At 43.6% G+C, this 288,358-nt stretch overlaps 13 protein-coding genes and 3 long non-coding RNA genes across 24 annotated transcripts in view; 10 read left to right on the top strand and 6 right to left on the bottom strand.

Annotated features, from left to right (window-relative positions):
- Nucleotides 1-7,725, bottom strand: part of LOC307090447 (uncharacterized protein) — a 16,662-nt gene extending 8,937 nt beyond the window's left edge. The window contains exons 1-7 of one of the 2 annotated variants that reach the window (XM_079757094.1): nucleotides 7,585-7,725; nucleotides 7,080-7,239; nucleotides 6,730-6,801; nucleotides 6,530-6,606; nucleotides 5,696-5,796; nucleotides 4,410-4,526; nucleotides 3,476-3,550 (exon numbers count right to left, since the gene is read on the bottom strand). In XM_079757094.1, coding sequence (XP_079613220.1) covers nucleotides 3,476-3,550; nucleotides 4,410-4,526; nucleotides 5,696-5,796; nucleotides 6,530-6,606; nucleotides 6,730-6,801; nucleotides 7,080-7,239; nucleotides 7,585-7,644 — 662 coding nt within the window. In that variant the 5' untranslated portion in view covers nucleotides 7,645-7,725. Of the gene's footprint in view, nucleotides 1-3,475; nucleotides 3,551-4,409; nucleotides 4,527-5,695; nucleotides 5,797-6,046; nucleotides 6,082-6,529; nucleotides 6,607-6,729; nucleotides 6,802-7,079; nucleotides 7,240-7,584 lie in introns of those variants that run through there. The other variant, XM_079757095.1, reaches the window with a different exon arrangement.
- An 8,797-nt stretch (nucleotides 7,726-16,522) lies between these two features.
- LOC307076105 lies at nucleotides 16,523-17,229 on the top strand. Its single transcript, XR_013811885.1, has 4 exons — nucleotides 16,523-16,604; nucleotides 16,694-16,782; nucleotides 16,862-17,059; nucleotides 17,143-17,229. It is a non-coding gene; the product is annotated as an uncharacterized lncRNA (long non-coding RNA).
- Nucleotides 17,230-17,469: 240 nt separating this feature from the next.
- Nucleotides 17,470-18,441, top strand: LOC307088257. Its single transcript, XR_013812553.1, has 3 exons — nucleotides 17,470-17,628; nucleotides 17,787-17,915; nucleotides 18,347-18,441. It is a non-coding gene; the product is annotated as an uncharacterized lncRNA (long non-coding RNA).
- Nucleotides 18,442-86,384: 67,943 nt separating this feature from the next.
- oxr1a (oxidation resistance 1a) lies at nucleotides 86,385-136,965 on the top strand. Of its 2 annotated transcripts, none has more exons than XM_079748630.1 (15): nucleotides 86,385-86,673; nucleotides 98,736-98,818; nucleotides 108,676-108,783; nucleotides 110,274-110,387; nucleotides 120,294-120,446; nucleotides 120,634-120,818; nucleotides 122,104-122,756; nucleotides 123,966-124,119; nucleotides 125,578-125,743; nucleotides 128,885-128,965; nucleotides 130,276-130,401; nucleotides 131,843-131,995; nucleotides 132,143-132,238; nucleotides 134,289-134,362; nucleotides 134,833-136,965. In XM_079748630.1, exons 1-15 carry the CDS (start codon nucleotides 86,535-86,537, stop codon nucleotides 134,966-134,968), a joined length of 2,421 nt encoding a protein of 806 aa, XP_079604756.1. In that variant the 5' UTR covers nucleotides 86,385-86,534; the 3' UTR covers nucleotides 134,969-136,965. The 2 variants fall into 2 exon arrangements, with proteins under 2 accessions (XP_079604756.1, XP_079604755.1); XM_079748629.1 differs by having other exon boundaries at nucleotides 123,960-124,119.
- Nucleotides 136,966-138,540: 1,575 nt separating this feature from the next.
- On the bottom strand, nucleotides 138,541-145,691 carry sqlea (squalene epoxidase a). Its single transcript, XM_079754668.1, has 11 exons — nucleotides 145,247-145,691; nucleotides 144,413-144,665; nucleotides 143,913-144,090; nucleotides 143,492-143,588; nucleotides 143,250-143,363; nucleotides 142,643-142,814; nucleotides 142,051-142,146; nucleotides 141,251-141,393; nucleotides 140,327-140,423; nucleotides 139,949-140,036; nucleotides 138,541-139,739 (listed from the first exon to the last, which is right to left on the bottom strand). Exons 1-11 carry the CDS (start codon nucleotides 145,523-145,525, stop codon nucleotides 139,547-139,549), a joined length of 1,710 nt encoding a protein of 569 aa, XP_079610794.1. The 5' UTR covers nucleotides 145,526-145,691; the 3' UTR covers nucleotides 138,541-139,546.
- A 757-nt stretch (nucleotides 145,692-146,448) lies between these two features.
- LOC307087923 (uncharacterized protein) lies at nucleotides 146,449-150,851 on the bottom strand (the record flags this gene model as incomplete). The annotated part of the gene is made up of 14 exons (XM_079753616.1): nucleotides 146,449-146,585; nucleotides 146,699-146,773; nucleotides 147,169-147,351; nucleotides 147,961-148,066; nucleotides 148,380-148,506; nucleotides 148,618-148,701; nucleotides 148,813-148,908; nucleotides 149,005-149,114; nucleotides 149,314-149,451; nucleotides 149,929-149,954; nucleotides 150,069-150,181; nucleotides 150,322-150,394; nucleotides 150,495-150,571; nucleotides 150,824-150,851. The coding sequence occupies 14 exons, from the start codon at nucleotides 150,849-150,851 to the stop codon at nucleotides 146,502-146,504; spliced, it is 1,320 nt and encodes a 439-aa protein (XP_079609742.1). The 3' UTR covers nucleotides 146,449-146,501.
- Nucleotides 150,852-151,132: 281 nt separating this feature from the next.
- rnf144b (ring finger protein 144B) lies at nucleotides 151,133-160,979 on the bottom strand. The gene is made up of 8 exons (XM_079734011.1): nucleotides 160,622-160,979; nucleotides 158,093-158,417; nucleotides 155,806-155,910; nucleotides 154,910-154,970; nucleotides 154,085-154,304; nucleotides 153,834-153,978; nucleotides 153,356-153,445; nucleotides 151,133-152,476 (listed from the first exon to the last, which is right to left on the bottom strand). Exons 2-8 carry the CDS (start codon nucleotides 158,300-158,302, stop codon nucleotides 152,273-152,275), a joined length of 1,035 nt encoding a protein of 344 aa, XP_079590137.1. The 5' UTR covers nucleotides 158,303-158,417; nucleotides 160,622-160,979; the 3' UTR covers nucleotides 151,133-152,272.
- A 5,798-nt stretch (nucleotides 160,980-166,777) lies between these two features.
- On the top strand, nucleotides 166,778-169,664 carry LOC307079301. Of its 2 annotated transcripts, none has more exons than XR_013812041.1 (4): nucleotides 166,778-166,915; nucleotides 168,289-168,406; nucleotides 168,857-169,003; nucleotides 169,161-169,664. It is a non-coding gene; the product is annotated as an uncharacterized lncRNA (long non-coding RNA). The 2 variants fall into 2 exon arrangements; XR_013812042.1 differs by lacking the exon at nucleotides 166,778-166,915 and adding an exon at nucleotides 167,800-167,924.
- An 802-nt stretch (nucleotides 169,665-170,466) lies between these two features.
- spire1b (spire-type actin nucleation factor 1b) lies at nucleotides 170,467-197,142 on the bottom strand. Its single transcript, XM_079745467.1, has 16 exons — nucleotides 196,665-197,142; nucleotides 194,708-194,736; nucleotides 189,289-189,525; nucleotides 186,478-186,603; nucleotides 182,751-182,825; nucleotides 182,438-182,602; nucleotides 181,279-181,365; nucleotides 181,062-181,191; nucleotides 176,999-177,165; nucleotides 176,603-176,696; nucleotides 176,230-176,375; nucleotides 174,995-175,132; nucleotides 174,370-174,440; nucleotides 174,216-174,243; nucleotides 173,050-173,354; nucleotides 170,467-172,147 (listed from the first exon to the last, which is right to left on the bottom strand). The coding sequence occupies exons 1-16, from the start codon at nucleotides 197,020-197,022 to the stop codon at nucleotides 171,892-171,894; spliced, it is 2,412 nt and encodes an 803-aa protein (XP_079601593.1). The 5' UTR covers nucleotides 197,023-197,142; the 3' UTR covers nucleotides 170,467-171,891.
- Nucleotides 197,143-197,810: 668 nt separating this feature from the next.
- Nucleotides 197,811-204,603, bottom strand: LOC307073462 (V-type proton ATPase subunit C 1-A). The gene is made up of 13 exons (XM_079733314.1): nucleotides 204,464-204,603; nucleotides 203,911-204,078; nucleotides 203,407-203,474; nucleotides 202,271-202,356; nucleotides 201,886-201,980; nucleotides 201,586-201,677; nucleotides 201,372-201,470; nucleotides 201,181-201,249; nucleotides 200,306-200,398; nucleotides 199,954-200,047; nucleotides 199,525-199,622; nucleotides 198,926-199,052; nucleotides 197,811-198,559 (listed from the first exon to the last, which is right to left on the bottom strand). Exons 2-13 carry the CDS (start codon nucleotides 204,040-204,042, stop codon nucleotides 198,461-198,463), a joined length of 1,152 nt encoding a protein of 383 aa, XP_079589440.1. The 5' UTR covers nucleotides 204,043-204,078; nucleotides 204,464-204,603; the 3' UTR covers nucleotides 197,811-198,460.
- A 4,211-nt stretch (nucleotides 204,604-208,814) lies between these two features.
- azin1a (antizyme inhibitor 1a) lies at nucleotides 208,815-217,848 on the top strand. The gene is made up of 12 exons (XM_079753295.1): nucleotides 208,815-208,976; nucleotides 209,569-209,688; nucleotides 210,681-210,888; nucleotides 211,126-211,299; nucleotides 211,827-211,999; nucleotides 212,557-212,691; nucleotides 213,254-213,332; nucleotides 214,019-214,093; nucleotides 214,492-214,657; nucleotides 215,513-215,628; nucleotides 216,122-216,342; nucleotides 216,676-217,848. The coding sequence occupies exons 3-12, from the start codon at nucleotides 210,787-210,789 to the stop codon at nucleotides 216,788-216,790; spliced, it is 1,356 nt and encodes a 451-aa protein (XP_079609421.1). The 5' UTR covers nucleotides 208,815-208,976; nucleotides 209,569-209,688; nucleotides 210,681-210,786; the 3' UTR covers nucleotides 216,791-217,848.
- A 7,016-nt stretch (nucleotides 217,849-224,864) lies between these two features.
- On the top strand, nucleotides 224,865-257,994 carry ubr5 (ubiquitin protein ligase E3 component n-recognin 5). 5 transcript variants are annotated; one of them, XM_079751425.1, is made up of 58 exons: nucleotides 224,865-225,084; nucleotides 227,250-227,294; nucleotides 227,393-227,474; nucleotides 227,973-228,049; nucleotides 229,411-229,530; nucleotides 230,148-230,445; nucleotides 231,645-231,804; nucleotides 231,945-232,094; nucleotides 232,807-233,018; nucleotides 233,112-233,228; nucleotides 233,467-233,577; nucleotides 233,846-234,000; nucleotides 234,478-234,595; nucleotides 235,282-235,466; nucleotides 235,858-235,967; nucleotides 236,377-236,489; nucleotides 237,145-237,291; nucleotides 237,478-237,589; nucleotides 237,711-237,865; nucleotides 238,115-238,312; nucleotides 238,689-238,899; nucleotides 239,180-239,306; nucleotides 239,619-239,770; nucleotides 239,879-239,977; nucleotides 240,151-240,274; nucleotides 240,450-240,547; nucleotides 240,930-241,087; nucleotides 241,555-241,646; nucleotides 241,774-241,920; nucleotides 242,522-242,640; nucleotides 242,731-242,857; nucleotides 243,171-243,300; nucleotides 243,607-243,767; nucleotides 244,119-244,358; nucleotides 244,984-245,107; nucleotides 245,465-245,576; nucleotides 245,813-245,944; nucleotides 246,855-247,112; nucleotides 247,585-247,850; nucleotides 249,593-249,804; nucleotides 250,178-250,411; nucleotides 250,997-251,070; nucleotides 251,429-251,601; nucleotides 252,032-252,145; nucleotides 252,514-252,731; nucleotides 252,976-253,096; nucleotides 253,211-253,556; nucleotides 253,757-253,844; nucleotides 254,225-254,369; nucleotides 254,474-254,604; nucleotides 254,723-254,783; nucleotides 254,889-255,109; nucleotides 255,327-255,411; nucleotides 255,511-255,666; nucleotides 255,807-255,920; nucleotides 256,635-256,779; nucleotides 256,896-256,981; nucleotides 257,248-257,994. In XM_079751425.1, exons 1-58 carry the CDS (start codon nucleotides 225,023-225,025, stop codon nucleotides 257,458-257,460), a joined length of 8,541 nt encoding a protein of 2,846 aa, XP_079607551.1. In that variant the 5' UTR covers nucleotides 224,865-225,022; the 3' UTR covers nucleotides 257,461-257,994. The 5 variants fall into 5 exon arrangements, with proteins under 5 accessions (XP_079607551.1, XP_079607550.1, XP_079607552.1 ...); XM_079751424.1 differs by having other exon boundaries at nucleotides 253,211-253,583; XM_079751426.1 differs by having other exon boundaries at nucleotides 252,032-252,181.
- A 331-nt stretch (nucleotides 257,995-258,325) lies between these two features.
- Nucleotides 258,326-265,595, top strand: LOC307082737 (protein LYRIC-like). Of its 2 annotated transcripts, none has more exons than XM_079746403.1 (13): nucleotides 258,326-258,953; nucleotides 259,123-259,251; nucleotides 259,842-259,923; nucleotides 260,269-260,442; nucleotides 260,869-260,919; nucleotides 261,321-261,452; nucleotides 261,679-261,759; nucleotides 262,049-262,111; nucleotides 262,402-262,547; nucleotides 262,786-262,884; nucleotides 262,997-263,113; nucleotides 263,417-263,516; nucleotides 264,013-265,595. In XM_079746403.1, exons 1-13 carry the CDS (start codon nucleotides 258,627-258,629, stop codon nucleotides 264,075-264,077), a joined length of 1,566 nt encoding a protein of 521 aa, XP_079602529.1. In that variant the 5' UTR covers nucleotides 258,326-258,626; the 3' UTR covers nucleotides 264,078-265,595. The 2 variants fall into 2 exon arrangements, with proteins under 2 accessions (XP_079602529.1, XP_079602528.1); XM_079746402.1 differs by having other exon boundaries at nucleotides 261,318-261,452; nucleotides 264,013-265,593.
- Nucleotides 265,596-268,429: 2,834 nt separating this feature from the next.
- Nucleotides 268,430-275,017, top strand: LOC307090287 (lysosomal-associated transmembrane protein 4B-like; the record flags this gene model as incomplete). Its single annotated transcript, XM_079756864.1, has 7 exons — nucleotides 268,430-268,525; nucleotides 269,220-269,331; nucleotides 270,617-270,690; nucleotides 271,361-271,483; nucleotides 271,667-271,765; nucleotides 272,883-272,978; nucleotides 274,943-275,017. 7 exons carry the CDS (start codon nucleotides 268,430-268,432, stop codon nucleotides 275,015-275,017), a joined length of 675 nt encoding a protein of 224 aa, XP_079612990.1.
- A 3,998-nt stretch (nucleotides 275,018-279,015) lies between these two features.
- LOC307087962 (cartilage matrix protein-like) lies at nucleotides 279,016-286,517 on the top strand (the record flags this gene model as incomplete). Its single annotated transcript, XM_079753670.1, has 12 exons — nucleotides 279,016-279,145; nucleotides 279,430-280,002; nucleotides 280,920-281,042; nucleotides 281,244-281,363; nucleotides 281,830-281,952; nucleotides 282,321-282,443; nucleotides 282,926-283,048; nucleotides 283,275-283,397; nucleotides 283,899-284,309; nucleotides 284,731-284,883; nucleotides 285,785-285,877; nucleotides 286,462-286,517. The coding sequence occupies 12 exons, from the start codon at nucleotides 279,016-279,018 to the stop codon at nucleotides 286,515-286,517; spliced, it is 2,151 nt and encodes a 716-aa protein (XP_079609796.1).
- Nucleotides 286,518-288,348: 1,831 nt separating this feature from the next.
- Nucleotides 288,349-288,358, top strand: part of LOC307079675 (uncharacterized protein) — an 8,723-nt gene continuing 8,713 nt past the window's right edge. Inside the window, exon 1 of the mRNA XM_079742144.1 lies at nucleotides 288,349-288,358. This exon is cut by the window's right edge and continues 298 nt beyond it. The gene's annotated coding sequence lies outside the window, so the exon portion shown is untranslated.

Below are 288,358 nucleotides of genomic sequence, written 5' to 3'. Positions count from 1 at the left end.
CACAGTTGCGCTCATAAAATACCATCTCTAATGGCATTCTGTAAATTGCAGTGGCGATGGGCAGAATCTCTTTGTACTTTTGAACTCCACTTAGCATATTATAGAGCACTTCCACTGAAACAGTAGCTACAGCAAGCAGAGAGGGGTTGTCAAAGTAACAGGCATAGGGAAGGAAGTGTAGAGCCTGCAAAGGTGAGAGGCAAAACAAGTTGCGTATGTCCACTGGAAGATGATTCACCGACACAATCAGGCACAGCAAATTAACTCATCTGTGTCCTCGCAAATTATGCTACTCTGTGTGTGTCGTCATAATGTTTGGTTACTGGTGGAACGACGGTGGAACAGAAGGAACTATGGTCACAGCAATGTGGAGAACTCAGCGTGGCAATATCCTCAGTCAACATTGTGTAAAATGCATGTGCATGGTTGCAAATATTTTGTACAGAAACTTTCTGGAAGAAAAAAAGTGTCTGTGTGGGAGCATGAATGTCTGGGTTTAGTAGCCAGATGCAAAAGAAAGAGTGGGACTTCTGACTTCTGTCCGATGTGATTTTGTCAAATTCTTTGTCACAAAGCTCCTTATTATTCTCCCATCTTGGTTGTTGTTAGCTGACATACACAACTCATAAGAGAGGGGAACTTGCGTTTCGGTACAACCCATGAGCTTCTCCGATGCCTCTGTGATACGTGGACAGGAAAAATAATTGTGTGGCGTAATGAGAGCGGTGTGCGTGTGGTGTTTAACACGTTCATGGTGCATTAAGACGGGCAGCGACCAATCAATCAGCATTCATTACTGTGTGAGGAGCTTCCCTTAGGAGGACGGTTCAGAGCAGTGAGTGTCTCCCAGCGAATATCGGCCCATGGGGCACATCATTTTGAAATCCTCTCTCTGATTCACTCACACACATGCAATGGGACATAAGCACACACACTGACACACATCTCCCAATGGATTATATAAAGACAAGGTGACTATAATGTACATGGAACCCGCAAATTGTAAAATGTACACTGCAACGACATTTTAGCAAACGTGTCTGCATAAAAAACATTAATCCAGACAGGTCCTGCTCTCTACGCTGGTCAAAACCATCATGTTCAGTTCAAGGATATAAAAAAATACTGCCCTTACTTGCCGGGGAGGTAATTACAGTAATGCTATCAGGAGTTGACATTGATGTAAAAGAGTGTAGAAGGAAAGAAAGGCTCATATTTTGTAGTGTGTGGTTATTCCACAAAACTCAAGGTTGTTACAGCTCAACATAACCCTGTTTACATCTACTGCAAAAAAAGGTGACACTGAAACCGTAGGCAGGCCAGCAGCCCGTTGATGAGAAAAACCACTGAAAAGACTCTCCTCTTCAATTTGACCTAAACAGATGGGCTTTAAGTAAGGGCATGGTGCTGATCCCATGCCTGTAGCTTCCCTTTTTCTATCTCATACACACGCACACACACACTTCTCTCGGGAGATGTGAACACATACACTGGAGAACACGAAGAAATCAGAGCTACGTGCAGCCACATCTTAAAAGGAAATCCCCAATAGGACAGTTATGATTAAACCCCCCAAACCCCCCTACACAACAAGGACACGCGCACGGAGGCAGAGACACGCACACACACACACACACACACATATGTACACTGAATGCATGGAAGAGAGAGCGGGAGAGAGAGCGAGAGAGAAACATTTCTCAGGAGATCTATTTTACAGGATATAACAGAACTCATTCTGGGGCGTGAGCCGCCGTTAATGACTTTGGTCTTTGATGTGTAAATCCTCTGGTCCCCAAAACCCTGCTGATAGCGTCTTCCCATCAACCCCCATCCTCCCTCCTCATCGTCAGGTACAGCTGAAGCCCCACCCCACCAACACCACCACCAGCATCACCACCACCACCACCGCTGGATGACTGTATCATATGCACCGAAGGCTGATTGCAAAATACCCAGGTATCTACCGAGGGAAAAACAAAAGGTAGACACGCCCAGCAGGTGGTCTACCCAAGTTAGAGAGAGAGCAGCTGAATTAAAGCGTCTTTGTGAGAGAGCCAGAGACATCCCAGAACACCGTCACTCATGACCATCGTGACCTTGATCCCCGTGGGTCAGGACCCAGAGGTGGGTCAATAGGGCATTTTGGTTAGGTCGCAGAGCATATGCCAAACCTCCATCTGTAGACAGAAGGCCCTGAATGAACTTGTGTTTCAATGTTAATTCATGCTTCCATGCCTTACTGTTTCATTGTTTCATTGCTGCTTTTTGTTTGCTCAATACTTTTAAACATTACTTCAAGGCCTTGTTGATTACTGCCATTTTGGAAAGGACTAATGACACTTGTGGTTCCTGAGGCTAGTTGAGAACCACCGCCGTATAAATTGAGATCTGTGCCTACGTCTCCATCGGTCATATTACGGAAATGTCCTCACACGTAATCCGCAATCATGCCGCAGCAAGCCCATCCTCCCCTGATCCCCTCATCCGATGATCGAATTGTGTTCTTCTACAATGTAAGTGTGTTCTCCCTTTCTTCGCCCCTTCCACAGCCACCCGGTGGGAGTAATTGGATTGCAGCTGTGCTGTCATATCCACAGTTAAACCAATGGCTATTAATCAGCGAGGATAATTGGACACGTATCCCTGACAAATGGGGCTGCTCTACTTAAAGTCACGTACAAATTAGGCACATTTTCTGTTCCCCATTTCTCCATCTATTTCTTATCAGAGTTAGCGCATCATTATGCAACCACTGTGCTGCGGATGTTAGTGACCTGGAATCTCTAAAAGATTGAGCTCTGCCAAACTGGCTAGGGGATGGTCTCAACATCATTGACTACTTCCTGTCTTTATGCTGCAGGGGACAGATATTTGGACTCTGTGGCACTTAGAGCTTGCAGGTTCTGCAATATTCTGAAACCCAAAGCACACAAATCAATAGCTGATTTCAGTTGATGGTTTAGAGCTTTTTTTGCCGTTAAATGGTTTGAATGATTGTAAAATTGACTGCAAAGTAAGCGTTCATTCAGTCAACATTTTTACTGATAGTCATCCTAAAATCATTAACAAACCATCTAGACTGCAGCAAACACATAATACGGCATGCGAGCGCTAATGGCTTGCCTTGTAATGTTTTAGAAAACTACCACTACTCTAATTCATTATTCGTTACAAACAAGTCACCCCAACACAAAAACAAACAATAATATGGCTGCCTGCTGCGATTACCATCCACTAATGAATTTCTGGGGCCCCTGGAATGAATGAATGTTTTTAATGAGCCCCGCCCAACAAGACAAATCAAGCAGGATGAGTTGTCAGCACAAGGCCAATCAGCACGCACCCTGAGGCCCGACTGCTGCACATAGAACACAATCCAGTGTTCCTAGATGCTTGCCAATTCCTTTTCTGGCTCATTTTATTTTCAAAAAAACATGTCTCCCCCCCCATGGAGGGAGGCGTATTAACTCACCAGTACTCCTTCCATTGGTCCTCCTCAAACACGTCCTCCGGGATGGGATCAATCAGAACCAGGTCCGACACAAACCTTGGGGGACACAGAGAGGACAAGCACGCACACACATGGATTTGACACACACACACATACACACACACACACACACGTGAACATACACATACAAACACGACCACACACGAACACACAGACGAACACACACACACACAAACACACACACAGTAAGACTCTTGGACTCTGGCCTGAGCGGTCGTGGGCTGAGAGATGGATGGGGTCATCCTATCCACAGTTTCTGTGTATTTGCCAATCTGTGACCTGCCCAGACTGATGACCAGTGACCATGTCCAGAGGGCCATATTTTCACTCTGTGTCATCTACTCGACACAGCCTTCATTGACTCACTTTAATGGCCGTGACATCACGCCTAATCAAACGGTAAATCTATCAAACCCAGAACCCGGCTGACTGCGCCGTGAATCACGGAGGATGGATGAGACGGAACACGCTCGCGATTTATGGACGGTCTCCGAAAATGAATATCTGTGCAATTTAGCCAGGGGTGGAGGTTGTTAAGTGAAATAGGAAATTTAAGGAAGGTACTGCAGTATATATAGAGCAAAGATTGTGTATGTACGGAAATATACACGATAATAAGCATATAGTATGAAAACAAATCCCATACAGTATCCCCTATGTGGTGGTTATTTAAAGTTGTACAGCATTTGTTAACCTGTTTGTATGCTATTAAAAATAAAAGGAATATGTGATAGCTTTTTGATTACTTTTAGATAAGTCACTGTTTAGCTTTTGACAAGGGATTTCAAAACGCCCCAATTAATCTTATAATGACTTCAAAAGTATTATCTAGGCTCTAACTAGCTGTGCTGGGCTTTAGCTTCCCGATACAGGTTGCCGGGGCAACTAGACTCACGCATCATGGATGTGGCTGTAGAACCTGGCGTTGAGCGTTCCCAGCTCGGAGCCCACCAGGATGTAGGGTCCGTCGATCTCTGCCGCACGAAGGAGACGGTGCAGATCATCCACCATCCTGCAGACAAAATGTAGAAATATAATATCAAGGAAGACTCTAGGTGGGGTACAACATAAATGTCAAGTAACAACAACAAAATAACCTTAAAATAGGGCCCGTCACAAACCAACGGAGCCAAAACTGTTTCCTAATTGTGGAGGGTGAAACCGGGCCAAATGGCACAGAGTTAAATCTCCATACACTGCACTTTAATAATTTCCTACAGACACGTGAGAGACTCCATTAAACAAAACAAAACAACTAAAAGATAAACAGATAAACTGCAAAAATATTGTTTTCTTTGTCCTCATTTCCACAAGATGATTTACTGCAGTCAGAATAGGGCAGTGCTATATTACATTTTTATTTTTTGTTCCTTTCTGGATAGCCTCCGGTGAGGACAACCGATGCCATATATCCACTTAGCCAACACTGCTGAATGTAAAGCGAGGGATATAGGATATGGGATGAGTCGGATTTCACACTGCAACGCACCAACCAACACATATTCCATAAAGACACTTCCTCATCTCACACAATGCAGCCCATCTCTTTCTAACTACCCATCTATGTAGGGGTGGCTGTGGCTCCACTTACATCAACCCAAACCCAGACCTTATATAATGACAATAACTTAGATTTCGGATGTCAGTATTCAGCACGTCAGACTGAACACAAACATGCTCTGGCATGTAAGTGAGCCCATAAAAATAAAAAAATTAAATTTTTCCAGTTGGCAAGTCCCGGCCAAAAGACAGTGCCAATTTTGTGCAACTCCGTGAATATCTATTTGAGATATCCTGTTCCCACAGCGTCAAACAAACACAGAAAATGTTATCTCCTTGACGCAGGTAATCAACCCCCTGGTATACAAGATAAAAAGAACACATAGGTAACAAAGTGGAGCGCTGATGGTCAGGATAACCAGAACAGAACAGAACTGCTGGACACTCCAAACCAGCTTCAACTACTGATGCACAAAATTAATTACTGCATCATAACATCACCCATTAGAACAAAAAGTAGGACACGTGATGTCCTGTTTACAATATAAATTTATTAATGTAATAATCAATTATGCATGTGTTAGCAGTGAACACGATAGCACTCTTGAGATTTAAGTCAGGTTTTTATTTCTTTTGAAATAAGTCCATGATGTCATTGCAAACAAAAAGCCTCCGACTCACCGGCCAGAGGTGGACATTCCCCAAACCTTCTCAGTTCCTGAGCTCTCGTTCTGCATCACTCTCTTGCTGAAGCCCAGGCCTATTCTGTCATAGGTGCACACCTACACAAAGAGGAGTTTAGATGCTGTTAGCTTCACATATGAACTTGCATCAGCAGCACTGCCATTGGCATCCTTTACAAGAAAATAAGACATTGCCCTTTATGTCATCGAGAATTGCTCCAAAATGCTTGCTGTGAATGTTGGTCTGTTGCTATGCCTTTTAATGTGAGAGCCAATGCCCCGTCAAATTTTTTTTTCCGAATCTAAGGCAATTTAAATATTGCATATTAGAAAACAAAGAAAAACATACAGGTCTATATGTGCTCGGAAATGCTTGCATCTTTGTTCTCGGTTCTTTCTTCATTCATTTATTATTATGTTGCTGCTTCTGTTGTTGCTGGATGTAGGTCGTCGGAAACCACAACAAGTCTGTGACTTCATTGAGGGTCATATTTCAGACAAACAGACAGCGACAGCCAGTCTGTCAGACTCAGCTTTCTGCAAACGCTGTGCTCTCATTGGACAGCATACCGCAGCAGTACTACAACAACAACAGTCCTCTGATGACCTCTCCTTGGTAACCGAACTGTAAATACATGTTCAGACTGCAGTCCACTACGCAGTTGATTTTGAAGCTAAATCAAAATAATTTATTGCAGTACAATATTGAATCTTTCATTGATTTTGGTTTCTATCTCTTGAAGTAACCTCATAATACACACAAAATAAAAAAAGCGGACAAAATCCACTGTAAATATTAATAATCGGGGTTTTCTTTCAATAAATTCCTCACCTTTGTCAGCGGAGCAACACTTTCTTGGACATGATACCAAATGTCTGAAGACGCTCCGGTTGGGGCATCCAATATGACTGTAAACAACGATGGCAGTATGGTTAATGAATGAAGCAGCAAAAACAATGGACCGTAACGGATATAATATGGCTAAAATATGAACCTGTGATTTACAAATTGTTTAATGAGTTTTCCATTACCAACTGGTTTTCCTTGACCTTTACATAATAGGTGCATCTTTTGACCAAGCCCGACATCAAGGATCTGTCCTTCTGCATTGGAAGAGAATAGAGACGGCTGTTAAGAACAGGGTCTAATGCATGTATATAGAAATAACAAAAAATATCATTTCATTCTGAATGGAGAGATCAACTCAAAAGGTGAGACAAGTGCATAGTGGCAAGAATCTTACACATGTACAAACATCCAGGCATGTTGGACACCATTATTGGAATATTTTCTGATGACAGTATTAGATATGCAATAGAAAAAACTGTCAATTCTATATAGATATAAGTGCATATTTCGAAGGATGGAATATGCTGGGAACCTTTTGGCAGTAGTAACTGTCCTTCTCTCTGCAGTGATGCATAGTTGAGGAACGGAGGTACGGCGATGATGAAAAGCAAACAAGTTCCAATATTCTTGATGATGGACCAGTAGGTGAAGCGTTGGTCCACGGCTTGAATGGGTTGTACACGATCAGCATCCTTGGTAGAAAAATGAATTTGTTTAAATAATTATGATCACAATCACAGTAACAGTGACCATTTAAAACAACCAATACGAAGTGGATTCTAATTTATTCCTACAAATCAGAGATAAACTTCACTAATCGACTTTACCAGCACACCCGCTTAAAAGTGTCGGCTCAAGAACATATATAAGCAGCTATGTACCTGGGATGGGGCTTGATCGCCGTTTAACTGTCCTTATTTGAGATTGGCATTACGTGCTTATGTGACACGTTGTATTAAAACGCCAAACAGTGTGGCGAACGCAGGTTTGATTGTTAGTAAACGGGGAAGCAACAAGGTGCAAATTACATTACGTACCCTACTTTCTGACCTACGAGATTCGCCACTCGAATCTTGCCCTTCAGTTCTTCTGCGCATTTTGGAAAACAATATGAATACGCAATGCACCTAACAATGTGCGGTTTGAATGAAATACTTTTTGGATTTACTTCCTTGTTGTTCTATAGGGGCCGAAAAGGGACAGATTGCACCGGTGTGATAGTACCTTTGGCGATATCAAATTATAGACCCTTGCAATAGATATGCAGCGTTATACGTTGAAATTGTTTGTATATAACCCAATTTAAAGCAATCATTATATTCTAGGAACATAAAAAACGGATGGAACTAAAAATCAAGGCAATAATACATTACGGTAGGCATGGGGGGGGGGGGGGGGTGCTGGTGGGATTTTTTGGAGGACTGGGCACAGTTTAATTGATGGCCTGCAGGGGGCCCTGTATCCCACACATCCATTATGTATTCAGTTTAAAAAGGCTGTAGTTTTAGCACTTAATAGGCCCATGGTTTAGCAGTGTATTGGATCATAATCGCCATTTAATACGAGTATATTTAAGAATCCCACGCCTTCAAATGAAACGTAGTTCCAGCCTGGTTATAAAACGCCTACCCCTTGTTTACGACTGTAATGGATCATTCTGTTTCTCCTAATATCCAGTCAAGTTGTTACCATCGTTTAAATTCTGTATATAATATATTATAATAATACTAATAATAATAATATATTAATTATAGAAAAAAATAATTTTCTCAGAGACTCTTACAGCACTTGAGATTTAAGGAAGAGAGGGCATGTCAAGATATTTACGAGTATCCACAACTTTTATCCAGGAAGCCATGTCTAGACAAAGTTAAAACGGAACATAAACTCTGTTTTTATAGCAGACAAATTTTGTGACTCAGATCACACAGTAAATTCATTGTTGTAATTTAAAACAAGGGATAGAATGAAATGATTTAAGTCTGGTATTGGCTACTGTGGGGCAGACAAAGCTGCATCGCCCTGTTGTTGTTGTGGTTGTGGTGGTGATGGTGGGTGTCTAAGTGTGTGTGTGTGTGTGTGTGTTTGTGTGTGTGTGTGTGTGTGTGTGTGTGTGTGTGTGTGTGTGTGTGTGTGTGTGTGTGTGTGTGTGTGTGTGTGTGTGTTTGAATGTGTGTTTGTATCTGTCTATGAAGAAGCATCGGCTAAAAGAATGGGCGTCACATTGTTTGTGTTTGTGTTTGTGTGTTGGGGAGGGTGGGGGTTCAGAGTTGATTAAAGCTGATGCCATTGGCATTACTGCACCTCTCTATTTATCCTTCCTCTGCGTAATTAGGACTGCGAGATGTATAGACCAATCAGGGAGACATCAATGCCTTCTGATGGAAACACCTTTCTTTCCTTTCTTTACACTCTTTATCTCGTAATCTTTGCACAAACCCACTCATTCCACCAACAGGTTATGTGTGATAACTAGTCTTGTCACATAATAAGACCCCCTAGAAAATGCAATGTTTTTTCTGTCCAGGATTTAAAGGTGAAGTATTTGTGGTTGACCAATTATATATAGATTACCTGTGCCGGGAACATGCGGGTTTAAACATTATTGGCATTGGATGGAGGTATAAATCAATCCCCACAGATTAGCTACTGTTTGAACCCTGAGCGTTCTGACAAGGTGATGGGTTTCTTTAGACCAGTTGTTTTAGTCTAGTGCCCACGGCACTAGACCATGGCATCAGCTCACAGGACGACTCTTAAGATCCTGTCGTCTTGAGGTTGCAGCCATGAGCTGATCCATGTCGTGCCATTCACCTCAATGGAGCCGTTCTGCACCAGCACTAGGTTTCCACAACCAACAGTGGACCATTATTGGAACCAAGAGTTAATGTGCAGCAAAACATGCAAGGAAATACTATACCTCCCACCTCCAGTGCATACATGTGCAACGGAATTGGTAATATGGGTACATGGAATGTTCTTTCTACTCTGTGGTAGATAACAAATAGTTATTTTTACATTGCTGACATGTCTCTCCTTCCCATTTCTTATTTTTTACACTGCCTCCATAATTTATTGCACTTAACTTTAGTAAATTTCACCTTGCATGCAAGTAAATTCTCAACAAACTTTTTTGAATATACATAAACATTTGCACACACATTTGCATGAAATGCAAATTCATACACTTGCAGTATAAATGCAGTATAAACTATGTGAGTGCAAGCACAGACAAATAAACACACACACCGACACACACAGATGTGCATTCACACACACAAGTGGCCAAATAAACACACAAGAGTGCACATCTATATGAAATCAAATTCTAATTGAGATAACACAGAAGTCAATGAAAAGCCATTTCCTGTTTGCCTTATCGGCCTGTCACATGGGGCAGGGTCAACCAGGTGGCACATCCACCAACGGCTGCCTGTATCACCCCAGGTCATCACTAACTGCTCCCGGCTCGCTCGGGATTGACATGTGGAGCTCATATCTCCCAACCAAGGTTTGCTTTATGCCTTTATTACACCACCTGGTTGAAAGGCCTGTTGTGGTGCTCTGGTATTTGTATGCGGGGGCTCAAGTGAAAAGTGAAAGGAAAGAAAGAGACAGAAGTTCCACACATGCAAATGAAACTGGACGTGCTTCTGAATGAAAGGTTAATTGTGTCTGATTACATCTTTCATTGTAGGCTGTAATCTAAGTTCTATGAAAAACGATCACCGCTGTTGCAGGGTAACTAGACTTCAATGGGCTAATTGATAAAACCCAGGAATGAGTTGCTAATTTTGAATCACATGATGCACATTGTCTTCTGAAGGTTATTCTCACTGTGGTCCTCCCTTCCGGCAGAGTGATTTTGATATCGCTTGTCAGACACCTTTAGTACATGACAAGCTTCACTGAAGGCTAGAGGGACCTGGAGCTGGCTGAGCATCTGATTGGAGGAGGAACATGGAGCTTTACTTCTGATGTTTCCAATCCCACACGTGTGAGAGCACCTTTTGTGAGAACAGAATGTACTACTCTGACTTTGTCCATGCAGGATTCATGTCTGAGTCACCACATCAACCACGAGTATTTCCTGATGAGAATAGTGTCGTTGTTACTGGATATGTCTGAGATAACACATCTATTTCTTCCAATGATAGTCACCACTTTACCTCTTTACCATATTTTATCTGTGATGTTATAGGGGAGGGAGTTGGCTTGCTGAGGCATTCGATCCAAGGGGTACAAAAAAACTGGTGCCATATGAATGATGTATATAAGTAATAATGAGGTTTTGCTCCAGTTTGGGTACCTGACCACTCCAACTGGGGGGAACAGGCTAGGCCCAGTAACATGACAACTTATTGATCTCTTAGTTGTCCCAACTGCAATGAAGGAATGAAGAGGCAAAAAACAGGCTTCGTACCATTCAACGTTGTATTGAATTTTTCAGGAACATTTGCAGTTTTTACCACAAATGCACCACAAATGTCAATAAAGAGAACCAACGTTTTGATTTTAGTTGGGGATACATATTAATACTCATGAAAAGACTTACAAATACTCATATGCAAAGAGAGAGAAAGACCACCATTTCACATGTGGCTCTTGTGTTGTCTGTGTTTTACTGTCTTTGTTTGTGTCTATGTGTTTTCAAAAGCTCACCTGATTCAGTTATAAAAAAAAAAAATAACATCCGTCAAGGACGATACAAGCCAAACCTCCGACGAGAGCTGTAACCTGATCTCATTCAGACCATCTAACACTGATGCGATCAGTCTGAACAACAAAGCAGAACAATTATAAGGTTGAAAAATAGAAGCGATTAAACAGTCGGATCCAAGCAAAAATAGGCCCGGAGACGTGTTTCATATTCATCCGAGTTCTCTCCTGAACTGAAGTCACAAATTGGTTCGTTTGCACACGCTTTTCAGCATTAAACAGCCACTTTCCACCCTAAAGAAGTGTTACTTTAGATTTGCACTCTGGTCATACTGTGGCAATACAAATCTATGGACCGTATCGCTTGCAAACTTTAATTCTAATGTAATAATTATGTCTCCAATTAGGAGGTCACAGGGTGGGCTGCGGGGGCATGCTTGTTGTTATGGGGGCAGTGGTGCCCCTGGCCCCCTCCTCAGAACCGCCAGTGCTTTGTGTTCAATTATAATTCAATATAAAGCAAGGTACCCCAAGCCCTTTCGCCGTAAAGGAAAGCTAGCTATATTTCTAAGGAAACCGGCTGTCTCCCTCAGTTATTTATGAGTGAGCTCTGGGGGTCTTCACGGGGTTAGGCGTCTCAAGCATCATTCTTCAGCCCTCATGAGGACTCCATGCGATGCTCATCGATTTGCCTCCTCGCTCGCTACCATCAATCAATACAGTAACAAGTCTTCATTTATACTTGAGAAATGCACTGTATCCAACTCAGTGAGCAGATATCTCTGGCTGCTGTCAGTGGGACCGAGGGGAGCACCGGTTTCAACCTGGCCGTAAACCTAATCTGCCCAACAACAATTGAATCATGAATGTCAAAATAATCGGGCCAGGGAGCTAATTACCCAGCGCACACGTGACTATGTAAATATACAATTAAACCAGCTAAATTATTTTATATATATATATATATATATATATATATATATATATATATATATATATATTAGCCTTTTATGAAAATGAAAAAAAAAATAAACAAGGACAACAAAAGACAGTAAAATCATTACAAAGTTTGCGTATCATAAAATGGTGTAAAGCCTAGTGATGATGAATGTTGTGGGGTCTTGGTTTTTAATGGCATCCGTCTAAAGAGGCGACATTCACCGCGAGTGTCTATCTAGCGCAGTAAATCATCACTTCTACTCATAGTCCAGAATGGTGGCAGGTTTGGGACATCGAGCTGGAGTTCAATGAAACGGGTGGAACGAAGGCTAAGAGAAGATCCTGAATTATGGTGTTATCCCGGTCTACTGTAACGCAATATCCGGTCTTTTTCTTCCGATGAGCTTTATACGCCAGATAACAGTCCTCAGACCAAGACTAATTCAAATTTAACAAGAATAACAACAATTACTAGGAGAATGAAATATTAAATATTATTTATGGGCTGCTAAACCCATGTAACTGCTGTCCCACCCTGCCTCTCTCTCTCTCTCTCTCTCTCTCTCTCTCTCTCTCTCTCTCTCTCTCTCTCTCTCTCTCTCTCTCTCTCTCTCTCTCTCTCTCTCTCTCTCTCTCTCTCTCCAATAACGCTCATTTGGAGCATCCCGTTCTAGGCATTACCGTCGTTCGATGAGAACGGTTAGGAGAAACCGTTTGGTATGTTCCGCTCCTCCCCTACTCTACGTCTTAGAAATGGTAGTTTCTATTAGAAGGTCAAATGACTCTGCATGTCGGCAACTGTCAGGCTACAACAGTCCATCCCTGATAAGCACAACACGACCAAACAAGACAAGAGAAGCTGGCTCCTGAATATGTTTGCAAACTGAACTTACCCATCGGCCGTACGACACTACTACGTAAAAGTAAGTACCCGCGTAGAACAAGCCGTAATCATGTGTAGTTTCTATATCGATGCACATACTGTCTTGGTCTTGTCCGGTCAGGCTCTGTTGTGGAGGTCTACTTTTTCATATATATTTTATTCTGAAATAAAAGACGTTGCCTGAAACGCCGCTCAGTGTTTCTGCAAGGTGGAAGGACGCAGTATATGCTGCCTCTCAACAGTGCTCGTCTATAACTGAATTAAAAAGTACACATTTGTCAGATATCGTGAGAGCAGGATAACAGGATATTTATTTTAAAATGAATGAATATGACTTTTACAAACACATATTTCTCTCTTTCTCCCATACTCCTATGTTGCATTACGCTTGGTTGGTGGTGGTTCTAGCTGTGCTTAGGAAAGTGCCAACCTCAGCAACTACAGATCTATGGAAGTAAATCTGTGCCATCGGGTTTTGAAAATAAAAACACATTGAATTATAAGCACTGAATATTTATGCATTGAAATAACCTATCTGAATTGTTTGCCTCTGAATTTAACTCTTTACATTTTCAATTTATCATATTCACCTTTATTTTTCAATGTTAAAAAATTCAACGTTGAAAAATTCAACGTTAAAATATTCAACTCAAATATTTTCAACGTCCCAAAATTCAGTCCGCCAAAGTCACCATCAAAATTCAATGTACGAAATTCAGTGTTAACATCCGGGGACCCATGAAAGAGCAATCGCTCCTAGATGCTAGATCGCGGTCAAACGAGTGGGCGCGTCATTCTCGTTTGATACCTGATTCACGCGGGAAGGCATAAGAGATTTAGCCATGTCCAACGGAAACAGCAGCAGTAATGGTGCTTCGGTGAGTACATTTTTCTATCTATATATATAAATAAAACAGTCTTGCCCACTCCACAGTACACCCGAGGTAAATCAATTATAATGCCAGACTATTGATGTAATTGTCTGTGTTGATAGAATAATGTTCGATATTAAATTAACCTCGCATCGCATGAATCATCGCACTGTTTTATTAGCAGGCTAGCATTGCCCTTTGACTTGCGATAGCCTAGCACGAGCGAACTCTGCAACTAGAAGGACTGAATGAAATGTGTTAAACTGTTTCCAATGATAAAGAACACCAACACCATTCTGTGTATTTATTATGACAGGGCAGCAACGTCAGTCAGGGTGAAATCATGGATTCAGCAAGGCGATTGCTGGATTTAATTACGTCCGCTGAAAGACAACGGTGAGCCGATGTCATAGATGTGAGGTTTTGTGTTAAACTGCAATTCATGTAGGCCTATATGGCATACTTACTTCTACATTCTCGATCTATCGGATACGATCTTGCAGAGAACCGAGGCAGGTCGATGACAATGGGCGTTCAGCCCCAAAGCCCGCCTCGCTTCCGATGGAAATGACCAGGTAAAGGCTTCAAAGAAAATAATTAGCTTTTTTAAAAGCAACTCTATGCATACTTACTTTGTCGTGCTGTCAATTTGTAGTCACATTTTTACCTGCTACTTACAGTAAGTAATGATATACTGTACATAGTGTAGTGTAGCATTCTCTGCTTCTTACTAATATTGCAGACAATCTATATGCTTTTTTGTGACCATTCAGTGAATTTCAGATTCAGAGTAAAGACCTGTTTTGAAGGTTCAATCATTGCCTGTTACACTTTACTGAAACCTGATGAGTATACAATATAGTGCAGTTTTTTTTTCATGCAAGACAATGTTCAATTATAAATATGTCCGATTTTTTAATGCAGTAAGAAAACACTAACAATGTGTTTTATATTCTAACACTCTTATTTTCTATAGGTCATTTCCAGGGATGTTCACCAAGGCCAGAGGAAAGAGGCGCTTTCCCACCCCAACACTTGTCCCAGCCAAGAAGTTGAAGCCATTAGAGGTGGCTTTCTATTTGCTTCCAAAGCAGTATGAGAAGACCCCGAAGGAGGGGGACCAAATCCTCCATCTCCAAGCAGGGTTAGGCCGCAGGACTGCTCACCTGGATGAAGCTTCAACACACGAAGAGGTATTCAAATACTATTAGTAATTTAGTCTTGCTATACAACAAAAGAGTCAATATGATGAATTGAATCATCAGTTTGATAAAAGCAGAACAGTGATGAAATAATGTGTGTCGTCAAACACTATAGAAGAACATTGTGAGCGTGGGCATTGAGCGGGTTGCAAAACTAAACTGAAAATATCAAAAGCAAAAAACAGTGGATTCATATGTTTGAGTTAAATATGTCTTTTCTCCTCTGCCTGCAGTGTGCTTCAAGGCTCTTTAACGTGCAGTGTGGCACTTGTTAAAGATCACCCTAAAGGCCAAATGTCAACTCGTTTTGTAGACAGAAGGCCTGATATCTAACTCCAATGCAATTTTCTGTAGTTGAATAGTCTAATATCTCTGTGACTGAGAAATCCTGAGTCGAGGACAGCCCTAATAACGGCACCAGAAATTATATATTCATGTTTTTTTTTTTATTGCTTTCTTTTATTGATTTTGATTTTGCCATTGGTTTAACCAAGCTATCCTTGTTTCAGAGTGTTAAGCTTAAATACATTTGTATAATTTTTACTTGCAGCTATGTGAGGCCCTAAACATTCTTTTTCCCAAACTGCGGAATGTTTCCGCTGGGTGGCTGGTTTATAAAGCTTCAGGTAGGCCAACACAAGTGTGTTTTGTTTTGCTCATTAATTTAAAAAAAGTACATATTCAGCAGCTAACTGCATATTATGCAATGCAAACTTTTAATTATTTCTTACAGATTGTACCCAAATAATCAAAATATACTCTTCAAACTCATTTATGTAAATATTATTAAAATGATCTATGTTGAATTTGAATATTTTATTTACTTTGTGTTTGAAAAGTAAAAGAGACAGGTGAACTCTTCAGACTGGACTGTATTCACACAAAGAGTCTAGTCAATTGGCCTTAAAATATATTTTATACATTGTTGACCATTTCTAATCAAATTTTCCTATGCAATATTTTCTACAGCTGGATGGGGTTGCCGAAAAATCACGCTTGTGCCTCCTGAAGATAGTGGCTATTCAGGCAGGATCCTGAAGTTTGCAAGTCGTGGGGCCAAAAATCTCTTCATAGCCCCAATTCAGGAAGAACTGAGCACAATTCCCCTACAGTTGGATGACGAGTCTTTCAGGAACGTGCCGAAAGCAGACTGTCAGAAGTGTGGACTACCAGTTCGGCTTCCACTCCTGACAGAACACATCAAAACATGTGATGTCATTGATGATATAGTCATTGAAGAGAGGGAAAGTAAGAATTATTACTTCTCTCCATCTGCTTCTAAATATCTGGGCGGTATGAATGCCTAGTTTGATTGCGCCCTAAGATAGCATATTATATAGCATTTTTAAAACAAAATAATTCTGAATCCTTTGGTTCTATAATAACAGTGTTCTTGCTTGTAACTTCAATTTCTCAACAGCAGATATGCAGGAATGTCCTGTGTGCACACAAATCTTCCCAACAGATTTTATTGAGGCACACGCTTCGGCCTGCGGGGAGAGGTATCCATTTACTTGTTTGTCCTTTTTCTCTCACCAACAATTGTCTACTCTTTGTGCAGGTGTAACACAAAATATTTGTATGTGGCTAGTGCAGGGAATGAGATGCATGCAAGTACGATCAGTGAGGAAGAAGCAGCTATACCTGGAACATCCGGAGGAGATAGAGATAGAGATGGAGGTGAGGATGCTTAGGCCCGTGTTCTCTGAATGCCATTCCCCTCTGCCCCATTGAATCTTTTTTTTATTTTTCTTATTAGGCTGGTTCACCATTGCTGACCCCGCCAAGGCCATAGCGCAGTGTGTGGAGAATCATCTCAGCCTTCACAAGGAGGAGAATCCATTGCAGCTAACCATGGACATAAGAAGTAGTCCTACCGAACAGGACATGGCCCTGATCTCCTTTTACAAGCCGCCAAATGTGGAATGGGGACGACCCCTGAACTGCAGACTTGAAGGTTGCTCCAACATCAAGTTTCAGTTGTCAAATTAATATTTTCAAGTATTTCCTTTATCTTTATTCTGTCAAACTGTTTCACAGGAGATACTGCTATTGGCCAGGGTGTGACTCGCTTTTTTTTGTCCTCCTGCATTGAAAAGCTGAAGTCTGGATTTTCCATAAATTTTGGTATGCAATTTAGGTGTATGGCATCCTTTTAAATGCTCTATTTGTTTAATGTTTATTTCAGGTGGGATAATAACGGGGGAGTCCAGTTCAGCACAGACAGTACTAACACATGTTTTTATTTAATGTATTTTTATGTGTTGAACAGCAAATGCCGATGTAATGCGGCTTTTTGATGGCGAGCCTGGCCATTTGGTCCCATCAGCCTCTCATTTTCTTGTCGAAAGTGACTTGTTCATGGTGGCGGGGAGAATGCTAGGCCACTCTTTCCTTCACGGAGGACCATCCTTGTCTGGACTCAGCCCTGCTGTTGTTCATGTACTGCTTGGTGGGAGTCCTGAAACGGCAACTCTAACTTTGGAGGATTGTCCAGACCTGGACATCAGAGAATTAATAAGGCTTGTAAGTTGACGGTATAATCCTGGGAAAGACCAATTAGAACACAGCAGCATTTATCATTGCTGTGATGTGTTATAGCCAGTACTTTTTAAAAGGGCACATAGTACCTAGCATTACTCAACTTTGTATCCTAATTTGCTTATTGTGCTTCTGCCTTAAAGCTCGGAGGAGAATCCACACTATCGGAGAAGGATGCAGCAAGTGTCCAGGAATTGGCCTACGCCTGGGACCTTCCATCCATAACTGAGACCAATAGGAGATGGATTTTTGAGAAGTTATTGATCCATGCTGTGAGTGAAAGTTTGAGAAATGTTTGCTTCCAAAATTACAAGTGGCAATTCTTCTTTTCTAAAATCTGAGTTATGTGCACATTGTTTATCTGTCGCACAACATTAGGCAAAATTATTCTGGTTAATTTATAACCAAGGAAACAAAGTGTCACGGTTTATGTAAAATGTTTTACTTCGTATTTGTCAAATTATTTTCCTGGAAACATAAAATATGGTGGAGTCACTGGTCAGTAATAAATGCAAAAGTGGTTTTATTACTAAACTGGAGGACACAGTATCATGTTACTTAATTCCCTTGTGGATAGACACATAACAAATGTATATTAATGTTATTATATTCTTAAATTGTCTTTTTCCAATCATTGACTCTCAGATATTGCTTTGAGATGAGGTATTTTATATGTTATACCCTGTCTTGTTACTATAAACAGGTTATCGGCCGTGTCACAAGACAAATAAAACAGCTCAGGCAAGGTCTCAAAGAAACCCCAATGTGGACAGTACTGACCCAACGACCTGACACAGTGGACAGGCTTCTCCCAAAAGAGGGATCTGGGAATATAAACTCTGAGGTACATTTTTATTAGTGATGTTTTATCAAAGACCTACAAAAGAGCACAAAAGTGATATGCAATACAATTATGATAAAGAATTGCAAGGTTCCCACAGTCATGAAATTCATGACTGTTCATGTCATGCCATACAATTAGAAAAACTATTCTCAAGGCCTGGAAATGTTGTGGAATTAAATGAATGTTGAGGAGAAAGGTTATTATTAACACTGTTTTTGGCTGTTTGTCCTCATCTTCTCATCCTCCGGGAGTAAGTCTTATAATATTGCACTTTAATGGATATATAGAGCTTCCTATTAAAAACTATTCATATCAAGTAATTGAAATGGTGTATAATATTTTTTAAATTTGATGAACAACTTTTGAACATTCATTGATAAAATTGTGTCGTAACCCTGGATTTTTCAATTAAGGTACTTCTTCAGCGAATCACTTGGCCCCGTGAGGACGACGAAGACGCAGATTATTCAGTCGCCACGATATGCTGCATTACAGGCTATCTTCGACAGTTCATTGCTCATGGTAGGTTTACACAATGCATTTGAAAGTACTATTAAAATGTTATTTGGCTACATATATGTTTAGTATTTACTTCACATTTAGGTGAATTGTTTTTCATTGTAATGTTGTTTTGAGCTCATTTAGATATTTTTGGTGAATTTCATTGTTTAATCTCCTCCATAGCTACACCAACCGAATTGACTGATCTGGTCAAATTTTGGACTGGATGGGAGATCCTTCCAAGGAGCCTCTCAGTCGAAGTAGTCACTGGCAGATACCCAACAGCCTCCACCTGCTTTGAGGCCTTGCGGGTCCCAGGGCATTACAAAGATTATACATCTTTCAGAACTGATGTTCTGGCCAGCATTTCATCGTGCCAAACAGGATTTGGTCTGGTGTGACCAAAGACTTTCACAGATTCTTGGGACGAACAGAGAAACTAGCTGCTGTTTCATTTGGGTTGGAGCCAACACACATCTAATCAGGCTGATGGAATATTGCAATCTGACAAAAGAACACACACTCTTACACACACACACACACATACACACACAAAAAAACAAACGTACACACAAACTCATACAAACACACACACACACACTCTAGATTTCTAGATATTATTTGATTTTGGATGTTACATTATCCACCAGTTATGCTTTTTTGAGTTTTGTTTTAACATTTCAGATGGTTACGTTTCACTGAGTGTTGAGCCCTATGTTACTGTCAAACGGATCAGTGAAAACTGTCAGTTTGACCCCGTTTGAAGCATAACATCTATAAATAAATGGTTGATATCATTTTTTTGCTTTATAATTATTACTTTTCCTAATTTAATGACCACTGGCAAACACAAAAAGTGCAATAGTTCTTCCTCTGTTATATCCAGTATTACTACACAGCCTAGGCTCTGTAAACTGGTATGTAAACAGGCCCACCGTAGCTAGCAACATGCCTGTTTACTAGGGCTGTAACGATACACCAACTCACGATTCGGTTTGTATCACGATTTTTGACCCACGGTTCGATACAGCCCACAATCTTTTTTAAATTAAAAAGCATTTTATTTAAACAACGCTTATATAACAATTAACTTAATGTAACATTTAATAACAAATCATTTGGAACACTGAACAGATTCGAACAGAAAGAATACTATTAAAGTATAGCTAAATTAATTAATAAATGACCAAAGATTGCAGTTGGAGGATGCTTGCACAGATTCGAACAGAAAGAATACTATTAAAGTATAGCTAAATTAATTAATAAATAACCAAAGATTGCAGTTGGAGGATACTTGCAGTTAGGCAAAAACCCTCAACTAGTTTGGTTGTTTAGTCAAATATCCTATAAGCGCTTCTTATTAGGCTATGTAGCTAAAAATAATGACATAATCAGGCCGTATAGAATGCAACATGTTTAATAGCCTAACTTTCAATAGAGGCGAAAAAACATGAACGTCATGAACGTCGCGAGGCATAGCGTTACGAGTAGCCTATGTTTGTGCGCGACAATGGCAGTGTGCGTATGTTTGTGTGTGAGTGACGTCAGCGAGTGAGGACGAGCGAGGAGAGCGAGCGGTAGCGTGTGTCTAGTGAAGAAGCGAACGAGTCCGGTAGAATAAAGTACCCATCCTGTCAATAATCGGTGGCCGCTTCATTCCGACCTATAAGCAGACCAACTGCCGGTCAAATCACACAAAACAATAGAGACAGCGATCACACAGGCAATTTTTTTCGTGCTTGGCCCACTCTGGATAAATGTCGTTCATATCGCATGAGGACTTTGACGGCTGTGGAGAAGTACAATCCTTCGTAGCCACGGAGAGCTGTCATCACAGAGAGGGCATCTCGTCGCATACTTACGGCATCGATAGGAGGGGGCGTTGTCAGCAGACTATTATTTCAACAAATTATTAGCAAATTTCAATCGGACAATTTGACCGGAGAGTTAGAAAGGGCGTATCGTGCTTCTGCCTCCTCACACCGAGACAGGTTCGTGGCTGTTTACAGAGGCTGTGTAGTAAATCTGGATTTTTTTTATTCAGGGAACACAAAGTATGTACAGTTTCTCCTAAATCAGTGTTCACATCAAAGCTTTGACAACATCCATTAGGTTTTACACAATTTGGCTTTAAAAAAAAGAGTGAACGTAAACTGTTAAATGTTTCAACAGCCCTCATCTATAAATTAGAGGGGAAAAAGCAAGCCAGTTTAAAATTGTGTTAACAAAAGTGTAAAACTCAAAATATTTACATTTCTTTTTCACCTTTTATAAATGTTATTTGATTTGCATGGCAAGTTATCACAACTGTTGAAATGAGGTAAGTCAAGAAGGCCATGGGAGATGGTTTGAAATGTTGTTTTTTTCCCGCTCCACATCAAGATCATTCCAGTCCAGACGTAATGACGACCTTCATCTTTTGGAGCCCGCTAACAAAACCAACGGGCCTCATTAATGTGGGCAGTCCAGCGATAAACGATTTGCTCCGATACAAAAAAATGACAGTTACATGACAGACATGGCCTATTTAAGCCAGGGTGAGTTGGTTTATGTCTCTATGCAAATCTCAATTCAGTTCTTTCACAGGGAAAGAAATTGTTCACAAAACTGAACAGTGGCAATGTAAATATCACAGCCAAAGGACTGGGATGCAGCTCTTGGGTTAACTGCATGTCTCAAAGATGTCATTTGGTCATCAGTCAGCGGGCATTCTGTTTCTGGGACAATGATGCCTGAGTGGTCATCACGGGGAAGTCCACTGTTTTCCCACTCAATTTCTGGAATGTCCATACCCTAAAAACAGAATAATTTTGAATTTCATGCAGTATTATCTGGATAAACAGTGGGCACATTTTCACATATGTCTTCTTGGATTCTAATTTAATTGCTTAAACACGAGAACCAGACTACTTATTAAAATCACATATTTTGCACCTGAATTTGCATCTGAATAAAAAAAACAGTTCAAGTCTAAAATTATTGTTGTGGGATAGTAGTGTTGGGCACTGTTGTACTCAGGTTGAAAAAGTATTCAGAACCACTACAGTAAAAATTTGTATTATGAAATTGATGTGTTTAAAAGTATTGAAGTATTAAAAGTTGTGGTTTGTTCCCTCTAACAGAGTTTTTATATAAGGTTCTTACCTACCTTTCAATGAAAATTCAAAACTTTACTGTCATGTTCCATGACTTCATTCAATTTAAAATATGTAGGCACATAAACCGATTACAGGGCACAATAGGAGATGGTGAGGAAGAGAAAAGTGAAAGAGTAGAGGAAAAATCAGGGTACAAATACATTTTTACTTAAGTACAGCACTTGAGTAAATGGACGTAGTTACTTTCTTCCACTGGTTGTACTGTACTATAAAAAATAAATTCAAAAGGTAAAATTTAAAGTATACATTTACCTGAGAGGAAACCCAAACTTCTCAACAGATTGTTGGAAGAAAGCCAGGGTAGTTGATGCTAGGTTGTTGGAGGCTGCACCAAGATACATTATCTGCAGCACAAATGCAATTACATCCTATGAGAGACTCAACTATTTAATGATTATAAAAATGTGTACACTTTGTCCTGACAACTGTGTTTACCTTACGGGAAAATCCATCAATGCCGCCAAAGATAACAATGTTGTAGCTGAAAGGTAAAAGGCAGAATTTGTCAACTGTACATTCTGCAAGTATGAAAAAGTGTTAAAATAGAGAACAGAACAGTTGCTTACATTGCTTAAGGTCAAAAACATCTTAATTCACTTGCATTTTTTTTACAAATAATTACCGAATCAATTTATGGTTTGTGTCGATATGAATCAACGACTGGGGACCTGGAACTGAATAGGTCCGTCGAGCAATACATCCTAAATGGACCATTCGGGAGATGACACCAGTGGTGTCAACACGGTGCATGGACGCTCGGACACGGTTATACTGCACCCTCAGTCCTCTGGCTTGCAGAAGTCCCTTCACCATTCGGTATCCAGAGTGAGGCTGTCGGGATTTAATCTCGCTCACACACTGGTCCAGCTCTGCATCTGACATGGTGCTGTATAGTGCCTTTACTGAGAGATCATACTCAGCCATGCGCCGGTAAACTGTCCTTCTTGACATCCCCAAGAGTTTGGCAATACAAGGGACCGACAGATTAAGTTCGAGAAGTTGGCGAAGGTAGTCTGGGGATATGAGCATTCGCTGGCGCCCAGCTGGCCCTTCCTCAAACTGCAAAACTGAAACATGTTGCTTCCTTTTTTCTTTTTCTAAATTGATTTCACCGTATAGCTGTGTTAGTGCATCTAAAATTGATGGACAAACAGCAATTTCAGAGGATGCAGCATTTAAAAACACAAGTTCTTGTGTGCAAGTGAACTCCAAGTAGTCCAGATCCAGAGGCATGCGACCCAGAATATGTTCCAATCGAGAACGGAGTCTTTCTAACAGGTGACTAAGCAGCATTTCCTAAGAGAAGGAGAAAAAAAATATGTAATGTAAACCAGCAATAGATAAAAAACTTATGACTTTAAGAACAGTCTATATTTCAATTGATGCATCTACAGCTGAAATCTGCTGCAGTCATAGACCTAAATATTAATCAATAAAAGCTATGGAAGTAAATCTGTGCCATCGGATTTTGAAAATAAAGACCCATTGAATTCTAAGCACTGAATATTTATGCATTGAAATAACCTATCTCAAAATAAAATGTTTGTATTAATGGATATTTGGAATAATTATTAGCTATTGCATATATAAACCCACACATGCATAATCCCATTCACAAATATATACAAGTTTTAACAATTCTTGCTACACTTTTATTTAGTTATTTATTTAGTTTAATTGAGTATTTATGTTTTTTCTTGAAGTTTTACATTACATACATTGCACATATTGTACCCCTGAAATCATCAATATATACGTTATAAACAGCATAAACAATGTACATGGGGTGAGTAGTGGTGTAAAATAACGTGAATCTGCAGTGGGAGCATTATTTGATAGAGGCAATTGGTCTATCCACAATACTGTGTAACGTGCGATGGTGTAGGTCAGGGTTAGCATGAAGGAGGCAACATGCGAGAGTCTCCTCACGGTACTTTTAGTATACTATAAGCTTTTCACCATACCACGCCAGGTCTCCACAGCACTATATATATTTAACACACAGGTGGAAAGTCTTAATATGAGTTATTACTAAATAACTCATATCAAAAAGGGAGACTTCGATCGTATATTGCTGTTTATTCTAGCAGAGCGGAAGAGCACGCACTACTTCACTCCACGTTATCTCGTATAACCAAACAAAAGAGGGCGGCGCCCCCTAGTGGCGCTACACATTTTAAACCTGACTGTTAAACTGTACCCCTGAAATCTTCAATAAAGACGTCATAAACCAGCATCAAAGTATGCCCGTTGACTTGCGCTAGCCTAGTCTCCAATAATAAAGATCACCAAGGCTAACTTGAGAATCAGGTCCTATGTCCAAAATTCCGAACTACCCCTATTTTTCAATTCGACGTCCTTCTTATGTACAAGTGTCCGTTAGTATTGTCCATTGCTGAATCTTACAGAAACAACCCATACTAATGGCATATATATATAGAAAAATTTACTCACCGAAGCACCATTACTGCTGCTGTTTCCGTTGGACATGGCTAAATCTGTTATGCCTTCCCGCGTGAGAATCAGGTATCCAACGAGAATGACGCGCCCACTCGTTTGACCGCGATCTAGCATCTAGGATCGATTGCTCTTTCTTGGGTCCCCGGATGTTAACACTGAATTTCGTACATTGAATTTTGATGGTGACTTTGGCGGACTGAATTTTGGGACGTTGAAAATATTTGAGTTGAATATTTTAACGTTGAATTTTTTACCGTTGAATTTTTTAACACTGAAAAATAAAGGTGAATATGATAAATTGAAAATGTAAAGAGTTAAATTCAGAGGCAAAAAATTCAGATAGGTTATTTCAATGCATAAATATTCAGTGCTTATAATTCAATGTGTTTTTATTTTCAAAACCCGATGGCACAGATTTACTTCCATACAGATCTCTCAGTTGGGAATGAAGATTAAATAAATGAGTATACACTGTTGCCCGAGATGCATCCCAACAGAGTAGCCCTTAATCAATTACAGGATTGCGTAGCACGTATGGATATCCTTTATGTTGCAGACAGCACATCTTCTGGCTGTTAAATGGGAGAGCAAGGTCCACTTAATAGTTTATAATGGACATTAACTTTTTACTGAAGCCAAGGACAGGTTAGCAAGTATATAGGGGAAGTTAAGATGATAAGGTGTACGATCGCACTTTGTTTACCCCTTAAGGGAAATCGCACTTTCAATTCCAGCAGAATCAACATAGACAGAATTAGTGATCCATAAGATAAATGAAAACCTTTCATAAAACCTTTAAGTTATAGGTAGAGTAGCACTAGTACAAGTACCTACAGTTGGTCCTACAGAGACAATACAATAAATGTAATATCAGTAAATGAAAATATTTAAGATAAATATATTAACCCAACGAAATGTATGGATTGGTTAACAGAGAGCCGAGAGTCATTCAGTGGCTATAATACAACCTTCTTGTGTTTGTTCAAGGTCAAAAGTTGGTTCAATGTCATCATTTAGAGCTGGAAGAGGTTAAGTAACTCCAACGCCAATGGGGTTGGAATCCCTTATTTACAATTAAGCCTAATATCCACTAAATAACCAACTGGTGGCAGATAATAACTTGAGTGACTGTTCTCATGCCTCATGTCCTTGTTTTATTTACACTTTGTTTCAGTTTTAAACCATACAACTGCTCCACGCCCATGCTTTGGTTCTACAATAAAAAAATTTAAAATCTTATTATCAACCACTTTGAAGGCAATATATTGATTTTAGATTGGCTGTCAAAATGCACACATGCATACACACCCAGGCTGCTGGCTTCAGTGGTAGTATCTCATTATGCGCATACTAACTGATTATATTATTATACCTCTCCTCCTGCTTATTCAATGGTCGCCTTGTCCTACTGATTATTGTGTTGCGGTTCATATTGATAAGGCTAAACCGTTATTTGGAGCATTTCTTCCCATTCCTAAACAATGATTTGGGCATTTATATTTCAATTAGTTTATCAGCATACAAATTGTACATGAAGAATAGCCAGAATTTGATAAATATGCTTATGATGATAAATTGTGTGTTTAGTCTTTTAAATGTCCGGTCGAGTATAACCCACTGCTATCAGTGCTATGCTCCTTTGTCATGTAACCAGCCAGTCATGGAACAGCTGCATTCAATCTCATCTCTCTGGGTACACTCATTAATGTGCACAGAGCTTCAAGGTAGACCAGAGTACCCTCTTGCTACCCAGAGGAATACAAAAAAAAACATAGCCCAGAACCCCACTGTAATACCTCCCCTCACTTGTTGCCGGGCAGACTACTACAGATGCCATAATGATGTGGGGCTGCTGTGTTGAATTCTCAGCATTCAATATTCATGTGTTATATTATATCCCACTTATTATGTCATAAGATAATCTTTCAAATCTTTGCTGGAGTTCAATTAAAAAGTTATTCTCAAAAATTGTAATATAACATGTCTTGAAAGTTATTCTTTTCATAAATGTTTTCAATTTGCATATACAATGGTGGGATTCCAGCAGCATTCACACTGAAACTCAATCAAATTCCCACTCCATCTTTTTACATTGTATGCACGACATGGAGGTTTATTTGAATTAAGATAAATTTCAACCTGAAGTTTTGACAGCACATCAAATTGATGAATAATCTACGCCTAACATGTTTATAAAGACTGTCAAAGATGATGGCTTCTAAATGCATACACTGTACAGATATTCAGGGCAACAGGAATCTCCAATATAGTTGAAGGCAGAGTAGTTTGACCAAGGCCTTGTTTTGTTTCGGTACAACGTGTAAACATTCATTAGAGCCAGCATATCCTCAATATTTCCTAGAACGGTGGAATAAATCAAAGATGCCATGTCCCACATTCTTCCTGATGAGAGTCTGATGAAATTATTTATTCAAAGGATATTTGGAGCTGCTTATGGAGTTTGATGATTAACTATCTCTACAGACACTTTGATATGAGATGGTGTTATGTCTCACCTAATTATCGACTATGCATAACTTTAAAATTTGTTTATATTTGCCAGTTATTGCAGATATTGTTTTTCTTAAAACAAACCATGCACTGCATTATGTATATAGATATGATACATATGATCAATACAATGCTGTTAAACCTCAGCACTCTGCATGCACTTTACAGTAATATTATGTATTTTATGCATACATCTTTCTACTTCAGTCCAAAGGGTTTACCGTACAGACTGCTAGTAAAACATTTATAAAATGCAAAATGTTTTTTTTAATAGAGAGGGAGATAGACAGAAGCCAGCCCAGATCTACAAGAAAGCAATTACGTAATGACAAGTCCTGTGACATAGTGATTTATTGCACTCTGTTGGGATTCCAGGTATCCATCTGGAAGTCCTTCAACGAAATGAAATGAAATGACATCATTGTTTATAGGCTCGTTCTGTCTCTCTACCCCCCATCCCCTCTTGATTGTAAGCCTGGTTGTTGATGAGCAGCCAAAAGTTTCAATCCAGTTTCATTGCAAGGGTTTGCTGTGGAAGTAGCATGTTATTGCACATATGCTTTTACCATGCCTGCCTTAAATATACCAGTGTGGAAGGGAATACTTTCCTACCCATTGAATAAGACTTTTAACCTGCACTGAGTCATGTGTTTTGTCTGCCTTCAGGCTATGTTGAAGCTCAAAATTAGTTGAAAAGGTGGAGGGACACATCCACAGTTCTCACAGGGAGATACAACCAAACGCCTGCATGTTATTCACAGTGGGTTCCTTGTTGATGTAGCAGTCTTAGCCTGGGTCCTTAGCAGCTTTACATGCGTAGACCTAAAGTACACAACGTCATGGGACTGGCAGTGGATTAGAGAGGATTTGCCTTGTTAAGCTACAGTATCCTAGCCCATTGACCCCCTCGGCTGAATGCCTCCCTCTTCCTACCCTACCCTCCACAGCCAGTACGTATCCCTACTGCCCACGTCGCCTGTCTGATCTTAATCCAAATGACCGATTGTTAAGGTAAAGGATATTGTTTTTGTTGTTGTTGTTGTGGTTGAATAGATGTGCTTTATCATTTTGTGTTTTCAACAACTGGGGTGAGGAAGGTCGAGTGGTGAGGGGTGTTAACTCCCGGCCAAAAGGTTCTGGAACCCAACCCTAACATCCACATTCTACTGCTCATTCGTGAAATGAATCTAAATACATGTATAGTAGTTTCTGCAGACTTAATTGTAAGTGGTCATCCCTTTTTAACCCATTTACATTTTGTAATCACATGGGTTAATCTACATTAACAACGCACTACAACGCTTGTGATATCGTTATATTGTCTAATTAGGCTTCAGTGGAAAAACAATTGCATGTGATCCTACTCCTGGAATGTTTTCAAAGAAAGAAAAGTCATGTTTTATGGGCATTAGTCTCTGTCAGCCTAACGTTATTCAGTGACGTGACTCAGCAGAGAAATATCCCTAACCAGCATGCACACCCTTAACTTAAACTGACAGCATTCTCGCTGCTGTATATACCTTGCCAAGAGCCAGTACTCTGGAAAAGCTGAAGTTTCCTCTTTTCGCCACTGTCACCTTCCACAGAGCCCATACACAACGAGATGTTGGGGCACATTAAGGGATAAAAATAGACGTGCCTGGGAAGGTAGAGAGAAAGAGTTATCTGAGGTAAGCGGTTCACTCTGTTTCAAATCAGCATCCGTCCCTGCTTGTCATAGCCTCCCTCTCACTATAGAGCAAGCTAGTCATAACCCCACAGCTGAATAATGTACAAGTGGTACAGGAATAACTGGCACAGGAATAGTGCTCCATTTCATTTTTTTTTCATGCTTTTGCTTTTATTGGTCAAGAGTTAATCGCGACCACAACTTTATAATAGTCCTAATAAGTTGGCCTATTATAGCATAAAGAAACAACAAACCTCAGTATCTAAAATATGTCCATTAATAGGAGGTAGATATATATTTTTATATACTGATACGTTGTGTATGTCCTTTCAAATGTTTGAAAAGAACATTGCACAAAGTAGATTGAGGCCAGGGGATAATTCATCAACAAGCCAATATGCCACTTTACGTTTTTGACCAAAGATTTAAATCAAGGCTTTGATATTCTTCAGCACTCTGCTGATGAAAGCATTGAGAGACACGTTGTCACTAGTTTACTCAAGTAAGTTTTCACTTATTTGAAACTAAGAATCACAGTTTTCAGACTGAAAAGAGGACATCAACATTTTAACTTGGAAGATTGGCGTACCAAATCAACATCCACAAAAGTCCAAAAATTGCAAAAGGCTATGAATTCAAATTCTGGAAAGGGAACAAGACTTTCAAGATCTCTCCAAGATCACCATATTCAAGAATCAAGATTTAATTTTCTCCAACCATTTCACCAGTAAACAGGCAGTACCTCAATTACATTTTAATGAATGTGTCGATGCTGTTTTGCTGTATTGTTTGTGTGGGTGTTGAAGGAAGATGTTTGGTAATTAAAAGTTATTGCAGTGTGAAATTCTGCTACATTCACTTTTTTAGATTGTCCACACATCACTTAACATAGAATGTTAAGTAATGTTCAGCAAATCAAGGATGAAAGGTTAACCAATGTCCCATCTAAATAATAAGAGTAATATCAAATAAATACGTTTCTAGCTTTTTTTTTTAGAGTAAGGGTGTGTCTATTAAATGTAAAACTTATGTCGACCCTGTTGTTTGAGTTGGAAGAGTAGCTTTCAAATATTAGAGTTATGCAAATAAAATACAATGTGTCTAATTTTGCATTGATGACATCAAGAGTTTGAAATATGTATAGGGCCTGTATGTATGTGGTTGACACAGCGACATATTTAAATATGCATGACTTTGTGTTGTTGTCAAACACATTAGAGTCTGACCTTATTGGCCAAACGATATAAATACATAAATATAAACATAAAGGTAAACAAAAAGATATGTAAAATGATTGAGATAAGAGTTTGCAACAAATGGTCAACTTTGTTGTTGCTTGATGCATACTGTAAATTATGTTGTCGGAAGCAGGTTTTGTAGCACACGTATGTACTTATTCAGGTATAAAAGAATTTTAATATCTGTCTAGATCCTGCTCTGTCAAAGTAGTGACTCATTTTTCCTGTCAATATTCAAGTGTATGTGCAACAAATCCTTATTTCCAACAAATCCATTCTGCTCTTCCTGCGACACAAGGCACCGGTGCAATTTACATTTAGATGTCTCTGTTTGCCCAGCCAGTTGCTCTTATCCGGGGCAACTCAACAATGACACAATTGACCCCGGCCAGGTATATTGCAGTTTGTCTGCCGAGAGAGGCTGATATGATTCTCCTGCCTAGATAACAGGCACGCATCACCGCCATTAGAAGAGTGCAATGAGCGTCAAAAATGACTGAGAGGGTGTTTACCCGTTGCCCAGTAATTGACTGATCATTTGCATAATGGCATTGTGCTTCCTGCCAGGCTAATGTGACCCCTATTAGTTCAGGAAACATAGCCTGTGTTTGTGTCTGTCTGTGTGTGTGTGTTATTGTGTGTGTGTGTGTGTGGACACAAACCAAGGAAAGGGATTGGCGCTGGGGGAAATAAGAGTGGTGTAAACAAGGCTGAGGTGGCGTCTGCGGGGCAGGACAACAGGGGGAGAGAAGAGAGGCAGAAGGAGGGGAAATGATGAGAGGCTGATGAGTCATATCACTGCAGTAGTCCCGGCACCCATTGAAATGCCACTGCAGGTGGGGACTTTTCAAAGTGATGAGTGAATGTAAGAATCCTTCTTTAGTCTGGATTCTCACCCATTTGTAGAGGCTCATCACCTCGCATACAGGAGGGAAGTGTAACTTTTGGTTCTGCGGCTGAATTCTTTGAGTTCGATTGTTTGGCAGACAACCTATTCCACTGTGTTTGAGCTTCTTGTTAGTGATGCGCGGGCTTCCTAGGCTAACGATGCTGTCTGATCAATGAATGTTTTTTTTATCCTTCCAATTTACATTCTGGATTTAATCCAAGAAAACCAAATCCGCTGCTTACATCCCTAACCACGTTCTTCTCTCTGGACTGTCATGCATAAACCCGAGGGCAGCTCGGAATACAAATTTTAAGTTAAAAACATTACCACATTCATCAAATAAACAAAACGAAATGCATGGTGTGGGGTAGAGCTGTCACAGATGTTGCACTAAATCCAGACCTAGTTTGTCTTCTGTTAGGATTCATGTTATCCATAGCATTGTGGCCTGCCTCAGACCCCTTTCTTTAGGTAGCGGTTTCTCACCAGAACCAAAACTAATACTTAGCCATAGCTTGTGTCTTTCTGAAAGTTTCACCCCAATCCATTACATGCTTGAATGCTGATAGTGTTTGTCAGTATGGTCTGCCCTACTAGAGACAATTAGGCTAAAACACAAGGCTGGATTAATGGTGCTTGGTAAGGGAAACACATAGGATCCATGTTTTTCTCTACTCTTTTTGCCGTGGAGGTGGCAAAACCACCACATCCATTCATGTCAGGGGAACGGAAGGGCTGCTTCCCCTGTAGATGAGATGGAGAAGTACAGGCGAGAATTCTGTGCAGGGAAGCCATTGCCACACCAGAAGACCATCTCAAACAAGAGACTGTTAATTATAGTATATGTGCCTTTGAAATATTTTCCATCAGTGTTTCTCACCTTCGTTTTCCATCCTTATACTGTTCTAAAAATAATCCTCAAAAAATAATAGTATATTCGTTTAGGCTGCAGCACCCTGCCATCCAACCAAAATTGTCCCTGTATAAACGTTACCAAAAATAACTAATTCATTTGTTGAAAGCTTGAAGGGTTTTTGTTTTCAGGCAAGTGCGGGAGTTTGGTATATAGGGGCTGTCCGCGTAATCATTTTAAATCCCTGCAACACTGACGAATGGTAGGATGAGCCACATTTTGGAAGACGGAAATTGTCTGATTCACAGAAAGTGTCTTTCTGTGAACCCCCCCCCCCCCTCCGGGCGACACATTTCCCTCAGATTAGAAAACCGTTTGTTTCATGAAATAGTTTGTAATGAGAACTTTTATTTATCTTTTTATTTCTCTCTCTCTCTCTCTCTCTTTCTCTCTCTCTCTCTCTCTCTGTTTACCTGTAGCTTTGAAGGGTTTGCTTTCTGCTGTTTACTCATTACGCATTGCATTATAATGGGAATAGTTAATACTCGAGTGATGCAGATGTAGGTCAGGCCTCTCCAACACTCCAACACAGAACAGAAGACACGGCGAATGAGGTCACATTCAGGCAGTCGACATCTGACAGCGCACACAACTCTTGATATTGTCTGATCGGACAGCTGTGCCTTTTGCCCTGACAGTACCTGACCTATGCTCGCCCAGCGGCTTTCCATTGTTTGTTGTCACTTCTGGAATTCTATTCCTATAATCTTTAATCCAAGCGATTTTCATATTATCAAACGTTTGACATTCTTTAGACCTACTTTTGTATATGTGAACAAATCTTAACAAGAGAGATGAGGTCTTATTTACAAAAACACTCTCCAATTAAATAAGGGGGCTGTCCAATGGAGTTAGTGTCGTGGAAACACAACATTTGTTTGAGTATGTTTCAGCTCGTTGTCGTAGTAGAGGGGTTCTACCTAGATGAAAATAAAACTGGGATGATGAATGAAGTATAATAGTGAAACTATTTAGAAGGCTATCACGCGATCTGGCGTTTGTTCTAGAAGCAACTGATTCTTAAATCTCAAGAGGTTAACAAAATTAAGATTACATGGTAAATGTGTAGGTTGACAGTTGTTATTGTTATGGAGGTGGTTTCTCATGACTCATTACTGGGTTTAGACCGCTTTTCGGAACCTGCTTTTCTCAGAACAAACCCTGAGAATCAAGGGTCTGTTCTTTTCATTCATATAGAATACAGGTAAGATTAGTATTATACTTTCATTATATGCATAATATATAATAGTTATATTTATTTTAAGCATACAGTACCTTTCTCCCATATTGGCCCCTCCCACTTTACCCTAACCCTATTCATCCAATGCTGCCTGACTCACTTTACATTGTTAGCCTTAACACTAGGGCTGAATATCTTTCTTTATCGACTGTTTTCAGAGGGAGATGAGCAAGCGGTACGGGTCAGCTGAGGTGGCCTCAGACGCAGGTGCCGGTACATGCACGGCACGGTGTGCGCGTGCACACCTTGGTACCGAGGCAAATGGTAGAAGGGGCCCAGCAAGTGGTTTTAATCACTCTGGTCTCCCACTCCCTTCTCCCCTTCCCTCGCTCCGTCTCTCCCTGTGGCCCTCCAATCATCTCATTATAGACACAGGGGTGGTGGATGGGGGGATTGAGGAGGCATAGGCCTCCACATTAATTATTGAGCCCTGTCTTCTTTCCCTCTAACTCCTCTAGCACTGGCTCTAATAACCTTTACATGAAAGAGCAGGGACTCCCGCCAAACCCTGGGAGCCATTATATAGGGTGGAGGGCACTAGGGGCCGCAAAGAGAGGCTTTGGGGAGTTTAACAGTGTGACTTGCATTATATATATATATTTCTGACACAAGCATGTACCATTTCATTTTAATAGAATTTTAATTGTCTCAGTTCTTCTTCCCTGCTCATGGTGATGGTGTGGTTAAGTCCACACTCGTTTGCAATGTGGCCATTTATTGAAATACCATTTTCATGGTTGAACATACTTGTTCCGTATTTAAAGGGGAAACGTGTACGATTGTTATTGCATAATTTGCTTTAAATTGACATAGTTAAACGACTTGAGGTTATGGGACTTAACAAATGAGACCTTGCTGTCGCCCTGCGGTGTGTGGAACAGCCTCCAGGCTGATTTATTTGAACCGGGCCTGTGAACTTTTTTCATAACTTCTTCATTTGAACGTTTGTTCAAGATTATATCGAACATATGTTAATGATTGTAATTGTTTCAACCCATTGTTTCAACCCAACTGTGCTTTTAATGAGTGAGCTCCAGCATGCTGCAGTGCAACTACCTGCCAAAGGGGCCACTAATGAGAAGGAATATTTGATTCTCCCACGTGGTCCCTTTAATACAGTTATACTAAGTTATACTATGCTACTATAAATGCCTAATCCATTTCAGTTACCCAGTAGGTAAAATGTTTTGAGACTAATACGCTTTTGCCAAGGTTTATCAGGCAAGGGTAGGGCAAGCAACTTCAGGGTTCTGCAATTCTGTGAGGTTAATTGTGTGTGTGTGTGTGTGTGTGTGTGTGTGTGTGTGTGTGTGTGTGTGTGTGTGTGTGTGTGTGTGTGTGTGTGTGTGTGTGTGTGTGTGTGTGTGTGTGTGTGTGACCCTGCAGGTTTGAAGGCCTAGCCTGAAGTCTCGGAGATCCCTCGACCTCTGCTCTGAAGAACAACACTGCCAAGATGTTCAGCACCAAAAGGTCAGCGAGATGTCCCTTTTCATCTATTATTTTCCTCCTGTGAGGAGTAAATACTCCTCACAGGCACACTCATGTGGTGGTTTGACAGTTGAATGAAGATTGTATTGCTATTTCTTTGACATATTTCTTTACATCTAGGAATCAACTATAGTTAAAACAGAATTCCTATGTATTTACATAAATGCAAAAACATACATACATATTTAATATGTTCTACAATCATGATCATTTACATTCAGGAATTCACCTAGGGAAGGACGGTGCCGTCTTTAGATGGGAAGGCATCTAGGGAACATAGAACAATGTAAGATTCCTAAAGTTGCTTCTTTAAATATAAATGCACATCATAACATGGATGCATTCAAGTTCAATTCAAGTTTTATTGATTCTATTTATGTAAATTCAATATGATAGAAGTGTGTTAGTATTGGTGGAGACAGAATCCATATCCTGAGATCCTGGCTGAAATGTACAGTGCAACCACTATTATCTTCATGGCTTCACGCGTGTGTGTGTGTGTGTGTGTGTGTGTGTGTGTGTGTGTGTGTGTGTGTGTGTGTGTGTGTGTGTGTGTGTGTGTGTGTGTGTGTGTGCGTGTGTGTGTGTGTGTGTGTGTGTGTGTGTGTTCTGTAATCATTTTAAAGAGAGTGAGATGAATAAACTATGTTCCCGAGAGCTAACTCAGCACACCATATGACACATTTTTGCTCATAACGTTACTGCCATGCTGCAGACGCCTCAAGCTTCAAAGGCTTTCCTAAACCTATTCATGTTGTTTGCTGAATATGAAACAATGTGCTTTTTTCCCTGGTCCTTCTAAACTGCTGAACTCAACATAAATGCTGGGGAGATTCTGTTTAGCTGTCATACCTCATGCCCCTGCCCCTTGCCTCTGTGATTTTTTTATATAGTCGTAATATAGTTCAGTGCAGTATTTTCCACGTCTTTACTGCTACTCCACCCTAATGGCACAATATGCATACATGGCCAGTCTTTAATTAAAGTAGACAGTATTGAACATTAACGTGGCATATCGTTCATTGACGCAATACTTTTCCCTTTGACTTTACAGGAGGTAGCCTCTAACGATGTAATGACCATCTTCATTCCTGCTCCTAAAACTGCAGTCCTAAAATTCAAGTTATTATTGGTAATTTGTTTCACAAATACATTGTATGTATTTTTTGGATGATGCCCAAATGGAGAAATGGTATGATATCATTGATGCGCACGTTATCACTAAAATATATTACTCACTCTGGTCCTCTTTATTAATAAAATCAGGCATAACGGAGGCATGGTCTGCCCCTAAAGTGTCCAGTGCGAAGCATATCTTGAGTTCTGAGTTCTGTAATAAGTCTGAAGAATGTAAAAAGATCAAGTCAAGTCAGACCAGGCCATAGACAGAGAGATGGTTATGTTCGTGTCAGGGTCATCAATCACACAGTTTCTCAGAGCAGCTTTTGGAAAGTCTCAGGGACAGGAACTGTTATGGCACCAGCAGTGGCAAGCTTTGGTTGTTTCCTGTCAGGGAGATCATGGTGAGATGGCGTGAAGTTGTCAGGAACGCACCCATAATTGCTTTCACTGGGAGCTGTAATGAAATTACCGCAATATCGGCGTTGGTCTCATTAGTGGAGTGTGGCCGACCAAACAACGTATTTTGCCCAGACTTACCATGGCATTTCCACATTAGCGCTGACAGCCCAAAACAATAACACTGCGCTGCTATTAGTTAGCCTGGGAAATGTGCATGAGCACGATACACAATCATGAGACCTGTTGGAAAAGTACCTTATAGCCTGGCAGAGGATTACTCAGGCACACTTGAGGATTCATCACCGACAACAGCAGCAAAAAGCAGGCTTTTCGTTGTTAGCGAACATGTCATGGATCTCAAGGACAACTCTGACCTTGGCATGTTCTTGTACAACAAAGGCCGTTGACAAAGCATCCATTTACCCTGACCCTCCCTCCCTACCTCCTTGACCCGCGACGTGATCAATGCGCCACATGATCGGAGTGTTGATTACACCGGGAATGACATCACGGACATCAGAGTGCTAACGGGACAGATTCTACATCGACCCGCCCGCTGATCTTGACCCTTGTAACAAGTAATTGTCATTTAGATTTGTGGCTGTTGGAAGCCCCAGGCTTTGTGCTTGATAACTTATGTATGCAAGGGGTAAAGAGGGTGGAGAGGGGTCTCCAGAGAGGTGGCTAACATATGCGTACAAATGCCCTGTGGAGCCCTGGTGGTCATCCACGCTCCTCAGCCACATCATGCATCGGCTCTTGCTCCCTTCTGGCTCACCTTGAGGGACGATGCAACAAGGGCATCTACCTCTCACTGGCTGCAACCGGGCATAATTTAAATGTAGGTCTGACTCATCATTTGGATGCTTTTAATATGGATATAGTCATGTAAATCTTGGGTGAAGTCTGACTCATTACATTAATTGTTACTCTCTGTGTATTGGTTTGGATTGCAATTACTAAGAGCATTTCAGTTGCAAAATGGTTAATGTCCTTTTGAGAAGAGGACGGAAGGAATAGTGGACGTTATTTTTCCAACATACTCAGCATGTAAAGCTGAGTATAGAATTGTTGTGCGGCCTCTAGTTCATCATGGCCTGTCATGGCAACAGTGCTGATGAGCAGTGTCACTGTGTGATCAGACCAGGAAGGGGGGGGAGCCACATTGCAAATGCAATGTGGCTCTAATCAGTCTCCATGCAGGCCATGTCCAAGACGTTGCGGATCTCCTGCTGTGCTCTGCAGACGGCAGCAGCATTTGAAATGCGACAAGACTGCAGCGGGTTGGTGTCATGCAAAGTGACAGCATCTCTGACAGAGGCCCGGGGACTTCCAAACTCTGCAGTAAAGTGATGAGGGAGCAAGTTTCTGCTGAGGCAGGGAAGGGAAGTTATTAAGTATCAAGGGACACATTGATTCCAACCGATCTTGGTGATCTTTAGCAGAGCATACGGGGGAGTGGGGTGGCAGGGCCTGAATCCTTATTTCCTTATTTTATTTTTAGCCCTCGGACTGAGCACTGCGGCATACACAGATGTGTTGTTGTTGTTGTTGTTGTTATGGTTGTCCTTGTTTGGATAACCAATTATCATGTGTACTAGAGAGCCAGATGTCCAGGAGATCTATTTTTATCTCGGTGTGCTAGACATAGATGCCATTTCACAATAAAGCGTTCAAGCGTTGAGATTAAATGTTTTGTAACGTAATCTAATTCATTGGCAGGCCACGCTCACGTCAATTAATCCCTCTGAGGTTTTCAATTCGGAGGAAAGGAGATGAATATGGCCGAGCAGGATTCCGAGTTATTGGATAACATAGGTACTTGATGTGCTCGGCCGTACACTTCCCTCCTTGTACCAATACAAAAACGACAACAAAAGGCATTAGATGCATGCTAAAATAAAAGAAGTGTCATGAATTTGTTGTTGCACTAATGCTGGCTCTTTTATTATCAACGTGAACATGACTATCACCTGGGAACAGCGTGGCTGCCATCAACAGGCTGGCCTTTCTGTTACTGATGGGTCCTCACAGTGAATAGTTGTGTTAGCATCCCGCAGGTTCAAACCACAGTCAAGTGTGCCTTGTAGATACACGTTTCGGCCCAGAACAGCGTGTGTAAAGCATACCCTGAAGACAGACTCTGTCAGTCTATCGATCAGAAAACAACGTCATTCTAGGATCCATGCTGAGGTTGAAAGTCAGGCCTATATCATAGTGTTCTGGACTCCAGTCCTGTGCTTGGGAAAGTTAGCCTGCAGGCCAGAGCCGCAGGCTAATGAAACATTGATGCCGCTTTATTTAGAACTATATTTTCCAGGATTACATTCCCGTCTCCATTTCCCACTTCAAAGGCAATCTCTCACCACAGCTGTGGGGGGCGGCAAGTCTAGCTGCTCACCACTTCCAGAACCATCAGTATCCAGACCGTTTTGACGTGTATGTGTGTGTATGTGTTTGTGTTTGGGTGTGTGTGTGTGCCTGTGTGTGTGTGTGTGTGTGTGTGTGTGTGTGTGTGTGTGTGTGTGTGTGTGTTTCTGTGAGTGTGTGTGTATGTGTGTTTTCAGATATCCAGATCTAATGTTGCTTTCTTGGGGGTAGTGGAGGTTTAATTAAGTAGATTAGATTAGCCCTTAAAGTCACTGTGGTCGGATAGCTGGCCAGCTCGACTCACAGTGTGTGTGTGTGTGTGTGTGTGTGTGTGTGTGTGTGTGTGTGTGTGTGTGTGAGACATTGGTTGTAGCTTTGTTATGGCACTGCAGTTAACACATCAGAAACAACACATCTATATTATGTGCTGTTGCCAGGATATTTGTGTGTATAACTTAGATCAGGCTAGAATATCCCTAGCTTGTAAACGGATACACGGCATTAGCCAATCGTTGAGTGATTTGCGTCACAAGTCAGCATTGTAGGTCACTGAGAGAGCACCTCCTCCTTTAGCATCTCTTTGTTTCTCTTTTTCTCGCTCTCTTTCTCTATGTGTCTGTCTTTCTCTCTGTCTCTCTCTCTTTCTCTGTGTCCCTCTGTGTTTGTCTGTTGCTCTTTGTTTTTGTTTTTTCCTCTTTATCTCTTTATCGTCTCTTCTCTCTCTGTCTCTCTATTTTCACTCTCTTTTTCGCTCTCTCTCTGTCTCTGTCTCTCCATCTATCTCTCTATCTCCCTGTCACTCTCCATCTATCTCGCACTCTTTCTCTCTCTCTTTATGGCTCTCCATCTAACTCTATCTCTATATCTGTCTCTCTCTCTCTCTCTCTCTCTCTCTCTCTCTCTCTCTCTCTCTCTCTCTCAGCCTTGCTATGGCTCGTGGCTTTGCAAGGTGGAGCAGCTGGTGCCCTAGGAGACCATTGACCAGGGAGGAGTGCCAGAGAAGAGTGAAGTGAACGTGTTATTTCATTAGTAGCGTTGGAAACACAGCCACCGGCAGCTATTCTCAAGGTCATCTAGAGGGTAAAGCCAGGGGGGCAACACCAGCTTCCCCAGTACATGGCAGCGTTACACAGAAAGATACATCAATAACACGGCCCCCAGCTACAAACAAATTTACAATGCTGTATAAACCGTTTATCTTCATTGTCTATTTGCGTCCATTTGTTAAGGTGTTTATTTATATGCTTGGGTTTTTCCGCTCTTTGTGTGTGTGTGTGTGTGTGTCTAGATGTATGCATCCTTCTTATATAATATCCTGTTTTTATAACAGATTGTGACAGCGTTGTAAGCAGCTAGGGAATGTAGAATACCTGGGGGTCGGTTGGATATGTTTCTTAAACCTGGTCATTTGTTGGATGGAGGTGTGTGTGTGTGTGTGTGTGTGTGTGTGTGTGTGTGTGTGTGTGTGTGTGTGTGTGTGTGTGTGTGTGTGTGTTAGTGTGAACGCTAACACACAAAAGTATGTCTTTTTCTCTCTCTGTCTGGTGCTTTAATCTGGCACCTGGGGCCATCCTCAACCAATCCTGTACAATGACGCATCTTGATGAAGAGTTAAAACTAGAATGTCAGGCCAAGGGAAATCTGGCTTAAACCGCCCACAATTTTTTAAATTGGAACACATTCGGTTTCCTGTGACTCCTAATTCTCAGGCTGATCCTGCATATTATAAAAAGCAGTGTTTAGTTAATAGCGTCTGACTTCATTTTCATTTTAGATAGTTGATTGCTAATGTGTTCTGTGCTGGGCTCTACTCCCAGAACCATTTAAGTTAAAGTCTTCTCCAGTCTCTCTGTCCCTTCCCAAGTAGCCCTTTTGTGATGAGGCTCTGACTGCAAAGGTCTTTGTGATGTATTGGATGGAGAGAGTAATCTCAGCTTGCTATCAGGCAGAGGAACGGGGGTCTTATAGGAGGGAATAGACTGGCCCGATTTGTGGGGCTGATTTACAGCTTTGAAACAGTTTCAATGTCACTTTCCAAGGGAACTTTGAAGATGTAAAAAATAAACGACATCAATGTCTTATTGCAAAGCGAACTGTGGCGAGGAATACCTAAGTGAATACCGTCAGCGAGGAATTTTGAACCATTGGAACTGTCTCCCATTGCCAGTTCCAATGTGAAATCCGTGGGCTGGCAAACAATGGCCAAGACTTGGACTGAATAAGTATGTAAGGTCTTTTCCCTGCCAAGCACGTCTTACGGTCCAGGAAAAGAATTATGTGCAGGTTCTTCCACGTTTGCATAGAAAGGCTGAGGTAGAGGGTTGACTGCTCCACCAGCACTACAGTGCTCAGTGATGCCCCACACTGTTCTCAGCGGATCCCCTTTACTACAGTTTAATACATTCATAGTACAGTGAACAGCTTTCTGTTCACTGTAGTGGTTAACAATTTACAATTAACAATTGTTTTACAATTTACAATTAACAATTTAATCCAGACATCTCCAGAGAGCCAACTACAGATACAGATATACAAACACACACACACACACACACACACACACACACAAGAGATAGGTAGTATTTGAATACCCTCTGTGGTGGTTGCATGTTTCGTACCTGCGTGCGTTGGGTACATTATGCATGATGTTGTCATGGAGGACAACGGGAGGGTGCTAGCTTCATCCTTGGTCATAACAAATTATTACCAAACACCCGCTGTGTGATAAAGTATAGTATATTATAGGTTTCCTATATAATTGGATATAATAACTGAAGATATAAGTGTACAAAATGTGAAAGAAATTGAATAAATTGTTCTATTTCATAGTAATGTGTAACGTTCTGTGCAGAAGGCTTTACATAATTCTTGTTACAAATAGGTTTATTTAAAAATAATATATGTTAATATAAATTGGAGATTTGCTGCCATGCTGCAGCCGCTGTAAATGCTCATTTTCTATGAAGATTTAATGAATGTTTTTCTTTCTCCCAAAGCACCGGAGAATAGGGGAGTGAAACGTGTATTCATTGTCTCACAATTACAATAATGCTAAGTGGCAACGGCTGTTTCTCTTCAATAAATGTAATGCATTGAATTCTCCAATGCCTGCCTCGCTTAAGGTTTTTTAATTGAACAGTCTATCCTGTCGATTTTTTCAGCAGGTAAAACATAACTGCAACATAAGTTCATAATGACATACGCCTCAAATAACTAAACTTTCCTTTTATATTATATGATTATATTATATGATGTATATTATATATTATATTATACATTATTATAATATATTATATTATGTTTACATGAATTGGTATCCTGAGCTGAATGAGGGGTCACCAAGGCATAGTGGTATGATAGCACATCCCCTGCTGTGTTAGAACTGCCGGATTTCTGAGTGAATTTTTTGAGTCCAATGCCTTGTTATGAGAAGTTGGTATGACTTGGTTTATCACATTTACGTAGTGAGTTACAGTCCAGATCAGCGTGCCTAACATAACAGCAACATACTGAATCTTGGATGTTTTTCCAAGCCGTGAGTTGTTAGCCCGTGTGCTGTCTGACGGCAGCTCGCGATACGTTTACAGGCTTCCTGACGCTGATGAAGTGCTAGGACGGTTGTTCTCCGACGGCTAAATTAAACTGGGAGGTGACATAAGGCCTGTAAACATCGCTGCCAGCGTGGGCACTCCAGACCGTAGGAGGATGAAGAGGATTGCTGTTTTAGCAATAGATCTGGACCTCTCAACCAGTTCAGAGCCCTCTTCAACACTGGAATATAGGAGATATCTTTAAAGGCCCCTCTTTAAAGGCAGTAGCTTTATAGATCTCCCGATGTGTTGATTGTATTTTATTTTTGCTCATGCCTTTCAAATATCTGTGTGTTTCCATGTATCAGGCCTACCAGACGTTGAGGCTTCCCCGCCGTAGTGGTGTCAATCTCCCAGCAAGCAGTTACGTAATAGCATTTGACACCTACCAAAAGGAAACGGACCCGCATCTGTGCTGCGTTTTGATTGAGGCTTCCCTGAGACACATGAGAGCGCCTCCATCATATATTCACACCCACCCTGCTTCGCTCGTGGGAAATTGAGGCATCCATATTTGATAACCCTCCCCTCCTCGCTTCCCCACCCAACCACGTGTTTCTGTAGAAACCTGTCCTTGCGTACCGCCCCCCCCGTCACCAGGCTGAGCAAGCTGTTTCTGATAGGGCTTCCTTGATGGCCTTTCAAAGCCTTTTGTCACGCTTGTAGCTGGACACGCATGGGTTAACGTGACCAGATTTCTTGGGCATTTGTAGTTTGCCGGTCCCATATAGCAACAAAATATCACATGTCAACATTACTGGAATGAAAAAGATGGGACATATTTTGCCTATACTTCATCATGGTACATGTAGTAGTAGAGTGGGCAGTGCATGCATAATGGTTCACTATGATGTGATGAGCTTTGGTAAACCAGCCAAAAACAAAACCAAGTAGGATCCTGAGAAAACACAGAAATTATCGTTCTACATTGTATTGATTGTTATTGCCTATTTTATATGATTGGTCGTGACAGATTATGATATAAAGTCGATAGATAAACCCCTGTGTAGCAAGGTTGCGTCACAGCCTATTAGATAGATATGAGACTAATTACCAACTGTCTCTTAATTAGTATTCATGAGCTAGAACCTTTTCCATTTAAAAATGTTTTAATAGATTATTTAAATGATTTTCTTTTTAAATAGGGACATTTCCAGGAGCTGCTCCAGCTAGGAACACACTTCCAGAAACAGGAACTGCTCCTGGAAAACAGGGACGCATGGTCACCCCAATATGTATCCCATTATAAAGCACATGGACAGCAATTACCCCATTGGTTAGGAGGCCCAGTTGAGCAACAATTTAAATTGTCAATGTAATGGCTTCGCTTGCTTACCCAATCCTTTCAACCAATGGCTTGTGCAGATGCATGTTTTGGCCGAAGGACACCGCCTTGCTGGTGCTTGTGTTTGTTTGACCGCCTGTGATCTTGGCCACTCAAACACCAATGCAATCACCACAGTAATTACTTAGTAACGTATTGATTATTTTCACTTTGATGCTCTATGAGTTAACAACGCTGGTAAAGAGGTCAGGCCAGATTGGCTGTTGTTTGGAACTTCTTCACACTCATTCATTATCTGTATCTATTTTTCATCACAACATAATCATGATTATTGATAATTTTTGGGATAATATATTGGGATTAAGCCGCTGTTGTATCACAAGCATTGCCATCAACTCAAATTCATGTATAATACAAGAAAGAGGAAAATACAAATGCAACCTCTTAGTACATTCGTCAATATAATAAAGATTAGAATGCTAGTTGCATTGAGTCCAACTAAGGGATTCTAACTGAAAGTGTTACAGCTACAGAGTCAGGCTGTGTTCCATGACCGACTTTGTCATAGATGGAAAATCTTTTCACACAGAGCTCTCCACCACAGGGGTTTTCTCTGGACCCCCCAGTGGGTCTTCGGCTTAAGTTGACAGCGGTGCTAACAAGATCTGATAACCGGTGTTCTCTCCCCGTCCCCGTGGCTGAGTGCCGAAAGCAGACGGTAAATGCGGTGTTGTGAAACAGGGCAAACTTCTTATTATGGTTGCCATTAAAGTGGCACTTTACTTTCTGAACAAGGCCAAGTGTGCGTGATGTGTGTGTGTGTGTGTTACCCCTGAGCTGTTAGCAGTCCCTTTTTGAGCGTTATCGAGTGTGACAATGTCCTCAGAATGATTCCACGCAGAGGACCTCGAACGAGGGAATGTTTTTACACGGCAAAGCCCCGATGGATGCCCCTCACGAGGACGTCCTCTGATGGATGCACGTAAAACAAACCCATATAAACTAGAGGGATCTCACAGTCATATTTCAAACGGAGGACAGGGGACAATATATTGAGCTGTGTTCTCGATAAGGCTGCAGAGGCATTCACAGGTGCCTCTCTGAACAGTGCAGCGCGATAGACAGACACGAGGGCAATGTCAGCGAAGCCAGAGAAACCATACACAGAGGGGCTCAGCTGGATACGTTCTGATGAAGGATAACGTCCTTATTGTGACAGTCATCTAAGTGCTGAACAAATGGGTTGACTGACTGTGTGTGTGTGTGTGTGTGTGTTTTGTAGCAGCCTGACGTCCGAATCTATAATTTCGGGCATTCTCCCCGCTTTCCTGCATCCTGCAACTAGCAATCGCTTGATCACCAGACAGCGTGCCAAGGGGTGGACTTGTGTTGTCATGTCCCCTTATGGAAGGTGACGCGTGACAACGGCAGGCCCTGCTGGCCTAGTTTGATGTGACGGAAGGGGAGGAGAGGCTCTAATGTGATTTGGAGAATAAGCTTTGAGCAAGAGCAATTATTTTAAGCCAATAAACTTTGTGCGCCACCCCTTGCACTTTTCCCTGTGTGGCTGCCCCGGCAGCCACTGATAACTGTGGTTTACACAAAAACAAGTTCTGTCGTTGGGCAGCTTTTTTGTCCGTTAGGATATATTTCCTTTTAGATGAACTCCTTTAACGTACCCTGCTCTCACCTTAATGGACAGCATAATATCCTCTATTGCCAACTTTGCTTTTACATTTTTTAAAGAGTTAGACAAATTAAGGTCAGATTCACGTAGAACCACATTGTCTCATTTACAGGCAGAGGACCTCACAAGGGTCATATTTTACTGAAATGGGGCTAATCAGTGTGGCTCTCCATTAGAGGCTAAACAATGCAAGCAAAGGGACGGTCCATGTCCAGCCCTGTAATCATTATTTAGTTTGACATTTGGAATCCAACATTCAGTATACATTATAGTTATTCTAGTTGCATAACTCAGGCCCAAGGACACTTCGGCCAAACTTATTAGGAAAGGTCATTTAGCCAGGCAAAACGCATTGCATTCACTCCAGCACATTTATAATTCAGAGGAAAGCGCCAAGGGGTGGAATACATTTTCTCCTACACTTTGTCTGCAAATGTACACACTCCAGGGCACCACAATCGGCATCACAGTTTAAAACAAGGACTTGTTTCTCAAGACGGGGCCACAAGACAAGTTCACTTGGGTGTTTGAGCGTGTGTGCGGCGGTTGTCACTGATTCTGTACCCCCGTTGAACTTCCTGCATTGTGTCTCCGTTACCGTCGCAACCACCTTTGTTTGTTTTTGATATTTTGACACTGCTGTTATCACACACGAAACCTCTAAATTGGAAACAGAGCCGTGTGTGATGTTTGATCTTGTGTTGAATGAGGAATAAGACCTCCACATATGTCTCCCCTGTGTTTGATATCCACAGGCTTCCTTAAGACATCTATTTCAATTTAAAAAGTCATTTTACCTTGCTATTAAACTGAGGAAAATTAATATGTATTCATTTTTTTAATTAAATATCCTGTCAGTTTTCCAGGGTATGAACTAAGGCTTCACTTAATCAATAATTCATCGATGCATGTGTGCGTATGTGTTGGAGAGAGAGAGTGTTGTGAGAGTGCTGGGGGGTTATCTTTGACTGACTTATCCAAATTAATTGATTGTGAATTATTCAATGAATTCTGTTGCTAATGAAGATTAATCCCAAAGTGTATCTGAGAGGACACACCCACTGTGTGTGTGTGTATGTGTGTGTGTGTGTGTGTGTGTGCGTCTGTGTGTCTGTGTGTATGTGCACGTGTGTTTGCATGTATGTGTGCATGTGTGGAAAAACAAGGAAGTCACACTTCCGTCATCATCTGTGATGTTGGGGAAAGCCTTACAGATTGTGAAGTGTGTGAACTCACACACGTTATATTGAGATACTGTTAACAGTTCAACAACTCCAACCTCAGCTACGATAGGTTGTTACTTTTAGTTGCATATGTAGCTTAAAATGCACTTGGAATCATTTCTCAAATAGCTATATAGATTAAGACTCATATCTGCACCACTATACCTTATTCACAGATTTAGGTATTGTTATTTAGGTATTCCTTTTTTTTTTAATCAAGGCGGTGTTGTTTCTCATGCATGTCTGTTTAATACACCATTTGCTTTATCCACACACACACACATACACACACACACACACCAGCACCATGAATCAAGCCTTTTGTATTCAGTTAAATCATTTTGAATCTGACAAGATGAATGTCCTTTCTGAAGAATATCCCTCTACAATAGAAAACAATTGTATAATACCTTTTAGCTGTGGTACGTCCGCTTTATTGTGTGTTCTCTGCCTCACATCTACCACCACCCCCTCCCAGCAACGCCCCCTCCTGTCCTTCACACTGACCCTGTCCATCTCTTCACCCCTGCTGTTTCACTGACTAGAGAGAGAGAGAGAGAGAGAGAGAGAGAGAGAGAGAGAGAGAGAGAGAGAGAGAGAGAGAGAGAGGAGAGAAAGATAGGGACTGTTAAAATTGAGGGGAAAACAGAGACAGTTGAGAGAATGGAGAGAGACATCGATTATAAATAAAGGAAAGCAGGGGGACAGTGAATGACAGTGAATTTATTGTGTGAGAGATTAGAATAAAAGATTGATGTGATCAAATGCAAAATCAAACATCGCTTTCTGGTTGTTGAGAATGGCATGGGAGAACCATAACATTTGGTCCTCCCTTACTGGTGGAGGAAGGGTGTTGTCGTTCTGATAAACAGGAGCTGTACTTCATGTTTATGGTGTTGTACTTTACGGCAACTTCATACCATAAATTGCTGTTTCTTTGAAAAAGTGCGGCCCAGCAGCTAAGGCAATCGAAATGATCCCTTGCCAGGCCTTTTATTAGGAGGTATTAGGAAGACTTGCAGAGGACTGTTTTCATGAGACCCCAGACTCTTTTATTTGTCCCCCCCTGGTTCTCTTCAGGCTCTTTACTATAACAGACAACTTAATGCTGTGAGAGTGCCCCCCCCCCCCAAAAAAAAAGCTGACTTGGGTTTATTGATTAGTGAGGTTCCACGTCCACCTTCACTTTAAGGACATAAATAACATTGATGTTTGCTACTTGACTTCAAGGAAATCTTGTTGTCCTCAACCCTATTAAACCATAAGGAGACTAAGGGGGGACAGACACACGGTATTGTGATCTTATTATAAGGGTTAGGATTATTTAAGGGAATTTAAGGTAATGTGTTTGGTGAGAAAAACCCTTGGTAACTGTATTTTGATCAAAAATCCATCAAGGCTATTCATTCGATGACTACAATCATTCTTCATTCAAAGGGCTAAACAAGATATAAGTCTCTCATAAATTATTTCACATCAATAAATAGGCTAATATTAGCCCTTCGGAAAACAATATTTCTCACTTGGTAGTTGCTGTGTTGACGGATGTTCGGAATCAACCCATACATTTTTTTAATTGATTGTTTATGTCAAATAAGTTGAATAATTCTGAGCTATAAGAAGGTAAGATAGCTTGTTCGGAAAAAATAACAACACTAATGAAAAAAAAATGAAATGCCAATGTATGTCAAAATCAATTAAACCACGTGCTAGTGAATGCCCTCCTACTAGGAAATTGCGGATACGTGAGTTAAACTGGTGTGGCGTATTCTATCCCAAGGATATTTTCTTCAGAATCTCCCTCAGAGAAAACACATTAAGACATATTTGTTATAGGCTCAAGGCTGTGCTAGGCCTGCTGCCGTGTGTAGCCTGTATGCAGTGCTATAGAGTGAAATAAGGTTGTGTTGTTGTGGTGGATAGGGGGCAGTATAGCTACAGTATGTCTGCTGAACCACTCTCTCCCCACCAAGTGTGGTGTTGGGTGCTGAGACGGCAGCGAGGAGCGGAGCGCTGCCTCAGCCAAGGGTGCAGATTTAGTTTTGAGTCCGAGGAGTAGGGGAGGGGAGAGGGGAAAGGAGGGGAGGAGAGGAGATTTAGGTCAGTTCCTGCCCGGAGGAGAAGGAACAGTCACACAGAGGCAGAGCTGTTAGTTCAGCTCTCTGTGTCTAGGAGGCAGCATACACTCCTAGGACACAGCATACACTCCTACGACACAGCATACATTCCTAGGACACAGCATACTCTCCTAGGATGCAGAATACAATCCTAGGAGGCAGAATACACAACTAGGGGGCAGAATACCCTCCTAGGAGGCAGCATACAATCCTAGGAGGCAGTATATACTCCCGGCTCATTAAAAGGAGTCAGGCAGGCACAATACTGGGGAGATTAGGGTGAGTGTGGCCGATAGTCCCTTTCCCCTTCCCAGCTCTTCATCCCCACACACTCTCCTGGTGTCCCCCCACACTCCCCTGGACATTTCCATACACTCATCTGAATTCCCCCCTCCAGCAGTGGCGAGACCGGTAATTCTGGAGGGTCGTATCATTTTGACAGAAAACCCAAATTAGCATATGCTCTATGAGTTAGCATTTTCTCTCCTGCCATCCTCCTTTCACTTCAGGCCGTGTAACGCAACACAGTGGTGCCCTCCTGTAATATCAACCCCCCCCCCATGACACACAGACGCACATTAGCTCCAAATACCACAGAGTCATAGCCTGGTGGAAGGAAACGGGTTTCCAAGACCTGGTCTCTCATCCCCACGTGGCAGACCGGCACCACAGAGGTAGCCTTCAGCTCCCATACGTTACAGCTCCTCTGGAACCCCCACAACATTAAACAGGGTGCTAATGCACTATAAGGGCCCCCCCCCCCCCCCCCCCCCCCCCCCCCCCCCACACACACACACACACACACACACACACACACACACACATATTGCACACAGCCCCATAGATAGTGTAGGCTCAGGCTCAAGGAAAGGAGAGAGTTAAGAGAGAGAGAAAGAGAGAGGGAGAGGGAGAGAGAGAGAGAGAGAGATAGTGACTCATCACCAGATGGCTGAGTGTGGCGCATCACTGCCACCAGGAGCCCTCGTGCTTTTTACCAGCTTGGACCGGCACAAGACCAAACACACACACACACACACACACACACACACACACACACACACACACACACACACACACACACACACACACACACACACACACACACACACACACACACACAGCACACAGTACAGGTGAACACAAAATAAAGCATGCAGTCCGTGTGTGGCATTGCCGGGAGGGGTGGGTTACGTCATGGTCAACATACTGTGGCTTGTCCTGGCTCCCGTCGTTCATTCGCCTGCCTGTCTCTCATTCTCTGGATGTCTGCTGTTCTGGTGACTAGGCCTCTATTTTAAAACCACCCCCGGCCCCTCCCCTCACACACTCACACACACACACACACACACACACACACACACAAGAACACACTCACACACTCTCTCCCGCAGCCTTTAGGCTTCTCTTAGAGATGGCTCAAATCCGCTTGCCCAGCTAAAGCCTCACTCTCCCCCAAACCCTCACAATCCCTCTCCCTCCCTCTCTGTCTCACCCTCCCTCTCTGTTTCTCCCTCCCTCTCTGTCTCACCCTCCCTCTCTGTTTCTCCCTCCGTCTCTGTCTCTCTGTCTCGCTCTACAGTTCTGTCCCTCTCTATACCTTCTCAATCTCCATCCCTCCGTCTCCGTCTCTCTCGCTCTCTGGGGGGTATTGAGTTGATAAATTAGCACACTGGCCCACTCTACTAATGAGGACGAGGTCACATGACTTGCCCCCACCTCGGCCCCACCCCCCTTCCCCTTTCATGCCTCCCCCCACCAGTCTGTTATTTCATGTGGTGGGTGTTTTAGAGCATGTTGCTGCAGCTCTTTAATTGGGTTTTATTCCAAAAGGCCAGCTACCATAAGGAGAGAAGCCGTCTGTTCTTCAATGGAGGTCTTTTAAATCAACAGCAACGCAAAAATGTAACCGCCAGAAGGGTTTGATATGGCCATTTGTTACGCAGGAAAGCTCCCAGGTAAATCAAAGCCAAACAAATACCAAAGCTTTCGGGGCAAGATGTTCTGTGTGCTTTGAAACAGGGTTGAGTCTGATACTTCTTCAGATACCTGGGAGCATTCTCTGGTTCACCTACACACACCCTATTTCCCCATAGAGACAGAGCTGGGCCGGTATACAAATAAAAGAAGAACTGCTCCCTATCGATCTTGATTAGAAATGGCCGCCAAACAAGTGAAAAACTTTGATTTCCGAACAGACAATCAGTCAGTGGACAGCAGCGCTGTGTTTTCCCCCTAGATCGGGACGAAGGGATTTGAGGAGATTAGTACGGATTGGTGGCGCAAAACAAACTGGTGAGCTGGAGATGTGCTGTTTGGACAAGCAGGTAAACAGAAGGTGTGACGTGATGTCCTTTTCCACTTTGGACCAGTCTGTCATAGGAATAATTCAAAGAAAATAAGTCAGCCAGGGTCGGTGCTTGATGACAGCAGTTCTGTTATTAATGTCATACAATACATAAGTGTCACAGAAATGTTTTGGTGATAGAGGAGAGGTCTCAGTGCACATGATGAAAGAATGTAAGTCCAATAATTGGATGCCACTTTCGGTTTTGTTGATATAATATTTACCCACATTAAGTCTTGGATCAGCACAATGTTGTTGATATTGGATATTTCCCCATTGGAAATCATAATGGATTTGCTGCATGTCAAAGATGAGTTAAACTAATTCTGAAGCTATTTTCTTAGTAGGGAGTATTAGGCCAAAAGATAAATATGAATTAGGTCAAAATGTTAAAAATAAAATACAAAATATATATACATATCAAAAGGTAGAATATTTAATACTTAATACATCTAAAAAGTCAAACATGGAATACTAAGAGTGTATACAAAGTCCTGTATAAAATATATCAAAGTAAAGATTAAATTAAGATAAAGTAAAGATAAAGTAAGGATTACAGTGTACACACACTGTATTTACAGTGTGGAGTATATGTGCAATAGTATAGTCGTTATGTACAGAGCAAGGATGTGCTAGTGGTTAAAGTCTAGTGGGATGAGTCAGTTTATTGGCCGTTTCAGGTCCTTTCTCTCATCACAACAAGTAACGAATCGTGCTGCTGTAATGTTAGCATCTGGAGTGTTTTCAAAGTCACTCTGAAAATACCCTCTCTATCTCTCTATCTCTCTCTCTCTCTCTCTCTCTCTCTCTCTCTCTCTCTGTCTCTCTCCCTCTCCTTCTACCTCTCTCTCTCTCTCCCTCTCTCATCACCTTTGCATAGCAATGTAATGTGAGTCTAATCTTGACCACTGATCAAGGGAGGGACGTGGATTTGGCAGTCAGGCATCGGCAGCCTTCAGGTTGTCTAGATTGACTGCCTTCTATGACATTTCTAGCATATCCGGAAGATAAATGTAGGGAGGAACAGGAGGAGAGAGAGAGAGAGAGAGAGAGAGAGAGAGAGAGCGAGGAGAGAGAGAGAGAGAGAGAGAGAGAGAGAGAGAGAGGGAGAGAGGGAGAGAGGGAGAGAGGGAGAGAGGGAGAGAGGGAGAGAGAGAGAGAGAGGAAAGGGGCAGGAGGGGTTAGAAGAGACAAGGTCATGTGGGAGTAGCTTCTGTTCCTGTTGTTGTTGTGGATGTCTGAGTTTGTTTTCAACAGTGCACAGCATTGCCCTTTGACTTTCAGGAGGAATAACCTCTTCCTTCTAATCCAATCTGCCACGCTTCATTTTTGATTTGATTTGTTTTTTTGATTTATGGAAGCTAGTGGTTTCTTATAATTGCTATGCCCAATATTGGCATAGCTTAACATAGCTTTTGCATGAATGGCATCGCATCCATCATTGCTCCACTATGTTAAAAATGTTATTTGGCTCCATAAGTATGCTCACATTGTGTTATAAATACATTATAGAGTATGGAATATCTCAGCTGAACATGCAGTCACATGTGTGCCTGGTTAAATCACATGCATCTAGTGCTAATATGCGTACACCCTAAAGCAAACAAGTGCACACACAACTGCACATGCGTTTTAACACTAACATGCCCACCGGCATAGGCACACTTCATCAGCTGACCACACGGTCCCACCACCCGCTAACCCGAGGTCCATTGATTAGACTCCCAAAGAGGAAGGTGTGTGTATAGACATGGGTTCATGTGTGCTTTGCGATGATGCACGAATGGAAACAAAACGGGACTGGGGGTTGCAATGACGACTACATGCGCTCCGTGCTCCGTGGAACAGGCCGGGTGATGGAAACGCTGAATTATTCAACAAGTGGATTCTGTATCTTGATTATCATGCATTAATTAAGCATTGAGCCAAGGTGTGTGCAGTCATTTGTGTGTCAACATTAAGTACATACCACATAGACATGATGCTAGAGATATGAGCTTCACGCTATTTCTCTTTGTTGTGAGATGTGTGTGTTTGCTCACGACTGTGCATGACTTTGTGAACATGTTTGTGTTCCTGGGTGTGTCTGTGTGTGCGTGTGCCTGGGTGAGTTGTTTGCGGCTTGGTGTGATCATGTGGTTGGGTGTGTGTGCCTGTGGTTGTGTATGTGTGTGTGTGTGTGTGTGTGTGTGTGTGTGTGTGTGTGCCTGGTGAGTGTGTGCAGCTAGGTGTCTGTGTGTTTGTGTGGGTGCAGGATGTCGTGTTTGTCAACACTGTCAAGGTCACATGTGTGCCAGCTGCATTGCTCTCTCCCTATTGCTTTAACCACAGATACCCAGGGCAGCAACATGCTGCTCTGCGTGTGTGTGTGTGTGTGTGTGTGTGTGTGTGTGTGTGTGTGTGTGTGTGTGTGTGTGTGTGTGTGTGTGTGTGTGTGTGTGTGTGTGTGTGTGTGTGTGTGTGTGTGTGTGTGTGTGTGTGTGTGTTTGTGTGAAGAGAGGATGATGTGTGTCTGTCTAAAGGAGGGAAAGGAGGTTATGCTCCTGTTGCACTGCTATTATCCATTCTCGTCAATGCTCATCAATGTTTAAAAATAAACATCATTCTATAAAACCAACTACAAATGTACAGTCAATAAAGCTGAGATGATAAATGCATGTCCACGCCATAGATGTATTGACTTTACAGGGACTGTAATATAAGTTATTATGTTTGCTCCCTTCTTGTCAGTGAAGATTAAGGTTCAGTAAGTAGAAGGCTCCCCTCCCTTTTATTATACTGTATGTTTACTTAAAAGCTAGACGTTGGGCACACACGCTCTTGAATGTTCTCATTCCACACCCTGCAGAAGGCGGCTGATGAAGAGGACATGTTAATGTGATTATGCGAGTAAGGAATATTCCACAACAAGGTATAAAGGGGTGTCCCTTTATTGGAAAATTATTGTCGGGGTCATTGATGTGGCCGAGGCGAAGCCAAACTTCATTACTTTCCAATGAGGAAGTCAATTCTATCCTAATAACGGGAATGCCTGGAGTGGTTCATTCTGCTTACACAACAGTTACCAGAAATGATGTTGGAATGTGTTACTCATCTTTAATATTATTGGGTTTTTATCATCCTAATCAGCTGAATCAAAAAATTAATCTTGAGCATATTGTTTTTGGGTTGTCATGGAATCTGTTTGACGTTCTGTTTGACCGTTTGTTATATCAATGATGTCCTGTTAATGAAAAATATTGCACACACCCTTGGAACTTTATTGACCAACTATTGTTGGTAAATTGACCAATTATTATTGGTCAATAACCAATAATAATTGCTCTCTTGCAGACACAGTGCAACCGTCCACAACATTGTGACTTGGTAACGTGTGAGAGAGGGGCTCGATAGCGTTTGTCAGCATGCAGCAGGACCCATGAGGGCAGCCACGCTGCAACAAAGTCAACAAAACGCACGTGAGCGGCTGATTGGGTAAATCCATCAACAAGTAATCATTAAACAGCCTAATGTCGGCATTTGCATTTGGCCTGGAACTGAATTAGCACACAGTTGATGATGTCAGCAGGTGTTAAGTCGGACTGTCTTTCACCGGTCCAGTTTGGATCCCTCGCACAGCCTCTAGGTCACACTCCTCCTCCCTCCGTCTCTCCCTTTGTCTCTCTTTCTCTCACTCCACCTCCCTCCCTCTGTTTATCATTCTTCCGAATTGTGGCCTATATCCCTCTGTTTTTCTCTCCATCTCCCACTCCACCTCCTTCCCTCTGTCTCGCTATCACCCCCTCTCTTTCCCCCGTTCCCTTCTGTCACTCTCCCTTCGCCACATCCACTCGATCTCCCTCTCTGGGTCCCCTCTGTCTCCATTGCTTCACCTCTTACTCTCTCTGTCCGTCCATCTCTGTATCTCTCACTCTACCTCCATATCTCCTTCTGTGCATCCCTGACTATACCTCGATCTCCATCATTTCTTCCGTCTGTTTGTCTCGGTAACGCTCTCTCCATCTCTCACCTCGCTCCTTCTCTCTACACGTCTCTGAATTCCTCACTCCCCTCCGCTCTTATCTTTCACTCCATCTCTCTCTACCTGTGTGTGTGTGTGTGTGCGTGTGTGTGTGTGTGTGTGTGTGTGTGTGTCTGTGTGTCTGTGTGTCTGTGTATGTGTCAGTCAGGGGGAACTGCCATGTGTTTTGCATCTGCCCAGGGGCCCATGTTTGTTCCTTGACCTGTTGGTTTAGGAGCGGGGCCCAGGACTCGGGTTTCTATGGGACGCTGGCAGGAGATTGGCACTGATGAATCCATTGTGGCAGAGCAGTGGTGCACACAAAAAACACACACACACACACACACAGACACACAGAGACACACACACACACACACACACACATTGGGGGACACAGGCACTCGCACACACACACACACACACACACACACACACACACATTGGGGGACACAGGCACTCGCACACACACATTAAGACACACGGATACAGACACACAGACATACACACACACACAAACAGATTCACCCACAAACACAAACAAAGTGATACACACAAACACACACTCATACAGACACACAAAAGCACAGACACCAACAGACACACACAGTCCCCTCCCTCCTGTTCTCACGCTGCTCAGACTCAGACCTCAGCTGGGGCTAACCGGTGCTTAGCAACAGGGGGAAATAAGGGGCATGGATGCTGCCGATGGGTAGCAGTCAGCAGTGCAAGGGCAGAGCAAGGACAGCACACACACACACACACACACACACACACACACACACACACACACACACACACACACAAGCAATAACACACAAACACTAGGGAGAGTCGCACTCTGTAGCTGACACCCTTCATGTCAGCACCCTGCTGTTCTTTATCACTCCAGTGTGTGTTTGTGTTTGTGTGTGTGTGTTAAGGCTCTGGATTCATGAGGTCATCCCTCCTGTTGCTTTTGTCTGCCTCTGTTGTATGTTGTTGTGTTGTGTTGTGCTGTGGTTTGTTGTGGTGTGTTGTGTGTGTTGTGTTGTGCTGTGTTCTGTTGTTGTGTGTTGTTAAGTTGTTTTGTGTTGGGTTGGGGTGTGTTGCGTTTTGTTGTGGTGTGTTGTGTTGTGTTGTGAAGCTGGGATATGTTGTTGTGGTGGGTTGTCGTGGTGATGTTTTGATGTCTTGTGTTGTGGTGTGTTGTGTCGTGTTGTCTTGTGATGTGGTGTGGTGTGGCGTGTTGTGTTGTGGTGTTGTGTGTGGTGTTGTTGTGTTGTGTTGTGATGTGGTGTGTTGTGTTGTGTCTATCAGGCTTTTCCCTTGGGACCGTGGCATCCCTTGCAGCTATTTGCTTCTTTAGTGGGATAACCTAGGGTCGCTGCTGGTTTGACACACACACACACGCACACACACACACACACACACACACACACACACACACACACACACACACAAACCCTGTATACTCTACAGCTGGCTTGTGTTTCATAATGAAATGACTAAAAATAAAAGTCTATGGTTGGGTGCTGCATGTAGATGGGAATTAACGGCGCTAATCCAACACAGAGAATAACTCTGGGAACCATATTGGGGCACTCTCCGTCCTGCGGCTGTGTGTGTGTGTGTGTGTGTGTGTGTGTGTGTGTGTGTGTGTGTGTGTGTGTGTGTGTGTGTGTGTGTGTGTGTGTTTGTATATGTGTGTGTGTGTGTGTGTGTTTGTATATGTGTGTTTCTGTGTGTGTGTGTGTGTGTGTGTGTGTGTCTGTGTGTGTGTGTGTGTGTGTGTGTGTGTGTGTGTGTATGTGTGGGGGTGTGTGTGCGCATACACACATCCTTGACTGAACTGTGCAGACGGTACTAATCTGTCAGGCAGTCTGCACAAATGGTTTAAATGTTTACGGTTGGCTTTGATGTGAGAAATATATAAAGCCAAGCATTGGTTAGCTTAGCATAAATAGATTGTACCACACAACGGTTCCTGAGATGAACTGTTATTTCTGCTCTTCCAAACCCATTTAAACATATGATACGTGTGTGTGTGTGTGTGTGTGTGTGTGTGTGTGTGTGTGTGTGTGTGTGTGTGTGTGTGTGTGTGTGTTGTGTTTTTATATATGAGGACTATGTTCTTATCTGTTCTGTTCACCTGGAAATTTGCTGCCAACCGGAATATCGAAAGTATTCCTTATGATCATAGTCTTTGTTAATATATACATTATTTCATACATTTCTAGTAATGGATTACAATGGTTGCAAATAGACAATATCAAAAGTTACAATTATTTACATATTGTCCCATTGGATCAAAGAGCAAACGGAAATGGGTATAAATAGGTTGCATTCATTCTTACGAATGAATGCAACCTACTTCACTTAGAACATTAATGCTCAGAATGTAGGAATGCAGTGTACAATGTCAATGTTAACAGAAAACAGGCTGTTTCGCTCTTCAAGACATTGTGTTTCAATAGTACCATTTCAAAAGAATAAATGTTATGAAATTTGTAAGGCTTTGTTAAATTTGAAGTGTGTGCGTCTGTGTGTGCACCTATATTTGTACGATGTAGCTCCATTGTCCTTGAATGTTCTCTGCCGAATGACATTGCCTACTATCAGTTTTTTCGTGGTACTGTGGTACTGCATACCTTAAATATATCTTGCATGCTGCTTTCATGCAAGTCCATTAAACAAAAACCTTGTTCTGAAATGTCAGTACCGTTGGCTTGTTTTTTGATTATGCCTCTATCTGCCATCGGGGGGCGGGGGGGCTGCCTCATTACAAAGAGGCTGATAGACACGTCCTTAATCCTTATCTTGCCGTGAATTTCCCTAAACACTATTTTTCTTTTGCCATCTCATTCTGTAATAATGTTTGCACAGGATTGTGTTCATCGCCCCGAGCCTGTTCACTGTCCAGGATCCAGACAGAATGGGACCACGTGGGAGCCCTGGAAGGCTAGATTACAGGGAAAAGAAGTACTCTAGCCAAGCTGCTGGTCAGCACCTCCTCACTCTGACAGTCTTCCTCTTCGAGTACCTGAGGAACCCTGAGGCTTCTGGACGTGCTTGAGGGACCAGGCCACTCTCTGGGCTGGAGTTTGTACCGCCCCATGCCAAGGCCTGGGATCAATGCCCCACCTGTAGATGGTACTCAGTAGGAGAGCCACACGTCATCACGCTTTTACCCCCTCGCACTTGAGACGCTCAGCCCAGGGTCCCATTGGCTATGAGTCACATGACCTGACCTCATCATTCGCACAGGGTCACTCTGCAATCTTAAAGCACCGAGCCATAGAATTGTCTTACCTTACGACAGCAAAACATTGTGTGCTTGTGTGCGTGTGTGCATGTTTGTGTGTTTATGTGTGTGTGTATACAATGGTGGTGGTTTATGGGTTATGGTCATCTCATCTATATTCCTCTGACATTGCCTTATGGTGAGGAGAGGGGAGTTTGTGGAGGCAGGGCTTCAGGAAGCCAACAGATGTCCCATCCGAGGCAAGTGTGCTGGGAATACCAAGTTCTACGTGTCTGTGTGGTGTGAGTTGGCTGCTTAGGCAGGGAGACAGGCTGTTCACTAAGTGGTGCCCAGTGGGAAGGATCACTCATCAAAACTCTCTCTCTCTCTCTCTCTCTTTCTCTCTCTCTCTCTCTCTCTGGCTTTCTTTGCTAGGTTTCTGTCTTTCTTTTTCAGTCAGTTTTTTTCCCTTTTTGTTACTCTCTCTGTCCTTTAGCTTAAATGGACTGTTTTTCACCCTTGAAGTTCACCCTCTTTTTCGGTGTGTCTTTCCTCGTCTTCCGCTATGCCTCTCTCTATCGCTCTCCCTCTCTCTCTCCCCCTCTCCCCCTCTCTGTCCCTGTGTCTTTCTTTGATTTATTCTGCCCAAAAAAAAACACAATTCAAATTGTTGTTGCAGTTTGCCCTTCTGGTGTCATTGAGCAGATTTGGCCGATTCAAACATGCCTTCTGGCTGTTACGCCATATGCATCATATAAAAAGAAGGGTTAGGTACTGAATGTAGAGATTTTTGTGTTCATGTTGTGTTCTCTAAATATTCCATGGTGATTGGCTTCATATCATTAAAATGTCATTAATTTGCCTTGAACCGTTTTGAAAACATTTAGAGTCCCGCCAGAGAATCAAACCATAATTAATTGTTTTCAGACTAAGACTAAAAATCTTGTTGTTTGACAGCTGCTATAATTGGCCTCAAAAAGACAAGCTAAAAAAGTCCCTAGGTCAAAAGATACCCCAAAGGGTCAACACTTGTCGGGAGTCAGGTGGATGGCTGATTGATTGACAGGTGCTTGGAGACCTCCTCAAGGTTCTGTTATATTCCAGCCATGTCCCGCCCTCCTGTCGTCTCCCCTCCCCCCTTCTATCACTCTTCATTTGGAGCCCCAGACAAACTGTCCTCCATGGTCCCACCACAGCGCTCCGTCTCTGTCTGCCGTCTCCATCCTAAGTATTGTTTTTCAAATTCAAACTTCCAAGAGATATGATGGATTCCAGATCACCCGATTCTGCATTTATTCAGCCTTGATTGGCTAAACAACTTATCTGGGCAGGTTTCCGTTTTGCCAACGGTTGGTCTGAGCAGTGTAATTACACCATACTGTAGTACCAGACTATACGTCTGCTTCAGAGCTCCCAGCTGAGCGGCTAATGAACGTGCTCACTGAGTTTTACTGGGGCTGTGGAATGTGCTTGCTGATGCCAGGTCTGCCAACTGCTAAAGGGTACCGGAACCAATGCGCTCGTGCCAAGCTGTCCACCGGCCAAAAAATGAAGCATGGAAGAGAGAGAGAGAGCGGGCGAGCATGAGTTGGTGTAGGTGTAAGGGTGTCTGGGAAAGAAGATGCTATAAGCGAAAAAGGAAAGGATCAGAAAGAATCGGAGGAGGGAAAGCTCGGAGGAGGTTGGGTTTAGAGAGCGAAAATTAGTACGACTCGGGGGGGATAGAACCTCACATCGCTTCATTCACACCTCTTTCCTTGCCGAGTACGACCGCCTTAGGGTTAAGCTGCAGCCAATCTGAAGCACCACACTTAATTAAATTGCTGGGCAGCCCCGACCCACCTCCCAAGTTCTGGTGCCGTCTGAGTTCGACTTTGAGTCTGACTTCTCCTCAGAGCGAGTGCATTGTTGTACGGGGTCCAGCGTGTCCCCAGATCAACCCGCGGCAATCACACCTGCTGGCGACAGATGTTCCCTGCCACCCACCCGTCCAACCGCTTCCTTCCTGCCACAGAACGAACAGATGCCTCAGCGAGGGCCACAGTCTGTCAACGTAATGCCTCTTGGCCGTATGATGTCCTATAGCGAGCCGTGGTGGTTGTCAGACGTTCAGCCAGCGGTGTTTACATGCTGGGGCCCATGACTAACATTACGTCACCCTTAGGCTGATAGAGGTCATGAGTTGTAGCGTCCATTTACGTTCTCTTATCCCTACGAGCTGTTTATGGCAGTTAACAGTCTCTGTAGTGAGTAGAATAAAAATGTGATGAGAACAACAACAACAACGAAAATAAGGGGGATCAATATGTTCAGAATTTTCTCCGCTTCTCTTGCCGTTAAACGTGTGTACCCGAAATGGACAGCGCTCCTCTGTGAAGCGTGCGTGGAAATCCTTCCCTCTGGCAAATAACTGACATTTGGAGCCCCCTGTCCCAGGCCTTCCATCGTGAGTAGAGAACACCTGGGAACGAGGCTATGTCCCTCTTGAAAAGCCACGACATTGACCGGCCCTTCACACATTGTTTTGTGTTTCATGGTTACCAGTGAATCCCAAAGTGCACGCACACAAAAGGTCAATTCTCAGGAAACTGCCCTCTCCACACAAAATGAGATGCAAATGAGTCCGGGCTTTATACCCAGGTCAGCGCTGTTGTGACGCAGTAAACTCGTCTCTATTCCACTCTGAGTCAGCAGGGCCGGCCTTTGCTGTTCCAAAGGCTCAGTGGAGATAGGATCAGCAAAGGTCAGGCACATGGGCTTTCCTGCCTCCAGGAATTATGCATAGGCCACCATCACATCATCCCGTAGCCCACATGAACACACACACACACACACACACACACACACACACACACACACACACACACACACACACACACACACACACACACACAGCACTCATGCAGGCTTCAGCTCTACTGTTTGTCTGCGGGCATGTTGTTTTGTCCCTTTGACAACCCTCAGCCGCCTTTCTCAGAGTTATTCTTTTCATTGTAAAGTTACGAGATTGCATGCGTTTGTTAAATTGTTACCTTCATTTCTTTTCAAGGTGATTTTGTAAATTTACATTTACATTTAGGGCATTTAGCAGGCGGTTTTTATCCAAAGCAACTTACAATAAGTACATTTGTCATAAGAAGTGAAACAATATATCTCTGTCAGTACAGTAAAGATGTTCATAGAACCAAGTGCAAGTGCTAACAATCACTAGGCTAACCCATTCGCTGTGTACAGCAATGATAGCAGCTACTGCAGATGCTACACAATTAAGTACTATGAATAAGTGCAATGTAGATTAAGTGCTTACAGTAAGTGCGTACATTAAGTGCCAGGACGTAACATACAGGATGGGAAAAGGGAACACCAGGGGAGGGGCTGGCTGAACTAATAGAGAAGTCATAGATTCTGCAGAATCTGGCTCTCAGATCCTGCCTGACATTTCCTGTTCTTTCTCTATCATCGAAAATTCTAAACATCATGTGAGATTCATGGCTCATGCTAAATCCCTTCACTCTTCAGTTTGGGGGGAGGATGGGGGGAGCCCATAATATATCCATCCATTTCAATAATTCCTGTTCAAAGGATGCAACTACCACATCCAAATCCAAATATAGAACCGCATTTCCATACCGGGCCAGATCTATTATGGCTGGAACAATGGGATGGCTTGACATAAAAGACGCCATAACAGCAGGGGCTTTGTAAGTCTCAAGTATCAATGTATGTAACTGGGTTTTACCACAAAATGTCTGGCTCTCTAGTCATGCAGCAAAAGTGTGTGCAAATCTATTTGAATTATTTCTCTCAAGAATTATTATCTTCCAAAATCTCTTTCCCAAAATACCAAGGAAGGCATTTCCATTTCTTCCTCCACTGTGTGACATGCCAGGCAGGATCAGTGGATGGCCTATATCGTGAGTCATTGCCAATAGCCACTTGATAAATCTTCCAATTAGCCAGCCTTGCCTGAAGAAGAGCAATCATTTGATACAGAGAGGTAATTAAACTGCAAATCAGTTAAGATTCTATGTTGAATAGCATGAACATACTGTTTTATTAAAAAAATAAAAAAATAAATGAGAACAAAACCTAGTTATAAGAACTGAATAAGGTGTAATGATGAACGGCTACATTATATCAAGGTGTTAATCAGAATCTCACTTTACATTGTTAAAGTTGATCAGAATTGACGTTGTTTCCATCTAAACACTGCATCCTTTTTTTTCCTGCATGGACGTATTCAATAAGCAAATGTTTCTGTGTTTTTGCTAACAGCAAAACGGTACACTGCACACACGCATGCTGTTTAAAAAACCTTCCTAATACGCTGGTCACAGATCGCAGCACAGCCCCAAGCCCATATCGGCGTGACGTTGCATCTATTAAAGCTGCCGTCCAATCATTCATCGGCTTGTTGTCAAAGCTCAGCCAATCAGAGCCCGGGTGCTGGGCTGAGGCTAGCAACGGAGAAGCAGACCTCAGGAAGGCTACAGCGACAGTGCTCCCGCACCCAAGGCCCTGGAGTATCCCCGCTAAATCAAACACCAAGGGCAGGGAGTGACTGAGAGACTGTGGTGCGCATGTGTCTCTCATTAGGTGTGTTTGTTTGTTTCTTTGCTGTGGGGAGTGAGGGAGAAAAGCCTGTGTGTGCTGCTTCATGATATAGGTCTATGTTCTAGCTGTCTGACCAACTGAGAGGAGGAAAATATGGCAGATAGACTCACCGGCCGTGTTTAATTTCAGGGCTCGCCTTGCGGCGGCCTTGTTCATCCTTTGTTAGTAAATTATAGGCAGCGTCCTTTTCTAGGAAGATTCTCATTATGTAGCAGTGACGAGCCGTTCAGACATTCAGGAGGCATTTGGACAGTGCGAATTATCCAAAACACAGTGCCTACCATATACTGTGTGATTTAGAAAATACAAGGGGAGACCATCACAGCCACTCATGTGTTTTACATGTGAAAGGTGCAACTTAAAGGGAAACTCCAGTTATTATGCTCATCCCTGTTTTACCCCTCAATGTCCATGGATGAATCTGATTATTATGTACCTACCATCTGAGATTGATATTCCTCCAGCAATCCTCGAGTCATATTAGATCCAAGCTGCATTGTGCTCTTAAAGCACTTCAACATAAACCAAGGTTGTACCTAAATCACACACAATTATGTTCAACTGCTCAAAGGCAAAAGAGCTTGACCGTCTTAAAGAAACATCATAATAGAGAGCAGCAGCAGTGTTTACGAGAGCAATGAAACGCCTTTTCATCAGGATGGTGCTCCAAATCATTATATATTTCACTGGCTGTTGAGCGATCAGGATGAGGATGAGGAAGAGAAATCATTATGGAACTGCAGCTAAGGACGTGTTGATTTGTTTGTATCTCTGATTGTTCGGGTATCTATTTTTTTTTGTGCGTCTGTGTGAGAGATGGTTTGTTGCTATGGGTGCTCTTGCAGTAGCCTAAATGTGTGCATGTGTGATAAGATGGGGCTTTAGTGCGTATGAAAGGGTGCCTGGCACAATGTGCATGTTTAAAAATAATTGCTTTTTAAATTCAGGTATCAAGTAGCAAGTGAAGGATGCATACTGTTAGACTCCTCTGGCAACGAGCGCTCACAAGTTGGTTGCTGTCACAACTCGTGGCATTGTTTGCATGAATTTTCTTCCAACCCTTCACATTTAGCTGTGAGTTAAATCAGGATGGAAGCATGAACTGTTAGACAGCAGACATCGTGGCTTGATGTGAGCATTGACGTCGTCTCTGTTTAAGTTGTTTCTATAAATAATGAAGGCATTGGGAGGGGTTGACCTCCTGATGCTGTTGTGGTCCTCGAGGGTTTTCAGACATTAATGCGTCACTTTTCCCCAAAGAATTTAGGTTTTACCTCAAGTTCTCGAGCATGTTTGAAATCATCTGCAGACAATCACAAAGTCTGCGGATGTCGATCACAAAAGTCTGTGCTCCCCCTGTACACGCACACACTTTGGTAGGGCTGCAAATGGCCGCCGTGCCCCCACCACAATATAATGGCTTCCCTGGCATTCAGCTCTGGCAGAGGTGCCTGACACGCAGCGCAGTGCCATACATCTTGACGCGTAGGTGTCCAGCCCTCCGACCCCCCCTCCCTGAGCAGAAGAGCAAAAGGCACGACCGTATTTCACAGGGTCCCCTGACGTTACGAGGGGCCCTCATTAACGGGCCTTCACCGGGTATTGCTGCCTAGTGCCTACGCTCTCTCTTTGTGCCTTTCTTTCTTTCTGGTTTTTGTGTCCCGTTGTGGTCTGGCTATGTTATGTGGCCTTCTTCCTTGGGGACATGGAAGGTTTAGATATGAAGATTGTTTGCAATATTTTTGCTTCTGACAGACATTTGGGTATCTGCTGTGGTTGGACCTCTAATGATATAAGCAGTTAACGATATCACTTTTAAAAACTTTGATATAATGTGGGTTTGAGGTTTAAGGAATCAGATCATTTTCACCCAGAAGCCCATCATCTCCTGATGTTTAAAATAAATCTCCTCTTTGTAATCTTTTCCCAAGACGACGGGTGTTCTGTCCAATCACATAAAGTTTAACAATCCATTTGTATGAGTTATGACTCACAGTTGTTCAATCAAGGCTGTTGCGGTTAACTTTTACAAAGGAGGGTCAAGGAAAATAGCTGCAGTCTTTCCTGAGGCCACTTGTCACCGACTTCCCAGCACCTTGAGGGTGCATTCAACATCACATTGCCTCAGTGGTGGAGACATGACAGACGCACACTTCATAACTCTCCCTGATCCTGCTCCTTACAGCTTTGGCATTTTAAACGGTGCAGATGAGACTGAGAGAGCATGGGGGGTGTAGGCCAGACTTCGGGCTTTCAATCATGCGTAGACTTCCATTAGCCTTTCAGCTCGTGTTAATGACATGAGTTGTTGGAGTCAACAAACCCCATCTCCTCCGGAGGTATTTACATGAGTTTACCCCCAGACAAGCCAGGTGCTCGTAGTGTGGAGCGCCTGCCTGCCGCGGGGCCTTTAACCCCTGAATTACCTCCTGAAGACATGGGTATCAATATGTCCATTTTCTCTCTCTCTTTTCCTGTGCCAAAAGTTTTTGGACTTTTGATTTATTGGCCAATTCGACAGCGACCCATTAAGAAAAGATTCTGAAAATGTGTTAGAATTGGCTGGTAAGTATATATACGTGTATAAGTATAAGTGTATAATACACATTCAAATAAGTAATAATGTGGTAATAACACGTGTCTTGCATGAGAAAATACTGTGGCAATTTCAGGCAAAACAATGTCTCCCCATAATGACACATTTTTCAACGATTAATTACTAAACAATGACCCAAAAAAACATGTCCAAACGTGAAAAGAGGGGTGGCGTTGCGATGTGACGTTGCGATGACCAACCCTATTTTCCTGCCAGTGTTGCTAACAGCATGAGTCCTTCATATAGCACAGCATCCTCAGTCAACATTTTGGGGTTGAAATGTGTGTGCTGTGAGGCGGGAGAGCAGGGAAGGAAAGAGGAAAGCAGGCAAACTCTCTCCCTATTCTGTTTTCTTTTTTTTCTCTCCCTCTAATCCACCTTAGCAGGCGAGTGATAAGCGTGTTTTGACTTCACACCCCATTTTCTGTTGTTTACGCGCGCCTTTTTCTGAACCACGTGGGCGCCCCCCATGTGGAGCTCGCCATAATCTGAGCGAGGGCAGGGACTTTTGGCGGCGACGCCCGGGCTCCTCCTGGCTAGGGTCAGAGCTGTTTGCGTGTTTCTGTTCGTGTTGTGTATGTGTATGTGTGGTGTGTGTGTGTGTGTTTGTGTGTGTGTGCGTATGTGTGTGTGTGTTTCTGTTTGTGGTGTGTATGTGTGGTGCGTATGTGTATGTGTGGTGCGTGTGTGTGTGTGTGTGTGCGTGTGTGTGCGTGCGTGTGTTTGTGCGTGTGTGTGTGTGTGTGTGTGTGTGTGTGCTTCCATTTGAATTCATGTTCGTAACCATGGGGATAAATGTCAGATGAATCTTTCTGCAATTATGTACCAGTGCCGTTTAACTTTGTAGCAGTTTGAGCAGGTTGAGTGTTTGGAGCCTATTACTGGAGTGCACCTAATGGGAGGCGAACTGGGCTGAAGCTGTGCTAGGAGACGCAGTCAACCGCTCCATTCAATCATTGCTGGCTCTGTCAGTGACCCCTGACTCACTTCAAACCTTGGACCAACATCTCTACTCATCCGTCTCTCTCTTACTCACTCTTCTCCCTATACTCTCTCTGACTCAGTATAACAATCAAAGTGGCCCCGGTCTCTGACTCCAACTCCATCTCTCTCTCTCTCTCTCTCTCATGATTTCAAGGGCTTTATTGGCATTTGGCATCAGCATTTACTTCATTGAAAATGTTTCCATTGTACTAAGTCGCATTTAGATTTTATCGATACACCAACTTTTCCACAGCATAAAAAGTTTGGTTTTTTTTTCGGCGGATCCACTCTCACAGTTTAAACAATTTGCATGAAAACAGATGGATTGAAAGGCCTCTGTCGCTGTCTCTCTCTGTGTCTTACCCACTCACTGTTTTGTCTTTACATCTCATCGATGGACAGCATGACATCACAGTACACTCCTTGACGTATTGTCCATCGATGGGCTGACTCATACTCCTACGGTGGAGGGTTGAATACAGATGGAATTTCATCGAGGGGCATGCAAAAACAAATCACGATTTTTGCTTGACTTTTTAAATGAATCATTCAAGCTCAAATTGATGATTCACCGCCTGGCACATGGGCTTTCTGGCTAGCACGGCTAACCAATGTCAATTACACAAGACTCTCGATGTCTTCAATTTTACTGAGACCGCAAATACAACTCACAATAGAGAATATCGGCGCCTTTTCTTTTTTGAAGAAAACGCTGTTGCCTAACAAAAGAGCCAGCAGTGAGATACAGAGGTGAGAAGATCTTTGGGAGGTGTCGATTGGACGTGTGGCTTCCCTCCTGTCCGAAAAACTATGGCACTGCCGCACCTGAGCATCGATTTCTACAGCGGCTGGACAAATGACATCAACGCGGGGAAGGAGGCGGTGGCATTCGACTGGGCCACGTTCCTTTTTCCCATTAGGACTATTCTCCAATAAGACTAAGACTAAGAATAATGGGATACGAAAAAACCCTGCATATGACAAATCCAGTCCAGATGAATAAAATCACTTGGTATATGCTACATGTGAACCTCAGAAGATGGCGCAATTTGATTGGTTCGCTATCTCGGGATATTGGGAAATATCCCATGATTGACATCTCAAACTCTGGATATTGTTTTAATTGCAAAAAGTCCACGTGACGGTCGTCTCCTCACGCTAATAAAATCAAAAATACCGCTACTAAAAACAAATAAATCCTGGCAAAATGTGTTATCTTGTTTATTTTTGGAGTGTTCACGTGTAGTATACACTAAAACAATTATTCACCTCACCTTTGGCGAATAATTGTTAATTATACGTCTGCCTTATAAAGATGACGACAGTGGGCTGTCCGTGAACAGACAGGCCCATTTGTCCCCTTGGATAGAGAGCATTCTGCACACATGCTGCCCACATCCACACTCATGCACATATCCCTATTCGCATTTATAGGCAGACATACTCAAGGACATATCAATGTGGAATTACATTTAGTGTCTTTCATTCTCTCTCGTTTTTTCTCTGCTTCTGCTATGAGAACACTTGCGTGTCGCGACACTGTAACTGTGCTCCGGCCGCGGAGCTCGGCCAAACGGAGCTGGTGTCACAGAGCTTGTGCTCGGCTAATGAGACAGTAATTAGTGCTTACTCCTAAGGGAACCAAGATAGACTTCCCAACACCATGGTAGCGCTCTCCATCTCTCTCATCCCCCCCCCCCCCGCTTGAGTCGTTCTTCCCCCTTGTTGTGTTTTTTTCCTTTATGCTTTATTCACTCGCTGTCCTTCCAAAGCTATTAGCACTTCCAGGTGTGTATCATCCTCCTGACGTTCCAGGCTCATTAGGTGTTTTCCAAACACGGCGTCTCTCGCCAGCGGGTAGCGCACGATTAAATTATCCCTGCCATTTGTTAGCCTGGCATTCCACGGCGCACCATGGAAAAACGGATTGTCAACTCCCACGTACCGGATCCCGTCCTATATTGGGATACAGAGAAACAAGAAGTTATTTCTTCGACCACATACATCCAGCAACCCGCCCTACTGTTCATCAAGTAAAGTTCTGTAAATTACTTTTGGGCATATTGGTGTTGGGTGGAGGGGGAGTTTGGTGTCCATCTGTGTATGTTTGTTTGTGTGTGTGTGTCAGGGGGGTTGCAGATGTTTTACGAAGACAAACATGGTGTTCCTGTTTTTGTTGTCATTTACATTAAAAAACAAACTCATTAAAAAATACTCCAAAAGTGATGGACAGCATTTCCATGGAGATTATGTGTTTTCATTATCCAGCCGTCGCTATGTCACACGTGCTGCTTTGGTTCTATCAGGGATGGGCACTTGTGTGAAATGGTTTGAAAGATTATGTCTGCTTCAGCAGTTTCTGTAAGGATGATTGGAAGGGGTACGCAGGGCTTGGAAATCCTTGCATTGCTGTTTCAGGACTTTTTTCGGTTTGTGCCCAGGATGAACTAGAGATATAGTGTTTTGGGAGTAGTTTCGTGCTTTTTTTTTATTTTGTCAGTTTATGCTGGCATATTCAAGAAGGATATTTTTTTATTTGCTAACGTGTGCTTGTTGTGTATAGGTGTTTGTCGGTGTCGTTTTGTGCATGCAAGTGTAAAAGTGTGCGTGTTTGTGTGTGTGTACATTGCCAATTAGTGACGCCATACTTAAGTTGTCTGATAGACTTGGTAGGCTAACTACTACAGTGTGTTGTATACTTCCAGCATACCTTTTTTTGGCGGGGGTTGTTACTTGGATTACCTGCCGGGATTAACCCAGTTAAGTAATTCAGAAACGTCCCAAGCTTCTTTGCGTCTTTTAATAGGATCAGTGTGGCTGTCGTAGGTAGCTTTGATGTGACCCAGCTCAGTAGTCTCGTTTGTTTGAGTGCTCTTACATACGGGCTCTGCTTAAAAGCATTCAATTAGCAATTTACCCTAAGACTACCTCAAAATGTGCATACTAATAAAAGTGATGTGCATAATAATAGTGATACAAATAATAATACATTTATTTTATAATTCATAATCTCAAGTGTTGCAATTAAGAAAAGAAAAAAACAAGTCAATTGATAAATAACACAAAAAAACCGACCTGTAAAAGGTGTGTACTGCGGGTTGGCACTCCTAAAGAGGAAAGTCTTCAAAATTCCAAGTGAGTTGCATTGATGATGAACGGCAGCCAGCAGGCCTTGTCTGCCATTACCGGGCCATACCATTTCTTGGCGACGTCCTGAGGTGATAGAAGTAGGTTTTTACACAAGGCGTACGATGGGGTCCTTATAGGAGAGGGAGGGATGCAGTGTTATGCAAGGTTAGGGACTGAGGCGAAGAGAGGAATAGGATGTGCGGCGATGCTAAGGTGGGTTATTGGAGTGCAGGATCGGGGAGAGGGGAGGGAGCCAAAGAGGAAGGCCTGGGTTTACTGCATCCAGGCCCTTATCTCCTCAAGGCAGGAGGTGAGACGGGTGCAAGCAGCATAGGGAGAAGGTGTGTTATTAATGTACAGCCCGGTGTCATCAGCAGAGCAGTGACCTTATCTCAAAAGGGCTAAGGATGAAAGATTTCTAATTCTACATGGCCTGCCTTATATTTGCCTCGGCTTGAATAGTTACAAAATCCCTGCAATTGTTCACAATCAATTGTGAATTGTCCTTTGCCAATTATAGCCTTCAGTATAACAATCGAAGTCGCCCCGGCAGATGAAGCAGTTATATCTGTTCCTGTGATGTTCCTGATTCCCCAGGCTGAAGCAGAAGTCCCAGTCGGTGGATATCGCCGGTCCACGGTTCTCCCCGACTCTGACGCCGGCCTCGCCCCTCAACCGGGCCGCCTCACCCTCACCTGTCGCCAGGACAACCGCAGGGCTCGCCGTGAAAGAACACAACGTCGCCAACACGCAGCACCGCAGCCCGCGGTGCAGTGAACTCAAGCGAGGATACACCATAGGTAAGCTGTCTTTTTTTTTTTGTCTGCTTTCGGCTGTCATTCAGACTCCAAAACTCTCCTCCGCCTGCAGCAGTTGTTTTGTTTTCTTTTTTTTACTTCCACAAACTTTTCTCGCAGAAATAATGTAACTTCATCCCGCCCACCACGTCTTCATCCCAGACATTGCCTTACTTTCTCATCTTCTTCAACCCTGTGTGCTGCCAACACATTATAATTACATGTCTGTGATGATATTTATTACTGCGATGAATCATCTGTTGGGGAGGTGGAGGGATTGTTTGATCCAAGTCTATTTCGGTGGTGGAAAGCAGGAGCTCCCTGAGAGGAAGGGTGCGCACCCGGTGCTGACTTCAGATTAAATGAGTTTGAGCTAAACTAATTCCACACTCATAAGTGCAACGCATCTCAATTCTCTCGGCTGGGATAATGCAGTTAGGGCGCTGCAGAGAGTTTAGGAGGTTAGGAAAGTGTGCGTTGGGTGCAGTCGGGAGAACAAGAGCCGTGTTGTAGAGACGAGAGGGTAAGGCGGGCGGCCGAGGAGTTAGGCGGGAGGTGGCTGGAGAGAGATGAGAGAGATCAAATCATTTCAAATAAGTGAAAGACAAATTGGGAGAAAGCAAGTTTACAAATACTGCAGAAATAAACCGATAACTTCTTTTCTCGCTTTTCATTGTTTTTTATTTACTTTACTATCTGCTTTTTCTCTGGCTGCCTCACATCCAAGCTGGCTATAGGCAGAACATAAGGCAATAACTTGAAGATGGAAGCAAGTTCATCTTAGGGGTCTTGCTCCTTCTTTCTGTCACACGCACACACACACACACACAGGCACACACACACACACACACACACACACACACACACACACACGAGCACACACACACACGCACACAACCCACACGCACACATATATATAATTGGAACTGGCATGAGAATGAAATTTCCTTCTTCCTGCTGTCATTGTGTTCTTCCCATTGTTTTCTCCAAGCTCAGATCTGCATTCATCTTTTGCCATTCATTTTTCTCTTACTCATCAGTTGATCTCACACTGCTTTTTAGCAACAACTTCCTTCCCTTTGTCGACAACTTCCAAAGATCAAAGTGTTCCTTACTATTGGCTTTTTAGAAAGTGACATGCTGAACATTGCATGGTACTGTATTTTCAAACCACAACCTAATTTGGCAACAAAATAATATTTTTTTTTTTACATGCATCTTGTCCTGCGTCAAGGTGTGACTCATATCATCAATGCTGTAGCTATATAAAGTAAGTGAGAAACTACAGCTATAGTTAGCTGTAGTTATAATAACTACTCTTGTCATTCACCATCCATTTTTTTAACTGATCATGTGTGGTTTATTAGCCATTCATTTTCGTAGCATTGTCAAATACTTGTTCCAGATTGGTGACTTACGTTCCTAGGATGTGAGCTTTCCTTTCCAATAACAGAACAGCCCTTATAATTGTTGCAATTCAATTTTCTACAAATCCAACATGAACAACAATGTTCAGACAGAACTATCGTCCAGTTATTTCCATGACAATGAAACAAAATACTTGAAGCACCTCAAAAGAATTTCTTAATTTCAGCTGAATCAGTCAACAAAGAACCAATAACGTAGTAGAAACTAAGTAATATCAAATAATTGTCAGTAACTTTGGTATACGCGGAATACACCACTCTGGCAGTGGAAAACAACCTTGGCTTCGCCCGGGCCACATCACCACCCACGTTGTACATTCGTTCACGATAGCGGGACAGCCCAGAGTGTTTTATGCCTCACGTAAAATCCATGCTGTTTAAAAAACACCGTAGGATGTTGTTGTTGTTGTTGTTCAGCCATGGGCGTAGAGCAGCGAGAGGGTTGCAGTGGGTGGAGCGTTGGCCTGTGGCACGGGAGGCCTCTGCTCTGCATCATGGAGAAGGCAGGGAGTCAACAAGGGATGAGACGGTTTTATTCAGGCTGGCCCTGCTGCCCGCGTCACAAGCTGATAAGCCCTCCCCGCAATCACGTATTGACTAAGCCCCCCCAGCAGGCGAGCCATTGACCGCAGAATGGACGGTTTGTGGTTCGTCCCGATCGGTTCACCAGAGCAATCGTCGCACAGGCGCTGAAGTCCTGCCAGTTATATAAGTGGACGGACCGGAGTCCACAGTCCACGGATATTTCGTCCCCATGTCTTCTCGTCATTTGGTCCACTCGGCGGGAGCTGAGCCACGGTCGACCATGCTCACCAATCGCATGTGGCGTTGACTCATTGTACTCCGCTGGCGACAAAGGGCGGCGTTATCATCCTTGAAAGCATGACTCACCCCAGCGCATCGGTTACTAAGACTAATGTCCTGAATATGTTCAGGGTAGCTCTGATCACCCTGCAGATAATAAAAGAAAGGGGTGCATCTGTTTTCACCCCTTTTATGTTACCCCTCTTCTATGTTTTTATTTCTTTATACTTTTGACAACCATTTTCAAACGCCACTCCTCCCCTATCTGGATGGTTGATCCAAAGAGCCTGGCCAAGGGGCGTCATCACATAGTCCAGTCCGGACTTCTGCATCCGTGCCGGGGCCGACAATGCTAATTTATTCTAATGGGAGAGTAATAAAGAGCTGGGCGGCTGCTGGCTGTGCAGTCTGGCAGCCTTCAGACAGACCTGTCATTAGCTAACACTCTGCACACACACACACACACACACACACACACACACACACCGCACACACATTTTAATAACCAGGCTGATGAGCTTCCTGCAGAGTTGATACCAACCGTGGGTTTCACCTCTGAGGGGAACGGATGATGGATGTATTGACTTTGTTTTTTACTGTTTTTCTTTTCTGTTATGTGCTTAACATACTTTTCCAGGTCTTTGCAGTGTCCTGCATACTAAGTCTTCCTAAATGTCCTTCGCTGAATGAACAGGATCAAACATGCATACTTTTTACATGTGTTTACATGTCTATGGCCGACACCATCAGTTCATTTTTTGTAGTTGCTAAGGTAAGACTGCAATCGAGTTTCTGTTTCAAAACTTGCAAGCATACAGAAATGGGTCTTCGACTAGGATCAGCCTCAATAAAATAAAACAACAAAAACGAAACAATTAAAATACATTCAAGAGAACAACAACATAGACACCAAACCATCCTAAAAAGATGAATAGTAAGGGAAGCGGTTTATAATTTGTAATACAGATAAGGATTAAAACACTGAATGGAAGTAAGACAAGGAGACAAGGGGACAAGGAGAAAGAGCAAGACAGAACATCTGCTGAATCTGTCCAAGGGAACGCGAAGTGTGTGTGTCTGCGTATGTGTCTCTGTCTGTGTACAGCGTACTGTACTGTGTATCTGCTGGCATCTGGCCGTCTTCATGCTGATGTAAATGGGAAAACACACCAGCACAGCATGAGGTGGAGATGAATACCATGGAAGAGTACAAGTGGGAGTACAGGAACGAAGTCAAGGGAAGTGGAGGGGTGGGGCTAGTTAAAGAATGGAAATACAGGACCCCTGCAGGGTTCCTCTTCTGCATACATGTGACAACTGACACAACCCCCCGCCTCCAGCACCTCCTCGACCACCACCCTATCACAACCACGTCCGCCACCACCATAACCACACCTCCTCAACCAACCCCGAAAAGTACCTCCTCTTCAGCCAGCACCTCCAGCACCACCAACTACTCCACCACCACATCACCAACCAACTACTCCTCCACCCATCACTAACACCTCCATCTTCATCACCATCATCCTCCTCCTCCCCCACCACCTCCTCCTCCTCTTCCTCTGCCGCCACCTCCACCGCTAGACACCAAGCCCACTGGGTTTGACAGCCCCAGCGCTCCCAGTGCTGTCTCTGACCTTTACATCATTACAGAGAGTCTGCAGCCCTTCACTAAACACCCTCATCCCACCACGAGCTGTACACTTTGGTCCTGACCCGCCCGTAAAACTTCCACTCACCAGACAGACAGGCATGCATCTACAGTCATCTACGTTGATGTCGTCCACGGGAATCCAATTTATTATTTTCAAATGTCTAAACTACAAAAAAGTCACATAAGATCGACGATGGGTCTTGCCTGACGAATCTGATTCGACCACGCAAATTTGTATTCGAGGACAGCTCTACTATAAATATTCCCTGCAATGCCTTGCTGGTGATAATGTCTTTGGATAGTGCACGTGTTTACCTTGTTTACAGTTGACTAGATAACGTAATCTGACCAGGGAATTGGATAACTTTACAGAGGCAAATCGTCTTTGTGTGTCAAACAATATCCATTATATCTCCTGCCTCGGTCTGCTTTATAAATGTTATTCACTGCAGCCCTAGATGTGCGTGTGATTGGCATAATAATCCATTCAGTGTCTCACTCACAATGTTTTGAAAATGTTTGTATTATAATTTGACACTGAGGTCTAAAGGACTTCACCGTGAAAATGCATTGCATGACATGTTATATTCATGACCACCGGATGGTGCACATGTGAGCGTGTGTTTACACCCCTTCTCCTCACCTATACATCCCTCTACAGCTCTCTCTCTCTCTCTCTCTCTCTCTCTCTCTCTCTCTCTCTCTCTCTCTCTCTCTCTCTCCAATCTCTCCAATCTCTGTACTTAATTCTCAGTTTTTCTCCACATTCTCGCTCTCGGTCTCTCTCTCCTTTTCCACATTCTCTCGCCCTCTCTCCACATTCTCTCTCCGTGCCTCCTTTCCCTATCTCCCTGCTCCCTCTGTCCTCCCGCTCTGAAGTTGCTACCCCCTAATACCTCTCCTTGGTGGGCTGACCCGGGGGTGCCGGTGGGAGTCCAGACGATCTGTCTCCGGGTCGGACAGATGGGAACGCTACGCCGCTGACGCGCCTTAGTGGTCATTTTGATCCCGTGGCATTTAATCACGATAAACTACCACTTGACCCCTGTCCGAGAGCACCCGGACGCCCCAAGAATACCCACCCTAGAGTTAGGTTACACTACGTCCTCAGAGGCACGAAGGATGGAACCTGGTAGCGAGACGATGAAGGCATTCCTATGTCCTTGAGAGAATTGTGAGGATGTGTGTGTGTCCTTGCATTCCTGTGTATTTACGTGTGGGTGTGTGTTTGGTGTGTGCGTGTGTGTGTGTGTGTGTGTGTGTGTGTTTGCGCTATTGTCTTTGCTTTCCTGTGTGTGTGTGTGTGTGTGTGTGTGTGTGTGTGTGTGTGTGTGTGTGTGTGTGTGTGTGTATGGGAGTACATCTTTATTCTACCTAGGTAGGTATTCTATGTATTCACAGGATGAAATTATGATGTGTGCAGGAAGATAAAATACACATGCACACGGACATTCATGCCCAGCTGACAAGATGCTAATGACTTGGACAGTGCTACGCTAATAAGCACGAAGCAGTCGCGGCTCTGCCGCCACGTGACGTGTGAGGGATTATCCCCGTGTTGGGAACTCATTGTGTTTATGGAGGAGACCACGGGTCGAACACTGGATGGAGCGGTTCTGCTGCTGAAGCAATACACTGACCTGCCTGATATGCACTTCCATGAGAGGGACTCCGTGGCTGGAATTCAATTAGCAGGCATTCAATACATCGAAGGCGGTGTCAGGTGGGCTGAACACACATTCAGGGTGGTTGTGCTGGTACCGTTGGGTTATTATTGTGTGTGTGTGTGTGTGTGTGTGTGTGTGTGTGTGTGTGTGTGTGTGTGGTTCTGTGTGTATCTGGGTTATTCTGTGTGTGCCCGATTGTGTGAGAGCAAAAAAGACACACTAGTCATGTTCAGAGCAGCATTCCTGTTCCTTTACTCCTCGGCAGCTGTTTCAAACCCAGCGCTTACCATTATAGCAGTGAAAGCCAGGGCCAGATACTTGAGGCACCAGAGTCTGTCTATCGTCTCCTCTTGATGTCATGTCCCAGGTTGAGGAGAATCTGTCTCCCAGTGTTTACACATGGTGGATCATCTCAAGAGCCAGCTGTAGCAATTATACAAGATGCACAGTTGGTCACCTCTCCTTTTGTTTTTCTATTCTCTTTAACAAAGAAATTGGAGCATTTAGAGAGGTGCTGTGATTAATTTGTGCGTCGTTAAATTTGTCATTTTACATGCACATCAGACATTGTTCTGGTATTGCTGCTATTATCTCGTCACATCTGTCCCGTGACTTCCTGTGCCTGTTCAGCCTGCTCTTTGTAGTTTATTCCCCTTCTACTTCTGTCATTGTATGTCGGGTAGTAATAGCTGTGGGAAGGAGTGAGGGGAGTGAGAGTGAGACAGAGAGACAGAACTATCTGTCACACACCACCCCCTAGCCATGCCAAAAAGGCCCTGCCAGCTGAGCTGCTTGTGTGTGTTAAGATAAGCCCCAGCCTACTTTCCTTTTCCTTCCTGGCCGTGCGGGCCAGTCATGTAGCTCAGGCCAGACCCAGACCCAGTGAGAAGACACTATCTCACCCTTTTCTCGCTTTCTCACTCTCACACACACCATCGTGCTCTCTCCCTCTCTCTCTCGCGCATATTCTCTGTCTCTCTCTTTCTCTGTCTCTCATGCTCTCTCTCGCTCTATCACTATCCACTTGTGGTTCTCTCTTTCTACGTCAACTGTCACCATTTGCCCGTGCTGTCACTGTCCTGATGTACTCCACGTTGCTGTTTGTTTTCCTCTTTGTAAAAGGATCTCGTCTTTCTTTATCCGTTACTTCCTCACCAAGGTGGCCTGACGCAAGAATTTAATATTTAACTCTTTGTGTGAAGGCTTCTTTATAACGGAAATTGACACACATGCAACCCTGTCCCTTAGGCCTGCTGAGGTAACACACGCACACACAAGCATGCGTACACATGCACACACACACAAAAACAATCTACACTCCACACACTTGAGCTTGTGTGTGGTGTTGTGCCTTCAGGATAGGTTTGTCAGGTTGAGCACAAAAGTAAATATGTAGAAGACCTTGCACAGCAGGCCCTAGGGGGTGCTCATATCAAACTGAAGGGTGAGAGACCAAAAATCCATCTGTATTCTTTTTTCTTATTTCCTTACTGCAATTTATTTGTATTTTATTTTCGCTGTAACAAAACCAGAAAATGTATTATTTTCAACAGGTGATCCATAACAAGTTTGCCGCGTTCAGGGTCTAGGGGAGGATTTTCCAATAGTGCAGGCCAGCTCTCCTGCGAGCCACCCATATGTCTATAGGGTGGTTACATCTCCCGCACGGTGGTCCCAATCTTGCATGTTTTGGCCCTTGCAAGGTTGGGTGCACACGGGTTACAGACCATCTCATGTCACTTCCAGTGCCCTTGTGCTGAGCTCAGTTCAACGTCTCTATTCAAACCCCCAATACTTTAGAGGGAGACACACACATGCACACACACACAGACACACTCAGATGTTCAGAAAAACACACATGGACAGACCCACGACATGCTGAACAGAAACAATGTCCACAAAGGTTAAGAACACTTTGTTCTTCCCCCAGGGGATTATAGTGGGGCTTTGATGTAAATCCTAGCATGTAAGGGGGACATCACCTTTATTTGCCCTATTGATTTAATCACCTCTTATTTGTTCTGCTTGTTTGCCCCTCATACTGTGAAACTAACAGAGTTCCTCTTAAATGGTAATACATAAGGCGTGGTTCACCCAATCAGGGGGTATAATGCAAGACTTTGGCAGTGGTGAATACCGTGGATGTGAATACGTTGGGCCCGCAGTCCGACGTACTACAACTCAGGTGAGCCTAACTCACTTTGTCCACCCGATCTAATAAAAAGCTGAATCAACACGTCCTTATCCCATTGATTTAATGCTAACCATATTCTGGGTTTCCAATCGTTCCGGGCAGAGGGACCCCTTTCTAATTGAATCCAGCCCGGCCCTTCTCAATGTCATAGCCGATGGAAGGACTGAAGGATGCATGCTATTTATGAGCATGAGGAAGATACAATGGGTGAGATCAACTTGCACCAAGGTCGGAATGGAGCGGGTAGCCAATAAATCATGAGGTCAGGTCGCGCCGTGAGTCCATGGATGTACCTTCATTAACGAAATCGCATGTCGGGTCGCACTGTCTCAATGTCGCGGCGTGACGCACCGTTGCATGACAACAGGGCCTCGGGGTAAACACAGCGGTCATCCTCCATGATGTTTACCCCGAAGACGTTTGTCATTTAATAATGTTCCGGTAGACAATGGAGTTCTGCTTCGAATCAATTCAAGGTTTGTATTTTCCTTCCTTCTTCCGAATGCTCTTCCTGAATTCACCAGGGATTAATGTCTTGAGTGGGGCTCAGAGTTTGAAGAGCACCTCGACCCACCCAAGGGCAGCGCACACCAAGCTCTTAATCTAATGTATGCCATCATGGACGTGACTCACCGCTCGGCTACCTGTGGATGTTCTCCACCGTGACCTACCGGCACCCAAGGATTTCTCAAGAAATCCCAGCAGCCAAGGTCACATTCATAATCTATTTATTCCTAGTTGAGACGGCAACAGCCATGTTAATGTTTGGGCCCTGTAGTGCAAGCGAGCCGGGCGAAGATGGACCAGAGCAAGGTGGCTGGATTTACAACGCTGCTACTGTAAGGGCTCTGTAGGATTTATTGGCCTCCTAGTGTAATTACGATGGCCCGGGAGTCTCCCACGGCGGTCCTCTTTTTGTTGGGCTCAATTTATAAATGCCACACAGTGCTGGTAATCTTGCTGTTTCCCTACTTAGTTTGGAAAAAGGGTTGCAGCCAACCCTTGGATAGGATTGATTACATCTAGCGCAAATGAAGAGTAAGCAGTATTCTAGCGTTGAACACCAGGCCTAGGCACTTCTATCGATTCATTTTACAGCAAGGAGAGGGGGAAATGCAATCTGCCACTCCACATAACTGTTGATATTTGTTTGTGTTGACTTCTGATTTTATAGGATCGGAGTTGCTTCAGAAGGGATATTTATATTACTGGTATCTAAGTGATAGGCTTTCATATAGAGCTACTCACAGAAAGAGATTAACCTGAATGTTAGCTTATATTTACTGGCATTATTTGAATATATATTCCCTGTTTAGATTTAGGATGTGATAACCACTGCATTAAAATATATTCAGAGAACATCAATTTGTTGGCAATGTGTGTGAATTTTTAGTGGTGGAGGAAGCTGCAGGAGAAAACTGAAAGTCAAATCCTCAGGTTGGACAATTTTTAGGGTACGATACCACACCTTTCTAGATGATAACGATTAGAAATGTTCCAGCCTAAACTCCATCGTCTCAACTGGGATTGGACCGAACATTCAGTACCCTTGATCAGAATTTGGGGATATTTGAAAAAGGATGATGTGTAACACTCGCCGAGGCGAAACATGAGCACGGTGGATTGGCATCAGAACCCTTACCTTGACGAACGCCGCTCCCGCTCACCCTGAACCCGTCGGTTAGCATCAGGACTTGCACACGCTCCGGGGCTGGCTTGGCTCTGTAGCGGCTTATCCAAGGGGAAGAATGACTGGAGGATTTAATTTGGCAGGGCACTGCAGTATGCAGCGGTGTTGCTCATGGGTCATTGCTCAGTGTGCTCTAGCACACTGTCACACTGGAGGCTGAGGCTGCACGCCTGCAGTTTGAGAACCTCCCTCTGGCAGTCTCTCTACGCTGGCAGTCTTGCAAGGTGCATGTGAGCCTTGGACGACCACCGATCATTACGATTGAAAAGGAAAATATGTGGTTCAGTTCAGGCAAACTTCAACAAGAATTGTGTGGCAAATGGATAAGGAAAAGTCAAATACATCTACAAAAATAAATCACATGGAGTAATTTACATAAACCTGCACAAATGTGCATAGATCACCCAAAGAACCTCAAACGGTCTCTGCAAACTTAAGTTTGAAGCCATAGTGAGTGTTCATAAAAATGGCAAATTCTTCAATGGCTGTACAAAAATGTTGAAGATAATACAGAGGATTGATGTTTGCAACTGTTGTAATTACTTTGACTGTAAATCATCATTCGGCAGGAAAACATTACATCTCTCCATTTCCTTTTCCTTATAAAGGGAAGAACACAAAATTAATATATACAAATGTTACTTTGGCATCTAATTTGAATAAGAAACCATTTTCATCATCCCTGTAGAAGGTGAATCATCTCTGACCTTTCTCCGCACAGCCTCACAAGAAGCCACATCTACCTAAGGACAGATGGTTGCTTAGTTATTTCTCTTTTTAAATAAAAGCTAATCTCCAAAAGAGCTTGTACCATTAACAACACATTTATGTAGTTCTACACGCTCGGCCGAGTCCCCTATTTGTGCTCTATTACCACTTCATTGGATCATTCATTTACTCTTGTCGGTCCTGTGGCTTTATAAAATACAAAAAGGTTGCATTTATTTAACCACGCTAACAACTTCCACCTCAGATGATGCAATATGTTCCCGGCTCGTCATTTAACCGACAAATTATCCATTTAGTGTACTTCCTCGGGGAGAGAGATTCATTATCCAATTTAGTGTGCTCGTGGATCGGTGGTGCTGAGTGATAAACGCAGGGAGCTTGGGGTGAGGACGGCTTTATGGCAGACAGAGAGAGAGAGAGAGAGAGAGAGAGAGAGAGAGAGTCTGTGGATCTCGTACTACTATCTCTTACCATCTTTGTCTGCTCGCTACTGCTTCCTGTTTGAACATCCCACTGCACTGCATGTGTCAGCGACTCTGGCCTGCGTGGCCCACGCTGGACTGTCAGACGCTGGGAGAGCCTTATGTAGCTATTCTACTGTACTGCAGTCTCTCTGCTTTTACGTTCCCTCTGCGCTTCCCGGGGAACGTTAGGAATCATGTGGATGCCGGGGTCTATAGAATAGCATGGAAAAAAAACCAGCAGCCCGCCCCCGCGGACTTTTAAAAGAAAGCAATTAGCTCCCTGTCCGCTGGGTTCGAGGTGGAGATGATACTGGACGGTGAGACACAAATGAAAACAAGGAAAATGTGTTTTGTTTATGTTGTAACGATGCCTCTGCGCAGCTCATCCCCTCGTCAGCGGCATTGTGGAAATAACCTTTTGGCGCCAGGCCGGCCATTATTATTTAAATAAATTGCCCACATGAAGAGAGCAGTGGTGCGCGTCTGATACATGTCCCTTCTGCCCTCCCCATCCCTGCTTCTCACGCTCTCCCTCTAGTTCCATCTCTCTATCTCTCTCCCTCTCTACCTCCCTCCCTCCCTCCCTCCCTCCTTCCCTGACTCCCTTCCTCTCTATTTTACCTAGTTCCAGAAATTAAGCATCCTCTGTAGACTACAGATGAATTGGCATCTGCAGCTTCCATCATAAACGGTGGGCTGGCCAGGGACTTGAGAAGGAGTGATTGTGTGTGTGTGTGTGTGTGTGTGTGTGTGTGGGGTGGGGGGGGGGGGAGTGATGCAGAGTGAGAGAGGGGGATGTAGAGGGAGAAGAGAGAGGGATGCAGAGAGAGAGGGGGAGAGATGGATGTGTTCACTCTGTTATGCCACTGGTCATCAGTCCTAGGGACCACCCCGGGCCAGAGGAACCCCTAGAGGATGGATGGCCATGAGCAGGGCCGGCTGACGAGGCCTTGAGAGATAGCCTGCTGCCCTGACCGGACCTGACCAGTACTGCTCCTCCATCACGTGTAGCTCCCTGGGTATTAACAGGGCGCCAAGAAAAACAACAACAAACAACAGACATCCACTCAAGCTCTAGATTTAGAATGAAATGTTAGCGGTTTCCTGTGAACCATGTCTTACTCGCTTGTAAACTTTCTAAAGTTGTAAAAATATTGTACAGCTTGTTAGCATTCTAGAGCCTCAAACCTATTGTACCGGCATGTTGGAAGCATTTCTGGACTCCGATAATAAGTAGTTATAATTTGCGTCTTTTCAAATTATGTATATTTTCCACCGGACTCCTTTTGTCCTCAGTAAACGTTTCCTATAAACAATATGTGGAATGACATTAATTATAATAATTCAAAGGGTTTTTATAAACCATGTATTTTTCCTATTCCATGATATAGCTTCTGTGGTGAGCTAGGCTGTCGCTCCCGGAGCAAAGCCCTTTGGCCACGCTTTCACCAATTAGGGCAGAGTTAGTCTGGGAAAACACTGATGCATGAAAGAATACAATTGATTGTGACAAGCGGCTTTTTCGTAAAAATAAAGAAATGAAGTAGAGCAGTGACTTTTATCTGATTATAGTTTTCTGTTTACGGGGGTTGCCTATTTTTAGCCCGTCTCTTACTTCGGGGAATGTCGTGGTGGATCGGGTAGCAGTGCAGAGCCCCGAGCACACTGGAGAGGGAATATCTGTCTTGAACGAGTGGAGTATGCACACTATATTGCTCTCAAGGTATCTCCTCTCCCCAATAAAAACAATGTTAACGATGCAATCACATTGCCAGACAAGTCGGGATCATATTCCGCATCATTTGCAAAAACATTGCATGTTCATGTAAATCTCCCTCTAGAGCTTTGTCTTCCCGTTCAAGTTGGCGCTGTCTTTTCCTTAGTCATCGCGGCTTGTTCTTTTAGTCAAGGTGGAGGGATTGGTTGCATTGGCTGACCTATACCAGCTGTCCTGGTGCTTTGTTGCTCCATTATGTGCCATGTTTCAGTGTAAAGGTGAGCTCATTGGCAGAGACCAGTAGCCAGTAAGGCATGCACTTAATATGCCTCTGCAGCAGCCCCTTGCAGATTAGTTCTCACGCGGTTCCAAAGTGACAAAGTCAAAAGGAAAAAAAAATCAATTTGCACTTTCCATGAGGTGGGCCTTTGGGAACCAAAGGCAGGGGTGAGAGGCATCATAACATGATTCATGCGGAATACGTCTAGTATGTACTTTAATATGGTTGTTAAAGGACAATTCACAGTGCTGATGCTTAAACCCTTATAAATCGGAGGAATCGTTTAATGATTACCACTTTTCCTCTTGTACAATGATGTGTGGAAAAGGGTATTATTTTGTAATAGTCAAACTCTTGAGTCCAGTTCTCCCATCAAAAGGCAAATGTATTTCAATAATAGGTCTTGATGTGGCAAATAGTTGCAATATTTATTCTTGTAACTATTTAACTATGTATAATGGGGATAAATACTCTTTTCAATGTTGCACTGTTGAAGTAATGACATCTACGGCCTGATTTGTGATTGGGTGTGTATTATGTTTTACCAGGATTGGCTTTCATTGCCAATGAATTGTATCATGGGACATTTATCGTATTTCTAAAAATGTGTGTGGAACTGACACACAGTTGGCAGCGCAGGAGGCAGCTACCCCTTCTCACTGTAAAGGACTGTATTACAGATATGGTATAATATAACTGATAACGAATGTTGAAGCCAGGAAACACGATTATGATCTTTTCGGTTGAATCAACCAGTCCGGTATTGGTATTGTCCTTTTAAAGAAAAGTTGAGTCATTTAAAGAAAGCAGATGCGCCGCAATTCATAAACCTTTCATTTTTTTTTGTTGCCAGTGTGAGAGAAAGTGTTGAAATGTCCCAATTCCTCCAGAGGATCTGGTCGCTCCGCCTGGTGTTGTCAACCCTCTGTCTGCCCCCTTCTCACCATCCAAATCATCTCCCCATCTCATGAACACTTAAAGGGAAAAACACGTTCATCTGTTCTCGTGTTGACAGCACCAAGGACACCGAGCCCCCAATCAGGAGGAGACGGAGGGTGTTATAGCGACAGTCCTTTTTAACACCTGTGATTGCAGCCATTGTCTGGCCGCCGCAGCCAGACCATGAGACGTTCAGGACACTTAAGAAATGTAGGACTCTGAAACATGTTGCAGTGTATCTGATTAGAGGTGAATTCTACGTGTTCCTGTAAGCATGCAAGGTAGCGTGATAACCGTCTCAACACACCCCAAGCCAAGAACATATCTGCACATACCCTGGGGACCCTGCGTGTTTAGCACATGCTGAAATGCATGTTTTCTTTCTTCCCAGCAGGTGCATTTGTGCCACATGAGTTAATTGCACATGCAGTGTGTGTGTGTGTGTGTGTGTGTGCATGTTCACACGTGTGTACGCGTGGCTGTGTATTTGTATCTGTTCGCCGTGTTCAAGTGTGTGTGTGTTTATGTGCGTGTGTTTGTGTGTGTGTGTGTGTGGGCTCACCCTTGTGTATGTGATCCCGTGTCTGTGTTCACACTGCAGCGTGGAAGCCTTTGCAGAAATCACCTTCTTGAATATTTTGCCTACTGTCTCTGACAGCGGCGCTCCGTGGCTCCCTCAGACTGCTGTTCAGTGTCTTCCTAATGAAAGCCTGCTTCCTGTCGTCGGGAAGAGGTTCGGTCCTTACAACCGCTGAGATCAACAATCTGTTCCCACACCTTGACAACATCTCACACACACAAGCAGCGCTTAGGGGCTGTGTGTGGCAGCCGGATCTCACACAAAGCACTTATTCTGCGGTTGTTTGTCGTATGAATTGGATTTTGTATAGGTTATTTTTTTAACGTGCCGCAATCTATTCGATGAGGTGATGCCAATAGCAATCTCTCAAAGGAACAGTCTTTGAGAAAGCACTGTGTAAAACACGTGTCAACACAGGTAGCAACGCATTGAAGTATTTTACCATAGACATAGTTAAATCCTGCTCCGAGTCCATCCATCTCAGGAGTTGTATAATAGCAGTCATAGGATTCACAAATATCCACCATTGTAATAGCAAAAGCGATTACGTTTTATATGAACCGCTAATATAATATGGGTAATCCATTAAAATATATTAGCCAGCAAGTAAAACAAGGAATGAAATGCTCTTGCTGATGAATGCCTTTGTAATCAAACGAGCGCAGAGGAAAATCTTCTTTTCAAACCACCAGCATCTTGAATCACATCTTAATTAGCAGAGGCCTCAAGAGGACCCGGCCAGGAGCACATCCCTCACCATCACTCCATTATGGATTCTACTGTTGCATCACCTTCCGTAGAAAAGTATCTTCCTATCTCACCTTATTATGTCTTAACCAAGGAAACGGCGAGGAGAACGCCAACGCGACCCTCTCTTGAGGTTGTCACGGCTGATTTCATAGCCGCTCCGGGCGGCTGTAGCGCAGCAACAAAATATATCACGGATGGCCCAACAGGACCCTGGAGAGTCTGCCATAGGCTGGTCTGACACGGCTCTAAACATATAGTCATGGCGGGGGCATATCCCGTTCTGAAATCGGTCTGAGAATTCGCGTCGCTGGCCTGTTTATGTACTGTGGATTTATGGTGAAGGAGTCCTGATTCTGAAGGCACCATGAAAGGGAAGGTTTAGGAAGGGTTCTGTTGCACTCTTTCGTCTACACGCCTGGCTGAATCGAATAGTCAAGGTGTACAACAGTTATCGTTCTTGTTGGTACGAGGGATTTGGATATGTTATCTTTGACATTGTCCTGATTGCTTGCTGTAGCCACCTTCTCTGTGGTTGTTTACCAACAATAACTAGTTATATTTAAAACCAACAGATGGAGCACATTTGGTGTTGGGAGAACTCAGAGGAAGTACTCGAAACAACACTAATATAATTAAATGTAGGGTCTAATTTATTTTTGAAAGGCAGAAATATTGTATATTGTTCTACTTATTGGTTGATCTTATTTTTTCATGCATTTCTTAACTTACACGGAAACACAGAAAGACAAACGCAGGCACAGCTTGGTGCTGAAGTCCACGTTACTACTGCTTTGCGTCAAAACACGATTCAATGTGTACAACATGAATTCCTAATGTTTTATCTTGACCTGTGCCTAAATTAATAGAACATTCCAGTGTTTCCACTTCCCTGTGTGCAGTATGTTCTGTTTAAGTGGTTTTTGACGGTTTCCTATTCAGCCATTACATATTATATTGCTTAATAATAGCCCCTCCACCCTCAGACTCCTAATATTTCCTCTTATATTGGACCAGCCAGAGCGGCGCGTGACACTCCTATTCATTACAATATTATTATTCTAGATGTAAGATGGCTGTTATTATCTTGGGTGCCATAAACACCTGCATTTGATGGCTATTCAATATCCTTGCAACAACTGAAAATGGGTTGGTTTCCTTTCCTTATTTTGCCATGAAGCGTCGTTCTCTCTCTCTCTCTCTCTCTCTCTCTCTCTCTCTCTCTCTCTCTTTCTATCTCTCTCTCTACCTCTCTCGCTCTCTCTGGGCTCTCTGTCTTTATTAAAATTCCTGATCAACAACGAACTTTAATCTATGTTACTCTGAAATATATGTACATATATTGGTTTAATAGCAGATAAATATTATGCCGCCACTGATGTGATTCGTGCTGTGAGTAAGGTAGTAATTGTTCTATTTCATAAAGCAACCACTAGGGGCAAAAAGTTGTGTTTTGGAATGGATAGTTCCTGTTTTGGAATGTGTTGGAGTTACAATTTATACGCTGCTGGGTTTACGCATGTTGCGGTGCATGGATGTGCTGTAAATGCTGTGCGTACAGTATATAGAAATACGTTGGCCTTAGGTTAGTTTAAGCTCAGGGGTAGAAGTATGAATTACATTATGTCGTTCGGTGGCAGAGCAGTAAGGTCCGCGATCACGCACAGAATCTGGACAGTGCCAGAAGGTGTCAAAGAAGGATCGACTAATGAACCATTAGCGTACAGCGACAGCTTCATCTGTAAAACAGGTAAGACGACCTCGAGTTCGAGACGATCCTTTTACTTTAACTTGTCTATACCTTTGGTGTCTAGTGGCAGTCGTTACTTTTTCCTGTAGTTTAGTGAGCAGAACAGATCTGACGATTAAGTTTCCGTTCTGCAACTTTAGAACCGAAAGTCACGTGTACTGCAAATGTGTGAGTACAATTTGTCACAGGCGTATGTAGAAACCAGGCATGGTATGCATGTCCGAATTCGTGTCTAACGCATTTGCTAAACATTCAGTGGCATGAATGTTGTTGTTCGCTAAGGGAAGAACATGTATGGTACCGTTATTCCGGTCTACCATACACAATATCCGGTCCCTTATGTCCTATGCGCTGTGTGCCCCAGTTTACAATTCCTGGAGCGAGAAGAATAGGAACATGACAGGTGTATAAACGACAAGGACAATACATATCTAGTCGAACAATTTGACAGCGCAATATCCGTAACGAATCCGTAACGAAAGCGGATATCACTTTATAAGAAGTCCCTACCTTGTCTCTCGCCTCTTAACCCATGTAACTGAAAGTCCCGCCCTCTCTCCTCCATAACGCTCATTTAGAAAAACCCGTTCCAACGACTGGGAACGAGGTGAGTGTTGTGGTGAAGGGCAGGGATAACCTTTAACATCAGCAAACAGATCATGTAAAAAACAGTGATTTCAAACATTAAATAAGCCTACTTGCAAATAAGGGATCATTATCTTTTTGTTTTATTTCCTTTGTACTTTTCTGTGGAATATCTCTCTGCTCAAAGTCTCATAGTGTCGTACAGGCATTTTGAAAAAATAAATAACCCACAGCTTTTGTTTTCCTTTTCCCCCCAACTACTTGCTTGTCTGTTGAACGGAAAAAAACAATGTTGCAATAGCAGCACATTTTTGGCCCTGCCCTGTTCATCTCTGTTAGGCTAAAGGCCTGTGTGTGTTTTTGAGGGCTCACAAAGCAAAGGCTGACTGAGAGAGTTCCGTGGCAGGCGGGTTAATAGTTGGATCTGATTAGGACAAAGATTAATAAGATGCAATGCTCTGTTTCCCTGGAAACACCATGGATGGCAGTCGGGTTCATTAGCACTCACAGTACTGCTCCCTCTCCCCTGCAACCACAGGGCGGGGGGGGGGGCTTGTGTAAATAGTTAGTCAACATTCACATCTTGAGCTCCAAAGGAAATTTTATGGAGGTCAGGAGGGAAGTGTGGGAAAAAAACATATGGGGAATGGGATTTTCCGGTCTATTTGGTCTCAGGGAGCTGGTGGTATGAGGGAGGCAGATGCAGGGAGAGATAATACAATATTAGGGAATCAATACAAATTCTAATCAAATCACCAAAAGTTGGTGGAAACTGGTAAAAGAGTACTTTATTTATGTACCCAGTCACTGTCATTTGACCCAGGCGACTCAACATCAGCACACAAGTAACAACATTAAAAGTAGGAATCTACATACTGGCAGGCCACATTGGCATGACAATGGCTGCCATTAACTATTGAAGTTAGTCTTTAGTGGCTTATAAATGTGCTTCTGAAATGATATAAAGAAATCTTGAATCGGTCCATCTGTCATTTACAAGATTTCTTAAAGGTAACTTGTTTCTTTGACTCCTTAGAATTGCTGACATTTCCTAATTACACTGGCTTTTTATCTACAAGCACTTACTGCTGCAATAGTATAAAGTGCATCAAAGCATAAACTAAACAGAGTATAAAATATAAAAAACTTGTCGCTGTTAATAGATAACTGATTACAAATTGTAATCACAGGCAAATGTCACTGAACAGGCTCTTTGGTTCCAGTGTTGTAAGGCATTTTGGCTACACTGTCTACAATGCATCAAACTGAGAATTTAATATTGGAAATATAAACATGGCAGATGAGTGTATCCATATTTATATTTATATAAATCCATTTTATTTTTTTTATTTTTTTTATCAAATATTTAAAACCCGCCGGCATTGATAGACATTGTATGGATTTTCGTTCCATCGAAAATTAAATGTTCTAGTGCAAAATTTGTACAAAAACGTGTGTAAACAGGATAGTGCACATGGTGACTTATCAAGCAGTGTGGCTGTGCAACCTAAATACCTTGGGTGTTGCTGACTCAGCTTTACACACACACGCACGCACGCTCGAGATGAATGTGTTCCTGTCAGCTGTACTGATGAGGGAGGGTCGATCACTGTCTCGTTATACAATCTGATTATAGACTAATTACTTGTCAAAATAGGTTGAATACACCCCCTGGCTTTCTCTCTTACTATTAGGCATAGATGTTGGACAATGTTGAAAAAGCTGCAATTCCTACAGTTCAATTGTCGCCATTGATATAATGTGCCTTTCCATCGAGCATTTGGGAAACATTTGGAATCATGTGGAGACTTTTCAGTGTAATTTAGTATTCTGGTCTGTTGTCACACTACTGACATGATGGGCCTAAATCAAATCAGCTGGGAAAGTACACATTCCCAAAAAAAGTGGATACCTTTTTGAAACAGTGTTTGTGCAGATGGGCTGAACATATGAAAACGATAACGATGCAGAATTGTGACATGGAACTGACATTGGTGGTCAGTAAAGCTAGAATTGGTATGGAATGAAAGAAGGCTTCTGAACAGAAATAACAGAAAAAACTATTTAGCATGGATAGTAATACTGTGGTTTTGGAAATTCTATTATGGACACAATTTGAAAAAGGACAGTTTAATTTGCATGCACATTGGCATGGCTTTCAATGGCATATTAGACTTTCTTATTGTTTGATCAATTTTGAAGCATCAATTGAAGTTTAAGAATAAATTAAATCTAAAAAAAAAAAATCTGTGACGGCAATTTCTTCATCTTATCACTGGAAAACTAAAGTACAGCCATACCACACCATCCAAAGAACATGGCCGATATTGTAGATAACATTTACAGCCAACATAGTAGCATGTTTATTTAATCTACGGGCATGTGCTTCTAAAAGCCCATCTTAATAACAGCCATTCTATAATCATTTGGTATGACGTACACGTCTTCTAGGGGTGTATCGATATACGTATTTGTACCGAACCGTCACGGTCACGGCACTTCTGGGTGGTTACAGAGGTGGACCGCGGTGCGTAAATGTGGCCTACATAGCGTTAATATGGCGAATGTAAAGGCTGTTTTGCGATGCAGAATTTAAAACTTGAAGTCGGAGTTCCCCCGGACCGTTTAGCCCAAGTATACTACTCCGACTCCGTAATCTGACTCCGTAACTACTGAGACCCCTCGAGCATTCGCAGTTCTCCGTCGGGATGTCGGATACGCAATGCAATTCGCTGCCCGATCGATCTTATATGTTGACTACAAACCATGTAAGTAGTGTTGTAAATAAACGTCCAATGATTTATTGGTCCTTAATGTGCAAAGTAAACAATGTACAAAAAAAAAAAAATTGATGCGCACGAAAGCTACGGAGAGGGTCTCCGACAGGCTCTCCGTCTACAGAGAGGGCTCTCCGTGTCTACGTACAGCACTTTAACATGCAAACCCATTTGAAAAGGCACCATCCAGGTGTTGCTATCACCATTGCTGAGAAAAAAAAAAACTAGCTGTGCAAACCCAGCTCACGACACTATTTCAACAACCCCTGTCTGGGAATTCAGAACGGGCAAATGCCATTACCAAGTCTATTGGCGTTTTCATTGCTGCTGATCTACGGCTATTCTCCGTTGTTGACAAACAAGCAGTTATTTTAAATTTTCCCCTTAACTATGAACCGTACCGTCCTGTACCGTACCTTGACTTCAAAACTAAGGTACGTACCGAACCGTGACTTTTGTGTACACCCCTAACGTCTTCCAATGTGAATAAGAAAGTAGTCTTGCGTCTCCTGAAATGTTTGAAAGAACCTTTTTAATGGTCGGGCATGGAGATGAGTTTGGTTACCCATTTGTACCGGCTGCTGCGCGGAGCAACATTGTATCTACTAGATACAATGTTGCGCCGCACAGCAGCCGATACAAATGGGTTAAAGTATCTACAGTGATCTCCGATGTAATACCTCTACCAGTCACGCCATTGATTAGCGTCTGGCTGCCGAGACGGCAGTATTTGCTTTGCATCCGGTAAGGGTAAACTGCTGAAATGACGGGCAGACCATCGACACACGTACACACACACACACACACACACACACACACACACACACACACACACACACACACACACACACACACACACACACACACACACACCTGTCAATGTTTCACCAAACACACTATGTCAATGACCTGTATTTTTAAAACCGTCACATCTCAACTCCCAGCCCACCAACCAGTGTGAAACCAATCCTTCTCCTAACTCCTATGGGACGTTTCATCATAATTTATTTTCACAAGCTCCATTTATATGGTGTGTATCTTATTTCTTTCTTTGCCCTTGCGTCTCGAAAAGGGGTGAGGACTTGCCACTAAAGCTGTCATATCTGCGGGATAAATTAGCTGGGTGTTGCTACTAAACAGAGGCATAAGGTCCATCGTATGGTCACATGGTCTCCTCCGGGATGCTGGGATCCCTGCAGGTTGATCTGAGGAGGGGTGGAGCTCTGTGGGATGCTCTTTACCGCTGGTAGGTGAGGCGTCTCGCGTCTGTTAGAAGGTGGGGTGCATTGTTGTCATGACTCCGTCCTCAAAGTGCACCTAAAGTTGAGTTACCACAGCCATTGTCGCCGTTTGTTTGACGTCGCTGAACTCATGCACCGACTCAGTTATTTGAGTCGGTTGTTTTTGATTTGACTAATTTACTGATTTACCAACCCTTTATTTTTTCATTTGGACCGAACATACTTGGAAATATTCTAAACTTGAAATGCGACGTAGAGTCTTTTGGCCTCAATAAAAGGCTGTGATGGTAATGCAGAGTTTGTGTTTCTCATCGCTGAGCACATCACTTCTGCATTCCATTGATCGGTTCTGTAACGGAGAGGTAAGAGTTGCTACAGTGGGGGAGTGGGGGTTGTTACCAACAGGTGATGCTACCAAGCTGAAACAGGCAACTGGCCGCCTGGTCCACACATCCCTTTTCTGCTCTCTTCTCCTCTTCCTCATTAACCCTGGCCAAATGAGGATATGTTGCCGTAAAGGCCAGTCTTATCATTCTGCAGACAAACGCAGGCACATATTTCCATGTCATTGGCATTTATCTAGAGGCTTGGCCGATAACCCTTACAGCCAAATGATTGGTCACTGGAGCGGTAGGCCAGCTGTTTGCTGCTCCACCAGGGCAGTGCAGTCGGTATGGATCAATACAGTGGAGTATTCGGTGTGTATCTCGCGGCTGATACAAAAGTGTTTCTGCTCCGTATTGAAGTCATTGATTTTGAATAGCTAAAAAAAAAAAAAAACACTGACTTTCAAGGCACTAGTACAGGCGGGTCGATTTTCAGGGAAATTATCATCATTGGGCAGGGCTATATTGTACAGTGTAAAACATTAGAAACATGATGAGTTTTGTTGTGCAATTAAATTTATATTGTCACATAGAATGTATCCCTTTTAAGTCTTGCTTATTTGACCTGTACCCAGGTCAGCAAGTTAACAAAAACAATATATACAATTGACTGCTCCTCGCTGGTCCTGCTCCTCATTAATCATCTATGCTGAAATTGATGGTAATAATAAAACGATTCATGTTACCAATTTAATTTAGGGGCGGTGCGTTGGAAGATGTTCAGTCCGCTACTTAAAGATTCAACTAGACTCGCGTCTGTGGAGGCATACAGAAAGACATTCATATTCATTCAGAGATGTTCACTAACCAGATGAAGGGACAACATGTACTGCTTCCTATCAGGTTCCTTCTGTGCCTAATCATTATTAACAAAACGGCTCACAGTCACTCCTTCGGTCTGCCTAGTGCCTACAGCTACGTGCGGGAGAGAGGGAGAGAACGAGAGATGTACCTGGAAATACTCACTTGTGCGTGCAAACTGTATTTAACATGATTGTATGCACATAGGCTTAGCCCATGATGGTTTAGCAGTGTGATATAGAGATGGTGGGTTTGTTTTGGGGAAGCTGGCTGTCATGCGGTGTCTTCCTATGCTTTAGGAGACAGCTCCAGCCTCCCATGTGTATTCATTACATTAGAACAGGGTGCGTACTGCTCAACAGCCTGGCAGCTAGGAGCCATAGGTGCGTGTTTTCTTGACATGGCACACTGCAGTGTAAGCACTTTCTCTCTCCCCCCCACACACTCTTTTCTCTCTCTCTTTTCTCTCCCACACACTCTTTTCTCTCACTCACTCACTCACTCACTCACTCACTCACTCACTCACTCACTCACTCACTCACTCACTCAACAGGTGACTTTGATTTCCCTTAATGTGTATACACCACATTGACACGCCTTCCCCTACAGTTCTCTTGACTGTGTTTAGCAATGTAATCCATGTACAACTTGCATGCTAATAGGGCTGAAGCGAGGATAGCACTCTGTGTGTCTGGCTCGTTGGCTGTCACAAGACTTGTAAGGTGTATCCTGGGGAATGGATTACCTAGGTTTCAAAACGCATCTTCTGCGTACAGAAAACACACCATGGTGGGAGGAATTCTGTTTTGATTAGGCATTTATTCTGGGGAAATTGGCCACTCTATTTCTTCCTCACAACCTTTGCATCTCTCTCCAGATATGACAAATGCTGGATCAGGAGAGGATATGTGAATAAATGCTGCATTAATTGTCTTTCCTAGACTCATTACCTGACAGCCTCCTGTCCCCCAACTTTGAGTGTTTAGCTCGTTCTGCAGTACACCTGTTGTGTGTGTGTGTGTGTGTGTGTGTGTGTGTGTGTGTGTGTGTGTGTGTGTGTGTGTGTGTGTGTGTGTGTGTGTGTGTGTGTGTGTGTCGAGGGGTTCTAAAAATAACACCTACAGGGATTTTATGGACGATGGGAAGGCAGCAGAAAGCTAGGCGAGGGGAAATTGGCTGCTTGTGTTTTGTGTTGTAGTGGTCCATGAGGGAATAGTAGTCATATACTTGGAAAAAAATGCCTCCCCGCATCCCCATGCCTTTAACTGGCATCAGTTTGTCATGGCTGTTAACAGACAGAGGGCATAATATTTTTAGCATCCATGAGTGGAATCTGAATGATTCATAGGCAACAGATTCTGTTGATACAGAAGGCAGTTTCCAGAATGCCATGAATTAACATGAACTGCCTTGCCTCTGAAGCTATACTCTGAGGAAGAACTGGGTAGTGGCTCCAAGGACTGTCCAAGGTCACCTTGAACGCACAGATGTGATTTTGACGGGCAGACAATGGCGGGCATGGGCATTTGAATAATGCCACTCGGCCGATAGGCAACGCATTTCAGGCCTGAGAGATCTACTGTCAGGCAGCATGTTATGGCCTTACAAAAAGCCGTCCACAGATCTATACATAGGCCTTTTCTGCTTCTTGTTTGTAAGATGGAAAGAGGAAGAGAGACTGCGAGCCAGCGGCCCAAGCTGCACTAATCTCCAGTCAAGCCAATGTTCAGTCCGATGTGAGCACATGTCCTGCTCTGTTGCCCGTCCTCCACTGGGTCCCTGCACTCTAAACAAACCCTTTTTCAGAAGAGCGGGAATGAGGCAATCAGACATTAAAGCCGACCATTCTTACCATTCGCCATCGGACAAAGTTAGCACACACACACCCACACACACACACACACACACACACACACACACACACACACACACACACACACACACACACACACACACACACACACACACACACACACACACACACACACAGCCTCTGACCATGGAGCAATAAATGACTCATCGTCTGCAGGTTGCACTCTGTATTTCTCTCAGGACCTGGTTTCACAACGATGCTTTTAACGAGACTGCAGGGCTTTGTTGCCGAGAGTACATGCGTTGGAGGAAATTGTCACCACCACCACAGGTAATGGCCGCGTGTCCGGATACAACCGGTAAACATCCGTCCCACCACATATCATGCATTGGGGGGTAGGATAAGGGTTGCTTTGGCAGGGAGCAGGCCTTGTGACTGCAGTGCACGACTGTTGACGTCTTCTGTCAGCTGTGAGCTTTGCTTTGTTCTCCCGTCACACACACCCAGTAGGGCAGTAAGGCGGTTCACAGACGATCAAGTGTTTGCGCTGTGTTGTGATTATTAAAGCTGCTAATAAGGCCAAATGTAATGTTGTTTGTGATAAGCGGCAACACTCGAATAGCTTGTTGTGCAGCAACTGTCACTTTTATTTTGCTCTGCCATCCATTAGATATCTATTGACCTTGGTGAACCCCTGCAACACATTGTTTCATAATAGACCCCTTTTCTGTCACTACTAAATAACGTTGTTTTGTGGGCGGGGTATAGGTTGGAGGCAGAAGAACCTCTGAACACGTAGCGCACACTGGCTGCTGTTAGGTTTTATTAAACGCTTATCTGAGTATGTTCAGCAATGAAACTTGAATTCCAAAGCATGGCTGTTTTCCTTAGATTCGAAAAAGTATTTTGTAAAGTACTGCGAATTCTATATCAAGCTTTTTGGTTATTATGAATGCAACAAATGGTTATATCTTAACAGCTTTATATACGGTATATCGTAAGTGTTTTCTAAACATTAACATGACTTCTTCATTTTTTTTATATATTTGGGATAGTCTCTGGTCATTCTAATTTTCTAAGAGAGGATCTATCCTCTGTTGTTCCTAGTTCTCCAATTTCAGACTGAGTGGACATGACAGTCAGTGGCGAGAAAAATTGGAGTCCCATATCCACACCTACCACCTAGACAATACGATTTCTGCAAGATGACATGGTTTGGATAGTAGGTTTAGCCTACTATTCGCATTTTTCCCCAGTGGTTGCTTTGTTTTCCCTCTAGCTAAGAGTGTGATGTGATCATGGGTTTCATTTGAAGTCACAGGATTCCATTTTGTTTGTGTGATCTAAACACTTCCCTAACATGTCTTTGATACAGGCTAATCTTTACTATTCATTCAGCATCTAGCCGAAGGTATAACGGGTGAAGTTAATGATTTAAAGATTTTTTTTTTTTTTTATGATGTGCTGTTATTAAAAAATCCTTCTATTGCCGCCATATACCGTGCCATTAACCTGGAGTAATCAGCGTTGGCACAAATACAACACCCCGGCAGCTGCTAAAGTATTTCTTGGGCTTGACCCTCTCACTCACAGAGTACTTTTTTGGAAAACTGGGCCACATGACATTTTATCTTGTGGTTGGTTCCTTGTGCACAGCCTGCTTGGCATTGTGAAATAACTTGAATAATGGAGAAAAGCTAATACTGAGGTCATGTTTTTAATTTAGACTAGTTGACATTAACAATGAGTTCAATGAGGAGACCATCAACATAAAACAATTATTGTGCTACCTTGTGATATTACGACTGCAATATAATCCTTTCTTATCCACCCACATTGTTCATTTCAATTTAGTGTCTTCAGATGGCTATGGTTTGTTCTCAACTACTAATCAACGGCCAGGCACAGTTGAAATTGAGAATGACTGGAGGAGATCTAGGAAATCATTTTTAAACTAGGGTCGGCTACCGATGACTCGCAGTCTTAAACTGTAAACATCTGTAAGATAATTAATTCTGATAACAACGATTTGTTTTTATTTCCTTGAAATCTACAAATAGAATCAAACGTACATATACAGAAGTGTGTCAAGCCCATATTCGGTGCCTTCGCATTGCTGTGGGTCATCAGAGATTCCAATCATAGCTAGACTTTGACCCCTTGACCCAAACCCTTCTGGGGGTGTACATCATTACAGCTCACTCGGGTCATGCTTTAAATAATGCTGAATCCCAGTGTGTGCAACTCTATGCATCTTCGGCCCAGAACACAGAAATTCTGCACAGAAACATGCTTGATTGAAGTTGAACCCGACCATAAAACATTTGACCCGAGCATCTCCATTCCTGGCTCATTGTTGTGCTTCCATCCATCGTACTTGCTTAGAAAAACACCACCGTCTGATCCAAGGTTTTCCACCGGCTTTAATCTTCTTCTTTTTTTTGGACTGAAAGATTGCCGTTTCTCTTACAGATTGATGTTTCTACCTGAAGCTGGCCCTATCTCCTCCCCCCCCCCCCTTGCGCTAACACTTGTTCCCGAGCCCTAGAAATATCATTCTGGGAGTATGACTCATTATTTTAATGACGTCCGATGACAAAGGCAGAAGTAAAGAGAATGCTCAGTTTTCTCAGGCAGTGAGGAAAACATTAAAAGGTGTTAAGCCAGACGCATATGCAGTAGGGAATTGTGTGTTTTGGTAATCTCTTTCCACCTTAACCCTCAGTGAAAGCCAAGTTAGCCATCTCTGAACCTTGTCTGGGGCTCTCCTATACCCAGCATGCATCTAGGCATTCCCTAGCAACCTTCTGCCCTTGCTGTGTGCGCCCGTGGGCTCACACAGCAAGTTCCTCACCCTCCATCTCTAGATCTCCAGAGCCTTCCCATCAGCCCGTCTTCTTTCTCCTCGCTTTTTTCCTTTTTTCTCTCTTTCATCTGCTGTCTTTCTTCCATCCTTCATCTCCTTGCTTTCATCCCCATGCCTCTGTCCTCTCCGACCCCACCCCCTACCTTCTAACACGCACATGCACGCGCACACAACATCCCAGCCAGAATTCTTCCACATTCTTCCCATTTTCCTTTATCTACCCCCAGATCTTTCGTCTACTATCCCACTCTCCTCCACCCTACCTTCCCCCATCCCTTTTTCGATACACAAAAACAGTTTATTTGCTTCCCGGGCTGATTTCCACTGTTGGTGATCTCCATCTAAGCCTCACCCACGGCTTGAACCCCCACCATCCACCGCCCCCACCTTCAACACGATTGATATAACGATGGAAGGCTTCATGGGATTGATCAAATAATCTTTTGTTGAAGGACATCTGTTACCGGTCTGGTATCATAGCTTTTAGTGAATCCAGGATAGATGGTTTTATGGTTTGATGGTGGCATCTTTAACTGTCTTTGATTTCATGAGATATCGTAGTGTTTGATCGAAACACTATCGATATCAGAAACCACCAATGTTTAACCGGTTTCACCATTATGTTGTCTAAACAGGCAAACTACACCAAACCACCCTGTCAGGGAAACTTAGCAAATGGCTTGTTTGGAAATACTAAATCATATTTATTTCTGTGTTACACTGTTTCACTAATGCTCTTGTCTGTCTGACGCCTAAAACCTTCTTCCCCTCTTCTTCCAACCTTGAATAATAATGAATCCTGCCCTTTTCTTTCTTGATCGGCAGTCTTTGTCCCCTTCACTTCAACCCCCCATCCTATCCCTCCATCTTCCCCACAGTCACCTGTCTCTGTCTTTCTCTCTCGCCCTCTCTCTTCTCTCTGGGTCTTTGTCTCTCTCTCTAGCTCGCTCTCGCTCTTTCTCGATCTCGTCCGCTCTTTCTCTCGCTCTGTCTCTTTCTTTTTCTCTCTCACTCTTGCTCTTGTGCTCTCTTTCTCGCTCTCGCTCTCTGTCTCTGTCTCTCTCTCTCTCTCCCCGTCTCAGTCCCTATGTGTTGGAGCTCGACCTACTCAAGAGGCAACCGGGGGGAGACAATATGAACAGTGCTCACTGCCTGTAATTGCGCTGTGTGGTGTGTGTGTAAGAGAGCGAGAGAGGGAGGGAGAGAGGAATAAAGCACGAGTCAAGGAGGAAGACGGCACTAGTGTGAGAGAGAGAGAGAGAGAGAGAGAGCTTGCGATAGACAGAACGAGTGAGCGTGCGGGAGAGTGAGTGAGATAGCACAAGAGAGCCTGCATCGCAGAGAGCAGAAGGAGAGAAACACAGACACAGTGAGAGTGAGATAGGCAGAACGCGAGAGAACGAAAGCTAGAGAGAGATAGAGGGAGAGCGAGAGAGCGAGCGAGAGAGTGAGTGTGGTCTCCGGCTCGCTGGATCACAGGCTCACTGTTGACGAATGAGCTGTCCACCCGTGGGTCTGGCAAACAGCGGCTGGTGACAAGCTGGGGGACTACGAACATGAATGTAATGCGCACCTTGCCTCGCTTGCTTTCAGATACCGGACAGAAGAAGACCCCTGAGAAGAAGGATGGAAGGCGCATGTCTTTCCAGAGACCCAAAGGGACCATCGAATATGCTGTGAGTAACGCAGCACCAACAAACCATCCTTGTGTTTGTTTGGGAGCAGTGTGCTTGCTGGTGGTGGTGTTGTTGTTTATCCGCTGCCTTTTTTGCAGTCGTCCTCTCTCTTCTAATGCTACTGTGTCTGTGTTTTTGTATGTGTGTGTGTGTGTGTGTGTGTGTGTGTGTGTGTGTGTGTGTGTGTGTGTGTGTGTGTGTGTGTGTGTGTGTGTGTGTGCCTTAGCCTGATTAGCTTCCGGCACATCGTAGCCGTAGCGACTGACGTTGTGTGTTGTGATGGCACTCTGCCTGCCAATGCTCCTTAGTACCCAGAGCCCGGAGCATATCAGTATATTGCCGGTGTAACACGTGTGTGTCTTTTGGCAAGTGTTTACATAAATGGGGATGCGGCTTCTGTGCACAGGCACGGACGCTGAACAGCAGCAGCGAGTGAGAGAGAGAGAGAGCGAAAGACGGAGAGGAACACAGAGAGAAAGAGAAAGAGAGAGGTGCCCATGCTGTCGAACGATGTAGGACTTACTCTGTGTCACGGCAATCGCAAAGCATTGTGTATTGCCGTTTCCCTGATGCATAGAGAATGCGAGGTGTCACTGCATTCTGATTGCACTCACTGGTGCGGGAGGGAGCAGAGGAGCGGGGGGCTCTGCTTCTCCTGCCGGGAGCCGTATTTGTTTTGTTTCTGTTCCCGTCTCCAAATCAGCGAGCATTCCACCACTGAGCCCGCTGCTCTCTCGCATGACCTACCAACTGCACAGTCGTTTGTATTGATTTGGTTGTTGTGTAGGATTGGGGATGGGAGTGCGGGCGGGGGGGGGGGTTGGTTGAGAGCGATGGCAAAGTGAACAGAGAAAGTGATGGAAGGCAGAGGAAGCTCAGATTTCTGGCCGCCGACTGAAAATGGAGCCGTCTCCCGCTCGCCTCGGCGTGTTCTTGAAATGACCCTGAGATCCAGCTGCAGCAGACGGCCAGCTGCCGTCTCCGTGGCTACAGTGGGGGGGCTGCGTGGCTTGGGCTTGAGCTCTGACCCTCTGCACATGTGTGTGTCTCCGTGTGAGTGGTACTGGGGGCAGTAATAGGGAGCAGAAACGTATGGGAGCAAGGACAGATCATTTGGAAGGCGTGGGGGGGGGGGGATGGCGGGGGGGTGAGTTGCAGAGTGAGGGAAAGGCGGGGGTGAATGTCTGTTGTCTGAGGTGATGAATTTTAAATCGTATGACCTGTTCATGACCAGAATTTCACATTCATTTCGGTACTTAATAATTTTTCTAAGCTTATTTTTCCTCATTTTGTTTTTGAATGTAAGCGATCCCCTGAATGCAACTCTATTGTCTCTGGACGTATTTTGTGTCGTCCTCCCTTCGCCGGTCACAACAACTCTATACCAACACCTACAAACACAACAACATCAACAACACCCCATTCTGCCTGGGCTGGCTCCAGAAGCATGATTGACAGGCCGCTCGTCCGCCTCCCCTACTGACACCATGACCGCAGGAGATCTGTCAGGGGCCGGAGCACTTTGTCACTGCTTCGACGTCCTTCTAGAAAAAAACAAGGGGAAGCGGCTGGATGAGAGGATGGAAGTGTGTGTGTGTGTGTGTGTGTGTGTGTGTGTGTGTGTGTGTGTGTGTGTGTGTGTGTGTGTGTGAGATGGAAGGCATGGAGATTGCCCAGGAAAAAAAAGTGATTTCTATCACAGAGGGCTCACAGCCATCTCGCTCTTTCCTGCTTGGTATCTGGCTCCTTCTATCTTTAGTTCCCACCGCAATCCTAGTCCACACCCAAGCCATCGCTCTCCTGGTGCCGGTCACCGGGGGGGTTTAACATGTTGACGGACGACCAGGGCTCTGGCCAACGATGGCGTCCGAGCACAAGACATGCCGCCACAGCCAATGCCGTGGGGACACTGGGGCGGTATGGTGACCATCTACAGCCGGACCCTCACTTCCATCTTGGTAGGCTTAGAGTTAGGGTTAGGAGAGAGTGAGAGATAAGGAGGGGGGCAGGGATGGAGGGAGCGGGAGAGGAAGGCATGATAGACAATGTTGAGATTATTGAGAGCGACATTATCTTAACCTCATCCGCCGCTCGCGGAATGGGTTGGGGGGTGTGGCTAGGCATTGCAGAGAAATGTTACCTCATTCCAATTCCTTTCGGATCAAGTTGCCCAATAGCAGGCTTCTTATTCTGTTTAATTAAAATAATAATGAATTACCCTCACATTCTTTTATTATTTTAAGGGAACCATTATGTTCCTCAGAACGAACATATATGCCTAGATGCTGTTAAAACCTGCCTTTCACAGCCATCCACAAGCCCAGGGAATGGCTGGCACACCTGGAAATAACAAACTAAAATAGTCTCAACTCCCTAGGCTGAAGCTGTGCTAAATAGGCAGACCAAAAACACACCAATTTGAATAGAACCCAAATCAGACGATGCAACAGAAGCTAGCTCCGTTAGCCTGTTTACCAGAGAATAACCCTGTACCGTCCTAGAAAAGACCAGACAGAGGATGTTGTGTGAGCACACAGCAGCCCCACGGGGGCACCTTCACTTGTAGCTAAATGGGGGCCAAAGGTTAGACGTTGAACGCTATTTAATATTATGTTTATCCTCTACGCACCATTGCTAACCTTGCCATCACGTGGGGCTTAATCGAGGCGGCTGAAAAACTCATTGACTTGCATTAACCGACACTAAATGGCTAATTTTTCCCCTATCCAAGCTCGAGTTAACACACGCTTAAAGGTGGAGGTCTGGAATCGCCCCTTGGGTAAAGATGCTTCTCCTTTCCTTTTAGAATGTGTCTAGAGATACAGATTATGACATATTGACAGGTTCAATCAAAACAGCCTCCGCTTTTTGCTGCCCAATCAAAGTTGCAATCACAGTTGCTCCCAACTCCCAATACTAATCCTTAGCCGCAAAGGAAAGTGTTTGGCAACAACAACAACAGAAGCCGGGCCTACTGCACGTTATGGTCGGGCTGCTCGCCAGGCAGTTTGACTGAGAGGAGACACAGTGGGCATAGGAGGAGCTGCGACCATCAGATGAGTCATGCACACACTGCACGCAAAGGTGTGCGCGCACGTACACCACGAGACTGGTGGAGCAGCATCAATTGGAGCCCCATCAACGTCCTCACAAGCCACCCGTTTTATTGCATTATCCACTGCTCGGAGGGAGATGGAGATGGAGATGGGGGGTTATGCGAATGCCTGTTATGTCTGTTCTAAAGACTCTCCTCAGAACACGATTCTAAGGGGGAGGGAGAATTAGGCATCATGTGTTTGGCGTGCGAGAAATACCAAAAAGAAAAATCATCGAATGCACAGTCCAAATGTCAGCGAGTTGTCATTCTTATTTTCTTGGCTCAAAGAAATTTCTGATTTGCACAAAACCGCAGGATTTTTTTAATACACCACAGCAGCGCTGCTGCTTTGCTTTTTGATGTGGCGTGGGCGTCATGTTCCTGGAAGGCGTCTTTGTAAACTTGTCCAACTCATAGGGAACTCCTACACCCACACTGGCCATCAAGTCAACAACAGCCTCTAAACAACGATGCATGACGAAGTCTTTTGACAATTGATGACATATCCTGCTCCACTACATAGCAACATAATTGATCAATTATTTGTAAGATGTCGCAAATAAGGTCACCAAACGATTAGTTGACTATATTTTTGCCATGGTTTATAATTTGCTTGACAAGTACTCATTTACTTGTTGGTTTGCTTCACTAAGACGTGGGGCTGGACGGACAGACGGCTCTGTAATGGCATCAGTGGGAAGATGGCGGTCAGTGGCGGGGTAGAGAGAGGCTGGGCTAGAATGAAAAGAGCAAGTGTTGGGAAAATAGAGTATGGAGAACATCCGAGATCAGAGCCATTTGCTATTACCTTCCAGTCACAATTACAGTGCTGGCTGCTTCCCTTTTGACACAGTTCGTCCGCATGCTTGCGGTCGCTGCCCCAAGCGGTGGTCATGGTGGAACAAGAAGGAATGCGTACACATTGAAATCGTTTTCTGGCGTAGACATAGATCCAAGCAATAGCCAGTAGCAAAGCACTTTCTAATCTTGTTTTGAATGTTATTTTATGCAAACATGTTTTTGCAATGATTAACAAATATTTTGCAGGGTATAGTAACCAATGTAGACATTAGCCGTTCCTGGAATTCGGGACTTAAAGTAGTTGTCAATGCATGGCGGTTTGCCAGGCAGACATAAACATTGCCCCACTTGCTCCGTGTCCCCGTGAAACAGACAAAATTATGTGACTAGCCCCCCTCCCCGCCACCCCACCGTAGTAATGGATCCAAAATTAGGTCTCCCAATGATCGACCGGAGTGCAGTTGCACACAGTACGCATGCCATTAGGGAAGTAGCGACGAGGTTGCCATGGCAACTGTAACGCTAAAGCCAGGCTTCTCCCTTCATTATAAACTGCCGGGGCGATGGCTGCTCTGATGGAGCATCATGGGTGATTAAACCGTTTGCTGGAGTGCTATTTCCAGTTTGATGATTTACTCAATTAATTGTGTTGATTATGGTTTGCTTTTGATGGGTTTATTGTTTGTTCATGGCTTTTTATTTCTGTATTTATTGTTTGCATTTTCTGGCTTTTGTTTTATTGTAGTTTAATTTCTTCTTTGATTAAAAAAAACAACAAAACAATTTAAAATGAACACAAACCCAGTGAGGTATGAATACATGGTCTAGTCAGTGGAAAACATCATTACCATATATATCATCATTTTACCTTAACGTGTCAATTGGGTAATTGTTAATTAAACTGTATGTAACAACTGGTTAGGCGATAGTATTTGTGTCGCTTCTGACTCCCAAATGCCTCTTGTTGCAGCATATCATCACATCAACATATTGTCTTTTTCTTCAGAGGACCCAGAGGGAGCTTGAAAATGGCCATCGGTCATCCTTATGTGATCAATACGCTGTCCCTAGATACTGTGGGGCAGAGTAATGTCACAATACCTCTAACAGCTGGCCTCACAATGGCTGCTTCACTTCCCCACCGCCTCCTTGAAGAGAGTTTTTGTTGTTGTCGACAAACAAGAAGCGCCTTTAAATATTTATCTGGGGTTGCAGTTTGAAATTGTGTATGATTGATCCTTGGTAAAACAATACAGGGCCCCTCTTGACATTAGGGGACCATGACCCTTAAGGTTGTATTGGATCCTTCCTCCATCCCTCTTTCCCTCTCCAAATACACATCGGTCAATGAGTCAATAAGGAGGTCTGTATAATGCGGCCTATATTCTATGGGTTACCGGTTTTCTAGTCAATTGAGTTGGAGATCTATCTTGTCAATAGCAGCATTTCTGATCGAGAACCCATGCATGCTCCATGCTGCTCCCAATGTTTCCCTGATGCTGTTTTGTAATATGTAGGACCAACAAGCATTTGCAGAAGATTGAATCATGACGACCTTGAACAGATTGTCCACAGCAATAGTACCTAGCACACTGTTATTGTATTTTATGTAACATAGACGATGACAAATGTTTTGATTCAGCGGAAACCCCAAGGCAGCACTTCCGATAGGCTAATTATGTTTTTGTTCCGGTAGTTATTTCCATCCAATCCAACTTTTCCCCTAGTAAGGGTTTCAAGGAGCTGCAGCCATTCCAAGCATGCACTAGATGCACTAGGCAGAACTTAAAGGACAATTAAGGGACTCCAATTAGCACAGAAACAGAATGAAAGCATTTTCTATTTTATGAAATTTGTCCTTGGTATTGATGGTGATTTTATTAATATGGTAGTACTATGTTAGTAAAACCATTACTGTTTGATCGTGGCATGAATTTATTGAATGTTGAATTTAAGAGCTCCATAAAAGTTAGAGAGAACACTCAGCAGCTTAGTTTTCAGATGAATTGCAAAGTTCCTTGTCGGACTGGTCTGTCAGAAATGACTTGTCACCTTCTTCTGTCGATAAAACCCCAACCTCACCTTGTTGACAGCTGTCAGAAAATAGAAACAACAGGGTGTAGGGAATGATATCGATGAGGATATAAGAATAATTTTATAAGGAAAACAAAACATACAATTAACCCAGACTAAAGTTCCCCAAAGCAGGACATATTTTAAAATTATTCAAGGGCCAATGTACTTACATTGGTCCAACCAAGTAGTAGTCCAACCAGACTGCATAAATCATGGCAAAATCTGAACTGAACAATTAAAAACTTTGATGACAGGAAGGTAGGACAAATCTGTCTCAAAGCATAATACTCAATGGCATGACCTCATTTAGTCTCATCTGTTGGAGTGTTTGTATTGTTCAGATCGGATGCATTTCTCTTTGGTTTCGGATGTTTTTTTGTGACCTTTTCAATCCTACTGAATCTCCATGAGGATACCACTTATTTTTTTTAAATGTACTGCTATTGGACAGTCCTGCTGATATAGCCCTTTATGTTCCCTCATTCGCTGTTTTAGGGAGTGGGAGCTCCCCACATAGGCCAGACCACAGGGGCGTTAAACCACATAGTTGACGTGGGTAGTGGAACAAATTTATATTATTTATTTGAAATCTTTTCCCAGTATGTGGATGACGGCGACTGATCATCACTTGATCATGTTGGTACATTGTGCACATCCTCTGCATTTGAAGCAGCCCTTGGGAGGTGGGCGTAGATGGAACTGTGTGATTCCCTTCTTGGGCTTGCTGTTTGCATGTACTTTTTTTGTGTGTCCCATTTCATACAATATATGTGGTATCTCTTTGGGTCGATTTTAAAAATAGCTCGCTGTTAACATTAGAGCTGTAGTGTTTCAGGAGAATCAATACGCTGTGTGTCATGCTGACCCGGTTGTGACCATTCTCGTGAGGTTTCTGATGTTGTTGTTGTTCCCTGACCTAATTAAAGACGTCATTAAATGTTTTAAATCAGCCTTGCAGTGTCTTAAACTTGCAGTGATGCCGTGCATAAAGCAGCGCTTGCCCCGCTTAGCCACGTTTTCACTCAGCAGGGTGCCGTTCAGTAATTAGATGCTTTGTGCCGTTTTTTCCCTGCACTCACGTGTGCGAACATGAGTGTAATCAATGTATGGTATTGGATAAGCTATGGAAAAATATGTAATGGGATCCGTAACCCATAGGGTCACAATAACATTACATTTAGGTGCGGTGAGGTTGTGTTGTCTTGAATAAAGAGAACAGTCTTGCCTTTTGTGGATTTTCATTTTCTGCAGTGTAGGGGAAGCAAGTTCACAAGCAATTCAGATGAGTGTCTCTCAACTGAAGTATTGGAGGGTATCCTTACAGTATACAGTTGGATACCATTGGCGTAACAGCAGAGCACCAGTGTCTCAATGTTAGCATAATGAACATTGATGGGAGTCTGAGAACTGCCAGGTGCATAACAGGGTACACAGTTTCCCGGTGCTTTCTTAGCTGCTGGAATTGTTTGGCCATCATCCTTGGGCCATTTGCAAGCAATTAGTTTCAGTTGAGACTTGATGATTATCAAACGAATGCATCTTAAAGGATTAACTTTGACATGAAGCATTATAGCACGTTGTTAAGATTCCCATTAAAAGCTTTAAAAGCCAATCAATAACGACATTCAATAGACATTTGTTCTAGAGGACACAAACTGGGGACTAGTTAACTAAATGAAATGTAAAACAACTGTAGGAGATGAGTAGTATGTCAGGTGTTTTTATTATTTTTCCGATCGAAAAATGAAAGGATATAATTCAATAGGAATTAATAGTCTGATATTGTTTACCTCATATCTAAGAAGTTTGAATTATGAAATACAAGGAAAACCAATGTTTATTGTATACAAATTATTTGTTGTTATACTTAACCGTAGACTATTGTTGTGTTGTCAATACTCTTTTTTTTTTTTTTTCTGTGTCTTTCATAGCGCATGCATGTATGATTCATTTTTGAATTTGTCATAAGCCCACTCCCCACCCCAAAATCCACACTGGTGTTGTGTCAATAGAGCCGGACCCTGTCCTTTGGCAATCTGATGGGATGACGCATGAATGACACAGGGCCTGGATGCAGTCTTGCACTCTGCATGGTCACATGTATAAGCTGCTAATGACCAAAAAACGGTATATCTATATATATATAGACATACTGTTATATGTCATCTTTGTTCATACATGTAATTAATTGATTCATGCTAGTGTGTCTGTTACTCCTGGTCCATGGGATCATATATCAGTCCTTAGTGAGTTTATTAGATTTGTTTTCAGGGCGGAGCAGCATGTTAGGATATCATGGCACTTTTATTCATAGAGGAGTTGTGTTTTAATGTGATTTGGTTTTGAAAAATGATGCAATTAGCATTTAATCAAGCCAGCCTATTTAATCAGCCCGCAAATGTAGTTGAAGGCAGAAGGATGTTGTGTAACAGACCTCGGACGAGTGTTTTGGAATCGGCTCGAAAATCGCAAAACTAGCGAGTGGATTTAGTGTGCGTGTGTGTGGGTGTACACACATACACATACAGTAAGTATTTATTTATTATTATTTGGATTCTTTTTTTATGAAGCCATGCTTACACTGCATTTTCTTTCACATTCTTTCCACACACTAGACCTTTGTCCAGGCCTTGCTCCCCTCCTGTGTGAGGAAGGATACAGGAGGATGTTGGTTGATCTCACCTTGTCTCTAAGAGGTTGCAGCTCCTCATGAATACTGAATCAGGCTTTGTTTTGGTTGGCTCCTCGGGTCAGCTTTCAAGATCTATGCTTGATACAATACTTGATATAAGTTTGGTAAGAGGAGGAAAAAGAAAAGTGTTTACCAACTGGACCATTTGTTCACATACTTAATAAAGGATCCAGTTGGTACACACTTGTCTGTTCTTCTGAAATTGTGTGTGTGTGTGTGTGTGTGTGTGTGCGTGTGCGTGTGCGTTAAACATTCCTCTGTGTCTTTGTGAGAAGAAAAACTTGGTCACACGCACAAGGCTCGATTGGATGTTTCATGACTGCTCCATTTAAACTCTCTCCTTGTCCCTCATTATTAACGGTTAAGAGTCTGCACATATGCCAAAGTCATCCCCTCCCCATCTGACATATTTGTAACACACAAAACGATTTTTACAAATCCTGATATCTTTAATAGGAAGGTTAAAAAGCTAAAGATTTCACAGAGATGATGCTTTTGTGACAGCAGTTCATGAATACCTTAACCTTTTGTACAGCGTAAAGCGACATAGACACACTGCTGTCTGTATGCTTACTGGTGGAGATATGGGACAACATATGTGGCAACAGTGTAACATCTGTGCATGAGGTAGTGCTCCACCTGATGGTGCGCACACACACACACACACATACACACGGACGGACGGACGGACGGACGGACGGACGGACGGACGGACACACACACACACACGCACACACTTACCCGACACCTTTGCTACCTTACCTCCCAACCAACATAACTCTGGTTATGTCGGATCTTCTTTGTTGGGTCTACGAAATAGAAATGTAGAACAAGTCCAACGACAAACATCTAATTTGACTTGTTTCTCCATCTTCTGCTTTTTGGTGAAACCAATAGCTGTTTATGAGGACCATGAGATTTTGTTACATTATGAAACAAGGATGACATTAAAATCTGAGCTCTTTTCTCACAGAATCACACTTGGAGGAAGGGAGGGTGGGGAGGACTGAAGCTAGTCATCTCTGTTGAACCTTATCTGAAAACCACTGCTTATTAGTGGAAGAACCCATCACATTACAAACGGTGCGGCTGCAGTTCTTAACGGCAGGCGATTCTTTCACCCTCTCCTTCTATCCTCACATGCAGCCTGCTGCCCCAACTCACCCCTTTCTCTCTCGTTTTGTGGTCCAGGTGGAATCCCGGGACACGCTGAACAGCATAGCGCTCAAGTTCGACAGCACGCCCAATGAGCTGGTGCAGCTCAACAAGCTGTTCTCCAGGGCCGTGGTGCCTGGCCAGGTGTGGACCCGGGTCGTGCACCCCCACCACCACCCAACCACCAACATACAGTACACAACCCCACCAACATACAATACACCACCCCTCCAATGGAACATGCCTCATTTATAAACAGCACAAATCCTGGCATTACATTTCATCGGTGGCCTAGAAATTATTTTATCTTCAAAAGGATTTTTGGACGGATATATGTTGTTGTTTTTTCCTTGATTTGATCATTTTGTCTCCTTTGACGACGTCTTGGTGCATTTGCCGCACATGCTCTTTGATCGAAAGGAGTACATGAAAAAATTGATTTCGGGGACATTGACGATTCCCACGATGGCTCGGGTTCAGACCGACATGTTATGTGCAAGCACACATTCATGAGGAACTAACCATGCCTTGAACGCCCACAGGGTACCTGGGGCTAGGTCTCCATGCACACAATCATAAGTTTAGGGGCTGTAATGTGGTTCAAATGTTGTGCAATTTAGATGTGGTCAAAAAGCTGGATGGACATGTCCTGTAGTTTATCATTCAATACACTGTAGTTAAGAAGACATACTTCTCTTATTACTACGAACTGTCTAACAGCTCCAGTATGTCATGCTATATGCATTATTTATGTACAGTTTATTGCAGTTTTCTTAGCTTGATTCTGATTGACTGAGATACTTCAAACAAGTTACTCCTAACTCTCTTCAGGAGAACATAAACATGCATTCAAACCTAGCCTGGGAAATACATTTTGGAACACTTCGATTTAGCTTAAAATGCCTGTTGGACTAACTGACTTGAAAGCTAACCTGCTTTAAGTCTGCTAAAATCAGTGCCGCATGCCTTGATAGATCTCGCACTGTTGAGCGACAGCCAGATTTTAGAATTGAGAGACGGCAGGCATCCAACATAATATTTTCCTAGGAAATTTCTTGGCCTCTGAAAGAAAATGCAGATGGTGACAAGCCACTCTGAAGCCTAGCTCTCTGACTCTCTTTGGGCTCGGGGAAGGACAGACAAAGGCAACTTGAGATGTGTCCAAACAGTGGGCGGCTGGAGAGCACTTACCAAGCCATCAGCCGTCTTCTGGTTTTCATGGCTGGGACTTGAGTGATCTGCACACTGCACACCTGCACAACCACTGATTTATCCACCTTACTGATGCACTCACAATCACAATGTGTATATATATATATCCATATATATGTGTGTGAGTGTATGTATATGTATGTACATGCATACATACCTACATACATCGATATGTATCTCTTTCCCCATGTTAATTGTTGAAACCTTTACCTAACTATTTCATATAAAATAGATATGAAATTGTGTATATTATAGTGTATTTTCTGCAGATGCGTGTAAATGTTACATTTGATCCATGCATTTGTGTGTGCCTATCCTTTTTCCCCAACCCCCTTTGCTTGCATGCATGCATGCATGCATGCGTGTTTGCACAGAGGCTTAGCCTGTGTAAATACGGACCGGTCTTTGTGTTCTGTGTGCAGGTTCTGTACGTCCCTGATCCAGAATACATCTCCAGTGTGGGAAGTTCCCCCTCCCTCAGTCCCATCAGCCCCCTGTCTCCCACCTCCTCCGAGGCTGACCTGGAGAAGGTGACGGTACGTTGACCCTCCCCCCCAGACCCAACCCCCCCTCACACCCGCCGACACACATTCACACAGTCCAGGTGGAGGACTTTGACCTATTGCTGCACATAGTACTGTTTGATAGTATTCACATGCACACACACACACGCAGTAGAAGTGGCTGGGTACCTGTTGCCCAGTCCAACAAAAAAAAAGATGTTAGATTGATGGTTGATTCTGGAAGTCACGTTTTTGTATCTTCAACATGCACATGTGTGAACCAGTTTGTGGGCATCTTTTTCTGATGAGCGATTAGAATGGGCAGCAACTACCCACATGTACACACATACAGAGAAATGTGTGTCTTGCAAACTCATCTCTCGCATACGCACACGCACATACTGTTTGCAGAAACACTCACAGCCTGGCCTGCTTTTGTGACATCTCAAAGTCATGTCGATCATCAATTTAATGGCAACCACCCAGAAGGATGTGTCATAAAGGACGCAGCAGGGGGAGAACTGTCTCATATAATCCATGGATATGCCAGGGACAACGTCTAATATTGTCCAAGCAATGAGGGACACGGTTAAGGGACGTGGGGGGAACTGTAATATTGTCCAAGGCCAAGACAGGCTGTAATAGCATTTTGTTTTCTCTGTGTAGGACTTGTATTGTGGCCTTTGGCTTCCCAGGGCTAGATGTCAAGCATATTGTTGCCTGCCATTTTCTGGCAGTGCAGTTATTGCTTCATCGGGTCTGTTAGGCCGAAAGGGGACTGTGTTAATGAGGTCTGTGATGAAGGACAATACCGGTGACGGTGATCGAAACCATAACCAATGTCTTTTTTTTTCTAAATCATTTTGTGTGAACGTGCCACAAATGTAAACAACAGCAGTAGCACATTGGTCTTTGTGTTAATGTTTTTTTTTTTTTTTTTAAGTACTTGCATGTCAATATATATTCTGTCCATCAATTCCGCACAGACGATCACACATTAAATGCCAAAACACACCTAAATGCCAAATGCTTTTGGGGAGAATTGGAAGGAAGATCTTTTGACAAGCTCTATTGGTAACGTGTTTTAGTGAAGCCAGGACAGACTGGTTTGACCTCCCAGACCCCGTATTGCCCTGGTTCACAAGGTGGAGCAGCATGTTTGGAGGGGCCCCCAGACCAGGGGACGTTTGCCTTGGCTGGTTGACGCCGCTGTCTGTCTGTGAATGATGATTATGGCGAGGCAATAATTGTACAGCGCTTTGAGTACCCACAGGTCTGAAAAGTGCTATTTAAATGCAGTACATTGACCATTTAACATATTAATTATTTCTGCCACTGCAACTCAAGCTAAGTGCCCAGCCTCTTGTATAACCTATAGCTGGTTTGTTAAAGCAAGCAAGTAAGAAAGAGCGCCGCATGGCTGGGAGTTTGCCTTGACAAAAGGTTGCTGCCGTTCCATTGAGTGAACGCTGCTGAGAAAGGTTGCAAGGCATTGATTCAGCAGCTCTAAAGATAGCCCGTTTTAAAGGGCTAATAGTGTTTGATCTTGGGACCTCGGTTGTTCTCGGGACAGAGTTGTGGGCTTAACTCAAGAGGAATAGTAGAATAACCATCCTTAAATAAAACATTAATAAATCGTTCTAGTTAAGTATGAAGTATGTATGAAATTGTAGTAGTGATGGTATGAAAACAGTACAATTGCTGGCATAAATATGCAGAATAAATGTATGTATACACACACCTCCCCTCCCAGCACAGTGGCTCTCAAACCCCCCCTTGCTGCAGGTCACCTCTTTTGTCGTCCGCATTCGAATGAGCCAATCAATAAGCACTGCAGGAACCTCTGTGGACCCCCCCCCCCCCCCCACAAGAAATACAGTCTGTTTGTTCCCTCTGGCCCCTGTCTCCACGGCAACGGACATCCGTGTTCTTTATTTTCTGTTGCCCCTACCGGAAAATGGCTGCTGCTGCCGACGGCCTAACAGCCACCGCACATCCATCGAACCGGGGTCACCGCCGTCATGAACGGACTCCGGGGGGAGGCTCTCACCCGCCTCTTTCCCTCCCCCCTTCCCGTCCTGCGTCCACTTGTAGTTCCCCCAGCGCGGCAGTGGCGGACCCAGAAGAAGGGCCTCCTTAGTTGACTTGACTTATGTATTTAGGTCAGGCCTGATGGAGGAACGAGAGCATATTGTGTCGGCCTCTCCACGGGGGGCGGATCAGAGAGAGAGAGAGAGAGAGAGGGAGAGAGACGGGTTGCGACCGCGGAGGAATTAAGCCTTTAAAAGTGATGGGGCGTGGGATATTTAGAGCAACTGGAAGCGCGGTGATGGCGGCGGTGGCAGCGACGCTCGCTCTCCACCAGACGTGAAGCGAGGCAGCAATTATTTCAGGCAGAGGAAGTGCACTGGAAAGGCAATGCAGATAGGGCCCGATGGCTCACTGAACGACGTCTCGGCTGTGTGTGCATGTCTGCGTCTGTGTGCTTGTGCGGCTGCAAGATCTGGGTTTGTTTGGGAAATGGGTTTTATTTTTTTACACCCGGCTGCTCTCTTTTCCCAATCCGTGTGTGTGTGTGTGTGTAGCCTGTATTGCCAAGGGCTGTTTAAGCAGGAAGCAGGGGAAGCGGCTTCCAGGTGCTGTTTGATTCAAACGCCCAGGAAGAACCCTAATAACAACTTATTCCTCCACAACCCTGCGTCTTCTAATTACCAGACTATTTTGGTGCCATCATCCTATCGAAGAGGCCATCCGCTAATAGACGGGCCCAAGTACATATATATAGTGGCGAGACAATAAAATAGGCTGTTGTCTTTGTCTGCTCTGTATACAGATGTATTTAATGCAGCAGATGTTTAAATAGCCTATTACTGGATGTTCCCCTAGCCTAAAGAGTAACACTGGGAATTGCTGGTTCCCCATTAGTGTGATGAGGAATCGTACAAGAGCATTATTGTCGCGCCATAGATGTCATATAAGTAACGTTTTAAAAGGCTGCACCATCATTCGTAAGGAAATCACTTCACATCAGACGTTCATCCATCATGGTAGGGTGGTACCTGTGGAATACATAACATACTTGGTGGTACAGTCTCTGTGTTCATCTACACACCAACCTTAACCTTTTCTTTGTTGTTGTGTTTATTTTTGACTTGTTGGGTCTAAAAGAGGTCTGGGGTATGACATGTGTTCACGGCCCCTCTTTCTTTCTTTCTTTCTTTCTTTCTGTCTGTCTGTCTGTCTGTCTGTCTGTCTGTCTGTCTGTCTGTCTGTCTGTCTGTCTGTCTGTCTGTCTGTCTGTCTGTCTGTCTGTCTGTCTGTCTGTCTGTCTGTCTGTCTGTCTGTCTCTGACAAATCTGTCTCACTGTGTATCTCTCTGTGGCATTTGCAGACAGGTAATTTTCTTTCTATCACACACAGACCCACACGTAGTCTTCACAAGCACACAGGAATAGATGGGTACACATGCAGGCACACATGCACGTTGGCTTTGGCACCGTCACGCTCACTCTGCCCACTGCTGACCTTCCCCCGTCACCTCCTGTTTTGGCATCCACACCTTTATCCTCTATTCTCTCCATTTCTCCCTCCTCTACTTCCTTCCTTCTACCGGGGTGGGATCTAAAATTAGCACTGGTGGAATGACGAGCACTCTTCATGAACTGGGACTGGATCCACTTATTAGGTACAACTAGTCTCCGGTTCCACGGCTATTTAGGGTGCGCTCCCCGCGATGCGTTTTAGTGGCTGCCGACACCGTTGCACCATCTTCGCTCGTGTTAGCATTTAGACAAATGCGTCTTAAAAGGCACAAATTAGTTCAATCGGCTCTTTGAGGGGACTGGAGATAGCGTAGTTTTAGAATTACTGGACTTCTTCCCAGATTACCCCCCCCCCATCCCCCCGTCTCCTGTTTGACATATAAAATGCGGAACATCTTCTTTTCTTGTACATTTACGTTGAGTCATTTCTCTAATGTGGTTATCCAAAATGATTTCCAAGGGAGGTTGGGAACGAAATCCATACCGAGGCAACTACAAATTAAAGTGCTGCTCGGCAAGTTTCCAAAAAATACCAGATATGAGTGCAGCAGAGCTGTAGGAACTGGAAACTAGGGTTCTTGTATTTTATTATGATAATAATCAGGTCATTATGAGTCTGTACTGCAAACGTCTAAATAAAATAAAAGGTTTGACGCAATAGAGTACTAAAGTGTGTCGTCACGATTCCATAGCAACCGATTTTCGGTTCTACACAAACCAAATTAACAAGGGGAAATCCCATGCCACACAAATGTTTTATAGAAATGGAAGGATTTTTTTGCAAATTGATTTGCAAGTTTGCTTTACCAATGACGTAAGTGATATTGAGATTGGGCCAATTTACCGTTACATTATAAACTTTATCTTTCATGCTAGCGCAAACTTTTCCTTTTAATACCCCAGGGGAAACATAACATGGACGCCTCGACATGTTTCGATTGGTAGTGATTTTCACCTCTTGAAATAGATTTATTTTCATTTTGAAAGAAACAACACATGGAAGCAATGGAAAACGCCATCTCTCGTTCGGTTGTTTAGAACTGAAAATCCGGTTGCCAGGACAATGTGACGTTTTCAGTTTAGCACTCTATAGAGCTCGTAAGTACGCCCCTTCCGGTAGACCCCTCATGGGACCTCTGGGCGAGCAAAATTAGAATGGGAGTCAAACGAAATTTATTATTTTCTGATCCCAGTCATTAAATGCCTTGGATAACACATATGTTTTGTGTGGGTCCAAATAATAATTTTTCACGTAAAGAGTTTGACCGTTTATTGTGCAATTGTTCAGTTAAAGGCTGTAGAGAAAACACAATGAGAAAGACTACGCTCCCTGCGACTGGTGTGGACAAGACCAACAATACCCCCATCGGCATAACTGAAAATCTACACATGCCCCGACTTATAATGGTTTTCACCTCTTTCGATGCTGTTATCCTCCCCTTTGAAAAAAGTGGTGAGGTTGAGCAGAGAGATCGCCATGTCTGTACCAGAGTGGTGGTGACGTATACCATTCGCGTCAATAGCAGCGAAGTGTTGTAGTTCACAAAGCGGCCTCACACAAAACCTAACATTATCAAGCTTCTTCGCAAATTATTTTTGTTTTCTTTGCATGAAAAATTATAATTTAAATCCACAAACAACATATGTGTAATCGAGGTCATTTAAGGACTGGGACCAGAAAATAATTACTTTCTCTCCATTGAAACCCATTCTAGTTTTCCTAGCCTAGAGGTCCCATGGGGGTCTCCCGGAAGGGGCGGACTTACAAAGCAGATTTACGGAGCTCTTCGATTATCAGACGTCATGAAGTCATTCAACGTCCTGCTCCTGCTTCCTGATCGGTCAATGTCCACTAAGGGGCGCTGTGGAGTCGTATTTTATGGTGTGATCTCACACTGTCACGGTCAAAGCACAGTGGCATCACTAAATCTCCTCCACCGGCATTTTCTGTCAATATTCGAAGGGCAAGAAAAAAAAGTCTGCACAGATATCAAAGCTAATTTAATAAACATTCTGCTATTGAATGTTATGCCATGCAGTTGACATTTCACCTCTCAGAAATGCCAGAATTAAACTTATGAGCTGTTTCGTTATGATATTTTTATATTCCGTCTGGGACTTGGGGAATAGATAAACAAGAGAAGAGCTATGGTGGATATTGATTTCTAGCTTTTTTTCTTTCTTCAGCAATGTTCTCTCTCTCTCTCTCTCTCTCTCTCTCTCTCTCTCTCTCTCTCTCTCTCTCTCTCTCTCTCCTTCTTTGATTCCAGCCACTGACTCCACAAGACTTCTGCTCTGGTCATTTGACTACAATGAAAGCAGCAAGTGTTTGAGTTCAGTTTTTCTGTACGGACGATGTTTTGCACAGCCTCTAAATATAAACGATGCCCTTGGTCCTGCTCTTTCAATGGCTGCGGTTTGTTTGGTTTGACTGGAGGAAATCCATTCAAGGTTCCGGTAGTTTTACACCACCCTGCGGTGTAGTCTTGTGCCACCGGGTTCAACCTTGATGTTCTAAATCATATGTTTGTGAATGAGAAGCAAGGGTATGTGCGGGCGGGGAGATCTGGAGCTTGGAGTGAATTTAAGTGTGTGCTTTGGGACAATGTTTAATGGCCTGCAGGGGGGAGTGAAACCTTCTGCTAAAGTATACAAGCAGCCTACGTTTACGGTGCCTAAAATGTTATGACAGATTGGCAAATTGGAGGTTCCACTTCCTCATGTTGACCAATCATACTGTACACCTTATCCCTGCGCTTTCTAAACACAAGGGACGCTAACTCAACGCATAGATAAGGGTAGAACACGAAACCGGACAAGAACTCAGAACTTCGCCACCGAAGTTGGCGAAGTTCTGGAAAGCAAGGAGGTCCCTCCCTTCCTTGATGGAGTGAAAATTAATATTGTGACAAGAAATTGGTTATAAAGGTTATATAGGTACGCAACAGTAGTGTACAGTAATGCACAGGAACTCACTGAGCCTAAACAAGGCTTTCGTGCCTGGAATATCATAACATTGGCATAAGTCCCCGTCGCTCCTAGTTGATTGAACGTGTTCATTTCCATATCAGACACAGTTGTCTTGAGATCAAGTGGTCTTGGATGTCAACAGCCGACAGGCATGAACATTTCAACACACGGTGAACAGGTTGCCTGAAAACCGTTGGAGTCAGCAGGTTGGAATACCCACGTCTGGCACTAGTTCCCTTGTGAGCTCTGGGTAAATTGCAGACGTGTGTGTGTGTGTGTGTGTGTGTGTGTGTGTGTGTGTGATTGGTGGTTGACACCCTTTTTTTTTTCCCATGATAGGCCAGTGTTTAGTTCTTTCTATGAAAAAGGAGTTATGTGGTGACTGCAAGATCGATCGATCGATCGTCTATAGCAGGTGTGCGTCTGTCTGTTTATGTGGATACTCTTTGCACATAATGTTAAGATGCACTGTCAAAATAATGTCTGCAACTAAATGAACATGTACGGGGGGCAGAGACAGAGAAATGGAGACCTTCTTGGCGGGGGGAACATTTTTTGTTTTTTTTGTCACCTCCTACCTCGAAACACAAAGGCACAAGAATACGAATGAACTGAGGCTGTGTTATTCCACTCGGACTCTAGTCTATTTTGGACGCAACAATTCGAACAAGTTATCTCCCGACGCCGCCAGGTGATTGGGGCTCAATGCTGGCCCACCATTAATCCGCGTGAAAACACAATCTCCCTTTTTTAATTTCTTTCAACACATTCAAAGGAGGAACCAGGAAGTGAAACCCAGGGCCATATACGGAACACTACCTGGTGCCGCCGCCGCTCCGGCTCACCGACAGCAAAGGCTTGTTTTATTGGAGAAACAGATCGGTCAGCCCCCTCAGCCTCCCCGGCTCCCAGAGCCAGCACTGGTTGTGTTGACGTGGGTCGGGAGCCCCGGGCAGTGTTCGGTCGACTGTGCTTGGAGACGAGGACGAGGGAGGCGAACGTAGGCGCGCGCGTGTCAGCAGTGCAGCAGACGCTTTTTGGTTTTCTTTCTGGCTCCTACTCGTCTGGCGGCGCTTGACATTTGACAACATTCACACAGCGCCGCACTTTTTTGGTTAGCTTTCTCTTTTTTTTTTTTTGTCCTATTTCGCTCTCTCTCTCTCTTCGCCTTCGTCAGGCCCCGCCACGCACGCACTCACGCACACACGAACGCGCACATGCACACAGAGTATGTGCTGCTTGTGTACCTCCAGGCTCTACTCCCTCATTATCTTTTTCTCCGAAACACAAACACTCATCACCCCACTCCCCCTCACCCAACTCCCTCACTCACCTCCTCCATTACCATCAAGAGAGCTCCTTCAGCCTGACCTGCTGTCGGTCTCTCAATCTCATTGAGGCTCACTCAGTGGGAAAACCAGTCTGCTGTTCTGCCCCAGTGACAGTCCCATCAGGCTGAACATCTGCCCAGCGACCACCGGTCCTTCTTACCCTGCAGTCAGTTATGCAGACACACATGACACCCCCAGTCAGTCCAGTCAGTCAGTGAGTCGGTCTTTCGCTGCACAGGCTCATAGATTGCATGGCAGGGAGCCACCGGTAGAAGCAGCTGGCCCACCATTCCTCGCGCTCACAGCCCAGCAGTCGCGCCATCTGTGGCACATCGCGCCGTAGCGCTGTTGGCTTGGAGACAAAGGATTGCGGCAACAACAGAATGGAGAATATATTGTACCTGCCAGCATATAGGCCTGGTGTGGTGAGATCTTAGTTAGAGGGCTGCCTGGCTACGCAGCGCTCTCTATGGACTGATGGTGGACGACAAGGGCCGAACGATCGTGATGGGAGACGATGATAGCTGGGTCGAACAAATGTTTTTATTCATGACAGAAAATGGTGAATAGGTTGAAATGGCTTTTTTTTTGTTATGTCTACAGTAGACTTGTATGTTTTTCTTTACTGTAACCGGCTGGTATGGAAACACAGAATAATAAAGCTGTTGAAGGAGTGTCGAGCTGCCAGTTTGATGGCTTACTCTGTGCAGCCATTAAATGATGTTCAAGGTGGCACACGCTTGTTCCTAGTGCATACAGTGTTTTGGGGGGGGGGGGGGGGGGGGGGGGGGGGGGGGGGTAACGGATAAAAAAGCTTTCAGATCCCTTATGTGCACTAGTGTTTTAAAATAGGATTTTGGTTCATCGGGTAGGCTGGCTAACCTCACACAACCCCATTGGCAATGCATTGTGCCAATATTGGTTTAAGGATAATGCTTTAGGTGGTATTGAATATAAAACAAGATCTGTGGTTTCCCTTTTGACGGAGACTATATGCCATATTTGTATGGCTTATGAATTCATTCTGTATGGCCTCGTCAGTTTTCATTAAAACACTGCTAACCAGACAAGGAGAACATTATGCTTAACGCTCCGAAAGGGTATGATTATATTCTTGCTAATTGCCCCTATTTATCACAGACAATGATAGGTGAATTGATTAATTTTACATTAGCCCTCCTCTGAGCTAATAGTTGTGCTGTATAAAGTATCTGTGAAGACTGACGTCTTCACGTGACCTCTGCTTTGTGTCTCTCTCGTGATGCAAACAATGTTGATTTGTTTTGCATTTTAAGCCAAGCCCCAGGCATGCAAACTTGTCCCCTTTTTGTCAAAAGTGGTGCTTAGTTCCCCAAAGTCGTCTGGGGGTTGACTCCTCTGTGGGTTGAGTTCACCATAGGGTTGTTATGCTGATCTGCAAAAGTTTAAATCCCAATCCAGTAAAAAGAAAGTTGCTAGGTAGAGATTCCTTATATCTAATCCGGATTGAATAAGATTTGCATTTACAGTTGTTTGTTGCACTGTATGGACCTAGTTGAAGCATGTTTTATGTATTCCATACATAACCAGTTTTCATGCCAAAAGTTCAGATATTTCAAGTTTTAGCACTGTGGAGTTTCTTCTAAGCCTTGCATAAACAGGGATGGGTGTTTCACTTGTTTTTCCTTTTTGCACTCTTCTAATTTTTGTAAAAGAACATTTCATAACTGAAGTAAAAAAGCCTTGGGGTATAATCTAATTTGATGTTGCAATCTCAAATATAACTGTTTCCATCTCTCCTGGGGTGCCTTTGGCGATAAGTGCTAATCTTTCCCAGAGATGCAAACAATGTCGCCACCAACACCCAGTTTGTTACATTTATAATACTTAAAATCCAAGGGCTTTCGTCAGTGGCCCATTGGCTCAATCACCATTGAGTTACCTTTTATTTACCATTGTTTTTTCTATAAACAGAGGAAATGTTCTAATTCATTCATTTATCTCACAGGTCAAGCTGCTATCCCTGCCACTCCATTCCCAATGTACACATAAATTCTGTTTTGGTTTAGTTTTTCCCTTTCTTTGGCAACATCTTCGCCCGGTCTCTGTGTGTTCAGGACTCGGATGGCCCCCCCAGACCAGAAGGAGTCCACCCCCCAGTGTTTTCGGCCCTGCGCCACGGCCGGGTGGTGTCGTCTACCTCTGAGGAGGAGGAGGCCCTGACAGAGAAGTTCCTGAAGATCAACTGCAAGTACATCACAGATGGCAAGGTGAGCCACGAACCGTATAGCGTCATCGTCTCGATTGACTCCACTTGGAATCAGCACCACTCCTCGCCACGGCCCTCGTGCTGTTATTTAACCCAATTTGTTCTGAATATTACAAACTATAATTATTCTTTTTTGTCTGGCCCCCCTCCCAATCTGCGTGCTTCACCCATCATCCCGCCACCCCCAGGGCGCGGTGAACGGCGTGCTGCTGGTCACGCCCAACAACATCATGTTCGACCCCCAGCGTATGGACCCCCTGGTACTGGCCCACGGCTGTGAGGAGTATGGCATCATGTGTCCCCTGGAGGAGGTGCAGTCAGCCGCCATCTTCAAGGAGATCACCGACGCCAAGATCAGAGACGGCGCGGTCGGGTAGGAAATACGAAACATGCTTTTGAACGAAACATGTCCAAAGGGCCAAGCACACGGGGTGTGGAATTCGGTTAATATTTGTAGCGCAAACAAAAAAATTTAATCATAGGACTATGATTTACGTCTATTTTGGAAGCGAAGATTCTATAACACTGCGTCTGTTTGGCACGGCTGTGGTGTTTTGACTCAGTGTGTCTTAAAGCACATTGAGTAAGCTCTCACAATAATGAACAACATGCAGTCAAATTATTTGACTGTTCACGGCAACGCCAAATCCCCCACCCTCCTCCCTTTCTATCAGTGTAGATAAAATATGATTTACAGTCTCATTCACATACATCACCTGTCTCTTTGTCTCTCTCTTTTCCCAATACGCCGCACTCCATGATGTAAACACTTGAGCATGTCCGCAGATGACTGAGATTGCATCAGCGGACATCCAACAGTTTATTCTGTCTTCTTCCCCATGCCAAAATAAAATGGAAGTGGCAATTAGAGCCAGGGGTTAATGAAGTATGCTTTCAGCCTCCCACGTTGCAACTGCTCACCCATTTGGTTTTAAATGCGGTGCAGGGAACAGACACATTAGAGGCGTCTATGATACGCTCAACGTGTAAAGTTTTGAGTCATGCTAAATTTGTTCATGCCATGTGTGTGTGTGTGTGTGTATGTGTTTATCCTAGTTGTATTTGTGTGTGTGCGCGTACGCATGTGTGTGTGTATTGTGTGTGTGTCTCATGCATTGTTGACTGGGCCAACAGGCTATTCCTATATTTAGGTGGAGCATTACCCCAGAGCAGCTATTGGAATAACAAGTGATTATTTTCTTTGTCAGACCCAGCTGTTACCTCAGCTGCCTGCTATTCCCTTCACTTCTCTCTCCCTCTCTTAATCACCAACGCTGTCCCTAATTTGAGCCTACTGTCTTCTCGCTCCTGTCATCTTTTTCTCTACAGATGAATCAAAACGATATCCATCACATTGATTTTGGTTCAGTTTTTGTAGGTTCTCACCATATTCATATTCATATTCACTCATATTGCATATTTCAATCTATTTACTTTTTTTAAGTTTATTTTATATACACCGTTTGTTTTTCTTTACCTTTGCACTAAATTAAGAATTTATTAATTGTTCATATTTCTTATTTTACTTAAGCTCATTTTCTCCTTATTGCACCGTGGGTCGGAGACAAACGCGATATAGACTCCTCTGTTTGTCGACAAACATTGACAATAAAGCTGACTTTGACTTTGACATCCGCTCAACTCTCTGACTCTCTCAGTGACCTGGAGCCGATGCCGGCGGAGAGACACCCCTCCCAGCTGACGGACGGCGAGGCGCCCCCCCGGGAGCCTGGGGCCAACGACAGCGGCGGCAGCACGGCGCCGCGCAGCACCGAGGGCTCTGTCTCCGAGGACGTGTTCACCGAGTCGGAGCTGTCGCCCATCCGCGAGGAGGAGCACCAGGCGTCCAGCGACGGCCTCTGCCTGATGGACAAGTCCTCCGGCGCCTCCACCGAGTCGGTGCAGACCGTCACCCAGCTGGCCATCGCCCCCCCCTCTGCCGCCCAGGGCGGAGACGGGTCGGCCAGCGAGCCGGCGAAGGCTTCGGCCCCCGTGGAGGACATTCCCCCAAACACTGCAGCAGAACCCCAGGCCCACTCTCCTACGGTGTCCAAGCAGCACAGTCTAGAGGGCACAGCAAGCACACCCGCCGCCGGCGCTGCGAGCGGCCCCACCAGCCAGGCCCGGGGGAGCGGCGACGGCTCGTCGCGCCCCGGGTCCGAGAGCTCGGCCGAGCCCGGCGCCGGCGAGCCCCCAACCAGCCAAGAGGGAGCCTGCAGCGAGGGCGCTACGGACTCGGTGCAGCGGGCTGGGGAACACAAGGACACAGTGGAGCCCACGGAGAAGGAGGGCCCTCAGAGCGCCGCAGAGGGTAATTGCACTCTCGGCTCCGCCCACTTTTCAGTGGCTCAGAATGCACTGCACCGTCACACAGGTCGCCCCTGATCAACGCTCACAGTAGTGGCCAGTAGTGCACTTTTTGTGTGTTCTTCCCACCCCTCTCGGTTACATTTTAGGATGACTTGCTCCAACATCACAGCTAACCCATCGCCCAACAACGTCGAGGTGTTCTCCGCCAACCTCCACAATCAAAGCCAAGCCCTGTCCGCCTTCCCCGGCTCCGTCAGGATCACATCCCTCCTGCTGCTCCCTGATAACCTTTACCAATCTCCTTTGTGCCTCATCGCTAGCAATTGGCATCCTGAGAGGAAGGGAAACGGCAGTGTCTGTGTTGACATCACTTTGTCAGTGCGAGGCGGGCTTTAAATGAGGGGTTTGTACGGCTCTTTGATGCCTTGCACCGCAGGTTGCAGCGTTGCGTGCCTACCTGCAGCCGATAAGCTAAAGCCTATCAAACGCCAGAAGGGTACAAATACACCTTCTACCAGATGAGGTGGGGGGAGGGGGAAGGTGTTGTATGCTAATGTTTAAACCCATCATCAAAACACCCACAAAACTCTTTTCTCCTGGGTGGCTTTATGTGTGAGGCGGTAAATGCTAAATTCCCAAACGCCAATGGAGAACAAAGTCAGATTTCCACTCCCTCCCTCCCTCCCTCCCTCGCTCCCAGGCTTTAACCTTGCTTCAATCGCCTTCTGGTTGGCCTAATCTTTGCCTTGTTATCTGATTGCTCACTTTCATTTGTACTGGCTTAGATAGCAATGTTGTAGCTAAAGTTGTTCCTTCTCCCCCCGAGTGATGAGAGAAACGCAGCTTAGAGTTAAAGTTTAGTTATTTATGTCTCTGGCAATTATTGCCCAACAGAGAAAAGGGGGCTGTGATATCCACTTGTATTTCTCGGCTGCACAGCAGGGTCACCCTTTATTCTGAGCATATTAGCTCAGCCCACACAAGCAACCGCAGCCTCATGGAAAAATACACCGCCTCACACGCTGAATTAATAAATTATTTCGAAAAGGAAATATATATGCATGTATTTGTATTCCTCTTGCCGTCATTATGTTTATTAATCCCCAATGCACCACTGACGATGAGGATGCATTGTCATGTGTCAATGCGGCGTTGCATGACTTTCTCTAAGAAATTACTGTATTCCTTTTTTCCCCCATACAAGGATCAGTGGAGAGACGAAACCCTCGCTCTCACAAGTTCCTGTGTCTGCGTGTGGGGAAGCCCATGAAGAAGACGTTTATATCCAACGCCAGCGCCTCCATGCAGCAGTATGCCCAGCAGGGCAAGAAGCATGAGTACTGGTTCTCAGTGCCACAGGAGAGGTCAGTTTGAGCACTAGACGCTATATAGACTATTTACAGCATGTCCTCCTGGCCTAAAAATGGTGGCCCTATTGCTAACTGCAGCTTATCCTAGATCTAGATACAGGGCAAAATAAAACAAAAAATCCCTTAAAAAAAATCTTTTTACAGGCTACTCATCAGCAGTTTGTGATCTGGCACATCCTCTCTTTTTAATATGTAAAGAATCTATCCAAAATGCATTCTTTGTGGAGCCTGGCACCCATTTGCCTCTTCTTGCCTGCCCATTTCCCTGTGCTGACAAAGCCAGACACCACCACAATTCATTATTCATCCACTCTGCAGGGGAACAGTCCCACACTCTGTGTTGGCCCACTAGATGATCGAGCAATGCAAATTATCTGAGCAATGGTTCTTGGTGTCCATGGAAGAAGGTTAACCATGCCACTGAAGATTTTTCACAGGCAACATTTAGTTTTTATGAACTCAACTGATTTATTGGACTTTCCATTTTAGGCTTTGCTGTGATCCGGATGCTTGGCAAATCAGAAGTGTTCACAATTAGGTTATCACCCTTAGCAATGACTCATTGCAGGGAGATATTGACTCATATTAATATGTTTTGCTTTTGAATTAGTCCCAATTGCTTAATTCGATCATTTCATTTTCTGAGAAGCCCATAAACACAAAAGCCAAATTGATTTGCACAGCTGAGTCCTACTGAACGGCTGCAGCATACTGGAGTCTTTGTTCGCTCTGTTGGCCACATGGAGAGGGGGGACAGGGCGCTAGGGATAGAGAAGATAACGTCAGGCGTCATCTGAGAATCTTAAACAGACACCCCATTTATAATGTCCTGCATGTTACAAATTATTGTAATTCTGTTACGTGTGTGTGTTTGTGTGCACAACCGCTTATGCATACCGCTGCCAGACCACTAGCTCCTATCGCAAGGATACTGGAAAATGCTCTCTCTGCTGTGAGCCCTGATTAGTCATCTTGTTGTCACCAACCCGTTGCTAGGCTACGACACCTTACACCTGGGGAAAGTGCAATGTATTTGACATGGGCTTTTCCCCAAGACAGAACCACGTGACATTCATTCACTTATTGATTTACTTCACTCGCGTGCATATAAATACTGTTTCACAGGAAACCGTTGCTTGGAAATATGCAGACTACAGTGACAATACCAGTGATAATACTATTATTGTAATACCAATAGGAATTACAATAATAGTGACCATAAGGAAAATATGAATAAATGTTTCTCTGCTTTCTAATACATGTATTGACAATTGACCTATTTTCTACAGTCTTTCAAGCTTTCTGCTTGCTAAATAACTTTTGATTGCACTCCACTGTGGTGTTTCAATGTGCTTTAGTATACTCGGTGGTATAGAGCTATCATGGGGCTATCTCAAGTTCCAAATGGTCAGTGAATACCTTCATTGTACCCCCTGTCTGCTTCTCCTGCAGGTCTGAGCACCTGTACGTCTTCTTCATCCAGTGGAGCCCGGACATGTATGGGGAAGGGGTGAGGGGGGTGGGCCGAGAGCCAGGGTTCAGGGTGGTTAAAAAGAACCAGGATTCTGAGAAGGCTGCAGAAGAGCCCGTCACTGATATCAATGTGAAAGAGTGGGAGGTAGGCAATGTTTTTTTTTTCTTCAATGTAGCTGTGTCGTACCGTCTTAATGTTTTTTGTATGGCATGGATTAGGAATAGCTCTATGCTCAAGATGTCCCAACACAAGAGCATTTTAAAATAATTTAAGTCGACAACATAATATATACATGCCCACATGCACCCTCAGGGATCAATAATTGAGATTAATCCATGCCTGTGAATCTGAAACTGTTGTGTTCATATTTGTAGTGTTTAGTGATGCATCTGTCTAGTGCTTAATTGTCAGTTAATTTATCTTTCTTATGGATTCATGCACAGTGTAATTGTAAATCAAATTGTGTGTCTTTTTTTTTTACCATCACTAGCTTGTTATTGCAACATGCTTTCGTTCTGTATGTTTGAAGTGTCAATGTATCAGTGCAAAATTGTGTGTAAAAGTGTGTCAATGTTGTGTGTCATTTCTGTACACGATTTCCTTCTCTTGGAAATGTGTTCACTTCAGTCAAGTTGCAACCGAAGCTCTCTGCATGTTTGTGTAATTTGTTTTTCATGAGTTAGTGTGCCGTTTTGTTGTTGCATTTATTCGTTAGTTCTCTGTCTCGTAAGCCACTGGATATATTTTCTATGGCTAAACAGAGCAAAACTGTATCAAAATGATAGACCATTTACACAAATTAGATTTATTTATTTTTTTCGGATAAACTGAAGATTAAATCTTCTACCGTCTCTATTATGTTGTCATTGTTTCTCGCAGTGTTTATGTAGCGAAGGTGTAGAGTTTGATTTAGGGATGCACATTGTGGCTGTGTTGCTGTATACTGGGTAGACGGCTTGCCCGTGGTATTATTTGATAGGTTGTGCAAGGGCTAAATGAGAAGGATTTTGTTGGTAAAGAAATGGATATAATGCATTTGGTACCTGTGGAGTGAAATATTAATGTAAATCAGTCATGGAGGAAACAAAGTGGAATGATTTGTTTTCCCTGAGACTGGCTGTCCAGCTGGATGCTACCTGATCTTCCACATTTGAATAAGTAAATAGACACCAGCTTGTTTACTTTGATCAAACATGAATCTTGAACATCACAGAATAAGCCTTGTAGAATTTAAGGATTGTTTGTTATGCAACGGCAAATTATATTCAACAAAAAATATATAAATTGTATCTAAGGTGAATCTGCGTGTTGGCAGACTACTCCCTATTAACATGTTTGATAAAAGGCTGCTGTTTCTTTAAATCCCTCTTGTTGTTGAAAGTGAGCAATCTTTTTATCCAATCGGCGTCTGGTGTCACTCTTTTGCCATGCTGTCATTGGTTGTTGCCGATGTCTTACACATCATCCGAACAGCCACAGTGGTGAAAAAGTATTCTATTTTAGTGCACACGAGGCACAGTTTGTGGCGCACGGCCCTTTGGAATTACTTCAAAAAAAAAACTTGTAATGAGACATCACGGCTCTACACTAGTGCTGAAAGCAAGACATGTTTTCTAGACGGGTGAAGGTTCAAGAAGAACCTCTGACCCCCAAGTATACATATCATGTAAGTTGTAAAGAATATCCAACGTTGTGTTTGTGTTGTTGTTGTTGTTGTTGTTGTTGTTGTTAGCACACTGGTAAACGCGCCTGCTAGCATGTTAGCCGAGGTCAGACCTGACCAAACAGCTGGTGTTTTATGATGCATTATTAGCCTCACTGCTGCTCATTCGTGACACAAAAAGTCCGGATTATTGTCGTGATCATACACCGTCCTTGTGGATCCCACGGTCCCCCCCCCCCCCCCCCATAGCAAACATTTGGTAACAGTTTTTGATTCAAGTTCCCGGGGTCGCAGCAGGCAGACACTGTCCCGGTCCGCGTGGACGACATGGTGTCTCCTGGCGGGGTAGAGCTGTAACCCGCTCAGACATTCCTGTACGTTTGGGGAGAGCAGGTTAATAACACGATGACTTTCTGGCAAAAGGTTGAATTTGGGGAAAACCGTGTGTAGGTCCCTGAATGATGTTGCTATTACTAATTTCCGAATACCTTTTGGAAGAGTAGGTGTAATAATAATACTATGCGCGATTTGTGGTTCACATTTTGGGCTGAATGCAGCCTGGATTTTTGACTAATTACAGAATCCTGGTAAACTGAGAACATATTCATGAAATTCAGAGGCATGGTTAAGATACTAAGTTTGTTCATAAAATGTACGTAAATTGGAGGTTTGTCTTTGGCAACCTGGTATTACATTAATGTGTCCCAGTCCCAGTTAACGCGACTAGCATCACTGTATTTGTAGGACCTTTTTTTTTTATAAGAATTAGATACGTTTTGCTCTTTCTGCTACATTATTGACCGCTATCAAGCGGAGGTGAAAGTAACTTATCAAAAGCTTGAGTGGATGTAGGGCTTGGCTTTGAGCTTTTGAGTCATTCATTTAACTTGCTTTACTCCATATCTGCCTGATATATTAACCAGAGCTCTGTGAACTGCTAAGAGAAATGTATGCGTAAACGGCCTGAGCATGGTACATTTGCTCATTTGTGTGTCTTTGTGCTGGGGAATATTTGCATTATGTGCAATATTCACATTATGTGGACTTGCTGATGCATCTCAACAGGGTATAATTCCTTGTGTGGGTTGTAGAATTTGGCTGTGTAAGAGTCAGTGGTAAATGTCTTGTCACTTGTGAGGAAAGTTTTCTTGATTTGTAGGCTAGTTATATTCACAGGAAGTAGGAAACCAGTGTTCTGTGAGGGCAGGACTTGTGCTGAGTGGTTGCTGCACACTACAGATCAACTTGTTGGCATGGTGAACATATTACACAAACATGCATAACGGCCTGGGGACTCTTGGATGCCGTCGGATTATCTGCACTGTGGACTACAGCCTTGTCCTGTCACAACAACTGAAACCCATTTTTCAGGGTTGAAACTAGGTCCAGCCTTGGACTCACCTGCTTTAAAAAAAAAAAAAAGCAAGAACACTTCTAAACTCCCTCCTTTCTTTCATTGTTATTTCAAATTGACACACTTTTACAAGCAATTTGCCAAACAGCAAATGCACTGCACATTCTGCTGTTAACCCCTCCTCCCCTTCCTTTTATCCCCCACTAAACGAAGATAAGCACTCGGCAGAGTTTCATGTTGCTCCTGTCCCTGTCTTTTGTACTACCAGGTAGTGTCTCTGACGGAGTACCACCGTAGGATCGATGCGCTAAACAGCGAAGATCTGCGCTCACTCTGCAAACGACTTCAGGTGCCCTGATGAGCCCTAACTACCCGACCATCTCTGCTCCGTGTAGCCAAGCCCAGCCCTACATTGACCACCAACACTCATACTAACACACTGTCCCTTTGGCTCTGCTCTGATGTTGCAGTCCTCATGTTCACATCTTAACCGTTGTCGACATGGTCATTTATCTATGTGGTAGGCTATCCTAAGCCTAATTTTATTAACAGATTTGATTTGAAATGTGAAACTGCAGCCAATCAGGGTCATCCTGTCTGTCGCTTGTCTCTTGCTTGTCCCTGTACAAACCAAGTCCGCTATTGTGCTCAAACGAGCGGTGGATTCAGGAGCGGGGTCCATGGCTACCAGACAGAGAATGGAATGATGGATGAATGGAAGAGAGGTGGGGGACGGGGGGTCGATGAGAGAAGTGAGACTCCATTGACGGTGAGATGGATAGTTTACTAAAGAACAATGCAGCTAGGCCCTGATTCGGTGAGGACTGTAACGTGAGACACCCCCCATGCCAACCCCGGGCGAAGCGCTTCACAATCAAGCCTGGTTATGGAGAAAGATAAACAACCCCAAAGGAAATCTCGAGCGCCGGCGCACAAATAATTTATTGGATTGGTTTTCCTATTCACTTTGCATTTGTTCCCCTTGCCAGACACGGGACTGGCCACTCCCTTGCATCTGCCAAGCCAGACCTAGTCATCTGGCGTTAGGCAAGAGGAAAGAAAGATATCATTCAAATTCTAGGATTTCCTAGTGGCCGTGGAGCAGGCAAAAGCTGCTTCCTATGCTCTTCCTAAAGAACGAACTGAAAAAATAAAATATTATTAAAAGGTAAAGGATGGAGCCTTGGATTCCCTGGGCAAGCCAGATGCACCATGTGGTGAATGTTCGCCCTAGACCTGTCACTGTCACCTTCATTCGCTGTTTACAAATCATTGCTCCTGTTAAGGGTGCGGTTTCAAGCTCATTTCTAATTTCAGCCAAAGGGTATCTCCGCCAACCTTAATCTTTTGATTATTCATTTGTAAAAGGTTATTGTTCATGGCCTTTCTCAGTTTCTCCAGCATCTACTTCTGAAATTGAATAGATTTTTTTTAAATTAAACCAAAATTTAAACGAATTGAGTTTTATTCTGGAAACTTAAAGTCTTTCTTATTTTGACAATCTTTGGATTGGACAGATTGTCAAAAATAAAAGAGAGAATTCTTCTCGCTCTGTAAGAATTCCCTTTGGAAGGTTCTTCCGATCCAATCGTCCTCTCTGTGAGGTCTGGTGCCCGGCTGTCTCTGACTCCTCTGACTGATATTGGTTCCCCATGGCAGATCACCACCAAGGAGGAGGCCAACTCACACCATGGCACGTCCATCAAAACGGAGCTGGAGCCAGAGACCTTCAAGCCCAACCTCAGTGAACCTAGCGACCTGCTGGAGGCCGAGCAGATAGAAAAGGTATGGCCCCTTGTGTCAACCCCTTCACACCTGCCCTCACATGCAGCTCGGAGTTGTTTAAAGACTGGGATTGGAGATGAGGAGTTATTCAACAATCCAACAATCAGCTCGAGGTATGTAGTAGTTGGAGCTAGATATAGAGGTGTTTGGCTTAGCTCAAAAGGTACAATATGCAAAAAAGGTTTTGCCAGAAAATGTACTCTCAAAAGCATGCCGTCACGTAGACACAAACTTTAAAGCTTGTCACCTAGATTAATTGCTCCGCCTCTGCAGCTTTGTGCAGCGTTTTTGTTTTCAATATTTAGACTAGAGCTAGCTTGAAATCACTAATTTTGCATATTGTATGTTTTTTCAGCCACTTGGAAGTTGGAGACAATAGAGTATAATGTAAATGTTGAGCTGGAGAAAGCTTCTAGTCTGTTATTATAGATTTAATAAAAAACAAACGTATCAGCAAGGCCAACATATAGTTGTCAAACGGAGTCCCTTTTGGTGTATTGACAGGTAGATAGCCAATATGCCACGTCCTTAAATCACTGTGAGTAATGGACCTGGCTCTAGACTGGCCGGGCACAGCTTAATGCTGGTGCAAGTAAGGTGCTCATTGGGTCATGAGCCTGTTCGTTCAGCTTTTTCCACAATCTCGCTCTCTCTCTGCCCCCAGTCTAATTACATAGCTGATGCTGCTCTACCTAGTGGAGGGTATGCTGAGGCTGCAGGAAAGGCAGAAAGTCATGTGTAAAGAATGCTAGGAATTTATTCGCAGCCATAAACAACTGGGATAAAAACAATGAACACGCAGTGCTGCTTTATACGGGCCTTGTTCTGCCCTGAAAGTCAATTTTTCATATTGTGTTCTTAGGCAAGGTTGGCCGTACTCTGAGAATCTACTTTAGCACATGCTCTGGTGTGCCTCTCGCACCGCTCCAGTGGGCTTTATGGCTGGCTCCGTGCTATCTCCCCACGCGCCCTCCTGCCCTTTTAATCCGTCTGTCTACCAGCGGTAGGAAAGGCTGTGTCTCCCAGGGAGCGGTGCACCCTTTGTTTCTCCTGAGAGACGGCTCTCCGTACACAGGGCCCCGTTACTCCCCTTTAAAAGGCGCCCGTGTTAAAAGGTCACTGCAGACGTAATTGAGCACTGATGGCTTTGGCCTTTTTATTTCATTTTTTAAACCCATTTTTTATTTGGCCCTCTTGACTGCCCCTACCTTACCGCTTCCTTCCTTCTTTTCTTAAATGTTGTTCAATGAATCGCTCATTGTGCTGTAAATGTTGTTGTGCTGAGCATTGAATGGTCATCGTCAGGAGTTCTGCTGGCCGCACCCAGAACCCAACCCAGATCTGGCAAAGCTGTATGTGACTTTATTGTGCCTTCAGGCTGTATACGTGCAAGATATGGTTCAAGTACAACATTCAACCATGAGTGTTTCTCGTCCCGCAGTTGGCCAGGAACCTGCCCCCGCGGACCATCGGCTACCCGTGGACGCTCGCGTTCGGCACGTCCAAGCACGGCATGAGCATCAAGTCCCTGTACCGGGCCATGCAGGGCCAGGACACGCCCGTCCTCATGGTCATCAAGGACAGCGACGGACAGGTGAGGGCGCACGGTGTGCTGCTGCTGGGCTGAGGGCAGGCCAAGGGGCGTACCATGGGCCTTGGGTTCCGCAGGAGAAAAGGACACCTGCTGTTGATGTCGATGTCCGTGTTGAGCGTGTTTGCGCTCTGTTGTTTCCCGCCCCAGGTGTTTGGCGCGCTGGCCTCCGAGCCGTTCAAGGTGAGCGACGGCTTCTACGGCACCGGGGAGACCTTCCTGTTCTCCTTCAACCCAGAGTTTGAGGTATGTGGTACAATACTTTTAATGTGGCGTTTTCTGTGGTTTGTTTTCCCCCAGTCGGGCGAAACGTCTTTGGAATGAGACTAATTTGAACGAAAATGTCCCTTTTCAAACTTTTTTTAAGTGAATATCATCAAACTGAATACCCTGCGGCACGCTTAATGTTGCGTCTCCGTGTCATTGACTGCATCGGTCTATGATTGGAACAACCTCTTGTACCGTGAGACGTTCTATGTGCGACAAGGGTGGATCCCCTGTATTTAAGTTACCATTTTCACTGTCTTTGTTTAAAAGATTCTTAGAAAACGTGTAACTTTTAACATATTAATATCAACATTTATGCAGAGTTAGACATCAGCTATCAGACTCTTTCATAATGCATAGTGTTTATTATTTGTGTTGTCTACACAAGTTTATTCATAAAGTCCTTAATCACATCTACAGACTCAGACCGTAGAACTCACACGGCCAGGGAAAACACTCCATATAATATAAAATATCCATTTACAGTATAAAAATGTGCGTAATCATGGAGGGACTTGGAGAGTTCTCCCGTCCAGCCTGTTATGGGGTGTGGGGAGTGGGGGGGGGGGGGGGGAGACCTTTCCTTTGTTTCTGTGACCACTAATAGGCCAGTAGTGTCTGAGACCATGCATCCCAACCAGCATGTTTTAGTTAATCTTACTGAAAAAATCCTGATAATCCAGCTCCTTTAGTAATTTCTCAATATTCTCTGCAACATGGTCCACTATCAACATGGTCCACTGTTTACTATGACATGTCATTATGCTTATCATTTCCTTGTCATTTATCCAAGTTAGTTACACCACAGCATTGTTAAATACTTCATCCCGATTGGGATCAATAATGTTCCACGGGTGTGTGCATTATGTTGCCATAACGGGACGAATCTGCCTTTTAACAGTTCTATATCAAAGCACTAGCAATCAAACATTAACAACCACGCTCAAACAGAACTAGCAACCAGGTTTTTACTTGACAATGCTAAAACAATATCCTGAAAGCACCGCAGAAGAATCGTACATTTCAGTATGTCAGTAAAAAAACAATAATATTATAGATTAAAATAGCTAATGTCTGCTCTTTGTCGCTAACTGGTATAAGTAAATTAATCCGCTCCAGGTGTACTGTTGTTGGAAAATAATGTACAACGGGTTGTGATGTGGCCGAGACAAAGCCGTTGTTGCTTACCACCGCAAAGGTATCAGGGACAGTCCCTTCAGGGCTTCGGCACCTGGCTATTGGAGGCCTACAGGTAGGCTGAGCATATTTGGGGAACACGCTTAGTATATGTAGTCACGAGTTGGAACTCCTGAGCTGAGCCACTGAGCTGTCAAGCCCCTGCAAATAACTTGTTATCTCCATTTAATTGCGTTTCATCCGGCTCTACTTCCCACATAATGTTTCAATCCAAACCTTAATTACATAGCTTTATATGGTGTGGAAGTTTCTGAGACTTTGGGAAACAAAATAATCAGAAGTCTGTGCAATAAGCCATATTGTCCTATGGTCTACCCTCAACTGAACTATAGCTAGGGTAGGGAACTTGGGGTATGGTGTAAACCAGCCAGAGAAATCTTGATTTTCTCTGAGGTAACTCCCTCTGAGGTAACTCTCCAAAAACATGTGACTAGCTCGCTTGCTTTAGCAATAGATGTGCCTAGCCTTGTGGAAGAATCAGCCATGATCAATAAGTGCACAGGCAGAGTGTGCGCAGGTATCAGAGTAGGTATGTAGACAGACAGGTAGGCCATCCAATAGTTTCATTCAGGCCAAATTAAATGATTGAACAACGGTTCGATCAATGCTAAAGGCATGCGTTCGCCAGAGATACAGGATTCGTCTGGTTTTGGACCATTTGATTTGGTTATGCTGTCGATAATTTCAACAAATATGACAAAAGAAGCTTCTGAGATAAATTGCCTACCCTAGCTTTAAAAATGTTGCCGTGGGAAAAGGACAATGACGCCCATGTTATGCACACATGACATGAGCTCTTTCGTACGTTACTAATGCTGTGTCCCGTGTGCAGGTGTTCAAGTGGACAGGTGACAACATGTTCTTCATCAAAGGAGACATGGACTCCTTGGCCTTCGGTGGAGGAAGGTAAGGCGTTATGAGCAGCTTGCTTATGCCCGTATCAGACGGCTGCCGGGAAGCAATTATAGAGAAGGCAACATAAAGCAGATTAGCATTTGCCTTAATTGAATCTGATGATAAGGTATGACTTTCAGCGCATCGTGTCCTTGAATTTTGAATCAAGGATCCCGGACGCCTTTTCACTCAACTTCTTATGAAGTGTAAGGCAGCTTTGAAGGCCCTTTCCATTTAATTTGTAATCTCTCTAATGGCAGCCCATTTAATGATTTGGAAAGCATTTTGGCTTGCATTGTTTGACTTTAATAGTTAATTACAGGTTGAGGAGACCAGTTGTACAATATAAATCGCAAGGTCCCTCAAGCTGATAAATTCTAAATGGCAAGAAAATGTTTTATTCTTTTCCCAATTGTTGTTGCTGCTATTGGTTCCTGGCTCGGCTGATGTGTGACTTAATGAGTGTTTCTTGCTCCCTCTAGTGGTGAGTTTGGTCTATGGCTGGACGGAGACCTCTACCACGGCAGGAGCCACTCCTGCAAAACCTTCGGGAACCCCATGCTCTCCAAAAAGGAGGATTTCTACGTGCAGGAAATAGAGATCTGGGCCTTTGAGTAAACCGCGCCCCAAGCCAGAGGGAGGAGAGGGAGAGAGAGAAAGAGAGAGGGGGAGAAAGAGAGGGAGGGTTCAAATTCAAAGTTTTGGGGGTATAGGAGGACTAATTCACAGGGAGACTTCCTCCTAAGAACACGGACGAGATGTGGACTAACTGGACCGGCCCCCTCCGGGCGGCTGGCCAGCCTATCGGAGGCACGTTACTCCTGCAGTTACTTACGGAGCTCGACGTTACCTTTTTGTTTTTCCTCTCTTTGTGAAAACTTACCTAATGTGTGTATCTTGTTACGGCCTTGTGCAGCATCTTTGAAGACTAGCAGGGGGCGGGGGGGGGGCGGTGTGTGTGTGCGTGTGCGTGTGTAAAGCAGGGAAAATCAGGGTAAAACTAAAGGACTAGATGAAGAGGGATGGCGGTTGCGGCCGTCTGACTGCTGCTCCCCGTCCGAGGCGCGGTGGTGCGACCGGTGGTGGCCATGGCTCAGGTCAGGGACATGCACCCTGCGTCGACCTGGATTCTGTATGTGTACTACACAGAACCTCAAGGAGCCTCTCCCTCCCCATATCCCCCCACCCCTCCTTAACCTCTTTTTAAAAAAACGACAACCTATGTCGAGTCAATAGAATATTACTCACTGTGTGTGTCAGCCTTGATATAGGGAGAACCCCATTTATAAAAACAACTAAAAGCATATAGGGCAGGGAGGGACGTCTAAAAAAAAAAATGCATAAGCTGGTGAAATCCAACCCCCGTTGTAACTTCGTGTCTGAGGCGCTGTGTCAAAAAAACAAAAAAAAAGAAGTCAGTCATGTTTGTGGTCAAACACAAGCAGGAACACTTTCAAATGCAAGGACGCATCGGACGGGAAGATGGGGAGGCCGCCGTTCCATCCAGGGGAAGGCTCATTCTTCAGAGGCTAGACTATAGAGTATTGTGAATTTGTAGTCCTGTCGTTCACGTCCACCCCGCCACCACCACCACCACCATCTCTGAAAGCACACAGCTGTACTCCGAATGCCCATCGTCGTAACGTTGTCCAGTGGGTGTACGTGTACGAGTCCAGCTTATGGGGGGAGCTGCGTGTACTGTTCGTAGACAGTAACGTGTTGCAATAGATTTCTTTCTTTCTGTGGAATATGCAAATGACTGTCATGTGACCTCAAATAACACGGGTTGTCGGCACTTTGGCCGCTGCCTGCCGCCGCTCTGTCCCGGGAGTGAACCTTGTATAGCTTCTACGTCTTGATACACCGTCGCTTTTCTGGTTATCATTTGAAAAGCCCGGGGCGTGGTCTAACTGTTTTACATGCATATATGACAATTATATATTGGTATATATGATTATATATGGATTTATATAATCATATATATATATTGCTGTTAAGTGTGACAGTGATCTATTTGTGCTGATATTTCAGCTGTTAGAATATAATGTATATTACCCTGTAAATTAATGTTAAAATAGTAGATTTGTTCCTATAAATATATATATAAATACATATGCTATATATATATATAAAGTGTGGATTGGTGGGTTGCTTCTAGCACTTTAATCTGGTGAAAAGTGTCATTGCCGGGTTCTTAGATTCTCTTAGTAGTAGCTGTACAGTCCTTTTTTTATTTTGTATTATTTTGATTTGATCACAACGATGTTACAACTTTAGTAGAAAGCTCGCTGCTCCCAATATCAATAGGGATGTACTCTAATGCTGTGTGTCTAAACAGAGGGTTGTTCCTAGGCGCGGGGGTGGGGAGAGAGGGGGGGGCCCTCCTGGTTCCTCTGGTGGTCTCCGGTAAGTCTGTTATGCTTCTTTGAAGGGAAGTTTGTACATAACCATCGTCCTGAGCAGATTTCCTCCCCAGACCCTTCCTGGTCTTCCACACCAGTATGTCCTTGTGGAGAGTCACACAATACAGATCTTTTTTTGTTTTTCCAGATATTTCACAAGAGTACAATGTATCCAGTGATGTATAAATAACAATAAAGCTGAAATTGTTGTAACCTGGAATACACTTTTGTTTTGTTTAATATCTGGTCCTTGTTCGAGTTAAACAAGGACCTGACGATGTCTGAATAAATGTATAAATCTATTTTAAGTTGGTACACTTGGAAACAAGGAACCAAACACAACTACGGGTACCTTTTCCTCTTTTGGGAGCGCATTTTATATTCAGTTTATTTTAGTAGGCTATCTACCACATCCCATAGTAGGGCATGTTAAATAAGCAATAGTATGCTCATTTGTCCAGGGACAATTACCTTGTGTTATTCCCTTCATTTTAAGATACAAGATCTATTAGATTCTTATTATATAAAATATAATTCACTGAATTTCCCCAAGTCGATTTCTTAGCCGATTTGAGCCTCTGTCAAGCAGCTTCAGCGATTCAACGGTTGGAACAGGTTAAATGGAAAGTGAGGAAAACATGCACTCAATATCAATTATCTCAGACTAGAGCTAGTTTGCTGTCACCAGGGAGGGCTGTAATCAGTTCTGGTGACGTGGGTTCAAGGCCCTCAGAGTGGTCACCATGGAAACTTTACATGACGACATTATGGAAAGGTAACTCATGTGAACGGCAGATATAACCTGCAACCAATTGATGGCACAGCAGATTGAGCTCATGCTGATTGGTTCTCGACACCAAGGTCCAAGTCCTGTGGATAGTGGCTCCATGGAAACCGAATTTCAATCAAGGTTTTCCCCTCTTAGAACAAAGTCAACAAATATCTAACCGTCCCATGACCTGGAAAAAGGGATCCATACATTTATCTACTGTAACTATATAACTGGTTTCAGTATGTCCTCCCTAACACGTCTGCTGCTGCGATTCTCACTAGCTCCAGAAAAAGAGAATGTATCTCCTTGTCACCTTGCAGCTCTTCCCTGTTTGCCAGCCCGAAATTGTATTGATTTGTGTGTTACACGGTTTGTTTTAAACCGGCTCCCAATTGGCCTCCCCTTATATCTCTGATCTCCTGCGCCCCCAAGTGTCCTCCAGGTCATCGACCAAAAACCTGCTGGATGTTCAAAATCATAGCTGCTGTCTCAATGGGGGTGTGGAAAGGTCTGAGGGTAACAAGGCATTCGTAGTGATGTGGTGGGAGGTTAGATACATCGCAAATCATTCAACGTTGTTAAAGTTTAAAAAAAAAATGTCTTCAATGTTAATATTCAAAGACTCCCTCACAGGACTTGAACCCATGTCTCAAGAGTTGATTGCCAACACGCTCTCTCTCGTGCACAACCTGGACACTGGCTGTGAGCTGGTGGAAGGTTGTAATTGGCATTACAATTAACAAGACATCATTACCTTAGAAAGTTACATTAGGCTTCCATTGAGAGGATGACGGTACTTGAACCCAGGTCTTCAGAGACGATAACCAGCAGCTCCACCTGCACTGGGTCACCGCGACACCGTATATTATCTGGTCTGAGGTTATGATCAATGGTTCAATTAACATGACATTGTTAAATGTCCTCAAATACATCATTATGATAGGGTACCATTTCTGTCCAGCAACTCCAGACCCATACTTCACACACACTCAGAAGCACTTGTTGCCATAGGAACGTTTATTCATCTCAAACGCTGGGACACATTAAATTATTAAATCTGTAAATCAGAGGAAAATTTGACACCAGCAGTTGTCATGGGTAAAAGCAATGAACCAAGTGATAATTTATTACAAAAATACTGTACAGAACTGTAGAGCCAATGGAAACAATTAAGAGCTTGAGCTGTGGGTTAGCAAAGTGCATTACTGTCCCCTATAGTCTTGCACACGGCAATACCTTGAACCAATCAGAACCCCCAGTCCACCGCCCTGAATCAATCAGAACCTCAGATCTAACGCCCTCAACCAATCAGAACCTAAGATCTATTGCCCTCAACCAATCTTGGAGATTATTTGAGAGACATGCATTTGAAAAGGCAGGAATGCGCAAAAGGCTGACATGAACCAAATGTCACACAATTAAAAGTATCTTTTCAAAAAATGGAAGGCTGAGTGGAAAAGCACTTGCCGACAATCATTGATAGAAAATATGAATAATGATTATAAATAATCACATCCAATACAATAAAAATGTACAGCACAAAAGTGGTTTTACCTAAAGTTTATCATTTTGATAAAATTCATAATTGAATATTCCATGCCCTACAAGGTACATTTGGCAGGTGTAATTTGGGAATTCATCACAAGTTAAGGTGCAAGCTTAAGTGCACTGCAATACAACATAGCATTGTAAAGCAAAGTGCAATTAGGCCTATGAAAGGCATTGCTACAAAAATGACAGTAACATTGCGGCTCCCATTTTCAACATTGTATTGAGCAGGACAGACATTTTGAAAACGTCTGCCCAAACCTCAGTCTCTTGAGTATTTGTTTAGTATAAACAAACCTATAACTGGCGAAGGCAGAACCATAAATTAACTGGACGTCACATTTTAACACAGAAAAGGGGGGTGTGTTTGCATGAGTATCTGCCAAAAAGCAGTGCAGTCATAATGTGGCGAAGTCAAGTTGGGTGAATGAATATTCATATTCATGGGGGAATGGTCGGGTTTGCACTTTCTGGTCAGTAGACCAGGTACTTGAATTCTGAGTAGATGAGAGGAAACAGAACGGTACAGGCTCGGTACAGGATGACTCCACTCTTCACCACAGCCCGCGGTTTGGTGATCCAGGACTCCGACTTGAAGTTGACGTAGATCGCAAACATGGCCACGGCGAAGAAGTGGCCAATCAGGGTTAGAGGCTTGGGAGACAACCTGGTCAAAACATAAAGATACACACATTGAAGGTTCCTTACAATGATAATGACATTGATCGCATTCAGTCACAGAATATCGGATATTTGACATTTATAGTGCTTTGAAACATTGTTATGAGGAAAATATGGCAGTGGGCGCGACTACGAACAAGAGGTTATGAAGAGGAAACCTTTGAAATGAACACATCAGTATTATAAGATGCTTACACAGATAGAAGTCCAATAGGCCCAGCAACACACTCGCCCCCAAGCTGGAAGTACTGGAAGCAAGCCTTCCTCAGCTCATGTAGAGAGTCTAGTAAACAGAAAACCAACAAGGAGGTTATTCTTATCAGGCTCAATACTAACAGTTCGCCAGATTCATGGTCTTGTTTTGACATAATCATCTCACAATTGTTTGTTTTTTTTCCAGACTGTTTTTTTCAAATAAGGCACCTGATTGGCTGCTGCACTACTATTGCTAGACACCGGTAGTGGATGAGGTGTCGTATCCCCCACACACAATGATTTAATAACAGCAACCATCTTAGATATCCATCATTCCCTTGGATGGGTTGATCCCGCCGGCTATATGCAGATACTGACCGTCGGTGGCAGCAAACAGCTCGTAGAGGGCCTGGGCCAACACGTTCACCACAAAGGAATGTGATGACTTGCGTTCCCAGTGGAATTTTTTCTTTGCCTATTGAGGATAAACGAAAAAAGAGTTCAGTGTTATATCACTTGTTGTCTGGCCATCACGCACCTCGGGCCCAGGGGATGAATGGCGACATGGCATATTTGATGCGACGTACATCCCATAATTAGATGGGCTGCTTCTCGCTCCCACGCAACAGGGATGTGCGACATTCCGGCAGCGACAAGGGAATGCCGTGCAGCCACATTGCAATGAATACCTTATTGACCCGAATTTAAGGCCAGGAATTGTTTCTCGAAATGTGTCTGAAAAAGTTGGGTTGTTTTATGTTCAGAGTCTAGATTTCTAAATGTCAATAGATACATTCACTCCTTCCTGGTAATAAATAACTTTAATTTGACCAACTCCATCTGGTTCTATGCTGCTTTCCTTTCCCCATAAGAGATGGGCTGTAGCAGTTACCTTGTTCTGAGAGCAAGTGTTTTTGTTTAGTCTCTACTCTACTTGCAAACAAGTAGACCTTGTTTGCGAGCAAGGAGATTAAGGTGTGCTCGCACAACTTAATAGTGGCATAAATTAGTTGACTGCTAATTGCCTGTATATCGCTTAAGTTCCACACAAACTCTTCTGTGATCTTAGCGGAGGTTATTTACCCGCATTGTGTATGGACAGTAGAGCATCCTGGATGTTCTTATCCTCACGCGAGGGTGTTTTAATTATCATGATTTTCAAGTAAAAGAACTTTCTTTATAAAAAACAGATTTGATCTTGGAAAATTCTCAAAAAATGTTCATCTTATATTCGGGTCACTACGGTAATATGACAATATCGTTCAGGCCATCCCGGCCAACTGAATGAGTTGTGTCCTGTACCTGCAGCATGACCCTGTCGTCATAGAGATCGGGGATGTCCCGCAGTCTCCTCCTCCAGATCTGGACATCATTGAGAGCCACGCTCATCCCCCCCCCTGTGAGCGGGTGTCTCATGTTGTAGGCGTCGCCCAGCAGAAGGACCCCTGAGGAGGACAAAGAGATGCCTGTAATATAATACCTGGGATTTCGTTTTGTGTTAATTTGCCCTTAGGTTTCAACAATGAGGATTATGTGTGGAAAATGTTTATGGCAAACATGGGTATTTATTTTGATCCTATTGATTTATTTTAAGGAAGAACCTGTCCGGGGAATCAATCCATCGTTAGCATCTCCCTTGGCTTCACTTAAACATCTGTTACCAATATAATTTGTAAAAAATACTTTTTTTGTGCAGATTCTGAGCCTATGAGTAATTCAGTGAACATGCCTGCCACAAAGGTAAGCAACAGCATTTTCTGTCCGTGTGATAAGAAATTTTCATTTTGTCCACAAACACCGTACTGACCAGCGCACATTGATTCCCAAAGATGTTAATTTTGTTAGGAAGGTTTTGAAAGAAAGAAAATCTTTAAGAAAAACCTAACCCCCTTACTGTAAAAAAAAAATATATATATACATATATAGAAATCCATACAAAATAACTAAACCTATGTTATGTAAGATCGGTATGATTGAAGTGGGAAATCTCCTGAGACCCTATCTGCATGTTGGGGGATCCCAACATGTGCTCGGGACCCCCGGCTGAGAAGCCCTGCTTAAGGTAACAGTCAGAGACTCATACAGCGTTGCCCCTTTAGTACCTGGCTTGTTGACCGGGGAGGGCGGGAGGAAGCTGGCAGGCATGGACCTGAGGCGGTCGTTCTGTAAGGCCCCCATGAAAGGCTCCTTTATGTGCTCTGGGACAGAGGGATGTAGACAGAGAGAAAGAGAGAGCGATACAGAAAATCATTTCACTCACTCCGCTTGGTCTTAGTAGATGGATTTTTCTAGCATGCCTGCCGAGCACATACACACACAGGGGGGAAAATGCCTTTGGTTTTGGAGCCAAATGTATTGATCCGCCAACGTGCTAGATTAAGGTTTGCAGAGGCTGGTGAAGCGATGTCCTGTCATGAAGTTGTGATGTCAAATGCTTCCATTGCAACTTCCTGGCTCCTACACAACACTGTGTGTATTACTATTTTAACATCCAAATCTCTAGGCGCGTGCTATTGTAGCACTCACACCTTTACCTTTAGAACAGAAGAATTTAAAAACATCTTCTATAATAAACTTTTTAACCACCAAGATCTTTTTCAAACTGCTTCAAGACAAAGACTTGATCTCCTTAAAGAGTGACCGCATAGCAGATGGTCCTCGTGTGATCTCAGGAGGAGCTGTTGCCGTGGTTACCTGGTAACCCTGGGTACACGCGCTCAGCCATGTACTCTGTGAGGTTGCGGGGCATCTCTCCCCTGATGTCCACCAGCACTCTGGTGTCACTGGACGATATCTGGTAGATGAGAACAGGGCTTGGGTTGCCCAGGACCAGCTCAGCATGGTTGGGTTTGAACTGTGGACAATCCTGGACGGGAGGGGAAGACAGGTCCTTTAGATAAAGTAGTGAAGTTTAAAGCTTAGGCAGTCAATATGACCGCTCTCGCCATTGTAATCTCTGATTTGTTTACACTAGTGACGTCTCTCAGTAGAATATACACATATAACTCATCGTCATCGTCATCCGTTATCCGGGGTCGGGTCGCGTACTGGTCTACACCAGAGTAATAAACTCCAGGGACTGTAACGAGCTAACTCAACTGTTGAAAAAACAGTTTGGATTTAAATCAACAGTCCAAAAGACTGCATTGAATATAATTCAGTTTGTCTAAATAAAATTAGGTGTATTAATAGCCGTGTCACGGTTGGTGCATGCTGTTCAAAACATGTCCAATTAAAGTGAGCCAAGGAATCCCTGCATGAGGCTGATGGAGTCGGTCAGGAGAGTTAAAGAACCATGTACCTTCATGATGCAGCCCACGAAATGGGACGATATTTGCGCCTTCCCTGACACAAGAGTTTTCCTGAATTTGGAGAAGCATCCATCAGCCACCACCGTCAGCCCGGCATGGATTTCCTGGGAGGCAAATCACAAACAGTTCTCCACGTTATGTATCCACTCCCAAGTGTTTGTTTGCATGTAACAGAAGGATTGAACTGTAATGACCAGCGGGTTGTAAGGAGCTGCATCGTCCTGAGTCTTACCATAGTTTCTCCTGTTAGCTTGTCCTTGTAGCGCACCCCGGTCACCCCGCCGTTCTGCTCCTGCAGACTGGTGACTGAGCCTTCAATGAAAGTGACGCTAGGGGGGAGTAAAGGTCAAGGTTACAAACGGTGTGCTCGCTGAATCCTCGTCTACATCCATACACTCAATCCACAAGAGTGCAAGATCATTTCAATTTGTTTCGAAAAAAATATATTCTTTGATCTCCTCAACCTTAACTATTTTACAAAATACAAACTTTACCACTGCCTTGTTCACAAAAACGTTATAATAACAATGAATACCAAAAAACGGCTTTATATTTGCTGCTATTTTTCCACGCTGAGCTCCTAACCAGCGGGCCGACGTCGGCCTCTACATGTGGTCCAGTGGGGTGTGTGATGTCAGTGTGCTTCCCCTCACTTGGGCTCGGCCTGGGCAGCCCTCCGGAGGCCCATGATGAAGCGGCCGTGGTGGAAGGCCCTGCCACACAGGATCTTCTGATCCTGCTGGGGGTAAGGGATCTCCACCTCTGTGTTGGTCTCCTGGTCATGGATCACGTAACCCTTCACCACATGGGCGTCCAGACCCTCCACAGTATCTATAGCAGGGAGGAGGAGGAGGAGGAGGAGGAGGTGGTGGAGGAGGTAAAACCGAGAGACACAAGGGTAAGGGTTTGGTTTCCCGTCATCTATTCATTATTCATGCCGGATCTGCTCTCATTTCACACCGAAGTGACGCATGAAGGGTTCCGTAATGTTTTATTTAAGCTAGGAGAGCACCGCACTGTCATTGCCAACCAAGGCAACTTGCATTTTTAAATATTTCGACTAGTCTGTTAAAAGCCGAAAATAATAAAAGCAAACAAGCAAACCAGGAGTTACTCCCACTTAGAGGACCTCTGAGTGCCCCCCTGTACTGACCTTCCAGACCCAGCTCCTGAAGAGCTTTGAGCCCCCCCGGCTGGAGCAGCTCTCCTACTATCCGGTCCGGTTCCTGGAGGTCCCTCTCGATCACCGTGACGCTTCGGCCGTCCCGGGCCAGCACAGCCGCCATGGCAGAACCTAGGACCCCCGCTCCCACGATCACTACGTCCGGTTCCTCCTGCTCGGCGGACGCCCCGCTGTCTGGGTCCCGGCCCGTCTTTGGTGTCGCCTCTTTTCTTCGACGCCCGCTCTATAAAAAATTGTATGACATTTTAAATTAAACTTGTAAAGTTTCTTTTTACTAAATAAAACGAAAGCATATTGAAGTATTTTTATACAGTCTATGATTCAAGTCCTAATTTGTTAATAACCCAGCAGTTGAACAATAATAAAGGCAGGTACTAAACTCAGATAATAATATTATCAATAATTATAATAAAGCTTGAATACATATATGGATGACCATAGGATTATACTTTATTTTTTCTATTTTAATTATACTAGTTATAATGATGACTACTAGTGGGAAGGTTTAAGGTTATGGTTTTTGACTCCCATCTCAAAGGCTAGGGTAGGTTTATGCCTTATATGGCCTTCCTGAAACAAGCTGCCGACTCCGTACCTGCTTATATGACTTGTAGTAATATCTAAATAATACAAAAACAGGCTACAAACTGTAAATCGCAGCGGATAAAGCGTCGAGTTGATACTGAATATGAGAAACGTTTGACCAAACCTATAGTAGCCATGCAAATTAACACTGGTTAGACCAAACGTACTTTGTAAATTAAAAAGATCTTCGCTCAAGATAAAAGGTAAGTCTCTTCTTACCTTTTTACACGGCACCTCTTCATTACTGTCCTTCACTTTTGATGATTTCGGGATAAAATTACTTATCAGTGGCAATGAAGAGAGAAAATCCAGCGGAAGGTCTAGAACCCGAGACAACCAGAGGGTTTTTTTCTTATTATACCTGGTGTATAGTAGCACAAGTCCAAAAAAAAGAGATAGTGCTATGGCAATTGCAAGCTCTTTATGAGCATAATCGAGGACAGCACCGCATTTTTTGTAAATGTAAGTAAAGCTCGCTATTCCCAGGAAGGTCCACATTGTGTCGAAAACAACTATTATATATACATTAAAATGTATAAATGCAAGGTAAAGGTTGCTAAATTAAAAAAAGATTATCTAAATCCAGTAGTGAGTGACAATATTAAAGAATCATTCCTTGATTTTGGTGTGACCTGCCCAGTGCACAGAGCCAGACACAAACAAACCTCGCTCGAACCAGCATCATTTAGGAACCTGTGAACAGTCAATGGAATATATTATGCAAATTAGGAAGCCGGCCAAATTTGGATTTGATGCTTTGATTCTCCCACCTTCTCCACACACTCACCGTCCAATTACAGACGATGTGTTAGTGAGCAGAGCTCACGCTATCCTCGGATAGGACGGCGCTATTGGCAGCGGGAAAACCCCCGGCCACTGATTGGACAGCTGGCGGGCCGGCTAGTAGTATGATGTGACGTCACCGTCAAAGTGCAGGTTTCATACAGTGAAACGACACTTTGCCATGATGTAACATGAATAACTTCTCAAGTTTAGCCTTTTTGTCTTACTTATATTTAATGTGAGCAAATTATACTTTTGTCAGTTCGACAGCATGTCTTATCTTTTATTATCAATGTATTACGTCCATTTGAAAACGTAAAAAACGATTAACAAATGTATATGTAGGACTAATATACATGATATGTAACACTGTTCTGTGCGATGTTAAGCAGTATTTCAGTTGGTTTCGTCGTCTCTTTATTCCTGCAATGCAGTGGGGAATGCTAAGAACAATATGTGTAACTGGGCTCAACCCAGCCCCCCAGTTGACATCCACTGTGTAAGTGTGCACCATATCCTGCATCTAGCCTACCAGGCTAAACAATCATTCTGCGATTACCAAGTGAAAGAAATACTATAGCATAATCCATGGTTAAGTCAACTGCATAAAACGGGACACAAAATGGCAATTGTCCACTGAATACTTTATACTGGAATATATGTCCAGTTTTCAAACAGTATAATACCAATATTAAATATACTGGTTAAAGATTGATTCATATTTTTCTTGCTTCCCAGATATGACTTTTGGTTCCCCGTTCTGTTTGATGTAAGCCTGGTGATAAGAAAACACAACACGATAAGTAGCATTAGTTCTGGGATGATCAATATAGTAATGTTGTACAGGGGGTAATGGGTTCACAGAGGACCTCAGGGCCCGCCCCTCACCTCCATGTCCTCTAGAGTGGCAGTGCCCTCCTCCACTCTCTGTCCGAGGCCCTGGGCGAAGCTGGAGTAGCGCTCCTGTGGAGCATCACGTTAGCATTATCTCTTTAGCGGTGGATGACATAACATAAGTCACGGGCAACAGAAATCCATAATTGGCTATAATTGTAATATACTACTAGGTATATACATCTCAAAGTCAGCTAATAAACTCGGTCCTGGAAAGACAGGCAAATTCAGTATATTCAGAACATGCCCCGACAATCCTGAGTCTTTCCAAGACTGAACTGCTGACATTGAGATGTATATTAATGAACTTAATGAACTTAATAAACTATTCATAAACTTGTTGACATTTACAGGACAAGAAATTTCGGAGTCATAATTTTGTGATATGTAATGGTTATAACATGTTTAAATCCTGTCCTCACGTTACTAAGGTAACGGGAGGACAACATCAGTGGCCTTCGTACCTTCACCATGCCAGGGAGGAGGCCTTCCTCCGTGAGGCGCACAGCATTGCGCAGGCCCCTGGCGAAGGCGTCCATGGCACCAATGTGAGCGATGAACAGGTCCTCCAAGTCCGTGGACTCTCGCCGCACCTTGGCGTCAAAGTTGAGCCCTCCGGGTTGCAGGCCGCCTTGTTCAATGATCGCCTGGACCCCAGGGAGAGCAAGAGACCCTTTTCACAGAGGTCTCATCACAAGACAAGCACAGGGATCGCTCATTACACTAATTAGAGGTCTGCTACTTTAATGCATCGACATATTAGACACGCATCGGCCGTTGGAGCATACGTCAACGTCGCCGCCACGTTGGACAGGCGATGTGCCAGCCCAGACTGGCCGGTAACCAAAAACAGGGAATGGAGCTGCGTTTCTTTTGGATGAAAGTATGGCGTTTACATTTCTCAACTGATTTCAATAAGTTGTGTATTCACATTAAATCATATGACATATATTTTATATTAAAAAAATATATTTTATATGCTTTTTTAAATTTCTTATACACATCGACCATAAACCCTTGAATAAACAAGAAGAATTTAAATCGGTTGAGAAATGTAAACGTTATACTGCTTTTCATCCCCTCTGAAGTTGAAAATGAACTGAGAGGTTCCAGACTTATACGCATTAACTAATCGGTCTGGTGATGTCAGGCTAGCAAATGATGCCTTACCCACCTGAAACAACGGGACTGCACTGTGAACTTATCAGCATCCAACCGCTCTGGGTTTTTCCTCTTAATCTAATGCCTTGTCTCACCTTCATGACCAGTGTGGTGTTTTTGGTGTCCATAGGGAACTGGTCTGTGTCCCAGCCCAAGTCTGGGCTGCCTGTATTAGAGTCAACCGAACCCAGCATGCCAAAACTGGTCCACATGGAAGCAGAAAGAGAAGAGACACAGCCAACAGGGCGTTAAAACGAAAATGCTGATTGCTTTTGTAGGCATATTAAAACCCAACGAAAGATAAATACATGCTGTTTCTCTGGTTTACGTTAAATAGATTTTATTTTGCCACCAAATGAATACCATGTGGTGGAAGAGGACCACTTAAGCATATATAATAAGTTCATTGGTCTATTTGAGGCAAGTTGACCAATTTTGCGTTTGTTGACTGTTTCTGGGCAACCATTCAGTACAGGCGAGACATTTCTTGGGGACAATAAAAAGGGCATCTTACGCAGAGGCCATGACGATGTCATGTTCATAAGAGTGGCCCGCCAAGGTGGTGTGGTTGGGCTCAATGTTGAGCTTGAAGTGGTCGTCCAGTCCATAGTGTTTCAGGAATCCTATGACACTCATGGCATCTTGGTGAAAAGAAACAAACATAGAATGCTTAAGGCCATGTTTTTTCTGAATGCGTGTGAGCTGCTATCAGTAAATGTGTCTTCTTGCTTTTGTATATGGAGCAGCCGTACCATAGTCATACTGGTGCTTGCAAGGCTCTTTAGGCTTCGGCTCAATCAGGAACTGACACTTCAGTCCAATCTTTTCTTTGTACCCTGAGAACAAAATCACCGTGGCACAGACAGGTGCATTGCCCAAATGCATGAATATGACAAGATTACGCAATTTCACGGTCAGAATATGATCTGATTATTCCCCATACTTACTGACAGCCATTTTGAAGAAGTTGGCCATGTGCTTCAGCTCAGCGGCTACATCCGTGTTAAGAATGGAATAGAAGCCTTCACGGCCTCCCCAAAATACTGAAATTATGAAAAATGTTTGAGTGAATAACATTTTTCCATTGAAAATTTAGAACAAAGAAAAATGAGTGTGAAGGTGTTGTGTACTTAATCTACCGAAATTCTCTGCTCCCAGCTTCTTGGCAACGTCCAAGCCTTTCTTCACCTGCGCCCCAGCATATGCCAAAACATGACTGTCAGGGTTGGTGGCCGCACCATTCATGTACCTGTCAAACAATTGCAGATGCTCAATGTAAATTTTTTACCTATAGAGGACCATTTTCTGTCCTTTTTTTTTTACGTCTCTAGCTACATTTTAAATCTTTGTGCATTAAAGTTAAGATTTGGACCAGGAGTATCACTCCACTACTATGTAATCCACTACAGCACTGCCCCAGTTGGTGAGTGTCTTCAACCCCAGCTGACCTCGGGTGAGCAAACAGGTTGCAGGTGACCCACAGCACCTGGACTCCGGTCTGGGCCTGCAGCTGCAGGGCCAGGTCTGTCAGCTGGTCCAGGTTCCTGTTGCTCTCCTCCAGAGTGGATCCCTCGGGGGCCATGTCCCTGCAGGGGGGAAACATGGGTCCTCACCACAGGCACTAGAATGTGAAGGTCCATGCTATTGAATTATCAAATAAATCGTTTTTCCAAAAGGAGAATGATTTTAATTGTAATTAACTATTATTTTACCCATGAAGAGGGATCACTCCCGGTCAATCAAACTGTTAGCTTGAAATTAAAAATTAAAATAATAATAAGAAGAAGAATATGGGTAGTTATAATGATGATGATCACAATATGACATATAACTAAGCAAAAGGTTTTTGGTTGTCATCTTTACAAAAACGTTTGTGATATTTTTAGATGAATTTAAGGTGTGAACGCTCACAGTGGTATAATCCTCAGTATACAATAAGTAAATAAGGAAGCAACAATTGAACGCTTTTGCCTGCAGGCAGTGCCCAAGACAATAAGAAATATGCTATCCAAGCATCAATCCAAACAAAACCACAAATATAACAGATTTATCATTTACTTTACCTGTCATGAAAGGTGTAATACTTCACCTGTCAAAACAAAAAATCAATAAGCACATGTGATGAGATGACATGATGACTCAGGAGGATATGCAGTCCATGCATTCTCATATACTCAAATTCAATGGTAGCCATTTGACTTACCCCTAGCTTGTTGAAGAACTCGAAGGCAGCGATGAGACGATTCCGGGCGGATTCCATTGGTGTTCCCTGGTTCCAGGGTCTATGCAGGGTTTGGGAACCAAAAGGGTCCGCACCTGATGGAGAAAAGAGAACCGTCAAATCGCCTAAATTCAATAAGCTTTAGATTGGGTGTAATGCTTTGGCTTGATGGAGCAATAATGTGTGTGTGTGTGTGTGTGTGTGTGTGTGTGTGTGTGTGTGTGTGTATTTATACCAATTCCACAGAAGGTATGCCAGTAACAGACTGAGAATCTCAACCAGTCTTCCATCTTTCTGCCCAGCAGCACCTAAACAGAGTAAACCAGGATCACTGTATGTCGACACATTTCAATAATAAGTGTAAGGTGTTTATATTTCAATGTTAACATAAACTGTGATGTCCCCTACCTCTTCAGCATTGTATTGCTTAAAGCACATGACGTCAGGAGGTCCAGCACTAGGCAAGTAAGGGATTTTGGAAATACCTGCGTGAGACAGTCAAATATTCAAATTATTTTAAAGCAATGAAAGTGGATAACTTGTATAAAATACTCAACAATAAACATGCAATGGATAACAGACAGTAGGAAAGGGAGGGGACAGAGTCCAATAATGCCATATGTTTTCATTTCAATCGCTCTGCGAAAAGGACTTTCTGCAGAATATGCCTACCCAGATAGACATTAAAAGGAAGACTTTTCACAATGTCGCAGTTTATCGGTGGATAAGGCTTTTACCCTTGAAATATTCCTTTTCGGTTGCCATGTTAATCTGCGTAACTTCGAAGTAATGTGAAGTTGTGCGTGCTAGCTATCGTCTTCCTCGGAAACCAAAGCTGCAATACTGTCCGCAGCCACCTGGTGTCACTAAGCGCATTCTGTTTACAAAGTGCCAGACAATTTCTGACTTAATCAGGAAAGAATGTCAATATCAACCTTTGCACATTTGTTACGTCAGAGTAATAGTCGGTTCATTGGAATTTTTAGAGGAAGGATAATGAACCGCAAAATTTGATGCAAGTATAGAGAACACAAATTAAGCAAATGCATGTTTAACATGTTTATTTAAATTACAATGATGCTTTACAAAATCGAACTGACAAAAAAAACCAACACAAAAGTAGAAACAATAACAGGACACCGTACATACATTTCCATAAATAACACACACAACAATTTGTTAGAGCCTTTGGTCTGACACATGCCAGGTGAAAACAAATATTTACAGCAGAGAAAACCCCTGTGCACCATTAAAGCCCTATTGCAATTCTGCAGCACAGAACGCACGGCGCACACGCACGCGCGCGCACACACACACACACACGCACAGCATTGCCTTTTCACAACTATGGAAGGATGTTTTGCATGGTTTCGGGACATGGGTCCCAGCATCAACTTAACTGCTGTTCCTCGCTTTGAACAACAACGCTTAAACATTTTGCATAAGATAAAAGAACATTGAATGAAAGGCAAAAACGTAACGACTAAATACCAGGCACTGTAGAGTGAGGCACTAAATAGAACCTTCAACACGACTGGTTTGGCCATGATGACATTTCACACACACGAGGCGGGAGTCGGGACTGTGTACTGAACTGGGCGTTGTCGTCTTGGCGTGTGGGTGCCTCGTCCTTCTCGTCCACTCCGTTTTCATGGCATCCATTTTACGTTTGTGACATCGGAACCCAAATGAAACAGGAAGAGATGTCCGTGAATCGCATGATGTGCGAAGCTACCGAGCCCCTCCTTTAGTCCCGTGAACTGAAACTAATCAGTGGGCTTCCAGTTTTTGTGTCTTCACAGCAACGAAAACCGAGCTGTCCATGTGAATTCGTTTGAAGAGCTTCGTTCTTACACACCAAGGATGAAATGGTGGCATCTTTGCATTTGTCCCTGGACCCACTAGGAGCACAGCTCAGAAATGCTCTTCCACATTCCGGACTCCTGAAGTCTGTTATTCCACTGGGCACTTCTCAAAAACGGTTCAACAGTAGTTTGATAGTCTCCTTGCAGGGAACCGCTGAAAAAGCCTTCCCTTTCTGCGCTAAACACACGAGTCCTTCGCTCATCGACATCCATAACTCTATTCAACATTTATTTATGAACACTACATCATGTCCCGGTTTGTTTGTCCTTTTTCCCCCACTCTCCTTCTTCCAACCGACCGAGCAGAAGGAAGACGCTCTGCTATGACGCGGAGGAGTCCCCCTGGCTGAGGTCCATCTCCCGCTCCTCGCCTTGCATCTGTTTCTTCTTCCTCTTCCTCTTCCTCAGCCTCTGGCCCGCGTCGCATGGCTTGCAGACGCAGCAGAGGATGCACGGAGAAACGAGCAGCAGGAGAGGAGACGTCACCAGTGCGATGAGGCTCACGCCCACCAGGATCCCCACCACCTGCAATGGACGACATTCATACAAGTGAGGGGATTATATCAGCCCAATGTAGCGCTGTTTCACGCTTGCACAGGAAGCTAAAACCAGGTGCGAAAAGATCATTTCTGCCTGAAATGCCATAATGAAAAAATGTTATAAATAAAAATGTACACATGCAGGCGAACACCTTTCGGTGATTGCTGCAGATTATTGGATAGACGCAGGAGTGAAATCATCATATTATCCAATTGTAGAAACAAAAATGGGTCACTCCTTTCATAAACACAAAGATTTATACAATGCCTCCAAAAGGTATTTTCTCATCGAGTATCCTGGAGGAAGCTTAAGTGGGAAAGCGAAGGAATTTGAGAGAAGCGGATTACAAACACTTTATAGGTCCAGTTTGTATTCTGGCAAACCAGTTGAGGTCTTACAAACTCTAACCCTTATAAAAAGGAGGACTACGAGGATAGTAGAGTATACGTAGTCAAGGAAACGATAAAAACAGATTTGGTCAACAGCTGACGTCTTCCCAAAGCACTTATTCCAGACTGGGTTTACTTTAATGTTTTACTGCACTTTTTGTGTGGTAGGACACAAGAGAATTGCTCTCTCTAAATGAGAGTATGCTGAAGTTGAAACAGAAAACACTAAACAATTCAAAAGCCAATGTTAACTTATACATTATCTTACATCTATGTCCTTAGTTGATATAGCAGGTTAGAGCAACCACAAATACATTCCTTAAGATTTCAGTGATTTGGTTTAATCACTTAACAGGGACAAGGCTACAGGCAGCTAACAATATAAGACATGGGACCACATCACACGCTGTTCTGTTGTCAGTCAATACAACCCGGTAGCCTCATGGCAGTGAGGCATGCTGGGAGGAGGTCTCACCTGTGTTCTGTTCCACATGACTGATGCCCTGGAGTGGCCCAGCTTGTTTCTGCATGGCCCCTTGTCATAGTGCCGCAGGAAGATGTCACCCTGCAGTTTCAAAATAAAAGACAACATGTCCAGGATGAGATGGAGTGGGTCTGACTTTGGCTTGAGGTGTTTAATATCAACCTGAAACTGATGTATTGTTATGTAACGTGATACGCAGTTAATAAAAAACTCAGTTACATCCACTGAATTTGGATGTAAAAGCAGAGTAGTTTCAATAAAATTCACCTTAGACTGACATGTCCCACATGATGTAGTCATCATTTGCCAATACTGTGATATGATTGAGTGATAATAATCTTGATCATAAAGGCATATTTATAACATGCCAAAAAAAAAATCACCATAATATTGCTTCTCGATTACATTAGTTGCAAACTGGACGACCAAAATGTTGAGTGGAAGTGTAACGAGCAGGCGCGAGACTCACGTCCAGGTTCTGCAGGCAGTACCAGCAGAAGGTGTGCTTGCAGCTCTTGCATAACATCTGGGCACAGCCCTGGTTCCTCTCAATGTAGATGTCACACATGGGACACTGCTTTATGGCCGCGTCACCGTCGCTGCTGGAGCGCTCCCTGGGGGGGCCGGAGAGGGGATGAGTACTACACGATGCGGACAGCGGAGCCGTGTAGTACACTCACACACAGACAGAAGGTGTAGCTGTGGTGGGAGGGGACCTACCTGCTCTTGGGGGAGGAGGAAGCAGACATGATGGGTTCAGTCTCGGAGCAGCTGTGGTCGTGGCCCCCCCAGGGCCCCCGGCAGGTGGAGCAGAAGACGGTCTGGCAGGTGGGGCAGGGCACAGAGGTGGGCACGCCCTCGGTGGTGCTGGGGCTCAGGCTGCACACGGCCTGGCACTCCAGAACCGGACACCAGGCCCTGCTGGGGTCTAGCTTCACCCCTGAGACACACACACACACACACACACACACACACACACACACACACACACACAGAGTTGTTTTTAAACACGGGAAAACCCACAAAAAATATGGACTTTACTCTTTTCCCATTGCCAATAGACGAGTATGCCTTACTGTTTATTTGAAGTCCAATATCGTATGTAGGTGTGATTTATGGCCTTCCTGAACAATAACCGTTTGTGGATATACAGTGTTTTATTACTCGACTATAGGAAAGAGCAATATAGCCGAGGTAAACAAACAATGAAATATAATTCTGAAATGTCGACACAAGGGATTTGAGTCTCAACAGGATTTTCCAGTCCCTCAAGTACACTGCTACTGTCACTTGTAGACAGATATGCAATGCCATTCCTCAGCAGAGAAAAAGGCCATGTTTAAACCATACAACAACCAAGCTGGAGGTCAATATTAGATATTATTAGAGGTAGTATTCATGTATAGATGCTTAATGGTTGATTTATTATTTTGGCATTTATGTTGCAGCCTTCCAGCCACTGGTCTAATGTTAGGGCTATCGATGGCTGGGTTGGACAGGACGTAAACCGCTATTGGTCACTATCCTTCTTAGGCCGACACCTACCTCTCTCAAACTTCAGACGCTGGTACAGCTCCAATTGTTCACCAGTGACCAAACTAGCGATCTGCAATCACAAAGAAGAAAATATAATAATTGTAATAAAGTTGGCCAGAGAGCTGTGTTCTTTATGTAGCAAAAAAGCTATTTGCTAAACAGCATAAGCCAATGTTTGATTAACATAATTTCTACGTCAGCCACATTTAGTCATTTAGAAGATGCTTTTATCCAAAGCCACACATTTTAGATGCATCAAGTCATCAAGGAGCAGGTAGTGGCTAGGCATCACTGGGGGCCAAATACCCAGTATCCACTAGAGTCTAGACTATCCAAAAATAGTCTTTCCTAAGTTCAGTGAAGACTTTAGAGGGCCAAATGTTAAATATACTATTATAAAAATATTGCTTCCACTATGGGTAAATTGATTGTCAAGAAATTACATATGCATTTATTTGGTAAAAAGACATCTCTGGTTCGAGATAGGCAATGGAAATTCAGTCCATAATAAATGCAGTGGACTTTCCCTCTGCAACGCTGCTTCAAGTAAACACCCGCAGGTATTCCCCCTCTAAAATATCTCTTCTGAGGCCAAGAGATTCCACAACCTTTAGTTTAACTTTCAAGTAGTGCAGTGCAAACCTTTTGAATTAATTTTGGGGTTTCCTTGCCTTGTTGTCAAACAGTTGCAGGTGTAGTAACCGCCAAACAAGTTAAAAAAGGGGGGGGGGGTGAAACTACTCTACAATTCATTTCCCCACACCTCAAAGATGAGGCGAGAAGAGAAGCAACTTGGTCTGCACACAACAAAACTTTCCAGTGATTTTATTGGGAAATAACAGCTGTGCTCTTACCGGGTAGTAGTTTTCTGGCAACAGAAGCTTGTTTTTAAAGCACGCCCTCACCTCAGAATCCAGTAGAACTCCAGTCTTGTGACAGGCCATGTCTGGGCAGGTGACTGCTGTGCCCCCGCCTTCCATAACGGCCAGCCCTACATACTGCTGCAGACACTGGACCGGCACATAGGAAACAACAGCGGCATTAGGGGGATGGTGTTTGTGTGTGTGTGTGTGTGTGTGTGTGTGTGTGTGTCTGTGCGTGTGTGCGCGTGCTTCAGACTGTCAAGCCCAGCAATCTGATGATCTGTTGTGTAATACATTTGACCGTCTCGAGCTGCGGTCATGACAGAAAGTTGGATGTTGCAAAAGAAGGGACAGTTTTCAGGAACTCAACAGCCCAGATTTTGAATTGCTACAGTCATCAGAGTCACTGGAAAAGGTTTAATACAATGATTCAAGTGTTGATGTCATATCAAATACATGGGTTTTCCTGTTATCATCACTCAGAAGAAAAACAAACCCACAAAAATGTGAACAAGCAGCACCTCATAAATCCTCTGACCTCCTGTGTATGTGACCACCAGCTTCCTAAACAATAGAAATATTGATGAAAATAAGATGTTTAGTTTCAATTCTTGCATGCCTACGATGCTCTGGGTGGTTGTGCCCTCGTACTTGGGGAAAGACTACCAACATTGTGGTTCAGATGTTATTGAACAAGGCATGGGCATCAGGTGAACAAAGCAACATTGTATGACAGGGCATTTTGGGCTGAAATCCAGGTTTTACACTTTGCATAGATTGTATGATAGAATAGAGTAGATTAAGGGGAGGTGTAGGAAAGAGTATAATATGATAGAGTGGAGTAGGCTACAGAAAACAAGTACCCATGTCACCTACCCTAAGTGGAACGTGCACAAAAGCAACAATTTAGCAGCCGGAAATTTACCAAGCAATATTCTTTCACATTTGTATGACATTATTTATATTGCTGATGAATAAAATTAAGTCAGATATAGATGTATGCCTGAGCATCCCCCCTTTTAAACACCAAGGCCCTGACAATATTAATAATGACGCTTACATAATAATGGCATAATATCAGTTCACAAGACATCTATAGTTTGGTGTTGTTGAAGGGGTACTCAAGTCATCCTGATGGGGCTGTTGGTGTGTATAATGCAGAAAAGGGATGCGTCAGATGGAGGTTTTAGAGGAGAGGGGGTAGAAGGGTACGGTATTGTACAGTAGGGCAGAGTAGAGCCCATGACATGAGGATAAGTTGGGTGAAAGAGAAATACAGTATGGTAAAGTAGGTTTGATGGTGGGCTAGGGGCATGGGAGAGGGTAAAGTAGAGTATGCACCAGCAGCACCACCTACACCTGTGGGTACTAGCACTACGCCTGTGGGTACTAGCACTGCGCCAGCGGAAGAGAGGTCACTACACAGGCTACCTAAAGGAAGCCTAAAGTGTAAAATTTTGCACATCAGGCAACGCCTAGGTGTAACACTTTCCACTGCTGACGCTGAGAAAAAAATCTTCCCCCCATAACGGAAGAGCTTGTTACAACCAATAACAACACCAAGGCCTTGGCAGAGCCAACCCTAGAATTAATAGGCAAATTCTTCTTATTTTGATGATAAAAAATATTTGTTTCTCGTCTAATGGTCTTGAACATGGTTCAAATACATGGCATGTTATGATCCTGTAACAAAGAATGAAATCATTGTTGAATGCACATGCATGAGGGATATAGTGATCTACTGTATTGGCAATACACCCACACAATGTCCCAGATAAAAGGTGGGGAATCGAGGGAAAACAAGTTTGCATTGATAACAAGCGCTTTTTTTCTTGGGTTAAAGCTCCCTTCCAGAGCAGATAGCCCCCCTTTCTCCTTTTTCTTCCTCATAAGACTCTGTAAGGTAATCTTTCTGAAATTAAATCATTAAAGTAAATAAGTCTTGGGGCTTATTTACGGGCTTGGACTAAAGTCATCCATGTTTTCTCTTGTGCTTTACCACCCTTGCTTATGTAGTCAAACCCAACAAACAAGCTAGACAGGTAATACAACATATAGACCTCATCTCTACCATAGGGATAAGACTTCATACTGGAATGTTCATGAAATAGTTATAGTGTTACCAAAGAGCCCCAGGCTCTTATCCAACCATTAGAGAAGAACAAAACCCAGTATGCTTGAATGACATTTCTAGACGAAACATCAGATAGGACTCGCCTGGGTCCAGCCTCTAAACAGGGGTATTTCCAGCCAGTGACCAGGGTTTCTCCAGAAACCCTAGGATCCCGCCACAGTAGGCAGTAGGGTGTGATATGGCGTTTGTACGTACGGCGGTGCAGAAGATACAGCTGCAGGCGTCCAGTCTGTGGGTGGCCGCCGGGGGCTGCTCGCTAAGGCACAGCTTGCAGTGGACGCCGGGGCTGGGCCGGGGGGGCGTGCTACTGGGGCTTGACTGCGGGGGCGTCCCTCCGGCCTCGGCTGTGACTAGGCTGGAGTCCCCTGTGGCTGGCTGGGCCGCGGCGGGACTCCCGGCAGACATGGTGGTGGTGGTGGTGGGGCGAGGGGGAGGTCGGTCAGTTCAGCCCGGTGCCGGTTGTGGGGGTCGATATCAGCCCCTCTGCTGGAGGTCAAGGGTGGCGAGGGCCTCCATGTTCCTGAGAGGAGAAAGTCATGCATTTTTAAGTGTGTACATGTGATCTGTTCTCTAAATAGAAGGAACTGAAACAGTAGCTGCAACACCATTCATAACAACCATCAACAAATAGAGACAAATTACCAACAAGCAAAATACTAACAATTATCTTCCAGGCACGGTTTCCATTTGACTGGAATCCTTCCGTCTTAGTCACAGGACCCCAGTCAGTCACACAGCTCCTGGTGACGCAGTCAGTTTCCAAAGCGAAACAGACTCGCGACATAATGAGTCGCATTATAATGAACCTGCTCTCTTCCCGGTCTGAATCTCTGTGGACCAAAGGTGTGGCCGATGAAGTCAAAAGGTTATATTATTTGTTATTTATAGCGGAAATATGGATTTTGTTCTGCTTATATCGCCGTAAGAAAAATACACTAATGGGACGTTCTGGTGGTTCACCAGGTAAGAGCCATTAAGGCTCAAGGTTCACCTCACTTTTTCTTTAAAAATAAAAGACAGCATATGACGCCTCCCCAAGGCAGCATATGACGGTATTTAACAAGTCTGCAGAGCCGGGCCATTGCTCAGCTCAAAATGACGTCTCTTAGTAATCCAAAATGACAAAACAAAGAGCCCAGGTTGTATATTAATACGATGGCACCAGTTGACCAAATAGAGTAGTCAGGCTTGAGCGACTACATTCTGTCTTTGTTTCTGTATCAGCTTCCCAATTGCTCTAAAAGGTGGCTGCTTGCTACACTTGAGTTCTTTCACTACTGGAACAGGAAAAGCCATTATGAAAATAAACCGGGCCTATCACAAGGATCTAATCTAGCTGTAGCTTGTATACCCCCATTGCTCCTTGTGGCAAAGTGCAACCACTTTTGTTTACAAAGTCAACATTAGTCAACACAATGGAATCATTTCCATATTGGAGCTGTGGTCGGTCTGTCTCTGTAGAATTCAACAGCAAGACATCCACGTGTGCCAGGTGAATAGAGGATGTATCTGGCCTGATCTGGTGTCAAAGGGCTCCTGGGTGGGAGGTCAACCGAATATGATCCTCTCTTTGGTTCTATCCAATCCCTGAAGGCATGAGAAATTATGAAACCATAATCTGGGATTGGAAAGGATTAGTATTGAAGGAAACAGTGGGTTCCATATAAAACAGGATCGCCTAGGACTGACATTCCAGTGTGTTTTTCCCTGACTGGCTCAGACATGCTGCATCACAGATTGTCACACACGCAGGATAGTTTTCCATTGCGTTGTTTAAAGGTTGCAGGCAACTTTTAATCGATATAGACAACTCTGTCCTAAATTTACATTGAGTGCTCATCAATTGTGCGTTATTGATTCTTGATGGCACATACGAGACAAATATGTGTTTACAAAAACATGTACAAACCCACTTTACAAGTAGCCAAATAGCGTACGATGTTTCTCTTGGGCCCGGTCATAGCCCTCCCTACATAGATTTTGGAAATCCTGTGTATGAATGTATGTCCCCAAATATCCAACCGTGCTATCCTGCCCCTGTCATAAGCGAGGGCTACGATGATAAACAATTAAAATCATTTCCGCAAATCTACCTCGAATCTATCCGTCGAGGTAGCTGACCCAGTTAGTGGTGCTACCCCTTGACACTGGTCTGCTTTGTTACCAGCCGTTCAACGATCACGATCGCCTTCTAATAAAACTGTTGTTGACCCCCAGCACCCGCTTCTATCAAACGGAAAACACCTGACAACACGCAGGGAAGACATGCGCCAAACACGCAGGGAAGAAGCATGTCAATCACCCAGGGAAGACACGCGGAACCAGAACAACGCAGTGAAGGCTTCTGCTGCTGCTGTTTACTGCATAAAAACGGCTAGACATACGGTGCTGGAAGAGAACAAACAGCACTTGTGTGTCTTTAGGATTTCTGTGACTATGAGTTTACGTGCCCCTCAAATCAATTTACTTTCACAATCAGGAATATATTACACCCAATCAAATACCAGCCCGCAGACAGGACTAGTGTTTATTGTAGCAAAGTGATGTTGATCGAAACCAGACACGTCTGCATCCTCAAGGTTGCATAGACGTAGGGCTAGGTCAGAAAATGAAGTGGCGCATACACAAAACGCTTCAAACCCCAAGGGAAACCCGACATTGGGATTAAATTGCATATGTGAGGAGGCAATGACACATTAAAGTAGCATAGAAGACAAAACCTACCTTGGTTGCACTGTGTGTAGCTCTTCCCGGTTGCACAGCCGCAGTGCTTATACTATGACACGGACACATCTGTTGATAAAGGTATACTGTACAGAGAATCCCTGCTGTTGCTGCGCTATGCCGTTGGCTCCCGTCTTTCTTCTTGCTGGTTGAAAGGTTGTCAAATTGCCCATATTGTCGTTGGTATGTAAGATCAAAACCATTCGTTGCCTGTGTATATTTGAACACACATACGTGCCTGTTTATTCAGGTCTGCTCTGCGCCTGTGGTTGCCTTCAGTGCTCTCCCAGGAAGCAATGTCTCGCATTGATTTCTCACGCAATAGCCTCCTTACTGCCCCCCTGCGTCGTTTCAGTGAATCTTCAACACATGGCGCCAACACATGGATAGGACATTTTTGTACTTCTCTTTTACCAGTGCACTCCGAATTAAACCGCTTGAAAGTATAATACATTGAACAACAATTTGTGATTTTCTTTCCTCATAAACGCAAGGAGGTATCGATATGCCAATATGCAAATAATATAACTCATGCCCTGTCGGCCCCGCCCCCCAGTTCACATGCGGGGAGGACACCGTCAAAACAAAGCACTGCATGTGGGCTACACATTTTGAGGGATCGAACTCTCCATGTTTGAGCAACAGTCGGATTCCCTGTCTGAATCGGATACTGCTGTAGTACAACCACCAAGGCTGGTCAACTGCAGATGAATAATAAGAATGAAGAAAAAAGGTGAAAAATAAAAATAAACATATTTCACACATGTAACCTATTTGATATTGTTGTGATCAAAAGATAGGCTATGGTTCTAGGTTATACAACTGGTCAAACGTGTCTGGCTCAGTGTTGTTTGCATCTTTCTTGTTTTGTTTTTTTCTTGTAATTTGTTGTGCATGTGTTGGAAGGGGAAAGTAGTAGAGGAAATGACCTTTACATGTTTAAAAATATGTTGATATAGAATATATAAATATTGTATATCAACATTTTATTCTATATATGAATATATAGAATAAAAATGAAAATATATGATACGGCACTAGCATTGCTTTTTAGTAATTTCGGTAGTATAAAAGCCAGGAATACATTATGTTGAATGAATACCTAATAACTGGAATTCGAGACTGAAGGCATTCCGCGCTGATGGCAGTCAGGAACGAAGGAACGTACTATGTCGATTACAAGGCTATACACTACATGGAACCCTATACACACACACACACACACACACGCACACACACACACACACACACACACACACACACACACAGAATATATAACAAAACTTGTATTGACAATATAAACAATATAGTGATGACAAAGGTTATAAGAGTCAAGTTTAGTTAGGCCTTTAAGCTCCCTAGGGAACATAGAGTCAAGTTTAGTTAGGCCTTTAAGCTCCCTAGGGAACATAGGCCTTTGATGAACCCCCCCCATCCTCTTCGGTCTTGTGCCTTCCGATACAGTTGTTGCCATGTCAGCCCTTTCGTCTTCATCCCCTGCTCTGTGGTTCTTCTCCAGGTGGCTCTAGGCCTTCCCCTCTTTCTCTTGCCTTGTGGGTTACATGTTAGGGCCTGCTTTGTAATTGATTAATTTTTTTTTAGTGTGTGGCCTATCCATTTCCATTTTCTCCTCTTGATTTGGGTCTCTATTGGTTCTTGTTTGGTGAGTTCCCACAGGTGGGCATTTCAGATGGTGTTGGGCCAGTAGATTCCCAGGAGGCGTCATAGACAGCGATTGCTGAATGTCTGTAGTTTGTTGAGTATGTTGGTGGTTGTCTCCCAGGTTTCTGATCCGTAAAGTAGAGTGGATTTGACATTTGAGTTGAAGATTTTTAGTTTGGTCTCGAGTGATATGTTTTTTTGTTTTCCAGATTTTATTTAAGATGTTAAATGTTGTCCTCGCTTTCCCAATTCTGGCTTAGGCATCCTCCTCCGATCCTCCTTCTATATTAATTACACTCCCAATATGTGAAACTGGTTACATCCTCTAGCTGGATTTGATCCATGGTTATTTGTGTGTTGTTCTTGTTGTTGATTCGCATTACTTTGGTTTTTGATGAGTTGATTATGAGCCAGAGCAAAGCAACAGTTATCTCTAGTTTGGGTGATTTGTCCTGCATCTGTCTCTGTTCATATGCTTTTCACACCTTTCCACGTATCCTCCAGTGATCTTGGGGTTTCTGCTTCCTGGTGTTGTAGTAATTGTAGTGCGTGGAACCAGTTGTGTAATGTGACTTGGTACCATCACGATGTGAAGTTCCAATGTGCCTGTATCCTGAAATTGCTGTACATTGAATTTGACTCTTCCTTGTCTGGGTTTCATGCGTTTCAGTTTCAGCTGGATCCTTGCTGTAACCAGGTGATGGTCAGAACCAGCATCAGCTCCTCTTCTAACTCTGACATCCAGCAATGAATGCCTAAACCTTTGCCTAATGCAGATGTGGTCAATCAGATTTTCTGTGGTATGGTCAGCAGAAACCCAAGTTGCTTTATGGATGTCCTTGTGTGGGAAAATGGACCCACCGATGACCAAGTTGTTGTCTGCACAAGCCGCTGCAAATCGTTCTCAATTTTCGTTGATGGACCCTAGTCCATGTCTTCCCATCACCAGTTCGCAGCCATTGTTGTTTCCTCCTATCTTGGCATTCATGTCTCCCATCAGGATCATTATGTCCTTTTCTTTCTTGGCCTGGAGTATGTGGTATCGTCGGTTGTAAAAGTGATCCTTGGTTTCATCGGCTGCGTCATTGGTGGGGGCGTAGCATTGTACTACCTCAAGGTTTATTTTCTTGTGTGTAGTATGGATTCTGGCTGTGATGAACCTTGAGTTGATGGGTTCCCAGCTGATAAGGGCCCTCTGTGCTTCTTTGAAAAGCATGAATGTTACTCCCTCTGTATGTGATGCAGAGTCATCTGGGTGCCCAGAGAACAGTATGGACTCTCCGCTCGCCAGCTTGGCCTGCCCTGTCTGAAGCCATCTGGTTTCACCCAGACCAAGGAGAGATTGATTGTACCTCATCATCTCCTCCGCTATCACTGCTGTCTTTCCTCCTGCATACATCGTCCTCACGGTCCATGTTGCTATGGTGGTTGGTCGTCTAGGGGTCAGAAGAAGCTTCGGACGCCCTGTCTCCTTGCGGTTTTCCATGTGCGTTGTCATTTTTTCGTTAGCTTGGGACGCTGAAGATTCTTCCTTTCCAAGACTTTGGTATTTTTTAATTTTCTTCGACGTTTCTGTAGCAAAAATAATGCACACATTCTTGTACCTTTGCCTTTTCTTCTGTTTTCCAAATCATTTTTTGACCTGAATCAAATGTTTTACGGTCAAGACTAGCCTGGCGGATGATGGCTTGGTTGCAGGCCTAAAACTCTTGATATAACGATTATATGAAAAGTCAATGGAGAAAATTAATTGGAAATTTACTTCCGGAACCAGAGCTCTTCAAAAAGGGGGCGGTCACTGTTGTGCCCTATAGAGCCTCTACAGCTCTAACCACAACTCTAACTCTCCATTAATCTACGGGAAATCATGGTTGCTGTGGTAAGCGATCAAGATCAGTAGCAGAAGTCATCGACGACTTGACTTTCGAGTAACAGAGAGCTCCAACAATCAAAGACGTTGTGTTAAACTGTACGATTATTGGTAGTGTATTGATTTCAAATGAAACCGCCAATAAAATGTGTTTTTCTAAAAACTAGGAGTTAACTTCTTTAACTTGTGGCTTCTACAGTAGCATAAATCAGACCCTGTAGGCATGGCTTATTTACCATTCCGCCCATTCCAATACAGACCCTGTATTGGAATGGGCAGGGAACACCTTGGTTGTGAGGCAGGGAACACTCCTCACAACCAAGAAAGATTTAACCGGGTTAAATCAGACCCTGTAGGCGTGGCTTATTTATCAATCTGCCAGAGATGGGACAAAGTCACTGTTTGGCAAGTCCCAAGCAAGTCCCAAGTCTTAGCAGTCAAGTCCGAGTCGAGTCCCAAGTCAAGACAGGGAAAGGCAAGTCGAGTCCAAGTCAAAGTCACACCAAAGCCAAGTCAAGTCCAAGTCCATGTGACTCGAGTCCACAGCTCTGCAATCTGCCCATAACGATATATACTGGATTTTTACCTGGATTCGGCAGATGCTTCATGAACCACCTTTAGAGTGCAGACCTGTTTACATTGTATCTCTAGATAAACAACGTGTTGAACATTTGCCACTCTCCGACTCATACCTATCCCTAAAACCACCGTACCAGAGGATGTCATTTACATTGATCAGTGACAAATGACCATGGTAATATGTTATGGACATGACCTATCTTTTTCTGGTCGTGTGTTCATGGCAATATAATACGGACATATATATCTGTGGTCGTTATTTTCCTGGTATGGTAACTCACATTTCTAAATAATGTGTTGTTGCATTTGATAATCTCTCAGTACCATTGATTGAGACAATTAATATATATTCCATCCTTAACTTTTTATCAGAAATGACATTCCGTTAGAAATAATTTCATAATACCATCATGCCAACATACTCTAGAAATTAAAGGGGACATATTATACCACCAGGTGTGAATGTGATTAGCCGCTACAAGCCGTTGTGTGACGGATAAATGAGCAATGTTTGAGCAAAGTCCACTGGGTAGGCTGGTAGATTGAATCTATCCAAAACACATTTAGGTGGACACGCCCACTTGTGATGTCAGAAGAGCTAGATACCAAAACGGCTTGTAACAGCTAATCACACTCACACCTGGTGGCAGCTCTGGGTTCACTATCTTTTGGACATAAAAAAGTTGGCAAATAATTTGTTTTAACAATTGATATTTGGAAAATAAAAATGTGGAATTTATAAACACACATCTGTTATTTCATATAAAAAATACTGGTATTGATAAAAAATATTAATAATGATTAAATTAAATCAAATTGGAAAAGGCTTAAGAGGTTCACATACTTTCAAGCAGCACTGTAGCCTTGTGCGACCAAATAATTTAACATTGTCATCCACATTGTAACTTAAAAAGAAGACATGCTTTGTATTTATTTAAGTTACTAAATGTCAACCTTAAAAACCAAAATACTTTTACATTATCATTCACAAGATAATGCTTGAAATATATCACTTTATGTCTAATACATCTAGATTATATGGAACTTTCATCTTTTGAATTAAATTACAAAAAAAACACTTAATGAACCACTTAATGTCAATAAGTGCTTATTCTGCTGCCAAAAGCTTTTAATGCTGACAGATAAAACCCAATTAGTAATGTTATTTTCACAAAAAGTAATCAGTAATACATAGTGCCTTTCTTAAAGTTCACAAGATTGTAAGTAAATACAATCAAAACAGAAGTGGCAAATATGGGTTCTTATGAACATAATACATTTAATACATTAATAAAATAAGCTGTTGTTGACATAGCTTTGTGTGAACAAATGATTTTACAATGTCATTCAAATCGTAACTTGTGCAGCCTAGTATGTAGACAACAGGCTGTCAGCAGCCATTTTCTTAAACTGTCCCATGCTGTCCAGTATTCATGAACAACAAGCTGGAGAGTGGAGACTGTAGGAGGTTCCAAGACAGTGGCACACTTGATCCACCAGGGGGCACAGGATCCATCCTCCTCCCTGTTCTGGTTAATGTCTGATGTAGTTGATTCTTCTGCGGTGTTCTTTTTGAGCCATTTTCGGATATCCATTGCTAAATGCTTAATTGTTGCTGCCGAGGAAGTTCGATGTCACTGCCGTGCGCGCCATAGATATACTATATACATGGGTGCGCGCATTTTGCACACTACGCCGGCCGCCGGCCGGGGCGCAGTTCACGCGCACCTGTCATAATAATAATAACGTTCTTATCGGTTTAGTGAACAAAATAAATGCAGCAAACAACGGTATCTAATGGAAATTGTCAAAGGTTTGATTACAAATTGTTTTGTGAGCAAGTATTTTATTATTTTTATCATATTTATAAGTTGTTTTTTTAAAAAATTTTAAGCATATTTTTTGTTTCAGTTTCTTTCCCAGTATGGGTTTAGCGCCTCCCTCGTCTGTCAGGGCTGAACCCATGCTAGTGAAAGGTTCAGATTCAGGTCGGGTAGGCTGCTTAAAGCCTATAGCTCCACCCGGTAGTCTTATCATATGATTCAGGCTGATCCACTTCTGCATTACTACGGCAAAACTTCATCTCCTTCTTTGTCTTGTGACTGATCCTTCGTCTTCTGTGACTATATGCATCTCAAAATAAGAGTTCTTAAGAAATGAAAAAGGAAGTACCGCTTTACCAGGTAATGTGTACAGGCTACTATTTTTTGTATAGCCTTTATATATAATTTTTAGCTTTCCACTAGCCTTAACTTTGAGCTGGTAATGAAGAGAGCGCTTGGTAATGAACGGTATTGGATCTGTGTCGTATAATGTGTTGGATGGCAAGCCAAAGCTTATTACACGTGTTATTATTAATATCATTATTAGCAGTGGTTATACTATGGCACAGACACATCTGTTGATAAAGGTCTACTGAACAGAGAATCCCTGCTGTTGTTGTGCCATTGGCTCCCGTCTTCTTCTACTGACTGCTGGTTGAAAGGTTGTCAGGTTGCCCATATTGTCGTTGGTATTTAACATCAAAACCATTCATAGTATCCTGTGTATATTCGACCAGACATACGTGCCCGTTTATTCGGGTCTGCCCTGCGCCTGTGTTTCCTTTAGTGCTTTCCAAGGAAGCAATGTCTCACATTGATTTTTCACGCAAGGCGTTTCAGTGCATCTGTTGTCAACACATAATAATAATACATTTTATTTATAACGCACTTTACATCAACTTAATGACCTCAAAGTGCTAAAACATGGCTAACCCATAACACACGGCTTCAACACATGCATAGGACAATTTTGTAGGTTTCTTTTAGCACTGCACTCCGATTTAAACCGCTTGAAAGTATTCCATATTGAACTACAATTCGTGCCATTGGATCCCCAAACGCTAGGAGGTCCACATTTAGCGTAATAGAATGGGTTTGGCGCCTCTCTCACCTCTCAGCGCAGAGCCCATGTTACTGAAAGTCCCTCCCTCTCTCTTGATAAAAAAGAGACGAGACGGCTGGGACGAGGTTAACCGGACAGGTGTAGGTGGGGTATTAAATAGCTCTGGTATAAAGCTCCACCCGGTAGTCTTATCATATGATTCAGGCTGATCCACTTCTGCACGGCGAAACTTCTTCCACGTTTGTGACTACATGCTTCTCAAAATATAGTTCTCAAAAAATGAAAAAGGAAGTACCGCTTTACCAGGTAATGTGTGCAAGCTACTATTTGTTGTGTTGCCTATATATCTAGTTGTTTAAACTTTTCACTAGCCTTTACTCCTATTTGAGCTGTCAGTCTTTGACCATGTAGTGAGGGAGAGAATAAGCTATCTCAACACATATTAAGTCACAAGGATATAAATACAAATCAGGGGTTTCTGTATTGTTGGTCGCTATGTCTCACAGAATGGTATTCTCTCCAACAAATCAAACAGTCGTGGGCTACCGCGGCTATGTATCGCTTGGTGATGAATGATATTGGATGTGTGTGTTGTATACTGTGCTGAAAGCACATACAAGCTTATTACACGTGTTATTATTAATATCATTATTTTGTTGTGTTGTCTCAGGATCCCGAAATGCAGCACGTGTACTATCTCCTTGATATGGCTCTTCGGAAAGGAAGACAGACCTGCCAGCTTCTCTACAATTCTCTAGGAATGTGTTTACCCTTACCGTTTGAAAGAGGTAATGTTGGGGTAAATGACAATGTGATCTGTCTGTTACTTACTCAATGCCTTGCTCTTCACAAATAGAAAGTTGAATTAGTGGGCTTTACGATTTATTTAAATACAAAGGACATGTATATCTAGTCTGGGATAGATAAATACATAAATGAATACAGGGAAAGTCATTTTTTAGTAGGGTATTATTATATACAAATACAAATATTTGACAATACACTAATGTCCATTAAGAAAACATTTTCACAAGTAATTGACTGTAAATAATATGACTTACAAATCCAATTTAAAACCGGTTCTCTTTTTGCTTCCATGTATTGGAAATCATAATGAACGACAATTATATATCTCGGAAGCTGATTTGCTAAAGCACTGCGTGCAGCTGTCAATAAATGAGACAGACCACTTCCCATTCTCATGGTTCTCTATTCTTCTCGCTGTGTCTACGTCACAGCACATTTCCTGCACCCGCCAGCCACCACATTGATCATAAACATCAGTAACTCTACCTTGGTAGACTGTGCTATTGGGAACGGAAACCTACCACCCGAAGTAGTGGAAAAACAACCTCTAATGTGGGGCTATTCACCCCATGTCTATGGTATGTAACACTTTATTTCACAAATATTTGTGTTTTATTGTATTTACTTATTTTTTGACCTTAGACCATTAGACAGGACTCTGATGACTATTCTGTAGTTTATGTGTTTTGACCAGTCGACCAAGTCGTTTATCCTTTTTATTTAAATGTTTTTTAGCGGAAAAGAGGTGTAGCTGCTTCCATGGCCACCCAGTGGCAGCAGAGCCTACTCTTCTTCCCCCACCGGCCACAATCAACGTCAATAGCTCCCACCTGAACTATGTCATCATAGGAGACAGCAACTACATGAACGTGACACAGACACACTGACGAATGCAGTGAATTGGACTAACGCTGCTTGCATGTTGAAAATATAGCTCTCTATATTGTCATTATATGACATGCAATCACCCCCATGTGGTAATAACATGAAGGGAAATACAATTGAAAAAGGAAAACAAGTTAACGTAAATGCATTAAAATGTAAAAATGTATGGCCTATGGTCAACTATCCAATGTAAAGGTAATGAAGGATACTTGGTAGTTCCGACATTGCCTGAAATGTTCAATTCAGTCTAGACAGAAGCTGTTCTTGATATTCAAGGTGACATTTAATGAAAACTCATATCGTTGTTGCTGTAATGAAATGTGTTCAATTTAATTAAATTATCATTTTTTATCAGTTTGTTTTTGTGATTGCTACTTCTTCTTTATGAATGTGTGGTATTCCCCCCGCAAAAAAACAAGCCTGAAATACTGGTTTACACTTTTCAGGTATTGCATCACATAGTTTATTGACTTGGTCATCTTGAATAGAATTGTCCGCAGTGAGTTACAGCTCAAAGGAACCTCACATGCATGATGTCTTCCACCAGCTTCCATCATCATCCAGAGTCTTCCCAACCGTCACATTGACAGTTTATAAAGGTTTTATAGTCCTGGGAGCGCACCCACTCTTATTCTCTCACTATGTCTCTCTCATTATGGGTCACTTCCTGTCAGCATACCGCCAAGGCAACAAACACAGACCTGATCTACATACAGTAGTAAACAAAGTACTTACAGTTACAGCAGATGGAGCCGTTCAAAATGATAGTAACAGGTGTGACCACACAAGGTGGATGATTTTAAGGCAGAAATATTGGAGGGGAAAACGATGTTGGATGGAAAAATAGCAATGAAGACAGAAAGAAGAACATGTGTTGTTACCTGTATTTGTTTTTGACAAATATGCTTTATCACAGGGGTACTACATAAATATGAAGGGTTATGTTATGTCATGTTGGGGAAGAATAATGACACTTTAAATCATGATTAATATCCAACCCTTTCTCACGTCAACATTATATGTCGAACAGTACAGGTTGTAGTATTGCATTCTATGCTGCGTTTACAATGCACGGGTTTAGTGAAACTGTACAGTGCATTCATTTACATATAAATAATACAACTACAGAAAATAGGATTGATGTTCACTCTTATATTAATCAGAAATAGTTGTTTGACAATAACATCTAGGAATTATTTCCATAAATGATATTCAATATAAACATATCCAATTGATAACTTAAAGGCATTATATCTAGCAATGGCAACATGCTAGAGACCACAAGCTGGACCGAAACACTGTTCTGCTTGTTCAAGTTATAGGAAATGGTGGGGAATTCTGAATGAAGAAAACTAGTTTCCTGTGTTTGGCATTGAAAGTTAACAAAGAATTGTCATATGCTTTCTACTAAAAATGGTTATCATGGTATGTGTAGTTAATGTGCTTTAAAATGTGCCAGATGGATATGCCTCTGTATATTATTGCAAAATCATACACTTTATTTACACTGGGCACACAACAATACATATTTTGGTTGCATACTAATTACGGGGTGTTGTAGATTCATTTGGCACTAAATCTGGAGTTTAAGAGAAGACAAAAAAGGGCTTCCCACAATTTGATTCTCAAGCAATTCAAGAAGTCCTTAATGGAGACTTTCATATAGTCCTAGTAATAACAGACTGACCCACAAAATACATCAATAAGTGTGATCAGCAAAGTTAAACTAGATTTGTTTTTTTACTTTCCTTAGTGGACCGACCTCACATACTTTACGTACTTCATATATATGCAATACAAAATTATAACTCATAAAAAAGATTTACAGATTAACATTTATCATCATTGTCATCATCCGTTCAGCCGCAGAATATGGTAAATAAATATAACTCTGAGGCCATTACATGTTTTGTCCTGGCTTTTGGGTCAGCTTGTGTTTCCCTTGCTTGAGGAATTCAAATGCACTTCAGTCTTTTCCTTTTTTTCTTGTGCTCATCTATAAATGTCCTTAATTCCATGTATTAATTTGATGATGGATATTAGTCCAGGGAAGACAACCTTACTGTGACCATTGGTAACAGAAGACCTTTCACTCTTGGTGAAACTCTTCAGAAATTAAATGAAATAGCCTCCAAGATCCACATATATATTCACAAATAGTGAGGGAGATTTGATCCAGGAGGGAGCCACACCTCTAAAATCAGGACACTACACAGCCGACAGCACACCACTTCACACGTTTTCAGGGACAAGGTGACCCACCAACCTATCCATTCTGTACAGGGTTTCAGACGCGTACATGTGGAGCGTGGAGAGAGCTCACATCTAGCACTGAGTCTTGAGAATTGTGCTATAATATCTGGAAGAGAAGTGTGTGTGTGAGAGAGAGAGCGAGCGAGATCGAGAGAGAGAGAGAGCGACGTCAACCGAGACCAAGAGTAAGGCAAACAAAATAAAGAGAATGAAAGATAGAAAGCAAGGAATTAAAGAAAGAAATGAGGCAAGAAAGAAGAGAGAGAAAGAAACTATGACAAACAATGAGAGAAGAGAAAGAAAGACAAACCGACGGAAAGAACAAGCCCTAGATCTCGTTGATTGTCCGTTCCGAGGGTCGGTATTCCTCGCGGCCCTTGGGGGAGGACAGGTAGAAGGACTGGGTCTTGCGCTTTAGACGCGCCCTCTTGGTGGCCAGCGACAGGCTGTGCTTGCTGGAGGAGATGATGTCGTGGATGAACTTCTTGCAGTCCACACAGACCTCCATGGTGGCCCAGTCCTCGGTCAGCTCAGGAGGAAGCTCCAGGTCATCGCTGGTTTTGAGGGACCCATGTTTGGACAACCTGAACACAGATTTGTACTTGTAAGTGGGGGTTCAAAGTTGTATTTGACAATTTATGGGAAAGTAGTACACGCTTTGGCTTTGATTAGAACGATGAGAACGATTCGATTGTGGGTGGTGGGTGTCACTTTGGGACAACGCTGACTGAACAGAACATTTAAAAGAGATAATTCTGGGAGTGGGGGGCAGGCTCCCTTATATACACCCCTCATTTCAGATTCAATAATCTGATGATTGTGTCTTCAGTGGTAGGTAAGAGGTAACCATATCAGCCAACACAGGTTGGCATGAAATAGCATGTCTTTGACCTAGCAAGGGAGTCATCTACAATTCAAACCAATGATTAGGGAGGGTTTGGCCCTCAGACTATTAATCTACTTCAAATTCTTTATTTTTTACCATGACCAGGGTACATACAGTTTTGCCAAAAAGGACCCACTCATAGTGGTGGGCTTTAAATAAAACTGTCACAGGGAGGAACGGGTGGAGCAAGAGAAAGGAACTCAAGGAAAATGAAAGAATACAAGAATACAAATGCAAATATTAATTCTTCTTTTCCCGAAATCACAAAATGACTTGGCAAAAGATATTGAATATAAAAGATACATTTTTAGTAACCGACATGTAGCCTTGATTTCCGGTCTCTCTTGTGACACGTTTGTTGACCAAGAGACCCTGGAGGACGACCCTAAAAGACTAGGGCCAATCACAAGTCAAGGATGGCGGTTGGGGGTGGCAAACGCGAGTCGAAGGGTGGAAACGGGCAGCCAATGGCTGGCTAGGACCACGAATCCAAATGCAAGCGGAAACGAGAGAGCTAACCCGGGTAAAGCAAGGCACTACCGGCATACTGAACACCAACAGGGGGCTTGCTGTAAGACCCCCACTGTTCCAGTGACTCACTTTGACATGGTCTTCTGAAGGCTGTGGCGCGAATGGCCCTGGGAGGTCTTCTCAGGCGAGGCCCCTGCTCTCCCTCTGCCCGGCCTGGAGCCCTTCATCCCCGCGGAGGTGGAGCCCTTCACCGATGCGGAGGCGGAGGTGGAGGCGGTGGCGGGCGGAGGCGACCCCGATGGGCCCGCCCCGTCGGCTACGGACATGGATTTAGCAACGCCCGCCATGGCCTCCAGCCTGTCCCTGGGAAGGGTGTTGGTGGAACCGATGGAGTAGATGGGCAGGCTGGAGTACGGCTTGGACGGCAGCCGCATCTGATCGAGAGAGAGAGACATAGAGAGAGAGAGACATAGAGACAGAGAAAGACAGAGAGACAGAGAAAGACAGAGGGACAGAGAAAGACAGAGCGCATGCAATTGTATTAACATATGTCTCCATGCTGAGAGAGAATAAAGACGTTCAGTCAGGGTTTATGGTTTATGGTAATGCACCTAAAATGTGTGGCATTGGATGAAAGCATCTTCGTAATCACTAAATGTTGCTGTCGTAAAAATTATGTTCATCAAACATTGGCTAATATTTTTTAGCAAATAGCTTGTTTTTCTACATAAAGAACACAGCTCTCCGGCCAACTTTATCACAATTGTCCAAACAAAAGGACAGTGACCAATAGAGGTCTACGTCCTGTCCACCCCAGCCATCGATAGCCCTAACATTAGACCAATGGCTGGAAGGCCATAAATGCCCAAATAATAAATCAACCACTAAGCATATTTATATATGAATCCTAAATTGTCCTCCAGCTTGGTTGCTGTATGGTTTAAACGTGGTGTTTTTGTGTTGTGAAATGGCATTGCATCTTTGTCTACAACTGGCAGTAGCGGTGTTCACGAGGGACCGGAAAGTCCTGTTTGGACTCAAATCCCTTGTGTCGACATTTCTGAATTAGATTTCATCGTTTGTTTACCTCGGCTATATTGCTCTGTTCAGGCCGGCCATAAATCAGGACACCTACATACCATATTGGACTTAAAATAAACAGTAAAGGCATACTCGCCTATTTGCAATGGTTAAATAGTAAAGTCCATATTTTTAGTGGGTTTACTGTGTGTGTGTGTGTGTGTGTGTGTGTGTGTGTGTTTGTGTGTGTGTGAAGCCGTAAAATGGGTGCCTACCTTTTTACAACAGTTTGAGCACACAGGCCTGTAAGACATAAGTCACACAAATTGATGGAGGTGAATAAAGAAAGTGAAGAAAGTGGAAGTCTAATTTAACGATCATCAGACCAGCAGAGAGCCGTCCCCTGTGAAATAAGTCAGTAGGTCTTACCGCTTGCAAAACTGACAGGTGTAGGACCAGGTGAAGAAGGAAAACCTTTTTGTCCGACAACAGAAACAAAGCTGCAATATAATCAAAATAAGACAATAATGAGTGGATGTTACCACGATATTCTTTACATATATGCAATCCAATGAGATGGGTTCTGAGATTCTGATTAAATGTTATTACACGGCTCTTCTCAATGTCGTGTAACGCTCTGTTCACTTGCATGGGCCTTCCCGACTTCCTGCGGTGAATTTCGATAATTGACCGTTGCTAAGCATACAATGACCGCTGTCAAGGAAAGTGGATTTTTTGCCTCTGATTCACGTCTTTGGTGTCACTCCGCAAGTAGTCCGGTAACTTATCAACCCCAGCGTTTTGGTTGCTTACGTCAACGTCTTTTGCTGACTATTTCTCTGTTTATCAACACTACGAATGGTAATTGCAAAAAGACCCAACGTGCGAAGTTATTTTTTCGTTTTAGCAAGTATAAAGCTGTGTAATAAGCGGGATAATGTATAGAACGTCGCCGGTTATTATGGAAAATAAGCCTTATATCCCCGATAATGACCGGCGTTCTATACGTTATCCCTTACGTATTGATCGCGACAGATGATGGTTATTGCTTCACCTTTCCTTTCTTCATGGCATTGTAGACGTCCTTGTACTGCTGGAACTTCTCCAGCTCTGCCTTGACCAGCACCTGTCTGATGTGCATCACCTCCTCTACCGTTAGGGACAGACACTCCACTGGGAAGCAGAACTCCTCCTGCAACGGGACACACACACACACACACACACATGTGCACGCGCACACACATGCACACATATATGTACACACACATTTACATACAAACACAAACACATTTACATACAAACACACACAAAAACAAATGTACAGGTAGGCACAAACACACACACAAACATATGTATCCATCAACACATAGAAAACCCGCACACGCACACAAAAAACACACACAAAATGAGTTACCATGAAAACACCACTGACGACAGAGGACTCAGTGTTTGTCTTTACAACCCCCCCAAGCACACACACCTCTCTGAACCTCCTATTGGTGGACATGTGGCTGAGCATGTGACCAGGCGGACGTGTGTTGAGGGAATATTGGGATAAGCGGGGAAGCCCATCAAAACCGGGCCTCACCAAACCCTTCCAATAACAGCAGGGGGCCCCTCTGAGCTCCAGTCACCCCAGCTTCCCTGAATCAGTATGGTCTTCATTTCTGGGGGCCAGGGCTTTCTCTAACTGTCCATAAACCCATCTAAAATGTACGTAGCATGAAGCAGTACCAACATTGAAAAGCAGGTGTTAGTTTTATGATTTACAGTGAATTGCAATCTACGCTCTTGCATATCCTGTTTTACGGGATGATTTATGGGGATTAAGATTAGCGGCTCAAACTATTTGCTGTGTGCGTGGGGAGTTGGGGTTGTATAATTTATATGTTTTCATTCCTTATGGAGTTATCGATTATTTTTTGCCAAACCCAAGCATCGTTTATGAATCTCTCCCTCTCTCTCCTGCTCTCTCTCCTCTCACTCTGTCTCCCTCTCTCCCTCCCTAGTGGATGATTAATATCCTGAGAAATCACTGTGTGTGGGGATGTGCACGAGTTTGTGTGTGTGTGGGAATGTGCACGAGTGTGTGTGTGCGTGTGCGTGTGTGTGTGTGTGTGTGTGTGTGTGTGTGTGTGTGTGTGTGTAGGGGGGTTAAGTGCAGACTCAGGCAAAGAACCTATATAGCTGTCACTGTTTGTTCATTATAATTTACAAAGTTACATAAAAAAAAAAGGAATAAAGAATCTCTGCGGTAATCTCCGGCCGGCTGAAGGTTTGGCCGCTCACCAGGGACTTGGAGTTCTTCTTGGTGGGGGGCTGGAATAACCTGACGTTGGTGGGGGTCTCCTTCTCGATGGAGTGCCTCCGATGCTGGGGCTGCTTCCTCCGCTCTGGCTGGGGCGTGGACGAGATGGGCAGGAACATGGGGGGAGCTAGGACCCAGGGACAAGGAGGAGGGTGAGGCAAGAGGGGTGCGGAGGGCCGTTAAAGGTTAGAGTGGAGGGACAGGGAGGGTGTAGGGGGGGGGGGGGGGGAGTGCAGAGGGGATAAATATGAGAGAGCCACATGAATCCATCCATTAGTGATGAGAGCCCCCCCGTGTGTGGTGGAGGGAGGAAGCGAGTGGAGTGGAGGGGGAGAGGAAGCGGGTCTCGCTCACTTTTATTGCCCAGCGCCATCTCCGGGGACGTGTCGTCCATCACGGACGTAGCCATGCTGGAGCTGCTGGCGGATCTTCGGCCCCAGGCCTCCTCCTGGAGACACAGAGAAGGGGGGGGGGACATGAATTAATACTACTGACGTCTAGCCGCCAAAAAAGGAACAACAACAGACACATGTGTAAACCACTGGTGTTGTTGGTCTGGCTTGCTCTCTGCCTGTGTAGAACACCTATAGCCATGCTCCTTACGGGTCAGTAACTGAATGTTCTGTTGTGTTTTATTGTATGCTGCTGCCGTCCTTGCCAGGTCTCAGGTCTCTCATTATGAAAGAGATGCTCAAGCTCAATGAGACCGACCTGGTGGAATAAAACTTCAATGAAACAGCCAACACTCACATCCGAGTCGGAGCTGTCCAGCTCTGCGAGGCTGGGGGCCTTGAGGAGCCGTTTCCTCTGGGGGACCGACTGCGACCCGGCCGCGTCCAGGCGGGAGGAGTCCGACACGGCGTTGAGCAGCGACAGCGTGCTGGACGACCTCCGGCCCATGTATGGACTGAAGTCGTCTGCGCAGAACCACAGCGGAGAGACGGGGGCCGATCAGTTTGGGGGGAGGCGCACGACTCCCTCCAGAGACCAACCTAAACGGTGCCCGTCCATCCGTCTGTCCGTCTGTCACGTCCTCTCGCGTCTCGTTTGAGTATACACTAAGGGCCTATCGGGGCCACTTTCACTTTCAGTTTGGGCTCTTTCCAAAACAGAGAGAATCGTGAATCCGTCTTTGAACGAGAGGACGCTGTGAACGTTGGGACAGAAGGGCAGGTGTTTGAGGTTGATCCCAGTGAGGCGGAGTGAGAAGGGAGAGTGGGTGGGTGGGGTGGGGGCAGTGTTAATTTTAAAGGGGGGACCAAGGGAGCGAGCTTATGTTACACACAGAACAATGGAGGCCGTTGTTGACGGACATGAAAGCTCAAATCTCCAAACGCTCCACCAACCGGGTTAAAAGCGTTCTTGTGTACGAGGTGGGGGGCGGGGATGCTTCCAGCCTCCGCCCCAACTCCCCTTATATACTCTCTAATCTGCCTCACAGGCCACAGGGAGAGGTCAAAGGTAAGAGAAAAACTACAGCTACAATAAGGCCATCTAGCAGCTGAATCATCTCGTACTTGCTTTGGTTGACCTACTTGTGCCAAGAAAGGGGTAGATCAATAGAAATAGGGTGAGGAGAGGAGAGGAAAAACGTTCTCTCCCATCCAACAGAGGGGAGGGAGACGTGGGGGGATCGGGGGGGGTTGAAGAAGAGCTAGAGACAGCAGATAACGAGCATTGCATGCAGATACAAACTTAGCCTCATCAGGAGTTCTTTCTCTCTGTTCTTTCTCTCAGTTCATCGCTCTCTCCTCAGTTGCTGTCTAACAAAACACCAGCCGCCCAGTGCTGCTTTCTACCGCCTGGCTGGAACAAACCTTCTTTACAGAAGCCTCAGAATACCAAGGTAATGCTGTTGCTAGACACCATCTGTAACTAGGGCAACACAGCCCGCATCAGCTGCTCTTGTGACGCAGAAACTAGCTTGAGCTTCCGATGTTGACTGAAGCCCCTCCAGTTTATTTTATTGCCGTTTTAAACCCTGTGTTTCCCATCAATCTCCCCCCCCCCCCTAACCATTCATCAATCTGAACTTTAATGTTACAGGGGAGATTAGTAAAGCCGGGCAGAGAAGACAGACCGGGCCTTTGTGGGTTAGGGTAAACATGGTCCTCCATTCCAGTCCAGTCTGGTTTAGTCTATTCCAGGATACCGTTTCATACTTTACCTTTACCAGTACGGAACAGATCCTGAGGCATGCTGCGAGTTTTGCCAAAACCTAAAAGCGGGGGATAGCTCCCTTATTATGATGATCATAACCACAGCCAGGGAACCTGTGGACCTCTGGGTCAGATAGCTTCCACCGCCCTGATCATGTCTGCTGATATCCGCTCTGTCAGAGACCATGAGACGATTCCATGTCACCCATGCTCATGCACGCAAACACACACACACGCAGCTGAGTGGCTCCTTAACAGCTTACAGTATGGGAGCTCAGGGAGAGATTTATAGTCACACACATACTCGCTCAACACACTCGCACACACACACACAGACACACACAGACACAGACATTGAAAGTGTGCACACTTTCGCATTATGCTTCCTTTTTTTTCAGAGCGCACAAATGAGAAAGCATGGTGTTGGCGGAGCTTTGGCTTGGATGGGACTCACTGGCTTCAGCAGGAAGGGGCTTTGGACTGCAGCAATATACTGGTCTGCACCCCCAAACAATAATCTCTAGCTAAAAATAAAAACAACTGTCCGATTAGGTTCATCAAATGTTGTAAAATACCCAGTCCCAGCCTGCCCTTCTAACCCTCACACCCCCCTCAAACTAATCCATTTGCACCTCAGATTAGGCTCTGCGGAGTCATACGGACACATGAAAGGGTCTTTTGTCTGAAGTGGAGGATTTCTGCAGAAGGACCCGCGAGGTGGTTCTGCTCTGGTGGGGCTCCTTCCTCGCTCTAATTGGCTGTTGGGCCACATTAACAATGCTCCTCCAATCTCACTGATTCTTGACTAAGGTGACATGTTCGGCGGACACATGAAAACGCTTTAGTCCTCTTAGAAGTTACATAAGCACAGTCTCGTTTGTTTGAAGTCCACTTACTGACTTCAGGGACAAATATGACCCGCGTTTCCCGAGGGATACCAAGTCCACTAAAGGAGGATTTAAAAAGAACCGCTGGGATCTGAAACGTTTTCATTCCAAAGCGGCTCCTCAACATCTTCTTAGTAAATGAATCATCAGCATAGCAGAATGTTAATGTCTTCCATTTTTAGTCAGTTTCTTACGCCTAACTTTTATGCATTGCTCACTATTGATTCCCTGTCTTAATGCTGGCTTTCTCTCAAACACACACTTAGCATTTACACTTTTTAATAATGCCTCTCGGCAAGTAAGGCCATCCAAAATGTGGACGTTTGGCCAGGGTTGGATCCAATCATTCTGATTGTTAAAGGGAACATACAACTTTCCTTTGTGATACACTGAACAGTAGTTGAGATACTGACTGTATGTTATCCTATGGCATCAATGATTGATGCCATAGTATGACATAGTGAAAAGTCTTAAGCATTGTCTGAGAAATCAGTGCTCAATTCACCCTCTTCTTTACAAAACCCTCCTTACTGAACAAACCAGCGTCACAAATTGCAATGTTTTTAATGGCACAAACCACTTTAAGCATGAAATGAACAGTGTTATCCGCAAGATGTGCATGTGTGTGAGTATGTGGATGTTTGTCTGTGCATGTGCATGTTGATGTCCATGTTGATGCCGAGGATGTTAGAAAGCAGGTGATGAAGCACAACATCAAGGAGAACAGAACTGCCTGATCAGCAGCGAGGAATCGTTACCTGCCGCATCAAAACTGAAAGACATGCTAAGAGGCCGCCTGACTGGAGAGAGAAACAGTGACATCATGGGACAGTGTTACTGGATGTAGGCTTTCCATCAGTACAGCAGTTCAGACACAAAAGTGGGCTTATGCTAAAGTTAAGGTTGTTTTTTTTTAGGATAATTGTTAAGAGACTGAACGGGAGCCACAGCCAATAGAAAAGATGTTCTGTGTTTTAGTATTGCGTAAAAAATCTTCTAAAGAATTCTTTTTTTAAAGAATTCTTCAAAAACATTTTCAGGAGTATAGTAGGCTGAACATGGAATTGCAGACACTTCGCATTAACGTTAATTCACATGTTGCTCTACATGTCAAGAAAGCGCATACACATAAAAAAAGGTCAAAGCAATAGTATTCATCAAATTAGTGGGTTAACTTAATAGAGTGAAGGTTGAATGGCTGAGGTGATAGGCAGAGGCATGGCAGCATATAACGAAAAGGATCAATAAGCGTAGTTCAGAGCAGTGGAGTTGTGCTTCTCGTGCTTTGAACATTTTGGCCAGCCAGTGTGACATCATCGGCATAGTCACACACCAACCCTCGTGTGCATATGAGAGTGTGTGAGTGTCGGCATGCATGCACAGAGACTTAGAATACCTTAGAGACACCTGAAAACAACAGCGTCATACAGGAGCCTAGTGATCAAGTTTGATTCATGAATGATATAGATATAGAGATAGAGAGTGATAGATAGATGGATAGATAGATAGAAAGATAGATAGATAGATAGATAGATAGATAGATAGATAGATAGATAGATAGAGAGAGAGAGAGAGAGAGATAGAGAGTGTGATAGATAGATAGATAGATAGATAGATAGATAGATAGATAGATAGATAGATAGATAGATATATAGATAGATAGATAGAGACAGAGTGTGATAGATAGAGTGTGATAGAGACAGACAGACAGACAGACAGACAGACAGACAGACAGACAGACAGACACAGATATATAGAGGGACTCACCCAGCCTGCCCCTGCGGATCATATCTGGAGACACTGGGCGGAGTTTCCTCTCTGCCTTGATCTCCTCCAGGATGCGTTCATGGAGGGTGGGCGGGGCCTGAGCCTGGGGCTTCAGCTTACGGGCTGATGCCTGAAATGAGAGGAGCACCCATTACACTGAAGCAAACCCAATGTCCGAATGTCCATAGGTTATTCAACCGGATCATTCTTTACTCACGGGGTTCAAAGGCGGTCTGGACCGGATGAAGTCCAGGATGACCTCGTGGGCACTCTTCTTTAACTTGGGAGGGATGTCCCCGTTCACCTGCAGGGCAGAACCCAGCACCAGGCAGAAGCAATCAAACAGGAGAACTGGGGAACTGATGCTTCCATTTTGATGCATCTTCATATTTATTGAGTTATTGCAGCGTTTCTCCTACATTTTCAATCCAGCCAATCAAAGCGAGTAACTTTAGGTTTTAGGAGGTACAGTGATACATATATATGTATTTTAATATTTATCCTCTGATGTTCTGTTCACAAAGTGTGAATGAAAATGTGGTGGTGCATTGCTGTTGCACAACTACCTTGAAGTGAATGAGCAGCCGAACACAGTAAACAAACAGTTAGCTGCATGTCACCAAAAATGAAATTCAATAAAAAATGACAGATGTTTCTGTGGGAGTGTGTGTAGATGATGGCTGGTTTAAGCAGCCTCACCTCGCTGGGTCTGATTGGACTCTGGGGCTGGGTGAGGCTGCACACCTGTTGCACATTGAGTAATCAGTGTGAAAGATTAGACCAGCCATCTCCACACACACTGGGGAGATCTCCTGCTTTGCAGCAGTGCACCCTTGCCATGTTCATTAACTACAACTTTAACAATAAACCGGATTTAATGCCACCATCCTGCGTCCTGTATGTTTGGAGTAGCCCAGCGAAGGCACCCTCATGGAGTGTAGCAGACAACTAGGTGGAGTGTAGCAATGGACCTTTGCTACAATTTCCCTTGAATGTTTAAAGACCCATTTAGCTGCAAGTGACTTGCTGTTTCTGTGCTGTTTTATCTTGGCCAGGAAACATTTGCAGCATTATTTTAATCTCAAAAGGCTCTCCTGGTCAAATAGATGTAAAATAAAAACAAATGATGTATATTAGTGATATATAAATGGGCAGTTTTGGGCCAAACGGGACATTGAGATTATCATATACTGATAAAGTCTCTAGCCATCTCAAGCCTTACCCATTTTAATTGCATCAAACAAACGCTAACAGTGACCATATTTCAATAGACTGCAATCCGTTTAATGCTGAACACGCTTATCAATTAATGAAGCACACTATTCTGGACGTTATCCTGGAGCAAACGGCGAGCGACAGAGTGGCCGGGGCCTCACCATGACCTTGCGCAGCTTGAAGCGCTGGGAGCGGATGTCGTCCATCAGCATCTCGTAGGGCGTCAGCTGGTACTCGATGGGCAGCGGGTCGTACCGCCGCTCGTGCACCTTCTTCAGCTTCACCCCGTCCCGTAGGCCACGCATCACCTGCACCCAGCAGCGTGCCTGGGGACCCACAGGGAGGGGTGGTGGGAGGGGTGAGGTACGGACAGCCACACCCCTTACCCTAACATCTCCTACTTGAATAATCGCGTGTTGGGTTCATTCGCCGGGCTGCATGAAAAGAAGGGCCAAGGTTTAGTAGACAGCCTACCCAGTCAGAGTTCTGCAGCTCATCCAGGTCCCTGCCAGTTTCCCCTGACGAGTCCCCCTCCATCTTCCTCAGGTTCTGGAGGGAATCGACAGACAGCCACAGACACACAGACAGACACACACAGAGACGGGAGAGATCATTGGCTATTGACAGCTAATTTGATGATCATCAAGTATTTCCCTTACATGAGCTGTCATCTAACCTAACCTAGTGGCTATTTACTCTATTCTTAATTTGGTTTTTATTATATTATATTTTATATATTTTAAATGTATGAACTTCACTATAAAAGGCAAAAATACAGAAAATCCAGTCATCCTGTCTGGGAGGATGATGCTCTTGCATACGCATGATACAAGCTGTTTGTTCTGGAGTCGGCTGTGTGAGACAGACAGACAGACAGACAGCCAGACAGACAGCCAGACAGACAGACAGACAGACAGACAGACAGACACAGACAGACAGACAGACAGACAGACAGACAGACAGACAGACAGTGTGTGAGTGTGTGCACAATTATTAGAGTTGGGGAGGACTAGAGGAAGGTGCGGAAGGGAGAGAGAAAATAACCGAGATGGAGAGACAGAGCCGATGCAGAGTTGCAGAGTTTGACATGGCAGTGCTGCTGAGTGGAGTAAAGACGACAGGCCACTGGTACTAAAAGTTCAACCCCTCATCAGCCACTTGAACTGGCCCGCTGGCCTTGTAATACTGTTCCATAAATCAAATTAAAATGCAGAATATACCATTACTATGTTCTAACCTCCTCTGTGCCTTTCCATTGTGTTCCACAATGTATTTATCACATTATTATTTCTTATGCATTACATAATATGTATAACTTATTCTGTATTTCAGTATTCAACCACCAGTAAAAAAAACATTCTATAAGTGTCAGGTGAGTGGTGATCTATGCACTCACACAGAGAGAGGGCAGGAAGAAGTGTTCTGACCTTCAAAGGCCATTGTCTCATTGATGAGCAACACAACCTCAAAATGCGTCAAATGAGAGACATGACCATACTTAGGGTCTATCAGAGCCATTTAACAGCTGTGTTTTACTTAGTCCACACACTGACCTACCAATAGCAGAGCAACCGCGTGAATAATTAGGGGCAATTACCCGTAGCCTTGGTGGATGAAGCCACTGAATGTAACTCTTTATACTCATCATTCCCTTTTGTTTATTCTCTCCCTCTCCCGCTCAGTCCCTCCCCCAATGGATACCACCACCATCACCAGCACCACCGTCCCTATCTCCATCACCACCATCAGTACCACCAACACAACCATCGACCCACCAACATGGTTCAGCTGCTTTCCTGAGACTCCCCGGCAGCCCCAGGGGTCTTTTTGATCAGACAAAGTGAGCGTTTGGAGGGCTGGGTGCAGAGTGGGGCTAGGATGCGTTTCCTTGGGGATGGAGCAGTTCGTCTCACATACGACACGTCGTGGGGGGAGGTGTGTTGGTGGGTGGTGGGATGAAGGGGTGGGTGATGGTGCATCTTATGTTGAGTGCTCATCTTACACCTCCCGGGTATACCGTATATATATATATATATATCTCTATCTCGCTCTCTCTTACTCCTTGTATTTCTCTCTTTTCCCTTCTCCCTTTTCTCTCTCAGACACACACAATGGATAATTGTACACAGATATGTACTTAGTTTTCTAAAAGCCCTCTCTCCATCCAGCCAAGTCTCTTTAGTAACAGTTATGTAACAAAGTAAATCCTCCATTCATTCATTCATTCTTTATTTCAGACGCATTACGCACTACAACAGGACAGCGACAGTGGGTATATAGCGGGAGGAAACACTATAGCACTATATGTCATGCACACATAAATAAACAGAAATGGAGTCAAGCGCACACACATACAGCAACACACACATAATTCCCTGCCATGGGGGGAACATTTCCAGGTCACAGCTGAGACCCGCGCGAGTCCAACACAAATGCCGTTGTCTTGTGTGGCAGACAAATGCGAGGAGAGTTGTATTTGGGATAAGGCAATATATAGAACAGGATCATAGTGAGTCATAGCCGGCACCAACACAGCATTCCCTTCTGTCATCTGGAGAGATGCCGGATCCACACCCAACCTGCTACTACATGCTAGGAAGAAAGGTAAGGGAACATTAAATACCATGAGTCACAAAGGTGTCATCGTAGGACGAACACAAGTGATTATGTACCAGAGGACCCGTCATAGACTTATCTTTACTGGTTCAGTCTACGACCGGTGCCCTGGTACATACAAGAAGCAGACCGGTAGTTGAGGTTATGCGTTGTGTGTTTGTCTTTGTGATGACACCTCTGTTAAAAGAGTCTATTATGCGTACAGCACAAGATGGGGTCATCCATTGTGGTAGGTGTAAGGGTGAAAAGACATATCAGCGATCAGCCCTTCTCACCTCACCCCTGCCCTCAAAGCGGAATGGTATGGTTCAGTGAACCGTGGTGAAGGTTTACGCAGCGTGAGCCCATGTGCTTCGGGTGGAATGGAAGTCAAACATGTCTTCCTGTGTTGTATAATAGCAAGTGACTGTATGTGTGTACTTACTGTATCATATTAGCTAACAGATACCTCTGTGTGTGGTTTCTGATCTTTTTAATGCATGGCACGATGTGACAAACTCCATGAAAACAAACATTTAGCAAAAGTTGACCCCCACACACATTTCAGTCGCTGTCTGCCTACATCATCCCATGAAGAAGAAATCACTATGTGGTCTAATCCCAGTATCATCCGCAGGGGCAGTCTCTGTGTCTCTCTCTCTCTCTCTCTCTCTCTCTCTCTCTCTCTATTGTAAAGGAGGCTTTGGAGAAACTGTTTGTGTCTTGGACCGCCTATTCCCTCACCCAAACCACATTGGTCAAGCCTCTCCCCGCTCCTAACTGGAGCACTGCTGTCTGGATGGTCTTCTGCTGCTGCTGCCCCCTTGTCTCTCTTCATCACTGTATTAGCCTGCGGTTAGGAAGCCTGTAGTTCGCTTCCCACAGGACTCCCATTCAAACCAGGGGCACTCTGGCTGAAAGCAAGGGCACTGGCGTACGGAGTCGTAAGATGATATAACCGGCACAGAGAGGTTATCGTTTACTGATATAGTCTATGGTGGGCTCAAGTCTTACCCATCTTGTTTGAAAGCACAAAATGCCAATGGTGGCAATATTTACATAGGTTGCTATCACTTGAATGCTGAACATGTTTATCCGTTCAGTGTATTTGCCTCAGAACTGATGAAACGGGGCAGTACAATATGAAATATTGATAATTTAGAATATCCGATTTTCTCTACTGATAATCTGAATAAAAATGTAAAGGATCACTGTGAATTGAAACTGCAAACCCAGATTTGTTCCACAGACGTTGCCGTCAATGAACTGAAAGGCTTTCTGTCCACTCAGACACAGCAGTGTATCTTCTGGTCCGGTGCTCTTAAAGTATGTCTTGTTCTGATGACCACGTGATTACTAGGGCGGGGAGCATTTCCGGTGGCGGTGCTGAATCCCTTTCAAGGGGGGTTGCGTCAACCCCGCTACCCTTTGGTCAATATGTGACGCAGAGGTCACATATTGATTGGCTGAAGGGTTTATCGTGATAACAATGTGATCAGTACCCGTCAAGTTCAAGTTCAAGTCTTACAGCCTGGGTCCAAATACATAGTACAGATGATATGTTAGACAGAGAGACAAACGTTTGCTAGGGTAATTTTCGACCCACCTCTTTGGCACTCCTTATCTTCTCCAGGAAGGTGCGGAGCTCCTTGGTCTCTGAGTAAAGAGCCCGGCACACCGCCTGGTAGTGAATAGGAGCATCTGATTGGCCGGGAAGGTGGGACGTGCAGATCTGGAATGGAGAGAGGAAACAGGAAGTGAGAGAGAGAGAGAGAGAGAGAGAGAGAGAGAGAGAGAGAGAGAGAGAGTGTTCAGAGTGTTCAATATTCTGGGGTTTAAACGTTCAAGAACAAAAAATACTTAGAAAGTCAACATACTAGAAAAACAGAAAAAATAGCTGTTTGTAATTAAATTACATAAAAAAATTGCGCTGAAATGTTATTGGCACACAGACACAGACAAGCATCGTGTATGTCCTTGTCTCTGGACGATGAACAGAAGGTGCCCAGAGCCAGCCCTTGGCAGGGTCTTGGCATCTATTCTCCCACACTGCGCAAAAAACCTTTACAAAACACTTGGAAGGACACATAAGGGTGGGGTAGGCCGTCCCACACACTTCACAACACCCTCTTCCCAGATATTCGGGGATAAGAGATTGTGATTGTACTTAAGATGTATCTATGCTAAAGAGACGTCAACAATGCAAAAGAAGGTTAATGAGACTGAAGGAAGGGGTGGAATTTACATAACAAATTAACTTGAATGCACCCTTTATTTTTAGTTTGTCCATTGTAAATGTTGATGCGGACATGCCATGGTAAATATTGTTAATGAAAACTAACAAAATAACGAATATTAGGTGTTGTAAGCATCTAAGTTCACTGAAATAAGAAAAAAACGAGGCCTTGCAAAATAACAACTAACTGCCATTGTGTTGTGTGTAAACATAACTGACTAAAGCTTTAATAAAACTACAGAGAACATTTCTTTAGTTTCATCTTTGTCACTTGGTCTTTTATGGATGGTGGTTTGTCTGTCCTAGTTGAATACATTTTGTTCTTATTACACAATACTTTTTCTGAACTTATGTAAATACCCAATATTACACAAAAATACTAAAACTAACACTGAAACCAATAAATACTCAAATAAAAATAAACTATCAAACCTGCCGTAACAATTAATTAAAATAAACTGGACTAACAAAAAAAAGTCGAAGCAAAATAAAAAATATTTTTTATGAAAAATGCATAACTATATTAACCTTGGGACCAACCCACCCACACCCCTGTGTGTGTTGGTGTTGTGTGTTCTGATTATGTGAGCAGTGAGCAGGGCAACTAAGGTCCACCAGGCAGCTTCTCTGCTCCATGGGAGGACAACGACAGATAGCTCCTAGTAGACAATGACCCTGATCTACTAAAGAGTCCTGGGGTCACCATAGCTGGACTCAGAGGGTATGGGGGTTTACTAGGGTATGGTGGCTAGTCTGATGTCAAAACAAATATGTAAATACACACTACTGTCAGGGTATAGAGTGTGAAGTGTGTGGAGTATGAAAACAATACAGATGCGATGTGAAGATCACTCCGTGTTTGTTTGTGCTTTTGTTAATACAGTTACTAAGTTAATAGCACCATACATAATAACGCTGTACCTATATGCACGGGGGTGCAAAATTGCATGTCAAACCGCATGTCAAATCGCATGTTGATCTGCATGTCAAATCGCATGTCAACAACCCTTTCAGAACCGGTTGTTAACCGGACTCCCTCTGAAAATAACGCTGTACCTATATGTACGGTGGTGCAAAATCGCATGTCAACAACCCTTTCAGAACCGAGTATTAACTGGACTCCTTCTGAAAATAACGCTGTATCTATGTGTACGGTGGTGCGGCCTCGCGAGGTGTAAAACCCGCAGGGGATGGCCGCGGTAAATACAGTCACTAAATGAATGGCAGAATACATTTCCACTATGTACTTTTCCGTTCAAATTCACTATTCTGTCTGTTCTGGGGTGTTGCGGTGACTGGACTGGATGCCTGGACTCTCCTCATCGTTAACCGGCCCGCACCACATCACCAATTTAATATGATGTGCATGTATTTACCTGTACGTCAATTATGGCACCCATTGCACTCCTGACCATCCCTGGAAGAAGGGATCCCCTACTATGCGTTTCTTCTCAAGATTTCTTCCTTGCTAATTCAAGGGAATCTTTCTTGCCCTTCTGGGGGCTTGGGCAAAGGGGGGTGTCATAAATATTTGGCCTGTTAAGCCCTTTGAGGCTGTAATGGTGATTAAAGGCCATACAAATAAAATTGAATTGAATTATAGGGTTAAAATAACATACGCAACATAACCTCTAACTCTAACTCTAGGTCTAACCCTAAAACTAAAACCTGTGTGTTCCACAATATTACAACACCAGCGTTCAAATGACAGTCAACGCAGAGCCCTACCAGCGCCCCATTTAAGCGCTCTGTCAACGTATTCACTCGGCTGGAAAACAGGCTACAAAAGTCAACGGTAGGGTAAATTCTCAAATCCCAATGACATACACAAATGAAGATCTCACTCATAAATTACAATCTAATGAGTTCATCATTCTTTGTACGAAGAAATATTTCACGATGGGGCAGAACTAACAGCCCAGTATGACCCAGTATCCCCAGTACAGCTCCGGTGGGGCAGTACTAACAGCCCAGTATGACCCAGTATCCCCAGTAGAGCTCCGGTGGGGCAGTACTGACAGCCCAGTGTGACCCAGTATCCCCAGTAGAGCTCCAGTGGGGCAGTACTAACAGCCCAGTATGACCCAGTATCCCCAGTATAGCTCCTGTGGGGAAGAACTAATGGCCCAGTATGGCCCAGTATTCCCAGCAGAGCTCCGGGCACGACGGGACACGGCTCACCTTGAGCAGGTCCCTGTAACATCTGGTGCCGGGGGCACACCCGGGCTCATCCTCGGCCTCCTCGTCTTCCTCGGTGGCCTCGTAGCCTTCGTCGTAGCAGGCGTCCTTCTCGGCCTCCGCCATGTTGATCATGTGGTTGATGAGCTGCTCCAGCGGCGCGCTCAGCTCCCGCTCCTCCGTCTCCTTCAGGCCGTAGTCCAGGGCGTTGTACACCATGATGCCCAGGGACTCGATCACCTTGAGATCATACATTTATTAAGCTTTGTTTAGATTACTTATTTATTGTAAAATAGAATGTACTCATAATAATAATAATAATAAGGGGGAAAAATGCATTAAAACAAATTATAAAATCATGAAAATAAAATTCTGAAGACAAGTGGACCACACACCATAATAACAGATTGAAAGCCTGTTTATATAAGTTAGTTTTTAAAAGCTCAACAGAAACCGACGGAGGCAAATGAAAGATGAAAGGGTCGGGGGTAACATTGGAAAGGCCTTGAGATCACTGGGGACAGACAGTAGGCCCTGATGTGCACTGAAGATATGTTAATCCTTGTCTGACCACTAGGGTTATTACATAACAGTCTACTGCTACGCTGCAGACAGAGGTTTGTGCTTGGGTAATGTATGGCTGAGGGTAGAATAACATATAGGGGCTCAGGAAACAAGTAGATTTGGTCGAGCAAAGGCAAAATGTACGAATTAAAATCATTTTGATTAGTGAAACAAGTTATTTCATATACTTTTGTTAAAGTAAAAGATACATAGGAATTAAGAATTATTTATCAACCATAATTGTTTACTACAATTAGAAAATAAACTCAAAAAACAATTGAATAAGGATTTAATGTGAATCTCCTACACAACATGCCAGTATGGATTTATAATGTGTGACAACATGCTTTGATGTCCTGGGTTTCTGCCGTACAGCTGTACCATAGAACATACCATACAGTTATCATAATAACCACATGACACAACCATTCAGACAGAACACCCTGAGCCACACGCAAAGACGTCACCACACACACACAGTCTCTCACAAACACACACGCCCACCCCCAGGGGCAGCAGATTACTGAGGATAGATCATGTGATTAACTGACGCATAAAAGAAAGAAAAGATAACTTCTTCATCGTCATCCTCATAAGAAATTATGTGTTTTGTGTCACATGTAATTTCTGATTCAAATATTTCTCTGTCTGGAACTAATGGGGATATGCTTTCATGCCCCCTTAAACGCGCACGCACGCACGCACACGCACACGCACACACACACACACACACACACACACTGAGAATTCCCAAGAAGACTCATGCCACACCTTTTGAAGATAACTTAGTGTGTATGGATAAACATAGCCTTAGTTCCTTAGTGACAGGATGAACACATAATAACCTGCTATAATTGCCTCGCCTCTTGCACTTTATATTAAAACAATTTGACGTTTCTGGGACATTTTTTTTGCAAGTGAAAGTTGGTGATTAAAAGAGATGAGAGATCATTCGAACGCTCTATCAGAATGAAAATAGGCATATCTTTTCCTATCAACTGTATAGGATTGCAACACTGTATTTTCATCTGTAGTTTAAATACAACAAACATCCTAGGCTTCTCCTCTATGGAACACCTAATCCTATACATTTCAATGAACCCGCAACCGTCTCGCCATCTTGCACCATACATCCAAACAACCAAGGGAAGTCTGTGGCACATTCTCTATTGAAGCCCTCAAGGAATGCAAAACATTGCAAAACATATAGTACATCATTTGTAATAATTTGTTCATACACTGAATATATATATCTAAATGGACTCTACTAAAGAGAAGGGCTGTGTATCAGTGTATGAACCCAACTATTTAAGTGCAAGCATGTTCTAGACAGACTTGAGGCCCGGGGACAGAGAGTGATTATGAGGAGGGGGGTGGGGGGCTGGAGTTCAAGAGCACCGGTCACATGACCCCCAGATCAATACGGGGGTTCAGGGCTGGGGCTATGAGGGCTCTGTCTGAACGCCTGAGAACCAGGTCCACCACCACCACCACCACCTGGAGTCAATGAAACGTCTTTGTCTCTAGGACTCCACACCCACTGAAACACAACCCCCTCATATCCATCCAGGTAGGCACACATAGCCAACACACAACCGACACACGCCTCTGCCAAAGTAAACAACGGGCAGCATGAGTCGTAAATAATCGCTTGGAGTCTCCCTGTACTGGCCCTGCCATGCAAGAATGAAGTCAAATGCTAAAACCACACAAGGAACTGAAGGGATATTGCAGCTAAGACGCTCTAGTGTCAGTTGTTAATAGGTAAAGGGTTGTTTCTTTTTATTCAAAATAACCAATGAACCTCAGAAATATGATGGTATATAATATTCCTATTTCTTGTCTACCTGTGTATGCATTGGTACAGCCCAATGCATATACAGGGCGTAATTCAGTCTAGAATTTACGCCCACAAAAACAAATAATCTTTTGCATGTTGGAGTTTACGATCCATATACAGCCCAAACCTTCGGTCAAATCTGAAAATAAATTAGAAAAAACTGTGTTAAAAAGCTGTTGTGATTGGATAACATCTCATCGCGCTGTTTGTCATGCTAGACAAAATGACTGCTTACGTTTGTGATGCAAAAACCCATTCTGCCCATCTCTCTCCTCTCCCATTCTCCCTCACTCAAACAACACGTCCAGAGAAAGGATCACCTATATCAGTGTGAAGACAACATCTAAACCAAAAGTCTAAAACCAGAAAGGTAGCACAGCCTCGTAAAGTCTCTTCATCGCTCCTCTATTGACGTAAGTCGGTGACTTATTCCCATCAAAAGAGCCAAACATAACTGAATGGAATATGCGCGATGAGCGGTTAATCTTTGGCTCTGTGGAATGCCATGCAGCTTAGGTCACACTTCCTGAGCTTAGACTACACCACGGGACGGCAGGGCTGCAAGCTCCAGAGGGTTGGCTCACAACCCAAGTAGAGTGTGTGTACTTTTAAAAATATTCTTAAGTAGATCTAAACATACTTAGGTAAGAAGCATAGGCCTGGCAGGTGTTGTTATTTTTATTCAAAAGGAAAATAATGACGGTGGGTGACTCGATGCAAAATAACAGGAACGTACTGATTATTTTGGGCTGTCTTTTTTATAAAGTACACTCAACATCACTGTATTTTCTGTTACAGCCACTGCGTTGTTTTGTGTTATGACGTTCTCTGAGTTCACTGGTTGTGACACGCAAACACAATAATCTGTCATTCACAGCTGCTCTATCATCCAACACACACGCACACCCACACACACAGGTACGCACACGTGTACACACACACACGCATCACACATCTGTCCTGTTGTTTTCAATATGAAACACATCCCACATATAAATAAAACCCCAAACCACATAAATAATGTCAACCACATCTCCTGTCACTCGGTGACAGGAGACAGCTCATCTCAGGAGTGTTTTAAGCGCTCTCCAACACATTGTTATGTTATAACAACTCATCTATGGTGCCAAGCTGCTTAGCGGGGAGTTAGAGACAATGTTTTACATACTCTGCTGCTGTGTGCAGTTGGCGTGTGTTTAATTCAAGATCTCTTGTCACAGTGCGGGGATCTGGTAATTCCTTATAAATATGTACAATGTACTACACTTCCAGGTTCTTAACACAATCCCTCTGACCCTAACCCACTCACAATAAGGTAAATCATGTAGCAGTAGAAATAAGCCCACAGAGTGAACATATTCATTTTCATCGATGTGTCTTGGGAGCATTGACTGTAACATACACAGTGAGCAGTGCAAGTCCTATTTTGCCTTGATGAAGTCACTCACACCAATCACAACAGAAGACAGCTCGCTGTGCGGGATTTCCACTGTCAATCAAACAGAACTGCTGTCACTGGGACTGGGGGGGGGGGGGGGGGGGCGTGAGATTAGGCAAATAAAATGTAGAGTAAAATAGGCTGCAAAGGCTATTGTTGTTTATAACTACAACTAGAAAGACAATGGCAACAAACCCGAGACAGATGAATATTTCGCTTATTTTATCTTAAATTCCTTAAAGGGCCTGTTGGCTATTGTTCTATTTTGACAGAGGTTTAGGGGACACTGCTCAGCAGAGCAGCATGTAGAGTTTATGTTTCATTAAGGATATTGGTAAACAACACAACACACCGTAGCAGAATTTTTGTTTTGGCAGCCACTGTTGCAGAACAGGCATGTTATTTCTCTGGATTAACAAACCACACCCTCAGCTCAAGTACTACCAAGATACTGACAGCTCGGTCACGGCTAGCACCTAGACTAAGTCATCTGTCAACATCATGATGGCATAATGTAACCTCTAGGGGCATGCTAAATAAAAAGACTACAAAAAATAGAAAGGTTGTGATGTGATCTCTTTATTGTGATTTAGCTCAAAATTGTGTCATAGACTTGGACAATAGACAATAGACGTGTCAATATACTTTTTTGGACAAATACAGGTGTCTCTAACAACACTAATTATGGTCTGCTCAGTATGTGAATAAGTAATCTTCACTAGTTGAATCCGTTACCCGTAAAGTGGCAGACTAATCATTAGCGTTGAGCGACGTCTCTTTGCTTTTGCTATTTATCTGTAAAAATATAAGGTTTCCTAATCAATGGATGTTTGAAGTATTTAGCAAAAATCCATGTCCCACTGGCAACACAGTCCAAACTATTCCTCTGACAGGCCTCCTGCATTTCCATTTAAATATCTTTACCAATTTCCTGACTTTGCAACCACAAGGCTGAAATCCCACGGAGACATTCTGCCTACGGGCTGAAGGTAAAGTTGTGTTTGGATGCTGTTCACCCTTAGCATTGTGCTTGTACTCCTAAATGAGCAGATGTCACCTCAAGGAACTTGATTCCTCTCGGGTGTTCCTTCTACCTATAATGTGTTATGTTTGAAGTTTGTTGCATTATTGTTGAAAGGCCAAATTGACACAGTAAATTTGTCCGGTTGGTGCACCCAATCATCGGGAAAACAGGCATTTACCGGGAGCAAAACACACACACAAACACAAAGAGAACCGAATACAAGGGCAGGTACTGGGGGACATGAAACATAGGTGGACTTAATCAGTCATTAACATAGATGGACATAATCAGTAGCTGACAGAGGTAAAACACATTACACCAGCAAAGGAAAACAGGAATTAGCAGGGACGAATCATGACGATTTCTGTCTAAGAAAGAAATATCCTTGTGCTTTGGTTGTGATTGCCTTTCCCCACGTTTAATATCCAGTTTTATTCCCTTTCAATATTTATTTTGATAAAGAGTCACAAATGTGATGACAATAACCCCAATATATATTATTCACACCAAAGTTTTGTAATAATAAAATCCAATGCGTTTACAGAGGAACACTTACCTCTGTCGATCTGCAGGGGATGGATTTAGCTGGGGAGAAACAAAATAAAAAGCTGTGAATATATACTGTATATTTAGAACGGCTTATGGCTCTCATGTTGACTAGGAATGAATAGGAAACACTGTGAACACAAATTACCACCCGCCTCTTAACACTTAACAAGCACACAGTAGTTATCTAAATAAAATCATTTTGCTAAAGACTAAATTTCATGACTCCCCAATGTTCTTCCTTTACTTTAATCTAGCTTGCTGCAGAAGTTGTTGCAGGTCATTCTGCTGTTAATTCCACCTAATATGACCTGATTCTGCCTCCACTGATCACCACTTTGAAACTTGTTTCCTGTCATGAAAGGTTTGAGGTAGCACCTGACTAACATTGATCCCTGTGTGTATTTAACGTCCATGCATCAACAGGGGCCTGATCAAAACTACAATCCTTTAGTGTTCCCCAAAACCAAAACACTGTCGTCACACACTGGATACTCCGGTAACATGAGTTACAAGTTATAAGTAGTTCACCAACGGATGACCCTCTCAACAAATGGCAGCATTGTATTGTGACAGACTGCAATGTAGAAGTTAAATTAGGCTGAGAAACACATGACAGCAAACTGTATAAGCATACCGCGGTGTGACGTGGTCGAGCATGGAGAAAAAAACTGCTTTTAAATATTGTTAAAGGGTCATTGTAATACTATGCACACTGGCTCTATGTTGTTAGGATGTAATGCTATAATATGAGTTCTGGACGAGGATAAATGAAATAAAGATCAAGGATGTACTGAATGATGTATAAAGATATATACACTTATTGTCTGGTTTGATCATGGTTCTAGCATTTAAATGGCGGCAAAGATAATGGCGGAAAATGAGAGACTATTAATGAGCTTCATTGGTTACTTTCCTGGAAAATCTCTAGGCTAGGAAATAATCAATAGTTATTATTGTCCCATGCTACATATATATGATGAACATATTGTCATAAACCCATCCAATATTTGTATTGGTCTGCAGGCTCTTTTACTCTGTACAGGGTTTGTTGTCAGGACCCCAGAAACCGAGGACCTCAGGAACCCTCAGGAGCAAGCCCTGAGAGGGTGGACCGTCCTGACCCTTTCCGAGGCCCTCCCCGGAGGCTCCGGAGCCTGTCCTTGGACTGTTGGTCCCACCCAAAGCTGGCATTTTTCAGAAGAAAAAGAAACACAATATATCGCTGTCCGTACAGTAAGGACCCTTAAACCCTAACCATTCCCTAAAACCACATCCATTACCCTAACAGCAGTATCCATAAATATGAATATATATATTTATTAAGAGCAAGTCTTTTTTTTTTTTTCTAATTGTGTCCACCGATGGGTCACAGAGCTTAAGGTGCAGTAGCCCTGGTCTAGACACACAGGTCAAGACCAATGACCCAATCTCGACATCAACACCATGCCACCTCGACAGACTCTTGCTCTAAAGGATTAAGCACATTAAATAGCCAATGTCAAGCAGAAAATGGCCTGTATTCAAAATAAGGGACCATCCTACACCGATTCACCAAGATCGGTGAATCGGTTCTGGTGAGAAATCATGTCTTGGTTCATCTCTGGAGGTATAGAAACTGACACCAGTGGCATGTTGGCCTCTGATAGGGAAGCTGTAGTTGTAGGCTGAACCATTGAATGGATAGAAATAGGTAAATAACATGTGTTGGCTTTTAAAGGCATAGGCTATAGCACTGAAGCGTTTAAATAGCATGCTCCTAGATCTTCTTCTCCTTGATCCATCAGGCCGAGAGGTACTAATCCAGACGCCTATATAGCCTAAAGGCATTTTTCCCGTTGTTTTATTGTAAATAGGAAGGCCTATACACGATAATAATCCAACCATCAAATCTGATATTTTCTTATATCACGTGCACGGTAAAGCGAGTGTGCCCGTGTACATAAGCCTCGTCTCGCATGTATTACCTTGTGAATCCTCGTCATATCGGAAGCGAACCAATCCGTCTCTCTGGATGATCACGTCCCCGAGTCCCTGGATCTTCCGCGCACGGTGCACCACGGACGCCGTCCCGAGACCCGCCGCGGAGGTCCTCCTCCCGGGTCCCCTCGCCAGCGTGCTGCAGCACTGGTAGCACACTGCCCATGCCTGCTCCTCATTGATGGGCTGGTTGTACAGCGCTAGAATCGCCTCCAGAGATAGATCCTCTCCTTTATCCTCCATGGTCGCTCCATCCATCGCGGTGCACCCGCAAGACGAGCTTTGCAGGAGTCGCTGGTCTCGTTGCAACGCTGCCCTGATCAGCTCGGCGTCGTCCTCCGCCATTCTTGCATTCTTCTCTCAACGGCTATAAGGCCGACGACGAGACGATGCCAGCGTAGTGTAGTCCAGACTCCAAGCGACGTGAGCGAGACCACCTGGCGGCATTGATGCGCTGCGCTCTCGATCCTCTCCTCCTCCACTCAGCAGTGGGTGATGATGATGATGACCGTTTCCTCGCGCGACGCCCCTGCGTGCTGTGTTCTTGGTTCGTCATATGACTGTGTGTTCATGGTCTAAAAGGCTGTCCCATTCCAATTCATTCCGAGCTTGGTTGGTACACCCTGAGCACATGATCGCTTTTGCACTCCTTTACTCGTCCACCATGCACGTCAGACACATTTTACCCCACAGCAAGCAGTCTATTTCAGACAGCATGCAGATTGGAGCCGTTCCTCGAAAGCCTTCTCTACCCACTGAGATTAGAATGGAAGTTATACTGTGGCAACCGTTTAATGTGACATTTAGAGATTGACATTATTGATGAATTTTATTCAACAGATAAACGGGAATAACATCAACCAGAGGTGGGCGTGATAAAGAGCCAAATTAGTGGGGCTATCCTTCGCTAATAATTAACTCCTCATTAATCCGAATTTAATTGGTATGACATTATGTATTTCATGTGCGTATATTATGTACATAGTGCCCTCTGCTGTTTGAGAGGCTGAACTTGTGGTTTTCAAGCTAGTTCCTTTAAGGGAGATAGTCCATAGAAGTGGAAACTTTCTGCTGCAGGTGAGAACACAACCACCCACACACAACAAATAAAAAGGAACTTCAGAGCTAGTGAATCATGTGGGTAATCTTCATATTTATTCATGTTCAATCAATGGCCAACACAATACTTTCACATTAGATCTCATCAAATACACACAACACAGTTACTACATCTTTTTTTTTCCATAAATGTTTGCCATGGCAGGCAGAAACACATACCAGATGCATCATACACACGCACACAAACACACACACGCACATAAATAGAAATCTCCGGAATATCAACTTGGAACAAGCAGCTATCAATAAGCACAAACACAAAAGAGGAATGAATGTAAATGTAAATGTAAAAACACAACTCGTCATCTGAAGCAAAATGAAATCCACAAGTGGTTCTTAATACATGTCAGGTCACGGTGGAATTAACAACAACAACAACCAAGTCATAAAACAAGATATTCAGGTTTCATTATTATCTTATGTGTCAAAGTGGCAGCCATTTTGTTTACGGGTCTTCCACCACAGTGAAAGAGCATGCCCAGAGTTTTACACGTTAGACTAAAAGATGAAGGAGGAGGGACTGAAAGCACACACAGAGCCCAATGACAAGGATGAAGGGGGAGTTGTTGGGGGTTATATATATTTATATATATGGATTTTTAGAAATATGATAAACAGATTTGAGATGTGCACTCAGCGTACCGACTACATAACATAGACTGTGTTACAGTTTGAAGTCCAATAGGTTGCAGTCAATCTTGTAGTAAACGTAGGGGTAGTACTCCTGCTGGCTCAGGTTAAGGCCGGGAATGTCCATCGCCGACTGCGGAACAAACACACACAACCCGTGATGTCATTCACCAGTTTACGGGGGGAGCATTTCAACATGATGGAAAACATGATCTCAGCTACTCAGTAAACCGCAACGGTTCCTCATATTCAGGGGAATCGGTAGTACACGCAAGTTTTGTGAAATATTTCACACATGCATCAACGCTGAATTTCAATAAGCAGAAATGGGATGGGATGGGGAAACATCTTCTTCTGCTATCTGCTGTTCCTGACCAAATCTATATTCAAATAGATTAACTGTGCATAATACACAATAGAACATAACCACGAAATACAAACACACAATGAAAATATTACACAAAAGATAAATATTGTAAACAAAAGCAGGCCGCCTCACGTCGATGATGCCGGCGGCACTGCTGTCCAGGTGCTTGTAGAGCTCATTCAGCACCTCCCGCAGCTTCTTCATGGTTTTCTTAGTGGGCTGGAGGAGCATGGCCTGGAAGTTGACCGGTAGGCCGTACCTGGAGAGGCATAGTGGCGTTGCAGCTTAGCAAGAACTATCATTAACACATTGGCAGGCCGGTCGGATCAAAAGGATCTACTAGATTTGTTTTGTTTTTTAACCACAGGGGTGGTGGACCTTTCAGTTGGCAGTCATCAAGAATTTCATTACTTTAAATTGTTTGTTAAAGAGACAAATCATTTCATTGTCATCTCGTATTTTTATTCCAAATTAGACATGAACTTTTCTGGCCATTCCTTATGTAATTTGTGATTGTATTATGGTAAATAGAAGTTGTTGAATTTGATCTGGAAATTAGACTATCTCTGTGGCTTTGTATTTAGGAATACATAAATAAAATAGGTCTCACACCTGCTATACAGCATGGACACATCCATCACTACAAGGCCATATATATATAATTCATATGATATAATACATTAATAAATCAAGGGTTTAGTTTAGAATAAATTCTAAACTAATAGCGGTACCTCAAGACGGACTCGACGAAGACTCGTAGCGCTTTGATGTGGACCCATGCGATGAAGGCCTCACTGAAGTTCACCTTCAGCCAGCGCACTAGAGGGCCCTACAGAGGCGGAGGATCCATATTTAACATTAGGAGTTATTCCTAGTGTGTGGTCAAGGCCAAAATCAAAGCAGAAAGTTAAATGAATTGGAGTCTACTCCAGGCTTTGGAATCGACTCCAAATAGTGGAATCGACTATTCGAATTGAGTGGGTTTGTAAGTTTTTGTTGTTTGTATTCAACAACCTATATAAAACACACCAATCTGCGTTTGATTATTTCAGTCTGATCCATTTCTCATATCAAAGATGATCCTCCATGCTACTAAATGATTAGTGCCTTCTATCTAGGTACATTTGTGCCATTCTCTCTACGACACAAAGGGCCCGTACAAACTGCTTCTTCTTGTCTGTGGAGAGACGCGTCATCTCCTCTTTGTCAGCCTTCAGCTCTTCTTCGTTGTATTGGAAGTCCCTCATGGTGAACCTAGAGACAACAAGGTAAAAGAAAGGTCAGAGGTCATCTTGATCATTCGCGTTGAATACCTTCAAAATCACTTTAGATTGTACATCAGAAAACATGTAACCTTCTCAAAAATGTAACAACATGTAACAACATTAAAACAGAAAGGTTTTAATTTCGGAGACCTATTCGGAGACCTGATGTATGTCTCTGGCAATGAGGACTCAAGTGATCCACTGTGGTGATAAGTGTGCTGTCGGTGCAGTGAGACATGGCCCTTACTTGTTTTCCCTGGCCTTGTGTCTGAAGTCACCGAGGGCCTTTCTAAAGAGGGTCACACTGAACAGACCGCTTTCCTGGTCCTCAAACAGCAGACTGGGAGAAACACAGATGTCACGTCAATAACACTTCTGCAAACGTATATATTTGCACTATACAAATAACCCACAAATGACTATAGCATGAGAATAATGTTGGCAGATGATCCCTAAAGTAGTTCACCCTTCTTCTTACATCGCACTAGTTTGTTCAGCAATACCAACATAGAGAAAGCGAAGAAATAAGCCCATGAGCAGATGGATCATGTTTCTGCCACAGTCCAAAGATCCTGTTCCACCGTTGGGATGCCAGAAGAGGAGGTCCCCAAGACTTTTTTAATGAGCAACTGCTAATGAGCATCTGCATAGCGAGGGTGTTGCTAGGCAACGTCACCAGTAGGGATGGAGGATCTAAGTGAAAGAGCAACGGTTTGATGGCTGCCAAGTGAATTCATCAGTTACACCATTTTCAGTGTGGGGCCTGACATGGTAATGAGGTTTGCATGCACTTCTTTCTTTGTCCTTTGTGTTGACAAAGAAATAAGAACTAAATGTGGTTTTACTGGTTTTAGGGAGATGGTAGGGGGGGGTGGGGGGTATAGATTGTAGGTTGTAGAAGAGATGTATAGGTTGTAGAAGAGTTATGAACTCTGTAACATTTCTCTCAAATCTCAAATCTTTCTGAAGCATTTCTAGATGTCAGAATCAGGATTTTGCAATTTATGTTCCATCACATATTTTCTCACGTCTGGTTCTAAAAAATACATAACTAGGTTACAAGCATTAAAAAATCTCTGTTTTGTCAAGTCACCAGCAAAACTGTACCCACGTGTAACTTACTTTGTGGATCGCGGCACGACCATCTCAGCAAGTGTTTCATACGTTTTCTGCCAATCAGCATATCCAGTCCTACCAGGCATGAGAACACCCATCAAAACAGAGCTCAGCTTTAACTCAACCAACCATACATTCAACAGACCCATATTTATGTATTCATGCCTTTTTGTTTTACAGCTAGGCTAAGTTCTTACTTTGGAACCACCACCAGCATCGTGATGAGGTACTCTGAGTCAATTACAAAGTCTTCCTTTTTAACGATGTCTGCCAGGCTTCTGGTCAGCAGGCTCCCCCTGGTGGTATAGGAAAGCATAGGTCATCACCGAAAATGTAAATATCATCAACAGCACTCACATGCCATGTAAAACGCCCTTGAGAACACACACACACAAAAAAGAAAACACTTACGCATTCTTCCTCTCGAGGTTCTGCAGGTTTCCCTTCAGGTTGTTGTAGGCTGAAGCCCTGGATTTCAGGTCGTTGTCAATCTGAGTCACTTGCTGGGGGGGGGAGGGAAGGAGAAAAGGGATGAGGTTGCAACAAGGCATGCTTTCAGCCATGCTCTCACACAGACACATCATGATGTATCCAAAGCACAGGTAAAAACATGGCAACCTAGCAGCATGAATCACACGTTGACCATAGAGAGGTTAGGGGCCATCCGTTTAAACACTCCAGAGTTAGTTTTGTGTTGAGTGGGAGCGCTACCTTGGAGATGATCTCTGAGATGTTTTTCAGGGACTGTTTGATGGGATACTTGGCCATGTCCCACTGAAACCGTGTGATGTAGGTGACAAGGTCCACTGGAAAAAAAACACGTAGGAGGCGCAAAGAGGAGATTTATAAACCAATGGTACTCAAACGAACGGTCTTTCAGGTCAGAATGAACTAAACCGTCTTTATGTAAACAGTATTTAAGTTTACGCACAGCAAAGGCTTAATATTCATTGAATAAGGCATATTTTTTCAACTGGGCCGCTCAACATAAATCGGCTGAATTTGATCTATTACATTCAAACAAATCCTAAATGATTGTAAGCATAGAGATCCCATTTCATCTCAATGGTGTTATATGTGCAGGGGGTTGGACTACCTCCATTGGCCAGCAGGTTCTCCTGGACTTTGTCTCGGCTGTCCTCCAGCACGTCGGCCATGTACTGAGCCACCTTCTTCAGCACACTGTGAAGAGCCGAGAGAGATGTCAAAACCCCTCGGCACTAGCACAAACACACATCAAAAGAGTTCACAGAAACCCGCTACAACAACGTATCCCAACCCCTAAAATCAATACTAGATTTATAAGCAGACACACATTGTGCTCCAGAAATAGTATGTTTCACCGCCATGGCATAGCCACACGCCTTTTCATAAATCACTATAGCATACATCATTGGAATAAATTGTGTTACAAGGACACGCATTTGGTTTGTCTAACTACAGCTTTAAAAGAGAGAGCTGATCCTGCTCTATGTAGCTTCAATGGCAGCCATCACTACTCATTCACGAAAGCAATCACTTGGTTATATTTATTTGATCAATGGTTTACGAACCGCCTAAAAAACTAAATCCTCCTCCCTAAATTCATATGGACTGGGTAGAAATATACAGGAAGGACATTCACATTTGAAAGAAGTTAGGTCAACACATTGTTTAGAAAGACAATGCTGGTCATGAGAAGCAGGAACGTGAGATCACAAGGAGTCTCACAAGGTGCCTTGTGGATGGGGAAATGATAAAAGAAGTGTTGTTAATTTAAAAACCCCTTTGAAAGTGAAACCATGATGTAATTTTTTGACTTTCTATCTCTGTAATATCCATAGTGAAAAGATTCAGCGGTGCAATCAGTAAATTACTGTGAGAGAGATTTCTCCACATTTCCAGAAGACTACATGTCTATGTGTCAAACATCCGAGAGGCCCATTAGTCATGAGCCTAAAATACCTCTTTTTTTCCCAGACTGTGAAAGATACCGCCATGTCACCCAACAGTAAATTGCAAAGTTTAGCCTGCGTGCCTTCTTAGCTTTAGACCAGTGTGAAATTCCTCACGGTTATTTGGGAAGGTAAGCAAAAAATAATAATAGGTCCAAGCTTTACATCAGAGGATTTAGTGCTTAAACATTTAGTGCTTCATCAACGGTTCAAACAACCCATATACCTCAAACCTATTACATAGGATGGAATCACAAAGAGGACACCGACTCAGACAGAGGCCGGCGGGGCAATGTACCTTTCAACAAAGCTGTCTAGTTTGGCCAGCTCATCCGACAGCCCAACCAAGACGTCCAGAGTCCCAACCTGCAACAAAATGAAAAGAGCCCATCAGCACAAAAATATGCTTTGAAGAACATCTCTGGTCCAGTAATGTTAGGCCATTTTGAAACAAGGTGTTGCATTTGAACGGCACCTCTTTTGTCCGAAGCCCATCATGCAATAGGGTTAGGGTTACAGTTCGAGGAGAATATTAACACCTCATGTATAAAAAAAAGGTAGGGTAATCTCATCAGGGTCTTGCAATGAATGACCAAAGCAGTAGCCAACCGAGAAACTGTAGCATGGAACACTTTATCAAAGCAACATGTAACCTTACCATGAAGACATAGTATTTATTATACACTAGAATGCTTTAGACCAGCGCTGCTCATCCATCATGGTGTGTTATGATCATGGTGTTGAATTCGTTTTAAATCTAGATTAATTGTTGAAACTGTATACAGTGGGTGCTGCTGCTAACCTTGAGATCGGGGATGTTGAACTTGTGGTTGGTGGACAGGTTGTTGGTGCGAGTGGTGGCCACCATCATGTGGTCCCAGGTCTGCTGACATGTCTTCTCGCCAGGAGCCGAGATCAACCAGAACTCTGACATGTTTACAGTGCTCCTCCGACCAGTGGGCTTGTTGAACTGCATGTGAGACAGCAAGTTCGTTATAGCCACATTTTGTGCCATAAATTATTTAATAGAACGACCACTGTATTCCTCGATGTTATGCAAAGCACAGAAGACTCAGAAGCTGTCAAGGGCAATGAAACATGATTAGCCCTGTTTCTTGATGACACATTGGCAACAGCATTAACGGTACACCGTATGTGAAGTGATTGTAGGACGTGTTTACCATTTGCAGCTACCATTGAGTTTGATAAACAACCATACACTGCGGGGTGCAACGTGAAGCTGTCAGAAACCAGCTGGTCAGTAACTACACACGGAAGGATTAGCTGCAGTATATTGACCCAAGGTACTAGCGACAACACATTGTGTTCGTTGTTGGTTCACTATTTGCGCTTACCTGAATAAGAAACCAATAGGATGTTTTCAGGAAAATATATAGTATTATTTTTTTAGAGCTTGCAAGTATTCATATTTGCCATTAGTCCAATTCTTGAGATCTTGTCATAGCAGCATTAAGTCACCTGATTATTTCGTAAAACAGGAAGGCCTCTCTGCGCACTCAAGCATGCGCACTCGTCACCCACTAAGCTCACTAGCGTCCACCTCTGGTTGGGATGCATACTGCAATCAGATACCGTTCCATCTCCACCAATGAACTTAACTATTAGACATCTGTAAAAAGTTGGTAAAACAAATTCCCAAACGTTTCAAAGTGAATACATTATTTTGTGCCATTAATATTGGTAGGCTGAACATGTTACCTTTCCCTTCCAAGAAGGTACACATTAGAACTGCTGTCTTAACTTTAGTGAGGGTGTAGATTTATCTGACAGCAGCTAAAACTGTTCTGGACACCGATGGCTACAGTCAGCATTGAGTCGTCAGTCAGACACAAGACACATTTGACTTTCCAAAATTGGATTAGGTGGACTCTGGTTTCCTGAACTTGGGTGTCTCCTCATGGAAGTCTTGGAAAAATGCAGCCGATGGGATATGTTTACAGTTCAGTGGGTCTGGGGTTCATTGTTTCCAACACAATGCTTGGTCTGAGTGGAGCCAACCCTGGAGATCAAACAGCGGGATTGATTTTTGCCCCTATGGCTGGCCATAGGCCAGTCTGCCTGATGTTATCACCGCCTGCGATAGGTCTTAATCAGCCACTTTGTAGAGGAAGACGGCTGTCCATGCAACTCATCAGTTGTCAATTTTAAGCTTAACAAAATATTGCATCTGTGTTTTTATGTATTTTATTACAATTTTGTATGCTATGTTTAAACTATAAATATCCATCATATTCATTAGACAAAAAGAGCTTACATCTGATTATTTTTGCATGGTGTTTGAAGACGAAGGCTCTGAAGAACGTTGATCATTTACAACTATACAAATGTACAGAGTATAGAGTTATTGTCCAGACACACACATACACACACACACACACACACACACACACAAACACACACAAGATAAGATAAGACAAGACAGACAGACAGACAGACAGGCTAATAATACAAATGTATGAAACCTGCTGGCACTGAGTGATGCCATGAGCAAAGTGTAATGAATTGGGCCCTGATTATTTGTGGCAGAAAGAGAAAGAGGGGTGAGAGGTTGGACATGTTTAACATTCTGTTACTGTTTGAGTGACATGGCTTATCTTCATATCTCTTGACCCCTTTGAAACTATTGTTACAATGACATGAACAGAGAAAGCCTACTCAAACAAATATATCTTTTAATATATTATCTGGCTTATCACATTATTTGACCCTGAAGTTCCTTCCTTTATTATTTGCTAGTATAATATATTTGGAATCAAACAATTAAAAGTTACGTTCGTTTTTCTTGAATATCTTTTAAGACCCCGGAGGTTAACCTTTAAAGGAATTTACATTTGCACAATCATTGAACTTAGACGGCCAATGGCTTTCTCTAACCCTGCTTAGCATTCACCTCAGAACTCAGGAAAGATGTGTTTGGACTCCTTTCTACTTAGCAACATTCTCTGACAAAAGAGGTACAAGAACCAGGTTTTTAAACGCACACTGCATTACAACAAGCACAATACTAAGCCCTGTTACATAATGCCGAGAATTAGCATAGAGCAAATCTATGAATCTTACCTAATTTATCATTTAGGGGGGTTATTTTCTCATAACTAGTCAAATAAAACAGAAACAAAGGCTGTTCCTTGCCTGGTGTTATCTTTGTATGACATGATTCTGAGTGTTTAGATTCTTTGTAAGCTTGAAAGTATGCCTGTCCATGGGCTTTGGTCCTATGAACTGTATCTGCAGACCTCGCTGAGCCACAGCGTTGATGTAATCTTTTGGCAAATCTTGTAGATGAGAATTCAATGCAGCCACTGAGCCCTTTTTCCTCCCAATGGGCCACACACACGTCTGGGCCGCCCGTACGCGGCGGCTGCTGGAGTTGTTATTATGATCTAAACAATGAAAATTAAACATTGGGGTTTGCCGGCATGCCAGTTCAGATGTTATGTGTGATTAGACTAGCATATACGTAACATTTACTGTCAGAATGCAGAGGGACAAAACACGGAACAGCTTTTGTGCTGTGGTCTACAAAGACTTCCCATCTAAAGAGGTTACAAAGGACCATATGCAGCACTTGTATGAGTAAGGCAAACAATGCTATAGTGTGTAGGACTATTTTGTCCTTTGCATTGTGGATTGTTGCTTCAGATTTGAACCCTCCTTTTACTGATGTCAACAGAAATGTACAATTGGTATGCCTTACAAATGCACAGCACTCACAAACCAACAAAATATTGAATATATGTGTGTAGCTTGAAAATTGGATGGTTCCCAGACTTTGTTAACTGTATAAAAAGAGTCACATATTCAAAAACATTATATTTAAATGTTTGCCACAAAGCAACTTTTGCGTGTACCAAGATTTCCCAGCTTTTCTTGGCTCTCTTCAAATATGCTAAAAAATATCATTTGTTTTATGACTGTGATTATTAAATAATAACAATGATATCCTCAGTGTCATGTTATCCATTGTTTAAAGTTAAGTGTATAAAAAATTGAATTCCATTGAATTGATGGAATTGCACTACATTTATACATAATATTAGTAGTGTAATTTGTAAAATAAAAACTGTAATTAGAAGGACAATATCAGTCATGAGAAGCAGGAACCAGAGATCACAAGGTGCCTGGTGGATTGGTAAATTATCGAAGAAGTGTTGAAATTCTACTATTCTCTCTGTATCCAAAGTGAAAAGATTCAGCGATGCAATCAGTAAATTACTGTGAGAGAGATTTCTCAACTTTTCCAGAAGACTACATATCTGTGTCAAACATCCGAGAAGCCCATTAGTCATTAAATGTACTTAATTACTCTGAATTAACCAGTAAATTGTATAGATTATATTTTGGATTAGGCCTTGACTTCTTAAAGGACATGTCGACTATTCATTTTCCAATGACGAAGCCTAGCTAAAGATGTTGTCACTTTTTCATTCCAGAGCCGTTTAGGAGACTTGCCTGAATACTTTCTGTCTGTTTAAACAGTAGCTCAGCCCTACCCGCCACCGTCACGCGCTGTGTTGTAAAAGGAGAGAGGGAGAAAAAAAAACGTCGGTGGTGTTGCCGCCTTCAGGGACCGACTAATATCTTCACCATTTCAAAACAAGGGCAAAGGACGGAGGAATCCAGTGGAGCTTGAATCTGAAGACAAATGTACACCGCTTACTCTCCATTGAGGAAGACTGGGAAGATGCTGAATGCAGCCGCAGAAAATTAATTATCTGGAGACTACTGGACAATGTTCTGACATTGTTAACTAGCCAGAGGAAATTAATAAGGAGACAATTCAGGTATTTAGTTGAACATTATACTGAACTAGTTAATGCCTTTAATTAATAACATTAATGAAGACAGAAAATTAATCTCATGATATTATTTTTTGAATATTGATATTAGAAAAGTGAATTTATTTCCTCTTCATAATACATTTTCAAGATTGATAAGCAAGTAGAAGAAGACAAATTTTTATGTTTTGTTATCTGACGTCCTCTTTTAAGTGTATGCTTTAAGTTCATAACCTTTTTTTAACACCTAGTCACAGCCCAACAAAAATAAATGTATGCAGATTTACATACATTTGACTATATTATCATTATTATTATTATTATTATTATAATTATTATATATTGTATTATTATATATTGATGTTATTTTTTTTGTTCAGTTAGTTTTACTTCATTAGTATTTGTGTTATGGTTAATAAAAGGAAATACGAACTAAGGGCTTGACAGCTCTGAAAGCGTTAAGCCCCGCCCACCGAGCCTAACTCGACCTCCAAGGCATATTTGATAGAAAGGATCCAGAATTGCAGCCATATTCCGGTCTACAGCTACGCTAATGCCGGTCTCACTTCCTATAATATGTGTCCGCCAGTTAACAGTCCCTAGATCTAGAAGAATAAAAATATATGAATAACAACAAAACCAACCACAAGAACGACAAGGGAATTATGTAGAAGTGACGAATCATTGTATAAAGCAATGTCCGAAACATGTTAAAGAAACGGATATTTACTATCTATATCAGAAGTCCCGCCCTCTTTCCCGACTCTATCCTCTTAACCCAAGTAACTGAAAGTCCCGCCCTCTCTCTCTCTCGGCCGTAACGCATATTCGGAGCATCCGGTTCAAGAACAAGAACTCCTGGGTACGACGTTTACGCCTCCGGTGCTTTCATACATCCATGGTGACCGTCCATAGCTGGTTTAAAAAGCAGTCGAAGTAGCTCATTTTTGCCGCGATCCACGACGTGCATGGCAATAATTATTTCATTTTTTAGTAGCCCCACTACTCTTTAAAAATTCCGCCCAAAAAGAAAAAGGGATCCATCCCCAGCTTTGGGCTTTCTGCACACGTAAGTAACGTTAGACGCCGTTAGCTCCAGATGTCCTCCGTTAGCATGTTGTTGATATGAAACTGGCTTCGGCTGGTTTGATGGCCAGATGGGTGCCTGGCATCCAAAGTGCGGACATTGTTATATATATATTCTATACATATACATGTTGATCGATGCTGAAAACTATCTTCTCCAGTTCCGATGAGATGTGTAGAAATACAAAGGCCGTGGTGACGCTCGGCAGGCTACATAGTTGTAGTTTCACGGTTTATAACGTGAACCTCATGTTAATTGGCAGAAATCAAAGTAAAGAACTCACGTTTAACTCACTCAGCACAGTTTAAAATTAAATGGCTGTAGTTATCTATCGCGTTACTGGATTTACATACGTGTTGCATGGATGTTTTTAAATAACAGGTGAATCTGTGCTACTTTTTATTTTTTACCCCGTAGGACTAACAAGGATTAACCTGTTCAAATCGTCTAACATATTTGGTATAACTCTCGGTCCAGTCATTAGATCGTTTACCATCAACGTGTGCAATGTGCATAGATCATCTTTCAAAATACGTGTGCTTTATATAGCCCTAAACTCTAGGTTTGTTTGCAGGCTTACAACTACCCAGAAGGCTTAGGGAAGGCTCTCTACCGAGAGCCGTTTGACTTCAACGCCGAGCCTCCTTGGGATCCCAGCTGATAGTGGATGAGCTCCATCACCGGACTCCTCCATGTATGTATCTCATATTATGTAGGCCTAATGCGTCCTCGTCTAACAATTTTCTAATGTGTGGATATATGGTTTCATGTGAAAACATATATTTCATGGTTAAATGTTGGAGGAGGAATGAGTTACTTAATATCAAATGTATGTGATTAATTATATGTGCATTTTCCAACCCAATATTGAATATTGTCTCCTTTTTTCTAATTTTCCTTCTGTCTTAATTCATATTTAAACTATAAAATAGTCTTTAATCTCAACTACTTCTAACTAATTTATTATTTGATTTGACATGTCTTCGCCTTTTTGGAGGATAGTCGCCATCATAGCTTTAATTGAACACGGTGTGGGTATTTCCTGATCAATTTAGTCAGACATTGATGTTTGTAAAGGCTCAGTTATGTTCTGTTCCATGATTCCCACAGTGAATTTTCTTTTTTACACTTTCAATAATTTGGTTCCCATCTTGGTTCAATTGAATGCCCAGTCAGACAACTCGTTTCTTCGCATCTCTACAGCCACACACAGATCCCTAGAAAACTACACAGTCACTTCACATCTGTTCCTGAGTGGACAGCTCTGTCCTGCTGACGCACTGTGTAACATTATCGACGCTGCCATCTGACGCTGAGGCCGCCTCCATTGTACCTTGGTTAATGCCATCAAAAGCAGCCTTTTACGGGTCACCAGCAAAGGGATTATGGGTGATTGTGTGGGGTAATTGGTGGTAAAGTAAACGAACTCTGTGCCCCAGACTCTTGTGTTTTCCTGATGGCCATTCGGATGAATGAGCCTCCTCCACACACTACAAGCGCTAACACCGCTGGATCCATTCTGTGCTCTGATTGGCTACTCGCTGAAAAATCGCTTGTCTCGCTCACATTCTTGTCCACTAGAGAAACAATTTAAATAAAAGTTTGAAACACCCATGACAATATTAACCACCCTGATCTTGGAAATAATTATCTTGTTGTTTATATTTATCTTGTTTTTTTACACAGTTGTTTGCATCTAGCACCCCAAGGGCTGAAGAAGGGCCAAACCAGAAAGACCTGGACCTCTCCGTATCACACATGTTTGTTGGACAAGCGGAGGTCATTTGACAAGATGAAAGGACTATATGAAGAACCGCAGTACTCCATTGACCTGCTGGACGGAGGCACGCTCCTCCAGCATGTTGTCGACAACCACATCTCTGAACAGTCCCTGGTAATGCAGTTGGAACATTGTGGCACTTGCACTTGTACTGAAAATGTATTTACTACTGAGTCGACACGACAACATAGTTCAGAAACAGGATTTGTGGTTCACTAGAACCAGTGATCAAATTAAAAGAATGTAGTAACTCACGTATACTTAGTCAACCTTCATTTAAGTATATTTCCTTGAAGAATATCACTGACTAGAATTGGCTAATATTGCATTTATTTTTCATTGGTTCCTTAGGCCGACAAGAATGCGTTTTTTGTGGCGGATCTGGGAGTCGTAATGCGGCAGCATGTTCGCTGGCGAGCCTGTGTGCCCCAGATTCGGCCCTACTACGCTGTCCGATGCAACAGCAGCCCGGCCCTCATTGAAGTCCTTGCCGCCCTTGGAACAGGATTCATGTGCACAAACAAGGTAACCTAGTTGTGGGAGTGCTCGTCTTACTTATGTTCTATCTGGTCTGTGTTTGGCTGTTGGCTGTATCCTAAGATATTTACAAGGGCAGTACAAAGGGTTGAAATGTCTCCATGAGAACCCGTTGGACATTTATAAATGAGTCATACCAGAGCAGTCAGAGTTTGTCAGTAAACGACTTTTGATATATTTTACGCCTGGACTAAACCATTTGGGCCAGCTGCCAAAATCACCTTTGATTGTTGGATCAAAGGATTGTGCAAGGTTGTGATTCTTGTTGTTTTGTCATACGGTAACCAAGCAACACCTATTTATTCAAAACGGTGCAGCATTTCTGGCCACACTTCCAAATACACGTTCCAAACACAAGTTCCCTTGTGTTTTTATCTTGGTATCGTACTACGATCATGGTACGCAATGGACCGCCCACCTGTGCTCACACTGGTTCCTGCCAGCTCTCCCTTCTACATTGCCATAGTAACGCGTATGTCCCGTCGTGCTTGTCTACCCCTTGGGGTTTGTTTCAGTCCGAGCTGGAGGTGGTGCAGAGCCACGGCGTTTCCTCAGAAGACATCATCTACAGCGGCGGTTGCAAACAGCTCTCCCACATCAAGTACGCCGCCAAAAGCAGCGTGGACCTCCTCGTGTGTGATAACGAGGCGGAGCTACGCAAGATCGCCCGCTGTCACCCGCGTGCCAAGTAAGTGCCTTCTAAAAGACCAGAAAGATCGTCTTTTAACGACCAGCACCCATCATGTATGTGTTACAGAGTTACCATGTGTCCATTATGATAAACCTTATCCCTCAACTTAATCTGTTACATATTGTTATTGTCTGTTTTGCTACATGAATGATGATGTTGTGGACATTTCTACCAGCAATATGAAAATGCCAGTATGCTTTGAGGATTCACAAGCTCTGTTGGCACATAATGAAAACCCTTATTTTTCCCTAAACCAATACCCACTGAGATTCTGAGAAGTAAATGCTGGCATCCGTTAATAATTTGTTCATCTGTGCGGTTGATCAGGCTCACCGGATATAAACCGGAACATTGTCTGCTGCTGCGGATGTTCTGAGACCCATGTTTTTTCGTGGTGCATTTTTCCTGGTAAAGAGCTAAAAAGATCAGCTCATTAAATACAAGCTGAGGCATTTTTTTGTATCCATAGCCATTTTTTAAACTCAATTGAACCATCTTTTTGGTATACACATTTTCTTAATAGTATATTTATTTGGTATTATTTTATTCCCAAGGCTACTGCTGCAGGTGTGGACGGAGGCGTCCGGCAGAGGGGAGGAGATGAGCATGAAGCTGGGCTGTTCCCTGAAGGATTGCAGACGCCTGCTGGAGAGGGCAAAGGAGCTGGGCGTCCAGGTGGTGGGAGCCAGGTAAGACCTGCTCAGGACACATGGACAGGGAACTGGACAATTAGAAACCCCAGCACCTCAAGGAAGTAGAATCTGGCACCTGACATGTCCCCCATGATTCTCATCAGCCTTTGTCCTTTTTTAGAGATATCGAGAGAGAACTATTGGACTTTATTTAAGTAAACGCTGTGTTTGATCTTTCTTCTCGCCATTGCTTTTTAATGCTCCTCAGTTAGTTTAGACTATATACTATGAAAGTACTGTTACTAAGTAGTGTTACTAACACCCAGGGCCGTCGGACTGCGGGTATAAGGTACACAGTTGTGGGGGGGCCCAAGGCAGAGGGGGGCCCATGGGAATAAAAAATAATAATAATAAAAAAAAATTATGTCTTTGGAATTTGCTACCATCTCCAATTGTAGTAGGAACACACTGCGCTCAGCGGCAAATTGCAGCCAGGCAATTCTGTGCAGTGGGCTAGTAGGGGGAATTCGGGGGGGACAGCAGTACCTCCTGTATACAGGGCCCAGAATTTGGTTCTACGGCACTGCTAACACCTATAGTATCCCTGCCCTCTTAACAGGTTCAACATCTCCAGCTGTGATAACGAGCAGGCATACGCTAACGCCATCTCTGACGCCCGGTGTGTGTTTGACATGGCGGTGAGTTTTCAAAAAGTTTTTGTATTGGTTTATTTATTTTTTATTTCGATGTTGACCATATTTATATCAATATGTAAAAATGTGTACTTATTTGTATTGAATTAAGATATATTTTAGATTTATTTTAATATTATTCATATTTTCTTAAAGATCTATTGTACTACTTTTCTGGTCTTAATTTATTATTAATGACTCCTATAGAGCAACCTGATACGAATCACAGCACAAAAAACGATGTTGATTTTCGGGAAACTCTTCCTCTCATCTGGGCGCTTTCAGCATTCTCTGTCAACACTCGGCTTCGTCCTTCTCCGCCCCCTCGCCCCCCTCCTGCCAACCCCACTCCGTTGTGATTGGTTACCTTCCGGAAGAGCATGTTGCAGCATTGCCGTACATGGAAAATCTGGATTGTTCTGCGTAGATAAATCCCGGAAATTTGAACTAGTGAATCGCGACCGGCGTCCCTAGTGTTTAGCGCTCTGCACAGCCACCCCACAGGGTCAGCAGGGAATACGTCTTAATGCATGTACGTCATTATTTGACACTTTAGTATGGTTAAACATGACTATAAATCATTATAACAACGTTTATAGGTCATAAAAGTCAAAAGCAGAATGGGTGCTCTTTAAGGTAATATGCCAGTAGATGGCTTTCTTTTGTTCATGGTGTTTATCCCATTCCCCCAGGAGGATATGGGGTTCACTATGAACATCGTGGATATTGGAGACGGGATCAGTGGCTCAGAGACCCAGCTCAAACAGGTCAGTGGGCCTTCCTTTCCCTTTGTGTCTGTGTGTATCTGTTTATCTGTGTGTGGACATCTAAACCGATATAAAAGCAAAGACTATCACCTTATGAAAAAGGTGATAAAATCAAACTTAATTTATCGGGAGCTTTTCGTGCAAAACAGCAGTATTCAGCAGCAAATGCATATGAGAGGTACGATTTTAAAAATCAGGATGATAACAGAGTAATTTAGGAGAGAGCTAAACAAAAATGGTATGTTTGTTTTTTGTTTTTTTCATATAAGATCGATTGTGTGTGTAAATAATAGTTCATTAGTATTGCATGCATTCAAATATCATTACACGATATTCATGTAATGCATCAATCAATGCGACTTCCCTGAATCATGAACATGTAATTCTCTCTGCTTCAGATCAACAGGGCTGTAATGTCCGTGGTTGACTTGTACTTCCCTCCTTCCACTGGGGTCTCCATCGTGGCTGAGCTTGGCGGCTATCTGGTGGCCCCTGCCTTCACATTTGCCGTCAACGTCATCTCAAAGGGTGTTGTAGCACGCGATCTGCAGGAACACCACCGAGGTCAGTAATGACTTGTTCTGCTCTGAGATTCTTCGAGAAGAATGAAACTCTAAAACGAAATTGAAGACCCCTGGACGAGACATATATATCCATAAGCCAACATTTATGGCTTATGGATATATCCGACCCAATATCTATTAAAGCTAGGATGGGGCATTTGATTTTAGACCCATTTTTGTCTTATTTGTGGAAAACCTTTAATAAGCCTGTTGAATCATTCCATTTGGCCCAAATGAATTGATTGGATAGCCTCCCTGTCTTACTTCCTACTTACCTAGATATCTGCATGCACTCTTCCCCCATGCATCTATTGCACATGACCGGAATCTTCCACAAGGCTAGGCAGCCCTATTGCTAAAGCTAGCAAGCAAGTCATGTGTTTTGGGGGAGTGGTAGACTGGGTAGCCCCGCCCATTCTGCCGGCGATTTGAGTTCACCCTGCACAAGGGTCTGGAGAAGGGCAATACATTTCTTTCTGCTTCCGATAAGTTTTTGCGGGAGCCATTCAACAAGCTGGCTTTTCCCCCTGGCACGTTATTGGCTGGTTTAACACAATGATGACAGGAAAGCGACGGCAAGCAGCCAATTGCGTACAGAGTCATTTGAACTAGGCCCACTGACCACACCTCTTGTCCTGAAGAAAATGACGGCAGCTTCCCCAGACCAACATGCAATCTACGATCGAGCTTGGTCTGGCAACAGCCAGGCTAGGGAAGTGGCTCTTGAGGGAGGACAGCAGAAAGGTTTTTTTTAATGGTTGGATACATTCAAAATATACCTGTCTCTCGCTTGTTCCTCAAAACTGCCTCCACTAGCTTCAACCTCCTGTCTTTGTCTTCTTCCCTCTCGCCACAGACGCGCCGTCTGCCAATGACGAGCCAGAGTTTCAGTACTACATCAACGAGGGCGTGTACGGATCCTTCTCCTGCAAACTCACTGACTCTGTGATCCCAGTGCCGTTGGTTCACAAGGTGAGTGGAGGAAATTACCTCCCTAGTGAGGGAAGATGTAACTTTTCAAGGTCTATGCATCTGGATGGTGGTCCTTTCAGCAAGGATAGGTCACTCTTGAGTCACTTGAAGGAAACTACCCAGGCTGCATGTATCCTACAAAAATACCATTGATATTATAGTACTCCAAACAGCCCTATGAGTGTTCAGAGAGCTGATTCCTAGATTACATATCGAACATGGCCTAGTCTTGGATCAGATGACGAACGTAGTATAAACAATAACAACAAAGCAAAATTATTTACAGAGAACATTCAAATGGAAAACAAATGGCGGCAGTGGAAGTAGAAAAAAATGAAGACTTGAAAGTAATCACCAGCAAGCAATCAGCAAAAACAACATTTTGCAACTGGCAGCACCACCGAGTCCTCACTCTTCTGCCCTGTCTCCCTCTGTGTACTGCCATTGGCCTTGCTATAGCAATCAAAGTACCTTCTCTTTTCGGTCCTCCCAGAACATCGCCCCAGATGAGCCGATGTTCAGCTGTAGCCTGTGGGGTCCATCCGGGGATGACATGGATCAGGTTGTGGAGCAGTGTGTGTTGCCTGAGCTCCACACGGGCGACTGGCTGGTCTTCGCCAACGCCGGGAGCTTCAGTCTGGGCCAGCCGATGGCGGGAGGCGGGGTCAACACGCCGGCTCCCCCGGTCCACTATGTCATCTCCACCAGAGACTGGTAAGCTGAGTTCCAACACTAAAGGAGAACCAAACACTAAAACAACTTATTGTAGATGAAAAGTGAAAGACATCGAAGTACACGCAGATTAGAAAGTTTTCTGATTGTTGCGAGTGGAGAAAACTGAACGGCAATCAGCCCCACCCTTAAATGAAAAAAAAGTATCTACCAGGAGGGGGCCAGAAGGCTTTATATTTTTTAATAGGGGGCTGGGACTAGCTCAACGAAATCACATGGTGCTTTGTTTTATAGAAAAATAAGCAAGAGGTTATTCCTTTCTTGTTTTAGCACTGTATTCAATTGTAACCAGACATTGTTTTCTTTCCATCTCAGGTTTGAGATGCAGGATACTGGCGTCACGCAAGAGATCAACCTCAAGAACTTCTCACTGGTCCCTTATTTCTTCAAATCCTGCCAATCAGGGGCTGCCTTCTCTGTCCCAGCTTAGTGATTATTCTGGTATACATTTTGGAAGGACTTAAACCGACAGTGTGGCTGAAATTTGGCTGGTTTGTTATAGTTCGCAAACCCAAAGTATCTGTTGGATAATTATGCAACAAAATGGATGAGTCAAAAAGTTAACTGAGAACGTAGCGTTTCCCGTTGTATTAGTGATTGATTTAAATTTGTCATGTTTGCAAGATTTATTTCCAGTGATTGTACTACATGCATTCAATTGTGTATTTATATTTATGTGTATTTATAAATTAAGGGGTTGTATATTTGTTTATTTTGTCTAAAAGCCTGATTCCAGTATTGCATCTTTGCTTAGTTTTCAGCACTCAGTAATTTCACTTCAGGGCTTAAGGCATGACACGGCTGCACAGATCAAAGTGCAAATTTCTCTTCCCACTTTTGGTTGCAGTAAACTGTATCCAATTGTGCCTCAATGGTGAAACATTGTGAAGAATGAGCATGTTATGCAGCATGAGAGCTGTCTCTAGGGGACGCCATGGCTATATACTGCTTGCTGCTCATTTCTGGGCTAGAAGCGAGAAGGCTCACTGCTAGGTGTGCACCAATCGACTGGTGTGTTTTTAGAGTGGTAACCCGCCGAAGTGCGGCGTGCTGTCTTGCCGAGCTACCATACTATCGGAGGGCCGGGCTGGTAATTGCTGTACCTTGACCTTGGCAAACAATGTTTTTTTTTTATATCTTTTTTTAAGACTAAAGAATGTGCTAAAGGTGGCACAGAGGATGTGAAAAGAGGCCTAAAACAATGCTGATTATTTAAGGGAAGGGACGCTTTGTAGAAGGAATCTTTAATCTTCCTATAACTCATAACAAGCTGTGTGCTATGTTTAATATTTATAATGGCTGCTGGTTGAGCGTTCTTCCTTTTTCAATGACGATTCCTTGGATTTACCAGTATACCTAGTTTTAACTAAACATGTTTATCCTTTGTGAACGGGCTAACACCCCAAAGGACAATACATGTTGTTAACCTGTAGCTGTGCGTGTCATCAAATTATCATTATTATTAAAAACCTCACTGGGTTGATTATCTATGGCATCGTCCTGTGTTTTATTGATGTTATGTATTTTATATATCGAGATATCTATACATCTATATTTATATGCAATATACCATGTTGCCATATTGAGTCTCCAATTCTAGTGCATTGTAAAAACGTAATATTTTAAAAGAGTCGCATATAGATACATGTAAATAGGATACTATGGAAACATTACTTTTATTCTGTGTAATGAAAACAAATGTTAGTAGGGATATCATTACAAACAATAGATCATTCACTTTTTCAAGTATTCAGTCGATTAAGTAGTAGTTGTACAAATGTAGAATAGAATGGGCTATATCTCAGGTCTGAACATGTATTATTCAACCGGAACATTAATATATATAATATACCATATATATGTATCGTATATGCAGTGGCGCAAAAGGTAGGTATGCACTATATGCGGCGCATAGGGGCGCCACACCAGAGGGGGCGCCAAGGCGATGGAAGTAAAAGTCGGCATTTTCTGTATTTAACAGCGTTTGTGTAAATGATATGATGATCAATAACAGAGGACCGTCACTGATAAGGCGCCCTCCCGCTCCTTCGCCTCCCTCCCCCCTCCTACCCACACGGCGCTCCAGTGGGCGCCCCCTCGAGCACGACCTAGAGGCGAGCGCCTGAGTGTTTTCATTTGAACCGTATTGTCACCTGATGACACGTACCTCAATATGGAGAGGCAGAGAAAAAAGCTCTCGGGGTCAAAACATAGAAAAAGAAGATTGGGAAGGAGAAGGAGTGCGCAGGGATGAAGATGTAAGCTTTTCAAAGTGGTTGAAAGACAGTAGTTTTCAGTGAATCAAGAGGAGGCTTGTAAATATTCAGGTTAGCTAAATCTACTACTAGTAAAACAACAGGTTACTGTTGTCTTGCAACTGTACTGATAAGAATGGAGCCTTCAATATAACAGATCATGACAAGAAAAATAAAGGAACTTGTTTTTGGTTATTTTGTTTTGCTTCAATCTCTATGCAAATCTTTGTTTTACGTGAATAGACCCAGTAAAAACGGAGTTATAAAGTTGATACAAAAAAATCGATTCAGATAAGTTAATCAAAAAATAAAAGTCTGAATCGAGACTGAATCGTTCTTCACAGTATCGCGATGCATCAAAGAATCAATTATTTTTCCCACCCCTATTGGTTACTGTACTCCAAAGGTTCTAACAGAGTCTTTTGTTTTGCATGTAAGCTTTTTGGTAAAGCTAGAGTTGCTGACACGCGCCTTGTGGTGGGGTATAAAAACTGGCAGTGTCTTTCAAAAATATTGAAGCACCATGAAACAAGTGGTTATCACATAAATGCTTATCTGATGTGAAAAGAATTGGCATCCCGCTTACGCCTAGGTAAACTATTGATAGGGAATTGCAGAGCAAAAAAAACCACAGAGCCTGTTGACTTGAGTGATCGACTGCATACTCTTCCTTGCAGAAAGAAACCTGCCACTGAGGGGGAAAAATGCAGTTAGGAAATCCTAGAAATGGAAATTTTCTGGGTATCCTTGATCTCATAGCACGGTATGATGTTACACTGGCAGAGCATCTTAGAAAGTCTGCCTCTAAAAAAAAACACCGGATATCTGTCCTGGTGCACTCAAAATTAATTTTTTGATTCAATATCAGAGTGTGTTTTAGGTGTTTTTTTTTTGGGGGGGGGGGCTGCTATGTGTCTGCATACCCCCAAAAAAGTAGGCAGTTGCGCCCCTGCGTATATGTATATGTATATATATATATATATATATATATATATATATATATATATATATATATATATATATATATATATATATATATATATATATATGTGTGTGTGTGTGTGTCCGTATATATATTTAATGTCAAGTTAAGATTGCACCAATGATCTTCAACGTCAGCTGTGCCCTTACAGAGAAACGGAATAACCCCAATCCAAATCGTGAAATACAGTAGGCCTACATGAAATCTGACTGGCATGCAATCTGACGTGGGTGTTGTGTATCCCCTCACATTATACCTCAAGACTAGGGTAACGTTAGCCTGGAATTGGTCTTGCGATCTGGGCTTAACTCACTTTAAGCATGCAGTCGTGCAAACTTGACCCCATAGTTGGCTTAGCGTTGGCCTTTTTTTCAAATGATCGCTCGAGATTCAGATTTTGGAATGATTCCATCCAAATCGACTCCACTTTAATCGCCATGCTCGACTCTCCACATGTCGCCAGAAATGCCGGACAGTTTCTCGTTCCGCAATCGGTGTTCTGCCAATTTATGATTATGCAAAGGTTATCAAAAACCAATGGCCCGTGTGTGAACGGCGATTGCGGGTCAGCACTCTAGCGCGGGTGATGGCTTCCCTCAGCCTTAACACCTGCATTTTTATATGAGACACTTTCTCCTTCTTGGAGACAAACACCATGATTTTTGCAGGGGTTAATTGCACAATTTCGAAAAAAAAACAACCTATTGTATACGTCCGCCTTAATAAAATCAGTTGAATCTGAATCCCACCTTAATGAGCAATTTGTTAAGTTAAAATAGTTTGAAAACCACTGTCCTGGGTAATCAGTCAACTGAGGATGTACTGCCAAACAACAAAGTGCATTCAATTAAAAGTATATCAGAAATGAGGATTACATTTTACATTACATTATGATGAGGATGTGGATTAATTTTATTTAGGCTTAAATTAAATCACCCTCAGGCGTGAATAAAGCACGACAGACAATTGAGAGTTTGATCCACGCCTTACCTGTGTGAAGCATTCAGACTGGACTTCGTGGAGACAAACTTTCCGTAGTCCACCAGGGGCCAACATGCCCACAACTACCCCTCTCCGAGTGCGATGACTCGAGCAGAAGGAGGGTGGCCTGTCACAGGCACAATGGGCGGCGGTAAAGGTGCGATGGGTGAAAACTTGCTTCCACCAGGTGTCACCGCTGATGGCTGAACAAAGAAAACAGGGAGAGCCTGAGGGGTCAGGCGGCCAAGGGCCCCATTGAAGTATATGGCTGCTCAGGCTCTCCCTACCTCTTTGTGCACAGTACACAGCATGTCATTGCCCGAAAAATGGAGAGTGAACCTGACATTAAATCTGATGTGAGGGATGAAAAGGCAAAAGAAGATGCCCTTGAAGATAACATTGCGATAGACGGATAAAGAAAACCAAAAACTAATTCACTTCTATTCTGAACCTGTGTTTGGATGGAATTTAAGGCCAGACTTTATTAAATGATCATAGGATAAGAGGCTAGGAGGTGTGAGTTTGACAGCAGTGTCAGGGTATCTTGCGGAGGTCCCAGACAGCCATGTGGCTTCATTAAATGTCAGTTGTCTGGATCTCCATGCAAAGACTCAGAGAACAAAGGGGAGGCTGTAGACACACAATGGATTCATGCACACACAGGCAAAAGGGGTAGGCAGTGGTCAGTCTGGATGGTATGCCGTTCTGTGGTGGTACACATACAAAGGAAACCTAGATATGTATTCATCAGAAAAAGATATGCATTGAGAGAGATGGATCGAAATAGCCTGGCACCAACATACCAATTGCAAACTGTAATTAGTCTTGAACCTCTCTTTTCATTTTAGATTTCCAAAGGGCGTCCACCACGAGATGCAGACCAAAATGCCTCTGGACGCGAGGCCTATGACCAATCACAGCAACGAAACGGATGACGCAGCACTGAGCGATGAAAAAGTGCAGTCGTACCAGGCAGAAATCTTTTTATATGAAGCCAGACTTTATCCGCAGAGCAATGAAACATGAGCTTGCAAGATTTTTCTGGTTCCCAGGCTAGGATCCAAACTGCAAAACAAAGAACACTGTGTTGAAACACAGTGTTACAAACAAACATATTTGCTTTGAGAATTATTAAATACGATATCATTAATTGACTTAACTTAAATATCAGTAAATTCAAATGTTATATGCTATATGTGTGTTTCAGAAAACCAAACTAACCCAAACCCTTTTATTAACTATCTAATTTTATATATAGATTATATTGTGTTACGTTATGTCTTTTGTCTGCTCATTTATTTAGTGTTTACTTTTATGTTAACTGTCACAGATTTATTTCTTCTGTTCGATGCAAGTTCTTTACATTGCGTTGCTGTAGATCACGTATGTAGTGTTAAAGAGCTATAAATTACGCCGGTTTTTATTTGTATATTTGTATCTTATATAAAACTCCTGTTTATACTCTGCACTTGAAAAAACATATTTGCTGGCCAATCCCTGGTTAACTCGTATATCCAAGAGAATAGCATGTCATACATTTCCAAAATGAGACGAAAACCCACCTTGATTTGGAGCCATGTTGACTGTACCAAAATGTGTGCCACTATCGGATGTTCTAATTGCATGAGTTAATTAAACATCTAAGTATTGTTTATGCAATGCACAGGTGAATCCTGTTTTGGACTGTGTGGAAACAATACTGCAGGCAATACTTTGACCAAGATGATTGCCATGCCTAATCATTCTGTTCTGAAACCTCTCTCAATGAAACTGAATTTAATTAATTCATGTATCTCTTTAAAAAGTTCCCTTGGATCCCAGAACTATATTTCCTCCCTGGAGCTAACCAAGAGGCTTTAATACTCGGTTTCCTTTATGCTCATGGAGCCATAATCCTATTAAGCTCAAAGGAAATATGAGTAGCTAGGCAGAAGATTAGCAGTTTTGGGCCCTAAGCTTCACATGAGCAATTGGCAATGGACACATCAGTCCCTCTGCTTGTTCCTTAAATATATGTCTGTGTCCAGGGCAACCGTAAGAGGGGTTATTTAAAAGCCCTTAGCTTGTGATCGTGTTACCTCCCTGGGAATAACCTCTACTTCAGAGGCCTGAGTGACAAGACATGGTGCTGGTCTAATAAGCCTGAAATAATTAATGAACTCTATTCTTCATTATTCACTATCTGGTAATATTTAGTTGAACCTTGTTCAATGATAATTCCATTATATATTATTTAATCATTATTATCTGAACATATTGAGTCAAACTCCTGGTGACCCTGACAAAAATAATTGCTGTTTACAGCCAGTAACTCTTTGATGGCCTAACAATGACCAAGGTAATTTGATAACCAACTGCCCACCTTGCTAAAGTTAGCTCACACATATAAGAGGTTCTGTTTGTGTTCACCCTGAGTGAGGCTAGACTCGCTCAGCCCGAGCGAGGCTAGACAGCCCGAGCGAAGCCAGCTCGAGCGAGGATAGACAAGGGAACTAGTGTCAACAATCTCATTAGCTTACATTCAGGCCAACAGGTTGAGGTTCTTTATACCCTGATGAGGAATTTTGTATCTGAATAGCATCTTTGGAAAGAAGTTCCACTCATTCCAAGGTTAGATATTGCTAATAGTTTTGTTAGACTCATACCTAAATCTAATTTACAGAGAACATTTCAAATTCATTAGCTTAAACAAGTGAAGTTGTGTTTGAAGAGAAGTTCTTTATTTGTCATTGCACAAGCACAAGTAGCCTACTCTATAACAAAATGTGATCGCTACATTTACCCATCACTAGCAGCACCAGAAGCAGTGGGAAGCCACAGTGCAGGGCCAGGGACCGACAAATTGGTAAGGGTTCTCACTAGCAATCTCTAGTGGCTTGACCTGTTGCTACAGATATGGCTAAAACATTCTCAGATAAGGGGCCCAAAGTGGACCAGAATAAATCAATTAATGGAGCAAAGCCTTATGCTTGAGAAACTTGTATTTCAGATTTTTTTTTAAATGCCTGTTATTTTCGTTGGTGGCATGTATGCTTAATAGTGTATCCACCACCAGTATGCTTACCTCTCGTTCAATCATGATTGCACATCTCATTAATAGAGGTAAATCCTGCCATCTGCTGGTTAATTAAAAATATTATTATTGGATTGTCACGCGGTCATAATTATCCAACAAAGAATAATGCAGAATCAAGAAGAATGACGATTATTCGTTTGTCCATAAAGAGATTGTTTGAATAATTTCCTTTCAAAGCTCATTTAAATTATTTATTGTCCTATTAAGATTATTTTAATATTTCCCTCAGACAAATAAATATATAAACAAATGTGGGTCTATAAACAAATGTGGGTCCGTACTTGCTAAATAACCTCATTAATGTGGTTATTCAATTATAATATGCAACATTTAGATTTAGGTTAAATCATTAAGTGATTTATATTATTTCATAGGAAATCTGACGGGGACGTTTTAGAACAATATAAGACTGAACGAGCCTTATCAGCCATTGAAATATATTACTGCAGAAGGTGGGGTACTGCAATTTGCTCAAGGCAATCTCATGGTTTTATCCTGCAGGATTTCACAGTGTAGCCGTTTGATACAAACTCAGTAGTCTGCTACTAGGCAGCTATTAATGTCATAAACTGAATCTACTGCCTCTGAAATACTGCCCTGGCTATAATACTGGTATTATTTTTCCTACTCTGACCAACTTTTGTTGTGCACCCTAGCTGTTGAATCATAGCAAATATGAGGTTTTCTTCAAGTTTTGTGACTGCAGTTTGATCCTAATCTAGTAGGTAGTAAGCCTTGACAGTTAGACCTTCCATTGACATTAGCCTTACCAATGCCATATATTACCAGGTGAAAGCAAAGCAAGAAAGCAAACAATAAAAATGCAGCTTAACGTTTACATGACGAAAATGTATTAATCAAATGGCCCTAGAGACTATAGGCTTTGTACTGTTAATTACTAGTGATAACAATTAAATGAATGAATTACTACAGGATTTCGCCACCATAAGTCGTCAAAATAAGGTTTGAAACTAAAAGGACCGCAACTGAGGCTTGTTATTAATCATTTCAAACATAAGTATGCATGTCAAACTATGAGAACAAAGAATTAGGAGTTTGAATGTGGATATTTTGGTTACAGTGGTATAGCCGTTCCCTACAACCAAGCCAATCCAATCTCCTGTAGCACAGTTCCTGTCTCTGCTGCGGGTCCAACCAACCAGCAGGGCTGTTACATGTGCGTTCATCAACACAGAAAGAAGAAGCCTGCTAGAGTTAAGATGGCGGCATGTGGGTGAGGAGGCTGTGGATCTAAACTCGTGTCTTTCGCCATAAAAAAAGTCATATGAACCTGCATCTACACAGAAAAAGAGAACATAACAATTCCCATACAATTCATGCATTTGCGTGGGATTTTGGATTGACCTCATGACATCCATACACTTCGTGGTCCACCCGTTGCCCGGGACCGAGGATCAGCTCAATGACAGGTAATTGTTGCAGGCCGCGAAAATAAGTCTTACAACTAATATTTGTGTTTGTAATGTGCATTGTCTACGCTCCCGTGTTTTCCCGATGTATGACACTGTCATTGTGTGAATTCTTGAAAGAATTAATTGTATGAACCCCCCCCCCCCCCCCTCCCCGGGGTTGAAACAAGGCCCCGGCATCTTGAACAATCCTCGTTAGCTTGTTGTAGCTAAAGAGTCCCGTCAACCGTAGCGAGCAGCAGCAAGCGTCAGTGTTAAGATCAGCTAGCGTCCGTGTTGAGAGCCCCCAGGGTCAGTGTTGAGAGCAGCTAGAGTCAGTGTTGGGAACTGTTAGCGTCTGTGCTGAGAGTTGCTAGCGTCAGTGCTAAGAGTAGCTAACGTTACCCTTAGGAATGATTGGCTCTCAGTCAAAGTTGAGATGGACAATGCGGATTGGGGGATGGGAGAGAAGAGGGGGAATATAGGTCAATAAACACCAAGTCATGTTATTATTTGGAAGGGTTTTATACCCCGTCTTAATCAAAAGGGTTGCTGTCCGGCTCAATGTTTGTTTTCTGGGCGTCTTTGTTATTACCAAGTGTAACGAAGTAGCTAACGCCAGCTAGCTGATGGTAGCTGCTAATGCTAACAAGCTATCAGCAATCAAATGATGGAACGCTAGCACCACGTCCGCGTCAATGGCACATTTATCACGATGTATTGCTGTGCACTTGTGCATTTCTTGTTTTCAGTTTTTCCACAACCAACCCGTGCCACGAGTTACACCCTAGACTATTAATTAAAGAAAACATACAGTACATGATATTTCGTATCATGCTCAAGTCGCCATTTATTTTGGCAAGTAGTTGACATACCGAGACATAATTTTGGATATGCGATCACAGCAGGACACTGGTTTAAAGTGACGTTGCCAAGCTTTTCTTGTTTTTGCATAGATTGGGGTTCATGGTTGATGTATAAGATTCACGATGTCACCTAAATATGTGACACACACGCACACATTGTTTTGCCACTTTTCTCAAGTATCAAATTATGGTGGTGATTGGTTAACAGTAAGACGGTGCTTATGTTCAGTATGCCTTGGTACGACCTGTATTTTGACACAGGTGACTTTAAGTTAGGCTATTTATACTGCAGAGATTGAACCATTTAATGAGCTGCTCAGCCTGCTCTACTTAAAACAAAGAGGTTGAGAACATAAAATGCTAAATATATGAATAATATATATAATATACACCTAAACCTTTAAAAAAATCTTCGTTGGCCTTATTGACTTCATGCAAAAGTGATGTACTACCACATTTGTGCATTATATATTATAACGGAAAACAAGAACTTTCTATAAGTCACTGAGGTGGCCATGTCTGTTAGGTCTTTAATGCCACTGCACACATGTCCACGTTCGACATGTGCTATTGGCCCCTATATTTCCTCTGCAGTTTTAACTTGCAGAACTAATAGTGATTGTAGGAGGAGTGTTGCATCTACATATGATCATAAAATATGAAGCATGTTGAATTGCTTTAGTTTGCTTTCTTATTGGTCACATTGACCTAACCAGTTGGATTCTTTGACCACCATTATAATATATTGTCCAGAACAGAATATTAGAAGAAGGCTAATTAAAGGCTCAGGCTGTTGTTTGATGTGGTATCTTTCTATGCTATGTTGGTTGGGTTGCACTACATTTTCCCATGCTGGAATGTTCCGGCATGAGGATTCCATTCTGTAAAGTTTTGGATGATACTTTGGTGCAATGGGTTTTATGATTCCATCTTTTTCTCTTCTATTGTTCTTTCTATCTTCCTATTTAGATCTAATGTGGTAGTATTTCTCCATTTAAAGTTCTGTACGGCGGACAACATTATTCATATTCGTAGGTCTTACTAAAGCAAAGCCTTTTTACTAATTTAGTGGGGAAAATATGATTTTAAAATTGAAGCAGTTCAATAAATTAGACAGACCGGTTCTTGATCTGTCTACAAGATGTTATTATATTTATTACTTTATATATTTTATATTTGAGTTGGTAACAAAAACAAACATACCAAACTCGTATGTTCACATGCTGACTAAAGCCCTTTAACACTTTAAAGTCCAAAAGTGTTCTTTTGGCCTTTAATGCTATGAGTGTGATACATTTATTTGCTCCATCTTTCCCCCAGGCTCCGTGAAGTCTCAGAGAAACTCAACAAATACAACTGCAACAGGTGAGCTTGTTAGGTTATCAAGAGTGTGAAAACTATCCGGTTTTCCGCCGCGTATTTATTATCCAAAACTTACGTTTTTCTTTGTTTTATCAATGCAGTCATCCACACCTCAGTGTTCTGGAACAGTCCACTTTGAAACAATGTGTGGTTGGACCAAACCATGCTGGATTTCTGCTCGAGGTAAGGCTGAGACATGAACCCATTCAAATGTAATGGCTCAGAACTCATTATGTTACCTTTTGTCTGTCTCTTATCTGAATCTTTTACTGAAACATCAGCTCACAGATAAAATATGCATACGGAAGAGTTTCTGCCGGTTCAGCAAGGAGGCTTGCTACTAAATCATCAAATAAGATGATAAAATCCAATGTCCTTTTCAATCAAAATGGAAAATTTAATTATTAGAATTTATGACATATACGGCAAAACTTTGCCTTCTTCGTGGCCTCTTTTTGTGTTAACAGGTTTGCAGCACAATGCAAACTAATATGAAGGACTTATGGCCTCAAAGCAATTTTTGGAGACATCCATATCTTTTAATGTCATACAATGTTTGATAATAAAGAACATCAATCATTCTACTGGCACAAAGTCTTTTTAACCAGACTGCTGTTCAAAAGATATATCAGTGCATCTCTACATGATGTTATGATAAAATGCATCACCCTATCTCCCAAGGACGGACGTGTGTGTCGAATCAGCTTTGCTGTCCAGCCTGATCGCTTGGAGCTCAGCAAACCGGAAGGGAGTGATGGGTGAGTGATGTCTTAATGTTGGGATTCTTCCAGTGTTCCAGTCTTGGTGTTTCCCATGTCTTAGTTGTAATCTATTAGCTTGTTGAATTCGCTGTCAAAGGATGCATTGTACGTGCTTAGACCTAATGTGGTTGGCTCTTCTGTAGTTGTAAGGCGTTGCTATTCTATCTACACCATGGTTTATCATCCATTAGGATGCTTGTGTACTCTTGATGGCAGACGTCCATTGTAATAATAGTCTTCATGCCCATACAAAATATTGTTTCTGTACTGCAGAATAGGGAGACTAGAAAAGGCAGTAAACCAAATGGTTCTACATTCATCCTCCATATTTGGAGCATACAGCTGCAAGCTAAATCTCTGTAAAATGTGGTGCTATTCTGGCACTGTTACACTCTCTGCTAAAGTAAGCTTTTCACCATTTGCAAGGGTTTGTGTTTGCTCTTGGCAACTATCTTTTGTTGAATGTCTGTCTCTTGAAAGCCATAGACTTCCTGCCAGCAGAGCAGCATTCAACAGTGATTTCAGAGTTTTCAAGGCCCCTTTAGCTGCCATCCGTGCATGTGAATCAGGCTTGAGCAGAGTGTGCGATAGTCAAGCCGCCTGGTCTCAGCTTTTTCTGCAGAGCACATGTTTTGTTGCTTGGCGCAAAGTTGCAAAAAGAAAATGAGACTGTTTCAAATGGTAATAACCTTGCCTTCAGCATCCTTGTGGGCTGCAGAAAAGCCTATGGGAGAAGGCGTCAGAATGGTTTATTCGGAACGTGGGATTGCTCAACAATGCACAATTTCTTTAGTTTTTTTTCTTCCTCTATGGCACCAGTGCGACATCTAGTAACCCACCCTGTGCATCCTTCTAATGAGCTCTTTTATTCCCATGTGCCAGATTTAAAACTTTGATCATGTCGAAGTCGGCCTTAGTGCTTGCAAGACTTTAAATATATTTTTTATTTTTTATACTTATTTTGTACTATTTTCATCACTTGGAGCTTGGATGTCCTTATTCAAATTTGTTTTAAATTTATTTTGCTTGACACTTGCATTAATACAAAAGCACAAATATTGGAGAAAGCAATTGCAGCCCAAAAACCCCAAGATCCTTAAAAACGGAAATGTCTCAAAGGCGGAACAAGTTTCAGTAAATTCTGATTCCCTAGGGTGTTGCTGTGCTAGTCTCACCACACGCCTCCTATTTGAAACCTAAAAGAACATGCTCAGATCGAGGGGTGGGGGGCGCTTACTAAAACCTTGGCTTGTATGTGGAATTTCAATTACTCAGTTGAAATAAGACATCAGTATAGTTTTGGTCCTATGTTGGGCCCATGATAGGTTTGTCACTGATCTCTCATCTTTTGTTTCCAGTTCAAAGTTGAACAGTGGTTCAGGGACAGGAAGGAGCTCCAGGCCAGGCAGGACCAGTGATCCACCCTGGTTCCTGTCTGGTTCTGACACACTGGGCAGACTGGCAGGCAACACCCTTGGGTAAGTTCTGGCAGTTGTCAGAGAACCCAGCTAACGCAAAAATATTCAGTGCATGATTCTGGCACCACTGGTTGGGTTTTTATTGCAAGCTGGTTCACCCGTTCTTAAATGAAAACCCATATACAGACGAAAAGGAATGACAAAAAATGATCCAATAAATGGGATCGTTTTTTGGGGAGCTATTTTTCCATAGCAGAATCCATTACTCCTCCAAAGCAGTGTCTGGAAATGGTAAAATTGGTTTTCATACTGATGTATTATATATAACTAGTGCATGACTAATGCAGACCACACAATGATTTAACCTGTACTGCAGCTCTTACAAGTTAATCATCAAAAAGGGCAGGAGAGAGATTTGAATCATAATCATTAGATCCGCCCCTCCAAGTATCTGTTAAAATTAGGGGGGAAAATGGCCAACAGATAATGAATACTTTTCCTTTCCGAAATTGCGACGTTATTCTTTTCACCCCTAAGGGGTGGGTGTGTGTGTGTGTGTGTGTGTGTGTGTGTGTGTGTGTGTGTGTGTGTGTGTGTGTGTGTGTGTGTGTGTGTGTGTGTGTGTGTGTGTGTAAATTTGCCGAGCGCTCTTGACTGTGGCTTTGTGTGTGTAACAGGAGTCGCTGGAGCTCTGGTGTAAATGGAGGCAGTGGAGGAGGTGGTAGCGGAGGCTCCGGGGCAGGTGGAGCAGGAGGAGGGGGCAGCAGCGGGGGTGGTGGTGGTGGTGGTGGAGGAGGAGGGGGCAGCAGTGGAGGAGGCGGGGGCACCTCGGGCAGGTCCTCGACCGCTGCCCGGGACTCCCGCAGACAGACCCGGGTGATCCGCACTGGCAGGGACCGCGGCTCTGGCCTGCTGGGTAGCCAGCCCCAGCCTGTCATCCCTGCTTCAGTCATCCCAGAGGAACTCATTTCTCAGGTACACAGCCGGCGTTTGCGAGTAGAGCTTTGCAATGATGCTGCTGACATTATATCTTGCTCTTGGCAGCCATTTTGATCATTTCTTATGTTAATGAATGGGAACAATGTTATTGAGCCTTTCCTTTGATGGCTGCAAATTGCATGTTTTAGTGTGATGGATATATATTTCATCCAATATTTGGAATGACATTTAAGATGCTGAAGTCATGTGCCTTAAAGAGATACACAAATATATCATGGCATAAGCTAACCAAATTATTAACAATATTATGTTGTGGAGTAGTCATATTTTTTTTTGTTCTTCTTTTATACATATTATCTAAAATCTTTTCATATTATGCAAAATCTTTTCCATTGATAGGTTTTGTTTACCTTTTTTTTATTTCAAATTATTATAAGGAATGCGAAAAATACTCCCATTTGTATTACACCAACCTTTTTTCACCTGCTTTTCAACTGTTGAGGTACAGTAGCTGGATACACTTCTGGATGCTATACAGTTATATCCTTTGGCCACCTTTAGCCAAACATGAGACCTATGCAGTTTAATTGCATTTTAGCTTTGGCATGGGTTAGTGCAGGGTTCTTGTTATTCGCTTAGTGTGTAGAAATATTGATCAAATGATAGCTCTATAGAGAGCACATGGGGCCGGTGTTAACGTCTTTAGTTCCCCACGTCTGATCGCTATATGTCGTGTGTGAATATCAGTTGACTATCAAATATATTTGTGACTTCCAAAATAACCTATGCTATTCTGCTAGACATTTGACCTTCAGTCGATGTCGGAGTATTCCTGTTGGGCTGTCATTATTGTAAAACTGTTCGAACGCACAGTAAATCAAGCTACCTTGGTTAGCCAGTAATTGTGGCATACAAACCTATTTTAAACTCAACAACGATGCATCCTGGGGAGACGATAATAACAGTGAAAGCATGTGCTTATAACAACAAAAAATGGCTACTCGTCAAACAAAATCCTTAGCCAGCCAAAAGCCCTAAGACTAATTATTCAGCTAATCGACTAAGTGGTCAGTCCTGTTTTTTCATTATCCAGTCCGTACCACGGTTGTCAACCATGACTAACTAGAACCACCTGCAATGTTTGCATCCCTTCTGTTCCATCCTCCTTTTTGTATGATCGTGACTGCACGGAAAACTAATCTGCTTGTGTCCTTCACCCGACTCACCCCCCCCAGGCCCAGGTGGTCCTGCAGGGCAAGTCCAGGAGCGTCATTATCCGGGAGCTGCAGAGGACCAATCTGGATGTGAACCTGGCAGTCAACAACCTGCTGAGCAGGGATGACGAGGACGGCGACGACGGAGACGACACGGCAAGCGAGTCCTACCTCCCTGGAGGTGAGCGAAGCACTGCTAACTGGGGCCGAGGGGAAGGGGACATCTGCTCTGCACTCACTGGCTGTGGCATGAATAGCCGCCGGAAGGCTCAGGGGATCACTGAACCACGTGTGCCCTCTTGTTCCCCTGGTGTGCTGCAGAGGACCTCATGTCCCTGTTGGACGCAGACATCCACTCGGCGCACCCCAGCGTCATCATTGATGCCGACGCCATGTTCTCAGAGGACATCAGCTACTTTGGATACCCCTCCTTCAGACGCTCCTCGCTCTCGCGCCTGGGCTCCTCCAGAGGTAATGCAGCAATACAGAGCAAAGCCGTGAGGCTTTAGAGAAGCTTTGGTGGTTTTCAATTCTGTCTGTCTTAATGGGATGGATTTAATGGCTTTGGGAAACGCGCACCCCACCACAACAATCATCGGTGAACAGCAAACATCGCTAATTCAGGATGTTTCTGTATCCAAAGTACGACACAAGCACTCTTTGTTGTATTTGGGTAGTTGTAGGGAATTTTCCTCCATGAAGACATTTTTAATTCATAAAATGTTTGCCTATTTTCTTTTATTGAAATCATGGATTTAGTCATCCTGGGGGGGATCTATCAAGCCTGTCTTTCCACTCGGTCTCTCTGTTGAGCTTGTAGGTAGAATGAATGTCTGGTGTTGCAGTGCATGGCTAAAGTACCTTGTGTGTGTGCCCTCTGAGAAAGGCCTGCTTAGTCTTCCTGTCTTAACCCTCCAACAATGCCTTCTCTGAAAGCCTTACTATCGCTCCTCCAGACCACCTGCACACTTACCCTCCCCCGACCCTCCTCTCAATTTATTCCCCCCTCCCCCCAAATCTTGAACTTCCAACGCTGCAACTCAAACTTGCATTACTTTGACCTTAAAACCAGTACCCCTCACCTCCGACTCTCGTATCCTCTTAAAGATTAACAAGTCTGTTGCCGGGTCCTTCCCAGAGTGGCTTACTTTTATCCCGCTGGTGTGACCTTATTGCATACCAGTTCTCCTTCTTCCCTTAGAGCGCGACTCGGAGCTGCTGCGTGAGCGGGAGTCCGTCCTGAGGTTGCGCGAGCGACGCTGGCTGGACGGGGCCTCGTTCGACACCGAGCGGGGCTCCACCAGCCGCGAGGGCGAGCCCAGCCTCGACAAGAAGAGCATCCCTGTGCAGAGCCCTGTGTCCCTGGGGGAGGAGCTCCAGTGGTGGCCTGACAAGGTGGGTGTATACGTCTGCATAAAAACGCTGTTTCGCTCATAAACGAGCATGTAATGGCTACTTTGACACAGAACTGTTATTTTTCCTCCTCAGGATGGTGTGAAGTTTGTGAGCATCGGGGCCTTGTTCTCTGAGCTGGTCGCCATCAGTTCCAAAGGAGAGCTTTACCAGTGGAAGTGGAGTGAACCTGAACCTTACCGGAACACACAGGTTGGGAAATAAGGCCTTTTATAGGTGGGATGCATTTACAAGGAGTTGGTAAAAGGGATAAAAATGACTAAATAAATACTGAATAAACTCCACTAAAGGTTTTTATTTATTTATATTTATCTATTAGGTTACTCTAGCCAACTCAATATATTTTTACAAGTCGGTTGACTAGTTTCTACTCGGCCTTGTGTGCACTTTCAAGAAAATGCTAACCCTCAAATTTAATTTGTCCAAACAGAACCCTTCAGTTCATCACCCACGCGTTTCCTTTCTTGGCCTGGCCAATGAAAAGATTACGCTGTTGTCCGCCAACAGCATCAGAGCCACCGTCGCCACAGAGACCAACAAGGTAAAGAAGGCTGATTCTTTCAAGAAACCATTGTGATATCCAATTGTGTTATCTATCCTCAAGTTGTCAAAATAGTTTAGTTAGTTGTACTTGGAATATTGGTAGGACACTGGCAAAATGCCTCAAAATTATGCTTTTACCATGTGTGCTTGTAAATGAGTTAAACCATGGATGTGATCCTGAAAATGTTTGACGACCATCAGCCATTCCTATCCTCAGCCCAAATACGGTCTCCATCTCCATCTCACAAAGTTGTGTTTTTCTGCAGGTGGCCACCTGGGTGGATGACACACTGAGCACCGTGGCGTCCAAACTGGAGCACAGCGCCCAGACCTTCCCCGAGCTGCAGGGCGAGCGCATCGTGTCGCTGCAGTGCTGTGCCCTCTATACCTGTGCCCAGCTGGAGAACAGCCTCTACTGGTGGTGGGTGTTACATAATGCATAGTGCCGCCGTCACGGGGCCACTTCCTGAGCGTGGTGCTCGGCCCAGCCCAATCATACCCTTTTGTTTCTGTGTTCCCAACACTGATTCAGTTCCCTGCAGTGAGTCAGTGTTTGGACCAGTCATCCAAGCTTCGTCTACTTGGCAGAAACATTTATGAAAAGGAAATCTCCAGATGATTTGAAAGCTTACATGCTTCAATCGTCATAGTATTTCAAAATATGAAGATGATTGGATGCCAGTGAAATTTTTTCCAAAGAATTATTTTATCTAAACTTCTTCTTTCAAACTCTAGACATCATGGTACCTTGCAACTGTAATGATGAGTGTTGAGTTAACAGGTTACAAAAGTGCTACTGCATCAGAAATCAAGTTGGGTCCTATGTGCTGTAACACATTTTACCCAGGTACCTGGGAGAAGCTGGGAATTACTGTGACACTATTTCTTGTGTCCACAGGGGAGTCGTGCCTTTTAGTCAGCGTAAGAAGATGCTTGAAAAGGCCAGAGCCAAGAACAAGAAGCCAAAGTCCAGTGCTGGCATCTCCTCGATCCCAAACATCACTGTTGGAACACAGGTAAGGTCAAGCAAACAGCACAGTTGGGGACAGTCGTCATAGATGGAAAACCTATGATCAAGGAGGGCCAGCCCAAGACCTACTCTGGGGGTCAACTCTTAATGAGAAACGATGAATATCATAATACCCAACAGTTTAAGCAAGGGAAGTGAATAAGAATGGATAAAAACTAAAAGTGCCTCAGGTACATTTGTTTAAGAAACAGATGGTTGAAGGGTTAAAGGACACTGTACCTTTAAGAGCCCCACCATGGGAAGCAGAGCCTGCATCCTGGTTTGAGTATCTTGAGATCAGCATGCAGTGGCTGCTGGGAATATGAGAAAAGAGCATTAGCCTTCTGTGACTCACTTGGTAAGGAGAGGGGGAATGTGGAGGCTCACGCTGATGATCTTTGGCTGACTCTCATAGGGTGGCTGTTTATTTTTATCCTTCAGGCTGAGGCTTCCGAATCAGCAGATCAGTGTAGAAGTTCTGACTCAATAAAAGAGGAGTAAAACGCATTCATTACCATTTTAGCCACATTAAACAGCCTCAGACTACCTTACAGATTATGTCTGTATGCATGTATTTAGAACTGATGAACCCCTATTGGACTATATGGGTTATGACAGGACACAACGTTAAGGAAAAAGTCATTAGACTGGTCCTGACAAAACAGTGTTTGTTCTTTTTCTTTGTCCTCTTAGGTGTGCTTGAGAAATAACCCACTCTACCATGCCGGTGCAGTGGCTTTCTCTGTCAATGCTGGAATTCCCAAGGTGGGCGTCCTGTTGGAGTCCGTGTGGAACATGAACGACAGCTGCAGGTTCCAGCTGCGCTCACCAGAAAGCCTCAAGAACATGGAGAAGACCGCCAAGACCCAGGAAATCAAGTGAGTGCATGATCAAACTGCATTGCATCTTGGGAATGGGTTACTTGGGCAAGGTTTTGTTTTCAAGCCATTCATTTAGTTTTTCCACTATTGAAGTGATGCATTCACATACCGGTAAACAAATCAGAAAAAGGGTTTCAGATTGGTCCGAAATGAACCTGGACCAATTGGTCTAAACCCTCCATTGTCAAAAAAGAGGCAGGCACATATTGCACACAGCATTTCACTCACTGAAAGCTGACGGATGGAGTATAAATTTCAAATCTTGCCTACATCATCTTTTTAACGTTGTTATGTTTTATTGAATCATCAAGAAATGTGATTTCCTTGTTACCGTTCTTAACACTTTAACTTTTACACCACTTTAACACCACCCCGTTTTCTCTCCCAGAGCGGAGAGCAAGTCGGAGCTGGTGAAGACGGAGATGGGCCCGCCCCCCTCCCCCGCGTCCACCTGCAGTGACACCTCTTCCATCGCCAGCAGCGCCTCTCTGCCCTACAGTATGTCAGCAACACCCTCCTCCTCTTTCACATTTTATCTCCGGCTCTTATCACAAACGCGCACGACCAGTTTTTGTTCGCTGCCCTCGTGACTCCTTTGACTTTGAAGCAGATGGCGCAGTGTTCCTCTTCTATTGGTGGCCCTTTTTATGTCCTTATTTCCGGTCAAAGCACATGTCAAGATGGGGGTCATTCATTTTACCTTGTCTAGTACACTCTTGCCCTATTTCTCACATGTACACACACACACATATTCATGCACACACGTACACACAGACATTCACACGTGTTGAAGGAGATAAGCTTCTTAACTGTCATTTTATATCTGTTTCAACCATAAACACACCCAAACATAACTCCAGTAAGCGGCAAGACAGATGCACTAAGAAGCTGGTATGTGTCCTTTCAGAACGAAGGCGCTCCACCCCCGCTCCCAAGGAGGAGGAGAAGGTCAACGAGGAGCAGTGGCCCCTGAAGGAGGTGGTCTTTGTGGAGGACGTCAAAAATGTCCCTGTAGGAAAGGTGAGTGAGCGGATGCCAGCACAGGACTCCCTCTAACACTGCATCTCGATGCGTTTTGCACCATGTGTTTTATTAAATACCCATAGGGTTGGGGGAAATCAGGATTAGCATCCGAAAGTATTTCTTCTTCAGGACGCTATTCTTGCATTGTCGGATTGACTCAAAGATGTATGTGTGTGTGTGTGTGTGTGTGTGTATGTGTGTATATATAGATAGATAGATAGATAGTAATGTCATCTTATCCGGTTTCCACCAAAGATGAGTTCCAGTAGAGTACGCCTTATTGTCAGAGGGTGCTATAGTGCATTTCCCTTTAGTTGATCCGCATTAACTATGTTTTGTTCTGTTCAGCCTCTCTCAAATAAAAAAAAACAAGGGCGGACTAGTAGAACCCATGCCCCAACGTTGCACCCATCAGTTAAACCAAAAATCTCCATATCTGATCACAATTTTTATCGTATCGGCACTAGTTTTCATATTGTATCGTGACCTACCTGCCAAGTCACGCCCTAGTAGCACCCTGAGGTGCTGCTTGAGCCATCCGTCTTTGACCTCATGCATCTTCTTTTTCCCTAACTTCATTCCTACCCATTATAACCCCATGCATTGTTTTTATTTATTTATTTTGTACGTATTCCGTCTGTTGGCCGCCCAGGTGCTAAAGGTGGACGGTGCCTATGTTGCGGTGAAGTTCCCCGGGACGTCCAGCAGCGTGAGCAGCCAGGCCACGGCGGTGGCTGCCGACTCTGACCCTTCCTCCCTCCTGCAGGACTGCAGGCTCCTCAGGATAGATGAGCTACAGGTAGGCCCGCAACCACCGTCCCGGAATAGGGCACTAAACGTGTCGTTCCTAGTAATCCTCAGCTGTGTGTGTGTGTGTGTGTGTGTGTGTGTATAGTCTACTTTTGGGAGAAGCTGAGACCATTCAACAGTTGTTTCAGGTTTCAAAGCTCTTTCTCTAACCCTTCCTGCTTTTGTGTCCCGATAGGTGGTTAAGACGGGGGGAACTCCCAAAGTTCCTGATTGCTTTCAACGCACGCCTAAGAAACTCTGCATCCCGGAGAAAGCGGAGATCCTCGCTGTGAATGTTGACTCCAAAGGTATGTCTTACCAACAAACCGCTCTTCAATTGCCGGTAACATATCTTTTTTTTCAGCATCCAAAGCATTGATTCCCAATGTGTTTTTGACCATGGAACTCTGAAATCTTGTGTTACCCCAGGAGTGCATGCGGTGCTGAAAACCGGCAGCTGGGTCAGGTACTGCATCTTTGACCTGGCCACGGGCAAGGCCGAGCAGGAGAACAACTTCCCCACCAGTAACCTGGCCTTCCTGGGGCAGAGCGAGCGCAACGTGGGCATCTTCACCGCAGGACAGGTGAGACGAGCTCTATGGTGCTGACACACAGCGAATAGTGTGGATCGTTGTCATTAACAGATTGAAGCAATTGAATGGAATTATATTGCATCTGTGCATCTTCAAATATTCAGTGCATATGCAAATACCGTAAAACAAGTCTCAATATGTCTGAACGACTAAACACATGCGCAGCCGCAGAAGTTAAACTTGCCAAGTAGCTGCTCTATGTGGTACAAGGGGATGACTTGTCTATGATCTTCCTTGCAGGAATCTCCTATCATCCTCCGGGATGGAAATGGCACGATCTACCCTATGGCCAAAGACTGCATGGGTGGAATCCGGGATCCAGATTGGCTGGACCTGCCTCCCATTGCTAGCCTGGGCATGGGGGTGCACTCCCTGGCCAATCTCCCCTCCAACTCCACCATTAAGAAGAAAGCTGCTATTATTATCATGGCTGTCGAGGTTGGTAGCACAAGCATTACTAGTTGTTTGCTAATTGGGGTGCCAAGCACAAAGTGCGAAGGCAACCTAATTGTTAGTTTTATTATTAGTTATTTGTTGTTCTACTATGCAAGTGGTTATATTTGCATGGTGTGTTGTGTGGTATTCACATGGGAAACTAGGTGAATGACCTACTAACATTTAAACAAAAACGTATTTAGAGTCCCATACGAAGAGAGTGGAAAAAAAACACAGCTCTGCCCTAAATTTGTGCTCTTGTTGGCTTTGCTCCGTTTAAACAATACGATTCACTTTCTTGTTTGTTCCACAAATACAAACCAAGAGAGAAACGGAGAGCCCCAGTCACTAATTCCTGCTGTTGGTCGGTGTGTTTCAGAAGCAGACCTTGATGCAGCACGTCCTGCGCTGCGACTATGAGGCGTGCCGGCAGTATCTGGTGAACCTGGAGCAGGCCTTTCTGCTGGACCAGAGCGGCCAGGCGCTGGGGTCTCTGCTGGGCCACCGCTGTGACGGCAACCGCAACATCCTCCATGCCGCCGTGTCGGTCTGCTTCCCCGTCAGCAACAAGGAGACCAAGGAGGAGGAAGGTGAGCAGGAGAATCTCGACGCCGTGCGGCAAAACGCTGCTTACATGCGGGCACGAATGAGATACAGTTGTCGAGGGAATGGTTCCCAAGCTATTCCTCTTCATTTATTTTTATCTTTTTTCATCATTAACAATCTCGCTACAAAGTCTGGTAATAATGGAAAATAAAGGCTACTGAAATCCAATCCCCGCTTTGATACAGTCCAATTATATCTGCTCAAAGTGCCTCCTCGCTCTTGTTCTTGTCTCCATGGTAACTGCTGGTGCGGTGTCGATCCCAGAAGCTGAACGGTCTGAGAGGAACACATTCGCAGAGCGCCTGTCTGCTGTAGAGGCCATCGCCAACGCCATCTCTGTGGTCTCCAGCAACAGCTCTGGCAACAGGACCGGCTCCTCCAGCAGCAGAGGGTAATGCGCTTGATTATAGGGCTGCACAGTAAGCAGAGAGAAACCGTTCTCTTTATTTTTGCGGTTGACATCGCATGTTTGTGATTAATTTAGCTTCTGTGAAACGTTGGTTTCCTCCCATAACATCCCCATGTGCAAATGATTCTGTTATCCTGCAGAACATTTTTCACCCCAGGCCACCGCCGTCCCTATTTTATCCTTCCGGTCCACAGCGGCAGAAGGGAACCATAGGTTATAACCGTGACACTGTTATTCCAGCTGTATTGAACATTGTCATGGCTTCATATATACCACCCCGTTCTCGCCCTCCAGACTTCGGCTGCGTGAGATGATGCGGCGTTCTTTGCGAGCTGCTGGTCTTGGTCGCCATGAGTCCGGCCCATCCTCCAGTGACCACCAGGACCCGGTGTCCCCACCTATTGCCCCTCCCAGCTGGGTGCCCGACCCTCCCCCCATGGACCCTGGTGAGTACGGCCAATCCCACACCCCTCCTATTAGTAGAGCACTGAGGTGTAGAGGTTTGTTTTGACACACCCGGATTCGTTATTTATTTCTGATTAATGTTTGTTCAGATGGTGACATTGACTTCATCCTCGCCCCAGCCGTGGGCTCGCTCACTACAGCCACCACCGGCGGCTGTAGTCAGGGTCCCAGTACCTCAACCATACCAGGTCAGGGCCCATGGACTCTCCCCCTCCACCCACCCCCTGCTCCCCATCAGCAGACTATTTATCTTCAGCAGACTATTTATCTTCAGCAGACTTGTAAGGCATCCTGTCGAGCCAGACATTAAAGCAGTCTGTCTGACGCCCTCCGGGACTTTGTGCCCTCTCTCTTCTCACAGGTCCGTCCTCAGAGCCGTCTGTGGTGGAGTCTAAAGACAGGAAGGCCAACGCCCACCTCATCCTCAAGCTGATGTGTGACAGCGTTGTTCTGCGGCCACACCTGCGAGAGCTGCTCTCTGCCAAGTACAACTTTCTTTCTTTTCCATTTCATCTTCTTTATTTGACCCAAATTTGTCCATTCTTATCCCAGAGAGCACAGACGTCGCTTTCTTTGCAAGCTTCACTACCAGACAGCCCACGGCTTGTTTTTGCACCTCACAAGAGTTGACCAAGCATGTGTGTTGTCTTTGTTCCCCAGGGACGCCCGTGGAATGACACCGTTTATGCTGGCGGTCAGTGGGCGAGCCTACCCTGCTGCTATCACTGTTCTGGAGGCTGCTCAGAAAATGGCCAAGGGTAGGTCATCCAGGGCTCAATGGCATCATGGAGGACATAAAACAGGCACACAGTACCCCATATTTAGTGTCTTGGGTATATACTACACAGGACTCCTTTGTAGTCTATACAAAACTACAAAGAGCTGGCCCATGGTAATAGATGTTCTATTTCAAGAGCTTGACAAAGGGCTTGTTCTCCCTCATTATATAAAACAAATCCAAAGGCTTGTTAAGGATGGTTCTAGGTAAGGGAAGCCCAAACCGCGAAGCCAGAGAAAGACAAAGCAGTGTTTACATAACGGCTCAAGCAGCGCAGGTTAACCATAGGTCAGCTGCATAACACCCCACGGCTACAACACGCGGTAGCCGTGCCATAACAGTGCCTGTTCTTGTGGTCACAGTGGGCGACCCGGGCATCGTGGAGAAGGAGGACGCAGACTCTGTGTTCATGGAGATGATCTGCCCCTCCGGGACCAACCCGGACGACTCCCCGCTATATGTCCTCTGCTGCAACGACACCTGCAGCTTCACCTGGACCGGAGCGGAGCACATCAACCAGGTGAGTCCCCTGGGAGCGGGGGGGAGGGGGAGCGGTGGGGTACGTCACACTGGGAGAACAGCAGATGGGCTGTTTCTCACTCTGCTCTGCTGAACACAAAGCAACTCTTTAATGGATTCTGCACATAGTTGTCGCATTCCGTGATTTAATTCATGAAGACATTCATTCTTGACTTCAACTTTTAAGATCTGAGACACAGATGGACAAAACAATTATTAGTCCCCAACTCTTTATTAGATTACCTTATGGATCATGTTAAAAGTAAATCCTGATTCATTCAGCCCCAATGAGATGTTATTGGTGTAGATGTAGCTTCATTTTCTTATTGTTGCACTGTATGGCCCATCATCCCATTCATGATGGAACACAAATCGGCTCCTCACGTGCCCATTCATCAATGTCTGCAGTAAAAGTAGTTGTCGTTTATAAAAAGTAATGACTTATGGTTGTTGTGGATCTCCCTCTAGGATATTTTTGAGTGCCGAACCTGTGGCTTGCTGGAGTCTCTCTGCTGCTGTACGGAGTGTGCAAGAGTGTGCCACAAGGGACACGATTGCAAGTGAGTGACAGCTTTATGCTATTTTTTTTTTTCTTTTCAAGTTTTATGCACGCTGTTTGCACATATTTCAGTTAAGTGCACGTCTTGTCTAGATCTCTAATTCTGTTTAATCGTCCCTCTTCCTAAGACTTAAGAGGACTTCTCCCACCGCATACTGTGACTGCTGGGAGAAATGCAAGTGCAAAACACTGATCGCTGGCCAGAAGGCGGCTCGGCTGGACCTTCTCTACAGGCTCCTCACCACCACAGACCTGGTCACCACACCAAACAGCAGGTAACGCACCACCTTCATAACATACTCAGGACACGAAAGGAATTATTTTTTTTAATGAGATTTGCTAAATGAAGGCTACTTTCTTTTAGCAACGAAAGGCTATCCGTAAGGCTAGATTCTGAAAATAATACATTCTTCTTGTTTTTACCCATCTTCAGTGTATAGCGTTATTTGCTCTAGCATACGCATCCGACCCCATCCCAGTAAAGAATGATTTCCAGCAGACCTTGCCCGGTTCAGTCAAAGTAAAGCTGATCTAATTTGGGGCGTGTTCTGACAATGAAACAGGAGCGCCCAATGGCAGCTCTGTTGAAGCAATTTCATAAACAACCAAGATGTCTAGATGCTGCTGATGTGTCACACGTTTAGTTGCTCCTATAGTTTGTTTGTCTATACAAACGGCAGACAGACATATCCTTAGGTCTCCAGAGGCATTTATGTATGGACCCGTTGATAACGCAGCATGGAAATTGAAAATGAACTGATAGGTTCCAGACTAAGCCTTTGTGAATTTGTATCACGATGTCGGGGTTCAAGGCACTCATTAGGTTAGCGTACGTCTCATGCTTGTGAGTTGACTTCCAGATGTTTCCATCCTTAGGGGAGAGCACATTCTGCTGTTCCTGGTGCAGACTGTTGCCAGGCAGAGCGTGGAGCACTGCCAGTACAGACCGCCACGCATTCGAGAAGACCGGAACCGCAAAGCAGCCAATGCAGAAGGTTTGCACATTCTCTATCCCCCATTTCTTAGTGTCTGTAATCCTGGCTGGTACCATGACTCCTAAATCTTATTTCTGCTCCCTCTCCCAGACTCTGACATGCCAGACCATGACTTGGAGCCTCCGCGCTTCGCCCAGCTGGCTCTAGAGCGAGTCCTGCAGGACTGGAACGCTCTCAAGTCCATGATCATGTTCGGCTCGCAGGAAAACAAAGACCCGTAAGTACCGTGCCAAACGACACCTCCCTGATGATAGAGTGGCTGATGGGCAGAAGCAATCAAAGTCTCATTACCCTAATGTCTACCCACCTGGAGAAAATCAGTGCCACTTCTGAGTACTGATTTGACTTTGGTCTTTCTCTGTATTTTATTGTTGCTTTTGCTCTGTTTGTACAGTGTTATGAGTTTAGGAAAAATCCTGTACATAAAATAAACATTTATTATTCTTATTATTCTAACTAAATAATGAGCGTGAGAGACGTGTTGTCAGGGGAGCTCATGCTACTGTGCCGTGTCCCTGTTCCTCTGTAAGGCTCAGCGCCAGCAGCAGAATCGCCCACCTTCTGCCTGAGGAGCAGGTCTATCTGAACCAGCAGAGCGGTACCATACGACTGGACTGCTTCACACACTGCCTCATCGTCAAGTGTGCTCCTGACATTACTGTGAGTCTCACCGCAGGAGGATAGCCCCTCCCTCTCCTCACAGCATGCAGGATCCCATCTGGAACAACTACTAACTCGCCATTTTAGTTTCCTTGGAAACCGGCTTCCATTGAATTTGCATGCTTACATTTCGGTTTGCTTTCTTGTCGATCGTTCTTCACACTTTTGAGATTAAAGTCAATTTTATAGCCTAATCCCTTTAAGAGCAAGGTCCATGTGAACAAGAATTTTCACAGGCAAAGTGAGTGCACCTCTGCTCAGCGGTGCATGTATCCATGGACCAACACTGTCCCGTTTCCCTGCCAGTTCATCGACACTCTACTGGGAACGCTGGTGAAGGAGCTGCAGAACAAGTACACGCCCGGCCGCCGGGACGAGGCCATCGCCGTAACGCGGAGGTTCCTGCGCTCCGTCGCCCGCGTCTTCGTCATCCTCAGCGTGGAGATGGCTTCTTCGAAGAAAAAGAAGTACGGGGAACAGATATAACATATATCTATAACGCTGTTTGTGGTGGTGACTTCTGGCTGATGGGCTTTGTTTTTTAAGTATGCAGGTCAGATTCCTGCAGGGCTCCAGACTGCCACAGTATTTTATTTTAATAATTTGTATTATTACTACTTCGCTTTCTTATTAAAGATCAATGTCGTCACTTTATTACCAGTTAAAAAATAGTTTTACCAACTTTGGCAATGTTTAAATCTGAGATGCAATCATCCACTTTTTGTTGGACCGTAGTGGAGTCCCCAGTGTCAAGAGTTAGTCTGCAGCCCTGAGCCACTCCTAACTCTGCCATCATCTCCTCCTTTCTGTCCACTCAGCAACTTCATTCCCCAGCCCATCGGAAAGTGCCGGCGTGTGTTCCAAGCCCTTCTGCCATACGCCGTGGAGGAGCTGTGCAACGTGGCTGAGTCGCTGATCGTCCCCGTGCGCATGGGCATCGCCAGGCCCACCGCGCCCTTCACCCTGGCCAGCACCAGCATCGACGCCGTACAGGGCAGCGAGGAGCTCTTCTCTGTGGAGCCCCTGCCCCCGAGACCCTCCCCAGACCAGTCCAGCAGGTACCCAGGCCTTCCACACCCATGTTGTCACTTCTTCTGACATGTGTGCTCTTCGTTCCATGCCCTTTCCGTTATTAATGAATGAAGGACTTTTGCAAAAACCAGAGTTGCCTCGATTTTGAATGTATCCAACTGAAAATAACCCACACGTCACACACTTTAGGCACTCACACATGACTATCTGGTTGGATTTAGCAATTAGGTTGCATTGTGGAAGACTCCAGTCATGTGCAATGAGTGTGTTCAGGTAGTTGGGTACACAGACAGCTAGTCCAATAATTAAACTCGGGACAAATTTAATTATTGGACGGGCTTATTACATGCCTTTGACAGGTTTTTTTTTTCATTTTTGTCAGGGTATTTGGTTTTGTGCCTGCTGTCAAATTTTATGACAAAGAAATATGACAAAAAATGCTTCTCAAATAAATTGCCTACCATACCTTTTTTTAAAAGTTTTCATCGGTTTACCTCTTCGCATATTAGTGAATGACACTAAATGTATTCTCTTTTTTTTTAAAGATATATTTTGTAATTCCCATCCCAGATGTTCAATCCACAGGATGTACGGAGCCTCTTCATTAGCAGACTCACAAGATTAATGATTTTTGTGTTCATTCGTCCTCAGCTCCAGCCAGACGGCGTCCTCCTACATCATCCGGAACCCCCAGCCGCGACGCAGCAGCCAGTCCCAGCCCGTCAGAGGGAGGGATGAGGAGCAGGATGACATTGTCTCTGCAGACGTGGAAGAGGTTAGGGACGCTCCCATGTCATCAACCTGGGATATGGGTTTTCACTTTAGAACAGTGTGGCAAATAAACATTTCCTGATGATTTAAATAGACTGGCTTATTGACATTATCTATTTAAATCAATCAATCAGTTTAAAAGTGGATGGGATTTAACATTTGAATTAAGGAGTGTATTCTAGGCTCCATCTATCTGTTTTTGGATTGGAGGATAAATGACAGCATTATGGTTTTGTAACGGCTCTACATCATGAGCAATCTTTAACAGTTAGCTCTTGAATTGCTTCAATCTAAAACATTATGAACACAATCCTTCCTGAGTCACACCTTCCACATTGCCGTGTGCGTTTGCTTATTTCAGGTTGAGGTTGTGGAAGGTGTGGCCGGGGAAGAAGATCACCATGACGACCAGGAGGAGCAAGGAGAGGAGAATGCGGAGGCTGAGGGCCAGCATGATGAGCATGACGAGGACGGTAAGACGATATGGAAAAATGTTTTCTCAAACTTTAGGGAACATAATATAAAGTACCACAATATTCATATGAATTCTAAATACCCTTCTATGTAAAAAGAGGTTCATTACATGGACGTTTATGCAAATGTAGAATAGTATTGACCAAATCTACTAACTCTGTGACATTTTATGTGTGGTGAATATGCACACCGTGAGGGAAGGGCTGATCCGCGTTCTCTACTTCCTCATTCGCAGGAAGTGACATGGAGTTGGATCTGCTGGCGGCAGCAGAAACCGAGAGCGATAGCGAAAGTAACCATAGCAACCAGGACAACGCAAGCGGCCGCAGGAGTGTAGTCACGGCAGCCACAGCGGGCTCTGAAGCAGGTTAGTCGAGACAAAAAATAGACCTTACATTTGTTGCATTTTTTCAGGCCTTGGGCTTTTCCATTGCATTGGCCAACCCATAGTTATGCTTTCAAAACTACTAGTCATTATAATCAATCACAGCCTAATTCGATTTTATGTGGAATTAATTTTAGGTTGTGGGCATTACTGATTCTCAGCAAATGATGCAGCAAACAACATGGTCCCTGGCTCAATCCTTAATGTATTTCATTCGCAGGCAGTAGGGTGTCCCTGGCATTTCCTATTTTTGGTATGGGCTCCCCTCTACTTCAATGCATATACAGTATGTTAGGGCAAGAGTGGTTTTTGCAAAGTGCTCAGTTTCCCCTCTTGAGAATTCCTGCAAATTAGTATTCATCCTCATTGTTCACCTTTTGTTGTATCCATCATTATTACTAAGTCAAGTCTATCAATCTTGATCTTTTCACCTCCCTAACCAAATAACCAAAATGTCTCGCTCTTCAAAACGGCTTTCTTTTTACCTTCACCCTCCATCTAGAATAGCATTCAATACTAATGTCCTTTTTTGACACGCCCCGGTAAGTTTGTTGCTTTTGATTCTTTCCTGCAATGTGACTTTCAAGATATGTTTATGGATTAATAACCACAATTGCGAGCAGTGTTTCCTCTTCATAAATTGACCCACCGAAGCAGTGCGGTCGCTTGGTCGTCTCCGCTGTCGCCTGTCTGTCTGTCTTCGTCTGTTTTGGCCTTGTGGTGGCGTGTGTGCGGTTCACTAACCCGCACTCAAGTCTGGAGAACGATTGCTGTGTCGTATGAGTAAAATGAAAAGGAGGAGAGATGACCGGACCAACTCATTAAACTCTTGTCCTCTCTTCTCCTCCTCCTCCTTCTCCCCCCCCCCCCCCCCGCCCCCCCCCCCCCAAAGGTGCCAGCAGTGTGCCTGCCTTCTTTTCAGAGGACGACTCCCAGTCCAACGACTCGAGCGACTCTGACAGCAGCAGCAGCCAGAGCGATGACGTGGAGCAGGAGACCTTCCTGCTGGACGAGCCCCTGGAGAGGACCACCAGCGCCTCCCACGCCAACAGCGCCGCCCAGGCGCCGCGCTCCATGCAGTGGGCCGTACGCAACGCACCCAGCCAGCGGGCCGCCGGCAACGGCCTACCCAACACCTCCACGCCGGCCGGTACGCGCGTGTGTGAGTGTGTGTGTTTGTGTGTAGGCCTCGCAATTGTTTTGATATCTTTTTGTTTTGATGTGCTTTTGTGTTCACGCGAATACGGTGGCAACCGATTTTAACAACTTTCAAGAAGTAGTGCCTCTTGAAAGCTGTAACTCTTCAATTCTTAAATTTATAGTCGATGATGGAGCGTTGGATTAGGTCCTTACAATCCAAAAATTGGTTAAACCAGCACTATGTAGGCGTTTCATTAGCAGCTTCAAGTGGCTAGAGTTATAGCTATATCATTATCATACTGCATTATCACAGCGTGTTTTATTCGAGAGAAACTTTTTATATATGGCTGCAGTTGAAAAGTTATAGTGCAGGTTTAAGTCCCAAAGTGCTTCCCTCAAGGACCTTTTTCATACTAGTTAGCAGAGCTCCCATTTCACAAGCCTCTTTCAAGGGACTAACATGCGTTCCCCCGTGTCGACAGCGAGCTCCACGGGCCTGATCTACATCGACCCCTCCAACCTGCGGCGCTCCAGCGCCATTAGCTCCAGCGCAGCGGCGGCGGCGGCCCTGGAGGCTAGCAACTCCAGCAGCTACCTGACATCTGCCAGCAGCCTGGCCCGCGCCTACAGCATCGTCATCAGGCAGATCTCTGACCTCATGAGCCTCATCCCGAAATACAACCATCTGGTGTACTCCCAATACCCTGCTGCTGTCAAGCTCACCTACCAGGACGCCGTCAGCCTGCAGGTGAGGCTCAACGTGTACTGTGTTGTTTAAGGGCTTGTTGCGGGGCCACCATGTAGTGTGTTGTGTAAAGGCTTGGTGTGGCTACCACCATGTAGTGTGTTGTGTAAAGGCTTGGTGTGGCTACCAGCATGTAGTGTGTTGTGTAAAAGCTTGCTGCGGGGCCACCATGTAGTGTGTTGTGTAAAGGCTTGGTGTGGCTACCAGCATGTAGTGTGTTGTGTAAAGGCTTGCCGTGGCTACCAGCATGTAGTGTGTTGTGTAAAAGCTTGCTGCGGGGCCACCATGTAGTGTGTTGTGTAAAAGCTTGCTGCGGGGCCACCATGTAGGTTGTGTAAAGGCTTGCTGTGCCTACCATGTAGTGTGTTGTGTAAAGGCTTGTTGTTGATACCAGCATGTGGTGTGTTTTGTAGGGCTGTCCCCGACTCAGAATTTGAGTCGAATCAGATTGGCCTTTTCAGTCCAGAGATTCGACTATTTGGCCGCCGTGCGGGGCAGGTCTTTTGGAGGTTTAAAAAATGAGTTTTCCCTCTATTAACACTCTGTTTTGTTAGGCTATAGGCCTTTTATATATGCTTGCGCGTTGCGCTCATTACGTTCTCACCTGAACAGTTTTCTGTCAATCAAACACGTCGGAATTGTAGCCAACTTATTCCTGTCGGGTTTTAATTAGGCTCCTGCCCATAACGCGTTCCGATAATGAACACGGGGCTCATGTATAGGCTAGTGGTTAATCCACTATATGAGCCCTGTGTTCACGATCTCATTGCATTTATTGAGCCCGAAAGAATACACAGCGCTGTATCGTCACACTGCTTGCGCTCCTGAGATTCTGTCAAACAAAGTTACAATGAATCAATCGCCACAGTGACATGAACAGTGTCTAAATAAAGCTTATTTTTATTATTATCATTAGAGCTATTAATGCACACCAATCACTGACGAAAAAAAAAATTAAATTAAATAAAAATAAAGGAAGACGGCGGGGTTCATCGACTTTCAGGGGACAGCCCTAGTGTTTTGTAAAGGCTTGCTGTTGGGGCCAACATATAGTGTGTTGTGTAAAGGCCCGCTGTGGCTACCAGCATGTAGTGTTGTGTAAAGGCCTGCTGTTGGGGCCAACAAATATTGTGTTGTGTAAAGGCTTGCTGTGGCTACCCGAATGTTGAGTGTTTTGTAAGGGCTTCTGTGGGGCCCAACATCTAGTGTGTTTTGTAAAGGCTTGCTGTGTTGTTGTGGTAGACGGTGGTGGTGGTGGTGCTACCACTGCAAAAACACTAAAATTGAATTAATTATTTAAAATTAAAATGAGGTTCTTCATGAAGAACAGAGGTATAGTTGACTTGATAACTACAGTAAAGAAAGTTAGCAGTGTTGCATTAAAGCTCGTCCTATTTTTTGTTTTCAAACCTGACAATAAATCGAAATACGAAATCAAATTACATCAAATTAAATGAGATGAACTACCTTGCAACCGGCGGACAATCTGCTTGTGCATTCATGCGCATGACAGCAGTCATTCCATAGGGATTTATAGCCCCATTGCTAAAGCTAGCGAGCTAGTCACGTGTTTTGGTTGAGTGGCATTGGATGGAGGCCTGTAGGGAGGGGAGAGATTTTTGTTCATTTTCAATCTAGCTTTATAATATGGTTTCTCCAAATCGCCTTCCCCAGCTTTAATGTCACTGATGTATGGATGAGCGTCAACAATAAGGTTCTCATTCCCTGTGTGTCTGTTCATCCAGAACTACGTGGAGGACAAGCTCATCCCCACCTGGAACTGGATGGTGTCCATCATGGACTCCACGGAGGCCCAGCTGCGTTATGGCTCGGCGCTGTCCTCCGCCGGGGACCCGGGTCACCCCAGCCACCCGCTGCACGCCTCGCAGCACTCGGCACGCCGGGAGCGCCTCACCGCCCGGGAGGAGGCCAGCCTCCGCACGCTGGAGGGACGCAGGTACAGTTCTCTCTTGAGTATTTTATACTCACTACCCACTATCGCAAGAAAGGCAGGCAATTACAATCAAGTACATATGTTATGCATTTTGCTGAATGTGAGGCACTGTGAGCTGCATCTCCTGTAAGAGAGGATGATGTATTACTATAGAGCATTAATATGATGAAGTAATGCCATTCATAGAAGCAATGCCATTCATAGAACTAATGCCATTCATTCTTTACGAACGGCTTTCCCTACTACTAAAACAAACTCCACGGTAATAATAACTTCATGGTTACGATAATATACCAGCGACGACAGACGGGTCCTATGTATGTAATCCCAGCATGTAAGTATGGTTGACCTGATTGCGCGCGTGTTGATGTTGCAGACGAGCCGCCACCCTGCTCACCGCACGCCAAGGAATGATGTCCGCCCGCGGGGACTTCCTCAACTACGCCCTGTCCCTGATGCGCTCACACAACGACGAGCACTCGGACGTGCTCCCTGTGCTGGATGTGTGCTCCCTGAAGCACGTGGCGTACGTCTTCCAGGCCCTCATCTACTGGATCAAAGCCATGAACCAGCAGACCACCCTGGAGACCCCGCAGATGGACCGCAAACGGTAGGTGGGGATCGGGTGGGGGGCTGAGGAGCACTGAACAATGCATTGCATATTGACAGAATTGACAGAAAGAAATCGCAATTTTTGCCTTTGTGAAAGGTTCTAAAACATTAATATATATGTACACTACAGTATTATTTTAGAATAATAATTATATTGTTGATTATAAGTGAATTCAAATTGCATGATTAAATCATATTTTGTATGCCTGTTACATGCACACTGTTAGAAATGTACTATATTTTATGTATAGCACGCGCTTCAGAATATAAAATTAATCTCAATCACAATATTGGACATTTTGGAGTCTCAAGTGCTGGTCTACCTCTGGGACATCCACAGACTCATTCTTGGCTTTGGATAATTGAGTCATGGCTATACTACAATGCCCTTGATTATGTCTTGGGCATTACTCAATGTCAGTCGAATATACCCATTCTGCTTCTGCTTATCAAGTTTGTTATCACGCATCTACTATAAATATATTTATTTTGTGATGCAGTGGCGACATAAATGGCGCCCTGTACCATTGTCCCGTGTCTCTTTGGGATGTATGACTCACAAAGGGGTTGTTTGTGTTCGCAGAAACCGTGAGATTCTTGAGCTTGGCCTGGACAACGAGGATTCTGAACATGAGAATGATGACGACACCAATCAAAGTGAGTGGAGCGGAATTAAATGTGACTGTAATTGAATTGGGTTAGGGTTAGTTTTGCTTGTAATGCTACCATTTCTCTTTCCTTTATGGCAGCCATTTCAATATTTCCTTCCCTAAAACAATCCACCCTCCCTTCGTTGCTTCTCAAGATTTCTGCCTTGATGGTTAAGGGAGTATTTCCTGGCTCTTTGGGAGGCTAGGGTGCGAACGGTGTCATAAAATGTGGCCAGTGATGCCCTTTGAGACTGATTAAAAATGAAAGACTCGAGACAACCTTGACTCTATGAAATCAGTCTTATGTTCCGCTCTGATAAGAGTCCTGTGTCCTCGCGCTATTAAATCCCGTCCTCTCTCGCCAGGCTCCACTTTACAGGACAAGGACGATGATCCGGTTCCAGCCGAGACCGGCCAGAACCACCCCTTCTTCCGTCGCTCCGACTCAATGACCTTCTTGGGTTGCATCCCGCCCAACCCCTTCGAGGTGCCCTTGGCCGAGGCCATCCCCCTGGCAGACCAGCCACACCTCCTGCAGGTCAGACCGCGCTCCTGGGGGAAGGCCACAGCACCGCTCCACTTGAGCTACATGGGCGTCCCTGAGACCTGCTTATCTTTGGGACAGTCATTTTGAAAGCAGGAGAGTAAAAGGAATGTGTTTGGTAACCTTATCATGGCCTTGCTTGATAAGAACAGGCTTTTATGTGTCACAGTTGTTATGCTTGGTAAAAGAAAAAAATGCTCGAGGTACACGTATTTCGGCTTTTGCACTGGAGTCCTGGAACACATCGAATGGATACTCGCCTCAGGATTCAACATGCTGTCATACTATGGTCAATACAGCTCAACATAAATCATGTCGAACAACTTCAACAAGAACTTCAATCCGCAATATTCACATTTTAAGAAGCGCTTGTTTCCACTGCTGTGTCCTGAATGCATACATGACAAGTCTCTCTCTCTCGTAGCCTAATGCCAGGAAGGAGGACCTGTTTGGCCGCCCCTCTCAAGGCCTGTACTCCTCCTCTTACATGGCCACCAAAGGCCTGGCCGAGGCCAGCATGGACAGGAACTGCCTGGAGGTAAACATGGGCTCCTCTGTACCCTCCTCCTCTCAGGTATACCACCCCTCACTCACTGTACAAACATCACCTGCCCCGCTGTGCTCCAATATCCACGTCCGCCTTAAATTTACAGTAGAACATAAATCGAATGTAAAAAGGTGAATTGGCTTGTAGTTGCGATCTGTCAGGGCCGTTGAGGAGTTGTCATATCCTGTCCATTTCCTGCAGGGAACTGAAGAATATGAGAGAAATTGTCCCTGGATATTGGAGCACAGCACTGCTCTGGGGCGTTTTCCATATTTCCATTCATCAAAAGTCACCTTAACTCAACAGATGTCCAATCCTGAGTGACTAAACCATTCCTCTGTTATCCTGCGACGCGCCAGATCTTGCCCACCAAGATGTCGTACTCGGCCAACCTGAAGAACGTCATGAGCATGGAGACGGGCCAGCGGGGACCCGAGGACACCCTGGCAGCCGCCCAGGAGCTGGAGGCCCCCAAGCCGGGGCCCTCCCCGCACGACCTGGCCGCCCAGCTGAAGAGCAGCCTGCTGGCCGAGATCGGTCTGACCGAGAGCGAAGGCCCCCCGCTGCCCTCATTTAGGTATGTCCCGTCCGTGGTGGTGGTGGTGGTGGTGGTGGTGGTGGTGGGGGGGGGGCGGCTACATGTCACCTCATGTAAATCTCATTCTGTCATCATGACGATCCACAACCTGATTTGCATGTAGTTTGTTGATTGAAATGCGTTTGTACTTTTTTCAAGCGACAATGAGTTTTTGAATTTTTTGGACATTTTCAGCCTAAAGCTTTTGACCAGAACGTTCCCTAACCCCCCCCTCTCTGTCCAGGCCCCACTGTAGCTTCATGGGCATGGTGATCTCCCATGACATGCTGCTGGGCCGCTGGCGCCTGTCCCTGGAGCTCTTCGGAAGGGTCTTCATGGAGGATGTGGGAGCAGAGCCCGGTTCGGTACGGCTGTTATCTAGTTTGTTATCCAGATCAACACATAGAGGCTGCTTTGTTCCGAGAGTATTTTGAGTACTTACCATTGCCTCATGTCCCCCTCCTCCGCCCCCCGCCCAGATCCTGACGGAGCTGGGCGGCTTCGAGGTGAAGGAGTCCAAGTTCCGTCGGGAAATGGAGAAGCTCCGCAACCTGCAGTCCCGGGACCTGGCGCTGGAGGTGGACCGGGACCGCGACCAGCTCATCCAGCAGACCATGCGGCAGCTCAACACGCACTTCGGCCGGCGCTGCACCACCACGCCCATGGCAGTGCACCGCGTCAAGGTCACCTTCAAGGACGAGCCCGGGGAGGGCAGCGGCGTGGCGCGCAGCTTCTACACGGCCATCGCGCTCGCCTTCCTCTCCAACGACAAGCTGCCCAACCTGGACTGTGTGCAGAGCGTCAGCAAGGGCATGCAGGCCAGCAGTACGTGTCATCACGATTACAACTCAAGTATGACCACATATGGAAACTAATATCATGGTGCTCAAATTTGGCGTACAATTATTTTTTTCCTGCCGTGGTTTTTTCTTTACGAGGACCGCGCTATAGAAGCATGCCTGAGTTATTCAATGCGGGTACCCATGCTCTAAGGCCCCTGTGTAATGTGGTGTGTGCGTGTGTAGACCTCATGCAGCGGCTGAGGAACCGGGACCGGGAGAGGGAGCGGCGGAGCGGAGGCATCCGGGCCGGTTCTCGGAGAGACAGAGACAGGTGAGCTGGAGGAACGATGTGGGAGATGCTCCTTGTCAGTAATCTATAGAGAACGCCAACGTCAACTCCCCACTTTTACTAAAGAATTGTAACCTTTTTTTTTTATAGCCTATATTTTTTTTTTTGTATTTGTCAACAGGTACATCATTTCTTACGTTGCACACTATTGCTTTATTCAAATCAAACTGTCAATACAGATCAAATGGAGAAAAAAGCGAACAAAAGAAAATTTCAATTTTCAATGTAAAATTATATTTGGTGACGCCTCCGGTGCAGCGCAAATAAAGGCCCCTTTTTAGCGACTTGGATGCACAATGCTCAAAATGCAGCATTTTCAGCCGCTACCCGGTATAACCGAGATCTGTGTGTCTGTGTGTCAGGGACTCCAGGAGACAGCTGTCCATTGACACCAGGCCCTTCAGGCCAGCCTCTGAGGGCAACCCCAGCGAGGAGCCCGACCCCCTGCCGGCGCACCGACAGGCCCTGGGAGAGAGGCTGTACCCGCGGGTGCACGGCATGCAACCGGTAACCACCTACACACTGAATTAATACAAATTCAATCCAAAACATGGATGGAGCAGAGGACAATCTAGAGCCTGTGACCATAGCGTGGTATGTCTTTCCCGCAGGCGTTCGCCAGTAAAATCACAGGCATGCTGCTGGAGCTGTCCCCGGCCCAGCTACTTCTACTGCTGGCCAGCGAGGACTCTCTCAGGGCCAGGGTGGAGGAAGCCATGGAGCTCCTCATAGCACACGGAAGGCAAGGCATTGGCTCGATGTGCTACGTCATTATAATGCGTTTAATGTTTGTCCTTATTCTTGTCTGTGTCGGGGTCAATGTGACCAACACTGTGCTTTCTGACTCTACTCTCCTACAGGGAAAATGGTGCAGACAGTATACTGGATCTCGGTCTACTGGAGGCTCCAGAGAAAGCACAAGTAAAAACACAATCTTTCTGTTAGGCTTTTAGAAATAAACAGAAATTTCTCAACGTTTGAGCGTAGTCTTACAACCAGCTCGCTCCCCCTCTCCCTGCTGTGTGACAGCAGCAGCAGCAGCAGCAGCAGCAGCAGCAACAGCAGCAACAGGAGAACCGCAAGCGTCACGGTTCCACACGCAGTGTGGTGGACATGGAGCTGGATGACCCTGATGACGGCGACGACAACGCCCCTCTGTTCTACCAGCCCGGCAAGCGCGGCTTCTACTCACCACGGCCCGGCAAGAACACAGAGGCCCGCCTCAACTGCTTCCGCAACATCGGAAGGTAGGCATCTTCAGCGATCTGTTTTTAGTCAGGGGTCAATAACCAGGTACACTTGAGCGCACCAGTGTCTGTTTCTGCGGGCACGAGCTCGAGAGGTTTTACAGTAATTTAACCGGAAATACTTCATGTATAATTCATGAAAAGTAGTTCAGCTAAAAGGTGTGGATCCTATGCTAGAAATGACATCTGTAAAGTATAATTATGCCTTTGTTTGTAGGATACTTGGCCTGTGTCTGCTTCAGAACGAACTCTGCCCAATCACCCTGAACAGGCATGTGATCAAGGTGCTGCTCGGCAGGAAGGTAAAGAAATGACCAGAGCTCTAGCCCTTATATCCAGCACACATGATCTGACACAGTTCTTTCTTTGAATGAGGAAACTAAATCATCCTTTTCCTTCAGGTGAACTGGCATGACTTTGCCTTCTTCGACCCGGTGATGTACGAGAGCTTGCGGCAGCTCATCAGACATTCTCAGGCTGGTGAGGCGGAAGCGGTGTTCGCCGCCATGGACCTGGCGTTTGCCATTGACCTCTGTAAAGAGGAAGGTGCCGGACAGGTAACCGCTACATTACTTTTGGATGGCATCGTATGCTCCATCTTCTGGAATATCTTACAAAGGAATCTACGGGGGCAATCCTCTTGATGGTCATATTTGGTGACGGTTTTCTTCATGTTGGCATGTGTTCACTCCCATAGGTGGAGCTTCTCTCCGGGGGCGTCAACATGCCGGTCACTCCCCTCAACGTCTACGAGTACGTGAGGAAGTATGCCGAGCACAGGATGCTGGTGGTGGCGGAGCAGCCCCTCCATGTGAGTCATGGTCACACTCACACAACCGCCATTACTCATAGGTGGCTGAAATCGTTGGTCTGGGAAAATCTCTGGAAGATATCAGCCACGCAGTTAAAGGATTTGGTTTTATTGATAGCATTATTTAAGACACTATTGATTAGCATTGGACACTCTGTGTCCAGGTACATTTTAAGCTAAGAGCTACTTGAAATTGTACACATTGCGGGTGTAATAACTTACTAATGAAATAAATATATCAAATGGGACATCTATAAAGACATAAGTATATAAGAAAAAAGTATTTTCTTTGTATTGTGAGAATGAAATCCCATTTTCCCCCTTGACTTAGAATAGTGGCAGGTCTTTTTGCATCCATCCCGTGTGTACCGCCTTTAGGCCATTAGAGGACCTAAACGTTAGTCACTTTCACCAAGGCTTTACAAACACGGCTTCATGGCTGCCACTGGCAGACACTGCAATAAACATGCCCTGGTAGAGGACTCCATTAGTGGGTGTTGAAGTTCAATTCAAGTTGAACTTTGTGCTACTTTCCAAGTAAATGCTTGTTACAAGTGTTGCCAGACTTCTGACAGAATGCAGCTATGCCATTCATTGAAAGCAACGGTCTTGTTTGTGCCCTTGGGGCTCCACACACCATTCACATGGCGTGTCTATACAACTATAACTCATGGTGACTGAAAGGCTCTGCTTTGTGACTGTCGCACCCCCCAGGCGATGAGGAAGGGCCTTCTGGACGTGCTTCCTAAGAACTCCTTGGAAGATCTGACAGCGGAGGACTTCCGACTGCTGGTCAACGGCTGCGGGGAGGTCAACGTCCAGATGCTCATCAGCTTCACCTCCTTTAACGACGAGTCCGGTATGCTGCTACAGCCTCATTATCGGCTTCATGTCTCTGGATGTCTTTTTGCCCCTCCGTTTCAGATCTGTCTTAACTTTTAGTTTGGTTCTAACTTGGTTCTCTGTGTCCACTAGGAGAGAACGCGGATAAGCTGCTGCAGTTCAAGCGCTGGTTCTGGTCCATCGTGGAGAAGATGAGCATGACTGAGAGGCAGGACCTGGTGGGTCTCCATTTCTTTTATCCCAAATTCACACTGAAACCTTTAAGTTCAGTCATTTACGATTTTGTATCAAAGTCACAATTGATCTGTATTTATTATAAGAGTTAGTGATCAGCTGTGACTATATTTCGTTGAAAGAGATCTGAAAAAACTTTTCCGTGGCCGTTTTGCAAAAGAGAAAAGTCTCCCCAGGGCTCGCCTTTCGACTACTAATTATTTCTTTTCCTCTTTGGTCCTCCCCTGCTATGCCTCCCATCAACTCACAGGTATACTTCTGGACCTCCAGCCCATCTCTCCCGGCCAGCGAGGAGGGCTTCCAGCCCATGCCCTCCATCACTATACGGCCACCGGATGACCAACACCTGCCCACGGCCAACACCTGCATCTCCCGACTCTACGTGCCACTCTACTCTTCCAAACAGATCCTCAAACAGAAACTCCTGCTAGCCATTAAGACCAAGAACTTTGGTTTTGTGTAGAGTGTTTCAACAGGAGAAAGTGTAAAACAATTAAAAAAGAAAAAAAAAAACATGTTTACCGTTGTGTAATATTTACCTAGCTCCATTTTTGTAGATTTCTTTTTTTTTGTCTATACAATTTTATGAAAATTCGACAAAACTGTTGCAATCTTCCCTGGCGGTAATATTCGTCTGTGTTGTGAACGCAGACTCCTTGTTCTTTTTTTTTTTTTTTGTGTTTATAAAGAGGTATACAGTCTGGAACATTCCTGTATTGGCATTGTAAAGATGTAAAGCCCTCAGCCCTGCTCTATTGGCTTAGACCTTTACTTCCCAGGAATTTGGCTGGACAGTAAAAAGTCAGCCAAAACCCAGCCAAAGATAACAGCAGTAGTATTTAAAAAAGAAAAGACACACTGTGATTATAATTTTTTTTTTCCCTGCCCTGAAAATAATACTTGTTATTAATGACGGTTCACTTCTGCCTTTGTGGAAAGTCATTTTTCTTGTATAGGGGGAGTAGGGAATTTCAAAAATAAACTTGGATGCAAAATACTTTGTATTTATTTTCGGGAAATGTTCTTTTGGTGTATAAAAGTGTTTATTAAATATGTATTAAATATAAACAAAAGCTTCAAACAAAAACCAGAAACGAAGTTAACATTAAAGTTTTTTTTTTCTCGTAAACTTATATATGAAAGTCCTTCAAATATAATGCAGTTCCAACCAGTATCTATTTCTATAGTTTATCTTTTAAATTGCCACTTTTGACACGTCTACTTTGACACGACATCTTTTTGAATGGTGACGTTTGACCAATCCTGAGAAGGGATGCTAAGCCCCGCCCATGTCATTGTAGCTGTCAATGCCAGTAGTTCTGGTCGACAGGGAGCCATATGAGGTGAATCGGTTAACCTCTGACCAAGCTTCTCTATGGACGCATTGTGATATATTAGGATGTTAACTGACTGAAAATACAGAAGAGGTATTGTATATTAGGTAATGTAGTTTAGCGGTTTAGTTAGTCAAGCATTGGTGGCCAGCAGGGAATGACTTTATTGTTAGCAATCATGTCGAAAGCGACCCGTTATTTTTAGCTAGCACTGAGCTAGCTCAGCAGAAGCACCGAGGAAGCCTTCGCCTACTACTCGGTCGGGGTTTTTAGAAAAATAAAAGACAGTATTCAGATGGAGAATTTCCAAGAGGCGACATCGAGGCAGGTCAAGCTCCTCACAAGCCGCTTGAAAGAGGCGTTGTCCAGCGGCCTAGAGCTTCTCCACTCGGAGCTCGGCGTGGATCTGGGTCTGAAGCCGGAGCTGATTCCGCCATGGGTGATCCTCTTAGCAGCGTGCATCGGTCTGGTGCTCCTGGTGGCTCTGTGGGCCTCGGCCTGCGGCTTTCTCTTCAAGAGACGACCAGCCGCCATGGACGGTGGCTATGGAGTCAAACCCGACGGCATCAAGCCCGCCGTCAAAACCGAGGATCAGAAGAAGAAGAAGAAGAAGACTGAGAAGGTAACTGCAGTCTCGGCCGCTAGCTGCCATTAGCAGGAGTGACGTTAGCTCAAGCAGGCTGGCGCCAGGCCTTGCTTGGCCTGATGCTGAACATAAGTGTCCATCATTTGCAATACGACGTGGACGTTTGTTGATCTCTACCTCATTTTGTGGACTTATTCGCTTATAGAAAGCCCAGGAGGGTCAGCCCAACGGGAGAGCGGTTCCTGAAGCCCTAGAGGAGGCCACAGTGTCAGAAGAGATTGTGCCACATCACCAGTCACCTCCACCGCAAGGCAAGACTGAAAGCGCCACAGAGGTAAGATTTTACGGTAGCTCTTAAAAAAACAAATCTCATCTTCATTAAGATGAGGAACTGTACTGTATTTTCTCAAATATTTTTTAATCAATATTTTTGTAAATCTCAGCATTAACAAAGTCCTCCTTAAACGCAGCAGTCCCTCCCTCCCGCCACTGGTCACTGTCGTGTTGTAGTGATGTGGCCAGGCCAGCTGGCAGTATTTGGTTACCATCCTAACTTGCAGATGCAGCATAATCTTGGCGGCTCATTCCTAACTTGGGACACTGTCAGGTGTGATCAATTCATCAAATGCTGCCAGCAGGAATGTACCATCAAAGTGGGCATTTCTTTTTACCAATTTATAACACAGATTTCAGTTGTTAAGCCAAAACAGATTACAGTAATGAGGATAAGTTCAGGTTTAGACAGGAGTTGTGGATGTCATATGCAATTTCACTTAAATATAGACAACTGATTTGATTGGCTACTATGGCTCATCTTGAGGTCTCATGTTCCATTATGGCTGGTTTCGGCACAAGGTGCTGCTCTCTTCAACTAATTTGTAGTTTTGTATAGTTCGTGGACATCATCTATAATTTTTCTTCCAGGTAAAGAAGTCAAAGAAGAAGGCAAAACAGGTGGTCAAAGTCTCCAAGACGGCGACTGCTGATGGAAAAGAGCCAGAGGAAGGTGAGGTGTCATGAATCAGAGTCATTTAGGATTATCTTACTTTTATTCCATGGTCTTCTGTGGCCATTTACTGCTCCCTCTATTACAGTGTGGTTCCCCGTTAGATTTGTTTCTTTAAATTTGAAACTATTTTCAGAAAGTAGGTTGCTGCAATGTTTTAATAAATGGCCCACAGACTTAATTAAAATGTTAACACGGTTTTTCATAAAGAAGGAAACCACAGGTTCTCAATCTATGCCATTATCCCCTAATCCGTGGCATATTTTGGAAGGTAAATCCAGCTACTCTGCCCTCTGGGCTACTTCCATGCTAATTCTACACCGTGCGTGTGGGATATTTCCTCAGGCACGTGGGAGACAAAGGTCAGCAACAAGGAGAAGCGTGAGCAGCGCAAGAAGGAAAAGACCCCCAGCGACGGCTCCGCGAGTCCTGGAGGGGGCAACACCTCCAATGGTTCCCCTCAGGAGCTGCCCAAGCCCGCCCCAGTCCAGGCCCCCGCAGCCCAGAAGAAGAAGAAGGGTAACTTGACTAGTTCTTAGGCTAACCCTGTCAATTCACATCAAGCAGGAGTGGGACATGGCTGTAGTCGAAATGGGCTCCTTTATTCAACAACAGCTTACATGTGTATCATCATTTATGCTTCACATGTAAGCTTAGATTGGACTAATTCAAAGTCTACTTTCGTGTCTAGAGATGTAATCCTGTCTTAAACTCCTGAGAAGGTGTTGTTGAGTTCTGTCGTTTTCTTGTGGACCATAGGACCTATAAATACAGACCCTGGGGTATTTGTTCCACACTGGGGACCCTTCTGTGTGGCACCTGAGGGGTGTGTTATTGTGCGTTGCTGTGGCTCCTTCACATATTGTCTAATGTGAGATGCTCTAATCATGCTCTCTATCAGTACCCCCGAATAAAGCCTTTTCTTTTATTCCCTACCTTTTTTAGGTGAAATCACCAAAGTTAAAGTAGAGAAAGTCGAGGCTGTTGCTACTCAAGGTAACTATTCAGGTCAACTACCAGAATGATTTGTTTTCTGAACGCTATGGTATTTTTTGCTTAAAAACTTGATATCATGGTGTCAAGTTAATTTCTTCATGTTATTTTAGCTTAATGCATGACAATATTCAGTCAACCAGTATCTTTATATATAAAATTAATCAGGTTCAATGCTACGGTGATAATGACATGACCATGACCGTTCACCAAAAAATTCTATATTGAAGGCAGAAACTAAAATTTATGTACTACGCGCAGTCTTAGGTTTTAGCTTATAATTGGTTCAGCTTTGAGCAGGGTTCTTGTATTTCCACTCCTCCACCAATTGGATCTGCGTCCTCATCCTATCTCCATCTCTGAATCTCTGCTTCTGTTTGTGTCTCTCCCCATCTGTGAAGTAGTGAGAAGCAGCGAGCCGGCCTCCAGCTCCACCAAGGCGGCTGTCAAGGCTCCAGCCCACACAGCTGCTCAGGCCCCTGGCCACTGGGCCGCCAAGCGAGAGCCAGCCACGCTCTGGGGATCGGAGATAGATGGTAAACACACCACACAGTTGGCCTCTGAAGCTAGGCCTGAGCTGCCACTACATTGCGTTTTATATGAGTGCTATTCTGGAGCCATATGTTGGCGTAGGATCATGTTCACTATTAACGGTTCTCTAATGTTTTATTTTATTTGGCTAATATGGTATTTTTCATCAGTGTTAATATATTAGGATAATGTTTTTGTTTTCATAGTGACTCTCTAATCTGCCTATTTCAGGGTCATGGACTGTGATCGAAAGTGGTATGAAGTCGTCGGACCAAACTCAAGTGTCTTCTTTCTCTGGGCTAGGCGCTGCCGGTAAGGGGCAAAGGGTGGAATGAGACGACTGACTTTTTTAGTGACACTGTGTCACATTTCAATTAGCTAGTAGCTTCAAATGACCTCAACATGTATGAAGTAAACACTGCGCAATAATGATTTCAATTATATTATCAGTAAAATCACATCCGTGCCTTTTTGTTCACAAGGATCTTGCTATCGACTCCCATGAGAAAATCGGTGAAAATGTAGATCCTGTTTGTTGCCAGCAGAGGGTGTAGTTTCCCAAGCAGTTCTTTAATGTTCCGTTATTTGGCTTTTTCCATAGAACCTATTCCTGACCAGCCCTGGGCCGGCCAGCCCAAGGTAGAAGACGAGTGGTCAGGCCAGAGTAAGAACCAGAAGCTTTATTTTTGTTCAATCTTTTAACTACCACGCCCTTTTTGAGGATGACCCCAGAAATGACATGTCTCAATATATGTGATGACCACATTGTAGCAGTGACAACATTAGGAATGTTAAACCTTGTTGATTATGTGGATATTCTAATAAATCTGTATGCCTGCCACTTTTCCACATTAATCGCAAAATGTTAGCCTGCCGTTTAAGCTAAGAGAACAACAGCATCTCTCCTTCGCCGTTGACAACCAAAGCTAATCATAGATTTAATGCTTCCTTCAGACGGCGGCACAGTGGACGCCAGCTCAGACTGGAACGCCCCCTCAGAGGTCTGGGGCAACTACGAAGAGCCGGCCCCTAGCCCCCCTGCAGCTCAGAAGGTGGCCCCACCTGAGCCCGCTAAGATCCATCTTCTAATGGAGGCCGCTGTAAGTGTTCTCCCACTGTCTGCGCTAGGGGCCGCGACTTGTGAAGCATAGAGGGAAATATTTCCTGCTTGCAGAGCTTCAATTGTGCATAATTCACCGTGGCCAAGATTGCTCAGATGTGTCGCTCATTTGACAATTTTTGTTTCCTGACCAAAGCAGACCGTCTTCCCAGATGCTACTGCGGTCAACACTCTGCCTTACGTAGGCTAACGTTACCTTGCACTTCTTTTTCTACTAGGATGATGAAGACGATGACAAGGCCGACTCTAGCGGAAAAACTAAGAAGAGGAAGAAAAAGAAGAGGAAGGTGGCAGAGGAAGGAGGCCAGGGTAGCCAGGTAAAGCCACTCGTCTGTTGCCCTCCTTTCCGTTGCTAGTTAAAGGTGTGGAGCTGTGAAATGATTCTTATTATTTTGGCTGTCTTACCATCTGTCCCATGTCTTCCTGAAGGACTCTGAGGAGCCAGAGAAGGAGATGGTCCATGAGGCCCCAGTGAAGAAGCCGCAGCAGCCTGCCCAGGAGAAGGCTCCTGCTGTCCAGCCGGCGAAGACAGCTGCTGCTGCTGAGGTGGGGGTTTCATGGAGCTCTGGTTGCTAGCCGCTAACGTTTACCACATCCTCTCCTGTGCTAGTAACCACATATGTTCCTGTGCTTGTAACCGCTGCAGAAATATTGATAAAAAATAAATTAGGCTCCTTAGTATAGAGGTTGTATTCAAATGTGGTTGAGAGTGGTTAATCGGAGAGGAAAATGTTAACGACTTAAACCCTCATTACATCTTCTTTAAATCAAAGTTTAGAATATTCAGTATCAGTATTGAAGAATGTGGTGAAAGTTACGTATGATTCATTGCCCTGTAATCGCGTGCAGGCGAGAGTGGAGCGACCCGTGAAGGAGACCGTATCCCAGAAGACCCCTGTCACACAAGTGCCACAGAAGCCGAGCGAAGCGGAGCCCACTGCGCAACAGAGTAAGATGTCCCCCGTTCTTCCTCCACTTTGACTTTCTATGTCACAGTTCAGCCAGCTACGATGACTCCAAATGCCAATTTATTTAATTGACTAGTCGGGTCCATTTGAAGGCGCTGTAGGCAAGATTTGCGAGTCGAAGAGAGCAAGAGTTTGAAAAATAAGTGTTCTATTCACGCACCTTTTGATTGATGGCTAAGATGGATTCCCTGAGTCAATCAGTGAAGAGATGAGATTGCTCAGAAATTACCCAGGAGTGGTGTATAATAACAATTCTGTCATGCAGGTGTAGTCAACCGGAAAATATATTTCACACAGCATTTGCCGCGCTAATTGGTGATGGATTGCGATGACATTTCTAAAAAAGGACTCAAATTGTAGCTCTTAAAAACTCACCACAGCACTTTCCATTGTTTTGTTTTTTTTTATTGTGGATAGGTCAGGCTGAATTATATGCACATGCCTGATATAGAATTATGCATTTTGAATGCTCCACAGAAAAAATTGAGGAGAGCCAGGCTCCCAAGCCGGTGAAGAAGAAGAAGGCAAGGCGAGAGACATGAGAACGAGTCCACACTACGGTCTTCTGGGTGGAATGAAAAGTCCCTGTATTCTGTTTATGCAACAAACAAAAAAACACCACCTTTTTATGAGCAGAACTTTGTACTAAAACTCTACATGATGGACTTTTCTCAGAAACAAAACTTAAAAATCTGTACTTCAACCCGCACCGGCACGGTTTGGTGGTTGGTTTGGAGCCTTCAGAACTAAACCGTGGTTGTGGCTCGGCGGCTAATGTTATCCTGAGCTAATCCTGATTTGATGCGCTCAGATTCTAGAGTCTTCTAATTCCGGTGAATCAAAACATTTTGAATGATGAAGGAGTCGTACTGTAATTATAACAAATGTAGAAAATACTGATCATGTTTAGATAACGCACTGCTGCCAGAGGACAGCCGCGAACGTAACTAGGAAGAAAATGAGAGAAAAAACCGAGTGGTCGACCACACGCGTCAAGGAGAGACCACTCAATTAGGTTGTACATGCCCTTTTGCTTTGCAGTCTTATTATTTTTCATCAGCCGTACCGGTACATTGACCACTTTCCTCTAAGAAATCACCCTTCAGGTCAGGCAAACGGCATCTTCGAAGGGGCACCACCAATGAGTTATACATACATTAAACGGTTACACGTGAGTTTCGGCTGAAATGTATACATTTTTCTCCAAAAAGAAAAGGTGGAGTGCAAAGGAACATCATATATCACCTCTGGCGTCTCGATCCGTGACTGTGTTACAGGTGTCACCCGGCTCCATCCGTTGTGTGTGTGTCCTTCGTCTAAATGTTGTGCCGCTGTGTGTGCTGAGACCTCGTTTCCTATAGCCTTGGCATTTTACTGCGTGTAATCTTTGTGGCAGTGCCATATAGGTACTTCTGATCATAGATGTACTACCGTGGCATAGTCATCTTCTCCATATCTGTCTGCCTGTGGTTCATTCAAAAGTCTTTCACAACCTTTTGTAAAACCTCTTTGTAATGAAAGAAAAGCAAAGCCATATGTATAAAAAAACAACTAAATAAATGCCTGTTGGTTTTTTTTTGGTTAACTACATTTTTGTGAAGGTTCAATCATTACTGTATACCGAACATATATTGTATATTTTTTTAAAAGCAGCTGAAACGTGTTGCTATGGTGCAGTCCCCCCTTTATATTATGTGAAATCTAGGGTTGCGTCCACTAACTCCTACAGTCCCACTATCACTTGGTAGTAGCGCATTATCAACCAAGGTGAATTAATGTTTGCCTACTTGAATGAAATAATTTGATATAATTATACAATCCGTAAATACACTTTAATGTATATACCTAAATTTACTGAGGTTATATACCAAATGTATTATTGCTATAATGAATATTTTAAGTTAATTTTTCCATTAACTTAATAAGCCAAAGTCCGCTGATGAGCTCTTATCGATTTTAATACATTCATAGCTACGCAAATCATTTTGATTGTCTGTAGAGGTCGCTATATCTCAATTTCTAAATAGAGAGCCAAGAGCGAAATTTGAAACTCAACTACTACAGTCAGTCCTCCAAAAAGCTTGAAGTCGAAATGTATGGAAGCCCATTTATGCTAGTAAAAAGAAATATACCCATGGTATGTCATGAGAAATGATGGCTCTGGCTCTGAAGAGCCATTCTTCATAGGTGAAGAATTTAGAACATAGTAAGAGTTTTTTTTATTTGTCTTCTATTACACATTAAATGGCCTGTGTAGAAGAAATTTGTACATCAACTTTATTTAGGTAATATTAAAGCTTTGATTTCATTCAACACAGATGCAGTTTTCTGAATGGTCCAAAAATGAATGAAATAAGTGACTACTTAAGGTCACGGCATGTGCATGGAAGACATACAGCGAATGGAACAGGAGAAGGTAGTAAATATAAGAAATACTTGAATTTGTCAAATCACACAAACATTAAAAAAAAAACGTTTGGAAGAGCTTTGCAAATAATATCTGATGCTGTATATGCAGGTTGTTCGTTGTTATAATTGAATGCACTTGCCCTAAGAATCCATTAAACATTTTATCTTTATTTAACTTTATTTTAGATTGATTCCATTGTCATACACTTGATGACAGATGACCAGCTAGGAGAGTATCTGCCATCCTATGGTGATCGGCTGGCTGTTTTTGAATTCTGCAGACAAAAGGAAAAAACCATGCAGTTTTGTATACTGTGTTTGTATAAATATTTGAATAAGTGTATTAAGCTAATACATGTGTGGATTTTGCATTTTTTTTCTCAGTTTTTACACATTCAATGTTAGAAAAACATAGTAATTTGTTAGTGTTTGTATACAGTATTTGTTTCAGTTCGTCCTTGAATGAAACGGGAAACAAATAAAGTTAATGATCTATATCTAGTTCATTGTTGAACAGCTTACAGAGTTCATACAGGTTAACTGTTTCAAACACATCATTTGTTCTGACATCAGTTCAACACAAATATTGAACACATCTTCATCACATGGGAAGTCCTTGAACACACACTCTTCAAGGCAGACTTGGACCTTCTCCAGGTCCAGATGGTGCAAGCAGTCTCTACCTCCATGCAGGTGAGGGACAGCTTGCACTATGGAGGGACGTCCATGGGGTGATCATGAGTTGTGCACTGGACGTGCTCTGTGTTTGTTCCAGGTCAATACAACCTCATTAGTTCTTTATTGGCAAATAATATACAGTTTATATAAATAGTAGGCATTGATGATTACTGTCTACGTCAAGTAGTCCTGACCATGCGATTTGTTTTCTGATAATAACATGGTGGGATGGCACAAAGAAATAGCCGCAAAACGTAATTTGCAGCAATGCAATACATACAATTACATTTCACAGCCATCAAAATATAACGGGGCTGTTAACACATTATTTCATGCCATTTTTTTCACTGCTAGACCTACAATTTTTTATTATGCCTACTGATGCAGAGCTACTTGGAATGCCTCAGCCAACATTATTATTGCCAACCAGAAACAATGACATAAGAATTAATCTTTCACAGAACATAGGCAATAACTTTATACATATGATCATTTGTGGCTCTAATATATTGGGCAATTCTTTAAACTGGATCAAGGGCTTAACCACAGGTTACACTGTCTGTTTCAGCTTGGTTAACAGGAAAATGCATAAACCATTGCATTCAGCCATATGGCCATTCTCTGTTCCTAAATCCAGTCTGAGTCTGGCAGAGCATCCACCAGCATTGATCACAGCATCCATAAAGTAGCCAGCAATGATCTCATCTTCCTGTCTGTTGTGAAAAAGTATCATAATTATGACTTTCTATCCCATATTTCCACCTTTTACCATGGGGTTATTTTTTTTTTATCAGGGAAGAGTTTTCATCTTTTAAAATTTTTACTGGCAGAAATGAACTTCGAAATGCCTTTATCAAAGAGGTGAAATCGTAGGGGCAAGCACAGGTGTGTCTCATGATGTTAATTATGGGCACTGGTAGGCCTACATGTAATTAACTTCACAAGATACACCTGTTCTCGCCCCTACTCATAAAAGCCAAGCATAATACCATATCAGTGTTGAGTGTATTTTTTACAAATCTTTTGGTAATTAAATTTGCTAATAGAGACTAAGATAATTCATCCCAGGTAAAGCTATCAAATGTAGGCCTAATTAGGTAAACTGATCAGGTGGCAAACCTTGAGAAGGAACGCAGACAAGAGGGATACCTTCTAGGTATGTAAGAAAGGGAGAGTCCTACTCCCTATATCCCTTCCTTACATTCCTCTGAGGTATGCCTCTCGTCTGGGTTATGGGTGCCATAAAAAAAATGCTTTAGCATTACAAGCAAACAAACAGTTTAAGTTGAATGATGGGTCAGGTACACTATTTTATTATATTGTATACAATTATATTATACTATATTATCTAATATTATGCCTAGGCCTACATTATATTGTATATAGGCCTATAATATACATGTATTTGTTTACAGGGTTATTATTATTTTATATTATGAGATACTGTCACACATTTGGCAGATCCTACAGTGTATTTTATATGTATTTCGACTTGCCTGGGCTTCGTTTTCTTCTAGAAAAGACGAGCTCCTCCACCCGTTACATCACCATCGCGCTAATCCTCCAGCAGGTCACGTGGTCCAATGTTTGTCAATTCGAGGGAGTTAAGCAGTGCCTCGTCTGCGCGGGCTCATTGTCGCAGGTAGGGTATATAAAGAAAGGGTACATGTTTACGACAGTCATTTGTTGACGCGGACGGACGTCGTTACGGGTCGTGATCGGGGTAGCCGTGCTTCACTCGTCGGTTTAATTTCTTATAGGGTTTTAACACATTTCATTGCGTTGTGAAAATACTGAGGTTTGGAAAATGATGCTCTCCCCTTGGGACCGATGGTATTCAAGCACCTGCTGCCTGTGCTGCCATGTCCGCACAGGCACCATCATCCTGGGGGTCTGGTATATGGTGAGCCTCGTTAATGTTTATCGTGTGTGTGTGTGTGTGTGTGTGTGTGTGTTAAATTATAAAAATCCCCCCCCCCATAATCGTGGTTGTCCTTCATAATTGTCTTATTAAATTAATTTGACTTCAAATATCAATGTGAATTGTTTAGTGGAAAAAAAACCTCTGTGCTCCAATGCACTGAATAAATGATCAGACAAGTCTCAGGTAGCCGGTCTTATGTCCACAGCCTTTTCCATGAGGTTGACCTGGTGAAAGGGATGAATGACTCATCCATATAATCATGTGCTTCTGGCCATACGAAAGCAGACCCCTTATATTTCATTTAGCTAAAAGAGCTAGATTTTCTTCTTAGTTTTAGTATCCACTTTGTATCTTTTAGATACTGATGAACCTATAATTACTATCAAATGTAGTGCTTTCGGAAAGGTATTTGGAAAGAGGTTTCCTAGATGTTCGTCTTTTATGTTGGCTTAGTTCTGCAATGTTAGAAAAGCGATAGAGACCATTTTGTTCAAAACGTTTATGACTACATAACTGCCAGTGTGTGTGTGTGTGTGTGTGTGTGTGTGTGTGTGTGTGTGTGTGTGTGTGTGTGTGTGTGTGTGTGTGTGTGTGTGTGTGTGTGTGTGTGTGTGTGTGTGGCTCCATCTGTCTGGCAATAATGCTGCCTTTAACTGTCCCTCCTGGCGTTAAGCTCATCAACGCCGTGGTGTTGATCATCCTCTTTACGGCGCTCAGCGATCCCGACCAGTACCACCTGACCAGCGCTGAGCTGGCTAATGACCTGGATGTCATGGATGACGCCAGTAAGTTGAGCCTGACAGAGAGGGAGCGGATGCATGGCTGCTGGAAATGCTCTTGTACCTGTAAGACTGTTGACGGTGGCAGAGCATTTTGGGGGCGTTTAATGGAGCATGATTATGGAAGCCTTTACCAATCATTCAGAGAAATAACGTTTCATAACACCTTCCACTTGGAGAGAGGGAGCGAGCTACTCGGTAGAAGGATAGTTTATACAAATGCATATTCAATGCAATTAATTCAACTATTGAGTAAAGAAGGTTATTTAATTTGGTATTAATATTATTTTTACTATTATTGTCATAGGATTATTATTATGATGGGATTCATTTTTCCACCACAATGGCCGTACTAGGAGGGTGGGTATAAAGGTGTCTGTTCTAGTGTTGTTATTAGGTTAGTGATAACCTTTTGAGTTTCATTTAAGGTCTTTATAAGTCTGTGTCATACTATGGTGACATTAAGCAGACACCATAATTCTAGTTTCTTAATATTAATTAAAGAAACAACAGTAGTATATTGGCCTTTAGGAGATTTTGTTTGTGATGTTCACCATCCAGCAGAATAGGTTCAACAGGTTGATCTATTAGGAAGTTGACTGAGGAGAGTTAATGGTTGATAACCATCTAACATATAGACATATCTCTCAACTGTGGACACTTAAGGGATACTATTCCCTTTGAATTTAAATAAAATGCAAACACAAAATAATATAGACTGCCTGTCTGATCCAAGACGATGTTGAACATGTACACCATGAGTTCTTAGGCACGCTCCGGTGCAGGACATTCAGTACGGGGGTGCATCACAGCGTGTTCTGTCTGCAGACCCGGCCCAGTATGGTGTTGTCCCAGTTCTATTGAGCTTGCCGTCATCCTTGTTCTGTGGTTAAGTCTGGCGTGCCAGCTGCTACCAACCCTGCATTAGGACCAGGTTCAGGCTTTAATATCTAAAGCTGCCTTCTGCTGTGGCACCGGACGTGTTCCAGGAATACACAATGCATGATCTGGGGGGTTTGAGCTATCACCGTTCCCTTCAATAGGTATAAACTGCAGCTGTGTGATAACTGACTGATCCCCCTGAATGAACATATCTTGCAGGGAACTGTGCATTTTTGTAAAAAACCAAATAGGTTAGGATTCATCACGTCATTTGTTCGACATGAAATGGATTATGTTGGTACCCTGATTACAGTTTAAAAGCCTTTGTAGTTCTGGCTTGTAGATCCTTTTATTTAGCTTGAGTTGTGACAACCACACCAAACTGAACTGTATTCTCATCCTCTTCTAGATATGTGCATTGCTTCAGCAATCTCCCTGCTGATGATATTAATATGTGGGATGGCTACCTATGGTGCATACAAGGTAAGCTGGCCTTTCATTCATTAACTCATCATTCATTCATTCATTGCTCTGTGCACTGCACTCAAGTGTGACTGGACTCAAGCAGATCGAAATCCAAGGTCTTTCAAATGGTAATTTGGAGTGCAATATTATGTTATAGATTAATTGTATCCATAGATAGTTTGTTTCACATACAACTTGTAATGTTCTTGCTATTAAGACAGTTTTGCCAAGTTGGAAAATATTTTAGGGCTGCTTTTCAATGAGCAAACAAGTACTTTAGATTTGTAATGTCAGGTATTTAAAAAGCCTTGCAGTACAATAACAAAAGTAGCTGGTTAATTTGCTTTTAGTCTCCGGTACTCCTTCATCTCCAACTTTGTAACGCACATCTATGGTATCTCATTTGAGTGGGTCCCCGGTATTAAGATTAGTTATTATAATGATAATTTAGTACTCCTTCATCTGTTACGTTGTGTTACAAATCTATAATTTCTTATTTTAGTGGGGTCCCCGGTATTAATTATAATTATAACTATGATTATTTAGTATTCTTTCTTTTTTAACGCATTACACATCTATGGTTTCTTATTTTAGTAGGTCCCCGGTATTTAGTGTTATTATTATTATTATGATAATTGAGTGTTCCTTCGCCTGAAACGTATCACACATCTATGGTTTCTTGTTTTAGTTGCATGCCGCCTGGATCATCCCCTTCTTCTGCTACCAAATATTTGACTTTGCACTCAACGCCCTGGTGGCTGTGAGCATCGTGGTCTATCCAAACACGATCCAGGATTACCTCCAACAACTGGTAAGATCCCTGCCAATGCTTTCCGTCAAACATACCCAAACACATTTCACAGCAAGTAACTATAAAATGGCAACGTTTTATTTTCCACTAAACAAATCTATTGTAACGTACCCATCTTGTCATTAGGTTTTTAATGAACTTGCTGTACCTCATTCACCACTGTTTGACTTTACCCCTACCTAGCCGGAAAACTTCCCCTACAAAGAGGAGGTGGCTGCCCTGAGCAGTTTCTGCCTGGTCCTCATTGTCTTGCTCTTCATCAGCTGTATTCTAGCGTTCAAGGTAGGCTATGGCTACATGGCAGTTTGCTTCATTCAAATGGATTTTATAATGGTTTTCTGGTCCCTGTATGCTACGCCTAGGCCTCAATATGTTAGACGTGTGACTGCTATATGAGTTGATCTAACGTTTTGTCCAGATGTAACTTTTCTGGAGTGCAGGGGTTGGAAGAGCAATGAATCCTTGAAAAGATTGAAGAGAACAACAGAGGCAGAAAATGTTTTCTGCTTTGTCGAAAAAAACATCATTATTTTTGTTTTAAGGTCGCTCTTTGAAAATATATTTTTTGATAATATATCAAAGCTGTTTTGTAATTACTGTATCTCAAGGAAACAGGAATGATTTTTTTTATTTTTGGCTTAACTTTCTCCTTTGGGAAATTCTTCATGCAACAGTATCAAATGGCTTTAAAGCTGCAAATCCATCTTGATGATCCGTCAGTGGGTACTGCGAAATGTTCCTTGGCCAGGTCTGTTGAATGATGACATCAGATGGACCGAGGGAAGGATGTAGATTCGAGGAACAAATAGTGTTTCAATTGCAATTCTACCAATTCTTTGCATTGCCTTTTTTCTTTGTCTTTGAGATCATGTTACTTAAGTGTCTTCTCTAATTGTCTCGGATTTGACAGAAGGATTTAGGCATTGCTGTCACACACCCACATATGTGGGACATGGGACTGCCTGACAAAATCCAGTGGCATTCCTTAGGAGACTATTTAAATTAACTTTGGTGTTGAGGAAGTGAGGTGATTGCATGGGTTGATGGAGGGCCTGAAAGCTCAGTTTAATGTAAGTTGATGGCTGTAGCAGATGGTGAACTCTGGTAGGGGATTTAGGCCGATCCGTTCAGCCACCATCAACACCTGCAACCTTTGCTTTATCATCAAATAGGAAAAAGGGGAGGTCTACATAGAAATCATGAAACTATTGGTAATAATTGAATTTTACATTCATACAGGTTCCAATGTTACTTTTAAAGTAACATTGGCCAGGGGCTCGACAGAAAGTGACACAATTGCATATCAAGCAGTTGATCATCATTCATCATGTTCAAACTATATCTATACCAATCCATGCATTTAATAAGTTTTGCTCATTCTCTGCCCTTTCAATTGTAGGCCTACCTGATAGCATGCGTGTGGAATTGCTACAGGTATGTGTGCGGAAGAGGAAGTTCTGAAGTGCTGCTCTACGTGACCACTAATGACACCACGGTAAGACTTCCTGCATGTAATCTATACAACCATCCCTCTGGAGATCCATGTAGCATGTCATCTAACTGTCAACCCTTATGGTGATCCATGAAGCATGTGATCTATCTCTCAACCACTATGTTGATCCATGTAGCATGTGATCTATCTGTCCAACACTATGGTGATCCATGTAGCATGTAATCTATGCTTCCACCACTATGGGGATCCATGTAGCATGTAACCTTTGTGTCCACCACTATGAAGATCCATCGTTTTTGGACCAATGCCTGCACAGCCGCAATGACATGACATCACAAGGGGTAGAACAGGTTTTGCTTACTTGAGTTTTCATTTAAATGTCTGCCACGTTCTGGAATGTCACAATACTAAAACCGAATAATTTGCCTTTTCTTCGTACACAACCTCATTTTGTTTACAAATGAGCTGACTTCTTAGCTGGCACTTTCTTCGAGCTGAAAGAGCAGCTGAACAAACAAATGTTTTGTGGTTACTGTGCGGGAATTGTTCCAATCTATTTGAATAAAATCAAACGGCTAATGGAGGGAACCGGGACATGTTCAATGGATTTGGCTCACGAATGAGGTTTCATGCTGGCCAGTGCATTATCACAATGGTCATCATATAAGTGGTAATTATAACCATGACTATAACAACCATAGTTGGTTATAACCATGCATGCATTAACTGCTAAATGCTGTTATAACCATGGTAGGTAAGCAGTAGGTGAACCCCTGCTAGTGGGTCTTCTATTGCTACCCCTGCTGGTTCCCTGTTGCCCAACACCTGGCTGCTTCCATGGCCACAGCTGCAGACACACATGCACACGCACACATGCACGCACACATGCATACATTGTTACCCCAAGTCTGGCAGACGTGGGAAAGAAATAAATAAAAAATGCAATTACAGAAATCACAGTGTTATTCCTCTGGAACATGGAAATACAATATAGTGTTGCAATCCGAAAAACAGAATAACTATAGGTTTTTGTCATAAGGTTAATACAATTAGTTGTTTTGAGGCGTGCCCCACCATGAGAAACAAAATACTCCCCTTGGCAGCTTCTTACAGGAGCCTGTGTGTGTGCGTGGTTCTTTGTTTACGAAACGGTGTGCGACTTACATGGAAGCTTGAGTTAATGACTTAAACACTAGGGCTTGTAAAAAAGAACAGGGAGCTAAATCGATGCCGTCACCATGAAAGTTTCAGAAATGCTGTTTACTAAAGGCTGCTGATATTTAGATTTTTATCACACATCATTGCTTATTCCCTTCCGTTATTTTGAGGAGCTACTTTAGTGTCATGAGTTTGACAGTTTCTATGATTCAGGTTAGTGCCACGCAGGTGAAATGGACTGAGGTTGAACACCTATGTGAACCTATGCTTCACAGGGCTAAAGGTTTCAGTGCATTGACCACTGTACTATTGAATAATTAATCATTGTGTTAATTCTTTACATGCTTGACTGTTTCTATGTTACCTTTTTTATTTATTAGATTATTAGTTATTATGGGTTCAAAATGTCTCTTTCTATAAAGATTTATAATTAATTAATGTTAATGTGTTGATGTTAGATACAATTTAGTGAGCTATGTCTGTCGAAACTCCTTTATATTATGGTAATGTTATAGAGGGGAACTGCCATCAGTTCTTTTATTTATTAATCATCACAGAGATAAATATTCCTGGCGTGCTCTCCAATGGCTGTGACATCATCCCATCAAACAAGTTACATAATCACTGTCCGATCACATCGCCTCTTCAAATGTAGCATGTTAACAAGTGTCTCACTTTTTCCTCTGGGGGGTTTTATGGGGGGATTATTAGAAATTTGAAAATTGTAAATAGAATTTCAAAGGCAAACAATAGTGTCCCATGACTGGAACTGTACACCATCATGATAACTTAATATAACATGATGTAATATATCATAACAAACTAACACTTTCCATCTCTCCCCCCAGGTGCTGCTCCCCCCATACGACGACAGTGTCAGGGTACCCCCCAAACAGCGCCCCCTATCCTACACAACAGCCTGAAGACCAGGCCTCAACACTGTCACCATGACACCCTCTATGAAACCCCATAATATCCACTTTGTCCTTGAGACATGCTATTGAGCTATTCTTGTTATTATTTATTCTTATTTATTTTCCAACGCACCACACTGCCTCAACACTACCCTTCATAAGATGTAGACACACACAGACACACACACACACACACACATACACATACACAGACACACAAACACACAACCTTCATGCATTCATAAGATAACTCCTTTTACACTTTCTTTCACAACTGGTATTCGATGCCAGCTTTGAGCTACTGATCGGTGTGTGGAATAACGTGTAACTTTGTACATTTATTGTGTCCCTCCCAAGAACCTGTGTATGACTACTTAACCGTTTTATTTATTGGCACTAATTTCTATTTTGAATGGGGAATATCCAGGAAATGATATGCATTGTATGCATTTGACACTGGGCGACCTAATGAAAAATGGAAGCACCTACAAGTGTGAGGAGGGAGTATACATAGATAAACATATAGAAAAGAAAGAGGATATATTTGTATTTCTATTTAAACAGCAGTGTAGGTGTAATAGCATTTTCTTGTCATTCCTGATGATCAAAGATGCCACAAATATGAAAAGAAGGCCCTGTTGTTTCTAGTGAGTAGAGAAGGGTCTTTAAGTGTTTTCCGGTAACTAATTAGTGTCTTCTAGTGATCAGGGTTAGATTGCCTTTATCCATAACCTCGTCTGTCAAGGGGTGCGCTCCGTGGAATCGTGTGTGTTGTGTCACAGTAACTACAACCATTCCAAAGACTTCAACCTGCCTGTAATCTAATATGATCAAAGAGCAGCACACACACATAAAAACATTAACTGTACAGTATAACATACATTCTGCCCTACTCTTTGACACTCTTTGAAATTGTGTTGTCATGCTCAGCCCAAATCTGTGTTCTGTTTTGTGTTGGACTTGATTGTTTAACAGCTGAAGACTTCCATGAGTTTGAGATGTATGCGCTTGTGTTGTGTTTCTACTCCCTAGTGGGGCGCGCTATTCTGCAGCCCGCACAGAAGTAGCACTGACTAGAGACCACCAGGTAGCCGGATAAGTCGGTATGATGAGGTGGCAGGCTGAACCTAGGTCAGTGTTTCCTCCCCTGAAAGGCCTTGATGTATGTGGGCCTGCGTGTGTTTTTCCAGTTGACTTTTGTAGAAGTCTGTTCTACCAGATGCAGGGTCTTGGCAGGCTCCTCCCCGAGACAGGAAATGTATAACGTGGTCGTATTCAGGGTCAAATCTATTACGAAAAAAATACTAAGATGTGATATTTGTCTATTAAAATCCAATTTGATCCACAGTTTGTTCTTCCTTCCATGATGTATTTTAGATAGTGCTTGGATCTATGCAAAAATTCTCATGTGTCTTCAGGAACTTGAGACCTGGCAAGTGTGGGCCAGTGTACATCATTGCCTCAGTACTACCGTTCATGGAAAGTAGTGGGTCAGGATCCAGAAACTGGCTTCTGTGTATAAACTCCCACGCCCTGTGGTGGCCAGGTGCTTTCAGGTTGACCGCAGTCACCAAGACTGCTGACTATGTTTTTCCATAAATGTCCCTTTCAACTTTCTTAGTGGTGTCCCCCAAATGTGAAATTCCAGCTGCTTGGAAGACATAATATGTAAAAATAAACAGCATAGATGCAGAATAAGGAAAATAGGGTAATGAACATCTTCTCTCACTAATTCAGTTCATCAATCAGAGACAACCAAGTCATAAGGTCTTGATGAAATACCCTGATGACAGTCTTCATTCAATTGCCTGTGACTTCACCCGGAGACATCTTGACGTTTTATAAGTAGCCTTCCGTTGTAAAATTAGGCATCTGGTCGTTGACGATGTCTCGTGAGGAGAACAGGAGGCAGGCCTCTGGCTGGGAGGTGGTGGGAGACCGGGGGCTGGTGAAGAGAGAAGACGTCTGGAGACGGCGGTGAGAGGCAGACCGCTGCAAAGGAGTCTCAGGAAGTAGGAGGAGGAGGAAGAGTGAAAGACATATACTCCTATGTCTAAGCCATCCATACAAAAAGTTATTTCTCAACAGGTCCAGACCTCTGCTGATTAGAAATACCGCTGCTGGACTTTGTTTATCAGTGTTTTTAATTGCTTAACGTTGGAAAATCCTCTTTCTGTTAAAAGGTAAGTTATTTACTTACTACTTTAACAACACACACCTGTTTTCATTTTGTCGTTGCGCAAGCTTCCACATGCATAATGAAAAGCCATCACAGATGAATGTGTAAAACAGCAGTTATAAAAAGTGGAAGGTTCACGTTTGAAAATGTTATTGTAAACAACTCCAGCAAGTTCATAAACTATACAATATATGCACTATCACACATTAACAAAAACAATTACAATTATAAAAATGGGAAGAATACCACTTTTTATATATTTTTATAATCAGTTTTTGAACTACTAGTTTTTTTAGCCTCTGCATTAAGCATTTTAATTAAATTCGCAACCTCAGGTTCACAAATGCTAGAAAGATCTGTAATCACAATGTCTTTAAACATTAAACACATTTGAACATTTGAACACCTGTCAAGGCAGACAGATCATGTGAAAAAAAACAGATGAGATTAAGAGCATTAGGATTTCTTATTACGGAATTTCAATAGCAATTTTGAACAGAATAATCATACATTTTGCATACAAGAATGATCAGTTTTTTATTTGATCATATAATATAGTAAAGCCAATTTGCATCATGTCGATGGAGACATCGACAGCACACACACGCACAGGAGCAGACAAACTGGAAAGCACCTTGTGAGTCTGACCCATGTCTCAGCCACTGTCCCAAGTCGGTCTCTCCTCTGTCTGTCTCTGACACATTGATCTCATGCTCTTCTCAGCAGTCTGTCTGCTCCTGACGAGACCTCTGTAAGATGACGGTCCCCGTACTGCCATGTTCTTTCCATTTCCCATTTCTAAATCCAATTCCTAAACATGAGACATCCCCTGGGATTAGAGTCTCTTTGGCCCAACAACCTTCGGTGGCAGGGCTCTGACCCTTCCAGGGTGGCTGTGACAGCTAACACATCGCTCTCGGGGACCTCGCTAGGGAAACCGTCTGCGCCAGGCTTCTTCAGTCTGAACTAAATCACCCATGCAGTGAGACAGCCACCACCAGGCTGATTTAAAGAGAAGGAACACAGCGCAGTAGCTCTGACCGTACGGCCTCTGCTCCTCCTTTGTAATGAGGCTATAGTAGAAATAGGAAAGACTTTCGGGGGTTGATCAAACTGACAAGAGGTGAAAGTGTTTCCTGTGTCTACTGTAGCCTCATAATAAATGTATCCTCTCAAGAGTGAGTGTCTCCACTGAAGACCCAGCCTCCAAACGGGAGCTAGTAGATCTGCTACAACTACCTTACCCTTCCACACCACCAGATCTACTGCTACTACTACTATTACTACTACTACTATACTATTACTACTACTACTACTACCATAATACCAAATCGTCCTACAACAAGGCCATCTACTACTACTACTACTACTATACTATTACTACTACTACAACTACTACTAGGTGGCCTAATAGTACGGTTAATTCAGAGAAAATACATTTATTTTGAGAAGTTGGCCTTTGGTGTTCTCGGTTGTGAGGGCCCCTGGGTGTCCCGCTGGGCCCCTGGGTGTCCCGCTGGGCCCCTGGGTGTCTCCCGATGGGCCCCTGGGTGTGTCCCGCTGGGCCCCTGGGTGTCTCCCGCTGGGCCCCTGGGTGTCTCCCGCTGGGCCCCTGGGTGTCTCCCGCTGGGCCCCTGGGTGTCCCCCGCTGGGCCCCTGGGTGTCTCCCGCTGGGCCCCTGGGTGTCCCGCTGGGCCCCTGGGTGTCTCCCGCTGGGCCCCTGGGTGTCCCGCTGGGCCCCTGGGTGTGTCCCGCTGGGCCCCTGGGTATGATGATCCAGGTTCTCCTTTTTATGGTGACTGTGTAGCCCCAGCTGTCTGCGGTCAGGATGAGCTCCCAGGTCCTGGGAGTGTTGTGTCTGCTGTGCTGCTGTGAAGCAGCTCTGCTGGACAGACGGCTCCCCAGAGCCATTTTAGCCGGTGCACAGAACCTGACCTCGGCTATTAACAACTCAGCAGGTGGGTCATCAAATGTGGCCGGGTTTGGTATGTGGATGTGTGTTTGTGTATGCAAGTGCGTGCCTGTGTGTGCGTGTGTGTGTGTATGTAGTTTCACCCATGAGCTGAAATGATAGCACTGCACAGTTTTTCAGTGTTTATGTCGTCAGCGAGCTAAACTATTTTCAATTGCGCCATGTGTGAGCTTGTGACACATGTTTGTGCTGCTAGCTGCACATCGGTGGGTCAGATGATCTCCAATCCCCCCCCTCCCCCCCCCCCCGCTACCCCATGATTTACCACAGAGAGCCCCTGCAGGGGCGTCCCCCTGGACTTCGCCTTCGTCATCGACAGCTCCCGCAGCATCCGGCCCCGGGACTACGAGAAGGTGAAGGCTTTCATCCTGGACCTGCTGCAGTTCCTGGAGGTGGGGCCCGCCGCCACGCGCGTGGCCCTGCTGCAGTACGGCAGCGTGGTGCAGAGCGAGTTCCCCCTCAACGCCCACGCCTCCCGGGCCGAGGTGGAGCGGGCGGTGCGGGCCATGCAGCACCTGGCCTCGGGCACCATGACGGGACTGGCCCTGCAGTACACCATGGACACCGTGTTCACCGAGGAGCAGGGGGCGCGGCCGGCCGCCCTCCTCATCCCCCGCATCGCCATGGTGGTGACAGACGGCCGGCCCCAGGACACCGTGGAGGCGGTGGCGGCCGAGGCAAGGCGGGCGGGCGTTCAGATCTTCGCCATCGGCGTGGGCCGCGTGGACATGAAGACGCTGCAGGCCATCGGGAGCCAGCCGCACTCTGAGCACGTGTACCTGGTGGCTAACTTTAGCCGGATACAGACCTTGAACGCTGTGTTCCAGTCCAAGCTGTGCGGAGGTGAGTGTCCTTTCACGCCGACGTGCAAGGGAGCATCCTAGAACATTGTGTGTCAACATCAAAATGAGATTACACCCCTACGCTCCCGCTCATATTCGCTCTCGGCCCATCTGTTCAACTCTCCAGCATTCTCTCTCTCTCTCACGCTCGCTTATTCCGGCATCAGGCTACACAAATTCACACCGACTTTGACGCCATTATTCGTGGCAGACTGGCAGATCTTTGAGCGTCACAGGCGTTTGTTTATGTCGAGAGGTCGGACAAACGGCTCGCGTTGTGGCATCTGGGACGCCACAACGATACTCTGAGGAAAGGTCTAGCAGGTCAGAAGTTTTTGTATTTTTCCTGCCTAGATTGACGACTCCTACAACGTGTTTCTTGAAGTTGACCCAAAGAATGACAAAGTGCGCTCTGGTGCACGTATGGAAACATAGCAAAGAGAAAGAGGGAGAATGTCAAGGGGAAGATCAAAACCCAGCAGTGGAATGTTTACACATTTGTTACCTTAAGGATAGACAGCCTGTACTGATACTTATTTATTTATTTACTTATTCTTATTTTTTTATATTTTTGCATTCTCTACTGAGCATCTTTTCTAGCTTTTGTCCAAATAAAAAATTTAAGCAATGTAAATAAAGTAGAGATGCAGGTAAGAAGCCCCCAGCCCTTGGGAACAGAAACAGTCACAAACAAACAGATAAATCAGTTTGTGACTCTTCCTGCTCCTGTACTTTGTTTCTCCAAATCAAACTTTTCTCCAGCCCCTCTGTCTCCTGCATCTGTCTCTCTGCCTCTGTACTTCGTCTTCATCCCTCTCCCCCTTTTTTGAGGTATTCCCCCATTTACATGTGCATTTATGCATGCGTTTGATGATCTGTGCTTGTGTATGTGCCACTGTGTGTATTTGTGTGCATTAGGCTCAGACATGTGTGAGGTGACGGATCACCAGTGCCAGCACATCTGCGTGAGCTCCCCGGCCTCCTACAGATGCAAGTGCAGGTTGGGCTACACACTGAACGCAGACGGAAAGACGTGCACAGGTGATGGTTATTTCTTCTTCTTCTAAAGTCATTGCACTTTTGGAGTGAGGAGTGAGATGGTTTTCCAATCAGATGTTAACTAAGTAAAGAGTAGCCCATGGATATGGTCCCAGGGATGCATTCATAACAAGCCATGGCTTTGATAGAGAGACTGCCATATTCCAACAAGGCTGTAAGACATCATATTATTTGTTCTCATAGCCGCGTTCTGTGCTGTGACTGACCACGGCTGTGCACATATCTGTGCTGATCTGGCGGCCGGATACGAATGCCGCTGTCGCCCGGGCTTCCAGCTAAACACAGACCTGAGGACATGCAGCCGTAAACACCACCCGAACACAACACCTGAACTATTCCTTCCTTCCTCTGTCCTCTGCTCCCTGCAGGCTCCCATCGTCCTGCATGCTTCTTTTTCTATTGTTTTTTATCTCCTGTGCATTTTGCCTCGTCTTCCTGGTACCTGCATAGGCTTAGGCCTGCTTCTGGTAGCAGAATGACCAAATATGGCCAAATGAAATATACATTCAACAACTAACCTGCTTGTGTGCTTCATTTGAGGCTATACACTTACGTTGTGAGTTTCCTCTCACAAGGGGGGGGGGGGGGGGTTAACCAACGTAGTTATAGCAGTAATATGATAGCATTAATAGTAACAATAACATAGCGAGGGAGTAGGTTGTAATGGTGGTAATAACTGTGTAATGAATAGAAGCAGCAATAGTACTAATAACAGTAGTAGAGAACGGGAGTATGGCTTGATGAAACTATTGCACATCCAACTCTACAGGAACAGACTATTGTGATCTGGGTAACCATGGATGTGAGCAGGACTGTGTCAGCACGCCAGAGTCCTACATCTGCCGGTGTAAGAAGGGTTACATTCTTAGACTGGACGGCAAGACCTGCAGCAGTATGTTCTGTTATGATTAGTATTATTATTATTATTATTATTATTATTATTATTATTATTATTATTATTATTATTATTATTATAATTTAATAAGAAAGTTGATGTTTCAGAATTATTTATATTTTTGCATTCAGAAACAGGGATGCCAATCAAACAGTGTTTTTTATTGAAACACTGATGTTATATAAATGGTTATATTGATGTGTATATCAGGATTGTTTTATGTTTTGTTGGCATGTGACTTTTGCGCTGGACATCTTTATGAGTTTTCAAATATTCCGAAAGCCTCTTGCAGGGCATCATTGGCCCCCGATAAGCCAGTACGAGTTATGCTCCTCACTTGAAGCGTCCTGTCTTTCCTTGCCCAGAGGTGGACCACTGTGGGGACGGTAAACACGGCTGCGAACACGAAGCTGTCAACATGGAGGACTCCTGTGTGTGTAAATGCAGAGACGGATTCAAACTCCGACCGAACGGGAAGTCCTGTAAGAGTGAGTACAGGGACAACTGCTTTGTAAAGGGCCCACGTCACATGGTTAGTGTAGGAGCTGCACCGGTAACTACACACCCTTCCAGGAAACCCTGACTAATCCCCAGTGACTGTTGTGAAGGCTGATAGGAAACAGTGGTTGTAGAATGTCAAGTCTAAACCTGCATCTGTGCAGTCTCAATATGACCGCTTTTTAACCTTGAGCACTTGGTCCTTGATGTAGAGTAAACCCAGAGTTGAAATTAGACCTACATGTAAAATAATAAGGCGTCTTTAGGTGTCCTGTTCAAGTGTTTACATGTAGATTGTATCAGCCTATATATAAAGGCAGTAAGGTCTATAATAGACTATGCAACAGTACCATGGTGAACTGACTATTTCTGGTGAGATAACTTGTAATGTCACAACCTACAGTGTGGCTACATTGTACTCTACATGCAACATGTTTCAGTTGGACTCTGATTGAACTCCCTCTGGTTCCAGAGACGGATCCCTGCGCCGCTGGTCCACATGGCTGTGAGCAGGAGCACCTCAGCACAGGGGACTCCTGTGTGTGTAAATGTAGGAAAGGTTATGTTCTCCGACCAGATGGCAAGACTTGCAAGAGTGAGTGTACAACTGCCTCCTCAAAAGAGTTCATAGGGGCATGGGGCTGTGGGGTACGTAGGGGTACAATGCAATTCACTACAAGTTTAGGACGAAAACAACAATGCATATTTATAATTTCATGAATGGCTTCAGTGTACATAAGCACATTTCTCGTTATTATGTGTTATAACACGTGATGCTCGCTGTGTTCCTACGTTGTTCTAATGGTAGTTATTCATTCCAGAGGTGGACCACTGTGCTGATGGTGAACATGGCTGTGAACAGGAGGCTGTTAACATGGAGAACGCTTGCGTGTGTAAATGCAGAGATGGATTCACACTTGGAGCGGATGGGAAGTCGTGTAACAGTGAGTATAAACTGACCATGTTTCACTAAATCGCACTTCAATTGTATGGTGTGTCCTGGATGCTAAAATCCATTAGGTTCCTAAGAAACAGACATGCATTATCATAATCATCAACAATGTACCATGTATATTAAGAAATGATTATCAATTTAAATCATGAATGTACAATCTCATGGTCTATCACGCCTTGATCTTTCTAAACTCTTCAGGGTACACCTCGATTCAATCTGATCCATTATTTGAAATATTATACTTGGAAAAAAAGACAGAGTACATTACGTACAGAAACAAATTAAACCACAACACAAACCCTGTAACCCACCATACTGCCCGGTCTCTACCAACCCCCTCCCCCCCGCCATATAACCTACCTCTGTGTCTGCTGGGTTCCTACTGGCTGAAGAAGTAAAGAGCTGCAGAATCAGTTCTTTCTTGGAAAAGATGATATCAGACTTGAGGCCCTGTGCTGCGCTACATGACGCTGCCCGTCCTCTCCGACAGAGACAGAGTGTGGGACCGCTGTCATGGACCTGGTCTTCATCATCGACGGCTCAAAGAGCCTGGGGCCCATCAACTTCGAGCTGGTCAAGGGCTTCGTCAACGCGGTGGTGGACTCCCTGGACGTGTCGAGGAACGGGACGCGCGTGGGCCTGCTGCAGTATTCCACCAAGGTGCGCACCGAGTTCACTCTGGGCCGGTACGCCAGCGCCCGGGACGTGAAGGAGGCGGTGTCCCGCGTGCAGTACATGGGCCGGGGCTCCATGACGGGCATGGCCCTGCGCCATATGTTCCAGACCAGCTTCACCGCCAAGGAGGGTGCTCGGCTGGGGGTACGGCGCGCCACCATCGTCCTCACGGACGGAAGGTCCCAGGACGACGTGGTTGAGTGGGCCAACAAGGCCAAGAACACCGGTACGGCTCGTAGCCATGGTGCTGGCTGCAATATATAAAATAATAAATATATATGTAAGCATATGCATGCCTACATGCCTTGTGTGTTTGATTTGATCATCAGCATGTTTGAAAACTTTAGGAGGAACCCTGTGCTAAAAATAACATTAGAAGTTACAAGAATTAAACCTCCACAGGGGGAGGTGAAAAAGTCTGGGGCCCATTGACCCAGACTGTTTTAATCTGGGCATTTGTATTGGTTTGTACTTTATGTAACTGTAAATATATAGTTATATTAATACAGTTGAACAGTTATAATGTAACTCTTCTCTACAACGTTTTTTAGCCTATGTATGTTTTGTATAGAGATGTTGTTTTGTTGTTTTACTTCATATTACCTTTATTTATGCATCTTTTTTTAAACATTATTATTCCCTTTCAGGAATAACCATGTATGCTCTGGGTGTGGGCAAAGCCATTGAAGAGGAGCTCAAGCAGATTGCCTCTGAACCAGATGCGACGCATGTTTTTTATGCTGAGGACTTTGATCAAATGGGAGAAATCACAAACCGCTTGAAGTCTGGGATATGTCAAGGTATTTCCTTCAGAGCTTTAATCTTTAATGTAGTCATATGATGAGAATAAATTATCGTACTTAGTTTTTTCCTCAAGAGATTTGATGCAATCCCCCATCTTCAGAAATAACGTATCGGAAGAAATTACATTTCTTATAACATCTTAAAGCAGGGGTCTCAAACTCGTGGCCCGGGGGCCAATTGAGGCCCGCGGGATGATATTTTGTGGCCCCCTACTTGACATCAAAGTTTAGCATTAGTGCGGCCCACGCGTTGTTCTCAAACGCACCTTTTTGCTGAGTGGCTTGCCACGCTTTTTTATCACTTGTGATAGGGTGACCAGATGTCCCGGTTTTGCCGGGACAGTTCCAATTTTGAGGTGTGTGTCCTGAGTCCTGACAAAAGCCAAAGGACGCTAAAATGTCCCGGTTTCCACCAACCACTATGAAATGTCCCCTGTTGTCAGCGATTACATAGCCAACGTTATCTAATTATAGCCCGATCATCATTAACTTAGATTGGGTCAGTTGTGCTCCATTTTTCTGTGGAATATTTGATGCGGCCCAGCCTGACCCAGACTTTACCTCCGGTGGCCCCCAGGTATGTTGAGTTTGAGACCCCTGTCTTAAAGTGAAAGGTTTCCCCCATTAAGCTGATTAATGTCTGCCCCCTAGTGGTAATATATGGTGACTACATATGGACGTTGAGAAACTGAAATCGGGTAAAATCTGATAATTGGCCAGTTAGCCAATCTCCTCATTAGTATACATTTACATCATACGCTTAGCCTGACTTATCACGACCAATAGATGATAGGACACTCTAACCACTACTCTACACTCACAATGGTGATTCGAATGCCTGAGAGTTCATTTAAAGATTTATTTTTCCTGAATGGACATTTTGTGCTTCTTCCCATAGACAAGCCATCGTATGCAGACCCGTGCCAGTGTGACAATGTGGTGATGTTCCAGAAGCAGGCCACAGAGAAAATGATAATGCTGACACAGGACAATATCCTTTTTCCACTATAAACCATTAGGCCAAATAGTACATATCAGTGGAACATGCGCAGGAAATGAAATGTGGATATACCTGCTGGCTTGAGTGCAAACGTTTACCGGGAGCTCCCATTGTGGTAAACATTGCTAACATGGACTTGTTGGCTGTGAGGTTATTCTGTGTCGATTAGTTAGTTATTCAAGGAGAAATTGTTAAGGAGGACTATTTATATAGTGTGAACTAAACAACTTAAGTTCTGTGGTCAAGGAGGCCACAGAGGCCATCTACACTGCAGGGGCCAAAAGGCTAGATAGCAAGGACCCTCTTAAAGTCCCTATCATCTCAGTTTGTATAAGGATTAATAAATTAATTAAATAGACCTGTATCCAAATAAAACATATATAATAAACATATAAACAGAAATTTGACAAAGGAGAACAACAGTCAATACATATAGTATTTAGCAAAGTTCTCACTTTAACAAAACTGCTTTTTCGGTTGATGTGTGTGTGTGTGTGTGTGTGTGTGTGTGTGTGTGTGTGTGTGTGTGTGTGTGTGTGTGTGTGTCTACTCAAAGCTTTCTTTAACATGCCTACTTGAAGCCATGACACTCAAGCTAGAGAATCTGGAGCGCCAACTTCGGCACAAGTGAAACTACTCATCGTTGTTCTCCGGCACAATGGATTCCTGACACCATCGTACCACTTAACCAATCAGAATGACAATCCTTCTGTCTCTTCTATTTAAACTGTATGTCTTTTTGTGTTTCTAATCAACCCAAGACAATTCTTTAATTCATCAATTTGCAAACTACAGTTTTTAAGTTAGCCTTGGAACCGGCTGCATCTGTGACCTCATGCTTTATTTGCTCTAGCATATGGTCCCCCTCCCGCTCAGACTGATTTCCAGCAGACCTTACCAGGGTTGGGCCAATCACAGCCGTTTATCTAATATGGGGCGGGTTTGATATGTTGACAGTACAGAGAAGCGCCCTATGGGAGCGCCGTTGAGGCATTTTCATAAACAACCAAGATGGATGCCACTGATGTGTCACTGCTCTGATTGGTTGAGGGTCAATCCAATGCATCCAGAGCCGTTCTGGTCAGCGCCCCTTGATTAGGCCGCTTGGAAATCTGGAATTAACGATGAGATCCCAGGCATAATCGCATTTGCAAATTGGTCTGGCGACGTCAGGCTATATTATAATGGTACATATTTTACATTTAAAGTATTTATGTATAATGAGAATTAAAAGTAATAACAGCTGTTGTCTGTACTTTGTATATTAAAATAAATGCATTTTTTATCACCGTTGATGTGTGTTGTTGACATTTTAATCGTAAATTTAATATATAATTATAAACAAATTATATTAACCTTGTTTATATAATTACTAGTCAAATTAAAAGGAATTGTATACATTATCCTTGGACCTAAAGAGATACCTCCCTTCCTCTCTAACTGAGAGGTGTTAAGATAGTTAGCATCTGCATTGCCGCTAAAGCCACGAAGTCTGATAGTAATGCCAATCGACAGACTTCTTTGTTGTGTAGGTTCCTTTAACTGTCTTGCAGACTTGCAGACATATCCACGTCACCCACAGTGTATTGCATTTTAACTTGGCTTCCCCCGCCACGGCTGACTTCAGCCATATGACCAATCTAAAAAAAACAAAAAAACAGCTAATCTCTCCACGATGGTCACTCCAACTCACCTTTGTTACCTTTGTATTAACTACCCTCAATGCAAAAGTTTCCCTATACGAATCTTGTCAACCCATTGTCTCACGGAATGACTGCTTGGTAACTTTACTGCCTGTATCTTCCCATGATCATGCTCAAAAAACAACATACATTCTGCTGGCCAAAGTGCCTTTAAGTTATTTTTCATCAATTTGTGTGGTGAAACAACACTGCTCCCCATCTGACCTTATCATAGGTTAATGGTATCACACTACCTCTGCTGAGGCCTTTCAGGCCCAGGCAGCCCAACTACTGCAGGACCGATGGTCAGCCTTGCATTGACCATTTCAGAATCCTACTCTGTGGGTTTTGCAAAGCAGTAAAACCAGTTAAGAGTAAACCAAACAAAACAAGGTTTGGACGGGTTGGGACGACTCCAAAGAAAACCCTGAAGGATAGAATGCAGACACAGATAAGAATCTGGTACTTTGTTTAAATGATTTCCTTTTACAGCGTGTGTCCATTCCATTTGAAATCCTAAATAGCTCAATATTAAGTAAAGACTTGCATGTGGATTTTTCACCATGAGCATCATTATTGAAATCCCATTTATTTAACACTAAATAAAGATAAGATGACGTGTAGAATGGTAAAGAATCCTCATGTTGTTAAATAGGGGGAGGAGATCCCAGGCCCTGCCTCCTCCCCCTCCTATTCCTCCTCCTCCACCTCCTCCAGTCACCACAGCTCGTCAGCAGTGACTGTATTCAGTGTTGCTTTGCGAGGACTGTGAGTCAGTGGGGGCTGAGAG

The sequence above is a fragment of the Pollachius pollachius genome (assembly GCF_949987615.1).
Source record: "Pollachius pollachius genome assembly, chromosome: 1".
NCBI lineage: Eukaryota > Metazoa > Chordata > Actinopteri > Gadiformes > Gadidae > Pollachius > Pollachius pollachius.
This window is presented reverse-complemented; position numbering and strand designations above follow the sequence as displayed.

Excerpts from the sequence above, each read along its gene's own strand:
- sqlea (XM_079754668.1), bottom strand. The coding sequence starts at position 145,525 with ATGTGGACCTTCCTGGGAATAGCGAGCTTTACTTACATTTACAAAAAA. Across the intron at positions 143,364-143,491 it reads AGCTAACAGGAGAAACTATG|GAAATCCATGCCGGGCTGAC; the intron begins GTAAGACTCAGG and ends TTTGCCTCCCAG. Across the intron at positions 142,147-142,642 it reads CGTGTACCCAGGGTTACCAG|AGCACATAAAGGAGCCTTTC; the intron begins GTAACCACGGCA and ends CCTCTGTCCCAG.
- LOC307073462 (XM_079733314.1), bottom strand. The coding sequence starts at position 204,042 with ATGTCAGAGTTCTGGTTGATCTCGGCTCCTGGCGAGAAGACATGTCAG. Across the intron at positions 202,357-203,406 it reads CTAGACAGCTTTGTTGAAAG|TGTGCTGAAGAAGGTGGCTC; the intron begins GTACATTGCCCC and ends GGCTCTTCACAG. Across the intron at positions 198,560-198,925 it reads GTGCCGCCGGCATCATCGAC|TCGGCGATGGACATTCCCGG; the intron begins GTGAGGCGGCCT and ends TTTGTTCCGCAG.
- spire1b (XM_079745467.1), bottom strand. The coding sequence starts at position 197,022 with ATGGCGGAGGACGACGCCGAGCTGATCAGGGCAGCGTTGCAACGAGAC. Across the intron at positions 176,697-176,998 it reads TGGACAGCTCCGACTCGGAT|GAGGAGGCCTGGGGCCGAAG; the intron begins GTGAGTGTTGGC and ends CTGTGTCTCCAG. Across the intron at positions 173,355-174,215 it reads GCTCAAACTGTTGTAAAAAG|ATGCGGCTGCCGTCCAAGCC; the intron begins GTAGGCACCCAT and ends TCTCTCGATCAG.
- rnf144b (XM_079734011.1), bottom strand. The coding sequence starts at position 158,302 with ATGTCTGCCGGGAGTCCCGCCGCGGCCCAGCCAGCCACAGGGGACTCC. Across the intron at positions 153,979-154,084 it reads TCCTCCTCCCCCAAGAGCAG|GGAGCGCTCCAGCAGCGACG; the intron begins GTAGGTCCCCTC and ends CGGCCCCCCCAG. Across the intron at positions 152,477-153,355 it reads TCATGTGGAACAGAACACAG|GTGGTGGGGATCCTGGTGGG; the intron begins GTGAGACCTCCT and ends CGTCCATTGCAG.
- oxr1a (XM_079748629.1), top strand. The coding sequence starts at position 86,535 with ATGAATTACATTATGTCGTTCGGTGGCAGAGCAGTAAGGTCCGCGATC. Across the intron at positions 125,744-128,884 it reads TCAATGTGAAAGAGTGGGAG|GTAGTGTCTCTGACGGAGTA; the intron begins GTAGGCAATGTT and ends TTGTACTACCAG. Across the intron at positions 128,966-130,275 it reads CACTCTGCAAACGACTTCAG|ATCACCACCAAGGAGGAGGC; the intron begins GTGCCCTGATGA and ends TCCCCATGGCAG.
- LOC307082737 (XM_079746402.1), top strand. The coding sequence starts at position 258,627 with ATGGAGAATTTCCAAGAGGCGACATCGAGGCAGGTCAAGCTCCTCACA. Across the intron at positions 260,443-260,868 it reads AGCCCAGAAGAAGAAGAAGG|GTGAAATCACCAAAGTTAAA; the intron begins GTAACTTGACTA and ends TACCTTTTTTAG. Across the intron at positions 261,453-261,678 it reads CTGGGGATCGGAGATAGATG|GGTCATGGACTGTGATCGAA; the intron begins GTAAACACACCA and ends TGCCTATTTCAG.
- ubr5 (XM_079751422.1), top strand. The coding sequence starts at position 225,023 with ATGACATCCATACACTTCGTGGTCCACCCGTTGCCCGGGACCGAGGAT. Across the intron at positions 251,071-251,428 it reads TGATGACGACACCAATCAAA|GCTCCACTTTACAGGACAAG; the intron begins GTGAGTGGAGCG and ends CTCTCTCGCCAG. Across the intron at positions 253,584-253,756 it reads TCATCACGATTACAACTCAA|ACCTCATGCAGCGGCTGAGG; the intron begins GTATGACCACAT and ends GTGCGTGTGTAG.
- azin1a (XM_079753295.1), top strand. The coding sequence starts at position 210,787 with ATGAAAGGACTATATGAAGAACCGCAGTACTCCATTGACCTGCTGGAC. Across the intron at positions 212,692-213,253 it reads GTCCAGGTGGTGGGAGCCAG|GTTCAACATCTCCAGCTGTG; the intron begins GTAAGACCTGCT and ends CCCTCTTAACAG. Across the intron at positions 214,094-214,491 it reads CAGAGACCCAGCTCAAACAG|ATCAACAGGGCTGTAATGTC; the intron begins GTCAGTGGGCCT and ends TCTCTGCTTCAG.